This window comes from Amblyomma americanum, chromosome 11 (genome assembly GCF_052857255.1).
Source record: "Amblyomma americanum isolate KBUSLIRL-KWMA chromosome 11, ASM5285725v1, whole genome shotgun sequence".
NCBI classification, from domain to species: Eukaryota; Metazoa; Arthropoda; class Arachnida; order Ixodida; family Ixodidae; genus Amblyomma; species Amblyomma americanum.
Genome location: NC_135507.1, coordinates 112927561 through 113215918, shown reverse-complemented (window position 1 = coordinate 113215918; position 288358 = coordinate 112927561). Strand labels below are relative to the sequence as shown.

The window sequence follows — 288358 nt, the reverse complement described above, 5'->3', positions numbered from 1 at the left end:
GGAGCTCGCCAGTTGTGATTTCAAGAATGCGGAATATCAAACGCGTTGGACGGTACCGGAGACCTATTCTCTGCCAAGGGCCTTTTGGAGGACAGTAGAGCTGACGGTGGCTTTCACTAATGCTCCGACTACGGACATTTCTGAAGCCTGCGCGCCCACACGTATGCCGGAACTAATCTGCGCATGCCTGCGACGCAGGACACGAGTAGGCGCGAGCGCAGCACCCAGATGTGTATCTGGCAGATATTAAAGGGTTATAGCATAGCACGATCCGTTGCCGTGATCAGCTTCCACGGGGCACCACTGCGCATGCGCAGAATGCCATGGGGGCGCCAGATCGCTCCACGTTTCCGTCAGCTGCGTGCACGCCTGCCGCGTCTGGACCAATCAACACGTATGTAGTGGTGGCCCACGGAAGCGGATCATGGCTCTTCCTATGCTATAACTCTATATTTGGTGCCCACGCTACACGCGTCTCATCCTGTGCGCCGGAGTATGCAAATAATCGGAGAACATTCGGCTTTCGCGATTTCCGAAACTCCTGGATCTGAGTGCCTTTCCTTGCTCACATTATACGCAGATGAAAACTTTTTTTCCGTTTTTCTATCCCTAAATTACATCTCATATTATATGCTGGTTCATATTATACACGGGTCTTTATGGCGTGATCATGCTTTGTAGTTCATCTCTTGAGTGACTTAGCAAGGCAATGTCATCAGCAAATTGGGGATTACGTAGGTATTCTCCATTAACTCTTATCCCCAGCTCTTCCCATATGTGGATGATTATCTTGCTTTTGTTGAGTGTGACGACTTCAACAGGCAGGCCGATGACGTTTTACAGGTTTTTGACGATTGTGGACAATGTCCCCTCTCTAACACAGTCTGACGGTCCCCTCACAGGAACGAGCTACAATTTTTGATATAAGATTGGTACAAAACGCAGATCATGTGTGCTGGTCCTTTCTACAGAGATCTGAAAAGCCATTGCTCAGTTTCCATTCAGCGCATCCGAATAGTCAAATGTAGTATTGCAGTTTCTTGCCTAGGTGCTGCCATTTCCAGGTCATGCGTACATGCTATCAGAACAAGTCTTAATCAACTGGTTCAGAGGCTAAGGACGGCTAGGTTTCTGAATGATGTCATAGTACTTGTATGCAGTAAGATACTAAAAAAGGTATAATCCTGTGGTAGGCAGGAGCCACTGGAGCCTTCTGAGAAAAGATAAAAATGAGAAAATGAAAATTTGTCCTGCTATACATTCACCAAATGTCCCAACGTTTGAAGCAAGTAAGCAGCAGATATGGCGTAGATGTACTTTTTTCCACACCTAGTAAGTTGGGCAAAATTCGCGTCACACTTGATAGAAGAGCCAGAGAAGTTGAGCGGAGAAAGAGGAAAAACAAAAAGAATGTGCCAGATAAAGCATGACTTTAGGTTTTTACCTTGTGCTGAAGGAGTTGTGTGGGAGTGGGAAGTCCTATATAAGTCACACAGGAAGGTGCTTGAATACTCGCCTATGAGACCACCACGAGATCCTTCACGAGTCCTCTCTTCAATGAAGCCAGGGTCCTATACAGACACAAAGATAAGTTAACAAGGGAAATCAGTGATGCCTTTCATATTCACGAGAACCATGACTTGCGCTTAAGCACCCCCTTTGTATGTGTTCTTGATTGTGAACGAAAATATCTTGATTCAAATGGTGGGAGTATTGTATGTCTTTTGATGTTGCACATATGTTCCTGGTTGTGAAAGAAAGAGTGTATTTTTGTGTGTTTCTTTCTAATAAACCGTAGTCGTTAGGATTCAAATGGTGGGAGTAATGTATGTCTTTTGATGTTGCACATGTGTTCCTGGTTGTGAAAGAAAGAGTGTATTTTTGTGTGTTTCTTTCTAATAAACCGTAGTTTTAGTCAGCATCGGTCCTGTCTGCTTTCTCTGTCTCTTGTCCTTGCGCTGTTATTCACAGTCGGTATGTACCAACTAGCTCAACTCGCCGGCTTAATGAAGATGTTCCAAATTTGTATCCGTGCAGACATGAAGTGCTGTCAACCCATCCAAGCCTGCTTTTTATCATACTTTTTATATGAAAACAAAAGACTGCGACGATATCAGCATAGGCCGTAATCTTAATTGTACACTGTACTAGCGAGTAGCCATGATTGCTGTGTTTTTGAAGATACTCAGCTACAGGCAGTCAAGATAACGCCAGTTACAAAAGCGATGTCAAACAGGTAATTTTAATAAAATGCTCGGTAAGCTCTTGAGCAGCATGTTGAAGCTGTGCTGGGGGATGGTTACTGGCTAGTTGGTTATGGGGAGACTGAAAGGTGTCTTGTCTGTAATATACCTGCCGATACAAGACAGGCTCCTCTCTCAGTAATGTGCGGTAACGCATTCCCCGGACCTGACGGCGCCTGCGTAAGTACTCTCTATAGGAGAAATTCCCGATTGATACGAGCTTCAGCGCAGACCTATTATGTGCTCACGCGACGAGGTGTCCGAAACTGGTGAAGCTAAAGGGTTTTGTAAGTGCAATATCCATTAGCTTTCCTCTTTATATACCTCATCAAATTGATTTTACCATATACTTGGCTGATTTACTCTAATTTTGAGTTTATTTCATTTTGCGGTTATTGCCGTAAATTGCTCGGCATTCCGCTGACGAGCGTTTTGCCACGGGCAGCGCTGTTCCACTGAGGCAACGGTGGTGCATGCAACGGGCGCCCGGTCCCTATTGGGGTTTTACTGGAATTTATTTTTATATGGAGGACTATGGCAGCTGTGGAGCAGTTATGTATATGTTACAGTATTTTTACATAATGCTCATCTACACCCCAAATCTGCAATGCCTTCATGACTGCTGGCCTTTCGACTGAATCAACTGCCTTCTCATAATCTGCGAAGGATATATATATATATATATTATACATATATATGGCAGGTTCTCTCAGATCATGGATAGCAGTTTACCAATATCCCTCAAGAGAAAACTGTACAACAGCTGTATCTCACCGGTACTCACCTACGGGGCCGAAACATGAGGGTAACGAAAAGGGTTGAGCTTAAGTTAAGGACAACGCAGCGAGCCATGGAAGGAAAATTGATAGGTGTAACGTTAAGCGACCGGAAGTAGGCAGAGTGGGTGAGGGAACAATCGTGGGTTAATGGCATCCTAGTCGAAATCAAGAGGAAGAAATGGGCTTGGGCAGGGCATGTACTACGAAGGCAAGATAACCGCTGGTCTTTAAGGGCAATGGAGTGGATTCCAAAAGAAGGCAAGCACAGCAGGAGGTGGCAGAAGGTTAGGTGGGCGGATGAGATTAGGAAGTTTGCAGGCATAAGGTGGGCGCAGCTGCAAAGGACAGGGTTAATTGGAGAGACATGGGGTAGGCCTTTGCACTGCAGTGGGCGTAGTCAGGCTGTTGATGTTGATGATAGTCGAGCCCACATATAACGGCCCCACTTAAGACGAACATTAGCTTATAACGAACGAGACCTGCACAACCGTCAAAATATACATTGTTTCAGTGGCACAGAATCACACATATAATGAAAGTCATTAAGCCCTGCTGATCAGTTACAGCGAACGGACGGCGTAAACCCGGCGCCGCGATGCGAGATAACCTGCCTCTGACCCCTTTGTGCGCCCGGCGCGTGGCATGTTTTCCCGAGGCTCATCGCAGGCCAACTGCCCGCCCCGTTTCGCGCCGCTTTCGAGCAAGCTACCCTCCCCCGGCGACGCGCCTTCCAGCATCGCCCTCCCGCCCCTCCTCGCAACTCCGCTCCCCTCTCTTCAATGTCTTGCAAATCCGCACGTGGCCTCCGCGATCAGCTGCGCCGCCACCGGTGCCAATTGCGGAGGCCACGCTCCGTGAAGCAGGCATTCCGTGGAAGCTAAGAGGTGGCTGCACTGACACTGGTCCCTCACTGGTCTCTCCGCTGGCGCTGTGCGTCTTTATCTTTAGCTTGATTGGCTTGATTGCCGCCTATGCACGTTGCACGTCTACCCCATAGTGCGCTTTTGTCACTCTTGTTGTGGTGCTGACGTTTCGATGGCTTCGTTTAAATCTCGGGCCCTAGTTGTAATTCGGGATGGCGGATGGGAACACCGTGTCCATTTCCGTTGTATTCAGCGGTTAGAGATTATGAAAGCGGCTTTTGCAGAGGTGATGACCTCTGGCGAGCGGAACTGCTTCAAGGCTGGCTTCGTCGACACAGTGTCAGATGCCGAGGCTGATTCTTCGAAAGATGACCAACCCGGCGGCGATTTGTGGCAGCGCGTCATCGACTCTGACCTGGAGGGTCATGACATTGGTTGTATTGATTTTATTTCTGTCGATGGCGACGCCGACACCGCCGAGCCGTGCATGGACGAGGGCATCGTTTCTGAAGTGCGGGACAACAGTGACGCGGAGGAATCACGAGGATGAAACTTCGGAGCCAGCACCCAAAAGAGCACCTGTAGCAATGAGCTACATAGAGAGCCTCAGACAACTTGTCTATGCCAAGGGCCTCGACGATAACACGCTTCTGCTTTTAATAAACTGGAAACCTCCCTCATTGGATCTGCGCTGCAGAAACAGACGTCCATCTCGGACGAACTTCGGGATATAATGAACGGACGCCGCGTGACGCTTATGTTCGTTATAAGCGGGCTTGACTGTATATATACCATAATATATAGAGCCTTCATTGATTATAAGAAAGCATTTCACTCAGTCGAAACCTAGCAGTCATGCAGGCATTACGGAATCAGGGTGTAGAAAAGTCATATGAAAATACTGTACGATATATATAACGACTGCACAGCTGCTATAGACCTCCATAAAGTCAGCAATAAAATTACAATAAAGAAGGGACACACACAATCTCGCCAATGCTCTTCACCACCTGTTTAGGTATTCCGAGGCCTGGATCGGGAACAGTTGGGGATAAGAGTTAATGGAGAATATTTAAGTAACCTGCGATTCGTTGATGGCATGGCCTTGATAAGTCACTCAGGAAGTGAACTGCAAATAATGATCAGTGAGGCAGAGCAGAACGGTGGTTCTAAAAATTAACATGCTGAAAGCCAAAGTAATATTCAACAGTCTGGCAAGGGAACAGTAGTTCACAGTTGGCAGCGAGGTGCTGGAAGTGGTAAGGGAATAGGTCTACTCAGGGCAGGTAGTGCCTACTGATCCGGATCATGAGAGGGAAACAACGAAGGATAAGAATGGGGTAGAGCGCATATTGCGGGTTCTCGCAGATCATGAATGGCAGTCTACCAATATTCCTCAAGAGAAAAGTGCACAACAACTGTATCATACTGGTACTTACCTATGGTGCAAAAACGTGGCGGCTAACGAAAAGGGTTCAGCTTAATTAAGGACAAACCAGTGAGCTATGGAAACAAAAATTATTGTTATAACGTTGAGAGACCGCAAGCAGGCAGAATCGGTGAGGGAACAAATGGGGGTTAATAAGATTCTAGTCGAAACCAAGAGAAAGAAATGGGCTTGGGCAGTGCATGTAGTGCGAAGCCATGGTAACCGCTGGTCCTTGAGGGTATCAGAGAGACTCCATGAGAAGGCAAGCATAGCAGGGGGTGGCAGAAAGGTAGGTGGGTGGATGAGATTCAGAAGTTTGCGGGAATCCGGTGGCCGCAGGTGGCAAAAGACAGGGTTAATTGGAGCGACATGGGAGAGGCCTTTGTCCATCAGTGGGGGTAGTCAGGCTGATGGTGGTGATGATAAAATGATGGTGATGTGCTGATGTGGTGGCCTTTCTACCATAAGGATCACTCACGGGCGGCTAGATAAAATGGACCATAGGCTTGAGCACTGCCCTTGTTCCTTCCAGGGAAGGGCATCATTGCATTCTCTTGGCGCTGTCAATACCCCAGAGTGTTGGGGGATGAGGGAGCGATCTAAAAGACTGCCACTTGCATTGTGAAGTATGATGTCAGAAGCCTCTGCTGGATGCCACACCACTACAGCTGTCAAGCGTGCATATGAGGACATCTGAGACGTTCTTTAGAGTGCAGTGCTATTGGATTCCATATGCCCCTCTGTACATCTGTGCCATAAAGTTAGGCCTCAGAAGGTTGTACAGTGTTCTGCAACTTTGTCATTAGCAGGTTTGAAAAATTCTCTTGCCTCCGCCGGACTTGTTTGCAGTGAAACTGCACTCAGAGCTTGTGTGCTATGGTAAATATTGTCGCAGAGTCTCCACTGAACGGCAGTGGCGGTAGCTGTGGTGTTGTCTGCAGAGGAAAGTGCCACGACGCAAGAGGCGCAGAGGTGGGTGTCGCTAGGTGTGCAGGTCCTCTGACGGCACCACCATTACCCTTCGTGGAAACCCGCCATCGGTGGCTTTCGGTTCCTCAATTTAGACACAGATGATAATGGCTTTACATTGTGCATGGCCGAACCAGGTAGTAAGTTTTGATTTCAAACTTCGTACGACACAAAATTTACCTCAATACGCAAGCTTTGTATGCAGTTTTACAGCAAACGAGCTTTTGGATCAGGCGGGAGAATTTTTCAAATCTGTTATGCCAAAGTCGCAGGTTGCTGTATACACGGTTTCTTCTATGTGCCATGACAGAGCTGTTAAGAGCAGACAGCTGGACAAGTTGGTTAGAGTTTACAGTTGTAAAAGATTGTCTGAAACTCCTATTTTTATCGTTGTCTCTGCACTTGTAAATTATAGATGCCCAAACTGGATGCCCAAACTGTTGAATGCTCCACTCTTGATGCGTTCAAAGATGCACTCCTGAGTAAAAAACAAAAAGTATTGTAATCTGCTCTGAGTGTGTTCTTGTGCCCAGTATTCACCTTTTACTACCTTGACACATTTTTTTCCTGGTCACAATTGAACTTTGTATAAAGAACCGTGCGGATTTTGGCGCTGGAGACCCGTTATCTTGAAGTGCGCTTTCTTGTCAGATGTATATATTCTGTATGATCATTGCCACCCACTCCTGCCCAAGACCTTGCATGAGGTCGGCAGTACATGTAAAATAAAAGAAATGAATGTGCAGAGCTCCGTCTCACTAAAATCTGTGTACGACTCTGTGATGTGACTTGCGCAAGCACAAGATAAGTATTGTGTGGTAGAGGGAGAAGTGCGGCGGGCGTGAGGAGCAGAAGTCTGGCATGTTAAAATACGAGGGGTTAAGGGAGGAAGTGCAGCAGCGGGTACAGCATGCAAGCGTGGAGGTGGCAGCTGATGGACGGCAGGTCTGCGATGGCCTCTCTTGGGACGCCGACGCGAGCCCTCTTGCGTCTTTTGTCACCGTGCCCTGCTCATGTTACTAGGTCGATCAACGCCTCTAATTCCCCAGCCATTGACCTTCCATGGCCGTTGATGTACGACCTTCTGCATCTTCGGTGCCACCATCATTCCTCCTCAGCTCCAGCTGCCGCATTGGCCCGACGGCGCCATGCCCATCGACGATTCTCCTAAGACGCTCGATGGCGCACCGACCTGCATCCTTCCTGGCTGCAGATGCATCTCTGCTTTACCAGGGACACTCACCGATTGGTGAACGCTTTCTTCTTGCTTGTAGCATTGTGTGCATGTTGTGGGAAAATTCTTCATAGTTTTCTTGGCCAGTATTTTATTGGTTCTTTTCACTTGATTGAAACACGACTTTGTTGTTTTGATTTTCCTGTCTTGTTTTATTCAGAACCTGCACGCTATAGCCTCCCCTGGCTGATATCGTGGCAGGCTTAGCAGGAAAGTGTGAATGTTCAATAAACTATTAATCAGTCAAGTTCAACATTATCCCATGAAGTACTGACCACAAGACCTCTGTCTTTATTACACGCTCCTAAAAGATCACACATGGCACAAGTGCTGGCTTAGTGGGACAGAATAGTCACAAGGGCAGGCAGCAAAATATCAAGCCCAAAATTAAAAACTGGATAGATTGATGACAGAATGTTTCAAATATTTTTTTTTTTCTTTAAAGCAAGTGCTTACAATGCAAACTGACTAGGATGAAGCACATTTACAGTTGGGTAAGCTTGTTTCCAGGGGTGGCAGAGGGTTGTGCGCAAAGAGTAAGCTAGACGGCAACGATTTGCTGCCAGGGAGGCAATGCCCGAAGGGATAAAAGGGGGGAACGCGCGGCGGGAAGCGACTCTCGCTGCCGGACCTTACCTAAGTGCCCCACGGACCCCTTTCGCTGCCCGCCGGCCCCCGAACACCAACGCCGGTCGACGTCAACGACCTGGTGAGCTGCTGAACATCTATTTTACGGATAGAACATTCTTCCGCAGTGTGCTTTACCTCGCGTTAGGATAATAAACTATTTCCTAGCGTGCCCTGCCGTTGCCTATTTCGTCCGGACCTGGCGTGGCTGCGACTCTGCGCCAGGGGTTGGGGAAACGTGTTGCGTACTTGAATAACGCCTGCGTGTAGCTTGCACGGAAGCTCGCCTTCCCGGCCGGCTGGACGCAGAGTGACCCCATATCTTGGCGCCCGAACGTGGGGCGAACTAGGCAATCGAGCAGTGACCTTTGTTGGAGCGAACGATTACCGTCGCCCTAACAAAGGATGGCAGCCGACAGGAGTGACTTGCAGTCTTTGTTTATGCTGTCAGAGCCAGCGGCACATAACCAGGGCTCCCTACTTGACGCGCCGCTGGAAGGGTTTGAATTTGTGAATCTTGGGCGTTCCACGCGGAATAGCCGAGGAACATCCCCTGACGCGTTGTTAGGACTTAGGCCTGGCATGAGGGGCTCCACATCGGGCGCCTTGCCGCTCCGCGGCGCGAACAATGAGGCACCTAGGCCTCATCATTCGATGCCATCAGCGGCTGCGCCCAACTCCAGGGGGCGTTAGTCCGCAATCATCCGAGGTGCTCTTGCAGAACGCAATGCAGGTTATGCAGAGTCTAGCGGGTATTTCGCAAAACAATTTGCAAGCCCCGGCCCAGTCACCACGTGTTAGGATAGACTTGCCTACCTACACGGGGTACCACGACAATACGGGAGCAAACGAGTACCTCGACCGTCTGCTGCATTATCAGCAAGTGACAGGAATCGCAGACGCCGAAATGCTCGCGCGTGTTGTGCCTGTTTCTTTGACGGAGCAAGCGGCCCGCTGGTACCGACTAGCCGGCAACCGAGCGAGGACAATGGAGGAGTTTTGCGTTGCAAGCTTCCGCGACGAATTCCTTCCCGCAAACTATGAGTGGCATTTGAGGAGAGAGCTGGAGCTCCGAACCCAGCACCCCGACGAGTCTCTGTTAGAGTACGTCCGAGCGATGGACGAACTTTATCGCCTCGCTGACCCTCGCGCCACGAACACGGAGAAAGTTGAGCGTGTCACGAGACAAGCGCACCCGACCTTCACGGCTTACCTAAGAGGAGTCAGGTTCAGGGATTTGGATGAGCTGGCAGCTGAGGCGAAGCGCATTCAGGGAGACATCCTCTCTGCGCGAGCGTATCGGCCGCCCCCACCCGCATCGCTGTCACTTGAGCCGCGCTGCGCGTGGAATGGCAGCTCAGCGCGCAGTCCATCTAGAGCTGAAGCGTCAGCACAGTTTGCTGACGAGCGTGTCCCAAAGGGTTGGGAGTTGCCTGACCGCGCTTTGGACCCATTCAGCTACGCGTTGCGAACAGCACACGCTGCCGCAGAGCGGAACAAACCGAGGCGAGATCGCGAGGCCGACACGCGGCCCCCGCCATCCGCGCCGCGAGTTCGAGATGACCGACCGGAACGGGGCAACCAGCGCCTAGCCCGTCGGGGCCCGGGCAACCGTTGCTACCGGTGCGACCAGCCGGGGCACTTCGCCCGCGAGTGTGGCCGCCCTCCCGCCCGTGACCAAACATGGTCGTGAAACGGCCAAAGCCGCCGGTGATCGACCTTCGATCCCGCGCGGCGTACACAGAAAACCCTGGTTTGCTAGCACCTTTGGCATGTCGCGTAGGATGTTCTGTTGACCTGTCAGCGCCGTTCATTGAGCTAACGATAGCTCGAAAGAAATTCACCGCGTTACTAGATACAGGAGCAAGCGCTTCTTTGTTCGGTGACGAGGTGTTAAACTATCTCCGCGAGAACAAAATCCGGCTGAGAGAGTGCGATACCACTTTTGGCCTCGCGAGCGGCACAGCGCAATCAAGCGGTGCAGCTAGGATAGTGGTTCGCTGGGAAAGACGCGTGCGGCGACAACGCCTCGTTCATCTTCCCTGTTTATCCGTTCCTGTAATTCTTGGAGGAGACTTCCTAGCCAAGACAGGTATTGTGATAGACATCAGCAGCGGAGGCTACAAGGAGCGCACGTCAGGCGCCTTGAAGCCTTTCGCGAAAGCGCCCGCGGTGTCGCAGACCATTCAGACTCCGAACGCGGCGCGAGCGGGGGGAGACCGTGACAAATCCACCCCGCCAACAAGCGTTTCGGTGCAGGTGGGCTGGAAACGCTGATTGGTCAAACAAAATGTGACGTCACGCCTAAAACGTCACGTGACGTCATGGTCACGTGACTTTTAATGACGTCGTGTCCGGTTGGGAAGAGACATATTTTCCCTAGGTTTTTCTCGGAATTCCCCACGTTTTTGACAGCGCGCGCGGGTTCAAAAAGCGCACCTGATGCGCCGCGCTTTCACACACTGCATGCGCGTTTCTATATTTTTATTATATATGATATCCTTGAACTGCTGGTGTATTATTTTAGTGCGCTCGAACGGCGCGCTTCGTTGTGCATTTATTATAATCGCCACTGCCTGGCGGACCCGATACAGCTTTTGCAGACCTGAGAGGTTAAACACGTACTATCCATGCAGAGCCACGCAAATGCGCCTACAGGTGACCACGCCCGTCTATCAGCGCTCCGTCGAGTGCCTGCATTTACAATCGAGTGCTGTAGGACTATGAACCTGACCTAGAGCATACATATTATAATTTTTCCTTGTATTCTACATTCTCTACATGCAGGAGACTACACTCATAGCTTTCGTTAGTGCAGAAATTTCGTACAACCGTGTCAAAATTTGGCGGTCCGGTTTTTTTCTGCACGACGTTTTGGAGGAGAAAAGCATTGGGTCTTTGAAGGACGACAGTCTATATAAACTCTTATTCACTGTGTCGTCGTACCTATCGTAATTAATGACGACATATAAAGGCTTTTGATACAACTCTCGTGATTTAAAACAAAACTGTTCGTTAGCACTAACCCGCGAAAAAATATTGCGCGCAATCATTCGCCACAGCCCGTTGCTGCGTAATTTTTGTTTTGTGCGGATTTTCTTTTATAATATGACAGCTGCACGCGATAGCTTATATATATAGTTGCGCAGCCGACCACTGCAGGTACCAGTAAACACGTACCCCGTTTAGAATGAATTTAAAAACGCGGTCGGGAGTTGGAATTATTTGTCCGGGACGCTGCGGTCAAAGTTCGCAGTTTTGAAAATTGAAACACGGAAATTTTTGCTCATAGCTAGTCACTCTTGCATAAGTAAATATCTTATTCCTACCCATCATCCCCTTGTCAAAACACATATATTAATGAGAAAAACGACCCATTTGATGCAATTAAGTTCACAGTCCTACAGGGTGGGTTCCACAACAAAGAGAGCAACGGGAGTCGTACTTTATTTACAAATTTGTAACAATTCCTCACGGCATTAATGAAAGTCCGGGTTTATTGACCTCCATCGCCCCTTTCAGAGCCAGTGCTGACCTTAGGAGTGCCGGCGCGTCAAACCTCGGTCGTTTGCCGCCAGCGGCATCTTTTTCAAGCTTCGCTGCCCGTCCGCTTACACAAAGCTCATAATTCATCCCCCACCCCTGTCTTCCCAGTTCGACGTACCACCTTGTCGAGCAGGGTGCAATTGAAGAACCAAGAACCCTTGATTAAATGCTCCTGCCATTCACCTTTACCCCCCCACAGGACACTTTCGCGAACTGGTATGTTTTGCCGCCTTTTTTCTTTTTCCTTTGTGTGTGTGTTTCATGCACAGTGCACGTGTGTGTAGTTAAGCTAACTGCGCCGCTGATTCCGCCTTCACTATTCGTACCGAAGACGCTCCTGGAACGTCTCCTGCCCTGTCTGAATTTATTGTTTATTTGTTTGCTCGTTTTGGCCGGCGGCACGGGCAGTACATGCATCTATGATTCTTATCTGCTCCGGGACTCCGCCAAAGTCTGTTATTGTTGCTTTGAGGGCCCGGATGCCCTCCCTCCCCTCGTTATTCCTTTTTTCCCCCGGGCTGGCCTCCCGCGCAAGCTCGCTGGGCGGCAGGGGACAAAGCGTTTTTCTTTTTCTCTTTATTTCTTTCTCCTTTTTCTAGTATTTTTCTTTTGTGCCCATCAAGGGTTCTTGGTTCTTCAATTGCACCCCGCTCGGCAAGGTGGTGCGTCGAACTGGCAAGACAGGGGTGGGGGATGAATTCAGAGCTTTGTGTAAGCGGGCAGCGAAGCTTGAAAAAGATGCCGCTGGCGACAAACGACCGAGGTTTGTCGCGCCGGAATTCCTAAGGTCAGCATTGGCTCTGCAAGGGGCGATGGAGGTCAATACACCCGGACTTTCATTAATGCCGTGAGGAATTGTTATTAAATTTGTAAATAAAGTACGACTCGCGTTGCTCGAGATCTCTTTGTTGTGGAACCCACCCTGTAGGACTGTTAACTTAATTGCATCAAATGGGTCGTTTTTCTCATTAATATATGTGTTTTAACAAGGGGAGGTAGGGATAAAATGTGCGCGCGGTGGTTATTAAAGCGAATTCGTATAAAGTTAACGGTCTGCCCAATGTACTGCGTACTGCACACACTGCATCCTAGGAGGTATATTACGTTGCAGAAATCCCAATCAGAGTTGTCATTAATTTTCCATTTGAATCCTGAAGCTGTGCTTATTTCACAGCTTGATGTTTGTAATGTGTTTGCAGACCTGGAATCTACTTTTTCCACAAGGTCGACACCCCAAAACCGGCTCTTTATGTGACTGAGTGTATTAGAATGTTTCGAATGTTTTTCGGTCGTCTGTAGACTGCATGAGGGAGAGCAGTGAAAATTTTGGCGAGGCGCTAGCTCGCTTTGTTTGAGAATGTTGAAATGTTTTTTTGAAGATTTTGTTTACGTACGTTAGGCGGCTGGGTTACTGGTGAAGGGAAGTACGAGATTTGCCTGATGGTCTGTTTGCTCGCTGTATCGACGTCACTCCAGTATTTGCTCTCGGTTGGGTTTAGATGTCCTTTGAATGGCATCGTCGGCAATGGCGACGGGTATCGCTGCTTAATGAGGACTTCTTGCATGCGTTTGGAATTTTTTACGAAGTCTTCATCTTGGGAACATATTCCTTTAGATCGATGTGCCTGAGAGTATGGGATGCTTGTTTTAGAGTGACGAGGATGGCAGCTTTGGAAGTGTACGTATTGTTGACGGTCCGTCGGTTTACTGGTGGTGAGTGAGCTTTCGTTTACCAAAATCTCAACGTCTAGGAAGTTAATTGTGGTGTGGGCGCACGTGTAAGTGAAAGATATGTTGGGGTGGACGAGGTGTGTCAGTCCAAATTAAAAAGATGTCATCCAAGTAGCGTTTGTATAGGGTGGGCTTAATGGGACAATCTTTCAAAAATTTACTTATTACTATGCATGAAGATGTTGACGTAGGTGTGGGCCATCCTTGTACCCATGGCTGTGCCGTTAATTTGTGAATAGTGTTGATTGATGAATTCGAAGTTGTTATATTCGAGTACGATTTTCGACAGTATTTATAAAACACGTGGAGCAGGGGAGCATCAAATCAATGATCGAAGCGTATGAACGAAACAGAAAGGAGGAATCCCCTGCTGCACGTGCATTAGATATGTTGTTCACAGCAACATCTTGCATGAAGCTGCAGGGAAGAGAAAACTCGATGAGACGTAGCCAGTTGTACTTGAGCCGTCTACATCGAAGGATTCACCACCGATCCTCTCACCAGGTTTCGTGAAGCTTGCGCTTTATCGTGCCGGTTTACCACTGTCCTTCTTGCTAGTGAAGCGATTATTTTTTTAATGTTCTCTTTTTGCCCCATTTGCCATCTGCCATTTTTGATCGTGCCATCTTCTGGGCAAGTACTACGTTTGAGGTTCGAAAAAGATGCATAAGCGATCACGACCTATGCAAACAATAACAAAGACGAAACACGCTACAAGAGCACCACTAGCTGCATATCTGCCAATCGCGCGCACACGTGCGACTGATTTTCGCTGACGATCGGCCGCTCCCGCTGTATTCATTTAGCTGTGTCGCCAGATCGTCTGTCGCGAGGCGCTTTCGCTGTGCCCGCATGACCGCTTGTCTTGACCTTCCAGGGGAATTGCGCGTTGCTCGCGCGCGGCTTAGCCCGAAGCCGGTAAACCGGCTGGCCACCGCCACATCTGGACCTGGTTTGACTCAAATTGGTCTCAGCCGCGTCTTGTTCGGTTCGGGCGCGAACAATACGCGAGATTCAAAGCGCTCGGCCGTCTCTGTCTCTATGGGGGGGGGGGGGGCACTTGACCCCAAGGGCGCTCCTTTTCAACACCACCCCGCCGTCGCCCGCCTCCGATTGAACAGGCGGGGGGTTCAAAGGGGAGCTGCCGCGGAGAAGCCGGGCAGCTCGTCCTAATGACAGCGCAGAACATGCGTCACTGACAGCCCCCTTCCTTTCGCCGTCTTGTCCATCGTGCGTCGCGCCGAGCCCGACAAAGAAAAGGCCGTCAACCCCCCCCCCCCCCCCCCTTCCCCTTCTGAATCGGGGGGCGGGGGGCGGAAATTCCGCAAATAGTTTCCCAGAGGCATCCTTTTTTTTTTCATGGGGTCAAGAGAAGCAAGCTTACACTGCAAAATTAAACCTTGTCTTTCTCTTCCAAATGCAATTAACTAGGAGTCCTGTCCAACCATTCCAGCTTGTTATGGGGGCACCCCCAACCATTTTTTATTTCCGTGTAACTCGCAGCCCTTCTTCACCTTGGTCATTGTAGCCGCTATTGTTTCTCAAGTACCATGCAACATCTTGTTATTAGCAGTTGCTAATTCAAGCCTTCTGCAGGGTTTGAAGGACCTTTTTAATTGGAAATGAGAACATGTGCACAGGGTGGAAAGCGCGTGATCTGCCAGGAAACACTAAAGCGGCCCCGAGAAGGGATCTTTATTAAGGATGACAGCCATCTTGGGCCTCTCCACTTGGCAACGACGACACAGCGTGTGCGGTCCCTATGGTTAGGCCCCAGCTGTGGAAGCCATCCTCGGACACGACCATGACCTTCGACATCTGATGTTTTTATTTAAAAACACAGGGACCAAAGTCGTGCTGTATGCAGTGCGATCGCCATGTGGTTCCATAATCATCCACCTAGCCCGGCTCTTTGGACGGATTCAGGAAACGACTGAAAAGAACAAAAGTAACGAGCAAACAAAGGTGCGCTGCATAAAAGTTAGAACGCAAAGAAACGAAGGCGCGCTGCGCTGGGATAATGCTGTAGCGAGGTCTAATATGTAAATTTTCATGGCTGGCGTGGATTTCCACAAAGCGCAAGTAGTCGCTACGGAGACAAACAAAGGCGCACTGGAGCTGGGTATGTATCATGTTTAACTGCGCAAAGAAACGAAGACAGAGAACAAGAAGGCACGACACGAGCGCAGACTATCAACAGATTTTTTCTTCAAGGAAAAAAGGCCTATATATGCATCTTCATCCCGCGAAAAACATGCTAAAAACCCGAAAGCGCAAACCCTATCACACACCATCTTGGCACATGTAACGTGATGCCACTGATCACAACCTGAAAGCAATCTCCGCATCGTCAGAGACAAGATACAAAACAAACAAACAGCGAACTCACAGGCACACTCCTGCCAAGCTAGCGCTCCACACCGCTTGCTTGCGCTAAAGAAACTGCGCAAAAAAGGTATCTCCCCATCAATGAGGCCTACAGATGGTGGTGCTACACAGTCATCTGATTCCTTGATCTGGTACGCTTCCACCAACTCCCTGCAAACCTGATCCCTGTGTTTAAACAAGACGCTGGTCTTGTTCAATCGTGGGAAGCAATCTTTGCACTCTTTGCAGTGCAGGGCGAGATTAGAGGAAGGTGCGCTCTTCAACGACCTGCGATGTTCTGCTAACATCTCGTTAATACATCGACCCGTCTGGCCGATGTACTTCTTCCCACACGAGAGGGGGACTTCGTATACGACTCCAGTCTTACACTCTGTGAGCCTGGTTTTCTGTCTGTGCGCTATCGAGCACTCAGCTCCAGCACGATTGCTCTCAGGCTCGAGCTTCTTTCGCACAGCACTACAAATCCTTGAAAGCTTATTCTTTGCCATGAAAATCACGTCCGCCCCGTATCTCGCCCCAACTTTTTTGAGCCGGTGTGAAATTACATTCCCTGAACGTTCAGGACAATCATATCCGAGCGCAACACTTGGCAGCATGTTGTGTCGGGATTTCTACAGCGACATTTGAGCTCACTCAAGCTTTCGGATCCTTTCTTGGTGAACAATTCCGCAAGTGTGGTTAAGTACCTGTCTGGGTTGGATAAGAAAAGTACTCTACCTTCAGCATCGATGTGGAGGACTTATTTTATTCGCTACCCCATGCTCAGCTCATGCAGAGAGTGAAAGACTGCATTGTAAAAGACAATGACGAGTTGGTGTTCGTGGCGGGGTGCGGGGGTTTCCATAGAAAGTTTCCTGGAGCTGCTATCATTTTACCTAGAGTCAACCGTTGTTGGGCGGGGCGAAAAGGTGTACGTCCAAAAATCGGGTGTGTGCATCGGCTCCCGTGTGGCACCCGTTTTGAGCGATATTTACTTGAGCAGGATGGATCAAGAACTGGCACAAAATCTTGCTGACCTCGCGCTAAAAGTGTTCCGTTACGTCGATGATTTTTTAATCATTCTTAAGTCGAACTCTCCCAGGGCAGTTCCGGACGTCGTCAAAATCTTCAAAGATACAGGTAGTGGCCTGCGATTCACCTTCGAACTACCCAGCTCAGCTACTCTACAGTTTTTAGACCGACCGCAGCGGTGGCCAAGTGGTTGAGCATCCGCCTCGCATGCGGGAGGTGCGGGGTTCGATCCCCAGTGCCGCCGGGTACCCACCGGGGATACAATGGGTACAAGCTTTTCCCTGGTCTGGTGCTCGGCTTATTTAGGGTGAAATGCTTGGGAAATGAGTCTTTGACCCCACCTTGAGAAAAAGAAAATACCTTGTGTCAAGGCGTATTTGGCCATAGATGCCCTTGCGCCATAAAAAAAGTTTTTATACCTCCGGATCCATTATCTAGAGAGCAGGGTCTGTTGGGAATATCACCATAGGACAAAAAAAAAAAACCTCTCTTGAACGTCAGTTAGGGGCATTCCACACTCGTCAAGGCGGGTATAGCGACTTCATGCTTAAAAGAGCTCTTGGGAAATCCTGTACACACAGAGCGGAGGCTAGCTTCCTGGGGCAGGTAGAGAGGCTGAAAGAAGCCGGGTATCCTGATCTGAGTTGGCTCAGATCTCCGAAAGGATCCTGTTCAAAGGAGGGAGGCCCATGCTAGTAAAAAAGAGGACGGTGGACGTAGACAAGTGGTGTGGGCATTCCATACATCCATTGAATTTCACACCGGCTCAAAAAAATTGGGGCGAGATACGGGGAGGACGTGATTTTCACGGCAATGAATAAGCTTGCAAGGAATGTTATCGGCGGTCGCACGTGCATGACAATCCTTTCGACATGCGTGACGATGCCCACCGAAGGCATTTCAGGCTGTCGAAGGGACTTGTACGCTGGCTAAGCGAAGAGCGCGGAACATGCGTCACTGACAGCCCCCTTCCTTTCGCCGTCTTGTCCATCGTGCGTCGCGCCGAGCCCGACAAAGAGGAGGCCGTCACCCCCCCCCCCCACCCACCCTTCCCTCCTGAATGGGGGGGGGGGGGGGGGCGGAGATTCCGCAAATAGTTTCCCAGAGGCATCCTGTTTTTTTTTTTTTTTCATGGGGTCAAGGAAGGTGGCCCAAGCAGTGTGAGGCAACGTTCTCTGTTCATTCTAGAGAAGCAAGCTTACACTGCAAAATTAAACCTTGTCTTTCTCTTCCAAATGCAATTAAGTAGGAGTCCTGTCCAAATCCATTTCAGGTTGTTATGTGGGCACCCCCAACCTTTTTTATTTCCGTGTAACTCCAGCACTTCTTCACCTTTGTCATTGTAGCCGCTATTGTTCAAGTACCATGCAACATCTTGTTATTAAAGGACCTTTTTAATTGGAAATGAGAGCATGTGCACAGGGTGGAAAGCGCGTGATCTGCCAGGAAACACTAAAGCGGCCCCGAGAAGGGATCTTTATTAAGGATGCCAGCCATCTTGGGCCTCTCCACTTGGCAACGACGACAAAGCGTGTGCGGTCCCTATGGTTAGGCCCCAGCTGTGGAAGCCATCCTCGGACACGACCATGACCTTCGACATCTGATGTTTTTATTTAAAAACACAGGGACCAAAGTCGTGCTGTATGCAGTGCAATCGCCATGTGGTTCCATAATCATCCATTTAGCCCGGCTCTTTGGACGGATTCAGGAAACGACTGAAAAGAACAAAAGTAACGAGCAAACAAAGGCGCGCTGCATAAAAGTTAGAACGTAAAGAGACGAAGGCACGCTGCGCTAATGCTGTAGCGAGGTCTAACATGTAAAATTTCGCGGCTGGCGTCGATTTCTACAAAGCGCGAGTAGTGCCCACGGAAATAAACAAAGGCGCACTGGAGATGGGTAAGTCTGTATACAAGCACGAGTTTTTGTCTCTACCAGCGATTTACTAGCTCACACCGCGCGATTTTGATGTCTGGCGTCGATTTCGACAGAGAGGGAATACGGGCACGAAACGGGACGCTCGCGATCTGCCAGGAAACAATGAGGTGGCCCTAAAGAGGGCCGTTTGCAGGAGCACTTCAACCGCGACCTGCAGCGGCGTGGCGGCGCGGTGAGCAGTAGGCCCAGCAGTGGTCCGTCTTGTGCCCTTTGGCTCCGCACCGACGACACCGGTGCACGACGTACACCTCTCCTGGTCTTGCCCTTGAAGCCGACGCTATCCCTGGTCCGTAGATCTTGACGAGGGCCGCGACGATAATCTTTGACATCTGGTCGATGCCCCGGTCTGCGGCAAACAAGGACAGCATCGGCTCGCCAGAAGCATCCAGGAAACGATGCTGCAAAAAAAGTTACGTTACAAGCGCCGCAATTTGGCGAGTTCTGCACGAGAAAACTTGCGAAAAACGATGCTGCAAAAAAAGTTACGTTACAAGCGCCGCAATTTGGCGAGTTCTGCACGAGAAAACTTGCGAAAACGTTGTTCAACCCTTACCTCGTGATTGAGAACGTGCACGCCAGACAAGCGCTTCATCGTGGCTGTCAGACGGCGGTTCAGATGGCGACGCCGGCGGTCCTCAAACCGCACCTTATGTGGGTCGTCGTAATGGAGTTGCAAAATTTTGAACACCAGCACGACGTGCTCCTGCAGCAGGAAAACGAGGTCCTGGAATGCGCAAGGCATGTAGGTAAGCGGTACAGCACTTCATGAAGCGAAATTTGAGATAAAATGCGTACCTTTATGTCGCTGGCGATTTCTCGCGGGTCAGCGCCTTTTGGGGGTCGTCGCAATGTCGTGGAAGCAAGAACTGTACAGAAATTTCAGCTGGCTGCGCCGACGAGCGCACCACGCAAAAAAAAAAAGCCATACCTGGACAGCTTCCGAAACGCGCGCGCCGCCGCCTACGCTCACGAAGAGAATGCCCGCAGACCACGCACGCCCGGCGGCCGGCCAGCCGGCCCTAGCGATTCCCTAGGCACTCTAGGGACAGGCCGAGACGGCGAACCCACGTCCGGTTGAGAACGAGGGAGAAGCAGAAAAACGTCACGGAGAAGCGCATCCCATCGACCAATCAGCGTTTCCAGCCCACCTGCACCGAAACGCTTCTCCCCGCCAGCCCGAGAACCAGGAGGCGAGCGGACACAAGCGTTTCGGTGCAGGTGGGCTGGAAACGCTGATTGGTCAAACAAAATGTGACGTCACGCCTAAAACGTCACGTGACGTCATGGCCACGTGACTTTTAATGACGTCGTGTTTGGTTGGGAAGAGACATATTTTCCCTAGGTTTTTCTCGGAATTCCCCACGTTTTTGACAGCACGCGCGGGTTCAAAAAGCGCACCTGATGCGCCGCGCTTTCACACACTGCATGCGCGTTTCTATATTTTTATTATATATGATATCCTTGAACTGCTGGTGTATTATTTTAGTGCGCTCGAACGGCGCGCTTCGTTGTGCATTTATTATAATCGCCACTGCCTGGCGGACCCGATACAGCTTTTGCAGACCTGAGAGGTTAAACACGTACTATCCATGCAAAGCCACGCAAATGCGCCTACAGGTGACCACGCCCGTCTATCAGCGCTCCGTCGAGTGCCTGCATTTACAATCGAGTGCTGTAGGACTATGAACCTGACCTAGAGCATACATATTATAATTTTTCCTTGTATTCTACATTCTCTACATGCAGGAGACTACACTCATAGCTTTCGTTAGTGCAGAAATTTCGTACAACCGTGTCAAAATTTGGCGGTCCGGTTTTGTTCTACACGACGTTTTGGAGGAGAAAAGCATTGGGTCTTTGAAGGACGACAGTCTATATAAACTCCTATTCACTGTGTCGTCATACCTATCGTAATTAATGACGACATATAAAGGCTTTTGATACAACTCTCGTGATTTAAAACAAAACTGTTTGTTTCACTAACCCGCGAAAAAATATTGCGCGCAATCATTCGCCACAGCCCGTTGCTGCGTAATTTTTGTTTTGTGCGGATTTTCTTTTATAATATGACAGCTGCACGCGATAGCTTATATATATAGTTGCGCAGCCGACCACTGCAGGTACCAGTAAACACGTACCCCGTTTAGAATAAATTTAAAAACGCGGTCGGGAGTTGGAATTATTTGTCCGGGACGCTGCGGTCAAAGTTCGCAGTTTTGAAAATTGACACACGGAAATTTTTGCGCATAGCTAGTCACTCTTGCATAAGTAAATATCTTATTCCTACCCATCATCTCTTTGTCAGAACACATATATTAATGAGAAAAACGACCCATTTGATGCAATTAAGTTCACAGTCCTACAGGGTGGGTTCCACAACAAAGAGAGCAACGGGAGTCGTACTTTATTTACAAATTTGTAACAATTGCTCACGGCATTATTGAAAGTCCGGGTTTATTGACCTCCATCGCCCCTTTCAGAGCCAGTGCTGACCTTAGGAGTGCCGGCGCGTCAAACCTCGGTCGTTTGCCGCCAGCGGCATCTTTTTCAAGCTTCGCTGCCCGTCCGCTTACACAAAGCTCATAATTCATCCCCCACCCCTGTCTTCCCAGTTCGACGTACCACCTTGTCGAGCGGGGTGCAATTGAAGAACCAAGAACCCTTGATTAAATGCTCCTGCCATTCACCTTTACCCCCCCACAGGACACTTTCGCGAACTCGTATGTTTTGCCGCCTTTTTCTTTTTCTTTTGTGTGTGTGTTTCATGCACAGTGCACGTGTGTGTAGTTAAGCTAACTGCGCCGCTGATTCCGCCTTCACTATTCGTACCGAAGACGCTCCTGGAACGTCTCCTGCCCTGTCTGAATTTATTGTTTATTTGTTTGCTCGTTTTGGCCGGCGGCACGGGCAGTAATGCATCTATGATTCTTATCTGCTCCGGGACTCCGCCAAAGTCTGTCATTGTTGCTTTGAGGGCCCGGATGCCCTCCCTCCCCTCGTTATTCCTTTTTTCCCCCGGGCTGGCCTCCCGCGCAAGCTCGCTGGGCGGCAGGGGACAAAGCGTTTTTCTTTTTCTCTTTATTTTTCTCCTTTTTCTAGTATTTTTCTTTTGTGCCCATCAAGGGTTCTTGGTTCTTCAATTGCACCCCGCTCGGCAAGGTGGTGCGTCGAACTGGCAAGACAGGGGTGGGGGATGAATTCACAGCTTTGTGTAAGCGGGCAGCGAAGCTTGAAAAAGATGCCGCTGGCGACAAACGACCGAGGTTTGTCGCGCCGGAATTCCTAAGGTCAGCATTGGCTCTGCAAGGGGCGATGGAGGTCAATACACCCGGACTTTCATTAATGCCGTGAGGAATCGTTATTAAGTTTGTAAATAAAGTACGACTCGCGTTGCTCGAGATCTCTTTGTTGTGGAACCCACCCTGTAGGACTGTTAACTTAATTGCATCAAATGGGTCGTTTTTCTCATTAATATATGTGTTTTAACAAGGGGAGGTAGGGATAAAATATGCGCGCGGTGGTTATTAAAGCGAATTCGTATAAAGTTAACGGCCTGCCCAATGTTCTGCGTACTGCACACACTGCATCCTAGGAGGTATATTACGTTGCAGAAATCCCAATCAGAGTTGTCATTAATTTTCCATTTGAATCCTGAAGCTGTGCTTATTTCACAGCTTGATGTTTGTAATGTGTTTGCAGACCTGGAATCTACTTTTTCCACAAGGTCGACACCCCAAAACCGGCTCTTTATGTGACTGAGTGTATTAGAATGTTTCGAATGTTTTTCGGTCGTCTGTAGACTGCATGAGGGAGAGCAGTGAAAATTTTGGCGAGGCGCTAGCTCGCTTTGTTTGAGAATGTTGAAATGTTTTTTTGAAGATTTTGTTTACGTACGTTAGGCGGCTGGGTTACTGGTGAAGGGAAGTACGAGATTTGCCTGATGGTCTGTTTGCTCGCTGTATCGACGTCACTCCAGTATTTGCTCTCGGTTGGGTTTAGATGTCCTTTGAATGGCATCGTCGGCAATGGCGACGGGTATCGCTGCTTAATGAGGACTTCTTGCATGCGTTTGGAATTTTTTACGAAGTCTTCATCTTGGGAACATATTCCTTTAGATCGATGTGCCTGAGAGTATGGGATGCTTGTTTTAGAGTGACGAGGATGGTGCAGTCATGGTTCATTATGCAATGTAAAATCTGATTCACGAATATTTTTGTTACTTGTTGCACGATACGTTTGTTCCTGAAATTCAGCACATCCACCAGTATTGCGTTCCCGCGCATCTTTCTTTTTTTTTAACTGAGTACAGGTGAATAGCCACCGGATTCTTGGCTGATCGCCCAGTGTAGGTATGTGCCATCTTTTGATAGGCTAACAACATCAACAAAATTCGTCTTTCACTTCCAATCATGTGTGCTGCGGTATACTTTTTCTTCGACTTTGTATTGATTCCATCCGTAGTAGGCATGGGAGGCATTGGCCACGCTATCAGCTTCCGCAAGTTAGGTTCACGCAGAATTTGTTAGCTCCGCTTCAAGTTGATCTGATCTCCTTGCAACGAGTTGCTGAAGAAAACGGGTGGACGGGGCAGTGCGGGAAGAAGAGTCGTCGAAGGAAGACATTTGTAATGTTTCTTGAATATAGCCAAACTTTCTGTTACCGTTATTCAGTTTTTGTCCCCCTGTGATTTATCAGCTATTATTCGAACCCCCAAAGTTTAAAGTTCAAAGTAGTAGCATTACTTTTAAATTCAGAAGAAGCTACTAAACATTACAATTGGGATATATTCGCAGGATCTGGCTTGGAGCTATTCTGTTTGTATCCCTGATTATACTCCTATATTCTTCGTAGATTTTTTGGTTATTTTGGCTCTTCTCTTAATTCCCAGGCATGCAGCTTGAGTTCTCATTCTTGCAGACTGCCTTTCAGTTCTAGTCTCCAAAATTCCGGAAAATCGTTATTGAATTGGTCGCTTAGGTTTTATGTTCCGTGCACAGTGCGTGAGATCCACTTGGTCTGAGTACCTGCCTATTCGGGTGTTTATTTTAACGAGGTGGCTGATTTATTGGCAAGGTCAGCTCTCAGCGCTCCTGTAATCTTTCCTGTCCTTCACCTCATTGTGTTGGAAACTTCACGTTTCCAGCGGTTCCAACATATTTCAGCCAGCTAGAGTGATCCGTTGCTCAATACCGTGGATTTTCACCACTTAAATTACCCATGGAATGTCCAGTGGTGTAAATCAAGGCGTTGCGAGGTGTCATGGACGCTTCTGCGATGCAAAATCCCTCACTTAAATTTATACTTGCGCCGATGCGGGTTCGCTGCGACAAACCATTGTGTCTCATGTGGGCAAGTTGAAACAATAGGTCATTTTCTCGTCTCTTGAGCGGCGGTTCGCAGTTCAAGGAAAGCAGTATTTGGAGGTCCCTCTTTCGAGGTTAGGCCTCCCTCTATCTCTTCCAGTTCTTCTCTCGTTCGGTGCGAGCGCCAAGGAATTCCCGTTAAGCAGAGTTTGTGGCTACCTTCATGATCGCATAAGTGCGACTGATCGGTCACCTTGTTAGCTGCATACAAAATTCTGTTGCATGTCTAAAATGCTTGATTCTATTCTCGGTAATTCATATTTCTTAAATTTTATTGAATTTTCCAATTTTTATTCTGATTCAGTCTTCTACGCCGCCGCCTCACGTCTTTTTTTTCCCCCGTGCAAATATTTCATTGGCAATCTCCACTGTACCTTGGCAAATCCCCCCGCGTGGGTATGTGCCATATATATTTACTGACGTGAAGAAGAAGAGTGTGGGCTACGAACACTGTCTGTACTTGTGCTCTTCCTTTTATTTGTTGTCTGTTTGCATTGTAAGGCATTAATAGGTAGAAAGGCATGCACGTAATGGGCATACCCTGTACGCATGAATGCGGAAGATGGTCATGGTTGTCCAAGCATTGCCATCAAAGCAACGGGACCTTCAAGAAACAGCTAGGATATGGTTGTGACCCCTCACATGCAGTGATACTCACACAATTTGAAAGTGTTGCAAGTTACAGCAGTCCCGTGGTTATATTGCTGCAAAACAATTAAGCTAGCCCATTCATGCGGAAATATTTTTAGAGGCTGCCAAAAAGGAACATGTCAAAAAGTTACACGTCCTGTTTCATTGTGTTTGAAATGAGGCTTAAGATTAAATTAATGTTACAAATACGCGCTGAAGAAATGAAACGATTAAACTCTCATGTGAAGGAAATAAAAAAGGGTATATTTACGAAAACTTATTTACAAGCTAAAATACCATCGCACACACACTCTCACGGGTTCCTTGTCGTCTGTCACTTGACTGAGTCGCCTCCAAGCGCTGCAGGCTACCGCGCACCTGCAGTGCACCGGAAGCGCACACACACACAAACACACACACTCTCACGCGCACACGTGCATGGGTCCACTTGAAAGGAGACGCCGCACGGCTCTCCGGTTCGTACTTCTGGCAGCGGCGGCATTTCCCGCGGCCCTAACGACCACACCAATAAGCTAACGAAGCGGGCGCCCATCGGTCCGTTCGCAGAACGGAGGGTGCCGCCAAGGACGCACTCCCGCACCGAAAGCACACATGCGGGCACAAAAGAACGCTCGCTGCGCAGAACGACACTCGCAGAGAAACACATGTATATGAGAAATGGCCCCTTCTTACAAATGATGGTGGTAAACGAAATGAACAAGCAACTGCTGTGCAATCCATGCACTGTCATGCAGTACTTACACAATCACAGTCCAGTGACTGCAGAGCGGTCTGCAACCAGTAACTTGCAAAAAAACTATACTATGCAGCGAGCTTGTTTGCACGGTATTTGTTACATTTATCGAACGATCACATGAAATTGGTATGGCTATTTCTACACAGTGCATTTCCTAAAGACTCCTTTCTGCCATACTGTACTTTTTACCCAAAATGCTTCTTACAGAGTCATAAATTGTTACGTACGCGTATAAAGATGTTTGTAGCAGGTGTGTGAGCCTGAACAAAAAAAAACCTTTTATTTTCCTTAATTCTTCAGTATTCCTGATTATGACGACATATGGGCATTTATATGTTAGTACAATTTTTTTCACGCATCACAATTAACTGATGCACCGATGTGTTTGGTACACATTCATCTTCAGACATTTCATGTCTGTTTGGTCAAAAAAATACGAAATAATAGTTGACTGCATTAGTTTTGACTACCATCACACAGCATGCTCTTGAAATTCCTCTAGCTGTTGTACAGAAGTCTGTAATTGGCTTCATTGCATAGCTTCATACTTGAACCATTTAAACTCTGCAAACTGTTCTTTTTACCGCACATGGCGACATGGCATGCGAAGCCGCGTGGGAACGGGCGAGGAGAATTCGGAGGTACAGCTGCAACTTCGCTGGAATCCAAAGACAGCTAGGCACTTGTCACGGTTAATTTCGGAAAGGCGGCTATGCCCCAGTAAAGTTGCGTAAGGTCTTTCCTTGCAGACCTTACTAAGTTCCTTCACTTCGCACCAGAAATGCTCACCGCCCGATTTTCACGGCAATGAATAAGCTTGCAAGGAATGTTATCGGCGGTCGCACGTGCATGACAATCCTTTCGACATGCGTGACGATGCCCACCGAAGGCATTTCAGGCTGTCGAAGGGACTTGTACGCTGCCTAAGCGAAGAGCGCGGAACATGCGTCACTGACAGCCCCCTTCCTTTCGCCGTCTTGTCCATCGTGCGTCGCGCCGAGCCCGACAAAGAAAAGGCCGTCCCCCCCCCCCCCTTCCCCTTCTGAATCGAGGGGCGGGGGGGGGGCGGAAATTCCGCAAATAGTTTCCCAGAGGCATCCTTTTTTTTTCATGGGGTCAAGGAAGGTGGCCCAAACAGTGCGAGGCAACGTTCTCTGTTCATTCTAGAGAAGCAAGCTTACACTGCAAAATTAAACCTTGTCTTTCTCTTCCAAATGCAATTAACTAGGAGTCCTGTCCAAAACCATTTCAGGTTATGTGGGCACCCCCAACCTTTTTTATTTCCGTGTAACTCCAGCACTTCTTCACCTTTGTCATTGTAGCCGCTATTGTTCAAGTACCATGCAACATCTTGTTATTAAAGGACCTTTTTAATTGGAAATGAGAGCATGTGCACAGGGTGGAAAGCGCGTGATCTGCCAGGAAACACTAAAGCGGCCCCGAGAAGGGATCTTTATTAAGGATGCCAGCCATCTTGGGCCTCTCCACTTGGCAACGACGACAAAGCGTGTGCGGTCCCTATGGTTAGGCCCCAGCTGTGGAAGCCATCCTCGGACACGACCATGACCTTCGACATCTGATGTTTTTATTTAAAAACACAGGGACCAAAGTCGTGCTGTATGCAGTGCAATCGCCATGTGGTTCCATAATCATCCATTTAGCCCGGCTCTTTGGACGGATTCAGGAAACGACTGAAAAGAACAAAAGTAACGAGCAAACAAAGGTGCGCTGCATAAAAGTTAGAACGTAAAGAGACGAAGGCACGCTGCGCTAATGCTGTAGCGAGGTCTAACATGTAAAATTTCGCGGCTGGCGTCGATTTCTACAAAGCGCGAGTAGTGCCTACGGAAATAAACAAAGGCGCACTGGAGATGGGTAAGTCTGTATACAAGCACGAGTTTTTGTCTCTACCAGCGATTTACTAGCTCACACCGGGCGATTTTGATGTCTGGCGTCGATTTCGACAGAGAGGGAATACGGGCACGAAACGGGACGCTCGCGATCTGCCAGGAAACAATGAGGTGGCCCTAAAAAGGGCCGTTTGCAGGAGCACTTCAACCGCGACCTGCAGCGGCGTGGCGGCGCGGTGAGCAGTAGGCCCAGCAGTGGTCCGTCTTGTGCCCTTTGGCTCCGCACCGACGACACCGGTGCACGACGTACACCTCTCCTGGTCTTGCCCTTGAAGCCGACGCTATCCCTGGTCCGTAGATCTTGACGAGGGCCGCGACGATAATCTTTGACATCTGGTCGATGCCCCGGTCTGCGGCAAACAAGGACAGCATCGGCTCGCCAGAAGCATCCAGGAAACGATGCTGCAAAAAAAGTTACGTTACAAGCGCCGCAATTTGGCGAGTTCTGCACGAGAAAACTTGCGAAAACGTTGTTCAACCCTTACCTCGTGATTGAGAACGCGCACGCCAGACAAGCGCTTCATCGTGGCTGTCAGACGGCGGTTCAGATGGCGACGCCGGCGGTCCTCAAACCGCACCTTATGTGGGTCGTCGTAATGGAGTTGCAGAATTTTGAACACCAGCATGACGTGCTCCTGCAGCAGGAAAACGAGGTCCTGGAATGCGCAAGGCATGTAGGTAAGCGGTACAGCACTTCATGAAGCGAAATTTGAGATAAAATGCGTACCTTTATGTCGCTGGCGATTTCTCGCGGGTCAGCGCCTTTTGGGGGTCGTCGCAATGTCGTGGAAGCAAGAACTGTACAGAAATTTCAGCTGGCTGCGCCGACGTGCGCACCACGCAAAAAAAAAGCCATACCTGGACAGCTTCCGAAACGCGCGCGCCGCCGCCTACGCTCACGAAGAGAATGCCCGCAGACCACGCACGCCCGGCGGCCGGCCAGCCGGCCCTAGCGATTCCCTAGGCACTCTAGGGACAGGCCGAGAGAGGCGCGGCGAACCCACGTCCGGTTGAGAACGAGGGAGAAGCAGAAAAACGTCACGGAGAAGCGCATCCCATCGACCAATCAGCGTTTCCAGCCCACCTGCACCGAAACGCTTCTGAGCGGACCATCGCCGCTGGGAGAGAGGGCAGAGAGATGGTTGCCGCGGTAGAAAACTGCTCTGCCGCGCAGGGAGGGTCAGCGCAGAAGCATTTGCGGGTCGGTGGGCTGGAAACGCCGATTGGTCGGTGGGATGCGTGTCTGCGTGACGTTTTTTCGCTTCGCCCTCGTTCTCAACCGGATGTGGGGTCGCCACGCCTCTCTCGGCCTGTCCCTAGAGTGCCTAGGGAATCGCTAGGGCCGGCCGCCGGGCGTGCGTGGTCTGCGGGCATTCTCTTCGTGAACGTAGGGGGCGGCGCGCGCGTTTCGGAAGCTGTCCAGGTATGGCTTTTTTTTTTTTTGCGTGGTGCGCTCGTCGGCGCAGCCAGCTGAAATTTCTGTACAGTTCTTGCTTCCACGACATTGCGACGACCCCCAAAAGGCGCTGACCCGCGAGAAATCGCCAGCGACATAAAGGTACGCATTTTATCTCAAATTTCGCTTCATGAAGTGCTGTACCGCTTACCTACATGCCTTGCGCATTCCAGGACCTCGTTTTCCTGCTGCAGGAGCACGTCGTGCTGGTGTTCAAAATTTTGCAACTCCATTACGACGACCCACATAAGGTGCGGTTTGAGGACCGCCGGCGTCGCCATCTGAACCGCCGTCTGACAGCCACGATGAAGTGCTTGTTGGGCGTGCACGTTCTCAATCACGAGGTAAGGGTTGAACAACGTTTTCGCAAGTTTTCTCGTGCAGAACTCGCCAAATTGCGGCGCTTGTAACGTAACTTTTTTTGCAGCATCGTTTCCTGGATGCTTCTGGCGAGCCGATGCTGTCCTTATTTGCCGCGGACCGATACCACGTGGTGAGACGCCAGGGCATCGACCCCAGTGCGCCTTTGTTCCTTTGCAGTGGCAAGTCCAGGGTAAAAGTGGCCACGATAATTCTGCCACTACAATCTGCCCTTTAGGATTGCTATCAGCTGTAACGGTAAGTCCAGAAGTTCCGACTCGCGCATTGTGGAAATCGCGCCTGGCCTAAGTGTCCAGCATTCACCCAGTGCAGTGCAGCTTTGTTTAATTCCTTAGAGACTTCTCGCGCTTTGTCGAAATCGACGGCAGCCGTGAAAATTTACATATTAGACCTCGCTACAGCATTATCCCAGCGCAGCGCGCCTTTGTTTCTTTGCGTCGGCAAGCGTTAGAAGCGCGCGCCGTCTCGCGCTTTGTCCAAGTCGGATCTAAAACTCGCGCTAGGCCTCGTTGCCTGGTTGACAAAGTGCACGGCTTTGTTCCTTTCAATGGCAAGCCTCTGTCACTACAGTCGGCGGCCTTAATTTTTATGATCGCTGTCAGCTTCACAGCAAGTCCAAGAAAAGTTATGACGATCGCGCGGTGTGGAAATCGGCGGTAGAGACAAAAAACTCGTGCTTGTAGCTGCAGACTTACCCAGCTCCAGTGCGCCTTTGTTTATTTCCGTAGCGACTACCCGCACTTTGTAGAAATCGACGCCAGCCGTGAAATTTTACATATTAGACCTCGCTACAGCATTAGCGCAGAGCGCCTTCGTTTCTTTGCGTTCTAACTTGTTTGCTCGTTACTTTTGTTCTTTTCAGTCGTTTCCTGAATCTGTCCAAAGAGCCGGGGTAGGTGGATGATTGTTCGCCGTCAGTGGAACCACATGGCGATCGCACTGCATACAGCACGACTTTGGTCCATGTGTTTTTTAAATAAAAACATCAGATGTCGAAGGTCGTGCCCGAGGATTGCTTCGACAGCTGGGGCAAAACCATGGGGACCGCACACGCTGTGTTGTCGCTGCCAAGTGAAGAGGCACAAAACGGCTGTCAACCTTAATAAAGGCCCTTCTCGGGGCTGCCTCTGTGTTTCCTGGCAGATCACACGCTTTCCACCCTGTGCATGTGTTCTCATTTCCAATTAAATAGGTCCTTCAAACCCTGCAGAAGGCTTGAATTAGAAACTGCTAATATCATGATGGTACTTGAGAAACAATAGCGGCTACAGTAACAAAGATGAAGAGGGGCTGGAGTTACACGCAAATAAAAAAGGTTGGAGGTACCCAGATAGGCTGAAATGGTTTTGGGCGGGAGTCCTAGTTATTCTATATAGGACTCAAATAATGCATATTCAGCATTTATCAAGGTTTTTGTAGAAATATATAAAGAACATTGAGCAGTCTAAACGAATAAGAGAACCATGGATCACGCCAGAGCTCAGAAGAATGATAAAGAGCAAAAACAAGTACCATGCCTTTTTAAATAATCGCTCTCTTGAATCTCTTATTAAAAAAAACAAGAAATAATCTATATGCTGAGCTTAAGCGTGCTAAGACTGTGTATCATCAAAAACTGTTCTCTGATGTTAGAATGAAAAATTCAGACACTATGTGGAATGTTGTAGATAACTTGTTACGTCGCAATACGAAAAATGCGCCAGCTCAACGAATAATCTATAAGGGCTCTGAATTATCCGGTCAGGCTCGTGCTGGCCATTTAAACAGCAATTTTTTAACCACCCATTTACCTATGATGCATCTACCTGAAGTTCCTTCATCTTGTAGCCCTTTCGAAAGCCTTTTCCTTGAGCCCACCAATGAGACCTTTATGAATTTGAATAATAGCAAAGCCTTAGATGTTGACAATATTCAGATAAAACCAGTCAAATATGTACTATCATATATTGCACCTGTGCTTGCATACATCTTCAATTTGTTAATTGAAACGGGAGTTTACCCGGAATAAATGAAGAAAGCAAGAGTGACAGTTGTGTTTAAAGGGGGAGATAAAGATGTAGTGTCCAATTATAGACCAATATCTGTGATTCCAGTCTTTTCAAAGGGCTTGGAAAAAGTAATCTTTTCCCGTGTAGTGAACTTTTTTAATGCAAAACAAATCCTGTCTGATGCTCAATTTGGCTTCCGAAGGGGAAAGTCGACGGAAACGGCTTTGTTATCACTTAAGGAATGTATCCTGCAAAACACTGAAGCAGGTATTCTCACTGTCGGACTCTTCATTGATTTTAGTAAGGCTTTCCATTCCCTAAACCATCAAATTTTAACTCATAAACTTTCTCAAAACGGAGTTCGTGGAACACCTTTAGACCTCATGAAATCATACCTGCAAAATCGAAAACAATCTGTCTATATCCACAACCATCAGTCTTTTTTTCTGGCGGTACGAAATGGTGTGCCTCAAGGCAGCATTCTGGGCCCGATTCTTTTTAACATCTATATAAATGACATTGGTCATATTTATGACAAAGCGATATTTATTATATACGCCGATGATAGCAGTTTACTAATCCCTGGTCACGACATAAACAAGTTAATTGAAGAGTGCAACGTAATCCTTACGAAACTAGAGAACTGGTCCAATTCTAATTGCCTACAAATAAACCCTACAAAGACTAAGGTAATGATTTTCCGTGCAAGGAACAAGCCAGTCGAACTACAACGCGCTCCTAAATACGCAGGTCAAGAAATTCAAATTGTAGACAGCCACAAAATCCTTGAAGTTACTTTCTCGTCGCATCTCAGGTGGGATCGACATGTGGAAAATATTTGCAAAAAGCTCTCTTCAGTAGCAGGTGTTCTAACATGATGTCGATGGCTCCTTCCCACTCACGTGAAAATTCAAATTTATCATGCTCTTTTCGGTTCCGTAACTCTGTTTGGGCAACACCACAAAAACAAATGTGATGAAAATACAGGTTCTGCAGAAGAAAATGATCCGCTACATTGCAAACCTTCCTTATCTGTCTCTCCAACGCAAACTGCTTTTAGAAATTATAACATCATTTGTTTTGAACATATATATGTTTTTCGCATTTTGAGGTTCTTTTACCATTCTTCTCCTGCTTATAGAGATTTCTTAATACGTACTACACATTTAAGGACCGCTTCGAATCGACTCTACACCTGAAATACCGATCTCTGGTATATTCCATATTTTCGAATTAATTATAAACTACAAACGCTTGAACACAATTTACCGACCACTCTTAATAAGCACAAAGTTTTGGATAGTGTTAAACCAAGCGAGTTAAAAATGTATTTTGTTAATATATAGCCAGGTTGCATTTAATGTTCCTTTGTTGTCTGCCGGTGCCATGTATGTATGAGTGTTTCTTTTCTCTTTATTTTTCTCGGGTCTTCTCTTTGTTTTCATGCGTCTGTAAACTATTGTTAGTGAACATACATGCTCATTGTATTCATTGCAGTTCAAAAAATTGAACAAAAAGTAAAAAAAAATAAAGATAGGGGTGTGTGATGCGCCACCAGCGCCCTCAGCTCTAGCGGCGGCCTGACGCTCGCTCAGGCGGGAGAAGCAAGGTGAAGAAAAGGAAGTGAGACGCGGGGCGCGGCGCGAACGACACGAGGAGACGAGCTCGAGCAACGGAGCAGGCGAGGTCACGGCTGAACGGCTTCCTGAACCCGGGTGACCAGGCCTGGGGAAGCCGTCCTCGCCCAGTTCTGCTCAACCAGGAGCCTGCTGTCTCGTGTCTCCTGCCTGTCGCTCGCTGCCTCGGAGTGCGGGCGCCGTGCCGGGAACAGGCAGGTGCTGCCTGCCCGGAGATCCTGCCGGCCTTGCTGTGGGATCGTGCCTGCCGTCCCATGGCTGGGACCCCCTGCCGTGAAAGGGTGCCTTCCTGGCCGTGCCCGGGTGCCCAGACCTGGGCGGCCGTCACCTTTCTGGTGCGTCGTCAGCGCCACCGGTGCTGGTGCTCCGCGCCCGGCTTCCGGCCGCAGGAAGAACAACCCTGCGGAGGTACCTGGCCCCGGCGCCTTTCCGGCGACGGGCCGCGGAACCTCACACCGGAGCCACTCCTCGACCCTCGGCCGCACAGCTCCATACTCGTCAGTGACTGCTCTCCTATATTAAGTAAACCATTTTTGTTACATCTACGGACGTGCACGGTCTGGGACGACTTTTCTGGATCCTCCGGGGCCCCACCTCGGAGGACGCTCGAACCTGCTGGGGGCCTTTTCCCCTCACAAATTTGGCGTCCGCGACAGGACCAGGCCGAGCAGCGTTTACCAGTTAACAGAGTTCATAAGACAGAATGAGTGCTGCAGATTTTCTCGCGGTAGGAGAGCGCCTGGGTTTGCAGGGACGCGAGTTGCGTGAGTGGGTAGAGGAGGAATTGAGCAAGGCACGAGAGGAGAGAGCTGCGGATCGGGAAGCCACAAAGCGGCGTTTGGAGCTCGAAGCACAGAACTTAGAGCGAGAAGCGCAGAATTTACAGCTTCGAGTTAAACTATCAGAAAGAGAAAATCCTCCTCCTAATCCAAACGCTGAAAGTGCGGAGCGTAGTGCTTCGACCGTTTTTCCCATTAGCCCACATGGCCTGATACCAACGTTTAATGAGGCACGAGATGATTTGGACGCGTATTTGAAGCGTTTTGAACATGTCGCCACAGGGCAAGGGTGGCCGAAGGAGAAGTGGGCCACGGCTTTGAGCCTCTGTCTCGGCGGGGAAGCTCTTAGAATCTTTGGTCGGCTATCTCCAGAGGACTCCATGGATTATGAGAAAGCGAAACTTGCCCTGCTACGAACATTTCGTTTTACCGCTGAAGGCTATAGGGAGAGATTTCGGCAGAGCAAGCCTCACGATGACGAGACAGCCTCCCAGTACGCCACGAGGCTTTTCAGTTTCTTTGACCGCTGGGTAGAAATGCGGGGAGAAGGCCGCACCTTTGAGGTGGTGCGCGATATGATTGTTGCTGAGCAGTTTATAAGCAACTGCCACAATCGTTTAGTATTGTTTCTACGAGAAAGGGATTGTAAAAAGGTTGAAAAGATTGTTGAGGCCGCCGACCATTTCCTGGAGGCTCAGAGACAGAATAACCTTGCAACTTTCAAAGACCGGAGTGAGCAGAGTTCAGTGAAGCCTGCAATCACGGTTCCTAATCCCAAGTCACAAATTCGATGTTTCATCTTCGAGAAGGTCGGACACAGGTCTTCCGATTGCCGTTCGAAGCCGAAGGCCCCATATTGCACATTCTGCCGCAAGTCTGGACACGACTTACAATCATGCCGGCGCTGCAGTTCAAGTGAACGGGAGACATCCGCATGTTTCATGTCACCCCAAGGTTCTTGCCCTGATTCACAGCCGGGAAGAGAGCGTTTAGATGTCCAAGCGGCAGATCCTGTTCACAGACCCTCTCCACCGATTGCCAGCATGCCGGTGGTGCACGGGGAAGTGTTTGGACAAAGAGTGTCAGTGCTATGGGACACTGGAAGTAACAGCATCGTCGTACGCCAGGCCCTCGTGCCCGAGGCAGCTTATACTGGGAAAAGAGCGACATTGCTTTTGGCGGATGGTTCCACCATAGAAGCTCCTGAGGCGGAGGTGATCGTCACATCACCGTACTTTACGGGCAAGGCTATTGCAAGGTGCTTACCGACGCCTTTGTACGACGTGTTAATTGGCAATGTCCCGGGTGCCCGTGTTCCTTTCTTGGAGAACTCAAATAATTGTTCATCAGTCTCGGCGGACCAGGGGACCAATTCTGCACCGGCTACGCAGGCCAACGCTCCTTGCACAGCTGTGGCGGCGAAAGCTTCGGAGACTATCTTGGATCTCTCTCAGAGCGCGGTCCACGTGTCTCGCCTGGCGTTCCGCAAGAAACAAGAAGAGGACACTAGCTTAGACCTGTGTTGGAAGAAACTGGGGACAACCTTTCCCGGCAAAGCCGAGTCCTCCCACACCTTCCATCTGGTTGACGGCGTATTGTTCCGGACGTATCAAGTGTGCCCTGGCAAAAATTGAACAGGCGGTGGTTCCGAAGAGCTTGCGCCATCAGGTCCTTGTGCAGGCGCATGAGAGTGCTCTTGCCGGTCATCAGGGTGTAAAGAAAACTACGGCGAGAGTACTGGGTGACTTCTACTGGCCAGGGGTACAAGCCGACATCAAAAGGTTTGTGAAGTCATGCGACGCCTGTCAGCGGACTGTGCCGAAAGGAAAGCTGGGCAACGCTCCATTAGGACGTATGCCTATTATTTCCACACCTTTTGAGCGGGTGGCGGTGGACATCATTGGACCTTTGACTCCAACCTCATCTAGAGGGAACCGATACATCCTCACGTTGGTGGATTTTGCCACCAGGTATCCCGATGCGGTAGCCCTTCCTGCCATCGATTCAGCCACTGTGGCGGAAGGCTTTCTCGAGATGTTCTCTTGTATTGGGTTCCCACTGGAGGTCCTTTGTGATCGGGCTTCGTGTTTCACATCTGCACTTATGCGAGAAGTGAACGATTTGCTAGCTATAAAACATTTAAGTTCGACACCATACCATCCTATGTGCAACGGGCTTGTGGAGCGGTTTAATGGGACCTTGAAGAGCATGCTACAGAAGTTGTGCCAAGAACACCCCAAGGCATGGGACCGTTATCTTCCTCCACTGCTCTTCGCCTACAGAGAAGCACCGCAAGCTAGCCTGGGGTTTTCCCCATTTGAGCTCATCTACGGTCGCCAAGTCCGAGGGCCAGTTACCATTCTAAAAGAGCTCTGGACAGCCGGAAACCTGTCTGACACTGTCAGGACAACGTATGGTTATGTGCTAGATCTGAGGGAGCGTCTAGAAGGCACGCTGCAGCTCGCACACCAAAATTTAATGAGGGCGCAGAGGTCACAGAAGATGTACCACGATAGGCGCGCCTCTAATAGGAAACTGAAGGTTGGTGATCGAGCGCTAATCCTTCTACCCGCTTCTCATAACAAGCTCATCATGCATTGGAAAGGCCCTTTTGCGGTCACCGGCAAAAAGAACGAAGTCGATTACTGGCTTGACGTGGGCCCCAGCAAAAAGTTGTTTCACATAAACATGTTGAAACGCTATGAAGAACGCCAGCCAGTGAATGCCCTCCAAGCGTCATCGTTCGTGGTCGTTGAGGAAGTGGAGGCAGAAACTCCAGTGCCAACCTTCAGTGCGAATCCTGGTCCTGAGATTGGAGCTATCAAGCGAGCTCAAACTTTGAATGAGACGCAGTTAGCCGCACTAGATAGATTGCTGGAGGCTCACCGCGACATTTTTTCAGAGGTTCCGGGCCATACTAATTTAATTGAGTGCCACTTGGAATTAACGACGAGTGCGCCTGTCAACACCCCGCAGTATCCATTACCATTTGCTTTGCGTGAGGTTGTCGAGAAGGAGGTAGCAGACATGTTGAGGCTTGGGGTTGTAGAACGCTCCCATTCCCCTTACAACTCTCCACTTGTCTTAGTTAAGAAACCTGACAAAACGTATCGTGCGTGCATTGACTTTCGTCGGATTAATAGCATATTGGTGGACGATGGCGAGCCCATTCCAAGGACTGCTGTTATGTTTGCCGAGGTCGGCACCAAGACGTTTTTTTCAAAACTAGATCTCACCAAAGGTTATTGGCAAGTGCCACTCAGTACTGCGTCCAGGCCAGTTACAGCATTTTCCACCCAATCAGGCCACTATCAGTTCGCCTTCATGCCCTTTGGAATTAACACCGCGTCCGCAATTTTTACCCGCCTTATGAGAAGCCTTCTGGCAGGTCTACCTAATGTGGTCCATTACATAGATGACGTATTGGTGGCTACCTCGACGTGGGAGGAGCACTTGAATACTCTCCGAGAATTGTTCAGGCGTATCAGACAGGCAGGCCTCACAGTAAAACCTCAAAAATGCGAGCTTGGTATGAGCCGCGTGGTCTTCTTGGGACATTTGTTGGGTGAGGGAGTGATTCGCCCAGTAGAGTCAATTGTCACCAAATTGGAACAGGCACCTAAACCGGAAACTAAGAAGCAGGTTAGGTCTTTTCTAGGTTTGGCTGGGTACTACCGGGGCTTAATACCTCACTACGCTGCCAAGGCCCAGCCTTTGGTTGAACTTACACGGAAAGCAGAGAGTAATCATGTGCATTGGACTCCCGAGCGCGAAAAGGCATTCGAAACCTTGAAACAAGCTCTTGCCTCCCGACCAGTTGTGCGGGCGCCTGATCTCGCAAAGGAGTTCATTCTCCGTACCGACGCCTCTGGGAAGGGTCTAGGTGCAGTTCTTTTGCAAGAACACAACGGTACGCTTCATCCTGTGGCGTATGCCAGCAGGCAGCTGCTTCAGCGCGAAACACACTATTCCGCCATCGAACGAGAATGCTTAGCACTAATCTGGGCGGTCGGCAAATTTCATATTTTCTTGTATGGTCGCACTTTTACTATCCAGACAGACCATCAGCCCCTTCAATACTTGACGCAGGCGAAGCATTTAAATAGCCGTGTGCTACGATGGAGTCTGGTGCTACAGGAATATACTTTCCGGGTTGAACATATTAAAGGCTCTGATAACGTTGGTGCAGATTATTTAAGCCGGTCATGACCCTGTGAGAACTCTATCGCTGTGACGTTCTATTGACTGGTCGGGTAACCAATCTTTTTGTGTGAACTTCCTTTGGTGGTGCCTGTGTAGTTACATTTTTGTTGTGTGTTTTGTGTGTGTGCAACATGACAGCCAGTGAACGGTGGTGCGCGTGGGAAAGTGTTCAGTGTGGTGTGGTGCAGTCCGCCGACCAGTGCTTGGTGCAAGTTTTTTTTTTTCCGAAAAAAAAAAAACTTCTCAAAGGGGGGGCATATTTGTGATGCGCCACCAGCGCCCTCAGCTCTAGCGGCGGCCTGACGCTCGCTCAGGCCGGAGAAGCAAGGTGAAGAAAAGGAAGTGAGACGCGGGGCGCGGCGCGAACGACACGAGGAGACGAGCTCGAGCAACGGAGCAGGCGAGGTCACGGCTGAACGGCTTCCTGAACCCGGGTGACCAGGCCTGGGGAAGCCGTCCTCGCCCAGTTCTGCTCAACCAGGAGCCTGCTGTCTCGTGTCTCCTGCCTGTCGCTCGCTGCCTCGGAGTGCGGGCGCCGTGCCGGGAACAGGCAGGTGCTGCCTGCTCGGAGATCCTGCCGGCCTTGCTGTGGGATCGTGCCTGCCGTCCCATGGCTGGGACCCCCTGCCGTGAAAGGGTGCCTTCCTGGCCGTGCCCGGGTGCCCAGACCTGGGCGGCCGTCACCTTTCTGGTGCGTCGTCAGCGCCACCGGTGCTGGTGCTCCGCGCCCGGCTTCCGGCCGCAGGAAGAACAACCCTGCGGAGGTACCTGGCCCCGGCGCCTTTCCGGCGACGGGCCGCGGAACCTCACACCGGAGCCACTCCTCGACCCTCGGCCGCACAGCTCCATACTCGTCAGTGACTGCTCTCCTATATTAAGTAAACCATTTTTGTTACATCTACGGACGTGCACGGTCTGGGACGACTTTTCTGGATCCTCCGGGGCCCCACCTCGGAGGACGCTCGAACCTGCTGGGGGCCTTTTCCCCTCACAGGGTGTGGGGAGCAGACAGGGACAAGATTGGGGGAGGAAGCAAAAAATAGAAAGAAAAGAAAAAAAAGGAGATGACAAACGGTGCCCGCGATATGGGCAGTGCGGCAACCACAGGCGTACGAAAGCAAAACGTGCAAACAAGACACAAACAAAATGCACAAACACAAAGATGGGCGCCGCTGCAGATGCGTGGCCAAAGAGGCGCCGCTGCGCAAATAACACTGGCAGCGACGAACAGGCCAAACCAGGTGCCTTTTGGGGGGGTCTCACTAATTTCCGGTGAGCCGAGGGCTAGAACATTAAGGAAGGAGTGGGCTACGTTAACGAGCACATGTGTAAGAACTTACTCAGGGGGTCTGGGTTTCACTGAACGGTGCACCCCTCTCCCTGGGCGGGTCGTTGAACCGACTTCGTCGGGAATACTTGGTTGTAGTGGAGGAGGGCTGGGCTAGCTGTGTACAAAGATTTCAAATTGTCGGAAAAAAGTAAGGAAAGAATGTCAAAGCTTATTAATACTGCACGAGGCAGGATAGTGTAAGTAAGGAGGGGTATGATTGCCTGGGATATACACTAGGAGTTATAAAGGGTATATCTGAGTTAGCCAATTAACGAGAGGTGCAGTATTATTTTGTTTGGAGGTCGTGAATAAAAGAAAGAATACCAGGCTTTTCGTTAAGACATTCTTGAATAGTATTAAACTTGTGGATAAAATAGAATTCACGTTGTTCACGTTCTCGCCTGTTTTTGAAGCCCCCTTGAATAATTGTTACTTTTAGTTGGTCAAATGGGTGTCCTTCTGAGTTTACATGCTTGGATAGGGGAAGATTGGGGAGAGACTTGGTGTGTGCTCGGTGGTTGTTGAATCGAATGCGGAATGCAGTGTTTGTCTCTCCTATGTATTGCTGGTTACACACAGTGCATTCAAGAAGGTAAATAATGTTTGATGAGTCGCAGTCAAACTTGCCGTTGATTGAATGCTGGAAAACTGACTTCGTACTAGTTGCGGAACACGTAGTCTTCATGTGCTTGCAAACTTTGCAGCGATCTTTACTACAGGGCTGGCATCCATATTTTGGGGTTTTGTGTTCCTTGGAGTGGACTAGATGGTTCTGAATGTTTTTGGCACGCCTGTAAATGACGCGGGGTGCGCATGTAAATATTTTCGATAGTCGTTGACTTTGCTGGAGAATATTAAAGTGCTTATTAAGAATTCTGTTTATGTTCGGTGCGTTACTGTTAAATGTGAGAAAAAGGTTTGTAGTGTCATTTCGGTTATCTCTTCGGTGCCCCTGGAGTATTAGACTACGGTTCAGATTTGAAGCTCTGCTTATGGCGTCATCAATAAAAGAACGTGGATAGCGCTGCGTTAAGAGCACGTAAACATTTTTTAATGCTTTTTATACGTATATGTAAACATTTTTTTTGCTTGAAGTGCGTTTGTCGTGTACTGCCATTTCAGAGGCGCTTGGGCCCAGTCAAGCTGCTTTTTAGCAGCTTTTAGCCCTTGCATCTCTGTAGTATGTAACTTGCATTTTGTAAAAATGAAATGAAATTGCATTTGGAAGAGAAAGACAAGGTTTCATTTTGCAGTGTAAGCTTGCGTCTCTAGAATGAACAGAGAACGTTGCCTCACGCTGCTTGGGCCTGTCGTTTGACCCCTCGTTCACCGCAGGGAAAAAAAGGACCTCTCTAGGAAACTATTTGTGGGATCTTTCCTCTGCTTCAGGAGGGGAGGGGGAGGGGAAGGGGATTGATGGCCTCCCCTTTGTCGGGTTCGCCGTCGCCTGACGGACAAGACGACGAAAGGAAGCGGGGAAAGCTGCCTTTCCGAAATTAACCGTGACTTGCAGGTGCCTATAGCTGTGTTTGGATTCCAGGGAAGTAGCAGCCGACCTCTGAATCCTCCTCGCCCATTCCCTCGGGGCTCCGCGTGCCATGTCGCCATGTGCGGTGAAAAGAGCAGTGTAGAAACAGATTCGTGAAAGATTTTTATTTCGGCCTTCCTTACCAATGACAGTTAAGCATGTTGTGTTAGCTCAACCTGAATTTATACTGGAACTGAAACATGGCACAAAATGTAGTGTGAATAACATAAGTGCAACAAACATGGTGCAAAGGGGGAACACAGCACCTGCTCGCAACTGAACAGTTTAAGCTTCACAATAAGCCCTTCAGTTGCGAGTAAGCGCTGTGTTCCCCCTTTGTGTCTGTGTTTGTAGCGCTAGTGTTTATCACAATGACTGTTTACCAACTTGCTCACTTATCCGCCTTGATAAAATGTAGTGTATTTTCTCGCATTTCTTTGACGCAGCCGCATGTCACAGTTTCATTGTTCACTCGACTATTTGTTCCAGTACCTCATTTGTCATTTTTCGCAAGCACTAAAAGAACACGGACAAAGAAGGAACAGACATGGACGAGAACTACTTTCAGCTGTTTATTTCATGAAGCCGCAAGTGCTTTATACAGTGGTCAAAGGCTACTACGACACGGCAGAAGACTGCACATGCGCGATAAAAAGTGCAGCTGCCAAGAATGACAGAAACCAGAAAACATGTGCAGGATTACGTTCATACATTGAGGAATGCGAGTTCTTTTTTTAACAATGAAATGGAAGGAGAGCTGACACAAGTGCTTCCCAGTGATGCCATTTTCTGTGCTTCATTGATCCCTCGAACAAGTTGATAACGACTACTTCCGACAATATTGTTACATGGCCCAAAGTCTAGGCAGGCACAAGGACGACTGGAGCACAGGGCACAGATCACAGCGAACATCGAGTGGATCATGCGCACACACCAGACACTTCCTCCATGTCGTCTTTACGAAGATTATCCATTGCACGGCCCCCCAGTCGAAAAAGCACCGTCCCTGTGTACATCAGGGCAGCGAAGGGGACTGCGAGACATAAGGTTTACCGTAAAAACCGGAATATAGGTCGAATTTTTTTTCAAAAAACCATGGTGAAAAGTCGACCCCCGTCTTATATACCGGTCATTGGCGGAAAAAATACGGAAGTCTTGCAACAATGGGTGGCTGAAGTCAGCAGCCTCCATCACCATCGCCATCAGCAGCAGTGCCGCCATTTTGCGTTTCAGTAGATGCAAAGCGGAAGCTAACGGCAATTTACCGTCGCCTTCAAGAAAAACACGATTAAGTATGAGGAAGCTCACGGGAACCTGGCGGCACAGCGCGAATTTGGAGTATCCGAAAAGAGCATTCAATACTGGTGGAGGCAGAAGCTGCGTATTACAACTTGCAGCAACCAGAAGAAAACATTTCGTGGGCAGACCGTAGTGTATCGAGAATAGGAAGGAAACGTTGCGCTGCGAGCAAGATCGCTGCCTGTGACTGCCGAATGCATCCGCGTGAAAGCGGCAGAGATCGCGCGTGCCTCTAGACTCACGAGGGCGCAATTCAAAGGCTCGCCATCCTGGTTGCGGCGATTCATGAAGAGGAGGGCTTTGCTCTACGGCGCCGTACTTGCCTGTGCCAGAAACGAACACGCGGGCCAATTGGTGCGCGATATTGTTAAAAAATTTGCCAGGTGTACATACAAGCAGCATTTAAATGAAATTAAATACTGTCACCATTGTGCAACCTCTCGAGTCGCATTTGTTTCAAAGTAAGGATGTCTTTCGGTACTTTTCCCATTGAAAAAGATCTTTTTCATTTTTAGAATTGGTTAGTTAGGGGGTCGACCTATAGTCCGGTTTTTACGGTAAGTTTGGAAACGGGCACAATATCAGTCTGATGCTGAGAGGACGTGGCACCAGGGAAAGCCGGAGCGATCTCGTAGGTTACTGCGGTGACTTGGCGCAGGACACGGTACGGGCCGATATAGCAGGACGGAAGTTTTTCAGAGAGCCCCATGTGGAGAGATGGCGACCAAAGCAGGACGAGGGAGCCAGGGGAGAAGGAGACCATACGGTGACGGTGGTTGTAGAATTCTTGCTGAAAGGTCTGGGAAGCGAGTAGCCGGGAGTGTGCGAGTTGGCGGGCGTGGTCAGCGCGAGCAGTGGCGTTGTGGGCATATGCAGATGGCGGAGCAGTAGAAGTGGGAAGCAGCGTGTCCAGGCACAGGAGGGGCTCGCGGCTGTACAAAAGATAAAAAGGGGAGTAACCGGCAGTGTCATGGCGGGCGAGTTGTAGGCGAAGGTCACATAGGGGAGAGCGATATCCCAGCCGCGATAGTCTGGAGAAACGTACATAGCAAGCATATTGGTGAGAGTGCGGTTGAGGCGTTCTGTGAGGCCGTTTGTCTGCGGGTGGTAGGCGGTGGTGAGCTTATGTCTTGTAGAGCGTGGCTGAAGAATGTCAGCGACAACTCTGGACAGAAAGCATCGGCCTCGGTTGGTAAGAAGTTGACGGGGAGCACCATGATGTAAGATGAGGTCGATCAAGAGAAAATCGGCAACATCAGTAGCAGTACTGGTGGGGAGTGCCCGCGTGATCACATAATGAGTAGCGTAGCCCGTGGCAACAGCTACCCATTTGTTTCCCGAGGTGGACTCCGGAAACGGTACCAAAAGGTCTAAGCCGACACGATGGAATGGTTCGGGGGGGACGTCAGTAGGCTGAACCAGACCGGCTGACAGAGTGGTGGGGCATTTCTGGCCCTGGCACTCGTCGCCGACAGCAACATAGTGGCATACACAGCGGCAGAGGCGGGGCCAAAAGAGTCGACGGCACACACGGTCGTAAGTACGGGAGACACCCAAATGACCGGCAGTGGGGAGATCATGCAGCTCTTGGAGGACAGCAGTGCGAAGGTGTTTGGGCACAACGAGGCAGAGGTCTGGGATAGCCTGGCCAAGGCTCCTGCGGTATAAAACTCCATCACGGAGCACAAAGCGGCGCGTCGGATTGGGCGGTGTGGAGGCGGTCGATAATTGCGCGCAGCTCGGCATCGTGGCGCTGTTCTTCAGCCATGCTAGCGAGGGCAGAGAGAGAGCACAGAGCGTCCTCACAGTCAGTGCCAGTATTGTCGCACGGGCCAACGGGGTACCGAAAAAGGCAGTCGGCATCGGCATGCAAGCGACCAGACTTGTAGAGTACAGAGTAATCATACTGCTGTAGGCTCAATGCCCAACGACCAAGCCGTCCTGAAGGGTCTTTCAAGGAAGAGAGCCAGCACAAGGCATGGTAGTCAGTGACAACTGTAAAGGGGTGGCCGTATAAATATGGGAAATATGGGCGGGATTTCCCAACAGCCCAGACAAGAGCTAAGCGCTCGCATTCGGTAATTGAGTAATTCGCTCCGGGGCAGAGAGGAGGCAGCTGGCATAGGCGATGGCACGGTGCTGTCCGGATTGCCTCCGAGAGAGGATAGCGCCGCTGCCGTAGCCGCTGCCGTCAGTGCAGACTTCAGTGGGAGCAGTCACATCGAAGTGTGCCAGGACTGGCGTGGTAGTAAGCTTCAATATCAGGTTGGAAAACGCTTGTGCTTGGTCGTGTCCCCAGATGAAGGTGGCGTCTTTTTTCAGGTCGGTGAGGGGGTGTGCGATGTCTGCGAAGCCTTCAACGAATCGACGAAAGTAAGAGCACAGCCCTAAGAAGCTTCTGACGTTGTTACAAGAACGTGGCTGGGGAAAGTCTTGCACTGCTCGGATCTTATCAGTGTCTGGGTGCACCCCCATGTTGTCGACGACATGACCCAAGATGGTGATTTGACAGCGCGCGAAATGACACTTAGACGAGTTGAGCTGTAGGCCGGCATGACGAAAGAGGGAAAGGATCTGGGAAAGGTCAGCGAGGTGACAGGAAAATGCGGACGAAAAGACAATGATGTCATTGAGACAGCCCAGGCAGGTGGACCACTTAAACCCTTGCAAAAGGGCATCCATCGTGCGTTAAAATGTGGCTGGCGTGTTGCATAATCTGAGAGGCATAACTTTAATTTGATAAAGGCCATCAGGGGTCACAAAGGCGGTCTTTTCATGGTCCTGGTCACCTACAGCAATTTTCCAGCAGCCGGAGTGAAGGTCTATGGATGAGAAGAATTTGGCACCATGGTAGCAGTCAAGCGCGTCATCGATATGTGGCAGGGGGTACACGTCTTTTTTCGTGATTTTATTCAAGTGGTGATAATCAACGCAAAAACACCAGGAGCCATCCTTTTTCTTGACAAGTACAATGGGTGAGGCCCAGAGACTGTGGGAGGGTTCGATAATGTTTTTCGCGAGCATTTTGATAACTTCCGCATTGATAACCTGACACTCGGCGTGAGAGACCCGGTAGGGACGGCGGAGGATGGGAGAGGCATCGCCGGTTTCAATGTGGTGCCTGACGGCGAGAGTTTGACTCGGCGCAGTGTTGTTCACATCAAAAATATCCGAAAAAAATTCGAGAAGGGTGCGTAGCTGGGCAGTTTGGTTGGGACGGAGGTCGATGGCCACCATGGTCGTGAAGGTGTCTGTCGACAGGGGAGACTGCCGGCGCGGGGCAAGCGGTGTCATGAACAGAGATGGTGCCCAACTTAGCGACGTGGCAAGGAGCGAGAGGGGACAGTGTCGCCACGCAGGTGCCGGATGGGAGCACTTGAGAAAAGATGCCGAAGTTGAGGAAAGGCAGAGAGAGGGCGTTGGCTTGGACGGTGGCGATGGTATGAGGCAGAGCAATGTTACGGGTCAGCAGGAGGTCAAATGGGCGTAACAAGATAGTCGCAATCGGGAACTGGGTGAGATGGGGTCAGTGGAACGAAAGAGGCGGTGCGGGATGACAGGCGAGCATATTCGGTACTGAACAGTCGCAGTAACACATCGACTGGTTCTGAATCCAGCAGTGGAAGTTCGAGGTGTAGGATACCCTCTGAGCAGTCAATGAGGGCTAATGTTCAGTCAGAAAATCCAAGCCGAGGATAAGGTAATGGGCACAGGTGGTCAGCACGGTGAACTGAACCGGTATACTTTGGCTGGCAATAGTAACGCACGCGGTACACATACCGTCGACAGCAGGCGTGCCACCATCTGCAACACACATGCGGGACATGGCAGGCGTGATGACTTTGCGGAGGCAACAGCGGAGGGCAGCACTCATCACTGATACATGAGCACCGGTGTCAATCAGGGCGCGCACAAGAACACGGTAGATAATGACGTCCAGGAGATTCAGTCGAGTGGTCGAGACAGGATTTGTGGTCCGGGTCGTTGATGCAACGTCACCTCCGGGAGCTGCATCATTTAGTTTCCCAAATGGGAGTGGCTATTGGAAGGTGACTGGGGTACGGAGTGATCTGCGCGACGGAGTGCGGGAGAATCGGCGTGGAGGGGAACGGCTGCTTCAGACGGTTCGGACGGGACTCAGGGCAAGAAGTTGCGGGATGAGGCAGGACTATAGATGGAGGGGAAGACATTGCGGGGCGGTGAAGACCAAGGACTGCAGCAATGTCGGGTGATGTGGCCAATGCGAGAGCACTGGAAGCAGATGGGGCGGTCGTCTGCCATGCGCCACTCATTGGGATTGTGGTAATGCGACGGAGAACAATAGGTGTGGCGAAAGACAGAGGGAGGTGGTGGGGGTGTGTCCAGGCTTCTGATGGCGCACACTGCCGGAGGGAGGTTCAGGTGAGCGAGTTCCTGCCGCACAACAGCCTGAATGAGCGCCATGGCGGGTAGAGAGTTATCAGGTGCAGGTGGACGGGGCATCACAGAGGCAAGGGCTTCCATTTCACGGCGAACAATTCGGGTGACAGTGTCGGCGACGGGGACATCATCGGGGGACGCGCGGGATGGCGAGCGCCATTCCTCACAGGAAGAGGTGGCGGCCGTATTAGGGAGCCGAGAGAACTGCTGTGGAATTCAGTGGCTTTTAACCTGCTCGAAGCGACGGAATTCTTTTATGATGGTGTCCACGATAGTACAGACTTCGCAAACAATTAAATTAAAAGCATCATCCGCAATCCCTTTCAGAACATGCCCACCTAGTCGGACTCGGTCATGGCGGCGTCAACTTTGTGGCAAAGCACCAAGACATCTTGAATGTATGCGACATAACTTTCTGTTGACGACTTGGCATGCAACACGAGCTGCTTTCTTGCAGAGAGCTTCCGGTCATCGGGTCGGTCAAACAAAGTACGGAGCTTTTCCTTAAAAGTGTCCCAGCTTGTCAGTTCGTCTTCATGAGTTTCGTACCAGACCCACGCCGTGCCACTAAGATAGAAGATAGCATTCGCTAGCATCACGGTAGAATCCCACCGGTTATAGGTGCTCACTCATTCATACAGGCTGGGCCAGTCGTCAACATCAGTGCCGTCGTTCCCAGAAAAGGTACCAGGGTAATGGGGAGGAGCCATGACACGAAGGGAGCAGTAGGAGTGGTTCGTGGCTCGCCGTATGGAGCCATGATGGTAGCAGGCCCGGCCTGATGACCACTTCGGAGCTGCGTGGCGTGGAGATCGTCTACCTGGCACTTCCACCAAAGGTGTTACATGGCCTGAAGTCTAGGCAGACACAAGGACGACCGGAGCACAGGGCACAGATCACAGCGAACACCGAGTGGATCACGCACACACACCAGACACTTCCTCCACGTTATCTTTACGAAGATTATCCGTGGTAACATGACACTGATATAAAGGAGCACAGTTCCGGCACTTACTGCAGTGAATAGCTAGGTTGCATCCGGACGAATTCCTAATAATATTGCTGTGCTGGCACAGCCGGTCGTTGAGACAACAGCCTGTTTGTCCAACATACTGCCACCTGGTGTTCTCAGGTGGCGCTGAAGTGTCTTCGAAGACGTTGAAGTGTCTCGCGCTGGCTGGCTGGCTGCTTGCTGTATTCTGCTGGTTAGCGACCTGTCTCCCTGTTTTCAGTTACATATTTTGGTGTAGGCGCTGGGTAAAGATCCCTGTATATGTCTCATACTCCTCCGGATACCCTGGGCTCCAGTCCTTCGCTAGTGGACACCCCCGTGCACCGTGCTAGCCGGAGAAATCAAGGCCTACCTCCCGAACACGGGCTTTTGGAGTCTGCCAGAGCACCCACCCATCGACCTGTCATGCCAGCTGCTGCCTACTACACCTTGCAGAATCCGCGACTGCCCAAACCATTCCACGGCAGTCAGCTCGAAGACGTAGAGGACTGGCTTCTCGAGTTTGAACGCGTGGCCTCATTCAACCAGTGGGACGACGCCGCTAAACTTCGAAACGTCTTCTTTAGTCTCGAGGATGGTGCACGTACCTGGTACGAAAACCGAGAAGACGCCCTAACATCATGGCACGAGTTCCGCCGACGCCTGCTGGAGACCTACACCAGCACGGATCGTCGAGAACGGGCTGAACGGGCTTTGCAGTCTCGCATTCAGATGCCGAATGAGACTGTAAGCATGTACGTGGAGGATATGACTCGGCTCTTCCGGCGAGCTGACCCGGCCATGCCCGAAGATAAAAAGGTGCGCCATCTCATGCGCGGCGTTAAAGAGCAACTTTTCGCTGGCCTCGTGCGCAGTCCACCTGGGACTGTTGCTGAGTTTCTCTCGGAGGCGGTCACGATGGAGAAGATGCTCTTGCGGCGGTCTACCACCTACGACCGGCCGGTACTCGCCGCTTCACTTACAGAGCCGCTTCCTGCCTTCGGGGCTAACCCTGGTCTTCTCCGCGACCTGATCCGCTCCGTTGTGCGCGAAGAGCTCCAGGCGCTTTTCGGTGCTCCCCTGCCGACGGCCGACTCTCTCGCTAGCCTGGTCCGCGAAGAGGTTCAAGCCTTGAGACCTTCGTTCCCGTCCGTTGACCCGCCGCCTTTACCAACGGAGTGCCGTCGTCCAACGTACGCTGAAGCCTTGCAACGTCCTGCGCCCTCTTCGGCGCAGTTTCCTCCGTCCAATCAAGGCTCGCTGTTTTCCGCACACCCCGACACGTACTACATCGACAATCGACGATCACCCCAGCGGAAGACGGACCTGTGGCGTGCTCCGGATCGGCGGCGTCTCTGCTTTCACTGCGGGGAACCCGGTCATCTGTATCGCCAGTGCCCGTATCGACAGCTTGGGCTGCAGGGGTTCCCTATCGACATGCCCCGTCCACCAAGAGGTCAACGACCCCGGGAGATCGAGGACTACGTAGCCCAGCAGCGCATGGCGACAATTCCCCAGCGGCAGTCTCGGTCTCCATCACCACGCCGACCTTCGCCACAGCCCCAAAGCTCCTCCTGGATGGCGCAGAGACGGTCGCCAAGTCCCCGCCGGGAAAACTAAAGAGAGCGACCTCAGGGGGCGAGGCCGCTGGCAATCGATACGAACAAGACCCCCCGACAACGCGAACAGCGACCGACCGCGATTTAAAGGCAACGACTGCAGTACCTGAACTCGGAGATCGATTCTCGTTGGATATACCCGTGCTTCTCGATGGCTATAAGGTTAGTGCTTTGGTGGACACTGGCGCTGATTTCTCGATTTTAAGCGGAAAGCTAGCGGCGCTTCTTAAAAAAGTAATGACACCATGGTCCGGCACGCAGATTCGCACGGCTGGCGGACATGTCGTAACTCCGCTTGGCCTATGCACAGCAAGAGTCCAAATTCGCAGCTCCACATTTGTTGTCAGCTGCCTAGTTCTACCGAACTGCTCCCGTGACTGTATCCTTGGCGTTGATTTTCTCCGAGAGTATGGAGCTATTATTGACCTCCGAAAGCGCACTGTCACATTTTCTACCGAGAAAGCTGATGTTTACTCCGAGGACTGTCCACGCCGCGCCGCCCTTAGAATATCCGCCGAGAGCGTTTGGATTCCGCCACGCGCCAGCGTTTTTGTGAGTGTTCACTGCGACGGACTACGTGAAGGGACAGCGGTCGCAGAGGGCAACCTGTCCCTTTTGCTCACCCACGGCATCTGCTCAGCGCGAGGTCTCATCCATCTCCGCGACGGCTGCTCTGAGCTCCTGGTGACTAACTTCTCTAACGAGCCCCGGCACCTTTTTCGTGCTACTGCCATCGCATTCGCCGACCCCTTAGCGGAGGTTTCTGAATGTTTCGCGTTCGAAGCTGTTAGACCTGTGCGCCCATCCCTTGACATCAGCCCGGACCTTTCGGTGACTCAACAGCGAGAACTACGTGCCCTCCTACTTGAATACTCCTCCTGTTTCGCTTCTTCGTCGAAAGTCCGGCAAACGGCTCTTCTCAAGCACCGCATCATTACGCCCGACGATGCCCGCCCCATCCATCAGCAGCCGTACCGTATCTCACCGAAGGAGCGTGAGGCGATCCAAACGCAGGTGAAGGAGATGCTTTCAGATGGAATCATTCAACCTTCCAGCAGCCCCTGGTCTTCACCTGTCGTGCTGGTGAAGAAAAAGGATGGGACACTCCGCTTCTGCGTGGATTATCGGAAACTGAACAACATCACCAAAAAAGACGTCTACCCGCTGCCTCGTATCGACGACTCGCTCGACAGACTTCGTCGCGCCCAGTACTTCTCCTCCATTGATTTAAAGAGTGGGTACTGGCAGATAGAGGTCGACGAGCGGGACCGCGAAAAAACGGCGTTCGTGACACCCGACGGACTGTACGAATTTAAAGTGCTACCTTTTGGGCTATGTTCAGCGCCGGCAACTTTCCAGCGGATGATGGATACCGTTCTCGCTGGACTAAAATGGCAAACTTGTTTGGTTTATCTCGATGATGTCGTCGTATTTTCCGAAACCTTTGCTGAACACCTTGAACGCCTGAGGACAGTATTAGATGCCCTCCGATCGGCCGACTTAACGCTAAAGCCCGAGAAGTGCCACTTTGGGTACAAAGAGTTGAAGTTTCTCGGTCACCTCGTGAGTGCCGATGGCGTTAAGCCCGACCCCGAGAAAACTGCTGCCGTCGCCAACTTTCCTGTTCCTGCAACAAAGAAAAGTGTGCAACGTTTTTTGGGTCTGTGCGCATATTACCGCCGCTTCATCGCCGACTTTTCAAAGATTGCCGCACCCCTGTACCACCTCACGCGCAATGATACACAGTTCGTGTGGGCTGCCGAGCAGCAGGAGGCTTTTGCCGAGCTGCGCAGACGACTGCTAACATCCCCTGTTCTTGCGCACTTTGATGAAGAGGCTGAAACCGAAGTCCACACCGACGCGAGCAACGTCGGCCTCGGCGCCGTACTCGTCCAACACCAAGGTGGCGTGGAAAGGGTCATCGCGTATGCAAGCCGCACGCTTTCTCGCGCTGAAACAAACTATTCGACCACAGAAAAAGAATGCCTTGCGGTTATGTGGGCAACCATGAAATTTCGTCCGTACCTCTACGGCCGCCCGTTCAAACTAGTTACCGACCACCATTCGTTGTGCTGGCTTGCAAATCTTCGCGACCCATCGGGGCGCCTAGCCCGATGGAGCCTCCGCCTCCAAGAATTCGATTACACCATTGTGCACAAATCTGGCCAGACGCACGAAGACGCTGACGCACTCTCTCGCGCGCCCGTCGGGTTAGCGGATGATAGCATAGAGGACGAGAGTGGTTTTATTGGAGTTGTCAGCGCCTTAGACCTAATGACCCGCCAGCGAGCTGACCCAGACCTGCGACCTATCATTGATTATCTGGAGGGCCGAGCTTCTGTCGTACCCCGACAATTTTCTAGAAACCTGCCGGCCTTCTGTCTCCGGGACGGCATTTTGTTTAAGAAAAACTCCAGCACTGTTGACCGAGCGCACCTCCTCGTCGTTCCGGCAGATCTCCGCGCCGATATCCTTCTTGCTTGTCACGATGAGCCGACCTCCGGCCACTTGGGCTTTGCCCGCACACTTGCACGCGTGCGCCAGGCGTATTATTGGCCCAAACTTTCTCACGCCGTCCAGCGTTACGTCAGAGGCTGCCGCGATTGCCAACGTCGTAAGGCGCCTCCTCTCAAGCCAGCGGGCTTGCTCCAACCTATTGAACCCCCTCGGACGCCTTTTGATCAAGTCGGCATCGATCTTCTGGGCCCATTCCCTGTGTCATCGGCCGGTCATAAATGGATCATAGTCGCGACCGACTATTTAACAAGGTATGCGGAAACTAAAGCGGTGCAGCGCGGTACGTCATCTGAGATCGCCCAGTTTTTTATGCAACAAATCGTGCTGCGTCATGGCGCACCGTCCCACGTAATCACTGATCGAGGTACGGCGTTTACGGCACAGCTCATGCGCGACGTGTTCGAGCTCAGTCACACGAACCATCGCAAAACTACTGCCTATCACCCACAGACGAACGGGCTCACAGAGAGACTCAACAGAACGATCGCCGACATGATCGCAATGTCATGATCGCAGCACAAAACCTGGGACGAGATTCTCCCGTACGTCACATACGCTTACAACACGGCCACCCAGGAGACGACCCGATTTACACCATTTCGTCTGGTCTACGGACGTGACGTTCAGACGATGCTGGATGCAATGCTTCCATGCAGCACTGATGACCACCCACTCACGCCAGACGCCGAGCAGTTCGCTCAGCGCGCCGAGGAAGCACGTCAACTTGCCCGTCTTCACATTCAGCGGCAGCAGGGCACGGATGCACGCCGCTACAACCTCCGTCATCGGCACGTCGAATACCATCCGGGAGACCAAGTTTGGGTGTGGACCCCGGTACGCCGCCCAGGCTTGTCTGAAAAACTGATGTGCCGTTACTTTGGACCGTACCGAGTTTTGCGCCGCGTCACCGAAGTGACCTACGAAGTTCTTCCTGACGGGACTGTGCAGCCTCAGCGTCGTCCACCCCGCTCTGAGGTTGTGCACGTTGTCCGCATGAAACCCTACTTCACGCGGTAATGGATAGTACGCTCAGTGTTCTGCTAGTTTTCGCGTGGGACACCTTCGCCCACCTCCCTTGTACATTTTTGTGTGCTTGTGCTGTTTTTTTTTCTCTTTCCACTGCCCATACTGCAACCCCGCTTTTGTTTTTCTTTTTTTGGAGGGGGAGTAATGCCACCTGGTGTTCTCAGGTGGCGCTGAAGTGTCTTCGAAGACGTTGAAGTGTCTCGCGCTGGCTGGCTGGCTGCTTGCTGTATTCTGCTGGTTAGCGACCTGTCTCCCTGTTTTCCGTTACAATACTTTTTGCCACAACATAGAGGGATGCAGTAAACGACACAATCAATACAGTTCACGTTCGCAGTTTCGTGTTTGATGCCATATGTTTGACTGAGGAGTAGGGCTCTGTCAGCTTGCAAAGCTTGTTGAGCTTATGAGGGGCCGTAAACGCAACTCTCACATCTGCTTTCTGCACGGTCTTTTTCAAGTTGTGGGAGACGCTGTGCATGTAAGGGAGCACTGCAACCTTTCTCTTATCACTAGACTTCTGTGAGATATCTTCACAAGCGTTCAGGTTCCTAAGGATACGTTCTGCTACTGAGACCCGAAGAGGAACTGGGTAGCCAGCAGCGAATAACCAGTTGACTTCTTTGTGGAAGCTGCGGGGCACGCAGTGATGGCAAGATTTTGTCAAGGCGTTTCTAAAGCAAAGTGCAATGACTCCATGATTCACAAGTTTAGAGTGGGTGGAGCGAAAAGCTAAGAGGGGCTTATTGCCGTGAGGTTCATAGCTCCAGCAAACGTGGTTGTCGGTGAGTGAAAAGTTAATATCTAGCAAGCGTATTTCCCCGTCAGATGGTAGTTCATGGGTTAGTTTTAGAGGGCTGAGATTATTCTGGAAGGCTGCTAAAATCTTGCTAGCTTCATGCTGAAGGGAGTTCCGGTGCTATACAGGAGCCAATGCATACACCTTCTTTTTGTAGGAACGGTTCATTATTCCACGACATAAAGGTATTTTTCAGAGAAAACTGCAAATGTTTCAGAAAGCTACCGTACAAAACCCCGGCATCATTTTTAAAGGAGACAACATCGAAGCGATCGATGCTGTCCTGAATATAATCTAACAGAGCGGCATGCGGAAGTGAGTAGTACAAGTCTTTGATATCAATTGAGAAGGCCTGAAGGCTCTTCTCAGGATGGGACGAAACAAAGTCTAACACTTCTGAGTTCTTAACTACAAAGGGGTCGTCAATGCTGAGCAGATTCAGCCTTTCCTGCATTCACTGGGGAGCGATCTGCGACTACGGTCCGGTTACCTTCCCGAGCTAACCAGCAACCCATCTTTTGTCCAGATTGTCCTCCTGTATGCTTCGCATTTTGCGCATCGTCAACCGAGTTCGTGATTGCTGGCACGCGCACAACAAAGGCACGTGCATTCGGACTGCTAGCGTCAGCACACACAAGTCCACTGCTGCCGCGGAGCACCAAGCACCACCTGTAGAACTGTCTGGCTGCTATATAACCTGGCTGCCATCGACGCCGCGGATCATTCATTGGGGAACGATCTGCGACTACCGTCCGGTTACCTTCCCGAACTAACCAGCAACCCATATTTTGTCCAGGTAAAAGGCACATCTTTGTACCCCCTTTTCCACAAATACTGATTGTGGGCTGCTAGTCTCAGATCGCTCCTTGGGTTATGGCTCCCACTGTTGCTGTTGTCGCTAAAGAAATCGAGGAACTTAAATTATCCTTCGAAGCAAAACTGAAAAATCTCGCTGATGTACTTGACACTGTCAAAAGCACCGTTGCCTTGCGCAGTGATGATACTGTCAAGGAACTTCAAACTGAGGTTGATGAGCTGAAAAACTCTCTTGAATTCATGAGCAACGAATTTGAAACCATAAAGAATCGGAATGCAAATCTTGCTGCCGAGAACAAGAAACTACAGGAGAGCAATGAGGCCCTCGTGCGCAGGGGCACCCACCTGGAACAATATTTGCGTCTGAATAATCTTGAAATCAGAGGTGTCCCTGTTACTCAGGGCGAAGATTGCATCAAGATCGTTGTGGATCTCGGCAGCTAGATTGACTGCCCCGTAAATCTAGATACCGTGCACAGGGTTCCAACTCGCAACACAAATGAAAAAAGCATAATTTTTCGTTTCCTCTCACGAAACAAGAAGGCGGGATTCCTTGCAAAAGCTAGGAAAACTCATCCTACAACGACATGCCTGGGTTTCCCTCAAACGCAGGAGGCTCCTGTTTATGTCAATGAGCATCTTTCACTTGATAATAAAGACCTTTTTTCGAAGGTGCACAAGCTAAAGAAGGAAAACAAATGGGCCTTCTTGTGGACATCAAACTGTGTTATTCTGGCTAGGAAGGAGCAGAACAGCACAGTCTTTCGGATAAATAATGTAGGCGACCTTGACATTTTCCGTGAATAGGCACACTGGTGCTGACGTTCTACATATTTCTAACCACCTTCATGGCATCATTTTCCCGGGAAGATGCTCGTTCTATCTTATCCGAATCTAAAGGTCTGTCTGCCATCCACTTCAATGGAAGAATTACGATAGCATAACCGCTTTGCTTACTTCCCTTCAGCAACAATTTTCCGTCATTTCATTTTCTGAAACCTGGCTATCATCCCTTAATAAAGATTTGTATGCTTTTCCTGGCTATTCATGCGAATACGCCCACCGTGTTGATAACCCCTATGGTGGTTCGGCTATCTACATTTCAAAGAACATTGCCTACAAAAGACGCCTTGATTTGTGTTTGAATGTGAATAAATGCGAAACGTTTTGGATAGAAATTGACTGCCAATCTACTGGTGACACACAGAAGGTTATATGCGGCGCTATTTATAGGTCCCCTTCAAATGATGCGTCTGAATTCTGCCGGGCTTTTGAACTAGCACTCCATAAATTATCGCTCGAAAATAAAAATGTCTTCATTATGGGCGACTTTAATATCAATATGCTTGACATAACTAATCCCATCTGCGTCGACTACACGACCTGTTTCTACAGCTACGGTTATGCAAACTTAATTAGCACCCCTACGCGTTGTACTGACCATGGTTCGCATTCATTACTTGATCATATTCTCTCCAATTTTCCCATTGCTCTTCTGGTTGGTGTGATAGAGCTTGATGTCACTGATCATTTCCCGGTATTTCTTTATGCACTATCATCTCGTTGCAGTAACTACAAGTCTACTAAGAAGTCAGTTTTTGATACCGAAAATTATATTGAAAGCATGTCTATACTCATCTTTCATACTGTTACGTCCGGGGTTTATTCAAACCACGACGGGCGACTGACAAACCAGATGGGGTCCAATCTCCAAGCACAAGACGCCACCAACCACCTCGTTCTCCTCTTCCTCTCTCTACACAGCGATGCCGACCAGATAGACTAGGCATCGCCTCTTTGTGAGCGTCACACTTTGCCCTACGCAGCCGAAGCCCGCTGGGCGAGTCAAAAAGCACCGCGGGAATGGTAGGGCTTCAGCCGGGCAATGTGAGTCACGTCAGTTCGTGTAGAACGACGGCCGCTTGCCGTGAGACGCGCTATGCGGTAGTTGAGGCCACTAATTTTCTCAATAATGATATATGGTCCATCGTAGTGGCACAGCAGCTTTTTGGACAGTCCCCGCTTTCGGACAGGCTTCCACAACAAGACCAAATCACCAGGTCTGTAAGTGACGTGACGGCGGTGGGCATCGTAACGCGCTTTGGCCCGATCTTGGGAGGCGAGGACCTGAAGGCGGGCGAGACGCCGGGCCTCTTCGGCGAGTCAAAGTGTTTCGGCGATGGAAGGGTCTTCATGAGACTCAGCAGAAAATGGTAGTATGGTGTCCAGGGTGTAGCATGGAGGGCGAGCATATAGTAGAAAGAAGGGGCTGAATCCAGTAGTCTCGTGGTGCGCAGTATTGAACGCGTAGGTAATGAACGGCAGGACGCTGTCCCAGTTTTTATGCTTCGAATCAACGTACATTGAGAGCATGTTGGTAATTGTTCGGTTCGTGCGCTCACTTAGCCCATTCGTCTGGGGATGGTAAGGCGAGGAATGGCGAAAATGCGATGCGCAAGAATGGAGAAGCTGTTCGACAACGTCAGCGGTGAACTGCCGACCACAGTCACTGATGATAACTTTTGGGGGTCTATGGCGGAGAACTATGGAGCGCAGCATAAACGAGGACACATGAGATGCCGTAGACGAGGGTAGGGCGGCCGATTCACAATACCGAGTGAGGTAATCAACACAAACCACTATCCATCGGTTCCCATGATAGGATTTGGGAAATGGGCCAAGAAGGTCTATGCCCACTTGCTCGAACGGTGCGGAAGGTGGTGTCACAGGGTGAAGCTGACCAGCAGCAACGCTAGTAAGGTGCTTATATCGTTGGCACTGAGGGCAGCTGGCGACGTACCGCTCAGTCGTGGCGCGCATTTTCGGCCAATAGAAGCGGGCCTGGACACGGTGGAGCGTTCGTGCCGACCCAAGATGTCCAGATGTAGGGTCTTCGTGCATGGCCTGCAAGACGGAGGTGTACAGGCGCTGCGGAACTACCAGAAGGAAGCGCTGACCCGTAGAAGAATAATTTTTCTTCCATAGCAGACCATCTCGCAAGTAGAAGTGGTTTGCACCAGAGGGGTGTTCAGCCTCTGCAAGAAGAGGCCGCAGGGTCGAATCTCGCTGCTGCTCGGCTTGGAATGTGGCGAGGTCGGGAAAACACGGTGAGACTGACGCGACGCAGTGATCGAAATCATCGATGTTAGACTCTGTCTCAGAAAGAGGCAACTGCGAAAGACAGTCCGCGTCAGCGTGCCGGCGACCGCTCTTGTAGGCAACTGTGTAGTCAAACTCTTGTAGCCGGAGAGCCCACCGTGCAAGGCGCCCACATGAGTCACGAAGGTTATCGAGCCAGCAGAGTGTATGATGGTCGGTGACGATGGTGAACGGGTGTCCGTAGAGATACGAACAGAAACGCTGCGTGGCGAAGACGACAGCAAGGCATTCCAGCTCAGTGACCGTGTAATTGTACTCCGGCTTACTGAGTGAACGACTTGCATACGCAACAATGTGCTCTTTGGTGTCGCAGCACTGGATGAGCACAGCCCCGAGACCAACCCCGCTGGCGTCGGTATGAATCTCTGTGGGGGTCGGAGGGATCGAAGTAGCGAAGTACAGGGTGGGACGTGAGAAGGAATTTCAGTTGACGGAAGGCGGAGTCGCACTCAGGGGTCCACTCGAAAGCCACATCTTTCTGAAGCAGGCCTGTCAGCGGGTATGCGATGTCCGCAAAGCGATGGATGAAACGGCGAAAGTATGAGCACAAGCCCAAGAAACTTCGCAGCTCTTTGACAGACTGTGGTGGCTTGAAGGACTCAACAGCTGCAGTCTTGGCTGGATCCGGTCTGACGCCGTCTTTTTCAACGAGGTGTCCAAGCACTAACGCTTGGCGTGCACCAAAGTGGCACTTTTTAGAATTAAGCACAAGACTAGCTTTGCGCATGCAGTCCAGGACGAGAGCTAAACGATCGTTGTGCTCACTGAACGTCTTTCCAAAAATAATAACATCGTCAAGGTAGCACATGCATATCTCCATTTCAAACCACGCAGTATAGTGTCCATAAATCTTTTCAAAGTGGCGGGCGCATTACAAAGACTGAATGGCATTACATTAAATTCATAAAGGCCGTCAGGTGTAATAAACGCTGTTCCTTATCCGCGGGATGCATAGGGATTTGCCAATACCCCGACCGGAGGTCAATAGAAGAAAAGTAGGACGCTGAAAAAAAGGCAGTCGATGGCATCGTCGATTCGAGGGAGAGGGTATATGTCTTTTTTGGTGACGGCATTTAGAAGATGGTAATCCACGCAGAAACGCCATGATCCATCTTTTTTTCGAACAAGGATTACTGGAGCAGCCAAAGGACTTGACTCTTGCATAACACCTTTGGTTAACATCTCCTGCACTTGTTCATTGATCACCTTGCGTTCAGGCAGAGACACTCGGTAGGGCTTTTGTCGGATCGAATGTCAGGCGCCAGTGTCAACCCTGTGCAGGGTCCGAGACGAGGGGATGGAAGATGCGCCGCCGGGCTGTGAAAAATTGAACACAGTGGAGTGTCACCGGAGGATGGCCAACAGAGCACGGCGCTCATGCGTGGAAAGCGAGTTGTCGATCATGCGAAGAAACTGCGACTCGTCGTAAAGCTCTGGTGGTGCAGCGCCCAAGGCGGCGGTAACCAAGGCAATGGATACCGGCGTGTCGTGGCTGCATGACGCAAGCTTGAGGCCTTCAGGCAGAACTACAGATTCTGTCGAACAATTCACTGTCCAGAGTTCAGTGCTTCCGTTGATGACAGAAACCATGGCATGAGGAACCAAGATGTTCTTCTTCATGCAGTTCAAGTGGTTTGGCTCCACAGTCGCATCAAACACGTCGAGAAGGGTATTGGGGCAGGAAACGAGTACGCATACAGCCGAAGAAGGAGGCATGACAGTATCTTGAGTAACACAAAACACACTTTCTTCACTGCACGAGCCTTCCAAAAAGCCAGAGGTGGAACATTTGTCGACGTTGAGCGCACCGGTGTGACAGTCGACGTTAGCGCCACACAGCTGCAAAGGCCAAGAATAACATCGTGCGTCGACCGGCCGAGCACCGCCATGTCCGTGCTGAACACTCCGCCACTCAGGGGAACCTTAACACTACACACTCCAACTGCAGGCAATGGTTCGCCACTCACACCACAAAACTGGACATGTTTGTCCCATCGAAACAAGACTTTACGTCCGAGGTGACACTTAAACGCAGCACTCATAACTGAAACAGTAGCACCGTTATCCACTAAAGCCAACACAGGCACTCCATTCACTAGCACATTCACTTTGTTTCGTAACATCACTACAGGCAGAGGTATCTCTACCAGCGGCAGACGTCCAGCGACCTCACCCCCATCAGTCGCGCCGACTAGTTTTCCGGCGGAGGTGAGGAGGATCGGCGTCGGGGTGATGGAGATCGATGAGTGCGAAGAGCTGGAAGTGGTGTCACACTTCTATCCGATGCAGGCGAACGATTTCTCATTTGTGCAGACCATGGGTTGCCGGAATCGGGCGTGTAGGATAGGTACCGGGCAGAAGCGCATTGGTAATTCAGCCGCGGAGGATAGGTAGAGGAACCGTAATGGGAGGGCTGTCGCTGTCGTCGACAAAATCGCGAGATGTGACCGGGTTGGCCACAGCGGTAGCACACAAGAGAAAAATCAGCAGCAGGCTGCGCCGGCAGGTAGTCATCATACGAAGGACCGGGCCGAAAGTTCTCGTCGTATGTGGCCGGCGTAGGATGGCAAAATCGGGACCGGTGTTCCGGGGGCGATCGCGGTATGTTGCTCGGCTGCAGCCGTCGGGGTACCCGGTGCTCCTCAAAGTCCGCTGCGTTAACGGCGGCTGGCGGAGGAGAGCGCGTGGGATACACAGAAGGGAGAGCTGAGGAATCCCGTGTGAGTTCCAGCGACCTGGTCAACTCTTCGCGGACGATCTGGCGGATTGTGGAAGCCAGATCACATGACGATTATGTGTCTACAGCTGCCACCTTCGTCACCCCGGCCAATCAGCCAAATTTAGGTGTGATGCGACGCATTTTCAATGTCTCAAACGTGCAGCAGTGCTGGATTACGTCGGACACGGACTCAAGACTTTCTTTGCCAATAAGAAAATTATAGACGTCTTCGGCGAATCCTTTAAGTAAATGGCCAACTTTGTCAACTTCTGTCATGTTCGGAGAGACGATCTTGCATAACTTGACGATTTCCTCTATGTACTTCGTACATGTCTCACCGTGAAGCTGAGCCCTTTGCGCAAGCATTTGCTCAGCACGCTTCTTCTTCGCGACTGAGTCGCCGAAGTACTTCTTCAGCTCCTCTACAAAGCAGTCCCACGTCGTGAAAGAATCCTCGTGGTTGTCATACCACGTTAGGGCCGTGTTTGTTAGGGAAAACACAACATTGGCAGGTTGTGCGGAGGAGTTCCACTTATTGTAGCGACTCACGCGTAGGTAGTGGGTGAGCCATTCATCCACGTCGTCGCTGGTTGAGCCCGCGAACGACCGTGGCTCCTGGTAATGCTGCCACGAACTGCTGGGCACAGACCTCGGAGCGTCGCCATCCAGGGACATCATGGGCACAGAAGGCAGTAGACCAGCAATGCGACGACTCCAGCGAAGATGAAGCAGGAGATCCGTCTTCAGGGAACCAGTTTACCCGGCACCTTCCACCAAGATGCTACGTCCGGGGTTTATTCAAACCACGACGGGCGACTGACAAACCAGATGGGGTCCAATCTCCAAGCACGAGATGCCACCAACCACTTCGTTCTCCTCTTCCTCTCTCTACCCAGCGATGCCGACCAAATAGACTAGGCATCGCCTCTTCGTGAGCGTCACAATACATTTTGGGTCTCTTGGACCCAGAAGTGGCTGTACATGAGCTGTCGAAAATAATTACGTCAGCAATCAATAAATGCACTTCGCTCCAATCTTCCACGAGAAAATATAATACCCCCGTTTCCCCGTGGATAACTACTGCTTTGTTAAACTCTTTGAAGAAAAAAGAAAACATGTATAAGAAAACTAAACGCCAGCCTTTCAATCTTCGTCTTAAATTGAAATATAAAAGGTATTCCAGTATATTAACATCGCTTCTAAGGAAAGCTAAACGACGCTACTATGAAAACCAGTTATCTAGACATACTAACAATTCTAAGTGAAAATGGCAGCTTCTTGACGAATTTCTGAAAATTCATCAGTCGCCTAATGCTGTTAAATCTATTTTATACGGTGGTGTTACTTTATCGGACCCTAAGGAAGTGGCGAATGCATTTAGCAACCATTTTTTCAATTCATCTAATTATCCTTTCTCTTTGTTGTGTGCACCTTCTCTTGAGCGCTGCCCTCATTCATTCTTTTTTACCCCCATATGTCCAGATGAAGTTCTATCCGTAATTGCTAATTTAATCACGACCGGCCCCGGCGTCGACAATATCCATGGAAAGCATGTGAAAAGTATCCGATCACTGCTTGCACCAGTCCTCAGCCACATCTGCAATCTCGTTTTTAAATGTGCCAGTTATCCCAAGCAGCTAAAGATAGTGAAAATAATCGTGAAAATAATACCGGTCTTCAAAAAAGGTCATCCAGCTCTGCCGAATAATTATCGACCAATTGCAATTCTTCCCTTTTTTGACAAGATTTTAGAAAAATTAATTGAATTAAGGTTGTCAAGTTATATTGAAAAATTTCACACATTGACAGACAGTCAGCACAGCTTTTGCCGCGGGCTATCTACAGATACTGCCATAGCGTCTCTCATAGATTACGTTAGGCTGGCTATTGATAAAGGAATGTTCTCAGGAGCAGTATACATAGATTTTAGTAAAGCATTTGATTCCATTGATCACTCCATCTCGTTTCACAAACTGGAATCATACGGTATCACTGGACCTCCACTAATGCTCCTGAAAAGCTTTCTCTGCGACCGAGAGCACATAGTCACTATTAACGATCACAAATCTAACATCGCTGTAATTAACAAGGGTGTTCCACAAGGTTCTATTCTAGGCCCTGTATTGTTTTTACTTTACATTAATAATTTTCCGTCATCTTTAAAGAATTGAAATAGTATTTCAATAATGGCTGCATTTGGGCGAGTTGGTTTTCCATTCTGAACGTAAAAGCGCAAAAAACACAAGGACACAGACTGAGGCAGACAACACGAGCGCTTACTTCCAACTGATTTTATTTCATGCAAGAAGCGAAATTTATACTCTTGATAAGTGTCTGCACATGCTTACAGGGCAATTACCGCAGAGTTATGACTGATACCAGTTATCATGTAACACATATGAAAGATGTCAGATATGCCATCTCTTTTTGTGACAGCAGAATTGATGGAGCACTTATGCAATCATCCCCAGCTCGCGCTATCTCCAAAGCTTCCACAATTTCTCGGGTAATTTGGCATTTGTGCACGTAAAGGACTTTGCACTTGTGAAAGAGAGGACGACAACCCTCTTTACTTTTACTTTTGCACTTTAAACAATGAATGCTCATGTGCCCCCCTTTTTTGTTGTTCACAACGTAGTCATGCTCGCTCAACCGCTCGTTCAGGCATCGTCCCGTTTGGCCTATATAGTATTTTCCACATGATAAGGGCACTTTATAAACAACACCTTCACTGCATTTCACAAACGGCTTTTGATGCCTGATTTTGCAACCAGTTTTTCTTTGGTTTCCTGAAGTACTTTGCTTACATAATGACATCAGCTTATTTGGGGCAGAGAACACCACGTCAACGTTTGCCCTGTTACCAATTTTTTTGAGATTGTGTGAAATCTTATGTTTATAGGGAATGACTGCAAATTTCTTATTGGCTTTTGTCTCTTCCGGCTCGTCCTGGCACTTGGCTTCCCATTTTTTCTTTTTGACAAGTCCTTCCGCCACAGAAACCAGCAGGTGTAACGGATAACCCACATCTTGCAATTTGTTGGACTGCAGGAGAAGGCTTTCTTCGATTGCATGTTCACAAGACTTCTTTGTACAGTTACGAAACCCTAAACGAGCTATGTTTCTTTTTATAAGCTTTGAGTGCGCGGAACTGAAGGGTAAGGGCATTTTTCCATCCCTGGGATGATAAATCCAGCAAGTGTGGTCTTCTAGAAAAGTTAACCTGATATCGAGAAAGCGTATGCTACTGTTCTCTGGCATTTCATGCGTGACTACAAGAGGAGATAGGCTACACTTGAAATGATCTAAAACCTTTTCTACCGCCTCATTGAGGGTGATTGCGGTGGTGTCTAAGAAGATTAAAAAATCGTCGACAAAACGAAAAACTTTTAGCACCCCTACGTCTTCAAGGGAGGCTAAAAGCCTTCTGTCACATTCAGCTAAAAACAGGTCACTTAACAAAGGAGCTACGCTGGACCCAATACATATTCCTTGCTTCTGCAAAAACAGATCGTCGGCCCACTTTACAAACGTAGAATTGAGATATGTACTTAATAGCTCCAAAAAACCCCCAACACTCACTCCCACTGAATTCTGGAAAGCAATGGGGCCAGCGTTCTCAATACATCTTTCAACGCACTGCAATAATCCGTTTTTCGGCAAAGAATAGTAAAGGTCTTTGACATCGACCGAGAAGGCAAACATGTTCTTTCCATCGCTTTGCTTTAGAAAATCAATTACATTTCCCGAATTTTTTATCATGAAAGGGTCGTCAACAACTAGCTGTTTTAGACATTTCTGTAGGAAGTCAGAGACTGGTTTTTGCCAGGTGCGCGCTTCCGAAACGATAATTCTTAAGGGACATTCCATTTTGTGTGTTTTAGCGGAAAAGAACATGTTAAGACTTAGATCACTGGCCTTTTCTACGGACTGAGCTAAGCGGGTTAAATTCAAGGAGATGCACAACTTTTTTGCTTTCAATCTTACTTTTGACAAATTTATACCTTTTTGCCTATCAAACACTTTCTCAACAGCATGACTGACTTTTTCATGAAAAAGGACCTTAGGCATCACAGCAAAACCACCTTCCTTATCACAAGGAAGAAGACATAAATCGCCTTGCTTCAGGAATTTCAAAACACTTGAAGGGGAAACTTGAGGCTTTGTCTTCGGACACTTCTTTAGAACGTCGACACCCTGCGAGACGCAGCTCCCTTGATCACTCGTAGGTGCATGTTTGGAGACTGTTCGGACCATGGCCAAGAGTTCCGGTTTTGATTTCTTTTGCTCCACAGCGAACTTGGGCCCCAGCTGAAGTGTACGGCGTACCTCTTCGGGAAGTGTTACCTCCCCAAACGTACGGACGTGGTTTTGCGACCTAGACAGCCGTGGAGGGACCAGTTTGCGAAGCCCTGGCAGGACAGTACTCCATAAAAACTCAGAAACCTGGTCGAGCGTTCGATTGAATTGTTTCCATTTTCTTTTGGCGCTCGGCAGGCTCTCACCTGTGAAAAGCCTTGCTTGCAAGCAATCCTTGTACAGTCTTGCTTGCAAGCAATCCTTGTACAGGCCAAACGGGACGATGCCTGAACGAGCGGTTGAGCGAGCATGACTACGTTGTGAACAACAAAAAAGGGGGGCACATGAGCATTCATTGTTTAAAGTGCAAAAGTAAAAGTAAAGAGGGTTGTCGTCCTCTCTTTCACAAGTGCAAAGTCCTTTACGTGCACAAATGCCAAATTACCCGAGAAATTGTGGAAGCTTTGGAGATAGCGCGAGCTGGGGATGATTGCATAAGTGCTCCATCAATTCTGCTGTCACAAAAAGAGATGACATATCTGACATCTTTCATATGTGTTACATGATAACTGGTATCAGTCATAACTCTGCGGTAATTGCCCTGTAAGCATGTGCAGACACTTATCAAGAGTATAAATTTCGCTTCTTGCATGAAATAAAATCAGTTGGAAGTAAGCGCTCGTGTTGTCTGCCTCAGTCTGTGTCCTTGTGTTTTTTGCGCTTTTACGTTCAGAATGAAATAGTATACTGTACGCAGATGACTCTACCATGATATTATCGCACCAGGACATTATTCTCTTGAGCGCTGGTGCCACATTAGCCGCCTGTCCGCAAACGTCACTAAGACATGTTTTCAGATTTTCCATCCCCCTCAAAAGCCATTGCCCATTACACCACTACTATACCTCAATTCTGCCGCTATTTCGTCACAAGATCGAGTTTCATTTCTGGGTGTTATCATTGACCCTTACTTAAAATTCCATCATCATATAGCTTAAGCGTGCAAGAAAATCTCGTATGGGTTACGCGCACTAATTAAAGCCCGAAGCTATTTCCCAATCCATTCTTTATTATCCCTTTACTACGCATTCATCCACAGCAACTTAAACTATGGTATCTCATCTTGAGGTAATACCTATCATATTCATCTCTGGCCTTTAATAAAACTGCAAAAGCAAGCCATGCGCATCATAACCTATACCTCTTGAATGTCACCCTCACGCATTTTATTCATAGATTTAAACGTTCTACCTATCTCGGCCCTTTATTTTTACAACATTGGTATCCTATTCTTTAAGATTCTGCATCATCAGATCCCGCAAGCATATTTTCACACGGCACGCTCATAACCAACATCGTCACACGTTTTGTGCTGCGTAATAACTTTTCACTACCTAAGATCAGAACTAACTACGGGAAACAATGCCTTAATTTTTCATCCATATCATTTTGGAATTCTTTGAACTTGGACATCAAAAAAACTAATACGCTTTCATTGTTCAAACTCAAATTAATGCTTTTCCTTCTTAATATGTGATCTTCTTCTTTTTTGCTATTAATCCTATGTATCGCGACATCTGTGAGTGTTTTATTGTACATTCTCTTGCATTATATTGTTTATATTTAAATATTCAATAACTCATATTTCACTATGTATTCATTCTCTGCGTCGCTAATTAATGTGTTGTGTATTTCTTATCTTGTTGCTTATTGAAATTTATTGTCATGGGAGGTCCCGCCTGCGGTCTTGTACCATGGGACCTCTCGCTGTATATGTTTGTAGCCTTTTTTTTTTAATGCATTAATAAACTTTTAACTTCAACAAGGCAACGCACATCTGCAAAGCCCCGTTCTCTGAAATAATCACCCTTAAGAGAAGGTCAATCTTGTGCGTTTTAGCACTGAAAAATACTTCCAGGTGGTTCTTTGAACTATTTTGGATGCCCTTGGTCAATTTGTCAAGACTAAGTGTAGTACAAAATTTTTTCGCTTCGTTCTTGTGTCTAGAGAGCGATCTCACCATGGGATTTGAAGGTGGCGAAGATAGCCTCCAGCGCCCTGGCGTTGAAACTGTCATGGGAGAAGACAGCAAAGCCGCCTTCCTTATCTGCCGGTATAACACACTAGGAATGTTCTAACAAAAATGCTGAAACATGTTTCAGGGGAAGTTTGGACGGATTTGATCTGCAGCGTTTGAGGACGTCGACGCCATCTAAGTAAAAAAAGTTGAAAAAAAGAACTCTCATTCCTCAGTGTACGAACGTAATCTTGCAAATGTTTTCTGGTTTGTGTCATTCTTCGCAGCTACTCTTTTTATCGTGCACATACTGTCTTCTGCCATGTCATAGTAGCCTTTGACCACTGTCCTTTGACCAGTGACCACCAGTTTGCCAATTAGGAACGTGGCGGTGACTGCAAACTTAATGTCAACAAACTAAAGTTGGCAAAACAAGTTTGCATGTATGACAGCGCTATTGATACCTTGAAAAGCATAAACCAATAGCCATCAAGGAATCCTGCATCGCAGAAAAAGAGCAGATCCTAAAACCAACTTGATAATTATTGCTGTCAACTGCCGCAGCCTCAAGAATAAAAAAGAGGAGTTTGCTGCACTCTTGAAATTGGTCGAGCCACATGTGGTGATTGGCACCGAGTCATGGTTGGACGAAAGAACAGACACCTGCGAGATATTTCCACCCAAATACAATGTATACCGGAGGGAGCATAACAAGCATGCGGTGGTGTCTTTGCCATCGCTGATAATGGACTGAACAGCATACCTTTTAACAAAGAAAGCAAGACATGCGAAACAGTCTGGTGTAAGGTCCGACTGGCTAATGGTTCCTCAATGGCTATTGGTTCATTTTACAGATCTCCAGCTCTTAAAACACCGCAACCCCTATTTGAATTGAGCAACATCCTACTAACCCTGGATGCATCTTACGTTATTTTAGGTGGTGATTTTAATTTACCTAATGTAGAATGGGTCTCCCTTAAGCCGAATATAAAGATTACATCGCCTCTTCATCCTGCTTTTCGTGAAATGACCACGTACGATATTTCATTACGACAGAGGAGACTACGTCTTGCTATCGCATGAACTCGATGCCTTTCTCCCAGAATTTAGACATCACAGTTCCAGATTTGATATACATTCCACGTGGCACCTACTGAACACAAAACTCCTGGCCTTAGTGCACACGTATGTTCCATCATGCACCATTTCGTTGAAGTGTCGAACAGATAAGCTTTGGACGAACTCTGCCATTCGAACCTTGATAAACAAAAGGCACCGCTTATATCGTAGGTACTGTCAATCACCAGAGCCTTCCTTGCATTGTAAATTGAAAGAGCTGAACAAGATTACAGCGCAAGAAATGCGTAGGGCCGAACGTGCGTATCTGGGTGTTCTAAGTGGAAAATTAAAGAATAATCCAAAGCAAGTATGGAAGTATGTAAAAAGTAAGCAGCGCGTAAGACACAACATTCCCGATATTATAGATGACTTCAACTATAGCTCGGATCTGTGAGGCAAGGCTGAACACTTTAATCATTATTTTTAGTCAGTTTTTTCTTTATCGGCATGCCCTACCGGCGGTCTACATATTGTGAATGAGTTTACGGAGATGAGTGGCATAGTTTTCTCAGTACATGGAATAGTGTTACTTTTGCAGAACCTCAAGGTAAACACGGCACCCGGTTTTGACCGTATTCCAAACTGCATCTTGAAGAACTGTGCAGTTTTCTGTAGCTCCCTTTTTAGTAACACTATTTCAAAAATCAATGGATGTCAGCACCTTGCCCGATGACTGGAAAAGTGCCAACGTAGTTCCTCTATATAAAGGTGGCAACAAAACAAAAACTGTAAACTATGGCCCTATCTCCCTTACAAGTGTCATATGCAAATCGCGAGAGCACATTGTTTACACTAATTAATTTAAGCACCTCCATAAGCACCTCCAGGATAACAACTTTTTTGTCCAATGCAACATGGCTTCAGAAAGGGATTTTCTTGCGATACGCAACTGATAGAGTTTGCTCACGATGTCGCTTTTTCAATTAACAATGGTAACCAGGTTGACTGCATATTTTTGGATTTTTAAAAAGTGTTTGAATATGTCACACATAATTTATTATTACTGAAACTGTCTACCCTCAAAGTTCCACCCACCCTGCTGATATAACTCGAAGCATACCTCGTCGGTAGAAAATAACGCATTATTCTTGAAGGCGCAAGTTCATCAGATATTGCAGTCTTATCGAGTGTTCCGCAGGGATCAGTTTTGGGCCCTCTTCTTTTTTTAATATTCATCATTGATATAATTGACTGGGTTTCCAGTCAGGTCAGATTGTATGCTGATGATTGTTGCATTTACCATGACATCACTTGTGTAAGCGACTCCTATGAATTGCAAAGTGACCTCGACTCTGTCCTGGCATGGTGCAAAACATGGAACACGACATTAAATTTTTCAAATGTAAAGTTCTGCAATTTGCAGATAAAAAGCAACCATTACCTACCCAGCACTCTTTAGGCGACGGAAACTTATCATTTGTAAAGAATTACGAGTACTTAGGTGTTATCTTTGCAAACAACCTTTCTTGCAACGACGACGTAAACCATATTGCTGCCAAAGCTAGCCATGTGTTAAACCTTTTAAAATGAAATTTCAAGGAGGCACCTGCTGATTCGAAGGAGACAGTCTACTAGACAAATGTGCGTCCCATATTAGAATATGGTTGTGCGACTTGGGACCCTGAAACAAAAACACTTATCAGCGACCTTGAACGAATTCAAAAACGAGCAGCAAAATTTTTGTCCGCAAACTATGATTTCACCAAAAGCTCCTCTCAGATGTACAAAAATTTCGGCTGGCCTCTATTGCAAGACAGAGGCAGATACCTTAGACTTAAGCTATTTTACAATATTTTTATAGGTGCAACAGATTTGTCTAAAGATTCATACATGAAAGGTCCCAGCTATATATATCCTCCCGTTTAGATCATTCTTTAAAGGTTCAAGAATACCAGTGCCATATAAATGTCCTTAAAAATTCATTTTTTTCCCAAAACAGTGTATGATTGAAATAAATTGCCAGAAGAACTTGTCTTAGCTCCGCAATCTTTTGAAAATGCTCCATCGCGCCTTTTGTTGAATTAACTTTTTTTTATGTGTGTTGTGTTGGTGTGCGTTTTTGAATTTTTTGTATACAGTTGTTCATATTACATTATGCCATTTAAGTCTTTCTTGCTTTCATGATTTTTTGTTATCAGTTTGCTCAGTATTTGAATGCGTTGTGTTTTTATTGTTGTTTGTTTGTTTTTACACAGTGTCATCTGCATGACGATGTATGCTTTGCAACTGTATCTCCCCTACAGAAATGCCCTCAATGGCGCAGCAGGTACCTGAATAAATAAATAAATAAAAGTATAAAGCACTTGCGGTTTCATGAAATATCGCGCATGTACTGTCCTCTGCCGTGTCATAGTAGCCTTTGACCACTGTATGAAGTACCTGTGGTTTCATGAAATAAACAGTTGGAAGTAGCGCTCGTCTTGTCTGTTCCTTCTTTGTCCGTGTTCTTTTAGCGGTTGCGAAAAATGACAAACATGCACCAACTAGACCGATCCGCCACTCTTTAGTACCTCATTTGTGAGCTGTCTGGACCATGCCCAATTCTTTTTTGTTTTCCATCCCTGGCAAAAAACAAACAAACTTTAAAATAGTTTTTTCAAAGTAATTGTTTTTTTTCTGCAGCCCTCCTATTACTACCTCAGAAATCTTCATGCAAATCTATGTTGAAACTGACGTCGCGGCATAGTCCGGAAGTCTGGCATCACTTGTGCTGGAGGCATTGTACAGCTTCTTGGTTGATCTTGGAGCAAGCCATCCAACTTTTGTTCTTAGTAACACATGACTCCATGGCTTTTTCTCGCTATGCCAACGTTTTAATGCGATAGCAAGAAAAAAATTTCTAGCTTCTCTGTCACAAAATTCCCCGATTGGTCGAGAGTGTTGTGACGTCATCCTCACCACGTCGACGAATCATAGGCCACACCAAATTTTGAAAATCTGAGGACTCACAAAATTTGTAAGTTGGCTCACCCCCAAAAATTCCAGAGGACCCCCAAAATTTTGGAAGTAGGCCCACCCCAGAAAATGGTCTCAGATGGATTAGAGAGTCGGAGTATAATACCATATGATAATCCAATGGAAGGTACTGGAACATTCAAGAAGGTTATAACTCATGCATATCATATAAAGCAAAGGAATCAGTTACAATCGAGTTTTGGTGAGAAAATCACAAGAAAATTAGACACTCATTGTAGGCACCATAGGAGACAATGTAAATGCTATCACATTTGGTTCTTCAAAAATGTGGTTAGAAGACCCCCAAGTCTTTTAGCATTATAATACTACATAAACACGGTAACTTATCATTCTGTGACTGAGTTACAGTGGTGTGTACAGAAAAGCAGTGGCAATGACTAGAGCAATATTACACCTAATTTTGCAAATACCATCCATCTCTCATCCCGTCCTCTGGCCACCTTTCAGCAGATTCTGCTTCCACAGTACTTCAGAAATTTTGAAAGAAAAGTCCATCGGACATCACTTGGCAGCACCGGCGCACACTGCATACACAAGTGAGTCTTCCTGTCGTCCAGTGCAGACCAAGAAAAGAGCGCCTCTCACTTGAGCACATTTGTCCCTTGCAGGGCACTGCACCGAGTGAAGTCATGTCTGGCGGTATCCAGAGCACCCACAGCGTTGGACAAGCACGCCACATGTAGGTCAGAGGTACTCCAGCTGATCCAAGACTTCCCTGTGGTCCTGCAACGAGTACTGACACGTCAGCAGTTGCCATGATTTTAGTGGGGTCTTATACTTTAGACAGAAGACAACTCCATTCACCTTTTGTGCACCAATACATTCACAGAAAAAGCCGTTTGTATTTCTGGTCCTTTGGTGGGCAGGTGGTTTTAGTCGAGACGATCAAGGGATGACATAATTTCGTTATTGCCGCATCGATTCAGCTGCTACGCTTAAGACAATGAAACACCATATCTTTCAGATGGTTGCATGAGTTGCAACATGTGAACTGCGAAATGTTACTCCTGGCAATTTGCATGCTAACATGACGCATATATGAGATTTTCTGCCATGCTCCAAAGTCCGCTCCACGAACGCTGATGCTTTCCTTGTGGCGAACCATTTTTTCCAGTCAAAGCTGAGTGCACTCCGCACCTCTGCTTGTGTGTGGTGATGGCTGAGCGGGGGCCATTCGGCCATCACCTCGATGTTTCGGCTTACACTAACCTCGAACCTGCAATGGTTTAAACCAGAGCTTTTGGATCATAGCATTTGTGAAACTCCCGCTTCAAAAAGTGACTAGCCCCAGTAGCCACTTCAGGCGTAGGAAACTCCAGCTAGGCTGCATTGTTTGAGGCACCAAGCTGCCAACTGTGTGAGCATCATGATCAATGGCAAACAGGTCAAAATGAAATCATATAGAGGAGCTACTGTTTCTATTATGAGTGAAATTGAATTTCAAGATAAGTTTAACAGCAAACACTGTAAAAAGGCTAACACAAAATTGAAAGCGTACAATGGCAGCCTTATTCTATTAAGAGGATTCGGGTGTGGGCTAGTTGGTTCATACTTTCTACGAAACAGATTAACACAGCGTAACGGAACAAGGACAGGAAGAAGAAACAGGAAACACAGGACGGGCGCTGAAAAAGAAACACGAAACACGTGTTTCGTGTTTCTTCGTCAGCACTTGTCCTGTGTTCCGTGTTTCTTCTTCTTGTCCTCGTTTTGTTGCGCTGTGTTAATCTTGTTCTATTAACTGGGAAAGTCGTTGTCCAAGTAACGCATGATAGAAAAGACCACGCTTTGCCGCTCATTATCACGCATAGCATGAAACGTGCAGCCATTCAAAACTTGTTGGGCCGTGACTGATTGTCAAAAGTGCGTATAAATTGGCAGCCCAGTCATCTGAAACTAATTCTGGGCAGTGATTTCAACATGCCAGATGTTACATGGAGTCATCGATGTCATGAGTGGAATAGTAGGTCATTGCTTCAGCCTGCTTTTTGCGAGATCATCATACCTAGGGGCTCACCCAGCTTGTTGATTTTCCTACTCGTTTTCGATGTACCTATGGAAATGTATTAGATCTGGTTTTTAGTAACCAAAGAAATGTAATAGAATCATTTGCATCAGTACCAGGGATTAGTGATCACAAAGTAGTAGTTGCAGGCACCATTCGTTGGTCGCAGGAAAATAAAATTTACCAAAATACAGCCAAGAAAGATATTTTTCTATAAAAGGGGTGATTATGACGCTGTCTCTGAGTTGAATAATTTCCTTCCTGTATTTGAGCATTGTGGTTCATTTAGCACCATCGACAGTCTGCAAGGCATATTAAGGGATAAACTGCTGTCATTGGCCTCAGATTTTGTTCTGTCTAAAAAAGTGGCACAAAGGTAAACGTTGGATTATTAGGACATCAATTCAGACAAAAAAAAACAACCCTAATTTCTACACAAGGCTGAGAGAGATAGGCGCAAAACTTAAAACCGATTCAGAGGGTGTGAAGAGTGCATATCTATGAGCCTTGGCTAATAAAATGAAAGCCATCCCAAAGAGGTCTGGTGGCATATTAAGAGCAATAAGAGGGATAGGACTAGCATCTAAGCCACCGCAAATAATAGGAACCTAATCAGAGATGAGAAAAGTAAAGCCGAATTTTTCAACAAGTATTTTCATTCATTGTTTACAAAACCATGTAGCATTGCTACGTCAGAGACACCGATACATTTACCGGAAATGGAAAGCATTGCCATGAGCGAGACCAGAGTGCAAGCTTTGTTGTGCAGTTTGAATCTGCATTCAGCTCATGGGCCCGACGGCATTTCAAATCACATTTTGAAACGCTATGCAAGACAGGTAGCTCCTTTATTAGTGATATTACTCAGCAAAAAAAAATGCCCGAAGATTGGTAGACAGCCAACGTGATGCGGATAAATAAAAAGGGTGATCATACACATGTAGGCAACTACAGATCAATATCTTTAATGTCCGTTAGTTGCAAGACGCTCGAACGTGTCCTCTACTCTATTCTAATGAAGCATTTTCAAGAAAGTAACTTTTTGACCTCAGCTCAGCATGATTTTTGCTCCGGTTTCTCGTGCGTAATGCAACTAACAGAATTTACGCATGACATTGCAGCCAGCTTCGACCATGGCGAACAAATAGATGCACTTTTCATACACTTTCGGAAAGCATTTAATACCGTCCCACACAATCTGCGTCGTTTAATGTTGTCATCCTTAGCCATTCTTGAAAATATTCTCAGCTGGTTAAAGGATTATTTACACCTGTGAAAATAGCAGGTTGTTCTGAACAGGGTGACATCAGCTCTAATGCACGTGCTATGGGGAGTGCCTCAAGGCTCTCTACTTGGAGTGCTTTTATTTCTGGTTTATACCAATGATTTAGTAGCATATCTGAAATCTATTGTTAGACTTTATGCCGAAAACTCTGTGATCATATAGTTCAGTGAAATGCCTTGCCGATATGTCTGCTTTACAGGGTGACCTAGAAAAAGTAGCTATCTGGTGCAACCGGTGGCAGATGATTTTAAATGGCCGAAAATGATGTCATGTGCAGTTTACCAGTGCATATAACATAAATAATATTGCACTTCAAACCACAGAAAAAGTTAATTAGCTCGGAATTACGTTCACTGAAGCTCTTGACTGGTCAAATCGTATTTAACTTAGTTATTGTAAAAGCTTACCGTGTCCACTTTTTCCAGCGAAATTTTAAGCAGTCTCCGTCATCACTGAAAGCAACCTTGTATATGACTAGCATTAGGACTGTTTTAGAATATGCATGCGTAACCTGGGATCCATACACCAAAAACCTCATAGCTAAAATGGAACGTGCAGGACTTGTAACAGGGAATTATAATTTTAGAGTTAGAGGGTCCGAAATATGTGAAGGATTGGGTTGGAAAACATTCTCCTCGTGCAGAAAGACACTAAGAATAACATTCCTTCACAATATATACAGGAACAAAACAGGTACTGACAAAACAGTGTACATAAAGGAGCTGCATTACGTCTTCTCAAGGGGAGACAATGCTAGCAAAATTAGACCTTATCAGTGCCGTATTAGTGTGTTTAAATATTCACTTTTTCCTAACTAGATTAATGACTGGAAGCAGCTACCGAACTAAGTAATGGATGCGCCTGATATTGAAAATTCTATTGAGAGCCTTATTCGTTGAGTCTTTCTGAGTGTTCTTTGTCATTTTTTTTAGCTTATACTACTTTTCACGCTGTACTTATTGTCACATTGTAGTGACGGCAGTCCGGCGTGCAGGAAGAGTGCAAAATGAAACTCTTTATTAAGCTGACTTGCGCTCACAAAGAACTGAATCACTTGGCGGTGGCATAGCAACAAGCATGCTTGGCGGTCGTCGAAAAGATTGCCACTGCTCTCGGCAGTGCTCAATTTAAAGCTGATAGCGAACTTTCAAGATCAAGCATGTAAAGTTACTAGAACATTCTGGAACAAGGTAGAATCGGCTCCGCCTGGATCCGATCAATCAAGATAAATCTGGTTGCGTTTTACATCCACAAATAGAGTGATAAAGCGGCGTGGTGGCAGCTTTGAAGAATGAACAAACACTGCAAAGATTCGTGGCAATATGTATTTCCTTTTTATTGTTCTAAATTGTTATTGCATTCTGTGTATGTTTTCCAGCAATTCTGATTTTAGTGTTGGTTGTTATTAACTGATGTATTCATGTGCATTATGGCGAGCTTCTTACCACTAACAAATAATGCACTTGCGCAAAGAAAACAGGACACAACAAAGTAACACATACGACAAGAACAGAGCGCAACTTCCAACTAGTTTATTAAGAGCAGGCAACTTGAATATATATCAGTGTTAGCTAACAGAAGGATTACAAAACCAAAAGAAAGATAAACCACGTGCGCTGTTAATACCAGCAAGCCGCCGCCAAGGGTACAACCAGATATCATTCTGTCAAACTGATATGATACTCCATAACAATCAAAACATAAAACCAAAAAAGAGAAACTGAAGAATCATGAGGTGAACAACGAACGCGGGGAATATGAGATATCTTAGCAAAGCAGTGTCAAAAAAGCCTTAACAAAAGCAGTCAAACATAAAAGTGATACATGTCAATGGGTAACTATCCTCGTTGCAAAAGCAGTGTCAAAAAAGCGAGTGTGAAACGCTAAACACATTAAGACACAGAGATAACAGCACCGAGTTTCACCGACGTAAAGCAGCCTAGAGGACATCGAATTTGCACATGTCCATCTAAGAATGTTATCTCTTTGTCGAGCAGAACAACTGAAGCAGTACTAACGCATTCGTCACCGGTGTTAGCAATATGAAAAGCCTCAATTATTTCTCTCCAAAGTTTGGTCTCAGCATGGGCCAGAATCGTGGTATTGGTAAATATGGGCTTGCAACCATAGTCCACAGTATGCTCTGGTAGGCGGCGTCTTTCATTGTTTTTTATTGCCCTCTCATGCTCCCGCAGTCTCTCGTTGACGCACTTTCCCGTTTGTCCGATATCTGCGCAACCACAGGTTAACGGAATTCGATACACGACGTTGGTGGCGCATTGGACGTAATGATAATCGTGCTTCTTTTCACATGACTCTCGCTTCTTAGACAGGACAGTACAAATACTAGAAAGCTTACTGGGGGTGGAAAAAAGAACCTTTACGTCATATCTATGGCCTATGTTTTTCAAGTTGTGGGAAATTCTATGGATATATGGTATGACCTTCATGCTCTGTCTTGGGATTGGGGGGCTCGAAGTCTTCTTGTTGCCTTCTTTTACCTTCTGTAGAAGAGTGACTGTGACACTGCTGATGACGTCAGTGGGGTACCCTGCTTTCTCGAGACGGGCAATTTGGTTTCCAAAACTGTCTTCCATAAAGTGCGGGCAGCTTTTGTTGAGTGCTGCTTGAAGAAGTGTTCCTACAATCCCACGTTTTATCAATTTAGAATGGGTGCTTTCATAAGGAAGCAGACTTTTCCTCGTATGTGGGTTGTACTTGTAACACAGATTGCAATCGGGTTGACCAAATTTGATCTGCAGACCTAAAAACTGGATACAGTTGCCTTGAGGGATTTCCCAGGTGATCTTCAAGCCTCTAGACTCAGTGGTGAACAGCTTAACAATCTCTGGCACCAAACCTTCAATACTGCCTTCTGACGGAGCGTTCAGTATGACCAGGTAATCGTCCACATACCTCATAATTTTGAGTACGGCCGTCCCTGTCAGGTTTTTCTGGATACGGTTGTCCACGGCAGAGAGGTATATGTCACAGAGCACCGGTGCGACTGCAGAGCCTATGCAAATGTCATCTTTCTGCACATAAAATTTATCTTCGAAGGATATGGCTGTTGATTGCAGGTAGAATTCCAGCAAGGTGATGAAGTTGTCCGTACTGATTCCAGTGTAATTTTGAAAACATCTCATCTGTGCTGGAAATCTTCTCCCGAACCGTTTCTAGAAGGTTTCTAGAAATGGTTCGGGAGAAGATTTCCAGCACAGATGAGATAAGTTTTCAAAATTACACTGGAATCAGTACGGACAACTTCATCACCTTGCTGGAATTCTACCTGCAATCAACAGCCATATCCTTCGAAGATAAATTTTATGTGCAGAAAGATGACATTTGCATAGGCTCTGCAGTCGCACCGGTGCTCTGTGACATATACCTCTCTGCCGTGGACAACCGTATCCAGAAAAACCTGACAGGGACGGCCGTACTCAAAATTATGAGGTATGTGGACGATTACCTGGTCATACTGAACGCTCCGTCAGAAGGCAGTATTGAAGGTTTGGTGCCAGAGATTGTTAAGCTGTTCAACACTGAGTCTAGAGGCTTGAAGTTCACCTGGGAAATCCCTCAAGGCAACTGTATCCAGTTTTTAGGTCTGCAGATCAAATTTGGTCAACCCGATTGCAATCTGTATTACAAGTACAACCCACGTACGAGGAAAAGTCTGCTTCCTTATGAAAGCGCCCATTCTAAATTGATAAAACGTGGGATTGTAGGAACACTTCTTCAAGCAGCACTCAACAAAAGCTGCCCGCACTTTATGGAAGACAGTTTTGGAAACCAAATTGCCCGTCTCGAGAAAGCAGGGTACCCCACTGACGTCATCAGCAGTGTCACAGTCACTCTTCTACAGAAGGTAAAAGAAGGCAACAAGAAAACTTCGAGCCCCCAATCCCAAGACAGAGCATGAAGGTCATACCATATATCCATAGAATTTCCCACAACTTGAAAAACATAGGCCATAGATATGACGTAAAGGTTCTTTTTTCCACCCCCAGTAAGCTTTCTAGTATTTGTACTGTCCTGTCTAAGAAGCGAGAGTCATGTGAAAAGAAGCACGATTATCATTACGTCCAATGCGCCACCAACGTCGTGTATCGAATTCCGTTAACCTGTGGTTGCGCAGATATCGGACAAACGGGAAAGTGCGTCAACGAGAGACTGCGGGAGCATGAGAGGGCAATAAAAAACAATGAAAGACGCCGCCTACCAGAGCATACTGTGGACTATGGTTGCAAGCCCATATTTACCAATACCACGATTCTGGCCCATGCTGAGACCAAACTTCGGAGAGAAATAATTGAGGCTTTTCATATTGCTAACACCGGTGACGAATGCGTTAGTACTGCTTCAGTTGTTCTGCTCGACAAAAAGATAACATTCTTAGATGGACATGTGTAAATTCGATGTCCTCTAGGCTGCTTTACGTCGGTGAAACTCGGTGCTGTTATCTCTGTGGCTTATTGTGTTTAGCGTTTCACACCCGCTTTTTTGACACTGCTTTTGCAATGAGGATAGTTACCCGTTGACATGTATCACTTTTATGTTTGACTGCTTTTGTTATGGCTTTTTAGACACTGCTTTGCTAAGATATCTCATATTCCCCGCGGTCATTGTTAACCTCATGGTTCTTCAGTTTCCCTTTTTTGGTTTTATGTTTTGATTGTTATGGAGTATCATATCAGTTTGACAGAATGATATCTGGTTGTACCCTTGGCGGCGGCTTGCTGGTATTAACAGCGCATGTGGTTTATCTTTCTTTTGGTTTTGTAATCTTTCTGTAGGCTAACACTGGTATATATTCAAGTTGCCTGCTCTTAATAAGCTAGTTGGAAGTTGCGCTCTGTTCTTGTCGTATGTGTTACTTTGTTGTGTCCTGTTTTCTTTGCGCAAGTGCATTATTTGTTAGAAATGAACCAACTCGCCCAGACAAGAGTGTTAATTCAACATAATTTTTACCACTGTGTAACCCCATGTACTTAACCCCCTTTACAATAATGCCTTGTGGCGATGTAGGTATTTTGAATAAATAAATAAATAGCCAGTCAACATAGTGTAGCGCCCTCTCTGGGTGGCACCGGGAGCCCGGATAGTGCGCGCTCCCGGCGAAGAAAATAAAGACGGCACCTGGCCGTGGCTCGTGCAGCCACGGCTAGCAGTTCGTTTCTGGTGTCGGCTCGCAGCAGCGGTCTTGTTCCTTCGCTCCTGAGGCGTTAAGCCTACAACTGGTAACCTAGGACGAGCAATGACCGATCCCGCAGCTTCTACGAAGGACTCATGTCCGCAGGACATCTCGTCACTGCCGGTTCGCCTCCCACCTTTCTGGCCCCAGAACCCGCAAGTTTGGTTCCATCAGATCGAGGCGCAATTTTGCCTTTCCCGCATCAGCTCAAAGATGACGCGCTACTACCATGTCGCGTCGAGCCTTCCTCCTAGCTGCCATTGCGCCGGCGAGCTCTTTGACGTTCTCTCTGCCCCCATGGGCGCTACACCATATCAGCACCTGAAAACTAGGGTGCTGGAGAAATTTATGCCGTCGGACCGCACCCGCCTCCAGCAGCTCCTTACCGAGGAAGACCTTGGCGACCGGCGCCCTTCCAAGTTTCTGTGCCGGATGCGACAGCTTCTCGAGGAGCACGATATCCCCAACCACTCAGCGTTGCTTCGAGAACTTTTCCTCCACCGCCTTCCTCAGCCCATCCGCCTCGTCTTAGCGGCGGCCGGTGACGTCACCCTCGACCGCTTGCCCGAGCTCGCCGATAACATTCATGAGGCGACCTTTCCATCCGTCACTGCTGTTTTGCCGCATACAGACCCGGCGATTTCGCGCCTTGAGGCCCGTCTTGATGAGCTTGCCGCCTCAAGACTTGGAAGACTTAGAACGATCAGCTTAGTCAGTGGAACCACGCTGATTTCCGCGCCCGCGCCTATAAGGAACCGGGTGCAGGAGAACTTGTCAGTTACCATAAACAGGCGGCTTGGACGACTGGCCACACGCCACCGTTATATAGTGATCCCGGCGAAGAAAATAGGGACGGCACTTGGCACGAGCCACGGCTCGCAGTTCTGTTCTGGTGTTGGTTCGCAGCAGCGGTCTTGTTCCTTCGCTCCTGAGGCGTTAAGCCTACAATAGTAATTAAGGAAGCATCTTTGAGGCAAGCGTGCAGTGATGTGTTCCATTGTGGCTCAGCGCTGACAAGCTTATGGTCACTGCACTTGCGTTACTTGTCTATAATAGGAGCGCGCTCCGAGCCAGTTTAATCCCCTGCACTTGGCGAGCCTGTCACTTCCCATCAACTGGGGACAAAGATGGGCGGCAAACTGATAGCGTGACCGGCACGGAAGGCACGATGTAGTTTGACAAAGCGGCGGGGCTATGTTCTGGGATTTCGACACCTACACGGAAAGTGGGGAAGAGAAGCTCAACTTGTACATTGAATGTTTTGACCACTACTGAAAGGTGACACAAACTGAAGACCACAGTCTAAAGAACTCCACTTTCATAACCGTTCTCGGAAGGAATGCGTACAAGACCCTGAAAAACCTGCTTCTCCCTGCAAGCCCGGATGATAAGCCGTTCCAGGACCTAGTGAAGGTACTCAAAGAACACCACGCACCTGCGAGCCAAGTAATTGCAGAGAGGCTCAAGTTCAACCACCAGTACCAGCTGGAAACAGTCAGTTTAAATGTTTGCCGTGGAACTACGACACTCTGCTGCCAAGTGCACGTTCGGGAATTTTCTGGACGACTCTGCAATTCAAGCCGCACTACTGAAGAAGAAAGAGCTGAGCTTCGAGACTGCTTGTGAATTGGCAAGAAGCACGGAACTTGCCAAGAAACAATCAAAATGCTTCAGACTGTCGCAGGGCAGCGAGTCTGCAGAAAGAGGCGTAAATTCCATGAGCAAGAAAAGCTGAGGGCAACACAAACCCAACCTGAGCGTACCAAACCTTTTCACAAACGGAACTTGCTATATAGATGCATGCGGCAACTGTAAAACCCCCTACAGGAGGTCTTTAACAAAAAAAATGACATGCAATGAAACTAGCACGACGTTAACGCATGCAAGTATCGTAATGCAAGCGGTCACTGGTGCAAGAACGTGGGAGGCCTAGCTAGCAAGGGCATGCGTGAAGAAAAAAGGCAACGCCGTCAACGTGCTGGAAGCGGAACACTCGCGTCACATGCAAGAAAGCAAGCACTCGCTGATTTCCCTTTCATGATCCGGACCAGCGGTTACTACCAGAACCTAAGTAGACATTCTCCCTTACCACTTGCAGCATCTCGCTGCCAATTGTGATCTGCTGTTCCCTTGCAACATTACTTTTGTTTTATGCATATTAATTTTTAGACCCACTGTTCTGCTCTGCATGTACAACTCATCGATCATATCTTGCAATTCATCTCCTGAGTGACTAAGCAAGGCAATGTTATCAGCGAATCGCAGATTATTTAGGTGTTCTACATTAGCTCTTATCCCCAACTGTACCCAATCCAGGCCTCGGAATACCTCCTGTAAACAGGCAGTGAATAGCACTGGCGAGATCGTGTCTCCCTGCCTGACACACTTCCTTATTGGAATTTTATTGCCGACTTTATGGAGAACTATGGTAGATGTGCAGCCGTTATAGATATCTTCCGTTATTTTCATAAAGCTCTCCTGCACCCTGATTCCGCAATGCCTGCAAGACTGCTGAGGTTTCGACTGCATCAAATGCTTTCTTGTAATCTATGAAGGCTGTATATAGGGGAGGGTCATGTTCGGTGCATTCCTCTGTCACCTGGTTGATAGTGTGAATATGGTCTCCTGTCGAGTATCCTTTACAAAAGCCTGCCTGATCATTTGGTCGATTGAAGTCTAAGGTTGTCCTGATTCTATTAGCGATTGCCTTAGCAAGTACCTTGTAGGCAATGGACAGTAAGCTGATCAGCCTGTAATTTTTGAAGCCCTTTCTTATGAATTCAGATGATGTTAGCATTTTTCGAAGCTTCTGATACACTTGAGGTTATAACGCATTGTATATAGTACAGGGTTGCTAGTTTTTCTAGCACAATCTCCCCTCCATCCTTCAACAGATCTGCTGTTGCCTGATACTCACCTGCTGCTCTCCCACTTTGCACATGTCTACAAAAGCAGTGCACTACAATGAATAAAGCCAGTTTATTCCCCCATCACTTAATGAGCGTGCCGTTCCATATGTTAAAGCAGGGATTAGGTACACCAAACGCTTTCAAGGGAAGCACTGTTTTTAAAAGAAAGTGCTCAGCCAATGATTTTGCAAAGTGAGGCCTGTACCTTAAGCTCTTCGAGAGCTAAAGACGGAGCAAAACCAGGTAATCTGCCGTGCTCAGCACAGCGACTGAGCGACGCCGTTTGTTGCTGTTCCCATGAAAGACAAAAGTGGGAGACTTTGCAAAGATTACCGCATGACAGTCGACTGAAAAGTAGATCACTATCTGCTTTCGTTGCCTGAAGATATTTCCGCGGCTGTCGCAAGAGGAACAGTTTTCACTGTCTTAGACTTGTTGAAAGCTTATCTGTACCTATAGCGAGAGGAGCATGCACAAGAAGTTATAACCGTGAACACACGCGTTGAATTGTTTTGTTTCCGGCGACTTTCATACGGAGAGGCAAGTGCGCCTGCGTTCTTCCAGTCAGTGATGGATGAACTCCTTCGAGGCATTCAGAGAACACCTTGCTACCTGGATGACTTTTTAATCATAGGCAGAACCCGAGAGGAATGTGCAGAGAACACTGAGCAGCTTTTAGAGCGGTTGCAAAAGCGCGCAATCCGGATCAACGCGGATAAGTGCAAGTTCTTCCAGAATAGCATCCAATATCTGGGGCACGAGATAAGCGGTGATCGAGGATTAAAGCCAACAAGAAAATAATGAAGCAATAATAAAGGTACCTGAAACGGTGGATGAAAAGGACATAAGGGCTTTCTTAGGATTGTTGAACTTTTAAGCAAACCTCATGCCATGCGTCAACGCTGCAGCCAATGCACAGATTGCTTAGAAATGAAACTTCTTCGAATGGTCAGCAGAGTGTAAAGAGAGCTTTGAGCGCTGCAAAGAACTCCTTTGTAGCAATGCCATGCTTGAGATATACCGGGTGTCCCAGCTAACTTGAGCCAAAGGTTAAAAAATAAATTATTAGAGACTGGCGAGTGAAACCAGTTGCATATTGATGACAGCCATATTGCGCACAACAGGCAATCTTTTTTTCGCAATTAATTAATAGTTTTATTAAGTTTAGTTGTCTAAATTAATAAATATTGACTTTAGACAACAAGTTGCATTTGAAGAGTTGTAGAGCACCTTCGGAAACCCCCGTTCCATCATTGACGATAAGCAAACCCTCACATAAGCCTTTTTATCCCACCTCCTAAGAAAGACCGCAAAATACAAATCAAACCACGTGACTAACGCACTTGCGCGCCAAGATCTTGCTGCTCCCAAGCGTGGTTTGAGAAAACAAAATCACCTGCAGCCTTGACTCGATGATCCCGCACCAGCAGCAGGCCGATATGTTGGCGGCAGCAACTCGCACCATCATGTGTGCCAACTAGCTGACGCAGACGAGAAACCACCGCCAACATATCGGCCTGTCGCTGCTGCGGGATCATCGAGTCAAGGCTGCAGGTGATTTTGTTTGCTCAAACCACGCTTGGGAGCAGCAAGATCTTGGCGTGCAACTGCGTTAGTCACGTGGTTTAATTTGTATTTTGCGGTCTTTCTTAGGAGGTGGGAAAAAAAGACTTATGTGAGGGTTTGCTTATCGTAAATGATACAATGGGGGTTTCTGAAAATGCTTGACAACTTTTCTAATGCAATTTGTTGAATAAAGTCAATATTTATTCATTTAGATAATTAAACTTAAGCTATTAATTAATTGCAAAACAAAAAATCGCATGTGTTGCACGAGATGGCTCTCGCCAATATGCAACTGGTTTCACTCGCCTGTTTCTAATAGTTTATTTTTCAACCCTTGGCTCAAGTTAGCTCGGACACCCGGTATTTGGCACGGCCAAGCCATTAGGGCGGCATGCAACATATCATCCTATGGAGTCAGCGCGAAGATTTCTCTTGTGATCTGTGGAGAAGAGAGACCAGCAGATTAAGCATATCGCACGCTAACAACCGTTGAGAGGAACTATGTGCATATTGAAATGGAAGTGCTGAAGATAGTGTTTGGTGCCCAAAAATTTCACAAATCCTTTATGGTCATTCACTTACCATCGTGACAGACTGCCAATCACTGGCGAATATTGTTGATCTTAACAAACATGCGAGTTCTGTAACAGCAGCAAGAATGCAGCGCTCGTCACACTTGCTAGGAAGCTACCTTTACACTATAGATTACCAGAAAGGTGGTTCTCTTGGTAATATGCTGGCAGGCTGTCAAGGTTACTGTTACCCTGCACTGCTATGGGAGAAGCCGTCAAGTACTTTTCGCTTATGCCGGACATGCAAGTGATGCCGCCAAAGAAAGTGACGAAGATGAACAGCTCAGAGCAGTTCGCGAGGTGACTGCATGGCTGGCCTAAAGTAGTCCACAAAATGCTTGAGCCATTCTTCATTAGACGGTATGAACTGTCTTTGGACATGAACTGTCTACTGTAGAACAATCATGTCGTTATTCCCAGTTCTTTAAGAAAGCATGTATTAAACCTTTTGCACAAAGAACATCCCGGCATTAACAAGATAAAAATGCTAGCTTGTAGGAGTGTGTGGTGAATTAACATTGACAAAGAATTTGAGCAGTTTGTCAAGCGATGTGACATTTGTAAAAGTGTGCATGTGTCAGTACCTGCCGCACCATTGCAACAATAGGTACTGTCTTCCAACAACTTTGATTGTGTGCACATGGATTTTGCTGATAAGGATGGCAAGACATTCCTTGTAGTTTATTCGCACTCAAACGGGGTCTAAGTAAAACTTATGTCCAGCACAACCGTGCAGAAAACCGTGGAGGTTGTTCACTCGCTATTTGCATCATTTGGCCTGCCAGTCAAAGTCATGACGGACAATGGTCCGCAGTTTTTATGCCAGGAGTTTCAGGACTTCCTTCGAAGAAATGCATTCAACCATACGCTAACACCTCCATACGATCTGACAATCAAATGGGGCTGCTTATTGCCTGGTTAAAACTGTGAAAAAGGCTCTTTTGAAGTCGCTCCTGAGAGCTGTAAAGAAGACTTGCCATTAAAGCGTGCTACATAAAAGTGACAACTTTCTGTTTTCATATTGCATGATGCCCCATTCATTTACTGGGAAGATGCCTAGAGAACTTTTCCTGGGAAAGAATATGCGAGCACACCTGTCGCTTTTAAAGCCGTGTCACAAAAATTGCAAAGCAAAATGAAGAATATCCAAAACAGTGCTAACAAATGTTGTGGCACTGCTCGCCAGTTTTCAGGTGGGGAGGGATGCTGTCAAGGTGAAATCTGTAAGGGATGAAAAGATCAAATAGTTTCGTGGCAAGGTGATCAACGTGGTGTCTAACATTACCTTTCGGTGCGTGTGCAACAGCACAGTAGGTTCAAGAAGTGCTTGGGATTGGGCTCGTTGGAATATCGTCATTTCAAAGGCTGTGCTGCTTGGGCAAACGGGACTGGTTAGAGAGAAAGTCTCTGTTTGTCTCTCTAACACGTCCCTGTTTGCCAAAGCAGCACAGCCTTTGAAATGACATTAGGTTTGTTCATGCAGATCACTTTAGACCTAAAGGAGCGGACAGGCACAGGCGCTGACTTACGACTGATGATTTTATTGCTGTCATAGCGCAATAAATATGAGAAGGATTTTTACCCTACTCATCCTCGCACTCAAAGCTAGTTAAACGAGGCATCGTGACAGCTTCTTTGAAAAATGCCATATCCAGATCATGCTGCCATCAAATGCAAGCCAGCTTCAAAAGCCAGATAATGAGGCTGCGAATGGCTGGCTTTCCAGAGCACATCATGCACGCCATGGCGGAAAAGATGCTTGCCGACTTCCAACCAAGAAGAAAAAGTGCCTCCCGTAATGAAGTGCACAGCCGTGTTTTTGCGGTAATCCCTTATGTAGATAAGCTATCGCACAACTTGAAAAGGATAGCCGGGAAAGACAGTGTGCGAGTTGTTTTTTCTGCTCCTAACAAATTGCAGCGTCTTTGAAAGAAAGTCAACTGTCAAAGACCGCCACCTGCCGATTATGAGAAGAACCATGAATTCCGTTATGTGCCGTGCCAAAAAAATGTAGTGTACAAAATTGAGCTATCTTGTGGACTATGCTACATCGGACAAACCGGGAGATGCGTGAATGAACGCTTAAGAGAACATGAACGCTCCTTGGCACCACCCCCCAAAAGTAATCTTGCCTTACATTGGCTTGAGGGCAAATGCACCCCAGCTTTCAGTACGACAACAATTTTGTCCAGGCATAGAGACCAGCACACGCGGGAAATAGTTGAAGCATTCCTGATTCATGAAAAGCAAGAAAAGTGCGTGAGCAAGCTATCTCTTGCACTCACTCAAAAAGAAACTGATTATCTTAGCGGCTGAGTGACTAGTGCTGGTTTTACCTCTTTCCTCCCGTGTTGTTGACGTACTCAATCAGCGATGCAATGCCACACGCTGATTGTGCTTAGCTTCTCATATTTATTGTGCTATCACAGAAATAACATCATCAGTCGTAAGTCTGCGCCTGTGCCTGTCCGCTCCTTTAGTGCCGTCTTTTTGCGCTGTACCTTTTCCTGCGAAATGTACCGACTGGCCCAGACTAATACCCTTTTGCACTTTAGACCTGCTGTTTCTTTAAACGAACGTCTTCCCCAATCAGATGCTGAGACATGCTGGCCAGTGCTGCCTGAAAACCTTCAGTCTGGTGAGACGCAAGCAGGAGCGAGAAGTGGCATTAGTTCCACTGATACAAACCCAACCATCTCTGCTCCCTCTGCATTGTAGCCAGGGGGGGGGGGGGGGGGGGGGGGGGGGTTGGTTTCAGAACACCCCCCGAAGTTTTCTGAGTGCTGCGTTTCCCCCTTCTTCCTCCTTTCGGCCTTTTTTTCATCCATGCTATTTACACACAGTATTGATATATTAAAATGCAAAAACTAAATTAAGAGTGGTGGTTTGTTGACAAAAATGGTTTCTGTTCTAAAAAAACCAAATGGTGCAGCTAAGCTAAAGTTTTCGTTGCGTTTTCGTTGCGTTTCCGTTCGCTTGCGCTGAACTAAAAGTGTGGATGTAACAGCGTAAATTCCCGCAAGCATCTCCAACAAGGTTAGCGGAACCTTCAGATCAGGCAGCCTTGTCTACTTGTTTGATCTACAGCAATGTTTCCATCAATGATATCGGACTTGCCGCATATGGCCGGAAAAACCAACAAATTAGGAATGACGAGACAAGACAAGAAGTCTTTGGTGGTTGTATATTATGCGAAAATAAGCTGCGATTTTTTGTAAGAGTGTTCTTGTGAAAAAATAAATGTACTTTACGAATAAAATCCTCGCAGTCCTGTGTGCACTCGTATTCTTACACAGATATTACAATGAACAAGAGAACTAACCCTCCGGCTTTATTACAGAAAAAAAATGACTAAGATATTGTTTGGGCACAGGTTCACTGTCTTTTTATTTTTTTACCTGCGGCGTATTTCTATGTTATTAATTATTATTAAGTTGTGCATTATGAAATGTTCATGATTGTCTAACAATTCCTTGTAGTGAAGAGGTAAGGGATGTTGCATTGGTGCACTGCGATTTTTGCACGCGTTCGGCACCACGCTGATAAGCATTCTATAAAATATCGGTGAACTTTTGATGCAATGCCGTGTTTGATGCTGTGTTGTTTGTGGTGTTCAGGGAGGCATTTCTGTTCCTCCTCTGGTGCCTACATAAAGACCCTGCAGAATGCGTTCGGTGTGTCCCATGGTTGTACTTGTTCACGAGTCATCACTAAAGTGTGTGTGCCTGCTGCCCCTGCCTGCTCAGGCGTCCATGCAATGCAACACTTTCTGCCGACTCTTTGGTTGTCCCCATGTCCATGAGAAGTCAGTATGGGGAAATATTTCTGCCACGACACCTTTCACTTGATCCACAATGCCCCGCATAGTAGCCACTCACGGCAGAGTACTGTACCGCTTCACAACACTGCACTGCAGCTAATGCACACTGGTCAAGCAGTGCAGTGGCAACGACAGCTCACCTGCTCGCGAAGGAAGAGCACTGACTGGGAGATAAACAGCCTCTTGGTGGCGGAATCGTACCTCCACAGGTGGATGGCATGGCCTGCGAGGGAGAAATAAGCATCCTCTCATCACCAGTGGACAGCAGCCAGGCTGCTTTGTATATCAGTCATGTGCAGCAGCCTGCGATACCAGATGGTTTCAGAAGGCAAATGATAGGGGCAAGGGTAAGGGACAGGAAGAGGGCAGAGTGGATGAGGGATCGAACACGGGTTAATGACATCCTAGTCGATATCAATAGGAAGAAATGGTCTTGGGCAGGGCATGTACTGCGAAGACTAGATAACCACTGGTCCCTAAAAGTAACGGAGTGGATTCCAAGAGAAGGCAAGCGTAGCAGGGGGCGGCAGGAAGGCATGTGGAAGAATGAAATTAAGAGGCTTGCGGGAATCGGGTGGCCGCGCAGCTGGCACAGGAGAGGGTTGATTAGCGAGATAAGGGAGAGACCTTTGTCCTGCAGTGGGCGTAGTCAGGGTGATGATGATGGCATGAAATGAAAAGAAAAAGGAAATGAGCATAGGTAGGGAAGGAGTGGGTGGTCAATTATATAAAGAATTTTTAACCTTATCAACTAGTACACATTCGACCAATACATCTTAGAAGCTGTGCATGGCAAACACACATTAAATTTACTTTTGTCCAATTCGATATGATTTCGAATACGCATATCATCCCCGGCATCAGCAATCATGATGTAGTCGTTTCTGACATTAACTTTGCAAATAATAATGCCAATCGTAATAAGCCATGGGAGATATTTTTCTACAGCAAAGCAGATTACCACAGTATGACTACTGTCCTTAAATTATACTTTCCAACTTTAGAAACCATAGCAGAAGATTCAAGCATTGAAGACCTTTGGTAGACTTTCAGCAGAAAATAGCTGAATTAATAGGTTTGTTCCGTCACGTCTTCTTACACCTAAGCTTGCTCGTGATAAGCCATGGATGACTTGCACGTTGTATGTTCTTATCCAAAAGAAGCGAAAAGCTTTCCGAAAATATCACACTATGGAAGATTGCTAGCCCATAAGGCCAAACTTTGCAACTTAACTGCTTGTGTCAAAGCTAAAATTAAACAGGCTAAAGATTCCTTTCTTGATGGTCTTGAGGAAAGGGTAAAAGTAAGAGTATGTGGGCAGCAATGCAAACAGTATTCCACCTGTACTACGCTTACAGTACGATAATACAAACATACATGAGGATGCAGAAAAAGCCGAATTACTGAACTCTTTCCTTTTTCTGTTTTCCATCTGCCATCTCACTGCCACACCTGTTTGATAGACCATCTTTTAATGAGGTAATGCCTCCAATTAGTTTTGAAGTTCAAGGTATCTTAAAATAATTATGTGAACTTGATGTTAATAAGTCAGTTGGTCCCAACGATATCCCTGTCTTTATACTGAAGCCATGTGCCAGCATAATTTACCTGCACTTTCACATGCTGTTTGAAAAATCACTGAGTACCTCTTCTTTACCTCTCGACTGGAAAACTGCCCGGGTCATTCCAATACATAAAAGTGTCCCCAGGAGTGTTGTGTTTAATTATCGGCTGACCTCATTGACAAGTGTTGCATGCAAAACACTTGAACACATTTTATATAGGAACATCATAGCTCACAAAAGCAGATGCAACCTTTCGGTTAACTCCCAACATGGGTTCCATCAGAGATTCTTCGTGTGCCACTCAATTAACCTAGTTTGTTCATGAAATAGCGGCAGCTCTTGACAACTTAAACAACATTGATTGCGTCTTCCTTGATTCTAGTAAGGCCTTTGATGTTGTACCGCACGATTTGTTAATATAAAAGCTCTGTGAGTACAAACTAGGTAGCAAGGTTATATTACCTGTCCTTTCACAAACAGTACGTGGTCCTCAATGGCTACCAATCCGCATGTGCTGATGTCACGTCCGGGCTTGTTTTTGGTCCCTTGTTTTTACTTTACTTGAATGATATTATTGACAGAGTGGCCTGCACTGTGCATCGTTTTGTCAACGATTGTGTGTTGTACAGACAGCGCAAAACAGTGATGATTCCAGGATTCTACAAACAGATGTGGATTCAATTGTCGATTGGTGCTGGATGTGGAAGATGGATATTAACTAGAAAAAAACTGTACGCTCCATTTTGGAGTATACGTGCACTGTATGGAATCCTGACACCAAAATTAAGAATGAAACTTGAACTTGTCCAAAACTGAGCTGCCCATTTAGTTTCAAGTAATTATAATAGGAATCTAATTATTACTCATACTAAGCATGCTTGGGATGGCAAGAGCTGAGCCATAGAAGAAAATGTCTCCATCTTAAGTTACTGCACAATATATTTCATGATTGCACGGGATCACAAAAGTAAACTACCTTAAACCCCTAGGCTATGTATCGCAAAGAAGAGACCACCCAACCACCCAAATACGGTTAAACCATTTCAAGGTAAAACGAATTGTTTTAAAAATTCTTTCTTTTCAAAAAAAGGGTGGAAGACTAAAATAATTTGCCAATTTCCGTGGCTTCTATTTTATCCAATGGCGCTTTCTTTTTAGCATTGAACCCTTAGAGCTTTATTTCCCTTGTAGTCCCCTTTTCTTTTATTATTTCTTTTACAGCAGTGTGTAAGGCCAAAGGCTGTCCTGTGTTTGCAGAGTTTTGAGTTGAGAAATTGTGTACTGCAGTCGCGCAGTTGTGTATTGTCAAAAGGCATTGTGATATTTGCTACATTTATGATTGTATCTTGCTTAGTAGCTGCCGCGGTGGCCGAGTGATTATGGCGCTCGGCTGCTGGCCCGAGAACGACGCGGGTTCACTCCCGGCCGCGGCAGTTGAATTTCGATGGAGGCAAAATTCTAGAGGTATGTGTTCTGTGCGATGTCAGTGCATGTTAAAGAACCCAAGGTGGTCGAAATTTCCGGAGCCCTCCAATACGGCATCCCTCATAGTATGAGTTGCTTTGGGACGTTAAACACCCATAAACCATAAACCATGTAGCATCTTGCTTTCTAATATATCCCCCGCTAGGATCATGCATAGATAAATAAATAAATAATGTGGCAGAAGATAACCAAGAGCGAGAAAACTTTATTGCAGCGCAACATTAAGAATCAAAAATGTCTTGGACCAGTGTCACCAAAGGCAACTGGTCCGTCAGCTGGTCCGAGGCTAGCCAAGCCGGCCACATTGGGGGAAGAGAGTATGGAAAATGAGGGGACTGAATGGCGACGGGGCATATGGTGTCTAGATGAGTAGGTGTGCCGACCCGCGGGGGAAGCCTGCGCCCTTTTTTTCATGATGCAGCGGTGGCACCACCAGCAAAATCTTGGTTCGCCCACTTCCTCCGGCCTTTGCTATGTATGCATGAACCGATTCATTTCACTATTACTATCGATATTACTGCGATATATGACTTTGATGTGAGTAAACTGTACAAGGAAAACAGAGAGACGTGTGCATATTATAGTGTCAGGAATGCAGAGTATAGAATATCAGACTCGTTCAGCTCGGCCGTAGGTACAGTATCAATTTTCTCCTGACTGCTGTGTTCTGTAAGGCTCTGCCCCGAGTGCAAGTTCAAATGCCATATTACAACAATTTTTTTCTAGTTTCCTTCTGAAAATATCTGCGACATCTTGCAACCGTATTCCATGTATTTTAACGAAAAGCATGCCTAGTGCACCTACATGATGAACAGGGATCTAGCAGATCGTAAATGATCGGTAGAATATGAGCTTATATTTCAAGTACTGCAGACACCAAATTTCTGCTTGTGTGTAATCATCTTTCAAACAATGCATTAGACTTGGCATACATGGACCGCTAAATACTTGGACATGGTAAATACATGGTGTACATGGACTGCTAAATAATTTATAATTGAATTTTTTTTTACTCTGTTTAGGTTTCAATTTCAACTGCTGAAAGATGGTTGTGACATGTAGCTGATGTTTCGGTCAAGTCACGAATGAAAAATCTGCTGTATAATTGTTGATAGATTGTTTTTGTCATTCCAAGCCTTGGAAGAGGCTGATTATAAGTGTTGCAGTGACTTGAAACTACGTTTCAGCAGTTATATTACAATTTTCCTAGTGCATCATGTAGCCTGAACAGCAACCACACATCTAAGCCATCGTTCAGTTGATGAAACCGAAACAGCACGAGACACGAAATTCAGTTATTAATTATATAGCGATCATAGGCTAATACCACACTGTAATCCATATAATAATTCTAATGTAATCCATGTACGTGTCTAACGCATGATTTGAAAGAAGAAAACACGCAATAAAATTAGGTGTCTATAGTCTTTTAAACTCGATACTGAAGCGAATGAGTAAACGAACAAAGTAAAGTAAATTATGAACATAGGAGTGTTTATCATCACTTGTAGTGAAATAACGATGTACGTGTCCATGCAGTGAATCACGCATCTCAGCACTACGTTTCTTCACGCTTTCATCACGCACCATTTTTATTTTTTAAAGAGGAGGGTCTTAACCATGAATGAAATGAAGGCTTGCGATACATTGAAGCTTGCCGGCACGATTTGTTAGCTGGTCTTATATGCTGCTCACATCAAATCTCATATGTGGCACCTTTTAGCTGCGCATGCAATGATTTCCCAACAACCCACCACCCCCCTCAACGTCCTTGTCTTCCTGAATTAAAAGGGCACTGCAATGCTTTCCTCAGTACCGATTCATATGATTATATTAGATTCATCGTGCAATCAAGAGAGTAGTGCAAAAAGAATTATTGAAATCAGAACATGCAAATGAAAGTTATTCCACTTTGAAAATTCAAAATAGAAAGATCATACGAAAACGCATTTCACTCGCCCGTTTTACTCACTGAGATTGGGCGCTACCAATCAGGACCATGCCCAGCCGACCCAGCACACACACAGCGGCCACGGCCACAGCTAGAACGGCAGCGCCAGCGGCAAAAAACGCTAGCACTCCCCGTAGCGTTTGCACTGCATAGCATGCCACGTAGAAAACGATTCTGATAGCCTAAAACCATCACCTTCAGTGACAAATGTGTAGTCTCGTACGTTTGGTGAACTGCTGCTCGAAGTTGCATTCACACACAAGGTGGAGTGCAGTACGTATACTTAGCCATAGGGTGCCTTGATGCGGAGGCGAGCAGGCATCCAAGCAACCTTTTAACCAGATGATGGACAACTCACATTTTCTAAACGATTTGGGACACCATGGCACAAAAGCAATGAAAATTTAGGCCTCTTCCCGACCCATTTTAAACTGACTATAAAGTTCTTTTTGTTTTCATTTTTAGCATAAAGCACCAAGTCTGTAGCAAACTGCAGTGCGCTAGAGCTGATGGAAACAGAAGAAGGTGAAGTAGCTCCTACCTCTTGTACCTTTAGCGTTCATTGCTGAATAGTGAATATCTGCTTCAGCGGTACCCTAGAGATAGTCAACACAAAAAGTAGCGTTGCGAGCCAAAATTGAGGTGGGTGGAAAGCAAAATGCAACTGCGGCGAGTAGAAGACGATCCGGACCTGAGCACCGGAAAGAGAACAGCCACGCCAGATTTGTTGTCAGGAAGCGGAGGCACGCAGAACTACTCTTTATCCCATGGCGGTCGGCAGACCTACTCATCTAGCCACCGTACAGGGAAGAAGAAAAGGCAATGTACCAAAGTCCAAATTAACTCCAAAGGCAATGTACCAAAAGGAAGGAGGAAAGGCCGCGACAGGTTCGCACAGCAGGCGGCATGCAGGGTGCAGCGGTGGAATGTGGATGCCTCGTCGTCCAGCCAGTAGGGACTGCAAGTCAGTGGCCAGAAATGTATATCCATACGCGTTGCGCAATCCAGGTCTGCTGACACAGCGGACATCGGGCGTTGCACTTGTGGCACAGAGACAGGTAGCACTTTTGCAGCGGGTGAGGGCATTCACGTCGCATCACTGTATACGTTTAATTTTTTCCAAGTATCGGAGGCAGGAACAAATTTCCCCATTGTATATCAAAGCTGACCTACCCCTCTTAGAGCTTCGAAAGAAAATAAAAAGGCTGAATCTGTTTTATGATATTATGAATAACAAAACACTCCTAGACAAATGCAAGCACATCAATGAAACTTTCTCATGTATAACACAAAATAAGCATAATAGGACCATGCATCCAAGAGAGAAAATTTTCGAAGGATTGCTTTAAATATTCATTTTTTTCCATTAACATCTCATGACAACCTGCCCGAACAAGCAGTAAAAGCTGAGAGTCATGAAGTGTTTTCATCATTGTTATCGAACCTATTTAATATAGAATGCTGATCTACTGGGTATTGGTGTATTTTGTACTATTTTCCACTTTCTGTTCCTTTCAGTTGTCACATTAGGATATATTACTATAATTCTAGTGAAGTGTTTTGGCCTGTTCTGTTCTACAGTTTCACACCGTTTTTTTTTCACTCAGTTTTCATACTACGCTGTACGAAACCGCTCTTATTGTTGTATTTTCGCACTGTTTGTTGTTCCCACTGTTTTGCAGTTTTTTTCCCTTTCATTCTTGTATGATGTAGTATATAACCACTCCTATCCAGGCCCTATTTGGGCTGATAGTACCAATCAATAAATAAATACAGTCTTCTAAGTGGTGGTCGTGGTGACATTACTAGCTGATCGCCTTGACATAGCGAGCAGGCAGTACTCCCATTGTCAGGAACACTACCGATGTCCTAGTGCCGATGCTGTAGCGATCTATATTAAGAACATGGTGTCTGGTTTTAGCCGGGAAAATGGGCGCGCTGATTGGCATCAATCTTGTGCTCTGCGACGGCGGAGCCGATAATGTACGTAGGTCTTGTAGCGGACTTGAATCGTGGGCTACGAGACGTATCGCTTAAGGTGCAAAACATGCTCCGTGAAGATTCGATGTGCACCACTCTGGCGATGCTCAGAAAGGTCCTCGAGGTGATACGTGTCGTTGCCGAGCCGAGCGAAGACACCGTAAGGAGCTAGCTGGTACCGAGGCAAGAGCTTGGCAGCACCTCCAGTAGCGCAATGGTGTGGCGAACCAGGACCAATTTGCCAAGTTGAAAAGAGGTTGCCGCCGGGTTAGGGCGAGCTGCCCCAGAGGACGCCTGCGCACGCACATGAGCTGGCGCTGGGTATGAGCTTTGCTGATGTTGCGCTGGGCGTCCAGCCGGGCACGACAAAACCGTCAAGCAGATTCTAGTGGAGACGTAGTAATACAGGGCAGGCCGAGCTGTGTGTCAAGGGGAATGGCGATACGACGTCACCCGCATTGTTTTGTGTAGTGCAGTGTTGACGACAAAAGCTGCGGCAGGAACAAAGCGGTCCCAGGCGGAACTGTGTAGGTGGCAAGTACATCCATGAGAGTACGGTTGACACACTCCACGAGGCTGTTGGACTGCGGGTGGCTGGCGGACACAGTAGAGCGCAGAATGCCAAAAGAACAGACTCAAATTCATGTGGCAAAGCAACTCGCACGGTCCGTGGCCTTCGTTTTTGCTGAGGTGACATACTTGGGTCATGTCATGGATCGGCATAGCATTCATTCTGACCCTGACAAGCTGCGGGTGCTCATATGGCTTATGAAGCTGTATCCAGCTACACCCAGGGAACTTAAAAGTTTCCTTGGGTTTGCTCAGCTCCTGCTGCCGTACGTTTCATTCCGGAGCGTAGACAGCGCAATAAAGACGGGGACGTAGGACGAACACAAAGACGAGCGTTGACTTTCAACTGAAGCTTCCTTGCTTGGCCCGCGAAAATACGTATATACATGGGGCACAAACCAACAAAAGAAAACATGACGACAATCACATGAACAGATATATGCTAACAACTGTTAAAGGGGACAACAGCGCAACGTAGCCAAGTCCTGCTATATTACCGTACTTAAAAAATCATGTATCCATTCTATGAAAAAATAGCTTCAGTTATCAGACCCATGGCCTAGTCAGGGCCGGTTACTCCAAACAGCTGCTCGTCACAATAGCGGAATCTATTCTTTCCGTTTTAAAGTCACACAAAGCGATCAAGAATGAAACACCATCCACATCCGTTCGGAAAAAGTAACAGTGGTTCCATACATTCACGGCCTCTCGCACAAATTGAAAAATATAAAGGATCGAGATAACGTTAAAGTTGTCTTTTCGGCCCCTGGGAAGCTGGGAGAGATTTGCAAGATTATCAATAATGCTCCGTTCATTGTGCAACGATGCTCCATAAGACATCAAAATCAATTTGTACCATGCGAGGAAGGCGTTCTTTACTCAATCCCGCTTTCATGTGGTAGACAATATGTTGGGCAAATGGGACGATGTGTCAATGAGCGTCTCAGGGAGCATCACAACAATGTATACGAAATGGTGGAAGGGCACCTGAGCATCCACTGCACGGACTTTAAAGATTGCACGTGCACTTCGCCCAAACGAGAGTGATAAGCAGACATCACAATCAGCTTACCCGCAAAATTCTAGAAGCCGCAGAAATCGCGAGGATTGAGGAAGCATATATCAGTATATAGTGCTTTGTTGGCACTAACAGCTATAGGGAAATGAGGTTTTTGAACGCAAGATAATGACACCGCTGTTGTCACTTTCAACAGCTGTTAGCATATATGTGTTCACGTGATTGTCCTCATGTTTTCTTTGTTGCACCTGTGTGCTTCGCAGGCGAAGCAACAAAGTTTCACTTGGAAGTCAGCGCTCATCTTTGTGTTCTTTATGTCCCCTTCCTTCTTGCGCTGTCTACACTCATAGATTACCAACTTACCCAAGCGTATGTTTTAGCCATATTCATTCCAGACTTTGCCAAACGAAGCACGTCTTTACCCACGCTGTCAAAAAAGAATACTGTTGGAATGGGACACGGCCCAACGACGAGTGTTCGTCGACATCAAGCGCCTCCTCAAGCCCCCTACTTTGGCCCACTACGATCAGTCTGCCCCAAACATTTAAAACACAGACACTAGCCAAGATGGGCTCAGAGCTCTTGTTGTGCAGGAAGACGAATGTGGCGAGCAGCGGACGCCAGCCGCCAACTCTTAGATGTTGAGTGGCATCAGCAGGGAACCTGTGCTGAAGTTTCGATGTATAGATGTAAGGTAGGAGTGCCCCTTTGAAACAGGCTGATGGTGGTCGCAACCAGCCTTTTTTTTTCCTTTACTTTTGTTTAACTGTGTAGCGTGGAGCACGGGAGAGTTTTGCAACCTCCGCCTCAAGGCACTAGACCCTGGACTGCGCATTCGTCTTCCACGTAACTTAACACATCACGACGCAACATTGTTATGCTGTTTATGGATCGGTGTTGCTTTTACCAACCACTGTGGTTTCCGGATGGGGATGGCCGACAGTCCTGCCTGTGAAAACTGCGGTTGTGAGCAGACCATCGCTCATCTTCTCTGTGAATGCCCTGCATTACCGAGTGCAAGAGATACACTGTGTTGTGCCCTGGACCGCCTCGATCCTCGCCCATTAACAGAGCAAAAGATCCTCGGTCCGTGGCCACAGCAGTCGACAGCCCTCAAGGCATACAAGGCACTCTTTGCTTACTTGAGAGCGACTGGATTGAGTGACAAATTGTGACAGCGTTGTGCGTGTGTGTGTGTTACGCCTTTTCCCCCTTTTCTCTTCCTCCTTTTAGTCCCCTAATTCCTCTTCCTCAGTGCAGGGTAGCCAACCGAAACCCCTTTCTGGTTAACATCCCTGCCTTTCCCTCCTCCTCTTTATCTATCTATCTATCGTCATTTTCTTTAAATACGTCTTCCTAAAATTTTAACCTTATGTCACCTCTCTGCTTTTGAGCCACCAATCTTCCAATCGCTTTTTGCTAACTTCCACCGCAGATTTATTTACATGACCATTGTTATCTCTAAACCCAAGGGCCTCAGGAAGAGTGAACCGTGCCTGCATCGACATCGGGATGGATGCCATCACATTTTAGTATGAGGTGTTCTATTGTTATTGTTGTTAGCCTATAATAAGATGGCACATACCCACATTAGGAGATCGGCCAAGAATTGGGTGGCTTCTGTACTCAGTTAATAAAAAAGGAACGCACGCAGGAATGCAACACAGATCGTTTCTACAGATTTAGCATACATAGCACATTTGTCATCTTCTTCGCTAAATTTTCTTTTGTAGCTGCGCGTTCTAAGACACCCTGACCTAGCTTTAAAGAGGGGGGCACTGCCCTTTGAGTTATCATAAAATGTTTCTTTCCTGATCTGCCTTTTGCAGCATTGATATAGTTCTACACTATACTTCTTTTTCATTGACTCTATCCAATTTTTACCTTCGACGTTTTTAACCTGTCGTTTAATGCTCTTTCTTTCTCCTTCCTCATCTCTGGCAAACTTACTGGCCAGCTTTCTAGTTCGTTTCCGCCACTGTGTGTCAATGCTCTTTCTGTACAGGTATTTAAATACCTTAGCTGCCCACCTGTTATCATTCAATTTCCTCAGGCGTTCTTCGTATAGTATTTTACTCTGAGCTTCCCGTGCTTCGAACGATGCCCAGCCCATATTCCCCCAGTGATGTCTCGTTTGTGGTTTTCCCGTGGGCACCTAGTGCTAATATTCCGACAGTTCTCTGATTTACTTCTAATCGCGACTGAACTTCAGCCCTTAAGCATAGAACCGCATTCCCGAAAGTAAGCCCCGGCACCATTATTCCCTTCCAAATACCTCTCTGTACTTCATACCTGTTGTACCCCCACAATGCCCCATGTTTCATTTTCCCGGCATCTCTTCGCCCTTTTGCTATGAGAGATTGTTCATGCTTTTCCGTGTACATGTGCCCTTCATTTACCCATACCCCGAGATATTTGTATTCGGCCACTCGGGCTCGGGGTATTTCATGGCCTCGTATTATAAGCTCCTGATTAGTTGTATCGTGCTAAAACTAAAACCCGCCTACCACTAGAGCCGCCTAGCGGCCATCACCTGCACTGTTTGGTAGCACGGGGCAGCTACCGTGGCTAGAAATATGGAACGGCGCGAGCGATGAAACGCCAAAAGCTTCAACAGCATACTGCGGTGTCTGCAAATGCCACATTGAAGAGGGCTATGCATGACAAGAGTGTTTTCTACTTGTTTGCGGGGTGGACGCGCAAATAAAAGCGGCCAGCGAGATAGATTCAGGTGGTTGAACGAGCACGGCAAATCCGCATGTGGCTCATTCGTTCATCGGTTTATCGTGCAAGCTTTAATTTTCTTAACGCAATGCAGCTCTGCCGCTTGTGGCGCATGTAAGGTGCGCAGAGAAGACGGCAAACCATGCAAGCTGTGGTCGACGCCCGAAGGAGCAGTGATTTATGTCGGGAACGCCAAGCTACGTAATGCACCACCTTTGACAACTTTCCCACCTGTACGCTCGCATACAATCGCGAGGGTCCTACAGTGGGTCCTTAACGATGACTGAGATGCATAAGTAAGCTGTGCACTCTAAAAACAATTTGCCGGGTTGGCGTTGCTCGTGGATACAGCAACTAAATCCATAACGGTTCAACTGCACTCGGATCACTTTTGTTTTTTAGTTGCTTCAATGTTAGTATTTTCTTGTGCACGTGGCACGAAAACTATCACGCAGTATTTGTTTCAGGATACATGCTAATTCCACATAGCTTCATTCGTTTTACATTGAACCGAAACAAATTTTCTGCATTTAAATGTGCTGATGTAGGCTGCGCTTTACGATGACACTTCGCTTTGTTGAGGTAGGTGTGTCGTTATTGGCTGCAGTGTGGCTTTCTTAATTTTGTCCGAAATGCTCAGTGCTCTTAATTTTCGACCGTAGCAAGTGCACTGAAGGGGCAGAGGAAGGCATGTTAAGTTCATACCAGCCACAAAGTGCGTATAGCGGCGCAGACGATAGACAGAAACTTGTTTGTCCAGTTTTCTCGGATTAACTATTTCATTGTGCGACACTGAATGAAACAACTTCCAATATATGCAAGTCCTCAGGCTGACTGGTCAGCTGCTGCCGATGGTCACTGTGTCATCCCCATGCCTGCATCTTTTTGGGGTAGCTACCACAGTCGTGTATTATGATGGCGGCATCCTGTAGCGGCGTCATGCTTGCAGTGCCCTGAAAGGAAGCCTTACCTGATATACAGCATGTTCAAGATTTAGATCACTGTTTTTTTTTATGTGAAACACGGTACGCTAATGCCGCTTTTGCACATTGGTAATGCGGCCAGGCGGACACAAAGTGGGGTAATAATTGTTCACGTAAAATCAGTAATTAACTAAAATTAATTAACTTTTTATAGGCTTATGTTAGCGTGCAAGTTTATATTGAGAACTTGGAGGCAGTTGCTTTCGAGGGCTATTCCATTTTGTACGATTTCAGTTAACGCTCCTGTGTCTTGAGATACGCACGTTTAAAATTTCGTCCGAGTTCGTCTAATTATGCATGCGAAACAGTGCCTCTCAGCGTGAAGCACCTCCCTCATGTGACGCAGCTGTTGCGTATGGCACTCCGTCTTGCAAGAGTGTGCAGCTAGCGGCATCACGTCTTTCTACAGGCTGTAGAAGCGATCGCTTAAAGAAATAGCTCTCTCTTATCGCCGACCCAACAGTGATTCATCGGTTTCGATTGCCAAGAACGAAAACGCTGGCCCAGAACGAAAAGTCATCCGCGTGCCATACGCAACAGCTGCCTCACACGAGAGAGGTGCTTCACGCCGAGAGCAGCTGTCTCGCATGCGTAATTACTCGAACTGGGACGAAATTTTTGATGCCTGCATCTCAGGACACAGGCGCGTTACTAAAATTGTACAAAAAGGAATAGCCCTCGAAAGAAATTAAGTGCCTCCAAGTTCTCAATATAAAAATGCTCGCTAACTTCAGCCAATAAAAAGTTAATAAATGAATTTTAGTTAATTACTGGATTTATGGGGACAATTATTACCCCACTTTGTGTCCGCCTGGCTGGATTACCAACGTGCAAAAGCGGCATTAGCGTACGGCATTTTACATTTTTTTTTTAATCAGTAAAGTCCAATTTTCAACACGCTGTATACGATGTACCTGCGGAACCCACGCATGCTTTTAATCTAGAAAGCATAAATAGTGGTAACATCGATAACCTCAGCTGCCATTGCGTTTCTGCACTGAAATTTAATCAGTTAGTTGGTGTCTCTTAATCCGCATCGTTCCTCTTCGGTCGCGTGGCGAACAGTGCAAGAATCAGGTAACGCCAGCAGCACGCGTTCACACTGTCGTGCTCTCAGCATAAGTTTAGGCACGATATTCCGTGCGTTTGTGATCTTAAGTTGAACAGAAGGGGCCATTTTCAGATGTACCGCGCTTCTCTTCGAGCAAAAAAAATACAAAAATTACTGCCAGTCACCTTCAGCGTGCAGCATGCCACTAAGCGCACGACGTTTGAAGCAGCACCGGACTCTGGTAGCACGTGCTACACGTAGTTTTTCTCTATTTTCATTTTTTCGGCCTTCAAAAATTGTGTTGTTTCGACATCGGTCGAACGACACTAGAATCTCGGCGGAGTCTCAGTGTTATTTCTGAGATTATTTGAATACTTCCATTGTAGGTCTATCATAACCAGCCGAACACAGCAAATACCAAACCAAAAACCACTACAACCAAGATGCCCACACATTAATGTAAACTCTAAAATAAGAAGCAAAATAATTTATTTATATTGCCACACTGCTCAAATTCTGCGAGTGCCGCCATGCAGCCGAGTGACATGACTGAGCTCGTGTGGGAGCGAGGAAGACGACGTTCCCGCTGGGACGCATTGGAGACATTCAAGAGGAGCAAGAGGAGTGGTGTGTTCTGAACGGTTCTGAATGGCTGTTTCCTGTGGTGCCTGTGGTCTCCTGGTGGTGCCTGTGTGCTCATCTCTGGTGAGGCCGTTCTGCGTGGGGGATTTGGCCAGGTCTAAGGTTAAGACTGTAGGCGCGGTTAATGTGCACTTGAGGGAGCGTTTGGCTCAGGTATGCCGCTGACCTCACCGGGCGGAGGGTCGGCAGCCTGGTTTGACAGCTTGCCCAACCAAAGCTTGCCGCTGGACCTTTTTCGAAAAAATGGAATTGACGTCATCCCTGTGGCGCTCGCACCGATCGGTGAAGGAATGATCAAGATGAAAACCTCTAAGGTTCTTCAGCAGGAGCTAAGGTCTCTCACTACCCACTACCTCCAGATCTCTGAGGTGCGACCTGTCGGCCGTAGAGGCATTGTTTTCAAGTCCTCTGACATTGCTTGCGTCACAGACCTGCTCCAGTGCAAAATTTTTCAGTCATTAGCAGTGAAAGCAATCATCCCTGAAGAGCTCACATGCTCCAAAGGTATTGCTTGTGGAGTGGACCCAGCATCTTCTCCACAGGAAATACTGGAGGATTTTCAGGATGCAGGTGTGGGCGTTCTTTCTGTCTACCGGTGCAGTAGAGAAATAAATGGTGTGCGTGTAGCGACAGAATCAGTTATAACTACTTTTGCTGGCTCCTGTCCTTCTGAGCTCAAGGTCTGGCCAATAGTGTATCGTGTGGATCCTCTGCAACCCCGTCCACTTCAATGCACCAACTGTTGGCGGTTCGATCACAGTGGTAAAGCGTGTAAATCGGCGACCCGCTGCCGTGTTTGTAAAGAAGGGGATTCGGATGACAGCTGTTCCTCTGATCAGCCCCAGTGTTGCCTCTGCAACTGTAACCACTCAGCTGATGATGCCAACTGCTCGAAGCGAGTTGACGAATAAAGCCTGCTAGATATAATTCAAGCGAAGCAATGCTCGAGAGCAGATGCGTATGCACTTCTTGATCGAAAGAATAATACATATGCCAGCCGTGCGCGAAGCTCTGTTGAAGATATAGAGTCAAACTTAAAGAAGGGAATTGCGCTAAAAAAGACATGGACGAGAAAAGACAAGGACGGGCGCAAACTCGCGACTGATTTTATTCAGAAAGAACACAAATATATATATACCTAGATTCTTATCCAATCATTGCCTAAGCGCACATGCCAGGAACGTTTTCTCTTTCTTATACAAATTGATACTAGAATCGCTTACGCATTCATCATCTGACTTATCAATGAAAAAAGCCTCTGCGAGTTCACGTGCTACCTGGTTACGACTGCGCCTTAAGATTTTTGTTCTAGCCAGCAAAGGCTGGCATGCTTTATCAGGCGTAGCCAAAGGGCATGCGCCGCAATGTAAGGGCAAATTTGACCCTTTTCCGTTAACCATAGAAAGCTTGTGTTCCCTTAGTCGTTCATTTATACAACGGCCCGTCTGGCCGATGTAAACGTTTCCACATGTCAGGGGAATTTCATACACAGCCCCGACAGAACACCTCACAAACTGGGTGGCGTGACGTTTCGTGCAGTCTCGCACGCATTCCTCGCCGGAGACAATCCGGGGGCACAAAGAGGCCAACTTGCGCGGGGCAGAAAATACCACCGGCACACCGTAGCGATTGGCTACATTCTTTAGGTTGTGGGACACCCTATGAATATAGGGGACAATCGCCGGTCTGGTCTTCGGTTGACCGCCACCTTCTTGAGGTGTTCTAAGTTTCAAGCTTTGCAGAAGCTTCTCTGCCACAGCAACCACAACGGAAACGGGAAAACCAGCTTTCTGTAACCTGCCAATCTGATTGTTGAGGCTGTCCTTTACCAGGTGACCACATGATTTCTGCAGGGCTTCTTTCAGGCACAGCATAACAATGGCGCGTTTAACCGTCTTAGAATGAGCAGACTCAAATGGCAACAGGTCTTTCCGGGCTCGTGGTGAGTATATCCAACACGTGTGATCTGGTGTTAAAGTGATGTTAATATCTAAAAACTGCAATCTATCTTGTTCAGGTAATTCGTGGGTGAAGGTTAGACCCCTCCCGTGTCGTTTAAAGACAGATAAGGTCTCTTGCATGGTAACCGTGTGCGTCAAACCGGGTTTCTTCTTAAAAATCACCAAATAATCATCCACGTATCTAAAAACTCTCAGAACTATCTTGTCGTCCAAATAACACACCAGATCACGATCAATGCTGGCCAAGAAAATGTTAGCCAGTACCGGTGCCACACAAGACCCGATGCAAATGCCCTGACGTTGAACATGAAAATGGTTGTCAAAAGTTACAAAAGTGGACTCAAGATAAAATTCTAGTAGCTTCATGAAATTGTCCACGGTTAGGCCACTAGTATTCTGAAAATCTACTACACCATTTTCGTCGATGCAAGACCTAACTGCACAAAATAGGTCATCGTGCGGACCGCCACCTCAAGAAGGTGGCGGTCAACCGAAGACCAGACCGGCGGTTGTCCCCTATATTCATAGGGTGTCCCACAACCTAAAGAATGTAGCCAATCGCTACGATGTGCCGGTGGTATTTTATGCCCCGCGCAAGTTGGCCTCTTTGTGCCCCCGGATTGTCTCCGGCGAGGAATGCGTGCGAGACTGCACGAAACGTCACGCCACCCAGTTTGTCAGGTGTTCTGTCGGGGCTGTGTATGAAATTCCCCTGACATGTGGAAACGTTTACATCGGCCAGACGGGCCGTTGTATAAATGAACGACTAAGGGAACACAAGCTTTCCATGGTTAACGGAAAAGGGTCAAATTTGCCCTTACATTGCGGCGCATGCCCTTTGGCTACGCCTGATAAAGCATGCCAGCCTTTGCTGGCTAGAACAAAAATCTTAAGGCACAGTCGTAACCAGGTAGCACGTGAACTCGCAGAGGCTTTGTTCATTGATAAGTCAGGTGATGAATGCGTAAGCGATTCTAGTATCAATTTGTATAAGAAAGAGAAAACGTTCCTGGCATGTGCGCTTAGGCAATGATTGGATAAGAATCTAGGTATATATATATTTGTGTTCTTTCTGAATAAAATCAGTCGCGAGTTTGCGCCCGTCCTTGTCTTTTCTCGTCCATGTCTTTTTTAGCGCAATTCCCTTCTTTAAGTATGTACGACCGACTCGCCCAACAACGTGCTCTCCTGGATATAGAGTCAAGTTTGACTACTTCGATAGTGTCCTCAGTAGAACAGGCTCTTTCGGTGGTGGTCGAGCGAATGCTATGCAACTTCACCGGGGCTTTATCTCAACTTGTTGCAGGCCTGTCTCTGCCTTCTCAATCATCTGTTTTGATGGCGACACCTGCAAAGCTCCTAAATTGTGCTGCTAGTAAGAGTGACTCCATGTCGCCTCTTGACACATCCCAAGTCCCGCCTGCCCACAGCGCTCCTGGCAGTGTCTCTCACGTAGATATCTGTAACACGGATGTTGAACTGCTCTGTCCTTCCCAGAAGCGTCGAGCTTCTTCCTCACCCTCGAAGAAAGCTGTTCCGCAAATCAAATTTAGCAAAGAAAACACCCCCCAAAGTAATCCCCCAGACCGATATGCTGAAGGAGGCTGTTGCTTCCTCTTTCATCAGTCAATAATCATGGCGGGTCTAAAAGTTCTGCAATGGAATTGTCGTTCCGTACTTTCTTCTCTCACGGATCTTGAAATACTTCTTCATAAACATAATCTAGATATTGTGATTTTGCAAGAAACATGGCTCTCTCCACTTAAATCATTTTCAATTAAAAATTCCGTGTTTTCAGGGTAGACCGCATTAATGACAGGGGTGTTGGGTGAATAACTATGATCTCTACAAAAATACGTCACTGGGCAACAACCTCGCAGAAAGTTATGCTTCCTGACTGTTAGCTTTTGGCGGTTGAAATATCCCTTTCAAAGTGCGCCAAACTAACTATTGCTAACGTCTACTTTCCTGTAGGTGTTCACAGGACAGACTGTTTGGATACCTTACTCAGCGGAGCAAGCAACACAGTCATCGCAGGGGATTTTAATTCGCATTACAGTGCCTGGGGTAGTCGCTCTGACTCCTGCGGCCAGCTTCTCTGGTCATGGATGTCTATGAATGCAGTGCGCTGCTGCAATCCCGGAGCAGTAACCTTTATGCGTGAAGTTTCTCATTCAGTCATAGATTTAACATTAGCATCTCGTGGGGTTGGAGTATCTACATGGTCAACAGTAGACTCAGGTACATCTAGTGACCACTTTCCAATAACCTTTACTATTATATCCTATCCTATCAGAAAAGGTGGTGCAACCATGAAATATGTAAATCACATTACTTATAAAAAATTGATATCTGGGTCGCTTCCCTCCACAGTTAGCTCAGGTCGAGCAGAAAGAGTTCAGCGGGCAATTTCCTTTCTGCAAGATGCTGCTGAGAGCACTGTATTCTCTGTGTGCGCTACTGCCCCTGTCAGACAGCCATCTCCTTGGTGGATGGAGGAGTGTGAGAAAGCTTATCGCCTTAGAAAAGCAGCATGGAACAGCCTTTCCTATAATCAGAGCCCAGCTAATTGGATAAATTATAAGTTCTACTCTGCATCTTTCAAAAGAACTGCTAAAAAAGCAAAGGAGGATTATAATCAAAATTTCAACACGTATCTCTGTAAACCTCAGAATAAGAAGGCTCTATACAGATTCATGGAGCAGAATAACAACTCTCCGGCCTCCAAACGCATAAAGTCAATGGTACTGTCTCCGCAGGAAGCTAAGCAACACCTTGAACGTATTGCCCCGGGGCTGGCTTTACATTTCCAAGTGCAGAAAACAGAAACTTTGCACACTCTCACGCCCAGCTCGGACTAGCCCGAGGTGAACGTGTCGGAACGCCTCCCAATTGTTTCCTCGATGCAGCCTGCTGCCCCGGGATTCGATGGGGTTACTGTGGGCATGTTAAAGATTTTAGCGCAAGACTTTCCAACTCACCTTCTGGATATTGTAAATGCGTCATTGGAAAACTCTTGGATTCTTTACAGTTGGAAAATTGCGAAAATAATTTTACTTTTGAAAAATGCAGACAATGAATTTCATTTAGACAATATTCGGCCGATTGCTTTAACCTCAAATTTAGTAAAGCTAATAGAAAGAGTAGTACACAGTTGCCTCACAGAGTATGTTCACCACGTTAACGGCCTGAGCTCCGCACAGATTGGCTTTCGTCACGGTAGTTCCATATGGTCCGCGCATGTGGATCGCAAGAGCGGAATACAACTCTCAATGCGCAAGAGAGAAGTTGCGGCCTTGGTGACACTTGATGTTGCTAAAGCCTATGACAGCGTTGAACACACGGTCCTTATTAACAATCTTGCTCAGCTACATCCACCGCACTACATCTATGCTTGGATTTGTGAATTTTTAAAAGATAGATTTTTCTTCTGTATAGACGGATCTTTCTGTTCTAATACCTATGTTCAATCAAGAGGTGTGCCGCAAGGATCTGTTTTGTCTCCACTGCTTTTCAACATATTGGTTTGGGACATACCCATTCATCCAAACATCACAGTTTATGTATATGCAGATGACATAGCTTTTTTCGCATCAGCAAAGGATATGCATGCACTATACGAGTGTTTGCAGGCATACCTGAATGCTATTGCAGTCTGGCTGAACCAAATTAATTTATCACTTAATGTCAGCAAATGTGGCGTGCTGGTATTTCCGCCCGACATTCTTTTGTACACCTCGCAGAAAACCCTTCTTGAGTTTACATCTCGCTAGTATACTGCTCCACTCCAATTCCGCAGGTGGATTCGGTTAAATACCTAGGCATTATTTATGATGAAAGTTTGGACTGGCGACACCATATTAAGAATAATGTTATTAAAGGGGAACGTGCTCTGGGCCGGTTGACACGAGTTGGCAATAAAAAGTTTTGCATGCGTCGTGACACGCTACTGTTGCTCTGTGAGGCTTATATGAGACCGATTCTGGAATTTGGTTGTGTCTTGTCCTCTGGTAGCGCGAACTACAAGCTGCAGCCATTAGCTTTACTGGAAAGGCGTGCCCTACGGCTATGCCTCGGGCTCCCAAAATTAGCTTCAAACACTGTCCTTTATCTGGAAGCCCATATCCCCGATCTCTTTTCCTGCTTCCAACTTCTAACACTGCGTACTTTCCTCAGGTCCTTTGACCCGGCCCCCGGCGTTCGTAGTCCCATTTTTTTATCCCAACCACACCTGTTTTTCACTAATCATTGGCCACGCTATCAGCTTCCACAAGTTAGGTTCACGCAGAATCTGTTAGCCCCACTTCAGGTTGATCTGATCTCCTTGCAACAAGTTGCAGATACGCAGGCTGACCCCGTCTTCTATTATGACCATATTTTCGCGTCCCATGCGAAATATATGCCCGCAAATATCCTAAATGGCCTCCTTTCTGAACACCTACAGAATTTTCCTCTTCATACTGTTATCTCCACTGATGCCTCCCGCAGCTGTGATAAGGCGGCGGTTGGGATATATTCGCAGGAGATGGCTTAGAGCTATTCCGTTCGTATCCCAGATTATACTCCTACTATATTCTTCGCAGAGTTTCTGGCCATTGGTTTGGCTCTTCTCAAACTGCCCAGGCATGTAGCACGGGTTCTCTTTCTTGCAGACTGCCTTTCTGTTCTAGTCTGTCTCCAAAATTCGGGAAAATCTTTATTGAATCGTTCGCTTAGGTTTTTTGTTCCGTGCCCAGTGCGTGAGATCTGCTTTGCCTGGGTACCTGGGCATTCGGGCGTCTATTTTAACGAGGTGGCTGATTTATTGGCAAGGTCAGCTCTCAGCGCTCCTGTAATCTATCCCATCCCCCACGTCATTCTGTTAAAAACTTCACGTTTCCAGTGCTTCCAACATATTTCAGCACACCTGAGTGATCCATTGCTCAATACTGTGGATTTTAACCACTTAAAGTTCCCATGGAATATCCGGTGGTGTAAATTAAGGCTTTGTGAGGTGTCAATGACGCTTCTGCGATGCAGAATCCATCACTTAAATATGTACTTAAGCAGATGTGGGTTCGCTGCGACAAACTTTTGTGTATCATGTGGGCAATTTGAAACAATAGATCATTTTCTCCTCTCTTGCCGGCGGTTCGCACTTCAGAGAAAACAGTATTTGGAGGTCCCTCTTTCAAGGTTAGGACTCCCTCTGTCTCTTCCAGTTATTCTTTGGTTCGGTGCGAGCGTAAAGGGATTCCCGTTAAGCAGTGTCTGCGGCTACCTTCATGATCACTTAAGTGCACATGATCAATTACCTTGTTAGCTGTATACAAAAATTTGTCGCATGTCCAAAAATGCTCAATTCTGTTCCTGGTAATTCATATTTCTTTAATCCTTTGGACTTTTCCAATTTTTATCTTGATTTAGTCTTCTCGCGCCTATTTTTCCCCGCGCAAATACCTCATTGGGATTATCTACTGAACCTTGGCCAATCTCCCTGCGTGGGTATGTGCCATGCTTACTAAGAAGAAGAAGAAAAAGACACGCGCTGCTAATCTTCTTGGCCATCCGATTAAAAAGCCCCTTTTGTGTCACCCTAATACCCCTGTCACACGGACACTGTAAAGGTACTTTGAACAAATGCTCCATTACTCTAAGGACGAATGCGCGCTGCCACACGGACGCGCCAAAGGACACCTAGCTCAAAGGAGCTTCGAAACAAGGCAGCTCGAGTTCGTCCTTTGAGGCTTCAAGGGAGTACTCTCTCTCCCAGCGAATTAACACCATAAAAAAAATTGGGAAAAGAAACGTTCAATTTTCATTTTATAAATTCACTTCATAAGATTAGTGGTGTTTTAAAATATAAGATCATCTGTTTTGTGGCAGTCTCACCACGCCATACTCTCGTTCCAGATATACGAGCATCACGGTAGCCACGGTAAATATGCCGCCATGTCGTCCATGTTTTCTCGCGTCGTCGCGTGGATCGTCCCTCATTTTGATGGAGACCGCCGAACACAAGGCACACCAGAAAAACGTGACCACAAAAACAACGATCGCAGGGGTAAAAGAACCAAAGGGAACAACCGAAGGACGAAGCTGGGCTCAGTGTGGCCAGCACTGTGATGTTATGCTCTGTACTTGGAAAATCATATCATTATTGCAGTTAAAATTGCGTTGCTTTAACATAATACGGTTATAAAACTAATTTACTAAAAAAATGTGACATTTCTGTATTTACATGTGCAGTGCAATTTTAATAAAGCTTTTCGCCAATGAGGGCGCTAAAAACTTCTTGCGAAGGTCGTTCCGCAACCGTGTAGCACGAACGAACTCCCTTGAAGTAGTGCTCCTTTGGGAGCGTAAAGGAGCATTAGTTCAAAGTGCCTTTAGAGTGCCCGTGTGACAGGGGTATAAGTTTGTCGGCGGCATTTTGGTGGAACCGCTGGGTATCGCCCCATGAACGCTCACCCCAAGCACAATTCTGACGATCATCAGCGACGCTTGGAAACAACACTCGTCCACAAAGCGAGCCGCCGCCTGCAAGTCTGCAACCTGAGTGCAACCTGCAAACTGACGAAGTCGGTGCGTACCATGACGTCCACTACTGGCAGTCAGACAGGTCAGCCTTCGGGCACTGTCCCACCGGTTGTAATCCTCACAGCTCGCTCGCCGCCATCCTTTCACAGCGATCGATTCGAGGATGTCAAGGACTGGTTGTCCAGCTTTGACCAAGTGGCCACTTTTAACCAGTGGGACGACGACCGAAAACTACGAAACGTGTGTTTCACGTCCCAAAACTCGGCGAAGACATGGTTCGAGAACCATGAGGCATATGCATCCTTTACCAACTGGGAATCAGTCCATCGTGAGTTGCTCGCTACCTTCAGCACAAACGCACGCAAGGAAGGCGCCGAAATCGCCCTTCGCTCCAGGTCACAGCAGTCGAACGAAAGCGTCGCCATGTTTATCGAAGATATGGCGCGTCTCTTCAGTCGGGCTGACCCTGCCATGCCCGAAGCTACGAAGGTGCGCCACCTCATGTGCAGGTGCGCCACCTCGTGTGAAGGAGCAGCTGCTCCTCGCTGGCCTCATACGCGACCCTCCAATAACCGTCGCTAACTTCGCCAAAGAAGCCACAGGCATGGAACGTTCCTTGCAGGAATGCAGTGCGCAGTACGGTCATCAGGGAAGTGTTTCGGCCACCAACTATTGTGCGTCACTGCCAGTCGCCGGAGACGAGGCGCTTCGGGAGCTTGTGCGGAGTGTGGTTCGCGAATAACTGCGCAACCTCCGCTTAGGTGCTCCACCTGCCAGTGTTGCAGCTGTATACATGGCTTGCACCGACGTCATCAACAGGAATGCTGGGATACGCGGCCGCCATATCCATGACCCACCGCCGCTCCGTGCGCACTGGAGTGGTCGCGGTAGTGTCAGCTCGTGTTGTTTTCCGCGTGTGCGTAAGCGTTGCAGTCTCAGCATGGTCAACTGCGCCGTTGTGGGCTGCTCCAATCGCAGCGACGTTACAGGGAGAAAGAAAAGGCCAACTAGCGCGAGGTTTTTCTCTCTGCCGAAAGTGATCGAAAACCAGTGCAAGCGAACCAAGACTCTGAGTGCGAAGCGCCGCAGCTTGTGGTTAGCACGCATAAAACGTGCTAATTTCAACCACGAAAGCCCCAATGTGCGCGTCTGCGGTGTGCATTTCATAAAAGGTGAGCCCACTGTATGTATCTCCGTTTTATAGAAAAAAAGCCAACACGACTACGTGGAACGCTTTGAAAACAGCTTTGCGTCCGCAGGAGAACCGTCCAACCTGTTCGACGAGACAAATCCAGACTGGGCCCCGTCTCTCAGTCTCGGCCACGGGACCAGGCATGCTGATTCCGCGCGGCACGATCGCAGAGCAAAAAGACTCGCTCACAAGCGACGGGCCGATGTTGAAGCGACAGCAGTGGCATCGGAGGCGTCGCCGCGTGCCTGTCCCGATTCCCCACAGCCACCGCAAGCCGAGGAAGTCAGCGCCGATGAAAATGAGACAGGTCAGTAGGCATTTTTTTTTTCATAGTAATGCATGGTCATTTGTTTTTGCTTACGATGCATTCCAAGGCCTTTGGTGCGTCGGTCCGCTTACCTAGTGCTTGTGATGCCTAGCCAGCATGCAGTCTCGCTGCCTGCCACTCTAGTTTACGAGCTTATAAACTTTTTTTTTATACAGGAATCGTTGTTCAAACCGACATGACCATGCAAGACATACAGGCACTGGAGCAGCATTCTGTAGTGCTGAATGAACATCTGTACACATTGCAGAAAGAGAAAGAGCAGCTCGAGGTGACTGAAGACTCACTGAAAAGTTGTGAAGCAAAGGTGCGACTGTACACTGGTGTATCAGATAGCAGCTTATCAGCCCGAGAACGGCGGGCCGCATCTTTCCCTCCCTCGTTCCCCTTCCCCTCTTTCGTTTCGTGGCCTTTAAAAAGGAAAGGAATAAACTGCCGGGGGGCTTTTTTCTTCGTCGGCACAGCACCTTGCTGCAATGTGTGCCTATTCCCTTTAGACGTACGATACATGGTGTCAGAAGTGCCGAAGCCCCGCCGATATGGATATTGTCAAGCCTCCAGAGCCGCTACAGTTCTCCGGAAACCTACGAAGAAATTGGCACACGTTCAAGCAAAAACTGGAGCTTTTCTTCACGGCTACGCCCACTACACCGCCCAGATCGGAAGCCGCCAAGACGGCAATCCTTCTCAGCGCCGCGGGTGAAGAGGCTCTCGACGTCTATAACAACTTCTCCTTCGAAGCAGGTGAGAGCAAGGAAGACTACCAGACAGTGCTGCGCAAGTTTGAGGCGTACTGTGTGGATGAAGGAAACGAAGTTTACGAAAGACACGTTTTTCGCCTCCGCGTGCAGGATGAAGGAGAGCCTTTTGAGCAATATCTGCGGCAGTTAAAGAAACAGGCGAAGCTATGCAATTTCGGCACGCTCGAAGAATCTGATAAGAGATCAGGTTGTTTTCGGCACTAACAATCCGAAGATAAGGGAGAAAATGCTACGAGAAAAGGACCTAACCTTACAGAAGGCGGAGCAGATGTGCAAAGCGGCCGAGGTCTCGGCGCGGCAAAATGCTGCTTGGTCGAATGACACCCTACAAGTAGACTACGCCCACAAACGGGAGCATGACCGGAAACCTTTTCGATGTCGACAATGCAACAGGGCTCATGCGCAAGGAGACTGCCCGGCGTATGGAAAGATATGTTATGCTTGCAAGAAGCCGAATCATTTTGCGGTATGCTGCAGGCGCCGCCAGAGCAGACAGGTAGATGAAGTAAAAGAAGATAAGATGGAGGACGGGTTCGATATTTTAGATATCGGAGTGTGCGGAATCAGCGACGGGGCCGGTGCAGACTGGACGGTCAGCGGAAACATACGCGGCAAAGAAATTAGATTCAAAGTTGACACAGGCTCACAAGCAAACATAGTTCCTGTAACTCTTTACCGTCGTTTGAAAAACACCGCGAGCCTCCAGAAAAGCACTGCAGTGCTGAAGGCGTACAACGGCAGTGCTATCAAGCATGTCGGAGTGGATAGAGACATCCTTGTTCTCAACGGTGTGGCACACGTTGTGACCTTCTTCGTGGTCAAGAAGGGTCGGCAGGCCATACTAGGGCTGCAGACATGTCAGCAGTTTGGGCTAGTGCCGAAAGCTGTGGATTCGGTGGAATGGAATGAGACAGCACCGGAGAAAGCCTTTCCAGACTTGTTCCAGGGTACGGGGTGTGTTGGACGGCAGTACCGGATGGTCCTGCGGGCGGATGCTGTCCCAGTAGTGCATCCAGCACGAAGAGTACCTTTGGCCCTCCGGGACCCTCTTCGACAAGAACTGGAGCGCATGGAAAAGGCTGCCATTATCAAAAAGGTGGATGAGCCCACAGAATGGGTAAGCCCTTTGGTGATAGCGCGTAAGAAAGATGGAGCGCTTCGTGTCTGCATGGATCCGAGGGAAATCAACAAGAACATCAAACGCGAGCACTATCCAATGCCAACAAGGGAAGAGATTGAGGCAGAGCTGTCGGGTGCAAAGTTTTTTTTCCCGGCTAGACGCAAATGCAGGTTTCCATCAAATCCCATTAGACGAAGCTACATCGCGGGTGTGTACTTTTGCGACACCATTTGGACGTTACCGATTTTTGCGTCTTCCTTTTGGAATTTCATCAGCGAGCGAAGTTTTCCAGAAAACGCTAACTGAAATCTTCGAGGGACTGGAAGGCGTCCGCATATACATTGATGATATTCTAGTGTGGGGTGACAGTGAGAAGCAGCATAACGAGCGCCTCCATGCCGTGCTAACGCGGGCAGCACAGGCGGGCTTGACGTTTAACAGGCAGAAATGCGTGTTTGGGTTGAAAGAAATTGCGTTCTTGGGCGACGTAATAGGTGAGCAAGGCGTTCGTCCCGGTCGCAACTTAGTTGAAAGCGTCCTTTCGCTGCCGGCGCCGCAAGATAGGCATTCAGTGCGCAGAATGATGGGCGTTGTTAACTACTTTCGCAAGTACGTCCCGTCACTGAGTGATAAGACAGTCTTACTGCGGACACTCTTAAAAGAAAACGTCATGTTTGAATGGACGGCGGCGCATCAGCGTGAATGGAGAGAAATTTGCGACGCACTGACAAACCCTCCATTACTCGCGCTTTTTGATGAAGCAAAGGAAACCAAGATCACTGCGGACGCTTCGGGGACTGATTTGGGCGCTGCACTACTGCAGCGATATGGCAGTGACTGGCGACCAGTGTCGTACGCATCAAGGACCCTAACAGATAGCGAAACCCGCTATTCGCAAATTGAAAAGGAAACGCTTGCGGTAGTGTTCGCATGCGAAAAGTTCCATCATTTTGTTTATGGACGCAGGGTACTGATCGAAACTGACCATAGGCCCTTGCTTGCAATTTCCCAAAAGAACATTGCAGACATGCCTCCGCGATTGCAGCGTTTTTTTATTAGGCTGCTACAATATGATTATACGTTGCAGTTCGTTCCTGGCAAAGACTTGCTGCTGGCGGACATGTTGTCACGTGCACCAGTGCCAACGCAGGCGTCGAGTGCCTCATCAGAAGCAGACTGCGACATCCATGCCGTACAGGTCGTCTCCAGCATCGTAAGCACGCCAATGGAAGAGCGTCTGGAAAAGGAAATCAGGGATGACCCGTACTTAAGCGAGGTGAGACAGCGAATTTCACAAGGGGCTGCCATCGACGGTGAACTGAAGCCGTTTGCCAGAGAGCTGTCTGTGGTAGAAGGAATACTGCTCAAGGGCTCTAAAGTTGTCATACCTAAATGTATGAGAGCAGAAATTCTTCAGAGGATTCACGAGGGGCACCTTGGACTAAATAAATGCAAAGCCAGAGCGCGGAGATTGGTATTCTGGCCTGCGCTCAACAGTGCCATTGACGAGTTCGTGCGAGTGTGCAGTACTTGCCAAAAGTATGCGTACAACCAGCAGAGGGAATCCTTGCTCATGCAGCCCACCCCGGATAGGCCATGGTACCGCGTAGGAATTGACCTCTGCCAGTTTGGTGGAGCCGCTTATGTCGTAGTGTACGATGCCCACTCAAATTTCCCTGAAGTAGAAAAGCTAAGAGGCACAGCGGCAAAAGAGGTCATAGCCAAGATATCGGCCATTTTCTCACGGTACGGCATCCCGGTGCAAGTGTGGACTGACAACGGGCCCCAGTTTTCATCGCGAGAATTTCGTTTGTTTGCGCAGAAGTACGACTTCCAGCACATCACATCGAGTCCAGAATTCCCAAGGTCAAATGGGCTTGCGGAAAAGGGGGTTCAGATAATTAAGCGCATCCTTAAGAAGACGAATGAGTCACGCGGTGACTTTTGGTTGGGTCTCTTAGCCTATCGTTCTTCTCCCTTAGAAGATGGCCGCTCTCCGGGCGAACTGCTGCAAGGCCGACGCCTCCGCACTTCCCTGCCTGAATACAACGAGGATTCCAGTGTCCCAGTGCGAAAGCATTGCCAATCTTCGAGGGGAAAGGTACTGCCACCTCTCAAAGAGGGCAGTTCAGTTCGTGTGCACGGCGACAACTGGTCACGCACAGCAACAGTAATCGAGAAAGCAGCACCGAGGTCGTACGTGGTGAAGACTGAGAACCAGCGGCTCTTGAGGCGAAACAGGCAACACTTGCTGCACATTCCCGGAGGCGATGAAAGTATGCAGAGAGATCAGGACGTCGACAGCCTGGGAAAACAGTGTCTCAGCGACAAAGACCAGGATATCGACCGCCCGGGAGGACACGCACATACAGACCGACAAAACATGGTGCATCCGACGCACGCGGCTCAGGAGACAGGCCGGGACGTCGACATCTCGCAAGAACAATCTCCACGGCACAGACAGAACATCGAAGATCCAAAAGCAGCTACGCATGAAAACGATCTCACCTCGTCAGGTCCGCGGAAATCAACCAGGCAACGTGCGGAACCTCGACGACTTCACTATGACTGCAGTTTCCGCCAAATATCGTAGTTTGTCTTTTTGTTTTTTGTTTTTTATACAGAAGAGAAGATGTATCAGATAGCAGCTTATCAGCCCGAGAACGGCGGGCCGCATCTTTCCCTCCCTCGTTCCCCTTCCCCTCTTTCGTTTCGTGGCCTTTAAAAAGGAAAGGAATAAACTGCCGAGGGGCTCTTTTCTTCGTCGGCACAGCACCTTGCTGCAATGTGTGCCTATTCCCTTTAGACGTACGATACAACTGGGATGCCAAACTTTGCTGTTTTATTTGCTGTGTTCGAAGCACTAGCAAGCTTCATTTCACACAATGTCAACAATAAGCTCACAAAATTTCAAGAATTCGTTCTGTTCATGATGAAGCTAAAAGAAAATCTGCAAAACGCTGACCTTGCATTTCGGTTCAATATTTCAGAGGCTACAGTATCGCGCATTTTCGACAAGTGGCTGCACGTGGCGTATTGCAGACTTAAAGATGAAATAATCTGGCCCACACGAGATGCTTTGCAAAAGACAATGCCACAGGCATTCCACGACTCGTTTGGTGCAAATGTAGCAATCATCATCGATTGCTTCGAAATCAAGATAGAAAGGCCATCATCGTATCTTCCAAGATGTGAAACATGGTCCCAGTATAAAGGTAGCAATACAGCCAAGTCCCTGATTGGGATTGCTCCACAAGGTGTTGTTACATATATATCCGAAGGTTGGGGAGGCAGGGCAAGTGACAAACATATCACCGAACACTGTGGGTTTTTGGACAACTTGGTGCCTGGAGACGTTGTACTCGCAGACAGGGGTTTTAACATCAGCGAAAGCGTTGGTTTCTACTGTGCAAAGCTTCACGTGCCAGCGTTTACCAGGGGAAAGAAACAACTTTCAGCATAAGATGTGCAAAGCACAAGAAAGCTCGCAAACGTGCGAATACACGTGGAAAGAGTAATTGGACTCATTAGGAATAAGTTTATTTTTCTGAAGTCTGTCGTGCCAATCGATTACGTTGTGTGCCGGCCAGGAGATGAAGTCGCACCACTCGACAAAATTGTAACTGTGTGTTGTGTGCTATCTAACTTCTGTGCATCAATTGTTGCTGCACCAAAGGACGCCACTGGACAGCAGGCTTCAGCCTCAGTGGATGAGTGATTGTGAATCCTGCTTCAGCATGTCTGAATAAAGCACTGGACAGCAGGCTTCGGCCTCAGTGGATAAGTGATTGTGAGTCCTGCTCCTGCATGTCTGAATAAAGCTAACTCAGAATCTGCTGACGGCATTGTCATTTCTCAACGCCAGATTTCAGCGTGTCCCATATGGGCCACGTGTGTTCCAGCCTCAAGACGCACTTCCAAGGTTGAAACATGAGGCAGCTGTCCAAGTTGTGTTACAGGTTGCTTAGCCTTTGGGTCCTTTGCACTCTGGACAAAACCACAGTGTAGTTTTTGGTGCTCGCTTGAGTGCCACGCATGAAAAGCGGAACAATTTGTAGTGGCAGGATGCGTTGTCGCAAGCAACCATCTTTCCAGTTTCTGGTCCACGGCAAAAACAGTAGACATCACTGGGAGAGTTTACCACTGGACCAGCATGCTGCCTGGTGAAGTAGGTGCTGAAAAGCTCGGGCAGGATTGCATGAATGAAGAATTTTCTTCCAGCAGCCAGAATTTCCTCACAAAAGTGCCTGTCTTCTGTATTCTCTCCACGTGCAACAAATTAGGTGTCCACACCACGAAGTCGCACCACTGAACATCACATACAGCCATTTGTGTCTGCACTTGGTAGAAATATCCGTGTTGTCGCCGTAGCTGGACTACACCATTGACAGTTTCCAGGCAGGAACCTGCAGTAGCCATCTCTGTAACGTCCTTCACTTCCCTGAGCGAAAATGGGCACTTAAGTTCAACAACACCCTTCCCACAGCATGCGCAACAAACAAGACCGTCTGGTGTTGCTCCAACAAACGGATATCTTGTACTCAGGTGCAGCCCCGACTTGGAGCACTTGAACATGTCGTGCTTCTCGGCTTCACTGGTTTGGTATGCCCTGAAGGCACGGGGCTCATTTTTCACTCCCCATGTGATGGCAGGCGTCTTCAGCGACTGCTTTTCAGGATAGCATATCAGTTTTAGCAGTGATATGCTAGGGTTATCAATGCTTGTGTGGCACACCCTTTTCATTACAGAAGCAGTCAGCCTGCCCGCTCGGTACAAAAACCAATTAGACGAGCTGCTCTGTTGCCTTGTCAAAACTTCAACGGCCTTTATGGTCTCTTCACTTATAATTATTGATGGCATGACATCATTGGCTTTCTTAACCAAAACATCCAAATCATGCGCCAACATTTCTTCGGAGTAGAGGTTTCTCAAACGGGCATCATGCATCGGTACAGGATTTTGAAAGTGTCCATCATATCCGGGGAGGACTGAAAAAATTGAAGGAACAATGCCGGCATCCTGAATTGAGCCGTAAAGCTTGGTACGCTCCTGCTCTGAAAGTGGCGGGACATGAGCCCGCTCCTTGACTGGACCTGCCTCAAAGGAATTGCTATCAAGCTGCCGCTTTTTCCCTTTAGATGATATGAAGTTTATGTCCTTGAGTCGCTTATATTGTACTTTTTCGACATAAGCGGGCAGCCACATATTATCCTTCTGGGTGCAAATTCTTGACTTCATCATTTTGATGCCGGTCTCAACTGCAAACAAACAGGCTCCAACATGGGAGCATGCTTCCCCTGCTCCAGCCATACATGTGCAGTGCACGGTGATCACAGCGCCATCCTTCTTGCACAAAATCCACACTTGGAGAGGTTTGTGCCCCAGCCTCTGTGAGTGGTTCACCTGCGAAGACAACGAGAAAAAACGTCGGCTTTACTGACCTATCGTTTCAAAATTGCTGCGGTTCAGTTGCACTTTGCCTAGGGATGTCGTCTTAGAACAAAACATTTGAGCCGTTTTTTTTTTTCAGAGTTGCGGTGCACGAACTTGTCTGTCTGAACCTGCTCATTTGCAATGCCATTCAGACTGTGCAAAATAAAAACAAAGGCACATAATGGGAGCTGCAACTCGGTTCTTTTAATCTGTGGGAGACTGCGCTGCCCAGCTCGGACTTGGCTGTTCAACGCCGGGTCCTCGAGCGAGCCACCGAGGTCATCACGAAGCAAAGTATTCTGATCACCTAGATTTGACCTCAAGTTCCGTTTTTCTGTTTGTTTTTTGGAACCGATAAGGTTTTTCCGCCTCCTTTCACGCTTTGCGGGCACTTCACGTGCTCGCGTACATACATAACCGAATGTCGCGCTTCAGATGCGCCGCACAGAGCGCTTAGCGCAAACGGCGTACGGACCATTCGTCACAGCTTTGCTCATACAGATTAACAAGGTTTGCAATCATCAAATGGATTCGTAATGCTTACCTCGCCGAGCAGGACAGCTTTGCCGTCCTGGAATTCCTTGGCAGAAAGGTGCTTCACCCAGCCGCTTGTAAAATAATTGTGGGACTCCAAAGCTTTGTACGCTTTCATGTTTTCCAAAGTCACAAAGTTCGCGGAAAACACAAGATACGTGACGATGTCGCCGTGCGAAATCTCGGGGAAGCCACTCACATCGGCACTTGTGTCCACTCCGGGCCGCGGCGTGTATGGATCGATATCATCGCACAGTTTCAACTTGTCTTCGTAACGAAGGCGAATACTGCCGATGAGTTCAGAGTAATAACCCGCGTTTAAAGGTTCATGCGGCGCCATAGCAGGCACAAATCGGATGAAGAAGAGCTGTGAACGGTGCCGGTTCCACGAATTTGAAAGCACCCGCGGCAGCACAGCACTGAACGAAGACTGAGCGACTGGGTCACAAGCATGGACGCCGGGTCAACGAGCAGGCGGATGTGACGTCGTCGGTGACGGAATTCGGCGAGCGGTCCAGCCACCACCGGCACCACAGCCGGAGCCGTGCATCAAAAGCTACAGCGAAGCCGTATACGGACACCGCAGCCGGAGACGCGTACATCATGAGCGAGAGTGAAGCCCTGCGGAGACCTGCGCCAGTGCCACATGCATTCCGCCCTGCTGCCGAACCAACGCAGGGGTACCTTCCCCCCGTCAAGCTGCGTGACCCGCGCCATGTTCGAAAAGCGGACGTGTGGCGCACACCCAACAACCGGCCACTATGCTACCACTGCGAGGAGCCCGGTCATGTCCTCCGCAACTGCCCATACCGGCGGATGGGATTAAGAGGATTTCTACCGAGCGCACCTTGACCGCGCTATGGTGAGAGACCGCGAGACATTGAACAGTACCTGGCCGATCATGTGCTGCCCTCAACGCCTCCACGACGTCAGTCAGACGGGTTCCTTCACCTGGTCACGCATCATCATCTGGACAATTCAGAGGCATGTCCCACCGCCGGGAAAACTGAAGACGGCATATCCTCCGCAGGTAAGACCGCCGCTGCCGCAGAGAGTGAACAGCCTCCATCCGACGACTTTATGCGACGGCCCGAACGCCGACCTCAAAGACGATCTCACCGCCGAACCCACCGACGACCGTGTCGACGATCTCACCGACGACCTCAGCGACGACCCCTTCGACGAAGGCACCAAAGACCTCACCGACGAGTTGTGAAAGAATTGTTTCCGCCGACGAAATTCTTGTTGCCGCCGATCGCTATGAGACGTGTCAGCACTCGTGGATACCGGAGCCGACTTTTCTGTCATGAGCAGCCACCTAGTCACCTAGTCACGACCCTCAGAAAGGTTCTAACACCTTGGCATGAGCCGCAGATACGCACAGCTGGTTGCCATGTGGTGACGCCGGTTGGCGTCTCCACCTGCCGTATAAAGATCCGCGGTGCAACTTTTATTGGCTCCTTCGCCGTGCTACGAGAGTGCTCCAAAGAAACGATTCTCGGCATGGACTTCCTTAAAGAGTATGGGGCAGTCATCAACCTGCATGAGCAATTGGTATCATTTTCGACACAGCGAGCCGTTGATACCGACCCCGAGCCGCACAGGGCAGCACTACGCATCTCTGACGACCACACAACGAACCGCCGAGAGCAAGCAAGTTTGTCACAGTCCAGTGTGATACCAGCTTCGGTACTCGAGGCATTGCCGAAGCGAACATATCGCTGCTACTGTCTCGGCAAGTTTGCGTTGCTCGCGCCCTTTGCGACCTCGTTCACGCGCGTAGCGAGCTCTTAGTGACACACTTTAGTTGCGAACCCCAATATTTGTCGAAAAACACGGTGACTGCCCATTTTGAAGAACTTGGCGAGCATGCCGGCCAATGTGCCTTATCCACAACGGACCCCGGAACAGCGGAACAGGACACGGCAACAGCCATTAAGACCGACGTGAACCCTGACCTTCTGACCAATCAGAAACGCCACATGGAAAGCCTTATTGACTCTTTCCACGAATGTTTCGCGCCAACCTCCAAGTTTCGTCAGACGCCATTAACTAAGCACCGCATTATCCTCGATAGTGACCAGAGACCGCTATGTCAGCGTCCTTATCGTGTTTCGTCGAAGGAACGTGATGCCTGCCATCCGACGCCAAGTTGCCGAAGTGCTCCGCGACGACGTCATACAACCATCGACGAGCCCCTGGGCATCACCTGTTGTTCTCGTCGCAAAGAAAGACGGCAGCCTACGGTTCTGCGTAGATTATAGACGTCTCAATATCGTTACCAAAAAGGATGTATATCCACTGCTGCGCATTGATGACTCATTAGACCGCCTCCGCCATGCTACCTACTCTTCGTCACTCGACCTGCGTAGCGGTTATTGGCAAATCGAGGTCGACGACCGTACCGAGAAAAGACCGCCTTTGTTGCTCCTGACGGAACGAATTTAAGGTGCTTCCTTTCGGCTTGTGTCTGCAACCCCTCCAACGTTCCAACGTATGATGGACACCGTACTAACTGGCCTGAAGTGGCAGTCCTGCCTTGTGTATCTCGACGACGTCGTGATTTTTTCCGACACGTTCGAGGAGCGCCTGAAACGTTTGCGTGCTGTTTTCGAGGCAATTCGTTCCGCGGGGCTGTCTCTCAAGCCTGAAAATTGCCACTTCGCATTTAGGGAGCTGAAGTCTCTTGGCCATATTGTGAGCGTGCAGGGTGTTAGCCCTGACCCAGAAAAGACGGCCGCCGTTGCTGCACTTCCCCAGCCAACAGATAAACGAAGCTTGCGGCGTTTTCTGGGGCTTTGCGCCTATTATTGGAGGTTCGTTCAAAACTTCTCCAAGCTCGCAGAGCCGCTGACTCGCCTGACAAAAGACTCCGAACCCTTCTTCTGGGGCCAGGATCAGGAAAAAGCTTTCACAGTACTTAAGGCCCGCCTCCAAACAACGCCTATCCTCGGCCACTTCGACGAGGAAGCCGACACGGAACTGCACACAGATGCCAGCAATGTTGGCCACGGTGCGGTGAGTGTGCAGTGGCAAGGCTGTGTGGAACGCGTGATCGCATACGCAAGTCGCACTTTGTTTCGTTCCGAAGTGAATTATTCCACCACGGAAAAGGAGTGTCTAGCTATTGTGTGGGCAGTCAAGAAATTTCGTCCGTACCTGTATGGCCGCCCGTTTCGAGTCGCCAGCGATCATCACTCCTCGTGTTGGCTTGCGAACCTGAAAGATCCATCGGGGCGACTTACACGGTGGAGCCTTCGGTTGCAAGAGTTCGACGTCACCATCGTGTATAAGTCGGGTCAGCAACATAGCGATGCAGACTGTCTCTCCCGAGCTCCTCTTCCTTGCCCACCAGATGAGTCGGACAACTATTCTGCTTTCCTCGGCACTGTCACCACATCCGACCTTGCCCACCACCAGAGGGCCCACTGCAAACTGCTGCCTTTAATCGAGTACCTCAAAGGAACCGCTCCGTCTCCGCCCAGACAATTCTCGCGCGGACTTTCATCGTTTTGCTTAATAGATGGAGTCCTCTACAAGAAAAACTACGGCCCGACCGAAATTGCGTATCTCCTCGTTGTCCCAAACGCGCTTCTCAGGAAGTTCTCGCTGCATGCCACGGCGGCCTTTCTTCTGGCCACCTCGGTTTTTCCAGAACATTGAGACGCCTCCGCCACAAGTACTACTGGCCTCGGCTTGCTGCGGTCATCCAACGCTACGTTAGAACCTGTCGTCAGTGTCAACGACGGAAGATGCCGCCGACAAAACCGGCCGGCCTTCTGAAGCCAATTGATCCACCACAATTCCCATTTCAGCAAGTCGACACGGACTTACTGGGCCCATTCCCAGTGTCCTATATGGGTAACAGGTATATTGTTGTTGCCACGGACTACCTCAGCCGCTACTGTGAAACCAAGCCTCTTCTCTGTGACACCGCGGCTGAAATTGCACAGTTCTTTGTTCACCACATTGCGCTTCTCCACGGCGCCCCCGCGGTTGTATTAACTGACCGGGGAACTGCGTTTACGTCGGCTTTTACACATGAGGTCCTGTGTCTCAGTGGCATGTACCAGTCATAGAAAAACGACTGCTTGCCATCCTCAAACGAATGGACTGACTGAGAGGCTAAACAAGAGCATTGCAGATATGATGTCTATGTATGTTGATGCTGACCATCGCAACTGGGACGAAATACTCCCTTACATCACGTTTGTGTATAACACCGCCCTCCAAGAAACGACGCGCTTCACTCCCTTTCGTTTGGGTTATGGCCGGGACGCCCTGACCATGCTGGACGCCATGCTGCTCCCGGATTGTGCCCCCTCGTCTGTCACAGGCGCTGACCAATTCGTTCATGATGCAGAAGCCGCTCGACACCTTGCTAGACAAGGGATTCGCCACCAGCAGACAACTGGCGCCCGGCGTTACAATCTCTGCGACAGGGAGGTGATTACAAACCCGGCGAGCACGTCTGGGTATGGAGTTCTATACGTTTGCGCGGGTACCCTGAAAAGCTTCTGCGCCGCTACTTCGGCCCCTACGTGGTGCTACGTCAACTCAGCGATGTGAACTATGAAGTGTTCCCGCAAGGAGTTGTCCGCTCTTCTCGACCGCCCAAGTCTGAAGTAGTCCACGTGTCCCGCATAAAACCGTATTACGCCCGTTAGCCACTGCCGGCGTTGACATTCAGTGCTGACGCCACACGCGCCATCGCACTTTCGGTGCCTCCGTACTCTTTTTCTCCTTTCCGGAAAGGAGGGGGGCAATGCCACAATGCTCACATTCTGCGAGCGTGGGTGAGTGGATGGATGGATGGACGGACGGACGGACGGACGTACGTACGTACGTACGTACGTATGTATGTATGTATGTATGTATGTATGTATGTATGTATGTATGTATGTATGTATGTATGTATGTATGTATGTATGTATGTATGTATGTATGTATGTATGTATGTAGCAGCGGCAGCGCCGTGTACACATCGTAACCGTACCGCTACGTATTTGCAGTTGCTGCTCAGCCGCACGGCTGCCCTCCCGCTCGGATTCCCGTTCCTGCTCGTGGCGAACGTCTGCAACTGCCGAACTACAGCCGTGCTGCTATCAAGCGCCTCCAAGATTCATCGTCCTTCTTCGCCCGACCCAGCGGTGGACTGTGACTGCGCAGGCGCCACAGCAGAACGAACAGCAGATAAACCCCGTCGCTTGTCCAGGAAGCCATTTGGCAGCAGCGGCAGCGCCGTGTACACATCGTAACCGTACCGCTACGTATTTGCAGTTGCTGCTCAGCCGCACGGCTGCCCTCCCGCTCGGATTCCCGTTCCTGCTCATGGCGAACGTCTGCAACTGCCGAACTACAGCCGTGCTGCTATCAAGCGCCTCCAAGATTCATCGTCCTTCTTCGCCCGACCCAGCGGTGGACTGTGACTGCGCAGGCGCCACAGCAGAACGAACAGCAGATAAACCCCGTCGCTTGTCCAGGAAGCCATTTGGCAGCAGCGGCAGCGCCGTGTACACATCGTAACCGTACCGCTACGTATTTGCAGTTGCTGCTCAGCCGCACGGCTGCCCTCCCGCTCGGATTCCCGTTCCTGCTCGTGGCGAACGTCTGCAACTGCCGAACTACAGCCGTGCTGCTATCAAGCGCCTCCAAGATTCATCGTCCTTCTTCGCCCGACCCAGCGGTGGACTGTGACTGCGCAGGCGCCACAGCAGAACGAACAGCAGATAAACCCCGTCGCTTGTCCAGGAAGCCATTTGGCAGCAGCGGCAGCGCCGTGTACACATCGTAACCGTACCGCTACGTATTTGCAGTTGCTGCTCAGCCGCACGGCTGCCCTCCCGCTCGGATTCCCGTTCCTGCTCATGGCGAACGTCTGCAACTGCCGAACTACAGCCGTGCTGCTATCAAGCGCCTCCAAGATTCATCGTCCTTCTTCGCCCGACCCAGCGGTGGACTGTGACTGCGCAGGCGCCACAGCAGAACAAACAGCAGATAAACCCCGTCGCTTGTCCAGGAAGCCATTTGGCAGCAGCGGCAGCGCCGTGTACACATCGTAACCGTACCGCTACGTATTTGCAGGTAAATGCTCTAATTCATTTCCCTTAATTATTCTTGATTTACACGGTTTCCGCTGGTGCTTCTGCCCCAGGTGCAATTGTTCATACTAGTTCCATATGTGCTTTGCGAACCTGTAATGTGAAACCAAGACGCTGCTAGTGCAATGTCTGACAAATGCCCTTCGTGTGAAAAGGACATTGCCGCTAAAGTAGCGAATGTGAAGTGCGCTGAATGTGAACACAGATACCACTTCGGTAAATGCGCCGGATTAACAGAAAAATCCTACAAAGGCAAAAATGATGTTGCTAGAAGAGCTTGGCGTTGTCAGGCGTGCCACGCTGAGCAGCGTTCTGGTTCTGGTGAAGAAGGTGCTCCTGACACTGATATGAGGGTTATTCTTATGTCCATCAAACAAAGTCTTGAATGCCTACCTGCCCTGAAAGAAACGGTTCAGAAAATGGAACAAGCCATCACTTTTATGTCTGATAAGTTTGATGAATTTGAAAAGAAAATAGACCAGCAAGACACCGAGATAAAGGCACTGAAATCGAGAGTCGCAGAGCTAGAACAGGTGGATGATAGTAATGGAGTCGTACAAGCGAAACTCCAGCAAGAACTGCGTGAGCTCGGGTTCAGAAGTCGACGTCAAAACCTGGAAGTGCATGGAATTGCAGCGGTACCGAATGAGGATCTAATTGCTTCATTAAATACCATTGCAGATAAACTTGAGGTCCCACACATCACGCCATGTGATGTTGTTTCCGTCCACCGGCTGCCTTCTAAACCAGATAGTGTTCCCGGTAAATAGCTCGATTTGCAAGGCAGACGACGAGGGACGCGTGGTTGGCAAATAAAAGTAAGCTGAAGGACAGTACACCACGTGTGTACATTCAAGAAAACATGACTCGACACGATAGGGAACTACTTCGATCGATAAAGGCTGCGGCCAAAGAAAAGGACTATCGCTATGTCTGGCATGTGAATGGCAAGATTCTGGTGCGAAAAACTGATGGTGCCGGAGCCATACATGTCAAGAGTACCGAGGACTTTGATCGGCTGAAATGACCATGCAATTTTACTTGCCACATGAGCTAAACACGGTTGTGTCACGGTTATTACCTACTTCTGTAAAATGCATACATCTGAATGCCAGGTCGGTTAAGAACAAGGTGTTTTACTTAGAAGAGATGTTTGCTGAGTTTAATTTCTTATTTTCGACAATCATGCTGACCGAAACCTGGTGCACAAATGATCAAGATGTTTTCAGGCTGCAACATTACAACGCATTTTACCTGAATAGAATTGATGCCCGAGGGGGCGGTGTTTCTATACTGGTTCAGGACAGTTTTGAATGCCAGCTTGTTGATCGTTATTGTGTGATGACTGTAGACTTTGAAGTGCTTACACTGTGATAAGCACAAGCTTTTATCTCCACAGCAATTCGGGTTCCGTCGAGGTATGTCCACTGAATTAGCTTTGTTGACGCAGAAGGAATTAATACTTAGAGGGTTTGAAAATAACAAAATGACCCTAGGTATTCTGATCGATTTCTCGAAAGCATTTGACAGGATTGACCACAAAATTTTATCTACAAAGTTAGAGCATTATGGATTTCGAGGAGTTTCTGGTAACCTTCTCAAGTCATATTTAAACCACCGTAAACAATGCGTCGTGATTAAGAAAGCTCACTCTTCCCTATTAAATGTCACTTCAGGTGTGCCGCAAGGCAGTACACTCGGACCGGTTTTATTTAATATTTACATAAATGATATAGTAAACACCAGCACACTTGCATCTTACATCATTTATGCAGACGACACAAGCATTTTTTTCCAGTCAGCCAGTATTGAAGAACTCACTGATTTCGCAAATGTTACACTTGAAAAATTCTCTCAATGGACTCAAATAAATAGTTTACAAATTAACGTTGCTAAAACAAGAGCAATATTATTTACTCCTGTACAAAAGGTTATCAGTCGGGATATCGACATAAAACTCGGTTCCGAACAAATAAAAGTCGTTAAAGAAATAAAAACATTGGGTGTGACGTTCAATCAACATCTAAACTGGAATGCCCACGTGGAACGCGTGGCGGGAAACCTGGGAAGAGCTTGTGGCGTACTGTGTAAGTTTAGAACGATGCTTCCGACTAAAATTAAGTTAATCCTTTATAATTCAATTTTCGCTCCCCATATTAACTACTGCAGTCTTGTATGGACGGACACAACTCAATCCAACCTTACCAAATTGATGCTATTACAAAAGAAAGCAATTCGTCATGTAGCAAATGCCTCATATGACGCCCATACAAGAGAACTTTTTGCTTCGTTTAATGTACTCCCCATACACCACATACATAAACTTAACCTCATTATGAAGTACAAACACAGTGTTCAAACTAACAACGAAACTTTCCTCAACTTATGTAATTTACATCGACCTTTAGAAGTGCCCTACATATTCAGAAACAGAGAACACTGGTCTATACCTTCTTCCCGCACTAATCAGTGTCGGCACATGCTGCAGTACCACATGCCTACATATTTGAATTTCCTACAAAATAAAAATATAGATATACATAACCTCAGCAAATACAAGTGGCAGAAATACCTTATTCTTGAAGACATATGAGTTTAATTATGTTTCTCCGACACAAACTGCTTTTGTATTGCGGATGTATTGTACCTTTTTATCATCGTCTATTTTCCTGCTTCTATTATGTGAACTTGTATACACCCGATTATATTTGACCCTTTGGAGCTGTTGACGCGATTTTTTTGTTTTCCTGCTAGATATGTTTCTTTCATTTTCTGTGCGTTGAATTGTAATCTTCATATGTATAAATAGTCTGCGACGAGTTAACACAGATACATGTTCATTTCTCACATCAAAACTATTTCAGATATAGCACCTGTCTTACTGCACATTCCATTGCATACTTTTTTTTTTCGCTGGTTCTAAGTCCTGCATATATATATATATATATATATATATATATATATATATATATATATATATATATATATATATATATATATATATATATATATATATATATATATATATATATATATATATATGTAATAACGTGACAGTCTGTTGGCCTTGTCAATTAGGGGTGGGAGCCTCGTCAAGCTACTGAGTTTGTGGCTTTTTGCTCCTACCCTAGCATTTTTTTTTCTGTTCTTCAGGACAAAAAATTCTGAATAAAGTTGATTGATTGATACGGACAAAACATTACTTTCTGTCTGGTACCGCCCACCGAACGGCAGCTTTTCTAAGTTCTTTGAATTCTATGACTTTTCTAGCTTTTGCCATTGAAAATAATTTTGTTCTAATTGCTGGTGGAGACTTCAATATTGATATGGGCTCTAATACCCAACATGCAAGAGATTTTAGTACAGTTATCACTTCAAATGGTTTCGTAAATGTAATCACTGAACCGACTAGAGTCACTACTGAATCAAGTTCTGTTTTGGATCTTTTTATTACAAACGAGCAAGTACACGCTGCAAAAGCTGGTGTAATAACATATGACATCAGCGACCACCTGCCTGTTTTCCTCTGTCTCAACGGTAGTCGACTAGAGAGGAAAAAAAAATGAGGAAATATACCGCCAGATAATAACAGACGCTACGCTTGAGGGGTTCCGCGAGGAGGTGCAAAAATTTGACTGGACAAATGAATGCCAATTAAGTGATGCAAATGAAGCGTACAATTTATTTCTTGATCAATTTAAGAACTTGTATTCAGCTCATTTTCCGTTGAAGTCTCGTCGAAGAAGTCGTAAAATACGGAAGCCATGGATAACACAAGAATTAAAACATGAAATGAAAATTAGGGACCAACTGTATCAACGGTTTCTAAGCACACGAGCCCAAGTTGACTTGGTCACTTTTAAACAACACAGAAATAAATTGACCAAAAAACTGAGGTTCGCAAGAAAGGAATACCTCCTTTCTTATCTGAACGTTGATCGTGACAGACATGATTTACTTTGGTCTCGGCTAAACACGCTTCTACACCGTCGCAAGATTCATGCCGCACCCTCGGAACTACAAGTCAATGGTCAAGAGTTATCTGGAAACGATTTAGCCGATGCATTTAATACTTTCTTTTGTAGGACTGCCACGAGCAGCGGCTCGTCCGACGCTTTAGAGTACATGAGTACTCCGAACAGTGACTCTATATTTATGCAACCTGCAACTGACCAGGAAATAATATCTGTAATCCAGAACCTAAAAAATAGTACATCCCGAGATATCGATGACCTTCAGGTGCGGCCTGTGAAACACGTAGCCGACATCATTGCTCCAGGTCTTGCCAACATATTTAATACATGTTTAACAGCAGTCTTTCCGGCCAAAATGCAGATAGGGAAAGTAACTGTAATATATAAAAAAGGTGACCGAAATGATCTGAGCAACTATAGACCGGTGTCCATATTACAATCTTCTTACTTCACATCAGTATGGCTTTACTAAAAACAAATCAACCGAACTGGCACTTCTTGCACAAAAAGAATTTATTCTTGAACAGTTTGAACAAAACTTTCTGGCACTTGGTGTATTTGTCGATTTTTCAAAGGCCTTCGATTTGGTGGATTACAATATTCTGTTGCTAAAACTAGAGCGATATGGCATCCGCGGAACTGCCTTACAACTAATAAGGTCGTATTTATCTCAGAGAAAGCAAGTGGTTCAGCTAAATAATGCCCGTTCTGCAATTAAATTTATCCACGCTGGTGTACCACAAGGTAGTATACTAGGACCACTGCTGTTTAATCTATACCTTAATGATATTATAAACATAAACCCTGAAGTAACATTTATTATGTACACGGATGATGCAAGCATCTTTTTCTCCGGAAAAAATATCTCAGAAATAACATCCGCATGTAACGACACAATGATAGCGTTGGGAAAATGGGCAACAAATAATTCCATGCGTATAAATGAACAGAAAACCAAAGCAATCTTTTTTCGGCCAATAAACAAAATCATCCCGCCACATCATGCCATAGTACTAAACTTCCGTAACGTAGAAATTGTGGAGAGTTTCAAGTGTCTTGGAGTAATTTTCTCCTCCCATATGTCTTGGAATGATCACATAAACTATCTCATAACAAAGCTCAAATCACCGGCTTGGTAGGCAGTTTAAAATATCAGCTATCAACGAGAATCAAATTGCTTTTATATAACTCACTTTTTACTCGCACCTTAACTATTTTCAACTCGTATGGGGAACCGCAGCACCGTCTATTTTACAGCGCATACATCTTTTACAGAAAAAATACATACGTCATGTTTATAATACATCACACCGATCCCACACTGCAAACCTTTTTCACAATGCCAAGGTAATTAGTATATACAACTTATATAAATACCGACTCAGCGTGAAGATCAAAACAGAATTAAGACACAATCTGAATAGCTTACAGGGTCTTGCAAACTTGCAAACCAATATTTGCCACGATACCCCACTAGATATGCAGAACGGTGGTTAGTTCCTACTCCTCGTCTGAACACCGGGAAACAGCGCCTATCTTACACGTTACCCTCTCTTTTGAACACCTACAAATTAGATGGGTTTGATTTATTTTCATGTCCTTACAGAAATCTCCGCCTTATGTATAGTTCATGATTTCGGATACTTTCATTTTCTGTGATTTCATGTTATTCTGTTGTTTGTACTGTGACTGGAATTTTTTTTTTTCAAGACGCGATTACTGTAGCGAATGTTAATTTACTGTGCCAAATTGTGTACAGATTTGATGTATTGTTGTGCTTCTTCTGCCAAAAAGGCAAAAAAACAAAAAAAGAGAAAAAAAACAGGGGCTGTGGGCTGGCCAAGCTGCCTGCGAGCAGTTTTCCCGCCGTCCTCCCATCCAAATGTACGATGGCAAAAATAAAGATTATGTATGTATGTATGTATGTATGTATGTATGTATGTATGTATGTATGTATGTATGTATGTATGTATGTATGTATGTATGTATGTATGTATGTATGTATGTATGTATGTATGTATGTATGTATGTATGTATGTATGTATGTATGTATGTATGTATGTATGTATGTATGTATGTATGTATGTATGTATGTATGTATGTATGTATGTATGTATGTATGTATGTATGTATGTATGTATGTATGTATGTATGTATGTATGTATGTATGTATGTATGTATGTATGTATGTATGTATGTATGTATGTATGTATGTATGTATGTATGTATGTATGTATGTATGTATGTATGTATGTATGTATGTATGTATGTATGTATGTATGTATGTATGTATGTATGTATGTATGTATGTATGTATGTATGTATGTATGGGGACGGACGGAGGGGCGGGCGGGCGGACGGACGGAAGAAGGTTGAACTCTTTAAATCGGGCGGTGGTTCAAGCCACCCAGCCATGACTTGTGAAATTTTATTCTTGTCGAGATTTTAGCCACCAATCAGATAAACTTCGCTTGGTTACTTCTACAGACTTAAAATCTACTTTTCCTTTACTGTCCTTAAACGCCAAAGCTTTGAATAAATCTGCCCCGCTGCTTTCCACTGTAGGGTGAAGCCCTTTACAGAAAAGTATCAAGTGTTCAGCCGTTTCCTCCTCGTCCGCACGCAACGCACAACGTGTCTATCTCGTGTTACCTAACCTTATATGTCTTGGTCCGCAAAACTCCCGTCCTGGCCTAACCTTATATGTCTTGGTCCGCAAAACTCCCATCCTGGCCTCAAACAACAAAGAGCTTCCCGTACAATTATCATATTTTCTTTGGCAAATTCCTGCATTAAAAATCCTGTATGTTCCCAGTGCCGATTTCGTCAGCATCCCTGTTTTCCAAAGAGCTTCCTCTGCTTCTTTAACCTTTTTCTTAACCGATAATTGCTGATTTGCCCCCTACTGCTGTCCAGATATTTGCTTGTCAATTTTCTAGTTCGCTTTGCCCATTTCTTGTCGATTTTCCTTATGTACAGGTATCTGAAAGCTTTCCTAGCCCACTGCTTTCCCCATTTTTCTCAATCGCTCTTCAAACGCTATCTTACTGCTAGCTTCTCTGCTCTCGAACGACGCCGATCCCATATCACCCTGTACCCCCTGATTTGATGTATAATAATAATAATAATTGGTTTTGGGGGAAAGGAAATGGCGCAGTATCTGTCTCATATATCTTTGGACACCTGAACCGCGCCGTAAGGGAAGGGATAAAGGAGGGAGTGAATGAAGAAAGAAAGAGAGAGGTGCCATAGTGGAGGGCTCCGGAATAATTTCGACCACCTGGGGATCTTTAACGTGCACTGACATCGCACAGCACACGGGCGCCTTAGCGTTTTTCCTCCATAAAAACGCAGCCGCCGTGGTCGGGTTCGAACCCGGGAACTCCGGATCAGTAGTCGAGCGCCCTAACCACTGAGCCACCGCGGCGGGGCTGATTTGATGTATTGATTTGATGTATTGTGAAGCGCTCCCAAAGCTAGACTCCCTACGCCGCGATGTTTTATTTCTAACCTTGCTTGAACATCGTTGCCGACCGCAGCGCCACCTTTGTTTACAAACATGACAAGCGTCAGGCTGTGACGTCAAAGAGATGCGGCGGCGCTGGCGCCAGCAGTGACTTTCGTTGTGTAGGCAAAAAGCGGGACCTTCCGCATTGGGTGCGCCACGCTAGCTTGTTTTCGGGCACAATTCACCGCGTGCCGACAAATTGTGGTGCGGTGTTATTACATGCGTTTCTGCATTCAAATCTAATAAGTTGGCTCGTGTCTCTGACTTCGCATCCTTGCTGCTCGGTCGCGTAGTGAACAGTGGAAAAAATCAATTAAGTAACGCCTGCAACTCGTTCTGATACTGTCGTACTCTCATCGTAAGTTGAACGCAGGGAGCCATTTTAAGATGCTTATCACCCGGACAACGTCCCGATCATCACTTCGAGCAAAAAAAAAAGACAAAAAGCTGTCGCCAGTCGCCTTCAGTGTTCACACCGAGCCGCGTTTGAAGAAGCGCCGGACTCGGGTAGTAGCCCGCACAACGGTTTTTTCTCTGTGTTCATTTTCACGAATTTCAGCAAGTGTGTCGTTTCAATACCAGTCCAACAACGCCAGGATCTCGACAAAGTCGCGAAATGTTATCTCCCAAATTAATTGAATTATCAAATTGTATGTCGATCAGAACCTGGCGAACAGGGCCAGTTCCACGTCAAAAGCCACTCCGATCAAGCAGAATGCGCACACATGAATTCTAAAATAAGAAGGAAAATTTTATAGCTAAGCAAAGTGAGCGTAAATTTCGTTTGGAGCTCGAGGAAAACATCTATAAGCATGCTCTCGCGAAGCTCTCGGATCGTATTTGCCTTATTCAAAGCAGCTATATAGTGTTGACTAATTTCCAAGCTCTCCGGAGTGAAGCGCCTTGGTGAGAACAGCTAGGGAGCACATTACAAGGACCGTCGTGTGAGAAAGCTGATTCGCGTCGTGCATCACGTCATCCTATCTTGCACTAGCAATCGGATATGCTTTATCGACTCACAAGTTGAGAACTGTACAAGATTAGTCTCTCCACATACCTCGCGCTTTCGCCCGCCGTAGCGCTGAACTTTTATTTGTCGCCAACTAGGAGCGCACAAGCACCCGATGCAGCGCTCCGCCTACTAATTCCTTTTGCCGAACAGGTTGAAAAAGTGCAGAAATGCTCTCCGAGTATAAGCAATATTATTTTTAACCACAAGCGACGCGCACGCTTTGAAATATTTGCATACACCAGTTCGTTTCGAAGGAAGGGTCGCTCGGCGCAGTGTAGGCGTGCTGCGTTTTGCCTACACTCCGCGTCGCTGCCGACCGCAGCGCCACCTTTGTTTTCAAATATGACGCCGCCGCTTCTCCACAGTAACAGACAACAGCACTCTGGCTTGGTAGCAGTCATCCACGCATTTCAATGCGTAGATCGCGGGCTGGTCTGTTCAACTTCAAGAGTACAGTTTCGCCATCGCGCATCGGGGCAGCTTCGCCCATGAAGATGCCGATTTTCTTTCTCGCCACGCTTTGTCTGTGACCTTTGACCGACCTGCAGACTGCGCAAGCCGACCTGGCTACCATAGTCCGCTCCCTCAGTGCCGGTGCTGGGACATGCAACCGCAAGCTGTGCCGCATCTATCGGCTCACGGACGGCCTCTTGTGCCACGTGAAGCGGCTCCGTGGCCGACCTTCCGTGTGGTTGCCGGCGATTCCGGAAAAGTTGCGGCCCCATGTCTCGTGTCGTTTGCACGATGCTCCCGCTGCAATCCACCTTGCTCGCGACTAGACTTAGGCACGCGTCTCGTAGCGCTTTTAGTGGCCTAGTATGGCTAGTGACACCTGGCAACACGTGCGGCGTGCCAGACATGCCAGTACCGGAAGCCGTCTACCGGCGGTCCCAAGCCGCCCCTGCTGGCTATCCCGCCTCCCACTTCGCCTTTTAAACTGGTAGGATGTTTAGGAGAGTATCGTGGGCAAGGTTATATCAAACTAGGGGTAGACAGCTGGGCTAGTTGGTTGTTTGCATTATCATGGAACATATATAGTATAGGCGCAAGAGACAAGGACAAATGGAGAAGCCAACACTCCTAGCGCACAACAAAAGAAAGTGTGAAACTGCGCCCATTGCTTGACAAATTTTATTCCGCTTGCTTTTCACCTTATTCAGAGTAACACAAGGAGAGCAAGAGTTTGCAATACATGGTTGTAAGGGCTGCACAAATGTCGCTAATTAAGCCTGCTCAGCCTGAGGTGTTCCGCTGCCTTTCGCTTTGACAGCATATTGGACTTGTTCAAGCCCTTGACAAAAAAAAAATGCAGCCATGTGGTTACATAAAAACTGACTACGCGAGGAGTCAAACATTGTGCCTGCACTCTGCATCCCACCTTTAAGGGGGCAGCACAATGTATCATGTGCAAGATGTCCATCACACTTTCACAGTGTATTTTTTCGTGCACTAAAACAATTTGTGAAAATGTCCTCTAGCCTGGTTATAAATCGAAAAAGTTCAAGCGAGGGGTAGAGCAAGCCTCCTTGACCATTGTGCTGCACAAATGCTGCAGCATGCAAGCGCCGCCCTTGCTCTGCTGGAAGTAATAGGCTGTCGATACAAACAGAACACTTGCTTGGAAGCACACATTTCTTTGCCACGTAGCCAGAGCTATAATAGATTAGCCTAGAGTCACTTCGCTGCACGTGGTAATCATGTTCCACTGCTTCAGCACTGTCACATGAACCCGAAGGTCCCGCTTGCTCTTCTGTGCAAAGCTTCACTGTATCAATCAGCTGTTGCTTTGCGGTTTCCTCATTGTCCCCAGTATCAAGAAGAGAACTGATGACATCGCTGTCCGCATTCACACTTGCAACACTGTGAGCCAAGTTATAAAAAGACAGACAGTGAACTGTGAGCACGAACTGTTGCGGCGTCGGGTGAGAGTTGCAGCCAGATGACAGTCTAACAATCCCGAAGAAGTTTACTTTATCCCGACTAAGCCGGGCCGTCAACAGTAGCTCTAGCCAACTTGTTCGTGCAAATAGCGAAGGACTGAGCTATTGATTACTTGTCAGGGTAACTCTTAAGCCCTCCGCTGTTGGCTCAGTGAAGAAATGCTTCTTATGAGCATGCTGCTCCTAGATGTCCAAGAAACTAAGCATCTCCTTTATTTTCTCAACACCTGCAGAGGTATGTCTCAGTGCTTCCGCAGGGTACCTTGCAGCCTTTACACCAATGAGGGACTTCATTCTCATGTAGAACTTTTCCGTGGCTTCAGTATTACCGCAGCTCCTCTCCAGCTGAGTCCAGTACACAAAAAATACTCGCAAAGGACCATGGCCAAACAGTTGGAAAGCATAACTTGCCCGCATTTTTTTCAAAATTGTTGGGGCTGATATGCACTCTTGTTATTCCTGGCATTGCCTTCATTGTGACAGCACTGCTGTCGAGTTTGAAAGCCTCTCGAGCAAACTGCATGGAAACCGAACCCTCAGGTGTGTCAAAATTTGTGACGAGGAGCCGGTTTCGGACATTTTTGACCAGGTTCCGGAAATCAGTAAAAAAAATGCAAAAAACGGCCGCTATCGACAGAATGTGGCTTCTTACAGACCACTTCTTTCGATGTTGCTCGAATGTTGAACATGCGCCACATTTTCCTGTTCCAGGATGCTGCATTGCACGTTATGTAGTCCACAAAGAGACCAGCTTTCTTTCAGAACTGTGAACTCGAGTACAATTTTGGCCAACAGGACACCTTTCACGTTCTAATTGCTCCCAAAAACGCCCATAACTTGAGACCAGCTACCAACAAGCGGCACGAACATTACAACGAGGCCATGATTGCATGATAATGTTTTTTTCTTTTTCATATGGTCCCAAGTCAACAAAGCCTTCAATCTTTGCACCTGTTGTCACTGACAGATGTTCAGCCAGCTTCACCTAATCTATGATTATTCCACCGTGTCGGTGGAACACGTCCAGTTGAGCAACTTTCTATTTCAAAACATCCAGCATCTTTTCATTAAACCCGTAGCCGCTCCTGTACTGGGCAGTGTACTTGTGTAGGGTTGTTTCACATGGCAGAGCCAAGACTTTCTGCTTCCGCATATATTGATAGAGCTTCGGGCTTCTCATTTTGAGAAGAATGCATTCCAGCATCCAGTCTTTGTCATATTTCATGCCCCGTGGACTCTTTCTTCTGGCTGCCTCAAAACACTGCCTGACAGCGAGCTGCTGCTTTGGAGACAAAGAGCTTATTTTTTGAGCGAGTTGTTCCTCAGTTGTTCTAGCACACTCACTTTTCATTTTTTGGGGGTACAGCGCGAGCTTGTGTAGCTTTGATAGAAGTCACTGGTTTTTTGTGCACTTGATTGCAGCTTCCACGTAACGCTACCGCGGTTACTGTTACTATTCTTCGTTCCTTCACGCCGTTTGAGACGTGACTGGCGCGTAACTAAGGCTTTTCGCAAATATTTGCAAACGGCGCAAGCGTTCCCTCTTTCACTGCCTTCCCTTGGCAGTTAGTGCTATAGGCTGTTCACGACTTGTGCGCAATTTGGCTTTCAAGTGTACCGTAACGCTGGTCAGCAGGCAGCTTTCATTCTGCAACGCTGCGCCCTTGCAGGTATGCATTTCATGTGCTTCCTGCAGGATGCTAACGGCATCTTGAATTGTTGCCACTGGCGCGCCAGCCACCTGCTTACCCACCACGAACGTCTTCGACTGCAAAGCGCCAGCGCTGTCTGCAGTCATGAACACGGCCTTTTCCACTGTCACCTCACCTGAAGTCGAGTCGAGGGTACATGAAGTGAAACATATTCCGTATGCGTTATAAAGCTTATGTAGCGTCTAACGCTTCCCTGGCACCTTCATATCCACGAGCGCGGCGACAGTCGCGGCCGCAACAACCAGCCGCAGGTTCGTCAACCTCTGTCTCCTCTGCAACCTGCCTTCGTGCCTTTTTCTGAGGCGCGACTTCGTCACTGCCCTTCCTTTTCCTTCTGTTTCTCTTGGGAGTGGGCTTTTTGCTTAAGTAAGCTGGCAGGTTCGGCAGAATTGTGGGGACTGCGTCCGGTGCAAGTGTAGGAGTCCCTCGTGGAATGCGAACCTCTTCGCATTTATGCGGCGCACAGTCTGATAACGAGGTGTTGCTCAAAATGCAGTTCACACACCGCGCAGTCTTCGGTTAGCCACTTGTCGGCTCTGTGTAGGTGTCTCTCCCACGTGAACCTCCGCTCAGGATCTGCAGGCGCCTTGAACAGCGACAGGTTCTCTGCACTTTTTGTTCGGGCGTATCCTGTGCTACACCCTGGGGCGTAGCAGTGGTTGAGGCGTTGCTTTTCACTCATCAATGCATTGAGTGTGCGCATTCACATCAAAAGAGTACGCAAAACACAACCGTACAGAACGAAAAGGCACACCCGAAACACAGCACTGAAAAGCACTGGCCGTGCATGCCGAGACCAGTCGCCTTCAAGAGTGGTCGACGAGAGCGCCACCGCTTCGGGCTACACTTCCGGTGATGCGGTAGCAAGGCGCTCCTCCTTCCGTTCGTTCCACTGCCCTCTTCTAGTTCACTGTAGCCATGTGCTTTCGATTAACTAAACGACAGATGCGTTTGGTTATCGGCGCGCTCACTTGTCGGCGACGAGGTGACTGATCAGGATTTGTCCCTGTGGCTCGGCCGAGGAAGAAGTTGGAGAGAGGAGCGCCATCAATGAATACCCGACTTAGGCAAGTTGGAAAAGCTACCCAGAGGCAACGCCCAATAGCAAGTCCTTGTGGTTGGACGGAAAAGGCGGGAAGACGACGGGAGAGGAGATTAAAGCGCTGGACACGTTCATCGAGCATCGATTCCCTGAGACATCTTCTCAGCTCCTAATTTGTTTGTTTTTGTTCGTAACCCATGTTGTAAATAGCGTGGATATAGTTTTCTCTTGCCAACGTTCCTTACTCAATCGGCACAGCGGCAGTGTTCCTGCACCCGATGCCTGGCGAAACACGCTAGCACGGCGAACCGTAACAACTGTGGGCAGCGGTGGGGTGGAATCCAAGCCGTAACAAGGCCCAAGGAGTTCTGTGAGTAGGTACCGGGTTCTGTTCTGTGCTGTCAGAGTCCAGCTGTAAAGATCCCCTTCCCTGTGAAAGATATCGCGAACAGCGCCCAAGGTCTTTCAGTTTGCGCGGAAAATTTGCGGATGCAGCCAGCGACAGCAATATAAAAAAAGTTATGGTCACTCAGCAGGTTTTCATCTCTGGCGTGTCATGTGAAATCTCGCGGTCCCCGGCTTATCGCGGTCTGGTATAGTCCATTGTTGCCCTAGTAATAGAACTGGGGATATCTTAAGCAGTTATTTGAACTATATACGTTTAGTGTGTCATTGAGTATGCGGCCAGGTTGGCAGGTACGCGGGTGGTCCTAACTAACGTACGGGGCATTAAAATCACCACCTGTTAGGAAGCTGAAGTCACGATATAACTTTGAGCCAAAGTGAGTGGGCGGCTTGAAAAGTGCGTACTCTCTAGGGGGATGATAAAATATAGGATGGACAAAGGCCGAGATTATAAATCAAGATACAGAGTGCACGAAATGGGGTGACGTTCAAGACGGGAGGGGACATCGATGGCCTCAAATCGAAGATCCCGACAAATGTAAGTGCTAACTAATGGTGTGCACTGGCTGTCGTGAACAGCTCGTAGGCCTTGGCAGCCGGGGATACCTTTGAGAGCCCGCGCTTCTTGGATGAGAATGACGTGTGGTTGCGACGGCAAAGTCAGGAGCCATGGGATAAATAATATTTCGATTGTTATTGAGGTTTATGCCGTTCCACTGCACAATGTCTATGTTATTGTTTCGAGCCATTCCTAAGGGAAAAGCCTTTACAATTGGTAGTGAAGTGCTGAAAGGGATAAGGACGTCTGCTTAGAGCAAGTAGTGACCGCAGATCCGGATCACGAGACCGAAATAACTAGATGAATAAGAATGGGGTGGAGCGAATTTGGCAGGTTCTCTCATATCGTGAACTGCACTTTACCAATATCTCTCAAGAGAAAAGTGTACAACAGCTGTATCTTACCGGTACTTACTACAGGGCAGAAGCGTGGACGCTAACGATAAGAGTTCTGCTTCAGTTAACGACAACGCAGCGAGCTATGGAAATGAAAATGATGTAGGTTTAACGTTAAGAGACCGGAAGTGGACGGAGTGGGTGAGGGAACAAACGCGTGTTAATAGCATCCTTGTCGAAATCAAGGTGAAGAAATGCGCTGGGCGGGGCATGTAGTGCGAAGGCAAGATAACCGCTGGTAATGGAATGGGGGTGACAGGGGGTGACAGGAAGTTAAATGGGCGGATGAGATTAAGATGTTTGCATAGATGGGCTGGCCGCAGCTGGCACAGGACAAGGTTAATTGGTGATACATGGAGAGGCCTTTGCCCTGTAGAGGACGCAGTCAGGCTGATGATGAAGCTTCGTTAGTCCGCTTCTCAGGTGGGAGGAAAAAGTACGGAGGAGCTGCTCCGGTGGATGCAGATGAACGGTGTCGTTTGAGAGAATGAGATAGGAAATTCATGCGTTCCTCATCATGCAGGAGATTACTGTGAAGATTATACATGAGCTCGAATGCTTGGCGAATGGCAGAAATTTCTTCGGCGAGGTACCAAATTAAGCAATCAAAATAGCCAAGATAACCGATGGTCCTTTAGCATCTCTTAGGGAAGAGGGCAGCAGTGGATTCCAAAGGAAGAGAAGCGTAACAGGGGGCTGCAGAGTAAGATGGGCAGATGAGAAGTAAGATGAGAATAGGAAGCTTGAGGGGATCGGGTGGCCGTGGCTGGTACAGTAGATAAGGTGTATGTTGAGGCAAATGGGGGAGTCTACGTTCAGCAGTGGACGTATTTAGACTGACGATGATGACGATGACAAAGCACGCCTATTAGTCCAGTGCAAATGTCCGCTTGAGTTCTGTAAATTGCTTGCCAGTTGAGTCGCAAAACCAAAAAAAAAGAATGGCGGTGGTTTAGCTCTGGTTAAACCTGGAGTGACGCGATAGCTACAGCTGGCCGAGTGGAACTTGATCATTAAGGCCGAAACTTGGGCTAGTTGGAAAGCGTTTGAAATAATTTTTGCTAGCGCTTAGTGAACACACGGGACAAATAACACAAATACACAGGGCAGGCGCTAGTCTCCAACTGCCGTTTATTCGAAAAACATTCAATATTAGACATCTCAAAATGCTGATACTCACACACGAGCAGTAGCAACGCCACGCTTCAGGAACAACATTTCTCTTTTTGATAGATTGACAGACGGGGTGCTTACGCATTTCGAACCTTCTTTATTAATGCACATAGCTTCGAAAATTTTGCGTTCCGATTGCGTTTTTATTGTACCTAGAATGCTTGTTTCTTGAAATATTGGTGTGCAAGGTAAAGGGTCAGGGTCGCCAGGGTACCGTTCGATAAGACAGCGTTTGCAGTGCGCAGCGAGATTCCACCCCGCCGATTTGGATTCCGTTGCCAAGCGGTGCTCTCTCAGCCGTTCATTTTTGCATCGTCCTGATTGTCCATTATAAGCCTTGCCACAAGTGAGCGGGATTTTATAGACAACGCCGATTTTGCACGGCACGAACTTCTTTTGATGGCTCGTAGTGCACATTGGCTTCCTTGCCTCGCCGTTCACGAGCGGGCACAAGCGCACAAGTTTCTTCGAAGCAGTCAGTACAAGATCGACGCCACACTTTCTCGCCACCTTTTTTTAGGCGGTGCGACAAGTTGTGCACATACGGCATAGCCACAAGATGAGTCCGTCGTTGGGGTTCTTCACGGTTTTGTTGCCACAGTTCTCACTTCTTTCAGCAGCTTTTCCGCAACAGATGTTAGTTTCCTCTGGAAATCTTGGAAGGCCATAAAATCCAGAAATGCAGCAGTGAAAATTGCATTAGCACACCTTCTTGGACAAAGAACGAAAGTTTTTAAAACGCGCTTAAGTTTGCACAGCAGTGTTCACAGCTTTCGATATTCTTTTTCCTTCACTCGCTGATTCTTAGGTTATCATTGTTGTTTTTTCTGTACCCTTTCAAGGTTTGCGCATCTGTGTTCTTGCTTAGTGATGAGACGTTTTTAATTGTTCGTTTTCATTCAGTTGTAAGTGCGGCACCCGTCCTTACTTCGCCTTTCTATGCCCTGTCAAAGCGCTACGTTTTTCATTGAGCATAATTACATCTGGCCAACTGGCCCTTCAGCATACTCTAACATCTGAATTTTCTCTCCGAAAAACTGGAATTTACCCCAGTCCTTGAGCAAAGAGAAACAAAGCCACAGCAGGCGCAATGCACGGATAATTTCAGGTGTTTTTTTTAACACCTTGTTTTCTTATAACTGTGCACACCGAGAAGGTCGATGAGCGAAGAACTGAGAGGCCATTTTTTTCCTCAGGGTGTTAATTCATATCTAAGCCCTTCTAAAGGAAAACTATAAGCACGAATTTGTATTGGTCTTTACTACGAAATCATCATCATCAGCCTGACTACACCCACTGCAGGGCAAAGGCCTCTCCCATGTCTCTCCAATTAACCCTGTCTCTTGCCACCTGCGCCCACCCAACGCCTGCAAACATAATCTCATCCGCCCACCTAACCTTCTGCCGCCCCCTGCTACGCTTGCCTTCTCTAGGAATCCACTCCGTTATCCTCAAAGTCCAGCGGTTATCTTGCCTTCGCATTATATGCCCTGCCCAAGCCTATTTCTCCTCTTGATTTCGACTAGGACGTCATTAATCGGCGTTTGTTCCCTCACCCACTCTGGCCGTTTCCGGTCTCTTAACCATATCACGCACGACAGGTCTGGTGAACGGCACAGAATCCCGCCACGTCCAAACTGCCTTACCTCCGTGATTGCCTCATAAAGGGAAGTGGCCGCCTGGAGAGCAGCTCGAACAGGCCCTCGATTGTTAATTTAGATAGCACCACCATTCTGTAGCACTAGCGCCACAGGAATTCTGCGGCTGCCAGAGTGTTGAAAAGCTTCCAGAGGCATCTCATAAGGTGATAGGGAGGCCGACCAGGGGGAGCTCCACTGGCGTAGACATTACCTCAGATTTACAAGCACCGCGTGCGTTATCCACACAAGACAAAAGGCGCAAAGGCGCAGGGGGAAAAAAAAAACAGGACCAGCCACCCAATACTTAGCCGATCACGCCTATGGCTTCAGGACCTAATGAAGATGATAATGTCCTCAGGCTGAATGGGACATAACCACGGCGGGGGATTGGCCAGTATGCATTGCTGATACAAACGCACACATCTGTAAGGAGTGGAGTAATTGGATAATTTTGTGACGAAGACTCGAATTTGGATTAAAAAAGGTGATTAAAAAAGCAATAAATGCGTCTTCAGGACCAGCTGGGCGCTCATGCTTCTGCTTCTTCTTTTCATTGCTTCTTCTTCTTCTTCTCCTCAAGTAATCCTAAAGTTTTCTTCACTTCCTCTTTCGTTATTGGCGGAATCACTGCTTTGCGCTGCTGTCTCTCTCATTAACATTCTGATTACACTGGCTACTGTATAGATTTGTGCAGAACTCTTCGGCTACTTTGACTACCTTATCCATATTGCAAATGACATTACCCTCCTTGTCTCTTAGCGCAGGGATCTGGTTTCTACCTAGGCCTAGTTTCCTCTTCGCCGCTTTGAGGCTACCTCCGTTCTTTAGAGCATGCTCGATTATCTCCATATTAAGCTTGCTTATGTCGGCTACCTTGCGTTTATTTATTAACTTCAATAGGTCTGCTAGTTCTATTCTGTCTGTAGGGTTAGACCCACATTTTAACGACTGAGCTCACACTATCATTGAAAGCGGAGCTATTATTAGCTAGACAAGGGCGAAAAACGAAGTACAGGTGACGCCATCGCTCGCAAATCTCGCAGTTAAATATCGGCACTTCCACATATTTTCGCCCCGATCTTAGAGGCTATGATCCGTCTACATCCAGATCAAAGCCCTGATCACGAAGTCCTTTTAGGTGTAGATGTCAGGAGCTTAATTGAAGTGGCACGGCAATTTTAAATTTCTCAGCAATAAATGCGTCTTTTGCTTCCCGAGAAAAAAAAAGAAGAATAATAGATCGAATTTCAATGAGAAAAAAAATTGACATTACGGATCTTTTTGGCTGGTCAGAAGAGCTCACTTTTCCAGCTGGATTATTGAACTGGAAACCTTTAATGCCAGCTAGAACGACATCTGTTTCCAGCTGAATTATTGAAGCGGAAATCGTGCCCTGCTGGAACATTTTTCTTCCAGCTGGAAAATATACACTTTCATAGTTAGCTCCAGCTGGATTCTCTCCCACTTGCAGCAGGAAGTGGCTTTTTCAGCTGAAATGGGTCGCCCTGAAGAAAGCCTGCCTGGTCTCTTTTTTTTTATCTGGGTATGCTGACGCTAATTTGGGTGCAAAAACACATTTATTTCCGAAAAAATAACATTAAAAAACGAAACGATTACTCCGCGCCACTTGGTGGTTAGAACTTGTAACATAATTTTTCGGAAGTGGATGCCCTAGCTTCACAAGTCTGTGCTCTTGAAAACTGTCTCGATGTCTGTTCAGAGGTGCGCGGCATAGTCTGCAGCATTTCATTGTCAAAGTTAATTAACAAAAATAATTAACTTTTAGCTATTAGCTTAATTGAGGAACAAAGTGGCAATACAGAAGTTGTAGACCGCCTTGAAAAACGGATAGAAGCGCCTTTTCCATCAAGATACGATTTAAGCAGCTTCATTTATTACGCAAAAGGACGAAGACGCAGGGAAGAAGACAATTCACGACACGAGCGCTTGTGTCGTGTAGCGCAGCCGTTCAGGGCAGTGCCATCGTTTGACCGTCCCGAAGCCGCCTCCTTCTCGCTGCGGTCGGACTGGTCGCGGTTGCTCGGTGCAAGCAGCTGAGCTTGCGTTGTTCGATGCACAGTGGCTGCGGATGACTCGCTGGTGGTTCTACTTGTTTGGGAGTGCTCAACCGCATGACTCACGAGCTTGTCAAGTACACCGAGCCATCATGACGGGCTCTTGTGAGCCAATGTGCTCCTGGTCAGCGCTTAAAGGCCTGCGTTGTTGTCGTCTCCCCCGGGACTCGGAACAGTAATGAAGTTCAACTTTTAGGTAGCAGTTATCTTTACAAAAGCTTAACCCATCACCACCCAATTTTGCAGGGAAAATAGGAATTGCACGCATAGGCATCGGTAAAAATTGTTTTTTTAACTAATACTTTTCTGGTCGATTTTTTTCACAAAACATGACTTTTCAAAGTCGATGATGTTTATTTCGGATATAAAATTTTAATAACATAATTACTGCAGTTAATACTACAGATCATACAGACGACCTGCAGATGATCTACTACAGAAGATCAGACAAACCACGTACACGAGAGAAACACAAGGACAGGCGTGTTTGACTCTTGTACGTGGTTTGTATAATCTTTTGCGCACATCAATCATCTGTAGTATTAACATGCACCAACTAGCCCCAACAGAAGCGTTATTGAATTACTGCAGTTATTTAATGACCCCAAATTCACCCCTTTGTTGTGCAGCTTTGCTTGGATGGTTTACTAATGAGTACAGCTGGGCTTGACCGTAATAAATAAAATGGAAAAATATCTGCAGCAAAGTGTTTCACGAGCGAAGGAATCACACCAGAGCAACCAGTGTGCATGTCCATGGCCGAAGAGTGCATTGAGCGCACGCAAGCACACTTGGTTGTTGTGCGCCCGTCAGAAAAATGAAACGAGCGACAAGCTTGCAGAAACACTTTATCCTACTGCCATCGAGGGGCAATCAGTTTTCCTGGGCCTCAAGAAATTAAATGCAGGTGGAGTGGCAACGTTGGTATACAGCGGCATTGTTTGCATATACCAGCGCCCGCCTGTAACCAGATGTAATTGCACCTCTGTGGGCAATAAATAGCGAACTCGCAGTTACACTTTGAAAGATTAAAGAGCAGACAGACATCAGTCTTTGCGAGCACAACAATCGGAAACAGCCCGCACGACGAAAGCGAAACCAACCGCAACGCGGGAGTGGCTAACGACACGCGGCTTTTATCAAGGCGTAGGACTTAAAAAACCATGAAAAAAATAATTTCTGCCACTCACACGGAGCGGCAGCACCTGCTGGGCAACGGATCTTTACAATAATAGCTCGTTTTTCAAACCAACAGAGAGCACACTAAATTTTGAACCTCGACCACTCGGGGGCCTAAAATTAACTCGCACAAATACGTCTTAGACCTTCGGATGTTAAAATGGCTATTAAGTAAAAAGGTGCGCAGTGTGATACTGATGAAAAAGGCCGTTCAAGTTAAAGCACTCGAAGCGCGCCGAGAGCATGAACGGTGCCGTAGCGAACGCTAGCGCAGCTGATCCTGTGTGATTCAATATATGGCGGTGCCGTTGAAGTTGTCTCCACCCTGAACGGCGGCGCTGGCATCGGTTGTCGTTTTCTTCCCTGCGTCTTCGTCTTTTTTGTAGCGATAGCTATATTACGGTAGCATTTCAAGCCTTCAGCGTGGTGGTGGAAGCATTTATTTGAATATTGCAGAGAGGTTGTGTGGGGAGCAATCCCTAGTGGGCCGCTCCGCTTACAGTACTAGGTGGAGCCCCTTATTCAGGGACCCCATTGGTCTGGGCCGCCACTCGAGCTCGCGGAACTAGGGCTTGTTGGGCCGGTAGGTCCAGGCAGCTGAGCAGGGCCGCCTCCCAGTCCTCTCGGGTAGGGGAAGGGGTTAAGCCCGTTTCACATGCAAGCGAACCGCTCGCGAACTCCGCCGCCGCGGCGCATACACCCTCTCTCAAGCGGCGGAGGAAGCCCCAGCGGCTGGAGCGGCGAGGTTCGGGCAAGTTGGAAATTTTCGCGGCGGCGACGCGGCAGCACCGCATCTCAACCAATCACCGCCCGGCAAGGGTGGCTAGACTGGCCCGGCGTTGCCACGCGAGTTTGTACGCCGCACGTACAAACTTTTGTTTAGGAAAAATTGTATAAAGCGCTGTTTAATGCTTAAAACGCAATAATTATATTTATTTAAATAAACTATGAAAAGAAATGACAAAACGATGCTTCTATACTACGCTTTTTTTGTGTTTGCAGGCCACCAAAACCGGATGAAGGCGCATATCTTTTGCCAGCAACATTGGTTTTCGCAGCGGTGGGAAACGCGGAGCGGCGATGCATGTGAAACGAAAGCTCGCGAACTAGGGTGCCTGGATGCGCGCCTCGCCCCGGAGCGGGGGCGAGGGCGCGCATCCAGGCACCCTATCGCGAACCGCTTCGCAGCGCCGCGCCGCGCCGCTGTTCGCTCTGTTCGCCAATTCGCTTGCATGTGAACCGCCCATTAGGGGCGGAAAAGAAGGATTGTGTTGACATGCCCAGACCATGTGGAACGTGTCAGCCACCTCCCCACATAAAGAGCAGATGCCAGAGAAAGAAGTGTCGAAATGCTTGAGCACTGCCGGGCACAGTAGAGTGTTAGTAAAAAGTCTAAGCAGTATTCTCTCGTCCGCTTTCCCTAGCCGCTTGAGAGGAGCCGGGTACTGACGATGCGAGTCCCAGTAATAAGCGGAGATATCTTTGAAGGTTAACAGAGGATAGGAGTCCTGGTCCAGATCGGTAGGGTCTATGTCGGGGGCCGGTCAGTGAGTGCGCGGGCGACCGAGTTGGCGGCCTCATTCCCTGGTAGGCCCTGGTGCCCTGGAGTCCAAATGAGAAATCGGGTCGTGGGGTCCAGATCCCGAGCTGCTCTCCGAAGTATTCGTTGCGCTGTTGGCGTTATCCGGCGGCGCCGCCACGCCGTGGCTGCGCCGCCATGTGGTTGGTCACGTGACCAGCCACGTGGTGCGGAACAGCTGCTGCTGCCGGCGGTGCGGCGCAACCGAGCTGCCACAGCTGTGCGCATGCGCCGTGTCAAGTGGGACGAAGATGAAGAAACGCCCAGCGAAACGGAACAGCGAGACTAACTTCGCAATTCAGCTCAGCAAGTTTCACTCGGCCAGATGTAGCTATTGTGTCACTCCAGGTTAAAACCAGACCTAAACCACCGCCATTTTTTTTTCGTCCGCTATCACGTGACCAGCCATTGGCTCATATCTCTGCCCCAGTGCGCGCGCAAAGCCTCGTCGGGGAGAGCACTCCACAAAAAAGCGGATTTTATTCTCTGAGACGCATCTCAAGACGTTGAAGTGGCACCGTTGTCGCGAGGAAGCATTATTTTTTGTGCGAGTTATGGCTTAAGTCCCGCAAAAAAAAATGCACTTTAAGTAAACGGAAGCTTGGTGCGAACATCTTAATCAGCTGTTTTTCAAAACGATATACAACTCGCAGGAAAAAGTACAGCGCAAAAAGACGGGACTAAATGAGCGGACAGACACAGCGCCTGTGTCTGAGAGCTCCTTGTCACACGGGACTTCTTCTCGGCCTTTGCCGTAAAGTTGTCTTATTGCACTAAAGGAGGAAAACCGAAAAGGAGCAGCGACGCTGCTACACGGCAAATCCAAAGGAGCTAGAACGCGGCCCCCATTATGCCAAAAGTCACCGCTGTGTGTGAAGCGGCGCTAGTAACATTATGAAATTAAAGCAGACGGTAGCACTTCAGCTAAGAGTGCTTTCGTTTATGTTGGAAAAAGTAGCTATCACGATAATAAACGAGCGTTCTGACGGTGAGAAACTGATATTTTGAAACAAAGTTTCTTTTTTTTTTCATCGTTCTCGGTCCGACCACGGTAGGCGCACTTTTCCGTTCGGCTCCTCGTCGTGTTCGAGAAGCGTGCTTTGTTGCTTGTGTCTTTGTGCACACAAGCAAACTCAAAACACGCACACAACAAAAAGCAAACGAAGAAAAAACAGCAAAGCGAGATGCGCAAGCACGTGTGTGTCGATGCGGCTGCTGAAAAGCGTTCAAGTCCTTTCTTAACAGTGTGGATGTCTTTAGTCATAGCCTCCTCTACGGTTAAGTGCACTGTAACGCAAAATTAACCATTAAATAAGATAAATTAGATATTTTTTTACGGTTTCAAAACTAAAAATTGCGTCAATTTTTTACTCTTTGAGCTCGCTAGCTGGCGCTGCCGTCTGGGTTGCTCCTTTAAGCAACTTTAAGGCCGCTGACGGCCGCCTTTATTGCTACGGACCTTTATCGCAAAGGTCTCGACGCTTTGCCGTGTAGATGCGAGTCACGCGCCTTTGGGGCAAAGGACCTTAATTTCTAAGGCCTTACAAGTGCCCGTGTGACAGGGGTATTAGTCGCGTCTTTTTGCGCTCTACCCTTTCCTGCGAAATGTACCGACCAGCCCACACTAATACCCTTTTGCGATTTACAACTTTTGTATTGATACTTTGTTCCCGAAGCCTATAATTAGAAGTTAGCTAATTAATAATCAATGAATAAAGTTTGGCGAACGAAAAAAAATTCGCGGTGGTTTAGCTTGGTTAAACCTGGGGCTAGATTACGCAACTGTCAATTAGGAAAATTGTCAAAAACTTGTCACAAAGTTGTCAATAAGCCACGCTCCTATTGGTCGGTTGTGGCCAGCGGCCATATTGCTTTTTTGCGTCATGGGTGGCTGCTAATGACGTCACGGATATGTCAGAAGTGATAACGTTGCACACCTAATTATGCAGGCGCTTATTGACAATTTTTTGTCACAGTTTTGAGGCTGTCAATTTGACCGTTGCCTTTGTGACAGAAAATGGCGGCGGTGTACGCGGCCATATGACTGAGGCGGCTGCGCTGGCGCGAGCAACGGCGAAGGAGGGCGCACGAAGACGCGTTTCACTTGCCGGACGAGCTGTTTCGACGCCTTTTTCGACTGGAGAAGCAGACTGTGGAGTGGCTATGCGACGAAGTCGCCGACGAACTGGGAGGATTGCGTGCGAGCGCGCTGTCGATGCGGCGGCAAGTGATGTGTGCACTGCGGTTATTTGCTACCGGCGGCTTTCAAGCTGCCGTTGGTAATGAGGCGTACGTCTGCATCGCACAACCGACGGCGAGCAAATGCGTACAGCAGGTGTTGTAGGCAATTTGTAAAGTTAGTGCGCAGAAGGGGTGGGTGCCGTCGTCACCTCTGTGACACACAGCTACATATAAATAAGACACGCTTATGGTGGCAAAGCACTTTATTTTTCCCAGCAAACTGCACTTCGTGGTCGTCTTTTGTTTCCTGACGGAAAGTAAACAAACAACCACACATTACACGCTGCAACACCTCACCCTTTGACATTTTTGTCGTCGATCAAAACAGCCGAACAACAGATCTCAACAAGCTGTCTACGTCGATTTCGTTCCGTGCGCTTCTTGCAAGTTTGCTTGGCAGGCACGTAGCCTTCAATGCATTCGTTGAAATTTTTCTGCGCACTTAGGCCAACCGCACAGCAGCTCGATTCCAGACGCCGCGCCAAAAAGCAATAACACGGCGTGAACCAGATGCTTTAGTGCAAAGCGGCCTTTTTACTGCCGTCAGCACACCCCCGCGGCACCGAAAGTTACCCACCAGTAAATTTAATAGCACAACTTCGAACGCTTTTTGTTTTTCTTAATATTTTCGAACTTTAAACACAATGTTTTGACAAAATAAAATATTAGTTATTTTCATCGTTGCTTACTTCTTTTTACAAAAAATTAAGCAGACGGTCCCTCGAATGCTTTCGGGGCGCTGCCCTGCTGTAATTGGCTGATTCCTCGTTGCGTCACGTGGTGACGTCTTATCGTGTCGTCATTTTGACGTCACTGTCAACAACTTGTGACAGAATTTGTCACAGTTGCGTAATCTATCCCGTGCAGTGATGCATTAGCTACAGTTGGCCGAGCGGAACTTCGTCACGTGACCAACCACGTGACGACCACGTGATCAGCCACGGCGCCGCGCCGCCGGCAGGTGCTCTTCACTACGTGACCAACCACGTGACAGCGTGGCGGCGCCACCACGCCGAAGGCTCGAAATGCTACCGTAATCTAGCCATCGCTACAAAAATACTGCAGACCAGGCCAGACTAAAGCCTCTCAATGCAGGAAAAGTAACGAAAAGCTTTGAACTTGCCGGCTTCCCTCCTCCCTTCGCGCGCCGCCGGATAAACGGGCCTCCCATTGGCCGAGGCGCAGTGGTCACGTGTGAGCGCGCGTTTTTTTTTTTTTGTTGCTCCGCAGCAGACGCCATTGCCGGGTGTAGGAGTCGCGCTTGGTTTTCTTTTTGTGCAACAGTTTTGGCGAAAAGTGTTTTTCTATCTTTGACGGCGTCTACGCGTTGCGGCGATGTCGAGCTTCTGTTGCGCGTATGGATGCAACAACCGAGGAGACAGTGGGAAAACATTTTCTTGTAATTTCGTCCGGAAAAAGCAAAGCGGCTCGCCGAAACGTTTGGATGTACAGGATCGGCCTGGCAAACTTGGATAATGTGCTGGATCCGCCACTTTGTGAGGTGATTGGCCGTTCTTCAGTTGTCAGTCATGTTTTTTTTTTTTTTCCCGGGTGATTTGGTGCGAAACGCGAGCGACTGCAGTCTTTATTCGCAGTAAATCTTGTTTGGCATAGTTGTAGGTGGACTCGTTCGCTCGTAGACTCCGAAAGCTGTGCTTCTTGTTGTGTTAGGCCCACCGTGCCAGCTCTGCAGGTGCAGCTTTGATGTTGCGCGCATTTGGTGGCATGTCGACGTGGTTGCAGTCAGACTCGTTCGCAGGCTCGACTCGAAAGTTACGCTTCATATTGTTTGAGCCCCCATGTTTACGTTGCTCGCGTTGGAGGTCTAGCTTTTATCTTGCGCAGTGCTGCAGGAATTTTTGTCGCAGTTGGACTCCTTCGCTTACGAACCCCATACTAAAGAGGCGGTTCTCGCTGTTTGATACCTGCTGTAAATGCTGCTCGCAATATATTGTTAGTGTTTATGTTGCGCGCATTGCTTGCCGTATTTGGGCCGTTACAGATGGACTCCTTCGCTCACGAATTCGATAGTAAAAGGGCGGTTCTTGCCGTTTTGAGCTAGGCCACACATCTAGTCGCATGATGGTCCACTTCCTTTTTGCGGAGTTAAATTTTTAATAAGATTGGGCAAAACACGCCGGTTGAAAAACACGACTCCGAGACATTCACTATAGTGCCGCGAGCTCGCCCGCTCACTCCATTTCCACCGTGTACACCGCGATCAAAACGATCGCAGTACGAAAAGTTCCGACGAAGCAGTGTAACGTGGGTCGGGGCAGTTATTTGGGTAAGTAATTTTCGTACCTCCCATGCAATGCCGCCAAATAAGAGGCAGAAAATGCAACAACAAATTTATTCGGTCGCGCGGACCGCAGCGCGCCAAAACGCGAGCGTTGGGAACACAACGCGTTGAGTATATTCACTATAGTGCCGCGAACTCGCTCGCGCGCGCCACTTCCAACGAATGCTCCGCAATCAAAGCGATGGCAGGACACAAAGTTTCGGTAAAGCAGCGCAGCGTTGGTCCCGGCAGTTATTTCAATAACTTCTTTTTCTATCTTCCATGTCATCATGTCATTTCGACCGAAGCCAAGGCAAAAAACGCAACACAAAATTCATTCGGGCGCGCGGTCTGTTGCGCGCCAAAAGGCGAGCGTTGGGAGCGTCTGCTAGCATCCCCCTGCCTAGGTGCCGCCACCGTCTGCGCCCGGGAGGAGCCGAGAGGAGGAGCGCCGGCATAGGAGGAGGAGGGAGGAGATGTTACATTTAGTCTATTGAGGGGCTTTAGGCCAGACGACACTCAACAGTCCTGGACACACAAAAAACCTGGAGTGACGCGGTAGCTACAACTGACCGAGTGGAACTTGCTTGGTTGAATTGCAAAGCCAGTCTTTCGCCGCTCCGTTTCGCTGGGCGTCCCTTCTTCATCTTCGTCCCACTTGACACGGCGCAGGCGCACAGCTGTGGCAGCTCGGTTGCGCCGATAGCAGCGGCTGCTCCGCACCACGTGGCTGGTCACGTGACCAACAGGTCACGAGCCACGTGATCAGCCGCGGCACTGCCGGCAGCTGCTCTGCACCCCGTGACAGCGTGGCGGCGCCGCCACGGTGAAGGCTCGAAATGCTACCGTAATGTACCTATCGCTACAAAATACTGCAGACCAAGCTAGCCGACACTCAACAGATCTCGGTTGGTTTCACTGAGCCAGCACACTCAGTGTTTCTTAGAAGCTTAGTTACCTTTAGCTCGAACACTTGGTATATATAGTCGCCATGCGTAATTCGCATGCGGTTACACGCGGAAATATGGCTGCTACGCGACAGAAAAACTGCATAAATTTTATGTATTTTATGTTTAAGACATCAGCTGTTATTTCGAATGTTTCATGTCTCTCTAACAATTTCAAGGATCACAAGAGTCTTTGTAACCTTTAAGTGTAACCGTGACGGACATGCATGCGTAGAACGACTGCTGCAAACAATATGCCATGTATCTACTGTGCTTCCTCCGTGCCATGCAAACACACGGAATACTATTGGTATACTAATTTAATTGCATAGCAATGGCATGCTTAACGAACCATAAGCACGATAAACAATGCAAAACAATGGCCACACACCGCTAGCGCACCTAATTCGCATTTGGCCGAACTACACAAATCAACCGTCATTTTTTCTTCACAGTATCTATCTCATAAAAGTTTTGTGTTCAACGAAACTAGACTCTTTTCCATTTTATTGTGGTAACTCGTTGGCGCTGGCCGACTTCAATTTGTGCTCCGTGTCCTGCAAGTCTGACTTAGTCAGCAAATGAGATGTTTCCGTGCACTGCTGCTGTGGTGAACGTTGTGTAAAATCATGCCTTGGTTGCCTGAAGCACCGAAGTTTGGGCCAGTTGGTATTGATCCATCTTGAGAACACGAAGCAGCACGAAAAAACGGTGACAAAAAAGACACACATACGACAGGACGAATGCTGCGTGTGCGAATTTAATCGCAGTGACCACATGCCAGTGCGCAGCATTCGTCCTGTAGTATGTGTGTATTTTTGTCCCCGTTTTTTCGTGCTGCTTCGTGTTATCACGTTGCCTGAAGCACGTCAGTTCCACTTTTCAGATTCAAGCACTGTTGTGGGATCTGGCACATTAATAGGCGTGCATTACGTACCGCTTTTGGCGCCAATGTAGTTGCCCTTCCCATCAGCCAGGAAGAACTGGTCACTCTCAAAGCTGAGCTGGTCGATGGAGCGTGTGTTGATCATGACATCTTGTGTCAGGGGCACGTACATGGTGCAGCCACGGGGTTTCCACTCCTCGGTGTGGAACACGGATGCATTGTGGCGTATAGTCAGAAAGCTGCGGCCTGCAGTGAAGCCACAGCGATGTAGCTGATACCCCATGTTGCCAAGAACAGCACATATACTCAATCTCGCACGTTGTTTTCAGTGCTGTGATGGCTGAGGCGGTCTGAGCCAATCACAATGTTGTGCACTGTTAAACGTGTTCCTCCGCACCTCTCACACCACGACTGGTGGCTCCATCCCTAGGAAGAAAGGAGCACCAGTGTCCAGCTGCTGCGCGCAGGAGACACGGCCGGTTCGCTGGGCGCCATTTTTAGAAATAGCGGAGCACTACTTGGCAGCAGGCCTCTGCAGTGCTGTGTTCGCGAGCGCACTTTCTCTGCTAATTTAAACAGCGAATGAATGCCCACTTCCGGGCTCTTAACGTTACGCTATAGTGAACTAGAATAACGGTCCAGTGGCGCGAACGGAGCCGCGCGACAGCAGCGCGCCTAAAGCAAAAGCCTCTCCTCGCCGAAGGGGGCGCTACCGCGCCTTTTACTATTAGAAGCAAATCAGAGAACTGTTGGAAGATTAGCAATAGGTACGCACGGGAAAACTACAAACGAGGCAGTACAGGGGGATATGGGCTGGGCATCGTTCGAAGCACGGGAAGCTCAGAGTAAAATACTATACGAAGAACGCCTGAGGAAATTGGATGATAACAGGTGGGCAGCTAAGGTATTTAAATACCTGTACAGAAAGAGCATTGACACACAGTGGCGGAAACGAACTAGAAAGCTGGCCCGTAAGTTTGCCAGAGACGAGGAAGGAGAAAGAAAGAGCATTAAACGACAGGTTAAAAACGTCGAAGGTAAAAATTGGATAGAGTCAATGAAAAAGAAGAATAGTGCAGAACTATATCAATGCTGCGAAAGGCAGATCAGGAAAGAAACGTTTTATGATAACTCAAAGGGCAGTTCCCTCCTCTTTAAAGCTAGGTCAGGGTGTCTTAAAACGCGCAGCTACAAAAAGAAATTTAACGAAGATGACACATGTGCTGTGTGTGGTAAACCGGTAGAAACAATAGAACACCTCATTCTAAAATGTGATGGTATCCATCCCGATGTCGATGCAGGCACAGTCACTCTTCCTGAGGCCTTAGGGTTTAGAGATAACAATAGTACATAAATCTGCGGTGGAAATTAGCAAAAAGCGACTGGAGGATTGATGCTCAAAAGCACAGAGATGACATAAGTTTTAAAGTGTAGGAAGGCGTATTTTAACGAAAATGGCGAATTTTATTAAGAACTTACAGCAGAGTTAAACAAAAATAAAGGAAAAAAACTGAGCATGGTGGCAACTGCCACTGTCCCGTTTCAAAGGGGACGCTCCATCCATCCATCCATCCATCCATCCATCCATCCATCCATCCATCCATCCATCCATCCGTCCATCCATCCATCCATCCATCCATCCATCCATCCATCCATCCGTCCGTCCGTCCGTCCGTCCGTCCGTCCGTCCGTCCGTCCGTCCGTCCATCCATCCATCCATCCATCCATCCATCCATCCATCCATCCATCCGTCCGTCCGTCCGTCCGTCCGTCCGTCCGTCCGTCCGTCCGTCCGTCCGTCCGTCCATCCATCCGTCCATCCATCCATCCATCCATCCATCCATCCATCCATCCGTCCGTCCGTCCGTCCGTCCGTCCTTCTTTCCGTCCATCCATCCATCCATCTTAGCACCGCGCCCCTGCCGCCGTGCTGGCCGGGCAGTAGGAAAGGCTCTGCAAGTGCTGAGCCCATGCGTTCTCGCGCTTCACTGCTGGGGTTCTAGGTGCAATTTCTGCATCTGTTGACAAGCTTCATTTATTTTTGTCGCACCTGAGTGCGTGGGAAAACCAGACTAATGGAATAAAAGGCTTTTATAAGCAAGTCGACAGCAACAGGACTGCGTGTGACACTGTCTAGCGTGTTGTCACTGTTGAAGTAGCTAATGGAACGTTTCAGTTACCTGATCACAAGTAGAGTGAGTCGGGATCCAGCAGGGCATCTTATCAGAACTGTGCGCCATTCTTCGTTCTGGCTGCAATACACATATCCAGCGCCTGAGCAGACGTTCGTAGTTATGCTGGAATCTGCCTTGCACTTAACAACCTTTCCTACTCAGTTTCTATGAAAAACGTCAAACTTGGCATCCTCATTGCTGTTTTGTATGCAGATGGTGGCCAGCAAAGCTGTCCCTTTTGCACGCAGGAGCTTGATAAAATTATAGATGCAGGCAACATATAGATGCAGCCGAGGCAGTGCTTAATTCTGAAAATACCTCCATACCATTCCACTTGCACTTTAGCATCAAGTGACAGGCGGCTAATATTCTAATGTAGAAGCTCTGGCGTGTTGGTGGTGGATAATTCTTAAAACAGCGCAAACAATTCGAGGGCGCAGAGACAACACGTACACACGAGTGCTCATGTGTACGTCTCGTCTATGCGTACGTCTCGTCTTCAAGACAGGCTGTGAAAGCTGCCTTAATTTGCTTCTAATGACCAAAGAAGTGGCAGCGAAGTCAAGCCAGCCGAATTCACTCGCATGAACAAGGGTGACCTTCTGTATCCCTCTGTAGGGCTCCCTCTACAAACTGTAGCAGACCTGGAAAATGCACGACATGCTTTAGCCTCCTACACAGCTATATGCAGACAGTATCCTTGATATTGTACAGGCAAAAAGCTTAAATCTGGCTGTCCTGGTCACTGTGAAAATGTGGCCGCCGAGCTCTCTGCTGTAGTTCCTATCATTGCTTTTTACGCAACAAAACCACCTTGCATTCTCAAACAACCGGAAGGGAAAAGATTCTGAGTACCAGAAAATTGGTGCGCTTAGACCTGCAAAGCACCTGTTTGGGTAAAATTCCATTTAACATAATTTCGGTTACTCGATGAATAGATGTGCCTGCCAGGAAGCCAAGACTTGCTATAAATTTTCTTTTACAAATATTTGCATTTACGTTGCAAGCCTTGCTTAAAATTTGGGTCAAAATATTTTTAATTGTGGGTAAAATTTTGTGAATAAAATGCGTTTCTGAGGCCGCTGAACCGCTTCAGGATAAGTGGAAAAGTTATTTCCGTACAAGCAGATCACACAGTGCCCTCAGAGATGAGATACTGGGTTTTGAAAAATCTGCTCAGTAAGAGATGCATCTAAAAAAGTACATCCATCAGCAAAACTACAAGGATTTCGCATTGCCCTTTGCCAGTAGCAGACGACATAGAACGACGCGATTTTTCATCATCGCCAAAATGCTCGAAGGGGCTCAGTGGGTTTTTTTTCTAAAAAGGTGCCTAGGAGGTTACGTTGAAGTTAGTTGAAGCCAGTGACATGCAGGTTTCTTAACTGTGCGTGTATTATGCACCCCACCGTTAAGACGATGCGGAGAAACATGCACAAAGTCCTGAAGCAGCAGCAACAGCGCCGCTAGAAAAAGTTGGAGTGGCGCCATCTGGTGTGGCTTTTAAGCCAAAGAGCACGCCCGCACCCTCCGGTTCCCACCACTAGGACAGTATTCTAGTTCACTATACGTTACACCTGTCATTTTTTTTTCCATAGCGCGTTGCGTTGTCCTTAACTTGAGCTGAACCCTTATCGCTAGCCTCCACGTTTGTGGCCCGTGGTTGAACCGGTAAGATACAGCTGTTTTATACTTTTCTCTTGAGGGATACTGGTAAACTGCCATTCATGATCTGAGAGAACCTGCCATATGCGCTCCAGCCCATTATTATCCGTATAGTTATTTCACTCTCATGAACAGGATCAGCGGTCACTACCTGCCCTAAGTAGACCTATTCCCTTAACAGTGCCAGCACCTCGCTGCCAATTGTGAACTGCTGTTTCCTTGCGAGACTGCTAAACATTACATTGGTTTTGTGCACGGTAAAGTTAAGACCTATCGCTATGCTCTGCCTGTCTAACTCATCGATCATGCTTTGCAATTCATCTCCTGAGTAACTTAGCAGGTAATGCCACCAGCGAATCGCAGATTATTAGGTATTCTCTATTAACTCTTATCTCTGACTGTGCCAATTCAGGCCTCGGAGTACCTCCTGTAAGCAGACGGTGAATAGCACTGGCGGGATCATGTCTCCTTGCCTGACGCCCTTCCATACTGGAATTTTTGTTAAAGCGAAACTTATTGCCATACTGGAATTCTATTGCTGACTTTATCAAGGACTATGGTAGCTGTGCATTTGCTATATATATATATATATATATATATATATATATATATATATATATATATATATATATATATATATATATATATATATATATATATTCTGTAGGGGTTCCAATGCGCCAGTTTACAAGTGTAAGTACAGTATTACGACAAACGCGACTGTTCGTTTTAAAGGTTTATTGTGCCAACAGTTTCGGGAATGGTATTCCCTTCGTAAGGGCAGGCTTACAATGAAACAGTCTTGTCAATATAAGGACACAAAGCGGGCGAGGATGTATAAACTCCGCCCTCGAAGCAAACTTGAGAGTGAGGGCAAGGGACCGTATAATGGACCGCGCAGCAGCTCTCACAGGGGCAGTGGCTGAATAAAACACAGAAAAACGCAGAGCAAAACGGGCAGGTGGAAATAGTAAAGGAGTAGAAAAGACAACGAATTTGCACAGCGATAGAAAAGGGAAAGGAGCGTTAAACACGGCTCTCGGCACACCGGGAGGCCGCACTCCCCCCCCCCCCCCCTCTCTACGAGGGGGGGGGGGGAGTGCGGCGCTTTGTGTCCTTATATTGACAAGACTGTTTCATTGTAAGCCTGCCCTGACGAAGCGAATACCATTCCCGAAACTGTTGGCACAATAAACATTTAAAACGAACAGTCGCGTTTGTCGTAATACTGTGTATATATATATATATATATATATATATATATATATATATATATATATATATATATATATATATATATATATATATATATATATATATATATATCGTCCAGTATGCTCACATAAAACACCCTGATTCCACAATGCTTGCATGTAAGGTTTGCACAACGTCAAGTGCTTTGTCGTAATGAATGAAAGCTATATATAGGAGCATAATGGAAATAACAGCGCACAAAAGACAGGGGCCCAGAAGAAGACACAGGACCAGCGCTGACTCATAGCTAACGCTTTATTCATAAAACCTGCATTATATAAAGGATGAAGGAAAGGCATGACACGTGAATTAGGGCAAAACATGAAAACAAAATAAACGTGCGCGCGATGCTGAAAAATTGCCAAGAAATAAGAGCTCCTTTTTAGATAACACTAGGTTTACTAATGCAGCCGCGTTGCTCCGTTGCCTTTTGTGCCTCTGTCTTTATTGCCCTGTTATTTCCAGTATGAACTTATATCCCGGCCAACTGAACGTTCTGACAAGTACATATAGGGGTTGGTTATTTTCTGCGCACTTCTCGGTCAGTTGTCGGTCTCTTTACAGAGCTAATAGCTTCAATCTGCAGCACCACCCATTTTCTGTGCATCAGAGCTTGAATTTAGTGCCAGTGCCTTTCCTCTACGAGGCTAAATACCAGCGAGTTCGGATGGCCTCGCGCTCAGTTGGGTGCCGTCATGGCGGGTGTGGCGTGGTACAGACAGCGAGGATGTGACCAGCGGAGCGCAGAAACCGCTTACCGACGCGTGCGCATCGCTGGTGCTCGACCCCCGGCGACATCATGAACGCCGTGCCTATCGGGGCGGTGGACCCTTGGAGCCGGCTCCCGCAGTACATGCCCACCGCCAGGGGCGGCGGCGGCGCGAGCTCGTCCGCTAGGCTGCCGTCCTCGAGACCCAAGCGGCGGCGCTTGTTGAGGCCGGACTCGCAGAGCTTGCCATTGGCTGCGCCGCCTCTGTCGTCCGCGCAGCCTCCTAGCGGGTACTCGGAAGCCGGGGCCCCGTGCTTTCCTGCACACGGCCACAAGGCACGCTTACATTTTGCGGACACGTACCACATGGTGTGGGCATGCCGTGCCAATCCTACTTTCCCACCCCGCCCGAGAGGACTGGGAGGCTCCCCTGCTCGGCTGTTCAACACTCCAGGATCAACGAGCCCTGGCGACAAGAGCCCGGGCCGCCGCGGAGGCCACAGGGGTCCCGGACTACGGATCCCTCCTAGTGACTGTGAGGGCCGGGCCCTTTATGCCCGTTCCAAGCAATACCTCTTTTGTAAATAGTATAAATAAATGTTTCACACCACCATCACCACAATGCACGTTACTGAATGGTCACATATATGATAGAAATACTGGTGTGAAGCAAAATTCGTGGTTTTTGAGGAAAGGAAATGGCGCAGTAGCTGTCACATTTATGCGGATGCCTCAAACACACCGTACGGGAAGCGATAAAGGAAGGGCTACAAGGAAAGAGGGCCGCGGTGGAGGGCTTTCGGGATAATTTCGACCACCTGGGGTTCTTTAATGCGCACTTATCACACAGCACATGGGCACCCTTTGCGTTTAGTCACCATCGAAACGCGGCCGCCGCGGTCGGGTTCGAACCCTGGTACTCGGCCCAGTAAACGAGTGTTGGAGGGAGGGAAAATCCCAGCGTCTTGGAAACATCTCATCGTTAAATTCATCCCAAAACCGGGCAAAAAGCCCGCGCTCGAAAACCTCAGGTCTATTTCGTTTACTTCTTGCATAGGAGAACTGATAGAGCACGTTATACTAGACAGACTGCAGTCCCACATGCGCAAAAAGAATTAATATCCAAACATGGTCGGCTTTAGACCACATTTATCAACGCAGGATACAATGCTCAGACTAGCAAGAAAGGAGCACCAGGGCAATCCTAGCTCTAGAATTAACCAATGAAAGCATTTGATAACGTCAAACACAAAGCAATCCTAGAACCTCTCTCAACGTTGAATGAAGGCGAAAGGACGTTTAAATACATAAGGACATCTCCGATAGAACGGCTAAAATTCAAATTGATACAATCAAATCCGACACCTTGAGTTTAGGAGACAAAGGAACGCCGCAAGGATCGGTCCTCGGCAACTTATTATTAAATATAACCCTCATCAAAATGGCACACGAACTCGCCAAAATCTCAGACCTTCAACACTATGTACGCAGACGATATCACCCTTCGGACCACCACCAAAGGGAGTATCGGCACGATACAAGATACGCTACAACAAGCGGCAGACGTAGTAGTAGAGGAGGCACAAGCTGCGGGACTTGCGTGTTCCCCCAACAATCTGAAGTCCTCATCCTACACCGAAAGCGTGAAAGAAAGAATAAAGCGCTTGAGATCAAAATCTACGCGGAAGGGGCAGCCATCCCATAAGTGGAAACAATAAGAATCTTGGGAATGCTAATGCAGTGAAAAAAAAAAGCGACACACTAATTAAGAAACTGAGAAACACCGTCAACCAAATCTCCCTCCTCATCAGACGCATCGGGAATAAGCGAGTAGTAGTTAAAGAAGCCGAGACCAGGAAACTAATCCAAGCCTTCGTTCTTAGCAGTCATCTACTCTACACCATACGTCACCCTCACAGTCAGAAAAAAAAGACGACCTGGATCCTGTAATTAGACGATCCTACAAAATTGCGCTCAACATCCCTCGTCATACCACAAATGAAAAATTACTACAGTGAATTCATAACACCTTTGAGGAAATGATGGAAGCACACCTCACCGCACAATACGGAGGACAATCAGGCACTGAAATGGGACGTTTCATCCTAAAGTAGGCAGGAATACAGTACGAAAGAATCCGTGCACAAACCTTCCCAATTCAAGACACGTGCACGAACACCTAATAGTCCATCCTCGCCCCTAAAACATGCACCCACACTACGATACGGACAGAAGAGAGGCTAGGGAACAAAACTTCGCGAAAGATTTTCACTTCAGAAAGACACGGCGCATGTGAACGTGGCAGAACATGCGGACAGAGACGCCTTTTCCCTGGCAGTTGTCGATCATTGAGGCTCTCCGCTTGCATCGGCGACAATCGATAAAACAAAATTTCCGGAGTCGGCCGAAGAAGCTGCCATAGCTTTAGCCATTACCTCCACCACTGCCAAATACATCATCGGCGACTAAAACCGCAATTCGAAATTTCTCCAAAGGAAGGGCCCACTCCGAAGCCATCAAAATATTACAAAAAATCTCCAATACCCGCTAGATCCCATTGATCTCGGTCCTCGCCCATTCGTGCTATCCTGGAAACGAGGCGGCGCACCAATTTTCCCGAGGATTCGTAGTTAACCGGGAGGTGCGCTGCCCCGAGCTCAGGTCGGCCAAGGAGCGAATGACGGCCTACAAAGAAATTACTATCCACTTCAAGAAACAAAGAAAAATCTTCCCAGAACCACATAGATCTCTAAGTAAAACACAAGTCAGTTGGCGGCAGCTCCAGACAGACACTGTCTTTAATCCGTAAATGTACTCTATATGGTTCCAAGAGTAGTTGAGCCCCGTCTGTTCTCTCTGTGGACACCAAAAGGCAGACACACCACACATCATATACTCAGTCACCAAGACAAGCAATCGAACAGTCTGCAGCTCTCTACCCAATCGCAGAGGGAGGCCGCACTGCTCAGCTGGGACCCGGAGGTTCAACTCCGAGTCACGGAACGGGCCGAAGAGGTCGCCGAACGACATCGTCGGTCGGCCACCTCGCGTCCGGCCTAGAAGAGGAGCCTACCGCGGGGAGGGGAACGTAACCCCAACCCGCGCCTAAGACCTCTTCTCCTCCACCGAGAGCTATAACCCCTCAGCCACCGCGGCATGTCCGTTAAAGACCCCAGGTGGTCTTTAACTTTTTTCCAGAGCCCTCCACCACGGTACCTATTTCTCTTTCTTCTTTCAATACTGTTCGGTAGCGTACTGGGCGTCGCCTAGTTAACCTCCCTGCCTTTCCGTTCATTATTCTCTCTCTTATTCTTGCACTCCCACTTTTCTCACTTTCCTCACGACGCGGTTGAGGTGCGAGACAAGTTAGGCGTACGCACCGCTCACTGCCTTGCGTACGCTATAAATGGCGCAAACAAGACATTTTTCGGCTGATCGGACGAGTTGGTATATGCCATGACAAAACTTTCTGCCGTTGAAAACGAGGACGAACAAAACGAAGACAACACGTGCGCTAACTTTCAGCTAGTGCTTATCCACTGCATGCACCCATTTTTATACACGGTAGGTGCTAGAAAAACAACGAAATACCGGACCGGTTATCGCTCAGCAGCCGGTCCGGGAAGGAGCGATAACCGACAGACTCAGGAACATAACAAAAACCTGGAGAACCGTAAAGGAAACCTTGCCGAACACTGTTTGCAGTGCGAGCCGGATGGGTGGCATCCCGTGTTTAAAGAATGGAAGGTCATAAGCAGGAACAAAGAGCAACTTACACGCGAGATTGCTGGAAATGGCGTAGTATCTGTTTCACTTCTTGCAGAAAGTGTACAGCTAAGCGACAACAAACCAACTGATCTACGTCGGCCATCATTAACCCGTGCGGCATCGTCGTTTCGCGACCGAATTACAGAACAAGACGCCAATCTGCCGCATGGCTCCATCGTTAAATACGTTGATGGAAGCATCCAGGCCTGCGAAACAACAACGGCAGTTTACTGTCCTTGCAAGCCTGCCCTGAACAAAACGTTTACGTTTCGCATCTCAGAACCTCCTTTCTCCTCCTGTGCGGAGATGCTTGCGGTTCAAGAGGCACTCTGCTCTGTGGCCGCCGTTCCCACGCTACCTACGTCCCGCATTGTCATTCGCACCGACACCGTTCCAGTCGCACGCCTACCACGACGCGTCAGTCGCCCCCCAGAAATTTGCCAAGACATCCATCGTCTAGCGGCACGCATCCCGCAGGAAACCCGTATTGAGTGGGTGCCGCGTGACCACCTGAGCGCGCAAAGCCGCGCAGATTTTGCGACCCGCCTTTCGACCCCAACCTCGTATTTGCCTCGAGTCCTCACTCTGGATGACACCACCCTCCTTTTAACAAGATAGGACACCTCCGGCGCCGCACACGTGCTCTCATCTCCCAGTGTGCGGTAACCCTCCGCCTATCCGTGCGGTATTACCGATGCAGAGGAGGTTGCGCTTCGGAGGATCCCGGCCGGGGTTGCCCTAACTCCAGCCGTGACACGCAAGTGGCCGCAATTTGAAGATTTATATCCGCGCCCCGAGTGTCCGGTCTGCATTATCGGAGATAGTGAGGCGGATATTCCCCACCTGCTGTGGGTTTGCCCGGCGCTGAAGCCGATGACATATCGGCACCTGGTGGCAGCAGGTATCTCACCGAACAATCCGGATTCATACACCGCTTGGACACAGGGTACGCACCCTCGTTCACGCCTTGATTTCATTAGATCAGCAAACCTTTTCTCATTTATTTAAGCCTCCTGGTCATCCCTCATTCTATTCCCTTTTATGCCCTGAGGCAATAAACATCGCTTAAAAAAAGCGTCAAATATTGGTTGGAAGGATATGAAAGGATCTTCGACGGGAACTGATATCGTACAGCAATCCGGCGATTCTTACGTTTTGCCTCCGTCGAAACCCGGCGGCCGCGGCCGAGTTCAAACCTTTTTGCCATGCATTTCACCCCAGAAAAGCCGCGCACCTGGCCAAAGTTTGTACCCATTAGCAAATTGGTGGCTTCCTGGCGGCACTAGGAATCAAACCCAGCGCCTCTTAAGTGGGCACGATAACAAAGCCGTGACTGTGTCACCCAACGTACCGCTGTTTGTGAAGGTTAGTCATTCGAAACATGGCTTCTGTAGTGACGATCTCTGTCTTACAGCGCTGCCGGGTGCACACAGTGTGTTATGCTGCTTTTGCTAATGAATTCAATTAGCAGGCTTGTTGCTGAAGTTGTCCGCTGTTGTGGAGGAAAATCCAGGTGCAGTGACGGAAGAAATGTTCGCAGAATTGATCTAAAAAGAGATGCTGTCAAAACTCACCAAGGTCCAGACAAATAAGGCTTCCTCTGAAATACATGCATGAAGTGCAGAGTCCCTTTCTTGGAATTGAAAGCAAGCTAAAAAGCTTGGACTACACTCAGAACAGGCTCACAATCATTGAAGCGCTTGCTGAAAGTGGTATGATGACATGTCGAGCCTCGCTACAGAGAGGTTTATGAACTACACAATCGTTCACGAAGAAATAACTATGGATCTTTATGGCGAAAGGGCATCTACGGCCAAAGAGTGCCGTGGCACAAGGTATTTTCCATTTCTCAAGGTGGGGTCAAAGACCCATTTCCCAAGCATTTCACCCCAAAGAAGCCGAGCACCAGACCAGGGGAAAGGTTGTACCCATTGTATATCACCGGTGGGTACCTGGCGGCACTGGGGATCGAACCGCGCACCTTCCGCATGCTAGACGGATGCTCAACCACTTGGCCGCCGCTGCGGTAAGAAATAATTTAAATCACATGCGCGAGGGATGACACGCATGAAATTGATGTGATATTTATGATTAAAGTAAGCGAAGATATTTGTGGTCACATCCTCAAGATCGAGGAAAGCTCTATTCAGAGAATTCACAGGCTTGCTAAGAAAACGCCTGGTAGAAGTCGCCTGACTATTTTTAGCTGAATTAGGGCGAAAGAAAAATTTTGAGCGATTGCCCTAAACTTAAGACCTAGAAGAAAGCACTAGTGAGGATTACTACAAGCGAGTAGTGGAGGATTGGAAGAAAGTCTGGAACACGTGTGCAGAGGAAAAACAAGAAGGCCACAAGGTCACACTTGGTTTTGACAAAGTAAAAATTAATGAAATATAAAGTCTGACGAAAACTCGTATGGTCGGGTAGAAGATTCATGACTGAAGAAAAAGAAAAAAAGGAACGCCGACCACAAGGTTGTTTAAAACGAAGACGTTTCGGCTTCCATACGGAAGCCTTGATCACCTTGATCACAACAACCTTTTGGTCGGCGTTCCTTTTTTTCTTTTTTTCTTCAGTCAGTAAAAATTAACATGTTGTATGGCTGGGACGAAGACAAAAATGAGACGTACCAAATTACGAGCGTCACTCAAAGCGGTAATTGACGGAAGCAATATAAACTTGATGATTTTAAGATAATAAATGTAAATTCTCGGGGCACAATAAAAAAAACGATGCACTGGAAGTTGCGGTCATGAAACATCAACGTGACGTTACTGTCATAACAGAGACGTGGTTACATAAGAATATAACAGACGACGAAGTTGTTCCAATTGGTTGAAAATCATGAAGAAGGGACCGAGGAGGAAAAAGTGGTGTAGCCATTGCGGTAAAGAAGTAATTTATTATGACTATGAATTTTTATGGCCCAAGGACATCTACGGCCAAAGAGCGCCATGGCACAAGGCATTTTCCATTTCTCAAGGCCGAAGAAGAAGCTAAAGGAAAGTCCCGTTGTGCACGATTTTGCGTGATTCACTCACGTGTCCTTGCTGGCTGCTGCTGTTCTCTGCTTCTCCTGGTGGCTCCGGCTTGTTCATCATTAGTGAGCCCGTACTACGTTGGGTGGTTTCGGCCAAGGCGTAGGTTAAGCCGCAGTTCATGTGAACCTGAGGGTGCGTTTTGCTGAGAGATGTCGTTGACCTCCCCAGGTGGAGGGTTGGCAGCGTGGTTTGCCAGCTTGCCAGCCCAAAGCCTGCCTCTTGAGTGCTTCCAAAAAAATGGCATTGATGCAATTCCCGTGGCTCTTGTCCCAATCGGTGAGGGTGCGATCAAAATGAAAACCCCCAAATTAATTCAACACGAGCTAAGATCATTGACAGACCACTATCTGCAGATGTATGAAGTGCGTCCATTTGGCCGAAGAGGCATTGTGTGCAAGTCCTCAGACATCGCCTGTGTTGCAGACTTGCTTCAGTGCAAAATTTTCAGCTCACTGCCGGTGAAAGCATTCATTCCGGAACAGCTTGCATGTATCAAGGGCATCGTACGCGTGTCGACCCAGCATCATCCCCGCGAGAAATTCTAGAAGAATTTCAGGATGCAGGAGTTGGGGTCCTTTCAGTCTACCGCTGTAGTACAGAGGTAAATGGCTCGCGTGTTGCTACTGAGTCTGTAATAACTTTTGCTGGCTCTTCCTGCCCTGCTGAATTAAAAATTTGGCCGATTGTATACCGTGTGGACACTCCGGAACCCCGCCCTCTTCAATGCACCAATTGCTGGCGGTTTGGGCATAGCGGAAAAGCATGCAAGTCAGAGACCCGCTGCCGTTTATGTGGAGAAGGTCATTCTGCTGATAACTGCATCTCAGAGCAGCCTCATTGTTGCCTCTGCAGTAACATCCACTCAGCTGATAATGCCGACTGCGCGAAACGTAGTGATGAGCGTAGCTTGTTGGAAATTATCAAAGAGAAACGGTGCTCAAGAGCCGATGCTTACGTTTTTCTTAACAGGAAAAAAGACTCATATGCTAGTCGTGTGCGCGCTTCTGTTGGGGACATTGAGTCCAACTTGACTGCCTGAGTTGTGACCACAGCAGAAAAAGCCATTAATAATGTGGTTGAGCGAATGCTAAACACTTTTTCTGAGGCGTTGGCTCAGTTTGTTGCTGTTCAATCTGTGTCACCTTCAACATCCGCTCTGGCAGCAACGTCTGCATCTGTTTCAGCTTTGTGAAGCTAAGGCTGGCCGCTCAACATCCCTCCTTATAATCCCCAGGTCCCAACTAACATCCATGTTCCTAGCAACGCATGTCGCACTGACATCTGCACAACAGATGTCGAAATGTCGTGCCCCACGCCGAAGCGCCGTGCTTCCTCGTCACCATATAAATCTAGTTCTCCGCAGATGAAAGCTAGAAAAGGACCACCCAAACTTCTTCCCCATGTTGCTATCCTTAAAGGGGCGGTTTCTGCCTCTTCAATTCGTCAGTAATCATGGGGGGTATTAAAGTGTTGCAATGGAATTACCGCTCCGTATTGACTTCTCTTCCAGATCTAGAAATACTTATTCACAAACATAAACCTGATATTGTCCGTTTACAAGAAACGTAGTTATCACCTTATAAATCATTTTCAATGAGAAACTTTCGAGTTTTCAGATCAGATTGAAAACTTGGCAGGGGAGGTGGAATGGTAACGGTGCTTTCTAAACATTTATGTCATCAGGCATCTATCTTTAAGAAAATTCTTCTCCCTGACTGTGAGCTTTTAGCGATAAAAATTTCATTTCCTCACTGTGCCGATATTACAATTGCTAATGTCTATTTTCCTTTAGGTGTACGCAGGACAGACTGTTTAGACAGCTTGGTGACTACTGGCACAAGCAGTGCAGTCATCGCAGGAGATTTTAACTCTCACTATAGTGACTGAGGAAGTCGTAATGATTCCTGCGGCCAGCTTCTCCGGTCGTGGCTGTCTGCAAATGCAGTACGCTGCTGCAATTCCAGAGAAATAACCTTTATGCGATGGGTTGCTTGCTCAGCCATTGACTTAATTTTATCAGCAGGTAGGCTAGAGGTGACTGATTGGTCGACACAGGAATCGGGTACATCTAGTGACCACCTTCCTGTAACTTCCACTATCCGGTTATCTCCGCTCAAAACTAGTTGGGTAACCCATCAATTTGTCAATCACAATATTTATAAAAATCTGATGTCCGCCTCAATTGCCTCTCTAGTTAGTACAAGGCGGGATGGCAGAGCGCAGCAGACGGTTTCATTTTTGCAAAATGCAGTAGACCACTCAATATTCACTATGCCCGCAGCAGCCCCTAATCAAAAGCCATCTCCTTAGTGGACAGAAGAATGTGACAAGGCCTATCGTCGCAGAAAAGCAGCCTGGAAAATGCTCTCCTGCAACCAGAGTCCAGCTAATTGGTTAAATTACAAATTCTTCTCCGCATCTTTCAAAAGAACGTATGCAAAAGCCAAGGAGGAGTACAACCAAAATTTAAACACATATCTTTCAAATCCTCATAATCAGACGGCCCTGTATAGATTCATGGAATGTAACAAGGCCTCGCCGCGGTGGCTCAGTGGTTAAGGCGCTCGACTACTGATCCGGAGTTCCCGGGCTCGAACCCGACCGCGGCGGCTGCGTTTTTATGGAGGAAAAACGCTAAGGCGCCCGTGTGCTGTGCGATGTCAGTGCACGTTAAATATCCCCAGGTGGTCGAAATTATTCCGGAGCCCCCCACTACGGCACCTCTTCTTCCTTTCTTCTTTCACTCCCTCCCTTCTCCCTTCCCTTACGGCGCGGTTCAGGTGTCCAACGATATATGAGACAGATACTGCGCCATTTCCTTTTCCCCAAAACCAATTAAAAAAATGTAACAAGCGTTCTGCAGTCCCTCTCCTCACTATAGTTCAACAGCGTTATCAACACAACGGGCTCAGGAAACACTGAAGCGTATTGCTCAGGGATTGGAGTTACGTTTCCAGACGCAGAGAAACGTCCCTTTGCGCACAATCTCACCCTCATCGGATTATACCGAGGTTGACGCATCAGAGCTCCTCTCAGTCTTGGCAATGTTGCATCCTGGAGCTCCTGGACAAGATGGTGTCAGTGTTGGTATGATTAAAATTTTAGCCCAGGATTTTACAAGCGACCTCTTAGACATCGTCAATGCTTCGTTAGAAAATGCATGGAATCCAAGCATTTGGAAGACAGCGAAAACTATTTTATTGATGAAATATGCAGGAAAAGGATAAGTTTTAGATAATATTCGGCCAACTGCGCGAACTTCTAATTTAGTCAAATTAATAGAACGAATAGTGCACAGTCGCCTCACAAAACATATTCATGACGCCAACAGTCTCAGCGCAGCTCAGATTGGCTCTCGTCGCGCATGCTCTATATGGTCCACGCATGTGGATCTAGAGAGCAGAATCCGGCTCTCGCTACGCAGAAGGGAAGTTTCAGCTTTGGCTACTCTTGATGTAGCAAAGCCCTATGACAGTGTAGAACATACTATACTACTTAACAGTTACATCCTCCAACCTACATTTATGCGTGGATATCTGAATTTCTGAAGGACCGATACTTTTACTGCACAGAGGGAACCCTATGTCCTAATACATATTATCAATCAAGAGGTGTGCCGCAAGGGTCGGTGCTGTCCCCGCTGCTTTTTAATATTTTGGTTAGTGGCATCCTCATTCATCCTGATATAACAGTTTTTGTGTATGAAGACGGCATAGCTTTTTCCGCCTCGGCCAGGGATATATCCATTCCCTTTACCAGATTCTACAGGGATATTTGGGTGCTCTTGGAGTATGGTTGCAAGGTATTAATTTAAACCTGAATGTTGACAAATGCGGTGTTTTGGTATTTCGTCCAGACACGCCTTTGCACATTCCATTAGTCCATCGCTCTAATCATATTACACAAGTGGAATCCATTAAATATCTAGGTGTTACTTAGATTGGAGCCTTCATATAAAGAACAATGTCTAAAGGAGAACGCGCTCTAGGCCGGCTGACAAGAATCGCCAATAAAAAGTTTGGGATGCGCCGCGACACATTATTGTTACTATACAAAGCCTATGTAAGACCTATACTTGAATTTGGTTGCATTCTGTTCTCTGGTAGCGCAAGCTACAATATTCAGCCCTTAATCTTACTGGAAAGGCGCGCTTACATCTCTGCTTTGGTCTCCCAAAATCAGTTTGAAACGCCCTGCTTTCTATGGAAGCCCGTATCCCTGATCTAAGTTCCCGCTTTCAAATTCTCACGGTGCGAACTTTCCTCAGGTCGTTGGACTCGGTGACTGATGTCAGTACTCCTATTTTTGTGTCTCAGCCGGCCTTATTCTGTTCTCATCATTGGCCACGGCATCAAATGCCACAAATTATGCTAACGCAGAACCTTTTAACACCGATTGGTGTTGATCTCATTTCTTTGCAGGGGGTTGTTGATACGCCGGCAGCAGTGGAATTCCATTTTGACCACATCTTCCCATCTCATGCGAAACACATGCCGGCAAACATTTTAAACGGCCTTCTCTCTGATCACATGGAGGAATACCCCTATCATACGGTGATTTCTACCGATGCCTCCGTCAGCTGCCAAAAAGCTGCAGTTGGCTTCTTTTCGCAGGATTTGGCCTGGAGCTATTCTGTCCGCATCCCTGATTATATTCCTATATTCTTCGCTGAATATTTGGCTCTTGGATTGGTCCTGCACAAAATTCCATATCATGTGTCTCACATTATTATTCACGCTGATTGTTTGTCAGTTTAAGTTAGTCTCCTTTGAAACATCACAAAAAGATTTTCTGAGCCGTTTCCTGCGATTTTTTAACCCATGCACTTTGAAGGAGCTCCGTTTTGTCTAGGTCCCTGGCCATGCAGGTATTCATTCAAATGAGGTGGCTGATGATTACTTAGCAAGGTCGGCTCTTGACGGGTCAGTGACACATCCTGTCCCGAATTTCAGCCTCCTGACGATTTCCAGGTTTCAGCGGTTCCAGCACATATCAGCCAGGTTACATGATCCCTTACTAAATACCACTGATTATCAGCACTTAGCATATAATTGGAATGTCCGTTCGTGTAAAACCAGGCTGTGTGAGGTATCAATGACGCGGTTGCGGTGCAGAATTCCCAGTTTGAATTTTTATCTATGCAGGTGTGGGTTGACACCGACAAACCTATGTGACGCATGCGGGGAAGTACAATCTGTAGACCATTTTCCCCTCTACTGTCCACAGTTCGCACTTCAGAGGAAGATTCACCTGGAGGTTCCTCTCTGCAGGTTAGGGCTCCCGTTATCTCTGCCAGTGTTATTATCGTTCGATGCAAGCGCCAATGGATTTCCATTGGGTTCAATTTGTAGGATTCCCCATGATTACATAATTGCTACTGGTAGGCGAGCCATGGAAAGAAAAATGATAGGTGTAACGTTAAGAGATCGGAAGCGGGCAGAGTGGGTGAGGGAACAAACACGGCTTAATGACATCCTAGTCGAAATCAAGAGAAAGAAATGGGCTTGGGCAGGGCATGTAATGCGAAGGCAAGATAACCACTGGTCTTTAAGGGTAACGGAGTGGGTTCCAAGAGAAAGTAAGCGTAGCAGGGGGCGGCAGAAGGTTAGATGGGCGGATGAGATTAAGAAGTTTGCAGGCAAAGGGTGGATGCAGCTGGCAAAGGATAGGGTTAATTGGAGAGACATGGGAGAGGCCTTTGCCCTGCAGTGGGTGTAGTAGGGCTGATGATGATGATGATGATGACTGGTAGGTTGATTTGCCAATTCTTTTAAAATTCTTCGAGCTCTTCTTTTTTTTCACCAAAATGCTGTCTGTTATTTCACTATATTCTTCTGTCGTGTTCATCGATACATTTTTCAAAAGTCACGCTTGGTGCTAAAATTTTGTCGCAATCTCCTAAGGAAATTTCCTTGTTTATGCCACTACACCTTGGCCAATCCACCTAGGTAGGTATGTGCCATGTTATAAGAGGACGAAGAAGAAGAAGAAGAAGAAGAGCGGTAAATAAAAGCTCATCTATTCCTTTGTACTTCTTGGCCTAGGTACAAGCTTCCTCAGGTTGTGTTCACTAATTCCCTGCGGTCAAAAATTTCCGTATCAATAAATTATGTAGTACTAGTCATCCCCGCCGTGCTGACACTGTGGTCTCCTTTGATGACACCCTCCCAGGGAATGTGAAAGATCTGCCTCCCAGTGTATTAAAAGGGCTTATTGAGGAGTATCTGGATAATTTTCCTGACCATACTGCCGTTTTTACATACGCCTCCCAGCAAAATGAAAAGGCAGCCATTGGCATTTACTCAATGGCTCTTGATTGGAGTTATTCATTTCGGGCCCCTGACTATACCACTATTTTTGTCGCAGAGTTTCTGGCCATTGAGTTGGCCTTAATCAGGATTCCCTGCAATATCTGTCAGGTTATTATACTTTCAGACAGCCTTTCCGTCTTGACAGCGCTAAAAAAATCGAGGGATACCCCTATGAGCCGTTCCCTTCGATTTTTTCTTCCACCACATATTACAGAAGTTCGTTTTCACTCTGTCCCTGGGCACTGTGGCATTGTTTCTAATGAGAGGGCTGATTTTTTAGCTAAGTCCGCCCTTGGGAGACCTATTGTCCCATTCGCCCCTAATACTGTCTTCTTGACTGCGGCACGCTTCCAACGGTTCCAGCGCCTCCACTACTTGAGCCATGAGCCTCTCCTTGCTGTAGCGGATTTTCAACACCTGGCATTTCCTTGGAGTGTGCGGATGTGCAGTTCGAGGAATTGTGAGGTGTCCATGACCCTCTTGCGTTGCAGAATACCGCGACTAAATCTCTATTTATGTCGATCAGGGTTATCACTGACCAACCTTTGTGAGTATTGTGGCGAAATAGAGTCAATAGATCACTTTTTCCTTTTTTTCCGGCAGCTCGCTTCTCTCCGTAGAACATACTTGGCGATGCCCCTCGCTCGACTGGGGCTCCCTCTATCTATTCCGATCGTACTCTCCTTTAGGGCAAGCGCCAAGGGACATACCTTGAAACCAGTGTGCGATTTTATTCACGTGTATATAATTGCATCAGGTCGGTTCTTATGCTAAAATGTGAATTCACAGCTTTTCCATTTCCTTTTTTCACCTTTTTTCATCCAAATTTCCGTCTTCTTCACAAAATTATCCAATTACTCCACTCCTTAACCATGTGTGCGTTTGTATCAACAATGTACCCTGGCCAATACCCCACCGTGGATACGTGCCATTCAGCCAGAGGCCATCATCATCATCATCATTTCGCGTACTGCAGCAATCGGACGATTTCAAAGCGGTATGGATTAAAACTAAGCTAACCTATCGGACAGCATACAATGGAGGGGTGCACAGGGCCCTAAATTTTTCAACTGCCGTGATTGTTGAACTTAAGGGAATTTATGGAAAACAATATTCGAGAGGCAGACACCACAATTCTCTGGGGCGACTTTAATTTACCCACAATTAATGGCACTTAATTCTCAACCGGGGACACTGATGTGGCAATGTGTCAACAGCTCTTGGTCTCCTATGAATTAGTGCAGACGCTAGCCGAACACACAAGGCCGTGTGATACCTCATCTATTCTTGACCTAATTTTAGTTCGCATGGTTTAATAAGGCTTCTGACAGACTGTGATGTTGAAAACGCATTATTAGACCATAAAATGCCAACAGCTGTTTTCAGTTTGTCTCCATCTATCGCACCGGGTGACACAAAAAGAAAAGTTTTGAATATTCAGTCCGCAGACGATGTCAGTGTTCTATACTATCTTGAAAGTTCCTCTGATGAATGAATGTACTCCTATCAATCAGAGGCGAGCACTGATGCTTTCTGGAATTTCTTTTCCAATGCCAACGAAGTAAGCTACAGTCATCATCATCAGCAGCCTCTCCCATATCTGAAGGGTTCAGTTCAAGCAAAGGACAACGCAGCGAGCCATGGAAAGAAAACTGATAGGTGTAACGTTACGAGAGCGGCAGCGGGCAGAGTGGGTGAGGGAACAAACGCGGGTTAATGACAGCCTAGTCGAAATCAAGGGGAAGAAATGGGCATGGGCAGGGCATGTAATGCGAATACAAGATAACCGCTGCTCCTTAATTGTAACGGAATGGATTCCAAGAGAGGACAAGCGTAGCAAGGGCGGCAAAAAGTTAGTTGCTTAAAATCAGTTGCTGGGCGAGTTGGTACTTCATGCTAACATTCACAGCGCAAGACGAACACGGACACGAGGGGAGACACCACAAAGCGCCGACTTCAACAAAAGTTTATTGCTGTGCGAGCAACTATATACGGTGTACAGCGGACATGCGCAGCAACGAAAAGGTACAATCATTCATGAGCATCTGGTAGCGGCGCCACATCGCAAGCGAACACATCATTTTCTGCACACGACAAAAAAAGGAAAAAAGAAAAAGCTAAAAAACCTAAAAAGCAGTACGCGCACAAGAACGTCGAAGCCATAATACTCATTCCGAAATTCGCAAGATATGACGCTCCTTATCACTTAACAGCAATGATGGAGTGCTGACACAGTGATCCCTTTTTTTTGCAATCTCTGCAGCCTCAGCAATCTCCCTGGCTGTTTTGCTTATGTACTTGTGAAGGATGGTGGTTCCTCCCAAAGAAGGACCACGTTCCATGCAATGTTGGCAATCACGGCAGTGTATGCCGAGATGACGAGATGCCCCGATGAAGCTGTTGTTATGTTCCATGAGCCTCTCGTTGAGGCACCTGCCTGTTTGGCCAATGTAGGCTCGTCCGCAGGGCAATGGAATCGAGTACACCACGTTTCTCGCGCACTTCACAAATGGCTGCCTGTGCCTAACAGCGCAGGAGTTGCTGACAGAGACAGCGGAATTCACCTTTTTGCATAGTTTAGAGAGTTTCTCAGGTGCGGAAAAGACCACATGAACTCCTGCTCTTTTTCCTATTTTTTTGAGCTGGTGGGCGATGGTGTGCATGTACGGCAATACCGTCATATTCTTTCTCCAATCTCTGTCAGCTGCGTCCTGGTTACGAACCACTTCCCTGCTCTCTTTGAGCAAGCTCTCTGCAACCGCTAACAAGAGTGTGCTTGGATAGCCAGAGCTGTTCAACCTGGTCACCTGGTTAAGGAACGCAGACTCCAGTCTATGCTCGCACGATTTCTCGAGAGCACTGCAAAAGCATGACTTAACAATCGCACGTTTCACTAGTTTTGAGTGGGCTGAACCAAAAGGAAGAACAGGTTTGTTTCCTCGCGGTTCATAAGCCCAGCACACATGGTTAGCAGAAAAATAAATACCCAAGTCAAGAAATCTGATGAATCTGTTCACAGCCAGTTCATGCGTCAAGATTAGTGGTTGAAGGCATTCAGAAAACAAAGACAGAACACTAGACAAGTTTGCCTGATTGGACATATCTTCTGTGCCGGTGAAAACGAGAAAATCATCCACATATCTGAAGATGCCAACAACACTGGACCCTTCACTTCTATGCTTCAATTCTCGGTCCCGCTCCGCTAGAAAAATGTCGCTCAAAACCGGAGCAACGCAGGAGCCAATGCATATTCCGTTTTTTTGAGTGACGATGGTGCCTTCCCAAACTGCGAATGTTGACTTAAGGTAAGTTGAAAGCAACTCCAGGAAATTATCGACTGATAAACCACTACTGTTTTGAAACGGAATCACCCCATGTCTGTCTATGCAGTTCCTTACACTGGTCAGTAGGCTATCCTGCGGGATCGAATAATAAAGGTCTTTAATGTCGACTGAGAAAGCCGACAGGTTCGCCTTGGGCATGTCCTTAAGAAATCGGATCACCTCGTCAGAGTTCTTCACCTTGAAAGGGTCGTCAACGGTAAGAGAATTTAAATTTTGCTGCAGAAACCTTGCAAGCGACTTCTACCAAGTTCCATTTTCAGAGATAATTACCCGCAGAGGGCAGTCTACTTTATGAGTTTTTGCAGCAAAGAAAAGGTCCAAGCTTACCTTTTCCGCCTTGTCTATGGATTTAACAAGCTTATCCAAATTCGTGGAGCTGCATAACCTTTTTGCCGCACTCTTTGCACGCTCTAGACGTACGTCATTTCTTGTATCGAACACCGAGTACACAGCTTCCTCTGCTTTCGCTTTATACATGACCTCCGAAAGCACCACAAAGCCCCCTTCCTTGTCGGCGGTAAGGAGTGCTAAGGAATTATCCCGCAAATAAGAGACAGTTCTCTGGATGGGCAATCTATGAGGATGGATTTTACACCGAGATATAACATCTACACCCTCCGAGAGGCATCTCCCATTCTCCGACCCAGAGGCAAGACTTGACACCTGCCTCAACATGGCCAAACGTTCCGCGGTTGTCTTCCTTGGCTCCACAGCGAACTTGGGTCCGCAGCTGAGCACTTGTCGCACATAAGACGGTAGCTGGATATCACCGACGATGTGGACAGTATTCCCGTGAACCGGAACCCTTGGTGGAAGCATCCTGCGAAGCGAAGGAAGCGCTTGTTGCCATAGAAATTCCGTTGTTCTGTCAACTTCGAGGGAGAGTCTCCGCCAACGGAAAGCAGCGCTCGCAGGGCTCACGCCTGAGGCAGACCACAACCGAAGATGGTCTTTGAGGAGACGGGCTTGTCGTTGCCATTCTGAGCGCAAGAGTTTGCACATCCTTGTGCTGTGGTTATTTGGCGGTGCCAAGAGGTGAATTCCACCGTCTCTGTCAGCAACTCCTGCGCTGTTAGGCACAGGCAGCCATTTGTGAAGTGCGCGAGAAACGTGGTGTACTCGATTCCATTGCCCTGCGGACGAGCCTACATTGGCCAAACAGGCAGGTGCCTCAACGAGAGGCTCATGGAACATAACAACAGCTTCATCGGGGCATCTCGTCATCTCGGCATACACTGCCGTGATTGCCAACATTGCATGGAACGTGGTCCTTCTTTGGGAGGAACCACCATCCTTCACAAGTACATAAGCAAAACAGCCAGGGAGATTGCTGAGGCTGCAGAGATTGCAAAAAAAAAGGGATCACTGTGTCAGCACTCCATCATTGCTGTTAAGTGATAAGGAGCGTCATATCTTGCGAATTTCGGAATGAGTATGGCTTCGACGTTCTTGTGCGCGTACTGCTTTTTAGGTTTTTTAGCTTTTTCTTTTTTCCTTTTTTTGTCGTGTGCAGAAAATGATGTGTTCGCTTGCGATGTGGCGCCGCTACCAGATGCTCATGAATGATTGTACCTTTTCGTTGCTGCGCATGTCCGCTGTACACCATATATAGTTGCTCGCACAGCAATAAACTTTTGTTGAAGTCGGCGCTTTGTGGTGTCTCCCCTCGTGTCCGTGTTCGTCTTGCGCTGTGAATGTTAGCAAAAAGTTAGTTGGGCGGATGAGATTAAGAAGTTTGTGGGGATAGGGCGGCCGCCGCTGGCACAGGACAGGGTTAATTGGGGAGACATGTGAGAGGCATTTGCCGTGCAATGGGCGTAGTCAGGCTGATGATGACGAGTGCACTTACCAATTTGCGATTTGCTTTTGTTATTTGCATCTGCGTATTATATTATCCTTCAAACAATCTTATGTACGCTTGAGTTTGGCACTGCATTTTTTTTCTGTGTGCGCTACAAGACTGCATACATTTATGTTGCCCGGCGTATTAAGTTGTTAATTCATACGTATTAACGCATAGATTTCTCTTATCCTGTGTAATCAGCTGTTATTTGTATGTATTGCGAAGTGGCTTTATGAGATTTGTAGGAATTGCTTGTTTTGTTTTGCTTCCACTTCTGTAATGGCCCTTGAACAGGGCTCACAGCATCAATAAACAAAGGAAATAAATAAACAAAGGTGCTGGGCGGCCGCATTTCGGTGACGATGAAAGGAGCCCATGTGCAGTACGATGTCAGTGCACATTAAGGTTCTTCTTTCATTTCTTAAAAACAAACATCTGGCGTGTCCTTTGACCCGCCGCGGTGGCTCAGTGGTTAGGGAGCTCGGTTAAAGATCCGGAGTGCCCGGGATTGAACTCGACCGCGGCGACCGCGTTTCGAGAAGGAGGAGGAGGAAAAACATTTATTAAGAGATAAATACTGGGTGGGTTCAGTAGGACAACCCATTGGTCGCCATCATAATCCGGCCCCTCTCAACCAGCGATTTCTGGTCGAAGGGACTGTGGCTATGAAGGGTTGCCTCCCAGCGCTCATATGTCGAATCAGGATTGCTCTCCAAGTCTGGGTTTTCTTGACATTCCCGAACTGTGTGAAAGAGTGTGCCAACTGCTCCACAGAACGGGCAGAACGAATTGTCGGTGTCTGGATACCATTTAATCATCAAGTGGGGATTGGGAAGAGTATTAGTTTGTAGACGCCTGTTTCGATGGAGGCGAAACGCGAAGGCGCCCGTGTGCTGTGCGATGTCAGTGCACGTTAACGATCCCCAGGTGGTCGAAATTATTCCGGAGTCCTCCACTATGGCACCTCTTTCTTCCTTTCTTCTCTTAGTCCCTCCTTTACACCTTTCCTTACGGCGCGGTTCAGGTGTCCGCCAAGATGTGAGACAGATACTGTGCCATTTCCTTTCCCCAAAAAACAATTTTTAATTTTTTTCGTCCGAATTGAGACATTTACTGCGCCCTTTAATAATAATAATAATAATAATAATAATAATTGGTTTTTGGGGAAAGGAAATGGAGCAGAATCTGTCTCATATATCGTTGGACACCTGAACTGCACCGTAAGGGAAGGGATAAAGGAGAAGTGAAAGAAGAAAGGAAGAAGAGGTGCCGTAGTGGAGGGCTCCGGAATAATTTCGACCACCTGGGGATCTTTAACGTGCACTGACATCGCACAGCACACGGGCGCCTTAGCGTTTTTCCTCCATAAAAACGCAGCCGCCGCGGTCGGGTTCGAACCCGGGAACTCCGGATCAGTAGTCGAGCGCCCTAACCACTGAGCCACCGCGGCGGGTTGCGCCCTTTCCTCAAAACACAATTTCCGAAGTGTTTGGCACCGCGGCGGCTGCGTTTTTATGGAGTATATATATAATTGGTTTTTGGGGGAAAGGAAATGGCGCAGTATCTGTCTCATATATCGTTGGACACCTGAACCGCGCCGTAAGGGAAGGGTAAAGGAGGGAGTGAAAGAAGAAAGGAAGAGAGAGGTGCCGTAGTGGAGGGCTCCGGAATAATTTCGACCACCTGGGGATCTTTAACGTGCACTGACATCGCACAGCACACGGGCGCCTTAGCGTTTTTCCTCCATAAAAACGCAGCCGCCGCGGTCGGGTTCGAACCCGGGAACTCCGGATCAGTAGTCGAGCGCCCTAACCACTGAGCCACCGCGGCGGGTGCGTTTTTATGGAGGAAATACGCTAGAGCGCCCGTGTGCTGTGCGATGTCAGTGCACCTTAAAGATCCCCAGGTGGTCGAAATTATTCCGGAGCCCTCCACTACGGCACCTCTCTCTTCCTTTCTTCTTTCACACCCTCCTTTACCCTTCCCTTACGGCGCGGTTCAGGTGTCCAACGATATATGAGACAGATACTGCGCCATTTCCTTTCCCTCCAAAACCAATTATTATTATTAAGTGTTTGGCGGCGCCTTACTCCCGCCAACTGTCCTGATAATATTATTATTATTAATAATAATAATAATAATAATAATAATAATAATAATAATAATAATAATAATAATAATAATAATAATAATAATAATAATAATAATAGGTTTTGGGGGAAAGGAAATGGCGCAGTATCGGTCTCATATATCGTTGGACACCTGAACTGCGCCGTAAGGGAAGGGATAAAGAAGGGAGTGAAAGAAGAAAGGAAGAAGAGGTGCCGTAGTGGAGGGCTCCGGAATAATTTCGACCACCTGGGGATATTTAACGTGCACTGACATCGCACAGCACACGGGCGCCTTAGCGTTTTTCCTCCATAAAAACGCAGCCGCCGCGGTCGGGTTCGAACCCGGGAACTCCGGATCAGTAGTCGAGCGCCCTAACCACTGAGCCACCGCGGCGGGTTGCGCCCTTTCCTCAAAACACAATTTCCGAGGTGTTTGGCACCGCGGCGGCTGCGTTTTTATGGAGGAAAAACGCTAGAGCGCCCGTGTGCTGTGCGATGTCAGTGCACCTTAAAGATCCCCAGGTGGTCGAAATTATTCCGGAGCCCTCCACTACGGCACCTCTCTCTTCCTTTCTTCTTTCACACCCTCCTTTACCCTTCCCTTACGGCGCGGTTCAGGAGTCCAACGATATATGAGACAGATACTGCGCCATTTCCTTTCCCTCCAAAACCAATTATTATTATTAAGTGTTTGGCGGCGCCTTACTCCCGCCAACTGTCTTAATAATAATAATAATAATAATAATAATAATAATAATAATAATAATAATAATAATAATAATAATAATAATAATAATAATAATAGGTTTTGGGGGAAAAGAAATGGCGCAGTATCTGTCTCATATATCGGCAGACACCTGAACCACACCGTAAGGGAAGGGATAAAGGAGGGAGTGAAAGAAGAAAGGAAGAAAGAGGTTCCGTAGTGGAGGGCTCTGGAATAATTTCGACCACCTGGGGATCTCTAACGTGCACCGACATCGCACAGCACACAGGTGCCTTAGCATTTTTCCTCCATAAAAACGCAGCCGCCGCGGCCCGACCACAGGGACGGTAGCGTGAAGCGCGCCTGCATGCACGACGTGGTTACTTAACCGCAGGCGAACAGCTACGCGTGGTCAGCAGTGGAATGTGAACTCGGGCCCGACAGGGGCGACTCTGTAACGACATTTTTTAGTAACTCTAGTAACAGCTAGGCTACGCGCATATCTCAGGAGCAGCTGCAAGAAGCGATCGGCTACACGTCGTGGCAAGTCGTCGGCGCAACCTTCCTTTCAAGACTTTTAACCAACTACGTTCCTGCTTACAAATGGCTCAGTGTCAGTCCAAGGCTTGCTGTCCATCGGGTCGGTTGACGATGCGAGACCGATTGTCTGCCTACCATCGGAAGTTAGCGATTTCCGCGAGACATGCGCTTTCAGCTTCACCGTGACGCCGAGCTCTCGCATGGCGGTCTCGCATGGCAGCGCGATCACCGGAACTGCTTGGCCATGCGTCTTTTTTACACATTTCACGGTGCCGGGCCTCGATATGTCCGCAACATGCGAATCCCAGCATGTTGTCGGGGGAGGAGGGCGAGGTCACAAATCATCTGCAGCGCAGACGCACGTACACTGGAGGGCAAAAACAAACCGTCATACCAATGCGCGCACTGCAGCCGAACGCAACCTTGGAACCAGCCGCGATCACGGCCTCGTCACATCGACCCCGCGAAAAGGTTACGAAAAAAGTGGAACAAAAAGGTCCATCGCGCCAACAACGAAAAACAGGTCTCCCGTAAAGAAGAAAACAAAAGGCAAATCACTTGCCGCGCACACGGTGCACGCACACTCATCGGTCGCCACTGGCCGCCGAGTTGCGTGCACTAAAGGCAGCGCCGCAGCCGCGCTGAGCAGAGCGGACCTGCTCACGTTCCCAGCACAATGCCTTTGCAACGGCTTTGCGGTTGGCACAGCCAGCCTCGATGACATTGTGAGCACCAGCTCAGGAGGCTATCTTCGTCGCTCTTGGCAAATTTCCTGCAAGGGTTGTGGTTCGCTATTCTGGCAACATTGAGCACTTTCGAAATATTTCCCAGTGACTCTATAGACCGAACCTCCTCTGGCCGGGGAAGCCCGACACGCCTTCCCCACGCCCTTACGAGAGGATGGGGTGCGCGCAACATTGCCTCCGCTACAAGTGGTATTTGAAGAACATGCGCATCGCCACGGGCAGGAAGCAAACTACACTTGAACGGGCGCGGAAGGTACGCCGCCACTAACGCTACAGATGCTAACCCTCTTCGGCATAAACGAAGACGACGCCTTTCAGCGCCTGCCCACAGCTCTGACGCTGTACACGCCGTGCCGGATAAGGTTGTCATCAAGACAGAGAATGATGAACAGTGACCAGCTGGAACAATGAGATGTCCACGAACGGTCGTACCACATGCACTGAATGACACTATTTGTCGTACACTGACACAAATGCGTGAAAACTGGTTTTTGGGGAAGGCAGTATCTGTCTCGCATATCGGCGGACACCCGAAGCGCGCCGTAAGGGAAGGGATAAAAGGAGGGACTTAAAGAAAGAAAGAAAGAAAGAGAAATAGAGAGAGAGAGAGAGAGGTACCGTAGCGGAGGGCTCCGGAATAATTTCGAACACCTAGGGATCGTTAACGTGCACTGACATTGCACAGCACACGGGCGCCTTAGCGGTTCGCCTCTATCGAAACGCGGCCGCCGCGGTCGGGTTCGAAGCCGGGTACTCCGGCTCAGTAGCCCAGCGCCCTAAGCACTGAGCCACCGCGGCGGATAAATGCCTTAGGAAATCCTAGAACGGCAAGGGTACTCCGCTATGGCACCTAATATCAAAACGCATACCGACGAGCTTCCTGCGAGCGCTGTCGTTTGCCACAGGCAGCGCTGCATTCAACTAGGCCCCACGCACAGCCCGGCGGGAGCCGACGCCCAGGACCCCGAGTCACGCCACGCGACGCCGCGGAGGTCGACGGATCGCTCCGGGCGACCGAATCGATTTGACGGCGAACCCTCCGCGGCGCAAGCGATCCCCTAGTCGACTCAAGAGGAAAATGCTCAGTCTTGCGGGTGCCACCCTAGGGCGCGACAAGACATCTCTGAAGTCGGAGTGACGGCTGCTCGTGCGACGGGTGGATGTTAAATGCGTTCCCTTTGAAACGGTGTGCTGACAGGCGCCACAATGCTCGGCATTTCATTTTCTTTGTATTAATGCGACAGAACAATAGGTCCTGTTCACGAGACAAGCCGGCGTTCGTCCGCTCGTGCCCCGAAAAAGCAGGTGACCTATCAAGCCAAGTGGCAGAGAAATTAATTCAAATAAATTCAGTGGAGTTGTCACCTACCCACCGTGGCACAGCGCATCAGCTCATTGGTCGAGAGATAGACAGCCTCCCGAATGCTCAGATCGGGACGCTGCACCACTGCGAAAGAGAAGTACTTGCGAGGGACTGACCTCTAATTCTGTCGCATTGTACTCTTGAGGGTAGGTTAAGCGTCGCCCAAGTTTCTTCTGTACCCAATCTGTCAAACTTAAAGCTACTATCTAGAAATTATCGTTTTTTAATGCAAATTCTATCGTCGTTAATGCAAGAGTCATTTTGAATGATCAACATGTATCTTTACATCGCTGCCTTGCTTTTAAGCCACCAATCATTCGATCGCGAATGAAGGAATCCAGCGCCACCTGATCCAGTTCCAGGAAGGATTCAGCTCCACCTCCAGAACGTGCTCAATGAACGCGCTAAAGCTACGAAGTGAGAACTTGTAGTCACCTCCTTTTGCGGGATTCTTTTTTGGAGCAGATTATGATAAGCAATTACCGGATTGGGGGAAATTCGCCGGGAGCGATTTGGCCACTGCTGGTGTAATAGGGCAGAAGTGACTGGAAACCACGGTCTTTGTCCCGCTATGAGAGCTTATTGGCTGACAAATGTGGCCCCAATGTTATCCGGAAAGGATAGCCAGGGTCTAATTGGCTAATCGCGGGGGGACTCCGGACAAGGAGCCGGATATGCTGTGGATGCAGAACCGAACGATGAGGCAAGCGACACGGGCGACCCTCTTCGCGAGACGGCGCTGCTCATCGCCTGTCTCCACGTCACTTGGTCCTTCGCCCGAAATTTCGCGTGCATGGGGTTCCAAGGCTTAATTACTTTTTCTCGATCCCCCCCCCCACTTTGCCGAAGGCTGATGTCATTTCTGGCTGCAAGCTTCATCAGAGCGGCACCTGGCAACGACGCATATTGCTACAGACAGATGAGTCTCGGAGACAAGTAGTTAAACTTGATACAGCATAAAGAAAGGTACCAAAAGGAAAAGGTTTGGAGTCGGGTGGTTAGATCGGCCGGAGCCGGTTTGCTGCTCTACTTCTGCGAAAGGAAACAGCTGAGAATGAACAGGTCGCTATCTTCGACGGGGCAGTAATCTCGCCAACGCCTTCGCGCTCTCATCCACACGCAGTACTCGGCAGAAGCGCTCGAAATATTGGCATTTCTTAGAAAACCGCGATTTCCCTTGCCTCAAAGCCACGAGTATGAACAGCGCGGCACGGCCGCCTCCAAATTCTAAGTTATCCTCTGATCGATGACTTTGTCTGAAACCGTTCTGCAGTTCTCTCAACACCTCAGCTTCTTCAGTCCTAGCTTGCAGCTGACTTGCATTTCTGTTCTGTACAATACTCATGTCATCGTGAGAGTCCCAGAGGACAGAGGGCGATCATTATCACCTTCGCCTCTGTATATCAAGATCATTCCGCTCTCTCTCCAGCTGGCCGGGATTTTTTAGTTTTCAGTACGTCACTTAAAGCAAAGTACAAAGTCCTCCCTGTTTCTTTACCAAGGAATACGATTAGTCTCATTTGTATTTTGTCCAAGCCTGTCGCTGTCTGCAGGTGGCCCTTTTCTCCACTTTTCCCCAACCTAACTAGTCAATGTCAACGTCAGAAACTTCCTATCGGTAGCTGCCTGCATCAAGTTGCATACCGCTGGCGTCGTCAAGCTCCTTGGAGGATTCTTCAAACAGTTCGCAAATAAATCTCGTGGCCGCTTCTTGCTCCAGTAAGTTTCCCCCCGGCACGTTTCTTCCGAATGTGTTCCAAGTGTCTTCAGGTGGTTCCAGAACTTTCTAGGCGCTTGTTCATCGTGCTTTACCTGCCATCCACCGATCGCTTTTAGCCTTAATATTTTCCTGGACAACCGCTTGAGCATAATTCTGCTGCATTAGTGCCATTTATCATGAATTTTAGGCTGTAGTCTATTGGCTTGTTTTCTTTGCAGTGTGCCCTGGAAGCTGCTTGGTACCGCACTTATAAAATCCACATCCCACAAGCATTTTGCCTCTCCACTGGCTTTTTCCTAGTACGGAAGACGTACGTGTCTGTGAATAATTACCTCTACAAATTCATCAAACCTTAATGATCTATTTGAGGCTTTCTGCATACGCTTTACACCGTATGTAATATGACGCTTACCCAAGCGCCGAATTCCGTGCTCCATGTGAAGTGACTGCGATCCAGCTTCATCCTTCTCCGTACACCCAAGCAATACAGTTAAGTTCTTATGGTCGCAATACTACTTATTCGCTGCTCGTCTATTTTCATCACATTAAGCATTTCATATAAATATTCTGACATTATGCACTATTCAATGCTGAAGCGGGAAGTGTCCGATTCTCCAGTGATTCTGCTCTCGCATTTCCCTTCTCCATTTACTACAATTAGGTCATGCTGCTCATAGACGTTCCACATTATTTCTCCTGCATTGTCTATGTATCCATCGAATTCTTCTACCAGAGCGTTGGTATATTCCCGTATGAGAACCTCCCCTTTGTCTCGCATTAATCTGGTATCTTGCAATAGGCATTCGATAAAAACTTTGTTTCTCGCCTTGATGTTGCTGCCTGTCCAAAAATACGTCAATAGCACTTCTTTGCCTGCAATATTGCATTGTACCCGTACATGATTCTCACACCGCTTGTTAATGCAAAGCTTTATTGGCCGCAAACTCGCCATTTCGCCGTGGCGGTACTCCATCGAGGCACATGACGTCAGAACGCGCGCCTCGCCGCGGAAGATTACTGTGCTTCGCGCACTCGCCGCGCCATCTGGCATGACGTCACATCGCGCCGCTCGCCGCCGCCGCCCTTTGGTAGGACGTGACACCGCGTTCCTCGTCGTTGCGCTCGCCTCCGCTTGCTTCGACAGCTGCGTCGCATGCGTGATAGGATGTCACATGATTGAAAAGGAGAGCTGGCGTGCACCGCAACCACAGTTGAGGCGACAGTATCGACGGTGACAATTCTGATAAGCTGGAGGAGGCCTGGAATCGACAGCGGAACTAGATGAAGAGGAAACGAATCGCCCAGGAAACAGACGAACAGCGCGCCGAACGACTGGCTAAAAGTCGCCGTGAATATGCCGCCGCGAGACAGGCACGTTTAAGGTCCGGTGTCTCGAGCGCTAGCAGCAGCGACAGCAGCCGGAGGAGAGACCCGAGTCCTGCTTCACTGAAGACGGCCCGTGATGAACGATGGAATGCGACCAAGAGACTTCAGCGGCGGGCTCAAGAAACCGAAGAACAACGTGCCGTTAGCCTAGAGAATAGGCGTAAGAGTGACGCGACCCCTTCAATCCTTGGATAGCCTCGGTGCTGAAATCAAACATGGACCTACAGGTCGTACTGGACGTTTATGCCTATGCTCCATACGTTGTGGAATATGTGAACAAGGCCAACCGGGGAATTTCACACTTGCTTTCGCTACATATATCCTGGCCTAGCCGAGCTGAGTCACTGCCATTTTTTACTCTGTCAAATAAGCCCATGCCTGATAAGCATTCCTAAACCTCGAACTTTTCGGTCAGCAGTTGGCCTCATGCACCATTCCCAACAATGCCCTTGCTTGTTCGAGGTCTGTGCGGCGCGTTTCCGTGAAAGCTATAGTATTGCTATACGCTCTGTTTCTGCCTGTTGCTTGATCTCAGGCCACTTTGCTGGCGCTCTGCCGCCCTGCATATTGCTACTGCATCGAACACGACGGCACCGGAGTGACTGAAAAAGAACAAAACTTCAACGGAGGACTGTCGGCAGTCGCCCATTAAACGACTTCTCATTAAGCCCCTCATTGAGAACATGTTGACACGTGACGCTGGTGGATAAACAGCGCAACAAAGGCGGGACAAAAGCAAGACAAGCGCTGACTAGCAACTGAGTTTATTGAAGAACGGCATAGGTTCTTTACCCCCTTTTGTCGTTTTTCTGTTTTTTTTTATTTTATTGTTCACGTTCACTATATATTACCACTTTCGTTCTTAAATAAACTCAGTTGCTAGTCAGCGCTTGTCTTGCCTTTGTTGCGTTGTTCACACACCATGAATGCTTACCAACTCGCCCAAATTTAAGCTTTACGCTGGTGGATGTTTCACAGGACTCCCCCGCCAGTCCACAGCGGATTCCCAAGAAACGACGCCTTTCGTGCCAGGCGCCGGCCGCTCGTCCTAGCTCCGCATTGCAGCCCACTGCAAAATGTCTCTTTAAGAATCCAAGTTCCTCCAAGTCATGGCACGTGCTAGCCATGCAGCAGCGACTCTCCACAACGCCAAGGTTCCGGTGTGCTTTCGCCGAGATGCTTTTGAAGATGTGCAACACTGGCTCGACCAATTCGAGCGAGTCGTTAAGTTGAACCAGCGAAGACCAGACCAGAAGCTCTCAAGCGTCTATTTCGCGGTTCAGGAGAGTGCTAAATTATGGTTTGCCAACAACGAAGCCAATTTGTCAACATGGAGGGACTTTTGACGGCAGCTGGCAGACACTTTTGCGAGCACTGACAGACGACAAAAGGCGACGCGCCTGCTGGAAATGCACATCCAGAAGCCGGACGAAAACGTCGCTATGTTTGCGGAGAACACGGCTCGCCTTTTTCACCGCGCCGATCTCAATATGAGTGAGCCAAAGAAACTACGGAACCTAATGTGTGGTGCCAAGGGCTTGGTGCGTAGCCCGCGTCAGAACGTCAACAAGTTCGTAAAGGACACCACAGCCATCAAGCAAGCTCAGCAAAAGCAGTACGACTACCCGACCAGCGGCGCTCCGACGAGTGCGGCGGTGCTGACAGCAACTAACGCGACCTAGCGGCGCGAACTCGTTCAGACTATGAGGAGCTGCACAGGCTCACTTTTACCTGACCTCACCCTCCTACTATTTCCTGTACGATTCCTTCCGCTCATCTCAGCGCTCACGTTTGGGCCCACAAGGCTTTACGTGCTAGGCGCAAAGGCCTTCAATGCGAGCCGTAGACTCTGAAAGCTGCATGCCCGTCGCCCATTGCCCGTCTGCTTGTTTCTGAGCGGCCGTCTAAAAAAAGCAACTTCTCTACTAGAAGATCTCCATCCTATAGTGTCCCTCCCATTCCGTAGTTAAAAATGGTGCCGTCCCGTTGGAAACCATTCTTGCGTCCGGCTAGACGTAGCTCCTTGTGAACTTCCACGACCATGATGGAATTAGGCCTCCAAAGCCTCCGCCCAAATAACGCGCTCCTTTCCGCAAGACACCCGAGAACGTCTTTACAAAACATACGTACGGCCAGTGCAGGAGTATGCTAGCACGGTGTGAGACCCGCCTACCGTAGCTGATAAAGGTAAACTTGCGAAAGTGCAGTCCTTGGCGGCTCGATACGTATTTAGAGAGTCGTATAAGCATCGTAACTTCAGTGCAACAATAGCGAAAAAGGTTCTGGCCTGGGAATCATTACACCACCGCAGAAACAAACTTAGGTTCAAACTTTTCCATAACACAGGCATTCCACGAGAAACTTACATTTTCAAACCATACTACGGATCCACACGCCTTTACCATAGCAAAAAGTACGTGAATATAAATGCAGGACGGCAGCATACAGCAACTCTTTTTTCCCCCTAAAACTACTGGTCAATAGAACCGTTTGCCAGCCGTTGTTACGGATATCGCATCAAATGACGCGTTCTATTCCGCTTTGAGCCAGGTCACATCATTTCATCGTTAGATTAGGAGCTCTTATCTGCGCGCAGCTGCCATGCTTCGTGTTTCACGGCGTCATCCACTTTGTCCTCATCCTTGCGCAGTACACTTTCGTGAAACACACATTAGAAGTTTAATGGTGCATTACTTGTGCATTTACATGTGTGTACTGCTTTGATGTGTTATTCTTCTTTTAAAGTGCTTTTTTTTTTTTTGGGGGGGGGGGGCACACTACAGAGTTGCAGCTTCTTTACCATTAGTTCTGCATATTGATGTATACTCAGTTCATGTTTGTTATTCTTTTCTATTATTTTGCAGATGAGGGTGCTGCTTTTCTTTTTTTCGTAATTTACCTGCATTTGTGTGCTATGATATATGTATTATCCCCCCAACTGAACTGCCAAATTTGCGCTGTGGGTAAAGGATAAATAAATAAATAAATAAATAAATAAATAAATAAATAAATAAATAAATAAATAAATAAATAAATAGAATGCATATCGTATCCCAGCTTCCTGATTTCGGGGTTTGCAGCTAGGACTGCTTTAACCTCGAGTATGCCCTGATTTGTTAATGGGTTAGCCTTGGAGGGGTCTGTGCAAGCGGGAATGCTGATTCAGGTCTGTCAGTAGCCAGTGGTAGCCTGTGGCTCACCTATGACCCTGCCCACGGGGAGACGAACGAACTTAGTACACTGTCTATACGAGCTTATTACACTACCTCGGATGTAGCGAAACCTAGCATGCCACGATCGGATATAACGAACTTTAGTATGTTATGCTCGGGTGTGCCGAACCTTAGTACGCCACCTCAGATACAACGAACTTTAGTGTGTTAACATCGGATATACCGAACCTAATCATGCCGCCCAGGATATAACGAACATAAGTGTACCGAAGAAGAAATATGCAGCGAAAGAAAACGCGCGGACGGCAGAAGAAAAACACAAGCGCTGACACTACCAGCTGAAAACGGTTCTATTTGCACGTGCAATAAATACCGTCGAAGGAAGGAATTATAAAAGACCAAGTGATCGAGCAGGATGTAAAACAAAAATGAAACCAAAAAAGGCCGGACGCTAATCTGGCAAAGCAAACTCAAGATTTTAGATATGACAGTTCCTTATTGAGGAGGGCGATCGATGGTGTGCTGACGCAGGTCTCTCCCATTTGGTCGATGACGACTGCCTTGACGATTTCTCTCGCTCCTTTCTCTTTGTACCTACGCAGAACACGCGTTTCGTGCAGCTTTGGTATACAGCTCTTGAAATTCTCGCAGTGTAATGGCGAATTTCCACCTGTTCCAGTCCTCATGGAATTTGCGTGTTCACGCAGCCGATAACGAGGCAACGGCCTGTCTGACCGATGTACGCGCGGCCACAGGTTAGCGGAACTTCGAGGACGACTGCATTCTTGCAGTCAACAAAGCGGGTTGTGGGCAAGAAGATCATGCCCACATCAAGTTGGCGTCGGCTTTGCATCCCAAATTGGAATTGGCAGGTTTTCCCGTGACCTTCCTCATGGGTCTGGCAGAGGTGCTCCTGGCATAATTTCGGAGAGGAAAATTGAAGCGTGACCGTTCACAGGACGATGAAGACTGTCACAATTCCGTACGTGCATTATGTGTCCCGCCGGCTAAAGAAGGGTGGCAACCGCGCTCGCATCCGAGTTCAGCACCAAACAAGCTGGGCGGCTTTTGCCGAAAAGTGAACCAAAAAGAAAGGGAGAATACGTCATACGTCAGAAAACATGAAAAATGCAGTCGTTTACGAAGTTATATAGTTTTGCTGCTATAACGCATTCAAACGATCCACTGAGAATGGCGCGTTTTTTTTGTCATTTTTTTAACGCGACAGCGTTAAGGCTCCCGCTCCATAAAATCCAGTGTCGTCGACGTCGGCGTTGCGTGCGAATCGGCCGGGGTATGGAGGAATGCAGGCTAGCTCGCGTGTCGCAAGAGACCCTTGACGACGCCTGCCCATTCGACGGCCTTACACTGAATGTTGGGGTCATCGCTGATTCTTAGCGTATCCCAAGCTTCCTTACAGGGATCAGGCAAGAGTTCTGAGGGAGGCTTATGGACTTTGCACGCTCAGATCATATGGTCCAAGTTATCTTTCTCACCACAAAAGCGGCAGAAACGATTCATATCGTTAGTTGTGAATTCAGATGTGCTTGTTCCCGCGAAATACGCATTCGATAACGCCCACTGATGTCGCCTGTTACGAACTATTTCCGCCCCTATCTATTTGTGCACATGAGCGTCTTTCTGAAGTAATGAACTAGTTTTTTCAGCAATCTTTCATTCAGACATCGGCCATTGTGTCCGATGTACCTAGAGCCACACGACAGAGGAATTTCATATGCTTGAGAATGAAAGATTGCTGGAGCACTGGTGAAAGGTAGGCAATTATTGAAATGGCAATCTTTCCCAACATTGTCGTGACTGCACTGAACATAAGGAACCATATAAACTTTTCTTCAGCGCTTGCAAGATAGTGGCCAAGCATAGGCATCAGGATGTTAGAGAGATAACAGAGGCAGATTTGCTCAGAAAAGCGGGTCCACCCTGCGTCAGCGCACCATCTGTCTCACTGACCAAAGAGGAAACAATGTTTTTGGGCGGGGCCCCTTGATGTCGGCAGTGCTGTCAGTTGACGTCATGCAGCAAGGTGTATTTAATGTGCCTGTGTGTCAATAAATCTTCAGTTGGAAGAAAGCGCTCATGTTGTCCAAGTCTTTCTCTCACCATGTTTTTTGCGCCTGTACGTGATTGCGATACACCAACTCGCCCAAAGGTCTGTGCTCATGGTCTTGTGCAGTCTCTTCGCTTTTGCTTCTCTTCGGCTGTGATGCGTGTGTGGGTTCATACATTTCGGGGAAGAGGTTTGATGGTGATCCTCTTTCGGATGTTGCTTGGGGTAGCTTGGGCGAGATCATGTAGGAGTCGCCCTGAAACCCCAGCCTGTCGAGTATTCTCCTACCAGCGGGCATGCTAGACAGGAGCCTTATTTGGGCACTTTTTGTGCTTACTTCAGTCCCTCGTAGATATTTTGGATCCCGAGTTTGAGTAGTTCGTCATCATTGGGAGTCGAGCGAACCAGGCCCATGGCTGTTTTGTAAGCCACTCTAATGATGGCGTCAACTCTCTGCACCCCGTCTCCTCTGAGTTTCTGGTCGGGGAGGGAGTGTGTAATCCTGCTTATGATGAAGGCGTCTGAGCTTGAACAGGTTGTGCTCTTTCAGGCCTCTTTTTCCATCGGTAATTCTGTGCATTAATCTGGCTGTTTGGTGGACTGCACATCTGAGTCTGTTGATCGTGGGCGAGTCGCCCGAGCCCGTTTGCAGCCTGGGAGCCCCAGAATCATAATCTCCTCAACATCTGCGACTTCCACGCCCTGTACAATGAGTCGTCAAAAGCGCGTTTAATGTTTGTCAGTCGAAGACCATAAGCCTTGACTTTTCAGGGGAGCATTCGAGGCCTGCTTTCCTGGCCTCTTCATCAATGACGCCTGCGGCCGCTTGGAGAGCGGCCTCGGTTTCCCCCCTAGAGCCCTCCGTGGCCAATACTGTAACCATTATCATCAGCGTGACTACAGCCACTGCAGGACAATTTGATTTAATTTTGAGCCTGATAAATAGCGCCACAATTTATGGGGAGGTCCTTTCAAGAAAGCTGTATGAGGTTCTCCACAAAACTTACTACGTGCGGATGAGTTTAACAAGTTTGCAGGCATAGGGCGGCCTCAGCTGGCAAAGAACAGGGTTAATTGGAGAGACATGGGAGAGCCCTTTACCCTGCAGTAGGCGCGATCAGGCTCATGATGATGGTGACGGTCATTAAGAGCGGTTACTGATAATGAGACGTTGTCCTTCCCTTTCGTTTAATACGACGCTTTAGATGGATTATGCCACGTCTAATTCATGGGTGCCAACGCTTTGTACTCTTTCTACGCAGAGGAACAAACCTGTCAATGACAACTAATTCCTTGAACTTACTCCAAGGATGGGAAACGTCACTAGCATGCTAAAATTCAGAAAGCGAAAAATGCATTGCGTCGAAGATAGATTAATCATCTGCAGCAGAAAAGTAGAGATAAAGGGGGGAGTTTTCTTGCCATTAATTTTGAGATTTAGCACAAAAATCTTATGATCCGGGATGCCATCAGCAGTTGTTACTAAGCGATCATCAAAAAAATTTTAGAGAAATATAAGGACCAGAATCGATTGCGTAGTTTCAGTGATGCGAGTGGGGATGGTGACTATGTTTTAAGTTATGGAAAAATGAACAATCGAGAAGTGGGCTTGCATTGTCAGCATCAAGACTTTAATTTGAGCTAGTTGGTTGTAGCATGACATGGTTTATGCAAAAAGCGTACAGGCGCTAAAAGACGGAGACAGCACAGGGTACAGGCGCTAAAAGACGGAGACAGCACACACACAAGACAGGACCAGTCCTGTCTTGTGTGTGTGCTGTCTCCGTCTTTTAGCGCCTGTACGCTTTTTGTCTAAACCATGTCATTGGCGTCATCATCGGGCCTCGAGATAGCAAGCGCATTCCAGTCGATACCTGGTAGTATCGCCAGTGGTTATCAGCTTGTGAGTCGGTTTGAGCATGCGCTCTAGGTTGGCCGCCAATGCTTCTATGTATGATACACAGCCTTTTGGAGGTCGGTAAACCATGCCAGAGTAGAAAATTTTCTTACAATTAACGCAAGATACTTTCATAATCTTCAAGTTGGACATATTGCACTCCAATTTTTGTTATTACTGCTACGCCCCCTCCTCGTCCTTCGCGGTCGCGCGTTACAATTTTATGGGAAGGTGGAATAATTTCATCATCTTTAATAAGATATGTAAGACATTTGTAAGGGATATATATTGTAATGAGCCGAAACAGAATGACAGCGTCTCCTTGAGTACGTGGCGGTTTTCAGCAGCGGATATGTGGCGGCCCAGGTGCGCCATTCCTTCAGTGCACTTAGAAGCTTTGAAATTTCTGTATTGTATTGCTCACTATCGGCTTTCAAGTACCGGTTATACTACCCCCGCTCTCAAACCGCGACAACAACATTTTACCATGAATAAACCTCGTCTCTTATTATGCTCGAACCAATGCATAATTTCTTCCGCTAGGAATGTGCTCTCTGGCTCCCATCCTTTAGACAAGTATATTGATGAAATGAGGCACTGATAATTACTGATCTGATTAACCTCACTGAATTACAAGTAAATTTCCCCATTGTTATAACTGTTCTGATATCTTGCTCGTTTAATTGCATTGTATGTTTACCTTGCAATTTTTTTATGTACACCTCCCACTTCTTTAGCTCCGAATAAAGCTGCAGGAGTTACAATCGCGGAGACATGACCATTGATAAGATTTCCACATACACCATGGATTCATTATCACAATCAGCCTGACTACGCCCACTCCTGGGCAACGGCCTCTTCCATGCCTCTCCAATTAGCCCTAATAAACGTTTACTGTGAGCGAGTGTATACGGTGTGTGTGTGTGTGTGTGTGTGTGTGTGCGTGTGTGTGTGTGTGTGTGTGCGTGTGTGTGTGTGTGTGTGTGTGTGTGTGTGTGTGTGTGTGTGTGTGTGTGTGTGTGTGTGTGTGTGTGTGTGTGTGTGTGTGTGTGTGTGTGTGTGTGTGTGTGTGTGTGTGTGTGTGTGTGTGTGTGTGTGTGTGTGTGTGTGTGGAATTTCGATGGAGGCGGAATTCTGGAGGCTCGTGTACTGCGAGATGTCAGTGCACATTAAACAACCCCAGGTGATCGAACTTTCCGGAGCTCTCCACAACGGCTTCCCTCATAGCCCGAGTCGCTTTGGGACGTTAACCCCCTTAAAGAATAAAAAAGAAGCCGACTGCTACAGAAACCAAAGAGCACAGGGAATTTTTTTATCACTCATGGTGTTGATGAAGGGAGAGTATTACTGAAAGTTATATCGCCTAAAGGTAACTGATAAGAAAAGAAAAGCAGAAGAAAAAACAACCACATGCCGCCAGTGGGAACAAAACCCACGACCTCCGAATTACAAGTCCGGGAACGGGGGGCGGGGGGGCAATTACACATTAACTGCATGGGCTACGGCGACGGCTCTGAAATCCTTGTGGTTTCGGGGGAATTTAAGTTTACGTTTGACCTAACCGTCGGAGTGTTCATCAGCGTTCATATTAACGTTCCGCGTCACACCATCGATAACACAGGACGTACTACGTCCGCCGCTTATGGACCTAATGTGATCTGATAATTGCCGTGGTCTTTGTGAGGTGATATTATGCATTTACTTTACATTGCTCTAATCCTTCTATATATAGCTTTGGCGCGCTATTGTTTCATTTGTTAATTTTTAGTTCATATTATCTTTGTACCCGCCGCGGTGGCTCAGTGGTTAGGGCGCCCGGCTACTGATCCGGAGTTCCCGGGTTCGAACCTGACCGCGGCGGCTGCGTTTTAATGGAGGCAGAACTCTAAGGCGCCCGTGTGCTGTGCAATGTCAGTGCACGTTAAAGATCCCCAGGTGGTCAAAATTATTCCAGAGCCCTCCCCTACGGCCCCTCTTTCTTCCTTTCTTCTTTCGCTCCCTCCTTTACCTCTTCCCTTACGGCGCGGTTCAGGCGTCCGCCGATATATGGGACAAATACTGCGCCATTTTCTTTCCCCAAAACCAATTATTATTACTAGTATATTATCTTTGACTTCTGCGCACAGGTACTCTTACGAATGTTAAGACCAATAATCAACTTTTGAACGTTTGTTGTAAACTTCCGTATACGGGCGTCTCTAACATCTACAAATGACAGCCTTCATTTCATGCACCCTTCTTAATTGGACCGAATCAGTGCTTACGTAAATATTGCAGCACAACAAAAAGAAAGAAAGAAAAGTATATAAAAATGAAATAAACATTCAAGCGTCCAACGAGGGGGGCTAACGCTAACCGTACATTTTATTTGGGTGGACGAGAAGGACTCCGGTTTTTTAGGTTACGACATAGAACGACGACTGCTGAGAGGACGTCTGCTGTCCACTTGCGGTACCCGCGATACACTAGCGTTGCGGGCGAGGCTCCTTTTCTATTAATCGCTTCATTGCCACCAGCCTGTCTATACACCCACTGCAGAACAGGGACCTCTCCAATGCCTCTCCAGTTAACCCTGTCCTTTGCCAGTGGCGGCCACAGCATCGCTGTCACCATTTAAAGGCGTTATCAAGAGAGGAGTGAAAGGAGGAACTATCGTTAGCGTCATTTATTGCAGGGAAAAGAAAACCACCGTCAGCAAAGAGCTTAAGGCAAGAGTTAATTCTAATCGGAAGGTCGTTAATATACGTTGGAGTAAACTACCCAGAAAAGAAAATCGAGGAATGCCAGAAGTTAGGGAATATGGTGATGATAGAGTAGTGATCTGATACAAAATCAGTGCGGTTAGTCATCATCAAGCCCTCTCCTTCGCCAGCTGCGCCCACCGTATGCCCGCAAACTTCATCTCATCCGCCCGCCTAACTGTCTGCCGCTCCCTACTACGCTTTTCGAATCCATTACGTTACCCTTAAGCGGTTATCTTGCCTTCTCAACACATGCCCTTCCCAAGCCCTTTTCTTCCTCTCGATTTCGACTAGGATTCATTGCTTTGTTTCCCTGCCCACTCTGCCCGTTTCCGCGGTCGTAAGGCATTGCGTACGCGGGTGGCAAGTGTTTCTAGCACTCTGCGCTCCGTCCTTCAACAGATCTGGTGTTGCCTGATCCTCACCAGCTGCTTTCCCACTTTGCATTGCTCCTAAGGCTTTCTTAACTACTTCTTTCGTTACTGGCGGGACGTCCCATTGCTATGCTCTACTGACTCTCTCATTAACCTTCGGAATACATTGGCTACTGTAGAGATTTGTGTAGAACTCCGCGGCTACTTTAACTATCTTATGCATATTTCTAATGACATTGCCCTCTTTGTCTTTTAACGCATACATCTGGTTTTGACTTATGCCTAGTTTTCTCGTCAGCGCTTTTAGGCCACCTCCGTTCTTTAGAGCATGCTCGATTCTCTCCGCATTTAACATCGTTATGTCGGTTACCTTGCAATTATTTATTAACTATGATAGCTCTTCCAGTTCTATTGTGTCTCTAGGGCTTAGACGCTTTCATGCGTTAGCGTCCCTTAGTCGGATCTTTCGGCTTCTGAGATAACGTGCCTGTTGAACCATGGAACCGCCTCAAAACTACATCACGTACACTTGCAGCGGTCAATGTCGAGAGGCGAGTAAAAAGAATTGCGTAGCCTCTCTTGAGCACTGATACTATAACGTATGGATCGATATTCTGGTCACGAGTAAGAGGGGTATTTAGCTTTTGAACTGAACAGAAAACTTATTTCCGCAGGTGGTGATGTATCCGACGTGCCTTTCCAGCCAAAAATGTTAACTTTAACCCAACGTTTCGAAGCCGACTCGGCTCCTTCATCAGGGGTGACTGAGGCCAGTAGCTAGCGTCTTTTAAGTATGGAGGGCAGTGGGGGGGGGGGGTGAAAAGAACGACAGCTGTGTCGCGCAAAGCGCGGGGGAGGGGTTTTAGGATGTTAGTCACGCTGGCGCACTGCAGGGAGGTGCTGAATGGCGACTTTTTTTCGTTGCGTTGAAGAGCGAAGTCCCTGGGCATATACTGAGGGCAGGTTTCTTTTTGTGCGGTTGATGTTGTTCGGGGCGGTTTGGATATGCCAGGATTCCAGAAGGAGCCTCTTGTGGTAATTTGTTTCGGGTCGAGGATGCGGGTCTCTTCAAAGTTGATTCTGTGGTCGGAGTCCTCGGAATGTTCGGCTACTGGATTGCGCTCTCTTGCGAATCTGCGGACGTCGTTCTTATGTTGCCGAATTCTTTCTTTGAAATTTTTGGTTTCGCCGATGTAGCTTGCGTCGCAGTCGGCGCATGGAATTTGGTAGACAATGCCTTGGGCTCTTTCTCTCGGCGGCCGGTCTTTGGGAACAGGTAGGCAAAGCACAACAGTGTTTGTGGGCTTGTGCGCAACCTGGAGACCCGATTTTTTTTTTTCGCGTTTCCAGGTTGCGCACAAGCCCACAAACACTGTTGCGCTTTGCCTACCTGTTCCCAAAGACCGGCCGCCGAGAGAACGAGCCCAAGGCATTGTCCACCAAATTCCATGCGCCGACTGCGACGCAAGCTACATCGGCGAAACCAAAAATTTCAAAGAATTCGGCAACATAAGAACGACGTCCGCAGATTCGCAAGAGAGCGCAATCCAGTAGCCGAACATTCCGAGGACTCCGACCACAGAATCAACTTTGAAGAGACCCGCATCCTCGACCCGAAACAAATTACCACAAGAGGCTCCTTCTGGAATCCTGGCATATCCAAACCACCCCGAACAATATCAACCGCACAAAAGGAAACCTGCCCCGGGACTTCGCTCTTCAACGCAACGAAAAAAAGTCGCCATTCAGCACCTCCCTGCAGTGCGCCAGCGTGACTAACATCCTAAAACCACTCCCCCGCGCTTTGCGCGACACAGCTGTCGTTCTTTTCACCCCCCCACTCCCCTCCATACTTAAAAGACGCTAGCTACTGCCCTCAGTCACCCCAGATGAAGGAGCCGAGTCGGCTCCGTAACGATGGGTTAAAGTTAACATTTTTGGTTGGAGATGTGCAGTTTATTATAAGTCTTCAAACCCAACCAGACAGGTAAATCTGCCAAAGTGTTTAGTTTTCGACGTGCCTTTAGCAACGCACTTTTCGCGACGATGCGACAGCAGGACGGGCAGCTGGGCCCGTCCTGTTGGCGACGCTGTCGCTAGGCGCGTTCATCGCGACGCACCAGATTCAAGCTGCGCGAGCCGTGCGCCTTGCAGCTGCCTTGACGCGTTGCGAAAAGAGGCGCCCGTTGCAACCGCGCTCAAAGGTCACGGGTTCGCAGGCGCCACTCTGCACGCCCTTCTCGGGACAATCCCGCGGGGACCTGCTCCCCCGTTTGGCGCCCTTTCCACACTGCGGAAAATGGGCAGGGGGACGACCCTCCGCGCGCGCGTTGGTTGCGTGTGGCCCGGGGTACGACGGGTGCGACACGGAATCGCGACGAGTGATGTGTGTGATGGATGCGGTGCAGTGGAGACAATGGAGCACCTACTCCTACGCTGCACCGCGTTCGCTGACGCTCGTCGCGATATGCTCGCGGCCTACAGAGCGCTGGGCATCTTCCCGGACTCGCTCGAGACGCTCCTGTGGCCGCAAGGCAGTGCGCGCACCCGCGAGCGAACCTTGGTGAGCCTGTGTGTATTTCTCGAACAGGCGGGCTTGACGTCCCGCCTGTTCTGCGCCAGGTAGTACAGTGCTGTGACTGAACGCTTCGTGTGTGCTACCTCGGACGCTCTAACAGCTGGGCGCCCCACACCAGCTGTTGTGTGCAAAGTGCGGCGCGCGTGTGACCATTGACTGCCGAGTTTCCCGTCATCAGCACACGCGCGCCGCGAAGACAACTGACTTTTTGACTGTTTGTGTAAATAATGTATATAGTATATTTATTTAGCATTTATAGTGTTCACTTTTAATGTTTTTATGCAGTGTATATCTATTTTATGTAGTGTACTATTTACCTCCCCCCATGTCTTTCTTCTGTCCCCTCACCTCTTTTATTTCATTTCTCCCACCTGCCTGCGATCCTTCTTTCCGCTGCCCCAGCTCAGGTGCCGCCGCACGTGATGGCAGATGCCGGGGCTAGCAAAAATCTTTTACCTTCCTTTTATGGTATTTAAATAAACCACTACCACCACCACGACAGGAGAACAGGGTGTGTAAATTGTGCTGTGATTTTTTTTTTTACAAATGCAACAAAAAATGATAACCGGCTTTAAGGTGATGATTGCATTATAGTTTACTGCGTTTTGAATTTTCGGCTGAGAAATCGCCAACGTGGAGAAAGCCGTGAAATTTTCCGAAGCACAAAGGAAAATTAGAGCCCCGTCTTTGCTCCTGTTGTGTCTACGCGAGTACTAAGAACTGCTATGAAGCCCTCTCAAATGCACGTCAACCAATCTGCTTTCTTTAGCCGACCACCGCAAAAGGCGCTCGCGCTGACTCCCTACTTCTTCAGAGCTCAACAGCAGGAAAACAACACGACTTTGAACATTATACCCACTACGCGGCATCGCAGGTTATAATGGCAGCTGAGAAAGAGGTTTTAAAGCTCCAGTCATTGCATCCGGACAGCCAGTTCGTTCTCCGATATGGTGGGCAAATTTGCTACGACTCCGCGTCAAGAGGATATACGACAAGTAATTGTCCCAATAATAAGGCAGTTGGCTGTTGACAAAGGCAATTGACAAATGGGGATAGAACTACGGACACCACAGAAAGGTGAAAGCGCTCGCGTGTACGCATGGCATAGCTCGTGGTCCTGATGCCCGACATGCATAAAAATGTGTAATCGAAGAGTAACAGACGGTTCTAAGTTTGCACTTGTGGTGTACGACGCTCCGTCCCCTTTTGTACTGCGCTGAAAACTCGCAGCGACCGCGTCGGGGAACGGGAAGGGGGGAGAGGGGGGAACGGGAAGGACGATGATAAAGGCGCAAAACGATCTCCGTTTGCATATGTTCTCGCTCTTGACATGTAACCAAACTCGTGCCTGCAAGGCTCACGCGCGCGTTCTAGCTTGAACAATCTCTCAATTCGCTGCTCCTTCTTTGCTTGATACTAATTCCTGTTTCTCCTGTTCACCCTCCAAACAACCTCGATCTCTAACTCCCGCCATCCCACTTGCTCTGCTCTCAGTTTTTCGTAAAAATGCACCCTATCCCATCGTCGAGGTTAGACGTAAGAATGAAATGCTCCGCAGTATACGGCGGATCCTCGACACTAAGCTACACCGCAATTCACTTGGAAGCAGTAATTACTGCGTCCTTTTCAGTCCATATGCAAGGAGTTTAAACCAAGGGACGGCAAAATAATTTCGAATCCAATTACCTCGCCAATAAATGCTCCTTTCACTGAGGGACAAACCCCAACACTGGCAAAAAGTTCCACAGAATCAATTTTTACTCAGAAGAAAAGGACAAAGTTATCATCGGTACCTTTTTAAGGAATTAGACACTTACAATAATGCTCCATCATTAACTAATCACGCGCACAACATGTGCACATTTCTTATTGTGTAAATAGTTTGTGTATACTACTTCTCCCCATATTCTCTCTTCCTGCCCCCTCACCTCTTTCATTTCATTTCTCCATTCTGCCTGCAATCCTTTATTTCCGCTGCCCCGGCTCAGGTGCTTCAGTATCGATGGCAGATGCCAGGGCTAGCGAAAACCTTTTCCTTTCTTTCTAATTAGTATTTTAATAAAACCACTTACAACTACTACTACGATACGACTAGCAGCTGGGCAACTATGGTGCCTTTCGGTAAGCCCGCCGCAGAGCCCGGCCACTACATTTGGTCTTCCCTTGTTTCTGAAAAGGTCTCTCCCCCCCCCCCCCCCTCACCGCCCACGGCGGAGGCGGGAGAGGAGGAGAAAAGGTCAAGGCCTCTCTGCTTTTACTTCCTCCCCTCTTCTCTGCCTCTGAAGGGAAAGAAAAACGCGTTACTCCCTTCTGTGGGAGCAGACATCGGACCGGCGGCGTTCTTCCCACAGCAGGGGAAAAAAGCGCGCATTGAAAGGGAGCAGTGCTCCTCTCGACACCGCGCGAGATTTGAGCGACGTTACCCTGCCGCGTTCCGATGGAGGCGAAGCAAACAAAAGAATGACGGTCGACCTGCGTAGCTGGGCCAAATGCGAATTACAATACTGAATAAAAAAGAAATGTTTAAAAATTTTCCGTATAAATTCAAAAAATCACGGATATAAAAGACCTATTTGCTATTTCTCAATAAATTACAATACAATAATGCCCTCTCTTGCGCCAGGACTCCTTCAAAGCGTAACTGTTTGCCTTCAGTTATTTTATGTTCGTCCCCTCATGGGCGGTTCATATTCTACTCATTTTACATCTGTACTAAATTACTGCCAACTTGCTGTGATTTTCAGGTGGCATATTCAGCGGCTACATGTAGTACTACATGTATTTATAAGCAGTGGACGGGGTGTGAGATTTACATAACGTCGTCAAGGCTGCTCAAATGGCAATTATCCACGACCAAAATTGTGAGATGAAACCCTATCAGATTTTACTAGATTTAAGACTACAGCAATATACGCCTTCCCAAGTTTTCAATTGAAGAGGTATAGGCTCAGAGGGGTTTTAGATTTTCTCAGAAGACACGACAGAAAAACCAACCGAATTGCCGAGAAACACAGTGTTCGCGCGAGCCTAGAAAAACTCTAGACTGTCTGCCATAGATATTTCCAAAGATTTCGCCGTGTTATCAGGCTCTACTGTGACTCGATGGAGTGCGAGACGTCCTGAGTGTGAGACATCATGTGCAATGTGCTGAGCTAAACGACAAGAGCCTTGCTGTGCCATAGGGGTGGTCCCGTGGCGCTCGCCACCCGTTTCGTGACTGAGCGCTGCCAGCTCTCTTGGCGGTAGCGAAGACTCCGGGTCAGGCGTCGGTGAGAATAAGAAAAAGCGCTTTATACACTATTTACAGGGATTGTACAGAACAAAGTCGGTACGGGGGCCCAGAGCTAGCAGAAAACGCGACTGTTCTCGCACAGCGGCGACCGGCGAGACTGCAACGCGTCAGATCATCTCACTACACTCGTGAGCAGCACTTGACTCACGGTGGGTCGGTCTCTTCCTTCCAAGCTGCAGCGCTGGGGCTTATAAAGCCCAAGGAACGGTTGTCACTCAAACGGGCCAGTACAAAGGCAGCAGTTGACGGAACTACGAGAGGTCCAACCAGCGACCACGCTGGACACCCGCTTCAAATTTGCCGCGCGCGGTCACTTCCAGGGGAAAGGGAAACCGTGCCTCGTTGTCCCGCAGCTCGCTGCACGTTTGGAGTTCCTGGATGCTTCGGTTACCTACCGGTTGTGTCTATTTTCTTCTCTTCCCTAGTTATAATCTAACAGTTCAATAGTCATATTTAACACAGCGCTACCCCTGCGCACTTAATTAACGCCCCTATGCATAATATCCTCTCCCAGCCGTCGGGGCAATGGGTACATATCACTCCTTCGGCCGTGCTCTCCCAACACCGATCCCAACCGCCTGACGATGGATGAGGCCGATGCCCTCTGCCTCTTGGATGGAGGCGGGCGTAAGCGCCCACCTTGACCGTCACAAACGCTCGAGCAGCCTCGAATGTTGACGCATGCTGAAGAAGCTCCTCACTGAAGCCACCACAACGCTTCATAGGCAAGACAAGGCCTCGTCAACGTAGAGCAAGTCCTGACGTCCTTCAGACGGCGGATCCGAAACGAGCATCTCCGTCCCAACCCCCCATGGGACGGCCAACAACCGGCGATTCCTTCCTCACGCCGGACCCTCCAGTACTTCGGAGATCCGACAGCATCACGCCTGTCCTCCAACAACCGCATCAGAACAGGTTGCCACGACCTGCTCTGCTCCTCCTCCTCCCGGTGAAAACACAGCGCAGAATGTCGCACCATCTACCATCTCCGCGGAGAACTCCACCGCCCTAGAGGAAATGGCCCTGACTGCAGCACCCACCGGGACACTCCCGAAGCACCCCTGAACGCCGAAAACTCTGCTGCCTCCTCCGATCTGGACACCCCGCAAAAAAACCGGAGCTCCGGCAATCCTGCCAGCACCCAACCGCTCCCAAGGCGCCAGGAAAGCGTTTTCGGCAGAAGACTTCAGGCGCGCTGCTCATGCTTATCAAAGCAAGAAGTCAACCCCCCCCCCCCCCTCCCCCGCCGCAGCTCCCACTCCCCTGACAGAGCGGAGCCACCTGGAGCAGGCGTGAAAAAAAAAAAAAAACCTCCCGGGAAGGGAAAACCACTAACTCGCCTCCCCCCCCCCCAACTCTGCGGCGTCGGCTGCAAGAAGCGAGCATAACCTCTCCCCGTCGGCAGCACGATTCTTTGGGCGGCCGCAGCAGAGGAAAAAAAAGCGGCACAACCACCACCATCTTATTCTACCCAGTGGGAAAGAAAACCAACCTCCTCGCCACCACCAGGGAGGCAGTTGCAGCAGCCCTTTGCAAGGGCCCCACTGTCAATCAGCGGCGCAATGTGATCGCAGTCGACATCGGTGCAGCGGCTGATCCCCAACTCCTCCTCGACATCGACACCATACGTGGGGTGATGGTGCGTGCCAAGGAGGCGGGCGGACACACCTGCTCCGGCATGCTTTTCCGAGTCGACCGTGCCTTCTCCGACGACGACATCCTGGCGGGCATCGAAAGCAAGGTGCCTGTCCTCGGCTGCTCTCGAAGAGGAGGAGACGTAATCATCCGCTTTGCCGGGCGCGAGCCACCACAGGAAGTGGCCCTCTTTAAGACGAGTTCGGCCCCGCTTCCCGCGCCTACTGCAGTGCATTCAGTGCGACGTCTACCGACATGCCACTGCTGCCTGCACAGCCAAGCTACTAAAGTGCCTAGAAATATACTGGCTAGTGTGCGCAGCGCGCGCGTTTCTAACTGGAGGGCGAGGACCCCGCCGCGATGACTGCGCGGAGAGGCCGCAAGGGGCGTGCCGGTCGAGTGGGTGCGCCTGTCGTCTGCTGTCGCGCCGATGCCGCAGCCTCGCGCGATTGCTTAGGACGTGTGATATCAATGTTTGACAGGCATCATCTCTTGGATTGGGAAGCTGGAAGACGCTAAACGTGAGCAAAAACGTCCTGTGATGTTAAAGGCTAAGAGGCAATGCAAAGAGAGGACGTGTTTTGTTCCGTTCTGTCGAAGCGGTTATCGGTCTAACGAAGAAAAAGTGTCTTTGTTCACTGCACCGGCGGACCCAGCACGGCTTGCTGAAAGTGCAAATAAGATCAAGAGGGCAGACAGAAGGCTGACACCGAAGGCTGTCGTGTGCGAAAAACATTTTGAGAACGAATGTATCGAAAGATCTTTTAAGATTGCGGTGAACGGCGTCGTGAACGAACTCGCCCGAGAGAAGCCACGACTGAAGACCGATGCTTTCCCTAGAGTATTTGAAAATTACCCAGCTGATCTTGTGCCAAAGAGACGGTGAAAAGGAAGGTGCGAAACATTTGCGACCAAGGACCGGCACCTAAAAAACGGAAGGGAAATGTCGAGCTGGTGGATACCGAGTTGTGCTCTGCAGTCGACGGTGGTGATACGTGGGTTGACTCGCATTGCGTCTCTCGTGGAACCGCCTCGGAGGAAATCCAGAAGCGTTCTGATTCCGAGCAGACAAATTGCTACAGGACCGATGTGTGATAGCGAAGCGATACTGCAGTCGCCATGCTCAGGTGATCTTCGGCACCCGTTCGACGCAATTCTGATTCCGGTGACATGGATGAAGTCGCCGGCTGCGTCAAATGGCGCTCTCACTTATGCCTGTTGCGAGACCGAGGCTGGTGACTTCTCGACGCTATTCATCGAAAGAATGGTGACTTTTGGAAAACCCTCGCGTGAGCACGGTTCTGTAATTGCCACAATTTACTTCCAAGGAATAGAAAAGGAAAAGCGCGTGCTTACAGCCCGCCATAAGGCAGAGACATTAATCAAAGAAATGGCTCTGCGTGGTCTCTGCAATGGATGTGCTTGCTGAACACCGATGGAACAGGAGAGTCATGCTTGCACTGCAGATATTTACGGAAGCTCTCGCAGAACAATATGCACAGAAAAAAGACGAAAGATCCTTGGAGAGTAAAAAGAAAATTCAAGAATTTTTCTCGTGCTCTGAGAAAGACAAAGAAAAGCCAGGCCCATTCTCAGCAGCAGGTGACTGAAGTGAAGGAGCTCTTGAGGCAAAAACACAGTCAATCCCGAAGAAGCAGCAGTTAGCTGTGAGAGCTTGTTTCCTGGCCGCAAGAGGAAAGTCTCTGAGAGGCACGCCTATGATGATGCCTGGATTGTGCAATGTTTGCTAATGAGGATGCGGAGCCCGAAGCTCTACGAGCACCTTCGGAAGCAGAACAATATGACTCTGCCTGGACGAAAATGCTTGCAAAAATATCTGCAACGATTTAAGGGTGGCTTTGGTCTGAACGAGAAAGTTTTTGCGATTTTAAGCGAAAAGACCAAAAGCATGGACACGTTCAGCCGTCACGGGGACCTGCTTGTGGATGAGATTAAACTCTCGGAACATCTCAGTGTGAAGGCAGCCGGTGAGTTTCAATACCAATTCCAACATGTCATTCCTGTAGCTTTAAATTAGTTCTACAATTCACGTAGAAAAGCAAGATTCTATATGAGAGTCAATGTTCCGCATGATGCGTAATGTGCTTTTTTGTAACAATTCAGGTAACATTGAAGGCTTCGTGGATCTTAGAGATTACACGACCAGTGACCACAAAGGTGTGCTTGCAGACCACGGGATGATTGTGCTTTTTCAGCCTTACACCGGTAAGTTGTTTCAAATGTGCCAGCTTTCGAACTTAAGGCATCAACAACTTGGTCATATACCTCACCCCATCATTGGTCTTGCCCATTCTTTAGGGAGCTGGACGCAAGTCCTTGGCGTTTTTGCCTCGAATGGAAATGTAAAGCAGACACACTGGCAAAAATCGTAGTCGAATGCACGGTCCTGGCTGAACAAGCAGGCTTGTACGTTGACTCCGTGACGTGTGATGGCGCCAGCTGGAACAGGAGCATGTGGCGGATATTTGGTATACATGGTGAGCAAGCTATAAATTTCACTCATTTGTTAATACTGTCAGCCTGTGTGTAAGCATAATAAACTTCTTAAAAGCGAAATTTCACAATTACTTGAAATCTCCACATAATATTTCTTAAAATGTATATAAATTATAGGCTGCAATGAATTCATAATAGTGCAGTGTACGTTTTATCTGTTTCCATACTAATATATACTCAAAAGCTGCCGCTGCGGTAAATATAAAAATGTGCTACTCTATCACACTCTAAGCTGTGTAGGTGAAGCCTACACAGTGTCTTTTTGTTGCTGGCTTTTAAAGACATTGTTCTCGCATCATTTTGTCGTTAGCTAATGTACAAAACATGTTTTGAATAGGTTCTGCTACTCATCTGAGAAACAGCACGAAGCACCCTGTCGACCCTAAAAGGCAACTTCTCTTCGTCTCAGACTTTCCACACCTCCTGAGAAATGCGCGGAAAGGATTTGTGTCCAAAGGCTCCGTCTGGCTACGTTCACAGCGGTATTATCGAGACAGCGTGGGAGTCGGACCACGACAATGTCACGCTGAAAGCTGTGCCCAACATAACAAGTTCACACCTGAAGCCAAATTCATTCGAGAAAATGAAAGTAGATTTAGAATTTCAGCTTTTTGGTGATCAAGTGATCAGGGTACTCTATGTGCACAGAAAACGTGTACATTCTGTGTACAGGATTGCGGAACCAACCGAGGAATTCGTCAAGCAAATGAACCGGCTTATCCGCATAATGACCTCTAGGACGAGCCAAGAGGCTCTGAAGCCTGGAAATACAGATAAAAAATTCCTAGAAAATTTTTTGCATTACCTAGACGCATAGCAGCGGCATGCAGAACCAGCTGGGGGGAATTTCTCACTGAAAACACGGCTTGTGGACTAAGGGTTACGATAAGAAGTACATTAGACTTGCTACCTTACCTTAGCTCCACTGAAGGATACAACTACTTCTAACTGGAGGCACAGCGCACGAAGGACAGGACAAAGAAAGAGACAAACACAGCGCTGTGTTCGTCTCTTTCTTATACCCCTGTCACACGGGCATTTCGAGGGCCCTCGAACCGATAGTCGATCGACTCAAAGGCGATCGAGCGCTGCTACACGGGCAGTTTCAATGGCGATCGAGTCAATAGCCTATCGAGTCAACGGAGCAGCACGGAACTCCATCGAGATTTCGAGGATCTTCGAGCGCCCAAGGTTGCTAGCGTTGCTTCGAGCGGCGCTGAGCGCACTTTCGTACACTCCCTCCTTTATCCCTTCCCTTACGGCGCGGTTCAGGTGTCCAAAGATATATGAGACAGATACTGCGCCATTTCCTTTCCCCAAAAAACCAATTATTATTATTACACGACACATTCATGGTACAAAAGCATGAACAAACATTATTCGCCTAGACTGTAATGCTAGCAGTCTGTACAATAATTATAAAATCGTATCATACTGGTTTTAAGCGCATTATTCGCATTAATTTGGCGTTGCGGTCATTGCGTAGTTTGCGTACTTTGCGTTGACAACATGGCGGTGCCCTGCCCGCCCGCTTAATGCCTCGCTAATGCCTGAAAGCAATATCGTGTTCTAAGCTGTTGTATTCGCCTTCGATTTGCCCATTCTTACCCTCGCATAAAGTTTCAAGAGGCAAATAGCTTTTGTTTTCAAGATAACATGGCGACTTCCCATGTGTTAAGCCTAACGAAGCAGCGTTCCGACGTAGTTGGACTGGCTTGGTTTTGGCTCGTCTTGTATTAGAGTGGCTACAGCAGTGTCTGCATCTGTCCGTCGCGTGCGTGCAACTAAAAGGGTTTGAAACGACAAGCGCGTATGCGTGCATTTAAGCATTTCGTACACATTTATAAAATATTTTTGTTATTTTTGTAAAATCTAAAGTAGCGATTGTGGCGCCACACAAGCGTAGCGTGAGACACAAGAACCATTTCAATGGCCATTGAGATTTGCCGTGTAGCAGCGACACAACTCCTTCGAGTTCGATGGTGATTGAGAATCTCGAAGACCCTCGACTCGATCGGCATTGAAACTGGCCGTGTGACAGGGGTATTAGTCCCGTCCTTCGTGCTCTGTGCCTTGAGTTAGTACCATGTACCGACTAGCCCAGACAAACACCCTATTGCAGGTACTTCTTCACATCGCGTTTGAGTCAGGACAAACTGGAAAACGTTTTCGCCATTATAAGGCAGTCATCCGGTTGTAACGACCACCCTACCGTGTCACAGTTTCTGGTGACTGTTAACTTAATGTCGTTTTATAACCTGGCAAAACCACCGAGAGGTACGAACTGCTCACCAGATGTTATCAAGTCACTCTTGAGTGAAGCACCTTTACCAGTCTAGCACCAAGGCAGCGCCACTTTTGAACATTATTGATGATTTATTTGACCATGGAAATGTTGATGAAGTCGAGGAGGCAGTTGATAGTGTTCTGTTCAGAAATGACCATGCCGGGTACGTAGAAAGGAAAAGTAACCCTGCCTTGATCTACTATGCTGCTGGCTATGTGGCGAGAAAGACAATCGCAAACAACGCATGCCCGCAGTGCGCACCTTGCCTTTGTGTGACACCAAATGACGCAAACATGGATGAGAGTTCTCACTTCACGGCTCATTTTGACAACGGTGGGCTTTTTTACCCTAGTCCCGCCCTGTCCACTGCAGTCAATCTAATCGCGGACGAATTCATCGCATTCTTCAGCAGAAATGTTCTGCATGATGAGAGTTTGCTAGATTTCGCCAAGTGCTTAAGTTCATTCTCACTGCCGCAGCTTCGCTGCTCTAGCCATGAGCGGGAAAATTTGTCCGAAGTGGGCAAGTTTTATGTCTTGTTAAGGTTCAGATTTTTTGTCAAGAGCCTGAACAAGGAAAGAGAAGGTCAAAGGCAGCGACAAAAACTCCTTAAGTTGCGCCATTGCCAGTAGCGTGAAGTATGAATAATTCTATATTTTGTCCTCTTCATGTAGCACTTGATTTGTTATATAATACTGTACACTGTTGTGTGAATAAATTTCGTAATTTACGTTACATGAGTGCTGTAAATGGAGACGAACCAGATGTTTGATTTCATATTCATATGTTTTCAGATATCCGTAGATCTCATGCACCTAATTACCACTGGCTCGACTCGAACCGACTGAGTGCTTAAACAAAAAGTATGGTGGGGCAGCCTAAAAAGAATGTAAACAATTAAGCCCCTGCCTGTGCCACTACGTATAACAGGCTTGAGTGCTTAAACAGTGGTATAAAAAACAACTTTTTAGAAGCTTGTTTATTCTGAATGAAAATGAGAAACAGGTTAAATTGCTGGCATGTTTTGGGCATGCCAGTCTTTACGTGCGGCATCGAGCTTCAGTTCTCAACATCTCGCTATCTGGTAAGTGGTAAGTTGAATTACAAGGAAGCTGTTGAGATCGGTGGAGTTATTATAAATCGTGGTTGTAATATTCTGGGTTAGAGTCTTCATGAGAAAGAAATAAGAAAATGCTTGTTTTTAATGTTCTTCATTGTGAAGCACAGCTGTTCTAAGATTTTTAACGGAAATATTATTACCTTAACGTATGCGACTCTAGTAGTTTTTTTTTTTAAAGCAATGTAAGTTTTGTTCATTTTTTAAATGATCTGATTGAGGAAATTTTCATTAAGTTCATTATTCGCCTTCAACAAAATCGGCCCTTTAAAGTCATTTCCAAATATCAGCGTGTATTTAAAATTAATCGAGGGTGGCGCTTTAACTTTCACTGCCATAAGTTCTCGATTTCAACTTTTTAATTTCCAGTGCAATGAGCATCTCCCACGTTCCTTCAGCTAGTGTGCAGTTTATTGCTGAACCTTATTGTCATTCTTTATTTGCACTTCAGTGTGGTCCAATGAAGGCTATGTGGTAAGGGGCTTTGGACTTTCTGAAATAATTTTGCTCTCATGAGCTTAGGAAATAAAAAAATCGGTTGCATGGTTAGTATCGAGTTTTTTTGCGGGCGAAAGCAAACTGCTAGAATACGACAACAAATTCATCTATATTTGGTACTGCAAAATGTGCGCACAGTGAACGAGCTCGCGTAGTTCTTATATTACAAAACATTTATTTTTAAAGAGCGCTCCAAATACGAAAAAAAAAAGGTTTGCTTCGCGCTCCTCCGAGCGCGCGTATCACGGCGCGAGTTGAACGCAGATGCACCCACCGAGGGTAACTCGATGCCAGCCCCGGGTGTAGACAACTTAAGCGACGCCGCCGTATTGAATCACACGGGATCAGCGGCGCTAGCGTTTGTTCATGCTCGTTCATGCTCTCGGCGCGCTTCAAAGTGCTTTAACTTGAACGGCATTTTGCAGCGAGAGCTACACTGGGCTACCAGTCGAGCATTTCGCGGTACATGGGAGAGGCCAGTATTCAATATGGCGGGTTGTCTACACCCTGAAGGGCGGCGCTGGCATTGAGGCACCCTACACCCACCCGCACAACAGCGCACCAAGCGGGCGCCGCCGGACATCATCGACATCGGGACCTTCGCCTAGCCCGCGCTTGCCACACTAGCCAGTATATTTCTAGGCACTATAGCCAAACCACGCTGCCTTCGCTGCGGGGACGACCACCATGTGTCGCACTGCGAAGCGGGCACTCGACAATGCGTCAACTACCGCGGTCGACACATATCCACCAAACCACGCTGTCCCCGCTGGCAGGAGGAACGAGCCATGGCCATTGCTCCCTTGAACTCGGACGCGCCATTAACAAGGCACGAGGCTGCAACAGCTGTCCGCAGCTCAAGGAAGACGGGCAACACTGCCGCTAAAAAAACAAGCCCCGAAACAACCAGCACCAACAACGCTGCACCCAACTTCACACAGGCGCCCAACGACGTGATGCGGGAGCCCCGCGGCGGTGCTGCACACAACACTGCTCCGCATGCCAGAACCGGCGCCCGCTACTACCGAGACGTCGCCACCGGTCTCGCCTCACCTCCGTCCAACAAGCAGGACGGACCTGACCATCGGGACGCAGTGATATGTGCCCTCAGCGCCGCTGTTCGCGCCATCATGGAGCAGCTTCCTGCAACATCCCCAGCGCGACTTCTGTGCAGAGGCGGCTCTCGCCGCTCAACAATATGTCGTCCGCAATGCGTAAGAATTGACACGTGTACTGCCCGCGGATCCTTCAGTGGCAGGCTTGCCACTGAAGAACTTTGATGTGCTCGCGCCGAAGAAGGCTTCATACCAGGCTTCACCGGATACAGCAGCGGTACCGAGTGCGCGCCTGACATATGTGACAGTGTGGCGTGCCTCGATCCCGCTCATCCCAGTGGTGCCCCGCGTGCTGCGATTTACGTTCGCTCCACACGTGAATGGTTTAGTCAGCGGTCTCATCGAGAGTGCTGCCATCACCGTGCGTGTTCGTGACACTGCCGTGGCGTCGGTGTACGTCCGTCCGGTGGGATCACCGCTTCATCACCCGTCTCTCCTCACACCTCCCCAAACATCAAATTATAAGTGGTGACTTCAACTGCCATCACTGGACTCCAACACCGCCCAGGGCCCTGAGCTCCTAGACGCCATCTATACAGCAGGACTCTCCCTGCTCAACACCGGCAGCCCCACCCGCATCAGCGCAAGCACCACACCCACGGCCATCGACCTCACTCTGGTGTCGCAGTGCTGTGAGTACTCCTGGCGCACAGAACCCGACACTGAAGGATCGGACCACTTCCTCATCGATAAACCGCCGCCAGAAAAAAAGGTCCATTCCGTCATTTCGTGGTCCCGTTTTCGCGACCTCTGCTCCGCCGAGTGCGAACCAAGTGACTTTTTCGTGCTCATTCGAGACTCGACCCAGTCAGCCACAACGCGCTGTGCGGTAGCACTTCGTGCACCCGTGCCCGACGTGAAACTGCTTAATCTCCGTGCTGCCCGTCGTAAGGCGCAGCTGCAGCGTCGTCGTGCCCGTCGTACCAACAAGCCGTAGCACTGGACATTCTATAAACGCCCGGATGCGGCCTGCAACCGACACGCCAAACGCCTTCGACGCAGAAGCTGGATCAACCTCTGCCGGGCACTCGACAATCCTCGCTCCCAGTCCCGTGGCTGCCGCATCTTCTCCGCTATGCTCCAGCCCAAAATCTCGCGTCATCCCGCAGTTGGCATCGCTGTCGCACAGGGAATCAGTGCCTGCGCTGTTGCCGAGCTATTTGCGGATATGTTCTGCCCACCCTTGGTGAGTCAATCGCCTTGCGACTTCCTCGCCCAACCCCTTCCCATCTATTAACACCATGTCGCGGTCATTGACCAGCTCTGTCAAGTTGATTTCACTATTCATGAGTTGAACTATGCCCTAGCGCACAGAAAATCCAGAAGTGCACCAGGGCAGAACGGTATTACATACCAGGTGCTATCCAACCTCGATTCTGCTGAGCGCCAGCGCCTCCTCGACGTCTACAACTCAGCCTTTCGCTCGGGGCAAATTTCTGCTGACTGGCTGCAAGCTAATGTTATCCCCATATTGAAAAGGGGCAACCCATCCAAAAACCTCAACTCTTATCGTACAGTGTCACTTACATCGGCCAATAGCAAAATAATGGAGGCAATGGTGTTGAGACGACTCGAATGGATCGCGGACACCATTGGCGCCCTGGCCCCACAACAAAGCGGTTTCCGCCCTTCTCGTTCCACATCCGACTGCCTTTCTGTAGTTGCCGCGCTGCTGGAAGAAGCCAAACACCGCAGTCAAGCAGCCTATCTGCTTCTTTTGGGCATCAAGAGTGCCTTCGACTCCCTGCCACACCCCTCCATCCTTCACGCACTACAATCCATCCATGTTTCTGGCAATCTATTCAGCTATGTCGAAAGCTTCCTGGCGAACCGCTCTTTCCGCGTTAAATTGGGCAGCGCCTATACAGCTCCGATGGCTTCACACGGCTTCACAGCTTCACACGGCTTCACACAGCTTCACACGGGAGTGCCCCAGGGAAGTGTACTTAGCCCCTTTATTTTTAACCTAGTTCTCAGCAGGCTCCCCCATTTCATCCCACGCTCCCTTTTCCCGAAGGTTCACATCTGTATATATGCAGGTGGCCCTCTTCTCCAAAGGCCCCGCACTCCAAGGCAAACTATTCCGTCAGCAGGGGCAGCTTGCTCTCGAATCGGTTAACTTCTTTGTCCCTTCAGTCGGGCTTTCCCTCTCGCCACCCAAGACAGAAGCCCTCCTGTTTCATCCACGAGCCGCTGCCCGCAGCCTAACCCCCCTCTCCTACTGAATGGCACTCCCCTACCGTGGCAACAAACCGCTCGGTATCTGAGACTCATCTTCGACTGCAGGCTCACCTGGCGCCCTGCAGTCAACAAGCTGAGAAAAGAGGCAAACGGGGTGGCAGTCATGGCCAGCTGCCTACTGGCTTCAGGACAAGGCTGCTCCCTTCTCCTTGCCCTATGGTTCTATACGGGCGTAGCTGCAGCCCGCATTCTCTACGCTCTCCCCTTTTTTGATCTCCGCCAGCACCCCTGGCGTTGGTTGGATATCGATCACCGCAACGTCATCTGCCGCCTCTACCGCCTCCCGCGCTCCTCCCACATTTCGGCGACGTATGCTGAAACTGCAACATGGCCCGCTTCTCTTCGCGCCGAGCGCACAGCCCTCAACGCGGTCGAGTGCATGCGCAGAGCCCCGGGCTCCGAGCACCCCCTCCAAGCGCTCCACGAAGCCCCGCATTCCAGAATGGGACGCGCCGTCAAGCTCTTCCGCGCTCACATTTCGCAACCACCACCACGCGCTCCCCTCCACCCTACCTGCATCAGCCTCTCCGAATCGGGCTCTCTGTTCCGGGCGTGCACTCCAAACACAACACACCACTCTGCGCAATTCGCCACGAAAGTGCTGCGCTCATCAGTGAGGATCTGGGAGGACGCACCCTACTCTTCACAGATGGCTCCCTCAGCAACAGGGCTGATTCTGCCGCAGCAGCATGTGTCGTCCCCACCCTCGGCATTGTATGGCAGGTCCGCATTCCCCACCCTGCCTCTTCAACCGCAGCTGAACTGGCCGCTCTCCATCTCGCAGCGGATATCCTCCTGCAATGGAGCTCACTGCGTTCGGTCGCCATCCTCACAGACAGCAGAGCTAGCCAACTACAACAAAAGCGCCTCAGTCTCTCGGCCCAACAGTCCCTTCACTTCAAGCTGAGCACTGCACAGGAAAGAGGCTGCGGCATCACTCTACAGTGGGTTCCAGCTCACGTTGGCATAGACGGCAACGAACTAGCTGACGAATATGCTTGTCCTGTGTCCCCCGTTCCAGTTGTCGTTTTAAGTGTGTAGCGCGTTATTCAAACCAAATGTATAACCAACTAGCCCACATTGCTGCCTTGCTTATGATAATAAGGCTCATGCGTACTCCACCCCCATCTGCGGCAGCATTTCCGCATTTGATGTTGCACGCCTAGCAATCCACAGGCGCGCATTTGTTCTCCATCCTGATGCTCGGGTTGCCTCCAGCACCGCTCCCCGTCCCCTTCACCTACGAGACTATCCCCCGTATTCACAAACTGGCCTTACCTTTACCTTACTTTAACGCGAAGGGCGCCTTTCAGAAAGGTCACTGAAAGTGAAAGGTAAGGGAAAGGCGAAGCTGTGATTCAGAAATCCACCTTTCGGCAGCCTTACGGAAAGCGCCCTTACCCACAGAAGAGGTATGGTAATGAGGCTAAAGAAATATTAATGTTTGTCGCATTAGTGGATGTACTGATAACTTATTTTGTATACTATAGAAAGCAGTTAAACTTATACTGGAGCTGTCATAATCATTCAGTAGACGAAATTAACTAGCCTGGCTGAAATTTTTACGCATCTTTCCTCTTGGTCTAGCCACAGTGATAGGCAGCCGTCGCTACAAGAAGCTTTATTGAGTCGACGTCGGTGTTTTTTTACTGTCGTGTGCCTCTATCGTGGTGTGTTGTGCTTGTGCGCGTTTGTTGTTTTGCGCTGAACGTCAAGAGTGTACCTTTTCTGAGGATTGTTGACCAATGCGGCGATGCTGGTAGAAGGGACAACTGCGATACAAGGAAATTTCATCCCATAGCTGCTTTGCTGCCGCTGCCTTGTGCGGCTCGGCCTTGGCTTTCGCAAGATCCACTGCTGAAGGCGTCGCGGAGATCGGGCATATCTTTATTTTATTATGGGACAGGCTCACAGTGAATGGAGTGACGACAGTAGTATTTTTATTATAGCGCTGGCCTGTTCCGAGCGCCCTCAGCTGCGGCATCGATGAGAAACTACCTACCAAGGCTTAGCGACGAGCAGGGCAGTCAGGAAGCAGCGTAGTCCGTCGCCCGGCGCGACCGCAGGCGTGTCGCTGCCGGAAGGTGGTCTCTTGCGCAGGCATGCTGTCATTGCTCGAATATTGCAGACAGACTTTCTGACAGCATGGCTGTTTTGTTTTTTTCTGGAGCGAACGTGAAGTACACCAAGCCAGCTGGCCGGCCGGCCTAGCTGAATCCCGTGCGCCGGCGTCAAAAAATGAGCTGGAGATTGTTCTTGACGTAAATAATAAAACATGGCATAGAAAAATGTGAAAAATATATCATTTTTGTGGAGTACTGGCCAATAATGAGTTGCTGGTAAAAGTGACGACTGTGATGCGAGCAAATTTCTTGCGAGAACCGCCTCGCAGCTTCTGTTGGCCCGCCGTTGCGGTCCGGCTCGCTTGGCGTCCGCCAGCTCCGGTGCCGAAGGCGTCCTGCAAATCGACCGTATCTTTAGTTTATTGCGAGATGTAGCTGTTGACGGCACAGTGATATCAATAGTGCGCCATTATTACAGCGCAGGCGACTTCTGAAGCGCTGTGCACTGCTGCATCGATGCGAAACAGGCTATAGGCCTAGCGGCGACCAGGGCAGCCGGGCGCAGTTCGTAGCGCGGCGTCCCCGCGGGTGGTGCTGTAGCCGAAAGCTCGCTACTTGCACAGGCATGCTTTGTCGCTGCTCGTCGATAGCAGGCAGTCTTTCTGATAACATAGATGTTTTGCCTTTTCTGGTGCGAACATCAAAGCATGACACCGGCCGTGGGCGGCGCTTGAGCCGAGCTACGCATCGATGCTTGCCGATCGGCGTTTCCCTGCTTGAAGTGGAGCGGCAGTTCGCAAGCGGCGACCAGCGCGGCGCACCGACGAAGTTTTCGCACATGTCTCTCGTGCTTAGTTTTTGCATATATTCGGTTTAGGGAAACTCGACCAGTGCCGGATTCAATCGATACCACCGGTAAGGATACATCGACAGGGTAGCCGGCGACAACTTGGAAAGTTCCCGCACCGTAAAATCGAATGGTGGTGAGCAGTCGCAGCGGCACGGGGCAACCTCGTCCGTTAGGCCAGCGGTGCAGCGGCAGCACAGGCAAGAGTTCCAGCACGGCAGGCTTCGAAAAGCGGTACCTCGCGAGAAGCTCATCGTCGAACAGCTCCATCGGGTACTGGCGATCCCTCAGCACTCGCCGTGCCGGCTTCGCACGATGGGGCACATGATCGATTTCTTCCACTAACTCCGTGAACTTGATGAATCGGAAAAGCGGTCGCCGATCGTATTCGGTTGCCATGTCGAATTGACGAAAGGTGCTGCTAAAGGTAGGCCAGGGGCTACCTTTGCGAACGCGCCTTTTCCGAGGCCGAAAGGGCGGCTAAAGGTGCGGTTTAAGGGCAAGGTTGGTTTCTGAAACCCGGAAAGGAGCCGTAAAGGTAAGGACCTCGAAAGGGAAGGTAAAGGTCGGTTTGTGAATACGGGGATGACTTCCGCGAAAGGGCCCTTCTTCGCATAGGCTGTGTCTGGACAGCCGAGCGCACCCACCGCCTACGCGTCTAGGCACTCCTAGAGTCACTAAATAAAGACTAGTGACTCTAGCCACTCCCTTTTGCTCCAATTGTGGTGCTGTCGAGACCCTCCAACATCTGCTCTGTGCCTGCCCTGCTTTTGCCAACCCCAGGGCCACAATGCAGGAAGGCTTCCGGAAAGTTGGCCTCCCATCCAACAGCTGTGAAAACCTGCTCTTCCCCCCGGCCCCCGCGAAACAACGCGACGCGCCCTGCGCCTCCTCCTTGCTTTCATTGAGGAGACCCACCTTCGAGAGCGTCTCTAGCTATTTTCGTTTTTTTTCTTTCTCTCCCTGGCTTCCCCCTCTCCCGTCAGGCCTGGCCCTTCGCTCACTCTCACGCCTTCTCCCCCGTGACGCGGCGTGCAGCGAGCACTTCCCCTCCTCTCTACCCTTACCCCCACCCCACACATAGACAGCGCAGCGACCATCCCCTCAACAGAGAGAGATAAATGAAAGCGCTGTGCCCCCCCCCCCCCCCCCCCCTTCCACTCCCAACAAGAATCAACTCGACTCGCTGCACGTTGGTCCCTGCATTTTTATTGAGGCAAAACGCTAAGGCGACCATGTGCTGTGCGATTTCAGTGCACGTTAAAGATCCCCAGGTGGTCGAAATTATTCCGGAGCCCTTTCAGGTGTCCAAAGTATATGAGACAGATACTGCGCCATTTCCTTTCCCCCCAAACCAGTTATTATTATTATTATTATTGGGCATGTCGCTCGCCGATCCTTCTCCATAGGGCGGCGTTGCCTTGCGGCGCAGCACCGGGGATTGTCAAAGGGGCGTTCACAGGATAAATTCTGCATCCTGTAGAAACACCCGCCGCGGTGGCTCAGTGGTTAGGGCGCTCGACTACTGATCCGGAGTTCCCGGGTTCAAACCCGACCGCGGCGGCTGCGTTTTTATGGAGGAAAAACGCTAAGGCGCCCGTGTGCTGTGCGATGTCAGTGCACGTTAAAGATCCCCAGGTGGTCGAAACTATTCCGGAGCCCTCCACTACGGCACCTCCTTCTTCCTTTCTTCTTTCAATCCCTCCCTTATCCCTTCCTTTACGGCGCGGTTCAGGTGTCCAACGATATATGAGACAGATACTGCGCCATTTCCTTTCCCCAAAAAACCAATTATCAATTATTATTATTATCCTGTAGAATTGGAATCCGGGCGGGTTGCCCGGGCATAACAGCCTGCAGCTCCAAACCCACACATCTCTGAAAACAATTGGGTTTCCAGGATGATGTAGGTAAAGCAACATCAGGAGTGGATATGTGGCGAATGGAAAAGAGTGGTTTCAAAAGATGGATGGAAGTTCTTGTCGTGCTGGAATGATGGGATTCTTTGTACACGTCACCCTAAATGCAATTTACACCGACCTCGTTATTAACTTCCCACGTTAAACCAAGAGGCGGGAATTAATGACACGGGGCTGATTCTCCACTCGTGGAGCTTGTCTCCTTGACTGTATTCAAGATGCCATAAGCGAGGAGGTTGATCAGGGCATTATCGAGAGAAAGAGAGGTCTTTAATGAAAAACAGAATCTAACAGGCTTGAATATTCGCTGACAAGCAACTCTGCGTAGGGGAGGGAATTGGGAAGGGGAAAGAAGGGTACTAGAAAAAAGTGCGATCATTGAAGACGATTGTAACGCAGTAGTTCACTGCATGATGGCTTCTTTGGACGAGACCGCATTCAGTTTCTGAAGTCTTGCGCATGTACAGCGGGGTGATCAAGTGTTCGGGCAATTTAGAGTTTGTTTAAAACAACCATACCGTCTAAAAAGGTAAACAAGAATATAATAGCACCTCGCTGCTGTCTGTAGCAGCCTAAACGACCTAGTATAAAGTGCAGTGTGAGGGGCACTTGGGTGACGGACTGCATGCAATGTTCATAGTGCCCACATTTTTTGGCGCACGCTGGACATTCATTTATTCAGTATCCACAGCGCCCGCAGGCATTACATTGGAGGGGGTGGGGGGGGGGGGGGGGTGGAGGGATACAAAGTTAAAAAGCAGGCCAGACACGTGAGCTCGTTCCACACGGTTATGAAATACTCATTATACACAAAACAGTGAACAACAATGGACATCGAGAAAAGGAATACTCAGAGGCACAGTCAACACTCAACTCAACATCGAAAAGAATACATCATTCGATACAACGCTGACAACAATGTGAGACAACTGGTTCAACTCTAGAATTGTTTTGGGGAAAAATGACGTCTAAATACGGTTGTACGGCAAGAAATTTCGTGCACCTATTGAATGATGGTCCGTACGTTCAGCGACATAGTAAGATCGCTTAATACATTTATCTCTTTCTATCATTACCGATGAATGGTATACACAATGGAATAACTTTAATCGTAATTTTCGTCTTCTAAGTCCAACAGCTCCCAATATAATTCTTGTTTTACTCTTGTAGCGCTGAACTGCCATTCGTAATTTCCAGTGACAATGCGTGCAGCCATGTTCTGTATACGCTCTAATTTTATCTTGTAGAGAAGAATATGTAGTTCAGTCTCAATTCAGCCGTTGTCACAATACGGGCTATCTGCTTGCTTGAAACGGTATCGTAGACTGTCCGTAAATGCAACATTTAGACGAAGGCGATGATAAATTGTTTCTAGATGACGCGGAATCCCGAGCGGTAGCCTTGATTTGAGCTGTGGATCGATGGAATGGAGAAAGGGGTAATAATGACTTGGCAAGTTCCAAAGGCGGTGTTTTTTCATCCAGGGCATATTATTTAGCGAGTTGGGACGCATCTGATTTTGTGAAGAAGATGCGCTTATAGTTAATCATTATCATCAGCCTCACTGCGCCCACTGAAGGACAAAGGCCTTGCCAATACCTCTCCTGTTAGCCCTGTCCTTTGCCAGCTGTGCCCACCGTATGCCCGCAAACTTCGTAATCTCATCCGCCCACCTAACTTTCTGCCGCTCCATGCTCGCTTGCCTTCTGTCGGAATCCACTCCGTTACCCTTGAGGACTAGCGATTATCTTGCCTTCGCATTACATACCCTGCCCAAGCCCATTTCTTCCTCTTGATTTCCACTAGGATGTTACGACGCTGTAAACCTTTGAGGGCCGCTCGTCTGCTCTCTCGTTGGCCAGGATGCCGGAGTAAGCTGGAATCCATTGAAAATTTATACAGTGGCCTTCAGCAACAGCCAATTGGTGCAGGTATCCAATGTCATGAAAAATTGGCTGATGATTTGTTCTCTCCAGTAGGTTGTACAAGGTTTGTAGCGCTCCTTGCGAGTCCGTGAAGATTGCCCAGTGTCCTGGGTTACGGCGCAAGATATAGGAGACAGCTTCTTTTATTCCGTATAGCTCTGCTAAGGTGGAGGATGTCCTACGCTGTAGGAGCCATGAAAGTATTTCGCCTGATGAGGGCACATAAAGGCCGCATGATGAGGAGTCGTGAGAAGTTGAGCCATCAGTGAAGATGTGTGTGTCTTCCAAATACTGCTCAGCTGAGCAGCTTGTAGCAGCGCAGCCTGTGGCCTGCCGTCCATCATAGTGACGCCCGGCATGAACTGCTTCATTTCAAGAGGTGACAGTGTCCAAGGTGGAAAAGTTGGAGCCAGTGGCTGACTGGTGGCAGAAACGCGCAATAGCTGCACAGCTTGACCAAAGCCGGAATGGCTGCGGGTTATATGGAGTTGGTGCAGGAATTGTGTATTCCCTTGAAGTACACGACGTAGATGGGTTAGAATCATTACCCGTGAGGCAATGACTTCGAGAGGTAGACATCCTGCTTCCGCAACTGCTCTCGAGGTGAAGGAGCTGTTCGGGGACCGGACAGATCCGCAGGCAGGTGTTCCGCGCTGCCTCCAGCGTCCTATTTGTTGGAGGCAATTTCTGCAAAATCTGTAACTATATCGCAAGAGCCCATCAACATAGGCCTTGTGAAGGAGAACCATTGAACAATAATTACAACTCCAACGTGTTCCTGCCATAAATTTGAAGATGCTGCTGCTATTCTCGCAACGAGCTTTTTAACGTGAGGTGCCGAAGAGAGGTTTGGGTCGATGACAACGCCGAGGAATCGTTGGATCCGTACGTACACTGTAAAAAAAAATCCGTCAAAATGACGGGAAATACCTTGGCAGCTCTATTTCCAAGCATTTGACCGTTAAAATGATGGCACCCCGTCATTTTAAAATGACGGTGCTTTTTCATCAGTTTGATGTTTTTCTTGTCAATCTGAAATACAACTGAACCGTCAATTTGATTACATTTGACCATCAAAATGACGGCAGAACATCATTTCTAAATGACAGTTTTTCCATCATTTTGACGTCTTTCTTGTCAATCTGAAATACAACTGAACCGTCAATTTGATGACATTTGACCATCAAAGTGACAGCAGAACATCATTTCTAAATGACAGTTTTTCCATCATTTTGATGTTTTTCTTGTCAATGTGAAATACAGTCAAACTGTCAATTTGATAGCATTTGACCGTAGCAGTTACAGCAAGATGTCATTTCTAAATGACAATGTTTTTTCCTGACTTCGATGTCATTTTTATCGATTTGAAAATATAGCCAAACTGTAATTATACCACTGATTGTCTGCGATGGCAAGCTGTCAATTTTAAAACTGTTTTTATGACTTCAAGACTTTTTGCAAATTTGAAATTATCTATAACTGTCAGTACAGCATTTGGCCATCAAGGTAATAGCAGGCTGTAATTTCGAAATGACTATGCTTTTAACCATTCCAAAATTTGGCTTGTCAACATGAAATGCAACTGTGTTGTCAGTATGATGGCCCAACACGACAAGTCTCAACATAATTCTGTGTCAATATATAGTGTGGTGAACCTGACCACATGAAAGTCACTTGCAGTGGGCAGTACCTCATAAACCATGCAACAAAAACAAATTTACATTTCTACTTGCACATTTATTCATAAATTAAAGTGCATTCAGCAGGCTCAGCAACTTTGGTGCGATTCCGCAGGCCCTGCCTTTGCCGCGCCCTTTCGTTGGGTTGCTCTGCCCAAGGTACCTGGAAACAAAACGAGGATAGAATAAATCCATGCTCCATAAACTGTGCCAATCACATACTCTGCCTACATGCGTGAAATGCCATGAATGTGTGAACTGCACTACCTTCTGCAACACACAGTATTACGAAATTGAAAGACGAGATTAAAATCAGGTAGCAACAAATGTGAGCACACTAGTAGTGCGCTTAAATAGCTACATATACATGCACTAACAATAGATGATGTACCTAAATGTAACCATTATTATAACTCGTAAAAACAGCCCACAATTGCACATACACACCGTATAGTATTTCTAGTAACAATAGGTGCTCATCATGTACAGGAACCATACACAGAGTCTAGAAACCATAACTATGCAAGAGCATTTTGCTGCATTTCAGTGTTTTCAGCTATCAGCCGCAAACATAGGTCAGTATTGATGTAACACCCTGATGTCCAGGTATAGGCTGCAATTGCACATGTGGCAACCATGCATACATTTAAAAACCTCATTATCATGCCTCATCATCTTACCATTTGCACAATGCTCATTCTAATTTCTGTGCCCTTGGCCACAAATAAGCGGAATTTCACACCTGAAATCTTCTGAGCAATCAACAAACCTGTCACGATGATGAATGTCTTAATTTTTTTTCTTTTACACTGCAACTGTTGACACAAAGGGCGGCCAACTTCTCAGGTGCCAACATAACAGACTTCACGATGGCTCTTTCACCTGTCCATTTCAAGTACTGAGCAATTCTGGACAAATATGGGATCACAGCATAATTTTTTTTGAAAGGGGCTAATAACCCTGCCAGCCCCTAAAAGATCACCAGGTGAAAGGGGAAAGTGCCATGTAATGGTTGTGACAGTACCTGTGAAGCTGTCCTGCCTATGTGTCACGTCTCCCGTTTCAATGCAAAATGAAATCTGACATTCATCATTGCAAAAGGTTTGTTGAGTGCCCAGAAGGTGAGGTAGAGAGCTCTACTTTCTCGGGGCTGATTGTACACAGGCTACAGCGAGCACTGCATCAATGGTAACAAGGGAAACTGAGGCCTGTAAAAGTGCAGAGAGGCATCCGGCAACTTGCCACATGTGTGGACGCAACCCATAGTCAGACACACTGTAATGTTGCACTAGGACATTAGCCAGTGGACACGATACATAGTAGAGCGACTTAAAATAACTGCATTTACACTTAATCCTCGCTCCTATTTTTCCTGACGTCGGTACTTATAAAAGTGCTGCACACATTACATTTAGCAATAATTGACAGTCGCCCGTCCTATCTGGTTCTTCGTTCTAGCCCCTTTCTTGCAGTAGCCAACCAAAAAAATAAGCAAAACACTGAAAAGTGTTATCTAGATGCACTCACAGGACACGTGACCAAGTTTAGACAATGCAAACTGCCAGGCTTGTGCATTCATCACATGACAATGATCAAATCCGCAATTCTGCAAGTGTCAGAATACCAGAACTGGGTGCAATTTAAAATTAAAAGTCCGGCCTTCATCTCGCAATTGCCAGAGCTAGCCAATGTGCAAGGCTTGTTAGCATGTACTGCTGGCAAGCAGCACTATGTCAATAATCTTACCATTCTACTTTCTAAAGACGCCTGTGACTGGCAAATCACCATACAGGTGTGCCAAAAAAGCAACACGGTGCTGTGCCAGAGAACGAAGAAATGCACGAGAGGAATGTATGTGACGACATCAGAATTTCAGGGGAACAGGGCAGAACTGATCATTTGCAGGCACTGGCTAAGGAGGGCGAGTGCCTTTCCTCAGGAAAAAGAAGCCTGCTGCTCACACTATTGCCTCGGATTCCGATTGCTTATCAAACGCATCATCCACATTCACTCATTTACCTCTGCAAAAGCTCCATGGTGAGGGGGCAGTCGGGAGGGTACGCAACGTTGAACACAAAGAAGGCACCAAGGAGGAGGCCCATGGCCTTCTCAAGACTTCTTGTAGAATCCACTGCAACGATGATCTTCTTTATGTCCCCCATGCTTGATCCTGCAAGGAAAAAAAATTGGTCACACGCAAACGCTACCCACTAAAGGGGTGATCTAATAATTCGAGTAACTCTATGGCCTTCGATGTGTACACTGAGAGAAGCCGAATTCAAATGTACTCGTAAAAAGCCATACTGGGTCTTGTTGCTAGGCCTTATGGTACCCTGGCAGTAGACAGACACATGCAACATGCCCTCCCTTATCAGTGCTTTACACGCCACTAATTATATCTGTTGAAGATGCTTGCTTCATGTAAACATACTACATAGAACTTGTTTATGGAAAAAGCTTTACAAATATTGCACGACAAAAAAGAATTAACTTTGTCGACAGAATACTTCGTTTTTTTTTTAAATAATGGGGAATAGTGATGAGGTAACGAAACTTGGGCAAGCACCGAGGCAACTTTTCAAAGGCCCTCCATTTTGTACCTAGCCTGCCGTGACATTGATGAGAAAAGCCAAGCTCAGCTTCGTTCATGCTTTCTAGCAGAACATCATGCTTTTGGCAAGTCAAAAGGCCGCACATTAGTCTCGATGAACTCTGGCATATCACCTTATAGGGCGGAGATTGCCCCACCCTCCCCACTTATCAACAGTACTGCTACTGAGTTCCAAATTTTTTGTACACTCTAATAAGAATGGAAAACTACTGGCCAAACTTGCACATTGTTATCATGTTTAATTATTAAACAAACTGTACATACATAAGATGAAGCAGCAATTAAGCCTTTCATCCAGGGCTAGCCTCATTCCTAAGTTTTGAATATGTCCTACTAAGTAGAGTGAAGTTACACAAAATCAGGTTACATTGTAGAATAATAAAATACACTGTACAAGCCATGTTTTGAGCCAAAGTTCTATAAATGACAAATACATACCAATCACACCAAGGTGCGGAGTTGTTGGCAGTCCTTCCAGCCACCCTTCAGCTGCATGCTGGGATTTCACAAGCCACATGTTATTAGACTCCAGAGAAAACATCAGTGATCAGATACATGCATCTCAATAATAAATCATAACCATACTTCCAACGATCCTGCTGTCATCAAGGCACTTTCTACACCTCGGGTACAGTATCATTTCAGCAGAAATGGATGAAAATGCGGTATAAAATTACAAGACTACAAATTTACTTGATTCAATAATTCCCAGCTAATGGATACGCCAGTCGAAAGAAATTTTTGGCCCTTGTTTGAGGCTTATAGGCAATAAGCTATAAAAATGAATAGAATTTATTTGGAAATAACTATTGCTGAAATAATTAGGCCCATATCTTAATGCTATACAAGAATGAAACTGCACACTATCAGTACACGAACTAAACACTGAGCTGCCCCATCGCCACCGGACACCGACGTATGGGGCTCGGTGTGCCAGGAAGCGAGGAACAACAAAAAAGAGAGCGTAAGAAATAAAACAGAAAAAAGCTGATCAGTGCACGAAAAGTAGTCTGCTTTTTATTGACGAATACTTTTACGAACCTACGACAGTAGTGCCGACACCATGAATTCAAGGGAGCTGCAGATGGCCAGCATGGTAGTCATAGCACATGTCTTGGCCTGAATTACAACTGAAAATGTAAAAAATGGTTTTTACGACAATTTTTACTGCCCATTAAGCCCATTCATAAGGTGTTCTGCATTTAAACAGAGGCGCATGGCGCGCTAGAGCTCGACCAACTCGATTTCGATCCTTGGCCCGCGTACCAGTAATCGTAACCGAAAGTCAGGCTCGATCGCGATTGTATGTGCCCGCATGATAGAGATACTATAAACGACTTTCTTCGACTTTCTTCAATTAACGTGCGCCAATGCTCTTCGTACGCTTCAGTGTTCCTCACAGGAAGTTTTTTTTTTTACACGTGGGCGCACGCAGCCCCTGAAAATCGCTGCACGTGGCTGAACCATGAGGCCGCGATTCACGCTTTACGTAGAAGCATGTCTCTGAACGGCAATCTCGGGCCCACGGCCATCGGTGCGTGCATACATTACGCGTGAGAACTAGCGTGCTCCTCGTAGCTATGTGCCTCACAGAACGCGTACTGCACGAACGAAGCATATAAGCAGAACACTTACCTCTACCCGCTGCAGTTGATTTTCGGCTGCAGCCCATACGTTCCTTGATTGCGTCTTCGCGGCCTTCCAACGCGTCGCACACAAAAAGGCAAAATGGCGCAAAAACAGAACGCACACCCAGGCAGAAGCAGCGCGCACAAAGAAAAGCGAGAGGGAACCACGACAACCGGACTCCTTCCTCGACAGCGGGGGCCGGAAGCGCGCGTTGAGCGACGTCTCACATGACGTACCCCTACGCGCCAGCCAATAGAGTTTCTCGTTTTGTGTTGCGCTCTCCGTCTCTTTCTCCTCGCCCGCTCGTTCACGGCGAAGTCTCCGTCTTTCCCGTTTGACGCCGGCGGCTCGTCAAAATAGATAAAAAAGTGGCCGTCAAAGTGACGGTTTGTTTTTACAGTGTAGGGTAGCGGCTTCGCACCAAGAAGGAGCCGATATTTGTTTTTTTTTTTTTGATAAATGCCATGGTCACATTTTTTTCCTGGGACAGATGAAGTCCTCGGGGAGCGAAGTACGTGGAGTTGTTTGGTAATGCTTTCTGAAGATGTCGCTGCGTGACGTGGCGCGATCTGGATTCGCTCCGGGTGCTGACATCATTTGCATAAAGCGTGATGTGTACTCCTTATGGTAGGCTTCGTGTTATTTGTATTAGGGTGATATTGAACAACAGGGGGCTGAGTACAGCACCCTGTGGTACGCCTTTCTCTACTGCGTGAGACATAGCTGAGCCGTTTGGGGTACTGAAAAATTTATCGCTTTTTTTCGATCTATTTGTACAGCTTGCTTCCAAGTCCATTACTGCGAGAATGGCATGGTGGCAAACAGAATCAAAAGCAGCCTTGACGTTGGGAAAAACAGCGTTCGGGATGCGCCCAGCATGCAGGTATTCTTCAAGTGATGTGACGAAAACAATGACATTGTCAGTTGGAGATCTCTGCTGACAAAACCCGTTCATTTCTTGGGGGTACTCATTGTGGCTTTCGATAAACCATGTTATGCGCTTGCGGATCATACGCTCCATAAGTTTATCTGCACAGCTCAGTAGGGCAATCGGCCGAAAAGATGAGTAGCTAGTTAGCTGTTTTGCGGATTTCAAAATGGGAATCATCTTAGCCAGCTTCCGCTCCGCAGTTACCTCACCACTAAGCCAGGAAGAGTTGTAATGTTCTAGCAGGGGAAGCCGGCAGTTTTGAGGTAGCTTTGCAAGAGCTTCAAAGCTGACTTTATCATTGCCACGAGACGTTCTCTTGTTTTACTCAGCGACTGCCGTGCTTAGTTCTATTATTGTGAACGGTTGGTCCATCGCAGGTACGTCTCGTCACCTTTGTCGACTAAGTTTGTCTAGGCACGCCGAATGTGTCTTTGTGCCCGTCGGCAGTCTCGAAGATCCTGAAGGGTTTTCGTGCGCAGATTTCCTTTCGGCACGCCTGCGCAGCGCACACAACCTTTTGCATTCCTCATCATTTAAAGGTACTCGGTCACTTTTGGCTGACATTTGTGTGTTCGACTCCAGGTAATAAGCTAATGTGGAGCCTAATTCTGCATTTTGGATTGCAGCTGTAATTCCCCTGCTCACTGCATTCTTTTAGGTATGCCAGTTTGTAGACTTTATAAGTTTCCTCCTCGGTGACGTCTGCGCAGTGAGAATTGGGTAATGATCACTGCCACGTGTTTCTAAGTGAGTACACCATAAGTTCTGAGAAGCTTCACTTGTTGCAAACGTCGCATCTATGCAGCTGGCAGTCGTCACACCTCAAAGGCAGGTTATGCTGCCCTTGTTTAGGGGCTGAATTGAATCATTTGCGAAAAGGTCGGCAAGTGTTTCACACCTCGCGCACTTGTGCGGCGCGCTGCCCCAGATTTCATTGTGTGCGTTAAAGTCTCCGCAAGTAATATGTGGCGAAGGCGTTATCGATATTGTATGTTCAAGCGTCGATATGTATAATGGCTTGCCTGGCTCCAAATATACACTAATGAGAGTGAAGACTTCCCTATCAATTACTGCCAGGACACACTAGTACTCGTTGTCGCTATGAGGCGGGACTTCTACCAAGGAAGACGGAATATCCTTGGGGAAGCCTATCCACAACCTGCTGACGTCATCTGGTCGCTGCAAATGAAGGAGGTGGTAACCGCTCAATCGGAACTGGTCTCCAAAACGCGATTCTGATATCACAATAAAGTTATACGCTCGCATCAGCTGTCGAAACTCTGAAAGTTCCGACTGTAGACAACGAGCGTTCCACTGAAATATGGTGCATTTGTGGAAGACGTTGTGAATGGTTAGATTGGTTTGGTTTAACGGGTTTAACGTTCCAATACGACTCGGGCTATGAGGGACGCCGCAGTGAAGGGATGCGGAGATTTCGACCAACTGGAGTTATTTAACGTGCACTGACATCGAAGAGTACACGGGCCTCTAGAATTTCGCCTCCATCGAAATTCGGCAACCGCGGCCAGGATCGAACCCGCGTCTTTCGGGTCAACAGCCGAGCGCCATAACCACTGAGCCACCGCGGCGGCTGTGACAGGTTACACGAGGTGAGGTTGTTGTAGAAGCCATGATTACTGCTGTGTTGAGGTGCGCCCCTGTGGACCGTAAGATGCTGACACCAATGGCTCCATTGCCAGAACAGCTTCTACCTTAGGGAGACTTCATCTCGAAGGGCTTGCGCCGACAAGAACCTTGATGGCTGCAAACAGCGCAGGTATCCGTGATCCCAATATATCTTGTTCTGTGCCAATTTGCTGCTTTTGGTAGGTCCTCCTGTCACGTTGTAGTTTCTTAGGTGAGGGCGGGAGTTGGCCTTTATCGCGTCTTGTGTGGAAGATAGGGTTAACTTCAAAATAGGCGAACAGACCGAGGGCTTGCCTCGCTTTTTCTTAGCAGCAGCTACGTAGGAGTTTCCAGCTGTCTTGTCGAGTTTGTTGATCTTGGTCTTGCATGGTTACAAAAACAAAATCAGGATTAGGTGGCGGTTCATGACGTTTGGACGGTTTTCCTTGTACTCGTTGACTGCGCATGGAAGCGTAGCGGCTTTCTTTTTGGGACACTCTCTGTATGATGCGGGGGAGGGCCACCGCAGTTTCTGCGTTTCGGTTGCGCTCTCGACGTACGTACATTCCTTGTATGAATGAGGGCTAGCGCATACTTTGCAGCGAAGGTGGCACGTGCAATGTCTGGAGATGTGTTCATGTCTCCGGCATTTGAAACATTGCGTTGCTTGTCCAGAGTATTCAGTTAGAGGGTAACGGCAAAAGTCCAGTGTAACCCGTTTAGGCAGTGAGAATCTTTGACGTATTCCAATATTATGGTGGAGCGACGTATCTCTGTGATGTTTCCACCGTCTTCACGAATGTAGGCGGTCAGTCTCCTTGCTGAGACAACGCCTTGCTCACGGGGGTACTCATGCAGGTTTTAGTTGCAGTAATTTAGAGGCCGTCTTCAATTTTCCCACAGCTTACCGTGTACGAGTATAGGACGCGGGCCTATACAGCCATCCAGTCAGTTCTGTCAGTGCAAGCAGACGGTTCGCGGCGGTCAGTTTCGATACCGAAACCATTAAGTTTCCGTCCTTGTTGAGAAAATGTCTAAGCACCTCATGAACGACATCACAACCGCCGTTGCCACGACGTTGAGGTTGGCTTTCCATAAGTATCCCCCTTCTTTGTATGCCTGAAGAAGACAGGAACTTCAGCAGCACTTTTTTTCTAATAAGGCACGATCGTAAATGCGGTCTGGTCCACGTCATCTGCATTTTCGCCCAAAGGGTAACCGATTGCGTGATCATCTCGCGGTCTCTTGTTTGCATGTTCGTGGTCCGTTGCCACTGCTGCTGTGTACGCTGAGTTGTCATATGCGAGAGTTGCCATGAGTGCAACATGGTGTGCAGCCGGCGACGGGGCGAGTCTGGGCGGGTACGGTGCAGAGTGCTCAGGAGGCCGCCTGACGCGCTTCGTGCAGTGGGCCGGCACCCCCAGATGGTCGCACGATGAATGCACGAAGAGATTTGCACTTGTAGAGCACAAAAGCCAAAACAAACTGAAATTAGGGGCTCTGCTCAGCGAGGCAGGCCACTAATCATCCTGTTCCACGTTATTATTGGAAATGTTATGCTTCCATAGGCACCCAAGAATTTTTGATTGGGATACGTGTTTCAACAGAATTACGACCCAAAGCACTCTTATACGCTTGTGAAATATTGGATGAATAAGAGGTCGCTGGACTTTATGGATTGGCCAAACGGCTTTACTGAAATTATTTCAGTTCAATTCTTTGGATAAGCATCGGGCATTGTCCGAGGGACAACTAAGCCAGTGGCGCCGAGCAAACAGTCGTTGTAAAATTGGGGAAACAAGGACTAGACGTTCGTTAACAGCTTGTGGGCTTTTCCTCGCTTAATCGCGGCTGACAGTTCAAAATCACACGGATCCCACCCCGTGATCGCGGACGCTACCGAGCGGCCGCCGTGCTCCGAGGGAACAAAAAACGATCGACACTCTGGCTGACACAAACAGGCATTTATTGCTCCAACAATAACGCCAGCTAGCGACAAATTAGGCCAAGGAATCGAGGTCGTCCGACTCACCAGCAAGGAAGGTTACGAGCGAATGTTCGCCCACGCTAGGGCAAGGGATACTCCGAGGCCGGACGGGACGAGATGCGAGACGACGTTCTTCCCCACGAGGCCTCGCAACGCTGGCCGGAGAGCGGAGCGCTGCGGCGAATCGTCCGCACGCAACGAGTGTTCCAGCCCAAGAGGGCGTGTCGTCTTCCCCGCGCGCGCAACAGTCACGCCGTCTGTGGCGCTCGTGTAGCTGAGACGCCGGTGCCCTCCCTTGTTAATTACGGTAACTACGAGGGATAGTCCCAGAGCGCGCCCCTCCTCGAGACGAAGCTGCTGCAGGGTGCATCGCCGGAAAACAAACGAAAGGGGACGGCGGGGCGCGTCCCCATAAGTTTCATGCTGGCGGAGTGAAGCAGTGCTTCTGCGGATTCAAGCAGTGACTGCCGGAAAAGGCGTGTGTGTGAAGTACTGAAGCACTAGGTTATTGTGAAAATGATCTTTTAAAATTGTTACCTCATTTTGTAATAAAGTATAATCGCTGATGCCTTCATGCAGCGCAGAGAGCATCTTGAATAAATTGTTGCGAGAACAAATTCCCGCTTAACATGATGTTAAAACATTAAGTGCTGTTGTTTAAAAAGTCCGCCACTGTCGTACCGTCAACCTCGTGCCAGATTCTAGTGCGGTAAAAAAATTTAAATTCGAAAAACTGAAATAGCATCTTTTGCTCATTACTCTAGCACTGTGTAGACTTTTTTTTACATTTCCATCTTGGTTTTGTATTGTTTACCGCTATGTGACCGCTATCCATGGCATGAATGAAGCATAGTAGATACAAGACACAATGTTTAATTACTAGAGTTATTCTATGCAGGCAATCGGCTAAGGCTTCCATTCAGCAGAAAATTGCCATCGTCGGCAGCGTTGTGAGCGGAAAAGCAGGTGGCTCACTAGCCACCTAGGTCACGTGACGTTGTGTCGTCATCATAACATGCCGACCGTGGCAAGCCAAAAACTCGCGTTAACCGGAGCGCCATTACGACAAATGGCTTTTTCCGTGAACGTGAGCTTCAGTGCTAGCGCATTAAACAAAATCCATAGGCTACCTCTTCGTCCAGTGTATACATGTAAGTAAGTTCCGTTAGCAATATATATATTGAGAACGGACAGGTTGGAGGAAAAAACTGCAGAAGCAGATTGACAAGTCCTGAAACCCGCTTATCGACATCAGCAGCAATTCGGAATGACAGTGCTTTGAAAAGTATGATAATAAAGCACACGAAGAAAACAGAAAAAACGGAAAAAAGAACGAGAAAGCACACAAAGAAAATAAACGAGTTAATTTAACAAGCTACATATGTTACACAATACCAAGAAAAAGGCAGCATCGGCAAATAATACACTGAAATCAATCACAAAAGATGTGCATATCACAAGGATTAGAGGTAGAGATTATACATTAACACTTATGGCTAACCAGCACAATAGGCACAACCAGCACAATCAACATTAGCGGCAAAAATAATTGTACAGACTGGATAACTGAACATGTAAAACACGTAAGCATGAAGAATGACAATTTGGGCCCATTCGATGTAGTAAACCTTGAAAACAAAACCCAAAATTTGTGTTAGTAAGCCGTCAATTTTGTTGTATGGCAATAAGATGGCCTTTTTTAGATAATTCGCGATGTGTCACATTTAGAGGTAGCGCGCGGCGCGAGAGTGGCTATGTCGGTTTTGTGTTTGTTTATTTTGTTTTCGCAGGATGTGTACGCTCATGCCCTGTATGCATTACATGCCTTTCGCACATGCGCCGCTGTTGTTTGCGTGTGTCGTCACGCGTGTGTCGCCACGCAGGGTGTTTCAGCTAAGACTTTCGACATTTTTTTTTTTAAATGGGGGTTTAACATCCCAAAGCGGCTCAATATATGAGGGACGCCGTAGTAAAGAGCTTCGGAAATTCCAACCACCTGGGGTTCTTTAACGTGCACTGGCATCGCACAGTACATGGGCCCTTGTAATTTCGCCCTCTTCGAAATTCGACCGCCTAAGCCGGAATCAAATCCGCGTATTTCGGGTCAGCAGCCGAACACCATACCTACTGAGCCAGCGCAGCGGCCTTTTCCACAATTTTACAAAATAGGCTTTTTGAGCTATAGAACAGCGCTTTTTCAGCGTAGTAGTACATCAGAACATAGCGCAGACATCTTAACTAGCAGGCTGGTTAACTAATATTGAATAGTCAACTTTTTAACCATTACTGTTGGGCTCCTTAATTATTGAGTGGCGGGTAGCCCACCGTAACTAATATCCACATCAGATTTTAGGATTTCAAAAACGCGGTTACATTGGACGCTGTGACCCAACAAATTTCGGCTACATTGCGCCAATATATACATGCGGTTTCGAGAAGCTTGTAGGCAAAGCAACCTCTCCAGTGGACGTAACTCGTCGAAATAGCCAAAATTTGTTGTCACACAGCGCCCAGGGTAACCGCGTTTATGAAATTCTACAAACTGACATGGATATTACTACTGCTGGGCTACACGCCTCTCAATAATTAAGGAGCCTAACAATAATGGTTAAAAAGTGAACTATTGAATATTAATTAGTTAACCAGCCTGCTGGTTAGCACATCTTAGCTGTATTCTGATGTACTACACCGCTGACAATGCTATGCCGAAAAAAGCGCTCTTGTAAATTAAAAAGCCTATTCTTAAAATACTTGAAAAGTCTTAGACGAAACGCTGTGTATATCCATCCTTTCACAATAGAGCTTAGTTGCGAGGCAACTCTTGTCATGTCTATTCTTCATCTTTGTCCTTCGTCCGTGCGCTCTGGGTTTTGTTTTCAAGATGTAAGCACAAAATGCGCTGCAGGAAAGCTGTACTGTATTCTAGGACGGCTCACAGACACTGATGGCCGCACACTAATCCTGAGGAGCGTCCTCATCAGCCACATTTTTTCCCCCTCCTGCAGCTTTCATCACGAGCCACAGCGCGCCCGGCCTTCTCTGCCGCTTTTTAGGTTGGGCGACCAATGCTCGCTGCGTGCTGAAGAAGGCAACCGTACCAGCACGTGCTGCACAGAACGCTGGGACAGGACGCCGCTGTCACTGCCGTCACCGCCTCCGCAGACTACCACATCGAACAACAACAGATCAGAGCTGGATGGTCATGCTCATCGATGGGTTCTAGGGTTCGCGCGCATTACGTAATGACGGCAACTGACACGCCTCGCTTATTAAAGGGGCTCTCAAAAACTTGCGACATGCTTGGGGGGGGGGGGGGGGGGGGTTAAGGACGCCGCCTCACAAAAATCCTCATTTTTTTCAATGCGCTTTGTAGAGGCTGAATTATCTGTATACAAAATTTTAGTTCGGCCTACGCCCCTTTCGCACTTCTCTCGTGATTTTTTTGCGCGCTTAAAGGTCAGCGCTCCCCGCCGGCCCCACCGCCGCTCAGCGCGAGACTTGATCGCGGAGGCGCATCATCTTCCTGGCCTGCCGGAGGACGCGGCCATGGTAAGCTGCCTGGCGTCTACGAAACGACCATAAAAATTAGAAAAATAAAGAGCAAATAAAAATGTTGAAAAACAACGCTTTCGCATAAAAAGCGAGTAGTTATAAGGAATTGCCCTAAAATAAGGAGGAACCAATAACATTGAAGCAGCAGTTCCAGGCGATACATTCCAGCCTTCTGGACATGTAAAAGACGGTCATTTCACGGCGCAATCCAGGCAAGTTCGCTCGTTCAGATGTGAGCATTCCGGCCACGATATAGGGCAGAAAAATTGTCTAAGCCTACGTTACCAATATACATGAGAGAAAACAGTTCGTGTCGCAATAAAAAGCGTCATAATCTGCCGCAGCGGCCGCACCTGATTGGTCAAAACGCTGGAAGGGGATGTCGGTTCGTTTGCGACTGTGAGTGGCGGCAGGATGTCACTGCGTTGCGGTTGCCGCAGCAAAACGACCAGCGGCGCTTTTGCCCTTTGCCGACAAATGGAACTCGACCAATGCGAGAGAAAAGGCAACAAGCCACAAGTTTAGTTGTCCATCGGATTCCACCGATTCCATTGTAAAAGGGGTAGCATGAAAGCTGCTCTATTTGTCCAATGGCCTTCAACAAACAGAAACATAGAAACAATTCTTCACATACTCTTTTCTGTATCGTAAATGCCGTAGGTGTACTTAAAAGAAAATATTCTACGCAACTACGGATGGCTTTTCAGTGACAAAAGGCGACCGCTACAGCCGTCGATCACCTATGGTAAATAAAAGGCAGCTAGCTTGTTCGCATAACACGGCGTTTTACATTTATCTTGAGGGTAAAAGGAAACGGAGGAAAATTTGTGGCATGCACTCACTCGCTGCACAATGCGCGCTCCGGGCCGCGCTGAACCAAGACGCCCTGACGACTTGTCATCTGCACAATCGCTGAACATATTTGGCGCTGACATCAGACGGTTGTGACGATGGTAATTTACGTCTTTCATTCCTTCTATGCAGGAACTGCAACAACCGCCAGATGCCGCTGATAGGTTTTTAATTTTTCTGCCGCCAATAAATAAAAAAGAAGAGCTAAAAAAATATTGCTGTCTTTCTCTTCATAGATGCGTTGGGAGACTTCGCAGACAGTTTTCATAAGTTCGCCATGGTACGAAGCGCACGCACGCCCGCACTGACGCCTGAAAACTAACTGGCAAGCTAACTAGCGAGCTCAGTGATGCAGAGCCACACCACCGCAGCTATCGGGAACCGTAAGGGACACCAAAAAACCACCTCTGGCATGTCAAACGCTTCGGTGTAGCAGCGCGTCGCTGGCGACCGACCATCCGTACAGTGAGTGGTTTCACGCTGGCAGACGTTACACATGATCATGCCGCAGGGCACTTCAAAAGCTAAAAGAGAGCTCTAGAATAGGAAATGCACGTTTGCACGCAGTACACGCAAGTATTTTGCGGGTCATTCTGCTTCATGTCACATCATTCAACATGCAGGCGAGATAACTCAGTGATAGTGGCGCCATCCAGTTTGAATCAAGAGAACAATTTCTACAACAAACCGGTGCTAGTTAGGCCTAGAAGCAACTGAATCGTCCAGTAAAATAAAAAAGAATCCAAATTTATCTTCCATCTAATTTGTTCTAGACAAGATAAGGCGAAGCGAAAGTCCCGTGCCCTGTTTATAGCCAGTTCACACGCCGAAAACACCGACGAGTTCACTTCAAAGCGAGAGGCGCCGCTTCAGAGCGCGCCGTCATGTTGGCTGTCCTTGAGCATCTGTTCCCAGAAGAGCGTATATACGCTACGTGTCTGACGTCACCATCCGATTTATTAGAACCTTTTCGCTGCATCGGAACCACCACATCCACTTCCGGCGTTTCGCCCAATCAGGCGTAGCCGCTGCGGCAGATTATGACTCTTTTTATTATGACACAAACTCAGAATACGGACCCAGACGTGATAAAAAACGATGTACTTTTCTTGACGTTTCGGCCGCGGGCCAGAGTTCGTTTAAAGATACTGAGATGCAGGCAGTCTATTATGGTGACGTTTCACTACCTGGGCCAATATGCCGGAGCCGAAACGTCATTTTTTAAACGATTTGTCGGCGCTTCAAGAATGTCGGCCAATCGCAAAGGCTCTATAATTATATATCACTGATCATTTAAAATACCAATAAAACATAGACACGTGTCGAACTTACATCTTCATCATCATCAGTCTGACTATGCTCACTGCAGGGCAAAGGCCTCTTCCATGTCTTTCCAATTAAATGTCCTTTGCCAGCTGGGCCCCCACCCTTTGCCTACAAACTTCTTAACCTCATCCGCCCACCTAACTTTCTGCCGCCCCCAGCTACACTTGCCTTCTCTTGGAATTCACTCCGTTACCCTTAAGGACCAGCGGTTATCTTGCCTCCGCATTACATGCCCTGCCCAAGCCCATTTCTTCCTCTTGATTTCGACTAGGATGTCATTGACCCGCCTTTGTTCTCTCACCCACTCTGCCCGGTTCCGGTCTCTTAGCGTGACAGCTATCATTTCTCTTTCCATAGCTCGCTATTGTCCTCAACTTGAGCTGAACCGTTTTCGTTAGTCTGCACGTTTCTACAGCTGTTGAAACACCAGATTCTCGAACTTACAAGGCGCAGTATAATGCGGGGCGTACACGTGCGAAAAGGGTGCAGTGCAAAATAAATAAATAAATAAATAAAATAAAACCACGCAAAAGGACAACGACTCATCGTGGCGTGCAGTAACAATACTGACGCCTTGTCTAGTCACGTATAACGCATGCTATAAACAGAATAAAATACATCAGTCACGTCGCCGCCGTTCTCAAGAAGTTAGGAAAATAAGGCGATTATGACAGACAAGTTAGCTTACCTATGCGTTAGAATTTATACCTGACGAGACAGCTTTAAACTTGTGAAATAAAACTGATTCCCTGATTTCTCGGTCGTAGTGTGACCGAAACACAGATCCCTAAATATGGCTTTCTATTTATGAAATAGGTGACCCGAAACCTTAACATGCTTAGGTAAGGGCAGGTTGGGTAGACATGCCCTGTGAGCCGTATGGTTGTTAAAGCGGGATCTGCAAGACGTCGCAGTTCGACCTATATATTGCAACTGACAGACGGAACATTCTAGTTAGATTACGTTTTCACTGGCGCAAGTGAATTTACCTCTAATCCTTACACTGTAGCTGGAAGCAGTGCTAACAGCTATCTTTATCGCCGTCATCTGTAGGCAAAATTTACGAGATTTGCTGTATTTTGCACAGCCGGAAAACACTGCACGGGTAACTTTGGAAGAATTTAGATCTCAAAAGTTTTTACCATGCCGGAATACAGCTCGCGGTGGTTCTTTAAAGATTTCCTTTAAACGGCCAGTCACAAGCGTCTGCGCGTTTCACGGCGTCGTCAGTTACCTTTGTCGGATATTTCTGTCCAGTAAGAACACTGCGAAGTTCTCCGCAATTCTTGTAAAACGCCGATGGCTCTAAGCACATTATTCTAAAGCGGACGGGCTGACTGTAGGGAATGCTAGTTTTGCAATGTTTTACATGGCTGCTGTTAAACTGAAGGCACTGCTGGCGGCCCGCAGGTTTCCGATAAAGGCAGGTTCTCGGTTTGTTACTCTCAAGAGACACTGTGACATCAACAGAATTAATAGTTGAAGCTCAGCACGCGTGCGAGAATGACACGAGAGAATGGGTTAAAAAAACCTGGCCCCTTTCTATCCTCCAGCGTCGTCAATTTATCAAGTGTCACTCTTTCTATAGCGCCGAAATGAGTCTTCTTTCGCGTGGGCTAAACTTTTCCCCGCATCCGGTGGACATAATGAATTTGCCGTTGTAAAAGATATCGATAATTCTGCACGCAACCTCAGACTTCGGGAGTGTTTCCATGACCGTCCCAGCGCCAATGATAGCGATAATGCGTTGCCCTTGTGCAAACACAGGACTGACTGAGAGATTGCCCTCGAGATGAAATGCCTCTTCAGAGAGCCCGGCGTGTGGGGAGGCACATGCGCTACCGGCGTTCTCTGAAATGTGAAAGTCCCTGTGTGCGGCACTTATTCAATGCTTTAGGCAAATCGCTCTGCGGTTTTCACCGAACCAACTGCGCATAAGTAAGCGCCTAGGGGGACCGTGCATTTCTCCTCAGCCATCTATGCTTGTTTATTTATTTATTTATTTATTTATTTATTTATTTATTTATTTATTTATTTATACACATACCTCACAGGCTCCAACTGGAGTATTGCGTGAGGGGGGTAAGACAAACAACATATAGCGAAAACAGGAGCAAAAAAAAACATAGCTAACAACAAATCAAAGAATCAAAAGAAACAGAAAATTGAATCGAAAGACGCCGAACAACATCAAGCAAACGAAGAACAACAACACTCTGGACGATCAGAAACGCGCATGGCTCATCGAATTCCTGCAAAGAACTGCAAACGCATGTATATTTATAAACTGCTTGCAAGGATAGAGAATGACAGCCAAGTCGCATGGTGCAAATGAAACGTGTGCGCATCACTACGGAACCAATTTTTTTAATGTTTCTCTAAACGTGTCTAGATTATTAATTTCAACAATGTGGCTTGGAAGATCGTTCCAAGCTGCTATTGCCAGAGGCAATGCAGATTTGTTAAATGCATTCGTGTGGCCAAAAACACGTGTGAAACTGTGTGCGTTATATAAGCGGCGAGATGTGCGAAATGGGCGGGAAAGGGTAATGTAGTTGCGTGTTCACTGTGAGTGATTTTGTGCAGTAAGCAAAGCAGAGCTATCGTCCTTCTAGATTCAAGAGATGGGAGTGATAGTGATTTCTTTATAGCAGTCACGCTAGAATGCCTACTGTAATCTTTCGCGATGAAACGCGCAGCACGGTTTTGAACAGATTCGAGAGAATTTATTAAATATTCCTGATGTGGCGACCAGATGGCGGAAGCGAATTCGAGCTGAGGACGAACAAAGGTTCTGTACGCTATTTCACGAGTGGCTGAAGGGGCTTCACGTAGGTTTCGTTTCAGGTAACAAAGTGTGCTAGATGCTTTTGCTGTAACATGTTTTATATGCGCCTTCCATGATAAGTTTTTTGTAATATGAATACCGAGATATTTGTACAAGGGGGTGACAGTGACAGCACTGTAATTAAGCGAGTAAGTGTAAAGAGAGTTAGTTTTCTTTCGGTTGACAGTCATTAGTTTGCATTTTTCTGTATTTAGTGACATTTGCCATAGCGTGCACCAGTTTGTAATCTTATCTAGATCTTTTTGAAGAGCGATGTGGTCGTCGGGTGTCTTAATTTGGCGATAAACTACTCAGTCGTCTGCAAATAATCTGATTGCTGATGTCATGTTGGATGGCAAATCATTTATGTAGATGAGAAACAATAGCGGACCCAACAAATTTGGCTCTGTAGCTTTCCAGAGTGCAGTTGGGATGAGTGTCAAGTCATTTTTAGAAATGCTTACTTTCTACCTTACCAATCTTACCGGTACTCACCTACGGGGCAGAAACGTGGAGGTGTAGTAGGGCTGATGATGATGATGATGATGATGATGATGATGACGACATGTTGATGTGTCACCTGGCAGAGTTCAACGCCGTAAAAGTGTTTAGGTATGTAGATGATTATTTAATTCTTTTTGATGATAGCAATGATTCTTTCCAGGCAGATGTAACGCAAGCATTGTTAGTCTTTCAGAGATTGTTCGAACCACTTGTGTTAACGCATGAGCTGCCGACTAACTACACCATCCGGTTCCTAGATTTAAGTATCACGTGTACGAGAGATCATATCTGCTGGACATACGATCCACGAGGCAAAAAAGTGTCCTACCGTTCAGCTCGGCACATTCTAAACTAGTAAAACGTTCCATTTTTAACCTGTGTTTGACAAATGCTTTGCAAAAATCCTGTCCACATACCATGGAGCGCAGTTTTTATCAACAGACTGCAAGGTTGAAAGAAAGTGGTTATCCGGAGCAGATCATCATCTCGGTGGCTGAAAGAATCTATAGGGAAGTGGAGTAAAAGCAAAGGAAGTATGAAAGCTTCGGCTGAGAGTCAACAAAAACGAAACCTGGTTGTGGTACCCTATTTGCACAGCATCTCCCACAATTTGAAACGAATAGGCAAAAAAGTGAAGTTGAGAGTATTGTTTTCAGCCCCAGAAAAGCTGTCAAAGCTTTGTAAGCTTACTCAGACGTGTGGTACACCACGTGTGCAGCGCTCCAAAAAAACACCGGTCTCCGTTTGTACCTTGTACCAAGGGTGTGGTGTATCAGATGCCGTTAAGCTGCGGGAACGTCTATATAGGACAATCGGGCCGATGCCTTAACGACCGACTCCGAGAACACAACAATAATTATGACAATCTGCGCAAGAGAAACATACGAGAAGGAAGTCTCGCTGTACACTGCAGCGAATGCAATAAGTGCATACCACGGTTCCAGGACACTACGATTTTAGGTAGAAGCAGCGATCAGACCACGAGGGAGATTATCGAGGCAAAAGCCATCCAACAGAAAGGGGACATGTGCGTCAGCGCTGTGTTCTTAGTACTCCTGGATAAAGAACTTGGATTCCTGCAGGCCGCAGGCGCGCACCTGTAAATTTCAACACTCTTTAAATAATGGGTCTTATGCTGTTTTAGTTAATGTGTTTTATACCGTTTCAGCCCTGTTTTTGTCAATGTATTTTCTTTTATCTTTAATTTTTTGTGACAACGGGAGCCCATATACAGCTTCACCCTGCTTTTGCATTTTGGTATCATAGTTTTTTTTTGTAGTTTTTTCGAATGTTGTTCCTTCACCGTTATTGATCATGACACCCTTTAGGTGGTTTAGGCGGCACGTGTCTTTCAGTGTTTTCCATTCGTGTTTCTTCAGGGTTTTTATCTAGAGTATCAGTGATTTTAGAAGGCACATGTAGTAGGACGTTTTGACATCTTCTGAGTCACATGTTAAAAATTTTTGTATAAAAGTCGCTTATTTTTTCCAATAAAGCTCAGTTGAAAGTCAGCGCTCTGTTTCGTTCCCTTTTCTGTCCGTCCGTGTTTCGTGTGCGCTGCAAACACCTACAACTCTTTGCTTATCCTTGAAGAAGGTGAATTTAGTAATAATCGGTCTACATTTACCCACTTGGTATTTGCCAAGACGATGCGCACGGTCGAGTTGTGAAGATTCGATTGTAACGCCAAGCTCTTTTGAACAAATATCAATGACTCTGCCTTCTGACGCTGACCATGTTTCATTGAAATCGTCGGGGATGCCAAAAAAGAGGAGATTACATCGCCTTAGCCGATTTTGCGTGTCATCGCATCTTGATTCAATAGTCTTAATTTGCTCAGATATTGAATTAATAGCTTCAGGCGAGCGGAGTGGCAATGTACTTTGGTTTTTTTTTCAGCGATGATGTGTCAACCTCAAGAACACGTATTCTTGAAGATAGCTGTTGCAGTTCCTCGTTGACAGATGCTTGCCAGTGCTTAAGTGCGTGTAAATCACTACGAATATCTGCCTGCCCGCTTTCAATCCTTGTTACAGTTTCCAAAACAGTAGTTAACAAGTCTTCGGTAGAAGGTCCTGGATTTGTCTCGACATCGCCAGATAGAAGCAGAGCCATTATTTTAACACACATTGCTACACAGCTGCTACAACGCTTACACAAGTTAGAGAGCTCAGTGGGGCACAACACCACGAATAGGCAACGGTTGCTACTCCGAACGGAAAAACAATCAAGGTATCTAACCTGAAACATTATTAAAGGTGAGTGCGCCATTCCTGCAGCGGTGTTGTGCCCCAGTGAAGTGGTTGCCGAGGAATCCTTATGTAGACTGAGGTCACGATTGATAGCGGAAGCGGTAGATGTAGACACAGGTTGCCAGCTAACGTGGGAAGTCCGGCCAAAAACCACTGGTGGCGTCCAATAGCCGAAAAGAACCGGGGGAGGCCAGCTTGTTGATGCATCCGCAGTGCATGCAGTAGCAGTCATTGAAGCTGCCGGGCACGCAGCCACGGGCACAATCGTCAGCACGGCCACCTGAAACATTATTAAAGGTGAGTGCGCCATTCCTGCAGCGGTGTTGTGCCCCAGTGAAGTGGTTGCCGAGGAATCCTTATGTAGACTGAGGCCACGATTGATAGCGGAAGCGGTAGATGTAGACACAGGTTGCCAGCTAACGTGGGAAGTCCGGCCAAAAACCACTGGTGGCGTCCAATAGTCGAAAAGATCCGGGGGAGGCCAGCTTGTTGATACATCCGCAGTGCATGCGGTAGCAGTCATTGAAGCTGCCGGGCACGCAGCCACGGGCACAATCGTCAGCACGGCCACCTGAAACATTATTAAAGGTGAGTGCGCCATTCCTGCAGCGGTGTTGTGCCCCAGTGAAGTGGTTGCCGAGGAATCCTTATGTAGACTGAGGCCACGATTGATAGCGGAAGCGGTAGATGTAGACACAGGTTGCCAGCTAACGTGGGAAGTCCGGCCAAAAACCACTGGTGGCGTCCAATAGTCGAAAAGATCCGGGGGAGGCCAGCTTGTTGATGCATCCGCAGTGCATGCGGTAGCAGTCATTGAAGCTGCCGGGCACGCAGCCACGGGCACAATCGTCAGCACGGCCACCTGAAACATTATTAAAGGTGAGTGCGCCATTCCTGCAGCGGTGTTGTGCCCCAGTGAAGTGGTTGCCGAGGAATCCTTATGTAGACTGAGGCCACGATTGATAGCGGAAGCGGTAGATGTAGACACAGGTTGCCAGCTAACGTGGGAAGTCCGGCCAAAAACCACTGGTGGCGTCCAATAGTCGAAAAGATCCGGGGGAGGCCAGCTTGTTGATGCATCCGCAGTGCATGCGGTAGCAATCATTTAAGCTGCCGGGCACGCAGCCACGGGCACAATCGTCAGCACGGCCACCTGAAACATTATTAAAGGTGAGTGCGCCATTCCTGCAGCGGTGTTGTGCCCCAGTGAAGTGGTTGCCGAGGAATCCTTATGTAGACTGAGGCCACGATTGATAGCGGAAGCGGTAGATGTAGACACAGGTTGCCAGCTAACGTGGGAAGTCCGGCCAAAAACCACTGGTGGCGTCCAATAGTCGAAAAGATCCGGGGGAGGCCAGCTTGTTGATGCATCCGCAGTGCATGCGGTAGCAGTCATTGAAGCTGCCGGGCACGCAGCCACGGGCACAATCGTCAGCACGGCCACCTGAAACATTATTAAAGGTGAGTGCGCCATTCCTGCAGCGGTGTTGTGCCCCAGTGAAGTGGTTGCCGAGGAATCCTTATGTAGACTGAGGCCACGATTGATAGCGGAAGCGGTAGATGTAGACACAGGTTGCCAGCTAACGTGGGAAGTCCGGCCAAAAACCACTGGTGGCGTCCAATAGTCGAAAAGATCCGGGGGAGGCCAGCTTGTTGATGCATCCGCAGTGCATGCGGTAGCAATCATTGAAGCTGCCGGGCACGCAGCCACGGGCACAATCGTCAGCACGGCCACCTGAAACATTATTAAAGGTGAGTGCGCCATTCCTGCAGCGGTGTTGTGCCCCAGTGAAGTGGTTGCCGACGAATCCTTATGTAGACTGAGGCCACGATTGATAGCGAAAGCGGTAGATGTAGACACAGGTTGCCAGCTAACGTGGGAAGTCCGGCCAAAAACCACTGGTGGCGTCCAATAGTCGAAAAGATCCGGGGGAGGCCAGCTTGTTGATGCATCCGCTGTGCATGCAGTAGCAGTCATTGAAGCTGCCGGGCACGCAGCCACGGGCACAATCGTCAGCACGGCCACCTGAAACATTATTAAAGGTGAGTGCGCCATTCCTGCAGCGGTGTTGTGCCCCCGTGAAGTGGTTGCCGAGGAATCCTTATGTAGACTGAGGCCACGATTGATAGCGGAAGCGGTAGATGTAGACACAGGTTGCCAGCTAACGTGGGAAGTCCGGCCAAAAACCACTGGTGGCGTCCAATAGTCGAAAAGATCCGGGGGAGGCCAGCTTGTTGATGCATCCGCAGTGCATGCAGTAGCAGTCATTGAAGCTACCGGGCACGCAGCCACGGGCACAATCGTCAGCACGGCCACCTGAAAATTATTAAAGGTGAGTGCGCCATTCCTGCAGCGGTGTTGTGCCCCCGTGAAGTGGTTGCCGAGGAATCCTTATGTAGACTGAGGCCACGATTGATAGCGGAAGCGGTAGATGTAGACACAGGTTGCCAGCTAACGTGGGAAGTCCGGCCAAAAACCACTGGTGGCGTCCAATAGTCGAAAAGATCCGGGGGAGGCCAGCTTGTTGATGCATCCGCAGTGCATGCAGTAGCAGTCATTGAAGCTGCCGGGCACGCAGCCACGGGCACAATCGTCAGCACGGCCACCTGAAACATTATTAAAGGTGAGTGCGCCATTCCTGCAGCGGTGTTGTGCCCCAGTGAAGTGGTTGCCGACGAATCCTTATGTAGACTGAGGCCACGATTGATAGCGAAAGCGGTAGATGTAGACACAGGTTGCCAGCTAACGTGGGAAGTCCGGCCAAAAACCACTTGTGGCGTCCAATAGTCGAAAAGATCCGGGGGAGGCCAGCTTGTTGATGCATCCGCAGTGCATGCAGTAGCAGTCATTGAAGCTGCCGGGCACGCAGCCACGGGCACAATCGTCAGCACGGCCACCTGAAACATTATTAAAGGTGAGTGCGCCATTCCTGCAGCGGTGTTGTGCCCCAGTGAAGTGGTTGCCGAGGAATCCTTATGTAGACTGAGGCCACGATTGATAGCGGAAGCGGTAGATGTAGACACAGGTTGCCAGCTAACGTGGGAAGTCCGGCCAAAAACCACTGGTGGCGTCCAATAGCCGAAAAGAACCGGGGGAGGCCAGCTTGTTGATGCATCCGCAGTGCATGCAGTAGCAGTCATTGAAGCTGCCGGGCACGCAGCCACGGGCACAATCGTCAGCACGGCCACCTGAAACATTATTAAAGGTGAGTGCGCCATTCCTGCAGCGGTGTTGTGCCCCAGTGAAGTGGTTGCCGAGGAATCCTTATGTAGACTGAGGCCACGATTGATAGCGAAAGCGGTAGATGTAGACACAGGTTGCCAGCTAACGTGGGAAGTCCGGCCAAAAACCACTTGTGGCGTCCAATAGCCGAAAAGAACCGGGGGAGGCCAGCTTGTTGATGCATCCGCAGTGCATGCAGTAGCAGTCATTGAAGCTGCCGGGCACGCAGCCACGGGCACAATCGTCAGCACGGCCACCTGAAACATTATTAAAGGTGAGTGCGCCATTCCTGCAGCGGTGTTGTGCCCCAGTGAAGTGGTTGCCGAGGAATCCTTATGTAGACTGAGGCCACGATTGATAGCAGAAGCAGTAGATGTAGACACAGGTTGCCAGCTAACGTGGGAAGTCCGGCCAAAAACCACTTGTGGCGTCCAATAGCCGAAAAGAACCGGGGGAGGCCAGCTTGTTGATGCATCCGCAGTGCATGCAGTAGCAGTCATTGAAGCTGCCGGGCACGCAGCCACGGGCACAATCGTCAGCACGGCCACCTGAAACATTATTAAAGGTGAGTGCGCCATTCCTGCAGCGGTGTTGTGCCCCAGTGAAGTGGTTGCCGAGGAATCCTTATGTAGACTGAGGCCACGATTGATAGCGGAAGCGGTAGATGTAGACACAGGTTGCCAGCTAACGTGGGAAGTCCGGCCAAAAACCACTGGTGGCGTCCAATAGCCGAAAAGATCCGGGGGAGGCCAGCTTGTTGATGCATCCGCAGTGCATGCAGTAGCAGTCATTGAAGCTGCCGGGCACGCAGCCACGGGCACAATCATCAGCACGGCCACCTGAAACATTATTAAAGGTGAGTGCGCCATTCCTGCAGCGGTGTTGTACCCCAGTGAAGTGGTTGCCGACGAATCCTTATGTAGACTGAGGCCACGATTGATAGCGGAAGCGGTAGATGTGGAGACAGGTTGCCAGCTAACGTGGGAAGTCCGGCCAAAAACCACTTGTGGCGTCCAATAGTCGAAAAGATCCGGGGGAGGCCAGCTTGTTGATGCATCCGCAGTGCATGCAGTAGCAGTCATTGAAGCTGCCGGGCACGCAGCCACGGGCACAATCATCAGCACGGCCACCTGAAACATTATTAAAGGTGAGTGCGCCATTCCTGCAGCGGTGTTGTGCCCCAGTGAAGTGGTTGCCGAGGAATCCTTATGTAGACTGAGGCCACGATTGATAGCGGAAGCGGTAGATGTAGACACAGGTTGCCAGCTAACGTGGGAAGTCCGGCCAAAAACCACTGGTGGCGTCCAATAGCCGAAAAGATCCGGGGGAGGCCAGCTTGTTGATGCATCCGCAGTGCATGCAGTAGCAGTCATTGAAGCTGCCGGGCACGCAGCCATGGGCACAATCGTCAGCACGGCCACCTGAAACATTATTAAAGGTGAGTGCGCCATTCCTGCAGCGGTGTTGTGCCCCAGTGAAGTGGTTGCCGAGGAATCCTTATGTAGACTGAGGCCACGATTGATAGCGGAAGCGGTAGATGTAGACACAGGTTGCCAGCTAACGTGGGAAGTCCGGCCAAAAACCACTGGTGGTGTCCAATAGCCGAAAAGATCCGGGGGAGGCCAGCTTGTTGATGCATCCGCAGTGCATGCAGTAGCAGTCATTGAAGCTGCCGGGCACGCAGCCACGGGCACAATCGTCAGCACGGCCACCTGAAACATTATTAAAGGTGAGTGCGCCATTCCTGCAGCGGTGTTGTGCCCCAGTGAAGTGGTTGCTGAGGAATCCTTATGTAGACTGAGGCCACGATTGATAGCGGAAGCGGTAGATGTAGACACAGGTTGCCAGCTAACGTGGGAAGTCCGGCCAAAAACCACTGGTGGCGTCCAATAGCCGAAAAGATCCGGGGGAGGCCAGCTTGTTGATGCATCCGCAGTGCATGCAGTAGCAGTCATTGAAGCTGCCGGGCACGCAGCCACGGGCACAATCGTCAGCACGGCCACCTGAAACATTATTAAAGGTGAGTGCGCCATTCCTGCAGCGGTGTTGTGCCCCAGTGAAGTGGTTGCCGAGGAATCCTTATGTAGACTGAGGCCACGATTGATAGCGAAAGCGGTAGATGTAGACACAGGTTGCCAGCTAACGTGGGAAGTCCGGCCAAAAACCACTGGTGGCGTCCAATAGCCGAAAAGATCCGGGGGAGGCCAGCTTGTTGATGCATCCGCAGTGCATGCAGTAGCAATCATTGAAGCTGCCGGGCACGCAGCCACGGGCACAATCGTCAGCACGGCCACCTGAAACATTATTAAAGGTGAGTGCGCCATTCCTGCAGCGGTGTTGTGCCCCAGTGAAGTGGTTGCCGAGGAATCCTTATGTAGACTGAGGCCACGATTGATAGCGGAAGCAGTAGATGTAGACACAGGCTGCCAGCTAACGTGGGAAGTCCGGCCAAAAACCACTTGTGGCGTCCAATAGCCGAAAAGAACCGGGGGAGGCCAGCTTGTTGATGCATCCGCAGTGCATGCAGTAGCAGTCATTGAAGCTGCCGGGCACGCAGCCACGGGCACAATCGTCAGCACGGCCACCTGAAACATTATTAAAGGTGAGTGCGCCATTCCTGCAGCGGTGTTGTGCCCCAGTGAAGTGGTTGCCGAAGAATCCTTATGTAGACTGAGGCCACGATTGATAGCGGAAGCAGTAGATGTAGACACAGGCTGCCAGCTAACGTGGGAAGTCCGGCCAAAAACCACTTGTGGCGTCCAATAGCCGAAAAGAACCGGGGGAGGCCAGCTTGTTGATGCATCCGCAGTGCATGCAGTAGCAGTCATTGAAGCTGCCGGGCACGCAGCCACGGGCACAATCGTCAGCACGGCCACCTGAAACATTATTAAAGGTGAGTGCGCCATTCCTGCAGCGGTGTTGTGCCCCAGTGAAGTGGTTGCCGAGGAATCCTTATGTAGACTGAGGCCACGATTGATAGCAGAAGCAGTAGATGTAGACACAGGTTGCCAGCTAACGTGGGAAGTCCGGCCAAAAACCACTTGTGGCGTCCAATAGCCGAAAAGAACCGGGGGAGGCCAGCTTGTTGATGCATCCGCAGTGCATGCAGTAGCAGTCATTGAAGCTGCCGGGCACGCAGCCACGGGCACAATCGTCAGCACGGCCACCTGAAACATTATTAAAGGTGAGTGCGCCATTCCTGCAGCGGTGTTGTGCCCCAGTGAAGTGGTTGCCGAGGAATCCTTATGTAGACTGAGGCCACGATTGATAGCAGAAGCAGTAGATGTAGACACAGGTTGCCAGCTAACGTGGGAAGTCCGGCCAAAAACCACTTGTGGCGTCCAATAGCCGAAAAGAACCGGGGGAGGCCAGCTTGTTGATGCATCCGCAGTGCATGCAGTAGCAGTCATTGAAGCTGCCGGGCACGCAGCCACGGGCACAATCGTCAGCACGGCCACCTGAAACATTATTAAAGGTGAGTGCGCCATTCCTGCAGCGGTGTTGTGCCCCAGTGAAGTGGTTGCCGAGGAATCCTTATGTAGACTGAGGCCACGATTGATAGCAGAAGCAGTAGATGTAGACACAGGTTGCCAGCTAACGTGGGAAGTCCGGCCAAAAACCACTTGTGGCGTCCAATAGCCGAAAAGAACCGGGGGAGGCCAGCTTGTTGATGCATCCGCAGTGCATGCAGTAGCAGTCATTGAAGCTGCCGGGCACGCAGCCACGGGCACAATCGTCAGCACGGCACCTGAAACATTATTAAAGGTGAGTGCGCCATTCCTGCAGCGGTGTTGTGCCCCAGTGAAGTGGTTGCCGAGGAATCCTTATGTAGACTGAGGCCACGATTGATAGCAGAAGCAGTAGATGTAGACACAGGTTGCCAGCTAACGTGGGAAGTCCGGCCAAAAACCACTTGTGGCGTCCAATAGCCGAAAAGAACCGGGGGAGGCCAGCTTGTTGATGCATCCGCAGTGCATGCAGTAGCAGTCATTGAAGCTGCCGGGCACGCAGCCACGGGCACAATCGTCAGCACGGCCACCTGAAACATTATTAAAGGTGAGTGCGCCATTCCTGCAGCGGTGTTGTGCCCCAGTGAAGTGGTTGCCGAGGAATCCTTATGTAGACTGAGGCCACGATTGATAGCGGAAGCAGTAGATGTAGACACAGGTTGCCAGCTAACGTGGGAAGTCCGGCCAAAAACCACTTGTGGCGTCCAATAGCCGAAAAGAACCGGGGGAGGCCAGCTTGTTGATGCATCCGCAGTGCATGCAGTAGCAGTCATTGAAGCTGCCGGGCACGCAGCCACGGGCACAATCGTCAGCACGGCACCTGAAACATTATTAAAGGTGAGTGCGCCATTCCTGCAGCGGTGTTGTGCCCCAGTGAAGTGGTTGCCGAGGAATCCTTATGTAGACTGAGGCCACGATTGATAGCAGAAGCAGTAGATGTAGACACAGGTTGCCAGCTAACGTGGGAAGTCCGGCCAAAAACCACTTGTGGCGTCCAATAGCCGAAAAGAACCGGGGGAGGCCAGCTTGTTGATGCATCCGCAGTGCATGCAGTAGCAATCATTGAAGCTGCCGGGCACGCAGCCACGGGCACAATCGTCAGCACGGCCACCTGAAACATTATTAAAGGTGAGTGCGCCATTCCTGCAGCGGTGTTGTGCCCCAGTGAAGTGGTTGCCGAGGAATCCTTATGTAGACTGAGGCCACGATTGATAGCAGAAGCAGTAGATGTAGACACAGGTTGCCAGCTAACGTGGGAAGTCCGGCCAAAAACCACTTGTGGCGTCCAATAGCCGAAAAGAACCGGGGGAGGCCAGCTTGTTGATGCATCCTCAGTGCATGCAGTAGCAGTCATTGAAGCTGCCGGGCACGCAGCCACGGGCACAATCGTCAGCACGGCCACCTGAAACATTATTAAAGGTGAGTGCGCCATTCCTGCAGCGGTGTTGTGCCCCAGTGAAGTGGTTGCCGAGGAATCCTTATGTAGACTGAGGCCACGATTGATAGCGGAAGCGGTAGATGTAGACACAGGTTGCCAGCTAACGTGGGAAGTCCGGCCAAAAACCACTGGTGGCGTCCAATAGCCGAAAAGATCCGGGGGAGGCCAGCTTGTTGATGCATCCGCAGTGCATGCAGTAGCAGTCATTGAAGCTGCCGGGCACGCAGCCACGGGCACAATCATCAGCACGGCCACCTGAAACATTATTAAAGGTGAGTGCGCCATTCCTGCAGCGGTGTTGTGCCCCAGTGAAGTGGTTGCCGAGGAATCCTTATGTAGACTGAGGCCACGATTGATAGCGGAAGCGGTAGATGTAGACACAGGTTGCCAGCTAACGTGGGAAGTCCGGCCAAAAACCACTGGTGGCGTCCAATAGCCGAAAAGATCCGGGGGAGGCCAGCTTGTTGATGCATCCGCAGTGCATGCAGTAGCAGTCATTGAAGCTGCCGGGCACGCAGCCACGGGCACAATCATCAGCACGGCCACCTGAAACATTATTAAAGGTGAGTGCGCCATTCCTGCAGCGGTGTTGTGCCCCAGTGAAGTGGTTGCCGAGGAATCCTTATGTAGACTGAGGCCACGATTGATAGCGGAAGCGGTAGATGTAGACACAGGTTGCCAGCTAACGTGGGAAGTCCGGCCAAAAACCACTGGTGGCGTCCAATAGCCGAAAAGATCCGGGGGAGGCCAGCTTGTTGATGCATCCGCAGTGCATGCAGTAGCAGTCATTGAAGCTGCCGGGCACGCAGCCACGGGCACAATCATCAGCACGGCCACCTGAAACATTATTAAAGGTGAGTGCGCCATTCCTGCAGCGGTGTTGTGCCCCAGTGAAGTGGTTGCCGAGGAATCCTTATGTAGACTGAGGCCACGATTGATAGCGGAAGCGGTAGATGTAGACACAGGTTGCCAGCTAACGTGGGAAGTCCGGCCAAAAACCACTGGTGGCGTCCAATAGCCGAAAAGATCCGGGGGAGGCCAGCTTGTTGATGCATCCGCAGTGCATGCAGTAGCAGTCATTGAAGCTGCCGGGCACGCAGCCACGGGCACAATCGTCAGCACGGCCACCTGAAACATTATTAAAGGTGAGTGCGCCATTCCTGCAGCGGTGTTGTGCCCCAGTGAAGTGGTTGCCGAGGAATCCTTATGTAGACTGAGGCCACGATTGATAGCGGAAGCGGTAGATGTAGACACAGGTTGCCAGCTAACGTGGGAAGTCCGGCCAAAAACCACTGGTGGTGTCCAATAGCCGAAAAGATCCGGGGGAGGCCAGCTTGTTGATGCATCCGCAGTGCATGCAGTAGCAGTCATTGAAGCTGCCGGGCACGCAGCCACGGGCACAATCATCAGCACGGCCACCTGAAACATTATTAAAGGTGAGTGCGCCATTCCTGCAGCGGTGTTGTGCCCCAGTGAAGTGGTTGCCGAGGAATCCTTATGTACACTGAGGCCACGATTGATAGCGGAAGCGGTAGATGTAGACACAGGTTGCCAGCTAACGTGGGAAGTCCGGCCAAAAACCACTGGTGGTGTCCAATAGCCGAAAAGATCCGGGGGAGGCCAGCTTGTTGATGCATCCGCAGTGCATGCAGTAGCAGTCATTGAAGCTGCCGGGCACGCAGCCACGGGCACAATCGTCAGCACGGCCACCTGAAACATTATTAAACGTGAGTGCGCCATTCCTGCAGCGGTGTTGTGCCTTGAAATGATAACATGAGAAACGGCGAACATGCAGGTTTTGCTGTAAATCTCCAGTTCCACAAGGCACACGCTGACACCGATAATTTTAAAACCACGTTCTGAACCCTTCTGCGAAGGGCCGAGACGCATTGGCCTTAAACCACGCGGTATTTCGCAGAACAAAGAGGCCCTCGCATTTTTTAGAGAAACTAGCGCCATTTGCGATAAAGCAAAATAAAGTTTATCGAGCGGGACGTGTGCAGAAGTTGTGCGCTCGTACTGATTTATATGGAACAATTTGACCGCGCAGGCCGATTCGCCGTATAAGTACAATTACCGACAGTTGAAGCTTGTGTGATTCTTTGCAAATTCCTCTTGCAGATCCCACGCAATTGAGAGCCGATTTAATAAGGAAGTAGGCGGTGGGTATGGGGATTGGAAGTTGCACTATCTACGTCCGTCCAAGTCCAGCATTCTTGGACAAAAGTGTCTAATATTGGAATATTCTAAGGTACTCTTATACAAATATAGTTTCGTGGCGGCCCGCCAAAGAATGAGACGAGGTGACCGATTGCAATACTAAAATGATTTAATGGCCGCTGGCCTAGCGCGAGCATATAAAGCGCCACTGCCAGCCTCGCCGTCTTCGTCACACTACCCGCGGCCACCGAGCGAACGTCCCGATCGATGGCGAAGAGACGCATGAAATGGCGATGGACTTGAGGGGATGGTTCAGCAGTGAGCAGAAAGTGATTAGGCGCTGGCCGCCGCGATGAATCAATTGGGAGAATGATTGCAGGTCCGTGAGGCTTCCAAGCCGCAGGTCGACGGGCGAAACCCTTGGACGCAGCGAACGCCATGGGCTGTCTCCTCGCAGGTGGGGTCATCGCGTCCGCTACGTTCGTCGTGCGAAGTCGGGGGACGGGGCGGGGAGAGCAACTGCAGATCTGAAAGGCTGGGGCTCCGCCGGCCGATGCAGGCCAAGAGCTCACGGCCAAGGAGCATGGTTGACGCAGGACGCCGAATCTTCAGGACCAGGATGGGTATGATGCTCCGCATCATCAGCCTGACAAAACCCACTGCAGGGCAAAAGCCTCTCCCAAGTCTCTCCAATTAACCCTGTCCTTGCCACCTGCACCCCACCCTACGCCTGCAAACTTCTTAATCTTATCCACCCACCTAACCTTCTTGCGCCAACCGCTACGCTTGCCTTTTCTTGGAATTCACTCCGTTACCCTTAAGGACCAGCGGTTATCTTACCTTCGAATTGCATGCTCTGCCCAAGCCCATTTCTTCCTCTTGATTCGACTAGGATGTCGTGAACCCGCGTTTGTTCCCTCACTCTGCCCGCTTCCGGTCTCTTCACGTTACGCGTATCATTTTTCTTTCCATGTCTGGCTGCGTTAAGCTGAACACTTGTCGTTATCCTCCACGTTTCTGCCCCGTAGGCAAGTACCGGTAAGATACAGCTGTTGTACACTTTTTTTCATGAGGGATATTGATCAACTCCAATTCATCATCTGAGAGAACCCGCCATATGCGCTCCCAGCATTCTTATTCTCCTATAGTTATTTCCTCTCACGATCCGGATCATCTGTCACTATCTGCCCTAAGAAGACGTATTCCTTTACCACTTCCAGCCCATCGCTGCCAATTGTCATCAGCTGTATGTTCCCTGGCTAGACTGTGGAACATTACTTTCGTTTTCTGCGTGCTAATTTTTAAACCCAGCGTTCTGCTCTGCCTGTCTAACCCATTAATCATTATTTGCATTTCGCCTCCTAAGTGACTCGGCAAGGCAATGTGATCAGCGAATCGCAGATTATGTAGCTATTCTCCCTTTACTCTTAATCCCAACTGTTCCCAATTCAGGCATCGGAATGTAATCAGGCGGTGAATAGCATTGACGAGATCGTGTCTCCTTGCCTGATGCCCTTCCTTGTTGGAATTCTATTGCTGACTTTATGGAGGACTATTGTAGCTGTGCAGTTGATACAATATATCTTCCAGTATTTTGAAATAAGGCTCTTCTACACTCAGATTTCGTAATGCCTGCACGACTGCTGAGGTTTCCACTGAGTCAAATGATTTCTGGTCTCAATGAATGCTATATATAGGGGTTGTTTATATTCTGCCCATTTCTGTATCACCTGATTGATAGTGTAAATATGATCTATTGTGGAATATCCTTTACGAAATCCTGCCTGATCATTTTGTTGATTACAGTCTAAGGCTGCTCTGACTATTAGCGATTACCTTAGTAAATACCTAGTAGGCAACGAAGGTTGTGGCCAAGTACGACATCCAGGGTGGTGAAATACTGTTCTGGTGAGGGAGTGCGTTTTCGGTTCTGGTCATCGAGATTAGGCCGCACCCCGGGCCTGGTTAAACAATTCCATCGAGACTCGCAGTTTTTTCTTCTTTTTAAAGCCGGTGGAGAATTGCGCGGCACCGGGATTCGAGCCCTGGTCCTCTTGCACGCGAGGCGGACGCTCTACCATTACGCCATCGTCAGCTTCGTCACAATATTTAAGATAATGGTCAATTATTTCTTAAAGTACTTAAGATACTCCGCACCTCACACCAAATGTTACGTGGCGGCCAGCCAAAGAATGAGACGAGATGATGATGGCAGTGAGATGATATAATGGCGCTGGCTTAGCGCGAGCGCTCCATACCGCGTCACCGTCAGCTGCGTCGTCTTCATCACAACATTTAAGATAATGGTCCATTATTTCTTAAAGAGCATCTTTTTTTTAATTTTTTCCATCGCTGACGTCGAGTAGTTAAAGGGACACTGGGGAGAAATTGAAGTTGGCTTGTATCGTTAGAATACCAGCTCCTGATCACAAAAACGCCACTCTTACTGAAAACAAAGCTCTCGTAAGGTAGAAAATAGCAAGAACCAAAATACAGGTATCGCCGCCATAGGCCTATCTCGCAAGTACAAGCGTGATGGCGTCATAGGACAAGAGACGCCACCTTGGAGGAATTTTCCTTCCTACATGAAACCACGAATCTCAGAGGCTGAAAAAGGAAGGTTGCGCCGTAAAATATTGAAGTAAGTTTTGTTTAGAAACCGATAGTGCGCTTTTATTACACAAGAAACGACAAAATGTCCATCGTAATTTAAAGGCGCGCGCACACACACATGCACACATACACACACACACACACACGTGCGCGCGCGCGCACAAGAGAAGAGAACGAAACACAGCGTCACTCACAACTGGTTTATTTTACAGAGGCCAAATACACATATCAGTCAGCCAGCGCCTGCGCAAGGAACATATTCACACATCATGTCGTACATGATGGGCATCGCTCAAAAAAACACTTTCTCAGCCTTAGACAAAGATATCGATATTTCGCTGACGCACAAACTACCTTTCTTGTTGATATAGAACGCTTCAATCAGCTCTCTGGCTTTCATATTTCTACTCCTGCAAGAATCCGCCCCTTTGAAAAACATGGTTTAGAAGAGCGCGAGGGGCAGGATCTAATATGTTTAGGTGTACCTGGGCCCTCTTAATTTTGCGCTACGTTTCGTTCATGTTCTATGATTCGCTCATTACCACAGCGCCCGGGTTGTCCTACATAGGACACACGATCGCACGAGAGGGGAATTTCATAATCTACCTCTTCATTACATCTCATGGATGCCAATGCTTGGTTCCGCAGCCTCTTTCTTTCTGCTTTATTTTTCGACCCGGGGGCAAACGCTTCCGAGTTTCAGGGGGGCTGAGGAGACGAGCGGACACCATGCTTGCTCGCAACCTTCTTCAGATTGTGGGCCAACTTGTGCACATACGGCACCGCCACCGGTCTCACCTCTTTTCGAGGGACCTCTGCCCTACCTTGCACTGCCCCAGACTTCATCTTCTGCGAGAGGCTTTCGGCGACGCCTGTCACGAGCGAACCCCCGGCTGAACACAGCCTGGCCAATTGCTTATGAAAACTCGGTCGCATATTGTGAACGCATCACTTTTTTAGTCCATACTCATGACACAGTGAAGTAATAGCTCTTTTCAATAATTTTGAATCCGAGAAGTGAAATAGCAGGTCCTTTTTTCTCGCGGAGCGTAAGCCCAAAGCACCTTATCCGTACTAGAACTCACTCTAAAGATCTAAAAAGTTTTTAAAAATTGTCCGCAGGCAGTTCTGATGTAAAATCCAAGCCTTTTCTATGTTGTCTAAGTAGGGATCAAACATTGTGTGCGGGTTCAACGAGCTTTAAGCCTACGTCCCTGGTTAAAATAATAAAAAAACCGTCCATGTATCTAAAGACCTTAAAAACGTTGTTTGCTGGTAAAACGTGATCAAGTACTTGGTCCATTTCTGGAAGAAAAAGTGACATAATACCGGCGCGACACACGATCCAATACAATTGCCCACATTCTGCAGAAAATACCGCTTGTCAAATCTTATAAAAGTGGAGTCCAAGTAAAACTTTAAACAATTAAAAAATCACCAATAGAAATACCGGCAGGGTTCTGAAACGAAACGGGTTCTGCTTTGTCCGTAAAGTTTCGAGACTGATTGGTTGTCCTATCTAGAAATGATTCCCCAAAACAAATGTTGTTGCTAGTGTTCCTGTATATGCTCCCGCAGGGAGCATATATAGGAACACTAGTTGTTGCGTTTGTGTAGCGCCATCTTTTCCGGCATCTGATCTATTTCTGTTAATTGCTGTAGCAGCCGCTAGATGGCACTACATGCATAAATATACGTTGTCACTAGTCGTTTGCGCATTCTACTGCGAGCGAATGTGGGGAGATGGACGTACACCTCGAAAATTTGTAAGCATAAAATTCTGTGAAGCTTGGCAAGACGCCCACACAGACGTGTGAGCTCCTTCGTGACGCTCCTGCGTGGCTCAAGAGGTCCGTACCGGAGAGAACGTCGGTGGAAGACGACACAAGGCAGAGACGCCCTTCAATCTCACGGAATGAAAACAACGTGGCTCGGAGCAGGGAAATCGTACAACAAGACCGCACAATTACAGTCCGAATGCTATCAGATGCTATCTACATTAGTAAGACAACATGCCACCAAATTTTGCGTGAGAACTTGGGGAAACGAAAGCTGAATGCCAGGCTTGTGCCGCAATCTCTCCCACAGGACCAGAAGGACACGCGGGCATCAGTGAGCGCTGATATGCTCTCCGAGGCAGAGAAGGATGCTGCATTCGTCGACAGCATCATTGTTGAAGACGAAATATGATGTTTTCAATACGATCCTCAAACAAACAGGCAGAGCGTTGAATGGCGGTCCACAAGCTCTCCGGCGTCGAAAAAGGTGCGGCGACAGAAGAGCAAAACAAGGATGATGTTGATAGTAATTTTCGATGCCAGAGGTGTCATACACCCCGAGTTCGTCCCACAAGGGCAAACGGTGAATAAGCAGTTCTATATCCGCGTGCTCCAACACATGCGTGATGCACTACGACGCCGTCGCCCTGACTTATGGGCACCTGGACAATGGAGCCTTCTCCACGATAACGCAAGGCCGCACACCGCTTTCAGCGTGACAGAATTTCTCGCCAAGCGCAGCATTACTGTACTTCCTCTTCCGCCATACTCGCCTGACCTCTCCCCATGAAAAATACTTCTTAATCGCTTCAGCTGCTCTTATCGAGAAGTTATCCTCCGACATAACGACGAAACCGCCCTGCTTATCTGTTTGAAGGAGCGTTAGGGAATTATTGCTAAAGTACGACACAATGGCTCCAAGTCACATTTCTGTGCGTTGAGTAGGCTTCGGGTACCAAGATTTAAGAAGACAGTCAACGCCCTCCAGAAGGCACATTTCTTGCTCTTCTAAATCGGCCTTTTGATTCGTCGATTAACGGCTACCAGTTCACGCGGCGGCCCTTTTTGCTCAGTGCCAAACTTGGGTCCTTTTTGAAGAACGGTCGTTACCTTTGACAGATCGATGCCCGCCACAACTACCAAACCACCCACATTTCATGTCCTTTCTTGATTACTTGAGCAGACTGTTAAGAATGCACATCCAGAGTTGTTCTGTCATCTGGGAGGCCATCCTCTTGACAGACCGAGTGGTCTTCTCAGCAAGCCATATTACGCGAGACAAGCAGTGCATCGGAGATCGTTAAGCAGACTAATTTGGCGCCACAGCTCTGGCCTCAGTATTTTACTTATTCGTTGATGTGTCCTCATGAAGGTAACACTAGGCTTTTGAAAAACGGCACTCACTTCAGCGGGAACCAATCCATTCTTGATGCAGAAAGCGATGCTCCTTGCGCGACGGGTGTTGGCGATGACACGCGCAATCCATTCGTCAATGAAGCATGGAGACGAATCTTAAGTAGAAGGGCCCACTGTACTAAATATATATATCTGAAGAGAACTTCTTGAGGGGCTAGTCGGTAGTTGATTGTAATTTGAAGGCGCCACCCCCTCACTCTCTCTCTCTCTCTCTCACACACACACACACACGCACACACACAGAATGAGAGAGACAGACAAGAGCATATAACCGATGATCGTTAAGGGTAACGGAGTGGATTCTAATAGAAGGCAAGCGTAGCAGGGAGCGTAAGAAGATTAGGTGGGCGGATGAGATTAAGGGCTCATCTCCGTCTGTCTTACTTCGTCCCTGTTTCAATGCGCGCTGTATTATTCAATGGATTACCAACTCGATCAAGTTTCAGTTCTAGAGATTAAGAAGTTCGAGGACATAGGGTGCCCGCAGCTGGCACAGGACAGCATTCGTTGGAGAGACATCGGAGTGGGCACAGTCAGCCTGATGATGATTATGATGAGACTGACTGACCGCGCTACAAAAAAAATTGGAGGCACTTAAGCTCCGCATTAAGAGTGAAACGCGATAGCGTTCCCTCGTGCTCGGGGACCCGCTGGTTTAGATGGCACTTGAGCATTCAGGGAAGGCGCAGACTCAGAAGATACGCGCGCCATCTGCCGGGCCAGCGCCGTGCATGGCGAAGGGGGTTTCAGTGGTTGCCTACAGGATGGCGCTGCGACTGCACGCCAAGCTCGGAGGAATTGTAACACATGCTACTCGCTTAATTCCGACATGTGTAATTTACATGCTTATAATTACTCATGCATGCCTTAGTACAGATCTCGAAGATACGTTTCTAAGAAACCCGTGCATTCACTAGAGGCGCCTTTGTTCAAACATCGAATATTTAGTCCTGGAAGTACCGCCGCGGTGGCTCGGCGGTTACGGTGCTCGACTGCTGACCCGAACGACGCGGGTTCGATCCCGGCAGCGGCGGTGGAATTTCTATGGCGGCGAAATTCGAGAGGCCCGTGTACTGTGCGATTTAACTGCACGTTAAAGAACCCCAGGTGGTGGAAATTTCCGGAGACATTCACTACGGCGCCCCTCATAGCCGGAGTCGCTTTGGGACGTTAAACTCCGATAAACCAGTCTCTTGAAGAGCCGCATAGTGGACCGCCACGCCGAATCACCGCGGTGGTCGAAATCATTGTTTCGTGAGCAATGCGCTTTGGAACGGGGAGTATATGCTGCCCTGCAAGAGCCGCCTAGCTGGCATCCCCTATCTGGATGCATGTGTGTCCCTCCCAGAGTGCTCATGTTTTGGAAGATGGGGTCGTGCAGGAGTAAGATGGCGTGGTGTTCTTTGGCGTAAGCATGCTTAGATTTCTCTTTTCGGCACAATTTCCACGCGATGAAGAAAAAAAAAAAGTGCCGTCGTGGCCGAGTGGAAGCGTCCCCGTCTCGAAAACCAAAGGCACTGGTTCGATTTCGGGCTTCGGCGCCGGCTTTTTTGTTTATTGAGTGTGCATGCCCAGTCATTTCCACGAGAACGCTGTGCCAGGCGCAGCGAAATCGCCTTTACATGGCGTAGTGAGGTTATCGCTTCAAAGACTTGCAGAGTTAAGCATGCGGTCTTAGAGCATTAATCAGCTAAAGTAGTTGTAACTACGGTTTACCCATGTCTGTAAATCCAGCCCTTTCCACTCTCTCTCTTCCCACTCAAACATCCCCGCCCCCTCTTCCCTAAACGTGGAGCGAGATTTGTCTCTAACCACTTTGCCGCCCGCACACAGTGGCAGGTAGCGGCCAGGCAATTAAAATAAACTTAACTCATTACGTTAAATTGCATTGATTAACTAGGTAATTAGGTCTTATGGGTGACGCTTCAGATTCCACGGTAGAATGCAGGACTATATGTCTAAATCGAAGCTACAACAGCGTCTGCTGTAAGAAGAGAAAAGAATGACGTGCACAGAAATGTATGCTGCTTGATTAGACAGCATAACTGTAGGTAAGCTGTAATGTGGCCAAGTAGAATTAGAGACAACATGAAATCCACGAATTGACACATGACTCGCACGAAAGTTAACAGGAAAGGTAGTAAAACGCGGTACTAAAGATGGTCGAATTACGTGCAAGTCGAATTGCTTCTCTCCTAACCGGGGCGGAGCTTCGATGTGTTCGAAGAAGAACGCAGAAAAGCGGAACGCACACTGGTGTCGGAACGGCGAAAACTGCTTCCAAACCGAAAAGAGATGACTAGCGCTCGAAAGCAGGTCGCCGCTGTGCTCAGACGGCCAACAGATACCGTCGCCGCGAGCTGGCGGCGAACCTCTGAAACCAAAACTACGCGGTCATGCAGCTTTCTGGCCTACACAGAGTCGTCTTCACGCGCACGCCGGATGTGTACGGATTACAATGCAGGTGGGATTTTAACACGATCGCTTGCATTGCCGTTGATACCTCAACTCGGCCCACCCTCGGAATCCCCATGAAAAATTCCTCTTCAAAATTACCCTTCAAAAGTGCGCGACGTACTCAACAACCCAACCTATATTGGCTCTCGTCCTATCGCTTTTGCAACTCTCCTAGCATGAGCTCCGCTTGCAGAAAAGACCACTTTCTGCATGAGAACGCACCTGCACGTGGCGAAAATTTTAAAACTGGGTCATTAAATCAGCCGCTGTTTTCTTGCGACCGCTTCTCTGTGCATAAAAGTTGTTTCCCTACTAGAAGAGCGAGAAAGTAATTTAATCAACGGTAAGGTGGAGAGGTCGTCCTGTGGTAAGGTGACCCTGGCCTGCTACTCCACACTAGTATAGGGGGAAAGGAAAAGTAAAAGGAGAGTGAGGGTGCGAATGGAGGGTGATGATGTGGTGGTGGGCCTGTTTCAGAGAAAAACCTGAGAACAGCCTTCACTGCACACCTGGCAGTTGTGCAGTAAAGGCTGTTCTCAGGTTTTTCGCTGAAATAGTCCTAGATTCCCGTCTCTGACACTTGCGCGTCTACACGGTGTACAGTGCACGCTGTGGGTGCACACCCTTGTGCGCAGAGCTCTCCCCTGCAACCGTGTGCGGAGTGTGCGTGTGTGCAAGGCACATGCTGTGGGACGAAGTGTGTGCGTAGTCTCCTCTGGTAGTAGTAGAAGCAGTAAAAACATTTATTTGGGAAGAGAAAAGTTAGGGCATAGGGGTGGGGGAGTAGTCTCCTGTAACCCAGACCACTGCAAAGCAATTCAATTCAACTCAATTTACTTCCAGAAAAAAAATTCTGGTGGTTCACCTGGGCTAAAAGCTGCATTTGTCAGCTTGACGAGGCCCAGGGTCCAGCGTATTACTAGGCACGGCAAGTTACACAAATATTGAAAAATAAAGGAACATAAAATATAATTACTTAAGCAGACAGCACAGATAGACACGTAAAATGTGGTTACAAGTAGAACATGTATACAATTTTATAGTAATGTAAAAGTGCAAATGCAACATGCACATGGATGATTTTAAACACATTCAAAATCAAAATAAATAACATGAGTCCAACATGAGGTAGAAAAACAGTGCTAAAGAAAAAAGGTTCAAGGAATGTGGCTACGATGGTTGTGTGATGAAAAAAAAAATATAAAGAAAAATATTTGGAACAATTGAAAACGGTTATTCACCAGAACATCTATAGGGATACAAAGTACTGTCGCAACTGGTTAAGGCCACTAAAAGAAAAGTTGCAGTCGTCTCTGGCCCCGGAAACATTAGGAAAGTTCTGTTTTTAGTGCGCAGTACTGAAGTTTGGGTGCTGATACATAATACAAGTATTTGTTGCAGCGCGAACAGGACGGGGACAATTACAGAGAACGACCAAGACAGGACGAGCGCTGCACTTCCAAAAGATAGTTTATTGAAAAACCGAAGCTTAAGTGTAGTACGTTCTACAAGTCATCTTGTATAAAGCACTACATCGCGAGGTGTAAGAGGCTCACCGAATTTGTGTGAAGCTTGAAAGCTGACCTCGACTAAACCTAGCATAGCAGCATTGACGCATACAGACATGGCCACTGCACGAAGGCTGCTTGCTTTCGCCGCAGCCGGTCAGCTCTCGTGTTAAACAGCAACACACTCGTGCTGTAGTGCACTGAATCTGCGGCGCGAACAGATCAGTTCAGCTTAACCTCGATCCGAGCTTAACCTGAATCTAATATCGCTGCGAGATACGAAAACGATCCGTCAAAGCAAAACCACGAGTCAGCCAGGCTAAACAAATGCTTTCGCATGTCTACTCGGTTTAACTCGTTAAAACCCTACCGCATTTTTCTATTCAAGAAGAATTTATAGCCGCTAACTGGTGATGGTAGAGGAGAAAGAGCGATTCCGTCCGAATTATACTTCTAATTTCTTTGCAAAGCAAGCAGACGTTAAGTGAGAGTTACTTAAGTACCTGCAATAAGGTGTTTGTCTGGGCTAGTCGGTACATGGTACTAACTCAAGGCACAGCGCACGAAGGACGGGACAAGAAAGAGACAAACACAGCGCTGACTTACGGCTGAAAGGCTTTATTGCTCGCACGCAATAAATAGACGAAAAGGTGCACGGTCAACAGAAGAACAGCATCAGTGATGACTGTCAAAAAACACACAACAACAAAAACACACAATCGCAACCTACACAAGCGAACTGAACTGTTAAGATAGTCAACTTATTTTTGTGTTAGCGCAACGGAAGGTTTGCTGACGCAGTTGTCAAGTCCCCGGTGAATTAAAAGACCTTCCACGATTTCCCGCGTGCGTTGGTCCTTATGTTTATACAGTATTCTAGTACGGCCCAAAAGCAATTTAGTTATACGTTGGCTTTCCTGTAAATGCACTCCTTTTTTCGGCCGTACTAGAATACTGTATAAACATAAGGACCAACGCACGCGGGAAATCGTGGAAGCTCTTTTAATTCACCGGGGACTTGACAACTGCGTCAGCAAACCTTCCGTCGCGCTAACACAAAAAGAAATTGACTATCTTAACAGTTCAGTTCGCTTGTGTAGGTTGCGATTGTGTGCTTTTGTTGTGTGATTTTTGAAAATCATCACTGATGCTGTTCTATCTGATGATTGTGCTCCTTTTCGCCTATTTATTGCGTGCGAGCAATAAAGCCTTTCAGTCGTAAGTCAGCGCTGTGTTTGTCTCTTTCTATGTCCCGTCCTTCGTGCGCTGTGCCTTCAGTTAGTACTTCAGTACCTGATCAGACACTCCGACTTCTTAACTTTTTACAGCGTCATTAGCTTTATTACTTTCAGGCAAAAGAAAGTTAACTATAAGTTAAGTGCGTGGGCGCCGGAAATGAGTGCTTCGATGGGTTAATGCCGTTTTATGATTCTCAATATGAGGCTTTAAAGTTGCTCGAATTGCCTCTAACTATAAAACAAACTTTCCATCACTGCCAAGCTCTCCAATAACCTATGAAACTCTACATGTGTAAAGTATCCAGCTTGACTATGATCGTCCATTTCCACTGCACTTTCGCTCGCTTTGCATCGCCCAACGCTGCAGGCGATTAGCACATAGTCGCAAGTCCGCTCTTCGCTCTTCCCACATGAACTGGTCCAGCAGCAGGTGGTCAGTAAGCAGAAACATCCAATAATGTGGTGGATTTTGTTGCGAAGGCAACACTTCGCCAGCCAGCGAGCCATTTCTGCTCGTCGCGCACTTCAGCCATATGCCGTATGCATGGTCGTATGCCATGGCCGACGAACGACCTTGAGCCGCCGTTGCCTAGCAACACGGCAGCCGCGCTCCAACAGATGGCGCCGCCGTCGACGCCGCTGCCGTCGCCGCTCGCTCCACCAGATGTGCTCCGCTGGGGTAGAGGAAGAGGAGGTGTCGCATCGCGGGATGTGATATATATATATATATATATATATATATATATATATATATATATATATATATATATATATATATATATATATATATATATATGTGTGTGTGTGTGTGTGTGTGTGTGTGTGTGTGTGTGTGTGTGTGTGTGTGTGTGTGTGTGTGTGTGTGTGTGTGTGTGTGTGTGTGAAAAATAAGAGACGCCGACCAGTGAAGAAAGGTTCGTTATTGACGTTTCGGCTTCCACACGGAAGCCTTGTTCACAATCTACGTGAACGTCATTAACGAACCTTTCTTCACTGGTCGGCGTCTCTTATTTTTACAAATGTACGCTCTCGGCCAGACGGGATTCCGTCACACGCTCAACTTCACACACACACACACACACACACACACACACACACACACACACACACACACACACACACACACACACACACACACACACACACACACACACACACACACACACACACACACACACACACACACACACACACACACACACACACACACACATATATATATATATATATATGCGCGAAAGAGACGCAACACCGACAGAACGAAGCGAGGAAGAGACAACGCGCAAAAGAGACGCCAGAAGAAGGCGCCGCACCACTCGAGAAGCGTCGTAAGGAAGATGCGGCTAGAAGAAGTCGTGCCACGTCCCGGAGTGACTTTTCAACTGTGGAAGAGACCGGTTTGAGTTGTCGAGAGCGTCGGAATGAGACGCTGTGTAGACGACGTGCCGAGGAAACGAAGATTTCGCAATTCAACTAGGGTTAACTAGAGCTAAACCGCAGCCAATATTTTTTTCTCTGCCTGCTTCACGCGCTGTGATAATCATCCTCCAGGAGTCACCAGCATAGCGAGTGCCTTGAAGGCGGTACGATCATGCTAGACTTCGAACCTTTAAGATTTCAAGCTAGACAGCTAAGCTGCCCACTGGTGTATGCTGTTTCTGGCAGCGCCTCAAGAAACTAGTTGTGGCTCTCTGTAGCCATTCACCCAAGATACGTTTCTGTGGAAGCATACCGATAGGCTTATTTGTCAACTTCCTTCTTAACCGTGGTGCTGTAAGCTTTAAACAGCATACTCCCAGATCTCAAAACTTAATGAGAGTAATTCCTTGAAATGTCACCTTGATCAATGTGGTCAAACATAATTGCGCTTTTGAACTGACTTGGGACAATACAGGGACGACACAAACACTGGTATGCAAACTGTCAACTGAAGTTTATTGCGGTGTGCACACATATGTAAGCTTCACATGTCCACACATATTAAAAAAACACATTTAAAGCACCAACTCTGCTATCGAATCAACAAGCATAAAAAATACTTTGTCCAGATCGGTTTACCTTTGTTATTACTTTTCCAAGAATTGCTTTTCTTGTTTGGAAAGCCCAACTGAAGAGTCATTTACACACGTCCCCTCTTTTCCCGATTCCAAGCAGTAAGCTTCCCAAAGCTCCCTGATTATAATATATATATATATATATATATATATATATATATATATATGGATTTCAGCAGTACTGTAGTCTGTTGAAAGTAAGGTTTGCAGCTATCGCATCTGGCACAATGTGCCGCCAGATTTCCAGGTGAGCTAATCTGGCGACAGTTGCGGTTATGCTCTTTAAGTCTTTCATTTAAACATCTGCTCGTTTGGCCCACATATGCTCAGTCGCAAGATAGCGGTATCTTGTAAACCATTCCTTCTCAGCACTCGACGAACCTGTTTGTGTGCCTGACGCCACGAGCCTCCTCTTCTCTAGAACTGGTTTCTTCATTTCCCTTCGCGCAAATTCCTTTTAGTTTTCTTGGTGCGGAAAATTACGTCTGACCATGTTTTTTTTTATTCGAAAAGTGTGCCCTGAGGCATAAGTTGAAAAAGGAGGAAGGAATTCTGGAGATAGAAAGTTAAAAGGAATGAAGATCCGTTGCGCTGAAGTAGTCGCAGAGGTTGCCGATGAAATGATTGTCAACTACTAACTAGTCCAATTTGAAACGCTCTTAACCTTGATCAAAATTGAGCAGATGATATATGCCTGGTGGGCCAGCAAATTGCAGTCATTGGGAAGAAGCCAAAGTGCCAGAGAATATTTAATAATTTCAGATGCTTCAAGAGCCTTCGGGTTAGAGCTTAGATGAGGGATGAGCTATCATTAATAAAACGATGATTCGATGCCTTTCTTAAAATGATCCGTTCTTGCATGAGAGACGACACTGGTGGCAAAACTTCCAGTCACGATCTGCTATAAGAATAAGTAAAAATACCATTTCAAATTGTGGAACTTCGAGCGTAAACGACAGTAAATCATGGGCATATTGTTACGAGTTCCAATGTTTACAATAGCTTTGTTACTGCGCGCTACTGCACTATAGTATACTGACGATGAAAGAGACGAAGAAACCAAGTGCAGCCGCAAAACCGACTGGACCCTCTCATAGCACTGCTTGTTTTCAAGATTTCTCGGAAAAATCTTATTTGCTTCTTTTTTTGCAGCGTTTCAAATGTATGGACGTTTTTATTTCTACTCTTGAGAAGTCAGGCTTTGGGCACGCGCTCTGCACAGTTTCTGAAAATTACTACTTGCTGAAAAACAGCAATTTATCCACCGCGCAGAAATGCCGAAGTGGATAATTGGACTTTCGCTTGGCCAGGGTTGTGCCGCAAGAAGGTGGAACCCACTGCGGAGTCACAGATGCACCGTAAAGTTCCGCACAATGTACGCATTGAGTGTTTTATTAGACCTCTTTCCACCTTTCTGACATATTCGACGTCAGCGACGGAGGCCTGTGCGGAGAGTATTGCATTTCTTTGATTCTGCCTGGAGGAAAAGGGTACGTAGGGTTGCGACAGCACCGTGGTTTTCCGCCAAAACACTAACCAAGCCAAACTGCGAGGTGGGCGTTCCCGCACTTGCGGACCCGCGAGGGCAGCGCCACTGTGTGTCCGGGCGGGTAAACTCCATGGCGTAAACGACGCTGCGGCCGCGGCGACGCCGCGCCGAGCACCGGCTGTCGGCCCCCGCAAGGGCGCTTCGGCTGCAGGGAGAAAGGAGCGCGTTCATGGGAGCGCCAGGCGTGCGAAGAAACCGCAAGCCCATACGCAGAAGAGGCGCAGAGACGGTGTCGCAAAATATAGCAGCGGTACTCCCCTCCGCAGAGCAGACGGCGCGAAGCCGGTCTGAATGTAAGTCATAGCGTGCTCGTGTCGCGCTCAGCAGAGATGATTTCGCACCCGCTCCGGCGGAATGTGCTGTAGACGAATGGTGAGCTGGGCTAGTCGGTACGGGTCCATGTTGAAGAAAAAAGAAAAAAACAGCACGCAAAACGGGACGAAGAAAAGGAGCGACACTCAGTGCTGTGAGTGTTGCTCCTTTTATTCGTCCCGGTTTCTGCCCTGCCTTTTCTTTTTTCAATACTGCTCCGAGGGAAGCGCTCTTCTATTTCCTTGTCTTTTTTCCTTGGACATGCAGAAACCGGCCGACAACGAAGCCGTCACGCATGACTGAAGCCAACGCTCCATGGACACTTTCTTCCCATCTTCTCATATATTACTACTGGTGCTTTTTGAAGTAAATGGCGCAGTAACTGTCTCACATATCGGTGGACACCTCAACAGCGCCGTAAGGAAGGAGATAAAGGAAACAGTTGAAGAATAAAGGAACAAAGAAGTGCCGTAGTGGAGGGCTCCGTAACAATTTCGACCACCTGAGGATCTTTAACCTGCAGTGACAACGCACAGCACACGGGCATCTCGTCCGTTTCGCCTCCATCGAAACGCAGTCGCCACGGTCGGGTTCGAACCCGGGAACTCCGGATCAGTAGCCAAGCGCCCTAACCACTGAGCCACCGCGGCGGGTCGAAATGTTAAACGAGAAAACATTTTTGATCAAAAGCGCAGAATCGGTTGAGCGTGAAGGAGTAAGCGTTAGACACACCCATGTAGCACAAAATAGGCTATGAAATGAGTCTTCCGGTAGGTCCAAAGCGGATAGCCCATGTAAGCCCCGGCGGGGCCAATGTGAGGTTTGCAACGCGGGCCCCCGCAGGCCCGCAGTGGACTGCCCACATACGCCCCAAAACGTCGCATTTGGGACCGGTGCACACAGCCCTTCTGCAGGGCAGCCCACATTCGGCCTGCATTTCTTGATGTCAGTAGCACATCGAGCTCCCCCGTCGGTTCTATTTTGGTGAGATGTGGGTAGCCCCTGAGAACGAATGTTAGGTTTTCAAATCAGTTAGCCTCTCCGAAATAGGTATGGGACCGGCGTGGGTTATAAAGCGGCAAGCTCGATTGGGGACAGCCCACATGGTCCCCATAGGGGTCCGATGTAGACTCTTTAGGGGCAGACTCACCCCAAACGCACCCACTGCACCCTCTAGGCATAATATCATGCACTCATTTTTTCAATGTCCTCTGACTTAAGCAAACGACCGAAATTTTATTTGTAAAAACGAGGGCATTTATATGGGCCCGTGTCGCACTTTGTGCAGGCAGCGGACCTTACTGATATGCGTTGCGCGGACAGCCCATGTGTCTGTTCCTAACTGTAATGTTGCTGTTGTTGCGACTACAGGGAGACTGAAAAGGAAAGTGCACGGGACTGCCCACTGGCTCAAGCTGAGCCACAATCGCTGCCACGTGCAGACAGTAGGAGAGGTAAGAGCGATGTGAGAGGGAAATATCGAAAGAAAGTCGACTCGCATCGCAACAACCGCGTCATGTGGAGCGACGACGATGGTTTAGCAACAGATACCCCCAGTGACAAGAACCCCCGCCACATTAGTGAGAGCTCCTAGACCTCAGACTCGTAACTATACTGATGTTCGCAGAGTCTCAGGTAGAGCAGTGCATCCTGGTAAGTGGGAACAGCCATTGCTAGCACGGTCTGATTATTTCGCACATTTTAGTTGTGTGCGAGAGCCGATGTGGGCAGCTTGTGGGCCGGCCGCTTTCCCGCCCTGGCGCGGCTGATGTGAGATAGCGGTACTGCGTTGCAGACCCAGGTAGGTCTGTTGCAGCCCCCGTTAGTCATCGCCTGCGCTCTTCGTCTCCTCTGTTCACCCGCGCACACAGCCTGCACTGTGGCTTCATAGGGGACTAGAACACGACGTTCACATCGGCAACGTTGTGCAAGTAGGAAATGACCTCTGTTCTCTCCCGAAGTTCTTGTACTGCATCTCTGTTCTTGGCACTTCATTCTTGTTCCCCCTTCTCAAAAAGGCGTTCAACAGTAGAAGTCTCCGGCTCGGTTTCTCCGAAAGCAATAGCTGCTGTAAGTAGGAGCCTCGAAGCTGCAAGCAGCCGCTGCCATTGCGGTCGGTGCATCCCCAGCTGACAAAGAGAGCGATTGTCTGGCTGCGATGGCTTAGGAATTCAATCCACAAATAATGCGCCCATTCCATGGAAGAGAGCTTGGACGATCAGGTGGCTGGTCTTCACGCCCCGGGGCACCCCACTGGACCCATAGTTCCGTCTACTCTTGAACGCCTTTTTCAGAAAGAGAAACAATAAGGAAGTGCCAAGAACAGAGATGGAGTACAAGAACCTCGGGAGAGAATAGTCGTCATTTCTTACACACAACGTGTCACACCGACCCAGTAAGGCTGGCCGCCGTTGCGACGTGGACGTCGTGTTCTCGACCCCTATAAAGCTACACAGGCTGTGTGCGCGGGTGAACAGAGAGAGAAAATGACGAACGGAAAGGCAGGGAAGTTAACTAGGCGACGCCCAGTATGCTAGCCTACATGTGGGAAGGGTAACGGAGGGAGAGAAGAACGGGAGATCACTTTTCCACGTGTCTATTGGCTATTACTTACAGGGTACACAGGGCGCACACTGATAGTTCATAACTTTGCACTCAGCCATGAGTCCTTTAAGAACTTGGAAAGTGCCTTCACAGCTGTCCTCTGCGGTGAAGGTTTCTCCAAGGACCCTAAATCTTGGCTTCAGCAAAGGGTCAAAGATCTAAGCGGCGGAGTATTGCATCCAGAAGGAAATGATCACGCTGAAACCCAGGGCAGTCACAAAGTAGGGGCTCAGTTCTCTCATTGCTCCCGCAGTTCTCACACGTAGGAGTCTGCCATTGCGATTAAGTGGGAGTAGGCATTTGTGAACGCCACTCCCAGCCACAGGCGACACAACAGCGTAGCATCGCAGCGGGAGAGGCTAGAAGGAGGCTTGAGTTGAAGTAAGGGGTCGAGGGGGTGCAGACGGCATGCGGAGTTGCCAGGAGAAGACCATGTCGCTAAAATCTCATTTCAGCCAAGCATTCGCAGATGTCTTGCTGCGTCGGCTCTTGTCAGTGGTATCTGAACAATGTTGGCACTGCCGTGAGCCGATCGAGTTGCAGCGTCAGCTGCGTCGTTGCCGACAATGCCACAGTGTCCACTGGAAGACGATGTCATGATCTGGTGTTGAATATGTCTTGATTCAGCTACGAGTTGCTTGTGATCGCTATGGCGCAAAGCAGAATTAAGCCATTGTACGGCTGATTTTGAGTCAACAGAGCCCATTTGTGGTGTGTTTGTGCACCGATGTACTGCACAGCCGCACGAAGAGCGGCCAATTCTGACCCAGTGGAGGTTGTCCGATGCGAAGTTTGCTGAATAATACTGGTCTGTCTCGCAGGAATGCCCACGGCGCCAGTTGAGCTTGTAGCTGAGACCGAACCATCTGTATACACGAGTGCGGTCACTATACGCGGCGCGGAGTAGGTAGAGTGACAACTGCTAAATTCCCGGCGTAGATAAGTGATTTTTTCGTTATGCCCGGAATTGTAAGGCGCACACATGTACTTCTCGAGCAGACATGGCTGCCGCAGACACCACAGCGCAGAGGAAGGCCGTGCCGCCGGGGTGAACTGTGATGGGATGTACGACTGATGGGCACTATTACCTTTGAAGACACTGCGCGTGGTGTTTGTACCGCCACTGACACAAGGTGGTGCTGTGGAATCCTTGTTAGGTGCCGTATGTGGATCCGCAGGGTTTCAAGGGTTATATATGCATCGAAAGTGGGTAGTCCTGGGCGATAGCAATAGTAGCAACTATTGATGCGCTTCGAGGGAGACCCCGGCATGTGCGAAGTGCCTGACCTTGCAGAGTTTGGAGGGCACGAAAATTCGTCTTGCATATGTTCGAAAGCACGGGTGTACTATACCGAAAAAATCCCAAAAAGAGTGCTCTGTACAGTTACATCATTGACAGAATCGACAAGTCCCATGATTTTTCGCCTAGAAATCTGAGCAGATATGTGATAGAGATTAGCTTTTTCTTTACAATGCTGCAATGCGAGCTCCATGACAAATTCCGGTCTATGATAATTCCTAAAAAACGATGAGAAGCACAATAGGCAATGGTATCGTCTTCGATAGCAGATACTGAGTCATGCTTTTGCGCGTAAATGCCACAATATAGCGCACTTCTCGGCTGACACACTCAGACACTGCTCAGACACTGTTCAGACCCGGAGAGAAAGTTATGGTCACTGCCCTCTGTAGTCTTGCTCGCACCTGGAGACGCATCATAGAGGAGGCCCTGATGCAGATGTCGTCGGCATGCATAGAGACATGACGGCATTAGGTAGGTCCTCCGGGAGTCCTATAAGTGTCAGATTAAACAAAGTAGGGCTGAGCACTCCGCCCTGGTGCACGACCCGGTAGGTGTAATGCACGGGTGAATATATGAAACGAAGAGCGTAGGCGATGAAACTGAGCGTACCAGAAGCCATTCCATGAGTGTGTGGAGGGCCTCGTATACTGAATTTCTCTTTCCTGCGGCAAATTTTTCGACGGTCAGACGAGAAGGGGCTCCAATGAAAGCCGGAAGGAACATGAATGCAGAACATAAAACACAGGCGCAGGAAATTTGGCGCTGCATGGTCGTGGATGTAAACATCAAGATTCCGGCACCGAAAGTCAGTGCGCACCGGATCTCGCCAGCTCTTCCGTGATTAGGGGGACTCTGACAAGAGTGTGCCGTGGATTGTGGAGGCCGCTGAGGTGTCTAAGCTACATGATTGTTGTGTTGGCGGTCCTTCGGTATTCCTGACAAAAACAAAGTTGCGATTTTTGACGAAGTAATGCAACAACTGTCGACCTTTTCTCGTTTGTGTAATTTTCCACAAATCAGTATATAAGCTATACTCCATCGAACAAAAGTCAGATGAAAGTTCAGCCCTCATGTGTCAAATTGCCTGTGCGTTGTTTTTATACGTTGTACTGCGATCCTTCGACATTTCAGTAAGTCTGCAAAAAGGAGGCATTCCACAAAGGAAGTGAAGTAAATCTACATTGTATAATATTAATACTATCATAACCAGTATTTCATGAAAAGGTGTGCACATACTGCCACACTGCTGACATTCTGCCGGCGCCGCCTGGTAGCCGAACCTGTCTCCCAGACAAACGTCTTCTTTGTCCTCCGGCAGTGCCTCGCCGTTCGTCGTCCTCGCACAGCGGTCGCCACCATCCTTCCACGGCGACCGGTTCGAGGATGTTGAAGATTGGTTGGCCACTTTTGACCCTGTTGCTGCACTCAACCAATGGGACGACGAGCTGAAGCTGATGAATGTGTATTTCGCACTGCAAGACTCGGCGAAAACGTGGTTCGAGAACCACGAGGCGTCCTTTTCCAACTGGGCAGCTTTTCGCCGTGAGTTGCTCGCCACATTCAGCTCGAGCGAGCGAAAGGAAAATGCGGAAGTTGCCCATCGCTCCAGGTCACAGCAGTCCAACGAGAGCGTGGCCATGTTTATTGAGGACATGACCCGCCTTTTCAATCGGGCCGACCCGGCCATGCCCGAAGCTACAAAGGTGCGGCACCTCATGCGCGGGGTAAAGGAGCAGCTGTTTGCTGGCATCATGCGTGACCCTCCGAGAACCGTCGCCGCCTTCGCCAAGGAAGCTACCAGCATGGAACGTTCACTGCAGGAACGGAGTGCCCAGTATGGCCGTCAGGAAAATGTAGCGGCCGCTCACTACTGCACGTCCTTGCCAGCCACAGGGGATGAGACATTGCGAGAGCTTGTGCGGAGCATTGTCCGCAAAGAGCTGCGACACCTCCACTTGGAAGCTCCGTCGGCAAGCATGCCGTCCCCGAGGCGCTTTGCTTCGCCCAGTCGGCCCTCATCCTCTGGTCAGTTCAGAGGCACGTCCCCTCACCGGGAAAACTGAAGACGGCGTCCTCCGGGGGTAGGGCCGCCGCCACTTCACAGAGCCAACAGCTTCAACCCGACGTTTCAACGCGACGGGCCGAGCGGCGGCGACCCGATCCCACGACCTCACCGATGTGCTGCGAACGATTAGTTTCTGCTGAAATTTTAGTAACCGCCGACACTCATGAAGTGACCGCACTCGTCGATACCGTCGCTGATTTTTCTGTGATGAGCAGGCAGCTCGCCACGACTCTCCGTAAGGTTCTGACGCCCTGGTTTGGACCCGTGATCGGCACCGCCGGTGGCCATGTGGTGACGCCGATCGCAGTCTGCACCTGTCGCATCGAGATCCGCGGTCTTACTGGTTCCTTTGCCGTATTACGTGACTGTTCGAAAGATCTCATTCTGGGAATGGATTTCCTTCAAGAGTATGGTGCGGTCATCGACATTGGGGAGCTCATGACATCTTTTTCCGCCCAGCGAGCCGTTGACACCAACACCGATCCCAGCAGAGTAATGCTGCGCGTACGTGACGACAACATAACAATCCCTCCGCGAGCCAGCAAGTTCGTCACAGTCGAGTGTAATGACAGCTTCGGCACTCTTGGCATCGCTGAAGCGAACATGTCGCTGTTCCTGGCTCGGAAAGTTTGTGTAGATCGAGGCCTAGTCGAACTTGCCAACGGTCGAACCGACATCTTAGTCACCAACTCCACCCGTGAACCGAAGCATTTAACGAAGACAGAGGTCGTCGCTTATTTTGACGAGCTTGGAGAGTGTACAAGGCAGTGCTATTTGTCCATCTCGTCAGACGTAGACGATGCAAAGGCTACAGTCATTCCGACAGACGTAAACCCGCACCTCTCAGCCAGTCAGAAACGCTGCGTAGAAAACGTCATCTATTCCTTCCGCGACTGTTTTGCATCAACTTCCAAGGTGCGACAGATGCCGCTTACCAAGCACCCAATTATCGTTGCTGACGGGCAAAGACCACTATGCCAGCGCCCTTATCAGGTGTCATCAAAACAACGTGACGCCATCCGCCGCCAAGTTACACAAATGCTCCAGGACGACGTCATACAACCATCCACGAGCCCCTGGGCATTGCGTGTTGTCCTCGTCACGAAGAAAGATGGCACACTCAGGTTCTGCGTGGACTACATGCAGACGACTCAATAACGTCACGAAAAAGGATGTGTACCCGCTTCCACGCATTGATGACTGCCTAGACCGCCTCCGCCATGCCACCTACTTTTCGTCCCTTGACCTCCGCAGTGGGTATTGGCAAATAGAGGTTGACGAACGCGACCAAGAGAAGGCCTCCTTTATTACTCCTGGCGGTTTGTACGGGTTTAAGGTGCTCCCTTTTTGGCTTGTGCTTGGCCCCTGCCATATTCCAACGAATGATGGACACCATGCTGTCTGGCTTGAAGTGGCAGTCGTGCGTCGTATATCTCGACGATGTCGTGATCTTCTCCGACTCCTTCGATGAGCACCTGAAACTCTGCGCGCTGTGTTCGAGGCCGTACGCTCCGCTGGTCTTTCTCTGAAGACAGAAAAATGTCACTTTGCGTTTTATGAGTTAAAGTTTCTTGGTCACATTGTCAGGGCTCGAGGTGTAAGTCCAGACCCCGAAAAGACGGCCGTCGTAGCTGCCTTCCCCAAGCCAGCGGACAAACGGAGCCTAGGTCGTTTCTTGGGCCTCTGCGCGTACTATCACCGGTTTGTTCACAATTTCTCCAAGATAGCAGTGCCTCTGACCCGCCTGACGAAAGACGCTGAACCCTTCTTCTGGAGCCAGGATCAGGAAATAGCCTTCACAGAACTCAACTCCCGTCTCCAATGTGCGCCTGTGCTTGGCTACTTCGACAAAGAGGCCGACACGGAACTGCACACTGACGCCAGTAACGTTAATCTCGTTGCGGTCCTTGTTCAGCGGCAGGATGGTCTAGAACACGTGATTGCTTAGGCAAGTCGCACTTTATCCCGTTCCGAAGTCATTTATTCCAGCATAGAAAAGGAGTGTCTGGCTGTGCTGTCAGCAGTTACGAAATTTCGACCGTACCTGTATGGCCGCCCGTTTCGGGTCGTGAGCGATCATCATTCACTGTGTAGGCTGGCGAACCTGAAAGATCCCTAGGGGCGGCTTGCTCGATGGAGCTTTCGCTTACAAGAATTTGATGTCACCATCGTGCACAAGTCCGGCCAGAAACACAGTGATGCCGACTGTCTCTCCCGCGCTCCTATTCCCTGCCCCACGAACGACTCCGACGACGATTCCGATTTTCTCGGTGCTGTCACCGCATCCACCCTTGCCCGCGAACAGAGGGACGACTCCGAACTGCTGCCCCTCATCGAGTACCTCGAAGGAACCGCTCCGTCTCCACCTCGACTCTTCAAGCGCGGACTCGCATCGTTTTGCGCGATGGTGTCCTCTACAAAAAGAACTACGGCCCAACGAACACTGTCTATCTGCTTGCAGTGCCAACAACGCTTCGTGACGAAGTTGTGCGTGCGTGCCGCGACGACTTTCCTTCCGGCCACCTCGGGTTTTCCCGCACGTTGGCGCGCATACGCCACAAGTACTACTGGCCCAGGCTTGCTGCGGTTGTCCACCGCTACGTGCGAACCTGTCGTGAGTTTCAGCGCCGGAAGACGCCGCCGACGAAGCCCGCTGGGCTCCTGCAGGCTATCGATCCCCCGCGCCTCCCATTTCAACAGGTCGGCAAGGACTTACTCGGCCCATTTCCGGCGTCTTCCATGGGTAACCGGTATATTGCTGTTGCCACTATCTTAGCAGCTACTGTGAGACCAAGGCCCTTCCCTGTGGTACCGCCGCCCATGTTGCACATTTTTTCATTTGCAACATTGTGCTTCGCCACGGAGCCCCTACAGTCGTATTAACCGAGAGGGGAACCGCGTTTACGTCGGCACTTACGAGCGAGGTACTTCGACTCAGTGGCACCAGCCATCGCAAGACTACAGCTTACCATCCGCAAACAAACGGACTGACTGAGCGGCTTAACGAGACAGTTGCCGATATGATTTCTATGTATGTCGACGACGACCAAATACTGCCTTCCATCACGTTCGCGTACAATACTGCGCTCCACGAAACGACGCGCTTCACTCCGTTCCATTTGGTGCACGGACGCGAAGCCTTGACCATGCTGGACGCCATGCTTCTTTCGGATCCTACTCCCTCTTCTGTCGTGGACGATGGCCAATTTGTTCGTGACGCCGAAGCCGCTCGCCAAGTTGCTCGACAGCGAATCCGGTGCCAACAACAACGCGATGCCGAGCGCTACAACCTCCGCCGCAGGGAGGTGATTTACTCGCCCGGTGACCAAGTCTGGGTATGGAGTCCGATCCGTTTTCGAGGGCGCTCTGAGAAGCTTCTTCGCCGTTACTTTGGTCCATACCAGGTGTTACGCCGCCTCAGCGCTGTGACCTACGAGGTGCTCCCTCAAGGGACTGTCCGGTCGTCTCGACAACCGACGTGAGAAGTAGTCCACGTGGCGCGAATGAAGCCGTATTACTCACGTTAGCCCCTTTCCACAAAGACACTCGAGCCATTAACTTTCCGCCTTACGTATGTTTTTTTCCCCTCGCGTGCGGCATCGAGTCGATGCCTCGTGGAAGGGAGGGGGGCGATGCCACGCTGCTGACATTACTTTAGCATTCGCTTCACTTTTTTACCGAACAAGGTCACATCGTTATCTGATGAATTGATAAATAAAATAAGGTCTCAGTAAGGCTTGCACGTTTTCCATAATTTGTGTGTACTCTGGGGACTCTGAAGCATTCTGTCTTCCTTAAAGCAAACTTCCTTTTAATGTTTCGCTGATTTAACATAGTCCTTCAATACTTTTATGGTCAAGGAGACTTGGAAAGAAAGGGTCCTCCACGGGGAATTTTTTTTTAAGTGATGCTGCAAAACGGTTTCAAACATTTTTGCCATGTCCCCGTTTATGAAACTCTAACCTGGACAGGCTAGTGCGCCTTTGTCTTGAAAAATATTTAAAGAGTGGGCTTCTTGCTATTCCCAATAGCAATGTAAAGATTTTGGAAATCAACCTTTTTACACTGCTACATACCATTATTTTCGCTTTGGAAAAAAAAAGACTGGATCGCGTCCGATACCTTGCGGAGGTACATCTGCATGAAAATAACTTGAAACCCTATTTTTGTCACGGTCAGCAAGGTCGATTTTCAATCTATCTAAAGCAAAGCCACAGTTCTTTGCAAAGAAAAGTTCTCGCCTATACCTTTACACCATGTGAACATATTGGCACCTTCTGAAAAGCACCTCTAAGCGTAAGCTTAATGAGCAAGCCATGGAACTTGCATAACTGAGGTCAGCATTTGCGGTGCGAACGATGTAGGTGTGATGGCGCGATGAAGCAATTTTTGCTAGCTTGTGCCCTTTACCTTCAGTACTTTGTGCTTAACTGTGGCGCGCGTTTCTGTACTGGTCTCTCCGCAGCAATGCTTACTAAATTAATTCAATTAAATTGTTTTTTTGGGGAAAGGAGCTGGCGCAGTATCTGTCTCACATATCGGCGGACACCTGAACCGCGCCTTAAGGGAAGGGATAAAGGAGGGAGTGAAAGACGAAAGAAAGAGGTGCCGTATTGGAGGGCTCCGGAATAATTTCGACCACCAGGGGATCTTTAACGTGCACTGACATCGCACAGAACACGGACGCCTTTTGCGTTTTGCCCCCCGTCGAAACGCGTCGAAACGGGTACTCCGGATCATACGCACGGTATGTTGCTGGGCGAGTTGGTAGTGATCGAACATCATGGAAGCGCAAGTGTGTGTTTGTGTCCTCCCTGTTTCCTTGTCTGCTGGCGCTGCGATTCCATGATGTTCGATTACTCCGGATCAGTAGCCGAGCTCCCTAACCACCGAGCCACCGCGGCGGGTGCAATTTTTTGCTCGCAGTTATGTTGGTCATCTTCTGGTAATAAGAAAACATTTAGCGAGAAAGCAGTAATGTGGTGGTTCAGAGCCTTTAAATATAGTAACGTGTATGTGAACTTCGGGACCATAGAAAAAAAGTCAGAAAAAGAAATCACATAAATATCCACGACTGGGAGCCGAACCCGCAGCGGCTCGAAGAGATTAGCTTCAAAGGCCGCTGCGCGAGACACTTGGCTATCGCCGCAGTTTTAAGGCGACAGCTTTTGATGGCTCATACTCGTGGCCATGGATCTGTCCGGCGTCCGTTACATCCAGCAACTTACGAAAGCCTTTAATGGCTCATACTCGTGGGAGCGTGGACATGGCTGTACCATTCACGCACGCGCTCTTCTTGCTGCAGAGTTTGCTTCGTTCAACTGCAAGCCAACCTTTTCTGGAGAATCAACGGCTTCTCTGTACACCGGTCGCCGCACGGGGAATCGTCGTTCATCTGCCCGCCATGAACAACCGCGAACTTTGACCGCAACGAAAGGCATCAGGAAGTGTGCTTCAACGCTGAATTTGGCCGCTGCCCGCTTCCGCCCAACGAACCCTGGACCGATAATCCAGCCTGCTACAGACTACAAAAGGCGCGGAACTTCACTCAGCAGTTGGGGCGTGCAACAGGTACGGACATGGCTGTATTACTCACGCACGCACTCTTACTGCAAGTTAGTGGCACCGATTTTCGTCGCAGTCACTCAGTATATGCTCTGCTGGTTACGCCCCCTGTGCTTCTTCCAAGTCTCATTTCCCATCCGTTCCGCCACAGTTGCTTGTGCCGAAAACGGCACCACTTGGTGTTATATCGCCGTTTTGCATTTTATTTTCTTCTGTTGCTTCTGTGCGGAGACGTTGAGCTAGACCCGAGCCCTGGCGATGACACAGTCCTGCAACAGCTTCTGAGGGGTCAGCAGGACACAAAAACTAACTGTCCGACTTTGAACAATATGAAGCTGAAAATAAATCTGCAATGGCCCGGTCGCATAACAAAACTAGAATCGGCAATAGCTAAGATAGACGAAATGCAAAACACCGTGCTACAGAGCAAGAAAATTGTGAGGCTCGGGACACAAAGCTGCGCTCTCTCGAACGTAAGCTGGATGACATCGAAGACCGCAGCCGACGATGAAATTTAGTGTTCTTTGGTATTGAAGATAAAGACGAACGAGAATCCCATCAGACAGTAGAAAAGAAAGTGAAAGACACTTTCGTCCACTTTGAAATGCGACAATATTGCAATTCAAAGGGCACATCCATTAGGGAAGGTATCAGAAGATCGACCACGACCGATTATTGCGATCTTCACTTCTTACTAAGATAAGCAAGCGGTTTTGTCAAACGCAAACGAACTTAAAGGATCCAAGATAAGCATATCGGAAGTTTTTTCTGCGACCGTTAGATTGAAAAGGAAGCGGTTGCTAGAATATTGTAAAGAGGTTAAAAAATAAACTGACAAAACGCATCTAAAATACGATACCGTATACCTAAAGAGTGTCAAGTATATAATTGATGAACCGCTTACCCAGGTAGTTCCTGCTCATTGACAAAAGTCGGCGAATCAGTCTCTTATTTCGGTCTTGACTGTAAACTGTAGGAGCATTAAGAATAAAACAGATGACTCGCTGCCCTCCTTGACATGACTGGGCCCTCTGTGGGGCTCGGATCCGAATCCTGGCTTGGTGAAACTGTTAGCGATACAGAAATTTTCCCTCGAAGTTATGTTTGCTACCGGAAGGAGCGAAACTGTCGTGGGGGAGGTGTCTTCGTGCTAATCGACGAGGCAATTAACTCTAGGGTAGTTGAAATAGAGAAAAAGCGCGGAGTAACACGCCTCCCTTTATTTTCCCGTCCGGACTACTACCGTACCTTTCACAGCGTTGCACCTGATATAAGAAACGTAATATAGCAGGTGGTCTCCTCGCCTTGCGCTCGCTCCGTGGCGGCTTCACTGGGATATATAGCGGTGCGCTACGCATTGGTTGATCAGTCTCGCCATGTAAGTTACCGACGAAGAGTCTATATCTGAATCTAGTTGCTCTACTGCTTCGGAACAGCTAAATTCTTAAGCGAAAGCTAAGCAAGCTTTCGCAATTCAACCAGCTTTAACCAGAGCCAAACCACAGGCAATTTTTTCCCAACGAGTTGAAAAACGTAACGGACGGACGGACGGCCGCGAGCATGAGCAATTAAGGGCTCTCGCCTTAATTAGGCCTATTCCCCTAGACTCTATAGGGAAAGAAACAAGTTGTCATGAAGCATGGGTTCCGATTGGCAGCGCCATACGAAGGTAGCGAATATTCTGTGCATCGCATGCACTTTCTTCCTGGCACAATAGAGAACCTGCAGGACATAGGAAAGTTATGGCAATAACCAAATGTTGCAGACTTGAGCCCGAGCAAAGACTGACAGTTCCCTATCCATCCAAGACTGGGCTTGTCGTCTCAAAGGCATTATCTGTGAATCCCAGTAAGCTCTATTGCTGCGAATTTGGTGGAGAGGAACACCTAGATGGTGAAGGGCGCCGCAGTCCCAGCATAAGCCACCAAAATGACTCCATGACCCAAAGAAAATTCTTTGAATTGATCTAAATTAACAGCCGCACGTGATACCCCACAAAATTGTTCAGTCAAATGTATGCTGCTACCTGATCCTCACCAGCTGCTTTTCCTCTTTGCATTGCTCCTAAGGCTTTCTTCACTTCCTATTTCTTTAATGGCGGGATCTCCCATTGCTGTGCGCGACTGCCTCACTCATTAACGTTGCGATTACATTGGCTATTCTATAGATTTGTGTAGAACTCTTCGGCTCTTATTCATCTTTATCTTATTCATATTGCTGATGACACTGCCCTCTGTGTGTCTTTGTGCATACATCTGGTTTTTACCTATGCCTAGTTTCCTGTTCACAGCTTCACGGAGGGGAGATTGTGCTAGAGAAACTGGCCACACGGAATACACATGTATACCGTCCATATGCCACATGTCCACATGTTAGACTACTGTACTGCTGACAAAGCGGCGGCCCGTGTCATTGTCAAGCTGTCAAACGGCAGCTTTTACTCCGGGCCCCCCAAATCATTTGTACCGTGATAGTAAATAAATTGAACTGAAACTGAATTAATTTATCATTTTGTGTGCATTTGTTCATTGCGTTGTTGCCTTCATTCTCTTCGTCTGATTGTGACTTTTTTGATAATTCGCCAAATTTTATTTCGTACTTAAACTGCACATTGTACAGCCATTCTTCTGTTCTCTTCTTTTCATCAATAACGAGATTACATTCGTCGGTTCGCGTATAGATTGCTTTGTTTCAAGCTCATTTGTCGTCTTCTCGTACTACAAAACTTCCGTGACATGTTCAAATATACATTCGTTGAGTTGGAGGTTTTTTTTTACACCGCACATGCAGTTACGCGATTGTACGAAGTGCGAGAAATATATACGAGCAAACACTGCACAAAATCTGGTAAGGAAGGCGCGAAAAAAGCCACCGTTTTGTGGCCTGAGAAGCCCCACCTCCCATAAGCATTAACATAAGCATAAAAGGCGGAAGCAAGGAAACAGAAATATCCCCAACAGAATAACATTCATTGGTAGAAAAAGCGAAAAATAAAATAAAAATGGACTATAACTTGTCATATGGTTTGAAAAGGGCGTACTCTGAAACATCAAACGCTGCTGCATGAAGCCATCATACTGCGTTTCGTGGCAATAGCAATCATACTGGCCAATTGTTTTCTTTGTAGTTAACGCAAATCTCCTGCAGTGAGCCGTAATTTATTTAGTGTTTGTGGGGACTGAAACGAATCATCTGCATGCCGTAATTTGTCCCAGGTCTTGGAAAGAACCAAATTTCTACCTTGAACGATTAATAACTGGACGCCCCACTCAAGTTTTAACCAACACAGTGCTGTGCGCGTGTGTGATTTAATTCCTCTAAAATGAACTAATCACGCGCACAACCTGGACACATTTCTTATTGTGTGAATAGTTTGTACATATTACTTCTCCCCCTATCCTCTCTACCTGTCCCCTCACCTCTTTCATTTCATTTCTCCAGTCTGCCTGCTATCCTTTATTTCCGCTGCCCCAGCTCAGGTGCTTCAGTATCGATGGCAGATGCCGGGGCTGGCAAAAATCTTTTCCTTCTTTTTACTATTATTTTTTAATAAAACCACTACCACCAACCAAATTTCTGGATGCCGATTGAGGCGAGGCGAACTGTTCTCTCTTAATTCTGCAACCTTGTACTGTTCTCTCTTAATTCTGCAACCTTGTAAAGCTCACTTCTGCCTAAGCAGGCTGGCAGGACTTGGTAAAAAAAAAAAATTCCGGGGGGCACTTCGTTGACCTAAAGTGCGGTGAGGCGAAAGCCTTTAGCGCGGTGTTGCTGCTTGTGTCGCTGATGTGTGGTGAAGATGTTGATTAAAGACTGACTACGTAGAGCGTTTAGGCTGCGTCCTTCCAGATCGGCGTTCAGGAGGCGTCTGGATTCCGACGCGACAGCGTGTTGCAGCGTTGCCAAGGGGTCCACGGAACGCCACTGCCCGTTCGGCGCGACGCCTTGCCCGTTGGACAATTTAAGGAAAGGAAATGACGCCTGTCTCACATATCTCGGTGGACACCCGAACCGCGCCGTAAAGAAAGGAAAATGAAATGAAAATTGGTTCTAAGGAAAGGAAATGACGCGCCTCACATATCTCGGTGGACACCCGAACCACGCTGCAAGGAAGTAAAAGACTTTCGTTAGTTGCTGAATGTAAAGGAAGCCGGACAGATCCATGGCCGCGAGTATGAGCCATTAAAGGCTTTCGCCTTAATAAACAAATAAACAGATATTTATGTCCAGTGGTTCGTACACAGCACACTGCATCAGACTCTGGTGGCGTCTACACCAGAGAAAGTACAGCTGAAAAAAACAGCAGCATGTCTCTAAACCTATAATGACAACGCAAGCGCGACTGCTCACGCTTTAATGGAAAGTTTTAACGGAATACTTTCTGTCATGGAGGAATATTGTGCAGTGGTCCTGAACGTGGGTGGAGCTTCAGAGCTGACTTAAGCTAAAATTCGACTGTATGAAATATGAACTTTAAACGAGGTGCAAGTAGAACATGTCTGATTGTTTCTGATCGCCAAGTGACGAACATCGGTGTTGTTAAGTGTACCAGACATTACTCTTTATCGCATACGTAAATGACCTCACTAAAAGTCTCAACAGTTTTTCATGTATTTTACATGCTCACGATGCCTTGGCCCCCGTGCTCAGATAAACGTCTATATTGAAACATTTAAACCGGGAACTATGATGCTTCCAGAATCGCCATGCGGCACTGGACAATTATATTCCTTATTAATAACATGAAATTAAGGTTTGTTTCATTTACATTTAAAAATACCAATACTCCTACTTAGCCGAATCGGCATGCGGCACTGGACAATTATATTCCTTATAGATAACATGAAATTAAGCTTTGTTTCATTTACAGCGTCGTCCTGTGTTCCTTGTTCCTGTGTCTTCGTCTTTTGCGCTGGTTTCCTTCTTCAATCATGTACCGACTCGCCCAGCTCTCCACTCTACTAAACCATAAGACTGGCTGTGTAGGCGTTATATTTAATGACACCTGAAATTTCGAGAGCACGTTTCTTGTCTGACGACAATGCAGCATACACAAAATATTAACCAACATCAGATCTTCAAACTACGCCAACGTCGCTCTACCACGCCTTCATTTCCAGCCATATCGCGTACTGCATCGCATCATATGTAATATACAATGCACTATAAACCCTACAGCGTATCCAAAACTAAGCCTTCAGAATTGTCACATTTAGTGATTTCATGTCGAACGCATCGTCTTTAGTCTGAAGCTATAAAATGCTGTCCATTGGAGATTTCATCAAATATTCCATCGTGATATTAGTACACAAATTTCACACTACGGTGTTCCCATTCTACTTCCCAGCGTTTTCATTTGGAACACAGCCGCTCGCATCTCTTCCGAAGTATTTATTACCAAATCCGAAAATTGATTATGACAGACGGGCTATTAGATTTTGCGCTACATCACCGCATAATACCCATCCCAATCGCGTTAAAGAATATAGCTCGTGACATCTGTTTAAAAATATACGTGCTGATTTCTCCCTTCCGCTCCGCAATGTACACATTCTGACGGGCTTTTTGTTTCCCTACATCCGATTAAATATGAGCCATTTTTTGTCCCTGAGTGCTACTTCCGCTTTCCTTTTTCCGCCTCTACATTTGCGTAGAAGCACTGGTGCCTTCATCAGCGTGATTCTGGAACCATTTTCTGAATTTTTTCTATCGCACAAACTTCGATGCAGTAAAATTTCATTTGAACTTAAAGGGGACAAAAAAATGTATGGAGACAAATATTGGCGTACGTTCAGAAAGGAGATGCGGTGCACGACCGTTTATCGCGTAGTACTGACGACTCCAGAAGCGATTAAAGTGAAAACAGGAGTAAATGGATATAGCCAGAAGAGTTTTTTGCGCGAAGCACACTCTAATCAAAAAGATCGTTTCCGCGCCGCAGATGTACATTTCGGCAGTGCCCGCACTTAGTGAAACAATATCGCTGCGAACAGGGCATTCATCGGCGCTGGACGTCTACATCCCAGCTGCTCCATAACACCAGCCACGTGCGCCACCGCACGACCGTTGTCTCAGGTGTGAGACAAAACCGCGCGGAAGAGATTTCGGGGCGACCGGTTGCGTGGGTCGGCGCGGACCCCTCCGCTCACCTCGGTAGGTGGCTTCCTCGGAGAGGAACTCGAGCTTGACCAGGGGGCAGCTGATGTCCTGGCCGAGGCAGCCCCCGGTCGTGCCGCTGCAACCTTGGCCGACCGAGTTCAGCATGACGATCCAAGCGTACACGCCGCGCGTCGTACGCTCCTGCGCCGGCGCCGGTTCATGGCGCGCCCGTCAAAGCGACCGCAGCGCCACAAAAGAGCTCACGCGCAGGCGCTACTGCCACCTGCCGTGAAAAATAGGCACCACTTTGCTAAGTGTCGTGGCGGGAAACATGGACTTCCAGTCGGCACCCACAGTTAGTTTTTACCGCGCAGAAGTTCTTACAGGTCAGCATAGAGGCAGGAAAAAATTGTTACCATTTGAAGTGCATTCGCGTGCATTCGCCTATTTTTTCGTGTCGTCTCGTCGCGTGTTGTTTCGGAATCGAAGTGGAAGAGCATAAAGATAACATATCACCGGCTGTTCAGCAGCTCTGTATACAGATTTTGCGCCAAATCATCTTCAAAAGTGGCGTTTGTTATCATAATAATAACACAAGACAATGCTTCAGTTCAATCATCACTATATGATGTTAAAGTGGGCGGGAAGGAAAGCAGCTAGCTCTTTGATGAGTCCTGAGTCCACAAGTTTACAGCCGACAATGGCATGGGACGCCGCATTTAGTTAACAATTTCATAACCATGCTTTGAAATCACTACTTCCGCGGCAACAAAACGAAGCCCAGAAAGAATCAAAACAGGAAGAAAATACGCTCCAAGTACATTCACATGCTTCCACCTTATTGCACATAAGTGTATTTAATTTCAGTGATGCAGTTGAGCCCGGAGATATCGAAGCCGGGCATTCTGAACTATTTTATTTATTTATTTATTTATTTATTTATCTACATACCGACAGCGCCGTTGCGGGCATTAGTGTGGGGAAAAGAAAAAAAAACAATATGAGTGCACAGATGATATATAATGCAAATTCAGCTGCAATTTTAATGGCAAGAAAAAAGCAGTTAAAAATAAAACGACACGTATACACGTACTTGTCTTGATATTTTCGTCACTTAATCACACTGAAGGAGTGTACGATGGGGGGCTAGTTGGTAATCCATGAACTAAGAACGAAAACCACGCAAAGGACGATACACAGGGAAGAAGTAGACAGGACGAGCGCGGACTTGCAACTGTTTATTGAAACACATCTTCCTTCCATCACCAACCCTGCGCATGCTCAACAAGCAAACTCTATCTTATCGAGTTCAAGAACTTCAGCTCCTTCTTGTACAGATAGACCGAAGCCTCGCTTACACACTTCTCGGGCCCATATCTATCAATCTGCCAGGCTTCGATGACCTCACGTGTTTTCTGGTCTTTGGCCCTTCCAATTATCTTTGTACGCTCAAAGATTGGCGTGCATTTATTGTGACAAGAAAGACAGTGTTTGGGCAAATGCATACCGCTGTGAGAGCCCAACGAATTTTTGTGTTCTGGTAGGCGCTTATTAATGCAGCGTCCCGTTTGTCCCACGTAAACTGAGCCGCAACTAAGCGGGATTTCATACACTACTCCCATTCGACAGGACACAAACTTGATTTTGTGGTTTACACCACAGCCTGCTTTTGTTCTCGTTTCATTGTTAGTTAGCGCGCACAAACGGGACAGCTTACAAGGCGCCTAAAAGAGGATTTCCACACCGAATTTTCTTGCCACCCTCTTCAGGCCATGCGAGGTCTTATGTATATAGGGCAGTACTTCAAATTTCCGCCTCTCACGAATGCCAGATTCTCGAGCACTAGAAGTTGGGATGACGGTTTTCAACAGAGACCCGGCAGCGGCCTGCAGAAGCGACGAGGGAAACCCAGCACAACTTAGGCGAGCGACTTGAGCGGAAAAGCTGAGTGAAACCTTGTGAAAACATGACTTCAGTAATGATGACCTCAAGCAGGATGAAGCAATTCCTCTCTTAATAAGCTTAGAGTGACAGGAGTCATAGGGTAAAAGGGCCTTTTTTGTTCTAGGCATGTACATCCAACACAAGTGGTCCGGTTCACTGAAAAACAATCTCAAGTCCAAGAACTGTAAGCAAGAATTCTCAGGCAATTCTACGGTAAAATTCAAACTGGGAGCCTTAGATTTAAAAGACGTTAAAACTTCATTAGTGACCTCTTGTGGGTTGTCATTGGAATTCATTTTTAAGAGGATTAAAAAGTCGTCTACGTATCGGAAAACTCGCGCGATGCGGTCGTCAGTTAGCGCCCGTGAGAGTGAACAGTCAACTTCCGCTAAATATATTTCAGTGAGAACAGGTGCAACACTCGACCCTATACAAATGCCTCGTTTTTGCACATAGAATTTATCCTGAAAACT

The 288358-nt window shown here is 48.2% G+C and overlaps 3 protein-coding genes, 1 long non-coding RNA gene and 2 pseudogenes across 7 annotated transcripts; 3 read left to right on the top strand and 3 right to left on the bottom strand.

Annotated features, from left to right (window-relative positions):
- Positions 1 to 18287: 18287 nt before the first annotated feature.
- LOC144109979 (uncharacterized) lies at positions 18288 to 19756 on the bottom strand. Of its 2 annotated transcripts, XM_077642784.1 has the most exons (3): positions 19554 to 19756; positions 19312 to 19482; positions 18288 to 19156 (listed from the first exon to the last, which is right to left on the bottom strand). In XM_077642784.1, exons 2-3 carry the CDS (start codon positions 19348 to 19350, stop codon positions 18899 to 18901), a joined length of 297 nt encoding a protein of 98 aa, XP_077498910.1. In that variant the 5' UTR covers positions 19351 to 19482; positions 19554 to 19756; the 3' UTR covers positions 18288 to 18898. The 2 variants fall into 2 exon arrangements, with proteins under 2 accessions (XP_077498910.1, XP_077498909.1); XM_077642783.1 differs by having other exon boundaries at positions 18289 to 19156; positions 19312 to 19756.
- An 8943-nt stretch (positions 19757 to 28699) lies between these two features.
- On the top strand, positions 28700 to 30452 carry LOC144110363 (uncharacterized). 2 transcript variants are annotated; one of them, XR_013309814.1, is made up of 4 exons: positions 28700 to 28976; positions 29048 to 29218; positions 29302 to 29492; positions 30118 to 30452. It is a non-coding gene; the product is annotated as an uncharacterized LOC144110363 (long non-coding RNA). The 2 variants fall into 2 exon arrangements; XR_013309813.1 differs by having other exon boundaries at positions 28704 to 29218.
- A 27763-nt stretch (positions 30453 to 58215) lies between these two features.
- On the bottom strand, positions 58216 to 62171 carry LOC144110151 (uncharacterized; annotated as a pseudogene).
- An 8873-nt stretch (positions 62172 to 71044) lies between these two features.
- On the bottom strand, positions 71045 to 286166 carry LOC144109957 (uncharacterized). Of its 2 annotated transcripts, XM_077642740.1 has the most exons (5): positions 285992 to 286166; positions 160158 to 160427; positions 154358 to 154552; positions 87984 to 88066; positions 71045 to 71215 (listed from the first exon to the last, which is right to left on the bottom strand). In XM_077642740.1, the coding sequence occupies exons 1-5, from the start codon at positions 286104 to 286106 to the stop codon at positions 71177 to 71179; spliced, it is 702 nt and encodes a 233-aa protein (XP_077498866.1). In that variant the 5' UTR covers positions 286107 to 286166; the 3' UTR covers positions 71045 to 71176. The 2 variants fall into 2 exon arrangements, with proteins under 2 accessions (XP_077498866.1, XP_077498865.1); XM_077642739.1 differs by lacking the exons at positions 71045 to 71215; positions 87984 to 88066 and adding an exon at positions 116516 to 119093.
- Positions 113351 to 116418, top strand: LOC144110271 (uncharacterized). The gene is made up of 3 exons (XM_077643114.1): positions 113351 to 113687; positions 114778 to 114903; positions 115673 to 116418. The coding sequence occupies exons 1-3, from the start codon at positions 113547 to 113549 to the stop codon at positions 115862 to 115864; spliced, it is 459 nt and encodes a 152-aa protein (XP_077499240.1). The 5' UTR covers positions 113351 to 113546; the 3' UTR covers positions 115865 to 116418.
- Positions 205287 to 206174, top strand: LOC144110853 (uncharacterized; annotated as a pseudogene).
- Positions 286167 to 288358: the final 2192 nt, after the last annotated feature.

Coding starts and splice junctions, on each gene's coding strand:
- LOC144109979 (XM_077642783.1), bottom strand. CDS start 19,500: ATGCCTTGCGCATTCCAGGACCTCGTTTTCCTGCTGCAGGAGCACGTC. Junction 19,157..19,311: donor TGCACGTTCTCAATCACGAG/GTAAGGGTTGAA, acceptor CTTTTTTTGCAG/CATCGTTTCCTGGATGCTTC.
- LOC144110271 (XM_077643114.1), top strand. CDS start 113,547: ATGGTCCTGCGGGCGGATGCTGTCCCAGTAGTGCATCCAGCACGAAGA. Junction 113,688..114,777: donor TGGATGAGCCCACAGAATGG/GTAAGCCCTTTG, acceptor TATACGTTGCAG/TTCGTTCCTGGCAAAGACTT. Junction 114,904..115,672: donor TACAGGTCGTCTCCAGCATC/GTAAGCACGCCA, acceptor CTTCTCCCTTAG/AAGATGGCCGCTCTCCGGGC.
- LOC144109957 (XM_077642739.1), bottom strand. CDS start 286,106: ATGCTGAACTCGGTCGGCCAAGGTTGCAGCGGCACGACCGGGGGCTGC. Junction 154,553..160,157: donor CCAGCGATGCGCACGCGTCG/GTAAGCGGTTTC, acceptor GCTTCACTGCAG/GCCGCAGCTTTCTGACTATA. Junction 119,094..154,357: donor CTACATTGGCGCCAAAAGCG/GTACGTAATGCA, acceptor TTGTCTTCGCAG/GTGAACCACTCACAGAGGCT.